This window comes from Zootoca vivipara, chromosome 14 (genome assembly GCF_963506605.1).
Source record: "Zootoca vivipara chromosome 14, rZooViv1.1, whole genome shotgun sequence".
Lineage (NCBI taxonomy): Eukaryota > Metazoa > Chordata > Lepidosauria > Squamata > Lacertidae > Zootoca > Zootoca vivipara.
This window is the reverse complement of record NC_083289.1, coordinates 27,503,457-27,743,517: the sequence shown is the minus strand read 5'-3', so window position 1 is coordinate 27,743,517 and position 240,061 is coordinate 27,503,457. Positions and strand designations below refer to the sequence as shown.

At 46.8% G+C, this 240,061-nt stretch overlaps 5 protein-coding genes across 7 annotated transcripts in view; 4 read left to right on the top strand and 1 right to left on the bottom strand.

The window, feature by feature from the left end:
• Nucleotides 1-29,427, top strand: part of RASGRF1 (Ras protein specific guanine nucleotide releasing factor 1) — a 65,949-nt gene extending 36,522 nt beyond the window's left edge. Inside the window, exons 6-27 of the mRNA XM_035131316.2 lie at nt 1,758-1,837; nt 2,106-2,299; nt 2,553-2,662; nt 4,266-4,384; nt 5,484-5,644; nt 7,804-7,867; nt 9,988-10,124; nt 11,463-11,545; nt 12,597-12,845; nt 13,279-13,652; nt 13,920-14,045; nt 14,436-14,606; nt 15,992-16,098; nt 16,860-16,972; nt 17,717-17,777; nt 20,431-20,534; nt 20,874-20,958; nt 24,151-24,348; nt 25,761-25,840; nt 27,440-27,557; nt 27,800-27,868; nt 29,070-29,427. Of these exons, the coding sequence (XP_034987207.1) occupies nt 1,758-1,837; nt 2,106-2,299; nt 2,553-2,662; nt 4,266-4,384; nt 5,484-5,644; nt 7,804-7,867; nt 9,988-10,124; nt 11,463-11,545; nt 12,597-12,845; nt 13,279-13,652; nt 13,920-14,045; nt 14,436-14,606; nt 15,992-16,098; nt 16,860-16,972; nt 17,717-17,777; nt 20,431-20,534; nt 20,874-20,958; nt 24,151-24,348; nt 25,761-25,840; nt 27,440-27,557; nt 27,800-27,868; nt 29,070-29,162 (2,896 nt within the window). The 3' untranslated portion in view covers nt 29,163-29,427. The remainder of the gene's footprint in view (nt 1-1,757; nt 1,838-2,105; nt 2,300-2,552; nt 2,663-4,265; nt 4,385-5,483; nt 5,645-7,803; nt 7,868-9,987; nt 10,125-11,462; nt 11,546-12,596; nt 12,846-13,278; nt 13,653-13,919; nt 14,046-14,435; nt 14,607-15,991; nt 16,099-16,859; nt 16,973-17,716; nt 17,778-20,430; nt 20,535-20,873; nt 20,959-24,150; nt 24,349-25,760; nt 25,841-27,439; nt 27,558-27,799; nt 27,869-29,069) is intronic.
• Nucleotides 29,428-34,078: 4,651 nt separating this feature from the next.
• On the top strand, nt 34,079-48,508 carry CTSH (cathepsin H). The gene is made up of 12 exons (XM_035132076.2): nt 34,079-34,347; nt 35,437-35,468; nt 36,753-36,858; nt 36,957-37,027; nt 39,436-39,540; nt 40,381-40,467; nt 41,830-41,885; nt 42,535-42,616; nt 42,717-42,785; nt 43,644-43,750; nt 45,340-45,465; nt 47,498-48,508. The coding sequence occupies exons 1-12, from the start codon at nt 34,269-34,271 to the stop codon at nt 47,571-47,573; spliced, it is 996 nt and encodes a 331-aa protein (XP_034987967.1). The 5' UTR covers nt 34,079-34,268; the 3' UTR covers nt 47,574-48,508.
• A 1,587-nt stretch (nt 48,509-50,095) lies between these two features.
• BLM (BLM RecQ like helicase) lies at nt 50,096-67,402 on the top strand. Its single transcript, XM_035131305.2, has 22 exons — nt 50,096-50,137; nt 51,476-51,592; nt 52,311-53,020; nt 53,891-54,056; nt 54,289-54,398; nt 54,779-54,911; nt 55,298-56,019; nt 57,132-57,323; nt 58,419-58,537; nt 59,080-59,193; nt 60,338-60,436; nt 60,541-60,689; nt 61,538-61,644; nt 62,312-62,472; nt 62,798-62,993; nt 63,483-63,673; nt 63,981-64,116; nt 64,640-64,839; nt 65,115-65,310; nt 65,755-65,877; nt 66,302-66,500; nt 67,094-67,402. Exons 2-22 carry the CDS (start codon nt 51,495-51,497, stop codon nt 67,248-67,250), a joined length of 4,278 nt encoding a protein of 1,425 aa, XP_034987196.2. The 5' UTR covers nt 50,096-50,137; nt 51,476-51,494; the 3' UTR covers nt 67,251-67,402.
• Nucleotides 67,403-71,201: 3,799 nt separating this feature from the next.
• On the top strand, nt 71,202-84,830 carry WDR76 (WD repeat domain 76). Its single transcript, XM_035131483.2, has 13 exons — nt 71,202-71,371; nt 74,171-74,530; nt 74,669-74,764; nt 76,171-76,226; nt 77,767-77,893; nt 78,998-79,099; nt 79,203-79,246; nt 79,335-79,488; nt 80,031-80,186; nt 81,182-81,399; nt 82,672-82,824; nt 83,511-83,564; nt 83,913-84,830. The coding sequence occupies exons 1-13, from the start codon at nt 71,303-71,305 to the stop codon at nt 84,166-84,168; spliced, it is 1,845 nt and encodes a 614-aa protein (XP_034987374.1). The 5' UTR covers nt 71,202-71,302; the 3' UTR covers nt 84,169-84,830.
• Nucleotides 84,831-87,039: 2,209 nt separating this feature from the next.
• Nucleotides 87,040-220,863, bottom strand: FRMD5 (FERM domain containing 5). 3 transcript variants are annotated; one of them, XM_035131945.2, is made up of 15 exons: nt 220,623-220,863; nt 113,273-113,377; nt 111,806-111,848; nt 110,054-110,132; nt 103,629-103,726; nt 102,966-103,089; nt 102,064-102,151; nt 98,466-98,554; nt 94,133-94,196; nt 93,402-93,493; nt 91,527-91,601; nt 90,563-90,631; nt 89,830-89,936; nt 87,960-88,312; nt 87,040-87,780 (listed from the first exon to the last, which is right to left on the bottom strand). In XM_035131945.2, exons 1-15 carry the CDS (start codon nt 220,722-220,724, stop codon nt 87,733-87,735), a joined length of 1,536 nt encoding a protein of 511 aa, XP_034987836.1. In that variant the 5' UTR covers nt 220,725-220,863; the 3' UTR covers nt 87,040-87,732. The 3 variants fall into 3 exon arrangements, with proteins under 3 accessions (XP_034987836.1, XP_034987834.1, XP_034987835.1); XM_035131943.2 differs by having other exon boundaries at nt 87,040-88,312; XM_035131944.2 differs by having other exon boundaries at nt 87,040-88,312; nt 94,148-94,196.
• Nucleotides 220,864-240,061: the final 19,198 nt, after the last annotated feature.

Genomic DNA, 240,061 nt, shown 5'->3' with positions numbered 1-240,061 from the left:
CAGGCATGCTGCAGTGTTCCAAAGAACCCCCAGTTTCTACTACGATGGCACTTTAAAACTCCACATTGCAGCTCCAGAACACATCCTTCTCGATCAGTGCGGTACCTTGTGGCTGTACTAAACTATTTATACCTCCCAAACATGCATTCCTAGGACTCTGTTGTTTTCCTGTACTCTGTGGTGACCCCCCAGCGGACTTCGACTGCATAGACACCATGCTTTTAAAGTGCACTTGGAGCACATTCTTTTCCTCAAAGAATTGTGGGTCCTGTAGTTTACCCCGCACTGCATTTTAATTTCCAGCAACCCTTAACAAACTATAGCTCCCAAAATTCTTTGAGAGGGGAAAAATGTGCTTCAAATCATGGGACCTGTAGTTTAAGGGTGCTGAGAATTGCAGCTCTGTAAGGGATGTGGATGGCACTGTGGGTTAAACCACTGAGCCTTGGGCTTGCCGATCAGAAGGTCAGCGGTTCGAATCCCCACGATGGGGTGAGCTCCCGTTGCTCGGTCCCTGCTCCTGCCAACCTAGCAGTTTGAAAGCACGTCAAAGTGCAAGTAGATAAATAGGTACCACTCCAGCGGGAAGGTAAACAGCGTTTCCGTGTGCTGCTCTGGTTCGCCAGAAACGGGTTAGTCATGCTGGCCACATGACCCGGAAGCTGTACGCTGGCTCCCTCGGCCAGTAAAGCTAGATGAGCGCCGCAACCCCAGAGTTGGACTTAATGGTCAGGGGTCCTTTTACCTTTACCTTTTAAGGAGAAACTGCAGTTCCCATGATTATTTGTGGGTGGGTGTGCTTTAAACATACAGTATCATTTGGATGCAAGCCGAGTGTCTGAACATCTGCCATGGGTGGTGTCACCAGAAATGCAACAGAGCAGTTTGTTCTCGCCACCTTCCCACAAAGCAGGATAATTGCTTGGCTGGTATCCATACTTCCACATGTCCTGCAGATTGACAGCAGTCTGCCCATCCTAGTCCCTCTGTGGCTGAAGAATCCCTTCCTCTCTCCCAGGAGTGCAGGGATCAATAGTGGGAATGAATGGACAGCAGAAGTGATGCTTCAGTTTGAAGGAAGTGGGCAATGCTTCACTTTGAGCTGCTGTTGAAATATTTTACTGGCTGCCAGATTCTTCTGCTGACAGTCAGGGGCTGGTGAGAACCAGTATCAGATGAAAGGCGTTATTGGTTACCTCTTCCCACCTGCCCCCCCTTTTTTGTATGAAGACACCTGTGCCCAGACAAAGCACATGGAAACATGTGCACAGGTGTTCTGAGATGCGTGCAGCAAGACCAGGCTTGTCCGAATGGAAGGAGACCAGCAGTGCCCAGTTGAGCAGGTTTACTGAAGAAGATACCAATCTATGTTGCGATTACCATGTATAGTTCTGGTCACCTCACCTTGAAAAGGATATTGTAGAGTTGGAAAAGGTTCAGAAAGGGGCAGCCTAACTGATCAGGGGAGTTTCTATGAAGAAAGGTTGTGGCATTTGGAACTTTTTAGTTTAGAGAAAAGGAGAGTAAGAAGCAACATGATAGAGAAGTTTATAAAATTATGCCTGACGTGAAGAAAGTGGAAAGAGAAAAGTTTTCCTCCCTCTCCCATAACACTAGAAGTCCTGTGTTTGCAGAGAATAAAAGGTTCATTCTTAAGAAATGAGCACTCACTCCCCATACTTTTTGAACCCTGGGAGCACCAGGAGGATGCCTACACAACAGCTCCTCCATCTGATTCATTTTCTTTTCTCTTTCAGTGAGACGATCATGTTTTTACACCAGATCTTTTACCAGGGCCTGAAAGCACGCATCTCCAGCTGGCCAACCTTGGTGCTGGGTGAGTGTCACTCTTTGCTCTTCGTTCTCTTCCTGGTTCAACGGGAGGACAAGTGTCAAGCACAACAAAATGTTGCCGCACAGAGTTGCACCTATTCAGCCACGACCTCTCCTCGGATGCTGCGTTCCATGCCCTCACCCCCTGGTTTTCCGTCCCCCTACAACAACCAGCCAATATCCTGTGTCCACTAGGCTCCAGGGTAGAGTCAACAGGGGCTGACTGCATCTCCTACACCCGCTGCTTCTCACTGTCGCCTCTTTGCTCACAGCTGACCTCTTTGACATCCTGTTGCCGATGCTCAACATCTACCAGGAGTTTGTCCGGAACCACCAGTACAGCCTGCAGATCCTGGCTCACTGCAAGCAGAACAGGGATTTCGACAAGCTGCTGAAGCACTATGAGGCCAAGCCGGACTGCGAGGAGCGGACGCTGGAAACTTTCCTGACATACCCCATGTTCCAGGTGTGGGAGGAAGCAGCAGGTGGCTGTCACAAGGGGGTGCCCAAGACAGCCTCTCTCTCTCTCCTTGCCCAAGTGCAAGGAGAAATTCCAGTATAGATCTAGGGCAGCTCCAAAAAAAATTGCATAAACCAAATAGCTTGGGTGGAAGATGCCCAGAATTTCCTCCTGCTGCTTCCAGGTCTTACCTGTGGACTTTTCTGCATTGCACGGAATTGTTCTTCCACCCTCTCTAACCTGTCTCCTCTTCGCCCAGATCCCCAGGTACATCTTGACGCTGCACGAGCTCCTGGCTCACACGCCCCACGAGCATGTGGAGAGGAACAGCCTGGACTACGCCAAGTCCAAGTTGGAGGAGCTCTCCAGGTGGGAAGATTTGGCAGTTCATGCTGTAGGGCGGAGGGTGTGTTGTGTTGAATTTTGAGCACAAATTTTGCCATGAAGTTCTGGTTCTGTAAGACGAGAATGTACCCGGGTGCTACGTGATTGTGTGTGCACCACTGAATACCCACCGCCATCCATGGAGAGAGCTCCCGGCAGCACGCTTAGCTCAGCGCCTTAATGAATGCTGAACTTCTCACATTTTTGTATAATTATCACATTGGGGAAAATAAGCCTCCATCTGTACTCCAGCAGAGACACCGTGTTCAGGATGTGTGAAGGGCAGGATGACAAGGCAGCATATGCTATTTTAGAAAATGCTGAGAAGGGAAAACACACATCCCCGAGGAGAAGTTTCAAGCTTGCTTGAGAAACTTCAAAGGCGTGTTGGTCTCAGAGAGACTCCCCGTCTTCAGTTAGACCTGGGACTTTTCCACCGGCCAAGTCTTGGCCGCATGGGCCAGAGATGGACCAGCTGGTGGGAAAGGGGCTCTGTTGGGTCAGGCAGAGGAGGGGAGGAATCATAGAACTGCAGAGTTGGAAGGGATCCAAAGGTCTAGTCCAGCCCAGTACAATGGGGGTTAGGGAGGTGTGAGCAGGGCCGATGCTAAGGATTTTTGCGCCCTAGGCGAGATCACCTTCTGGCGCCCCCCCATTAATAATAAATAAATAGAAAAAATAAATAGGAAAATAGGAAAAATAAAAATAGAAAATAGAAAAAATAAAGAAAAAATAAAATAAAATAAAAAACAGCTGAGAGGTGTGGTGAGGTGGCCCCACGCTCACGCTCCCCGTGCGCCTCCGGAGCTTCGTGCGGGGAGCGTGAGCCTGGGACCCCTCCACTGCGCTCGTCAGCTGTTGTTGAGCGGCTTCAGGCCGCTCTCCGGAGGCATGCACACTCCTCGGGATAGCGGCCTGAAGCCGCTCAAGTGCAGTGACAGATGTGGAGGAGGCAAGCAGCCCCAGGCAGCACCGGGCGGCAGCGGGCAGGCTGGCCAGTGCCCCCTCCATTTTGGCGCCCTAGGCAGCTGCCTAGTTCGCCTAAATGGACACGCCGGCCCTGGGTGTGAGCATCTTGCCATTTGTTCCCTCCTGCCCAAGTGATGGGGACCAGCTCTACCATTAGGCAGAGGGAGGTAGCTGCCTCAGGCAGCAGGTTCTGGGAATGTGGAGAATGGCTTAGAGGCCTTAGAATCATAGAACCAGAGAGTCGTAGACTTGGGAGGGACCCAAAGATCCATCTAGTCTAACCGCCTGCAATGCAGGAATACCTTGGTATCCCACATAGGCTGCCTTCCATCTTCTACTAAGCTGCCCTCAGGGGCACTGGAAGGTGTTGTCATGTCACCCATCTTGAAACAAGATTCAACTTTTCTGTCAACCCTTCGCCACAAATGGCTTAAACTGGTGGAATGCTTGCTACACTTGGAACTATGCTGAATGCTAACTCTGTGCCAGGCGCTGTTTTCTCTCTCTCCCCCCCCCCAATCTATGGGTCCATTTTCTGGACTAGGGGTGGGGAAATAAAATCAGCTGCAGCCATCCCAACGCAGTTGGCGTTTTGCTGACCTTTTTCCTCTTCCCGTAGGATAATGCATGACGAAGTGAGCGAGACAGAAAACATTCGGAAGAACTTGGCAATCGAAAGGATGATCATCGAGGGGTGTGAAATCTTGCTGGACACCAGCCAGACATTTGTCAGACAAGGTAGCTTCCCTGCAGAGGAGAGACAGAGGGGCCTTTTTCTATCCTCTCAGCACAGCACCATTTCTAGGCCATTGCTACCCAGTCACCCCTTTGGTTGGGACAGACCATGATGGTGCCCTCCAGATGTCATTGAGCTCCAACTCCCATCATTCCCATGAGCACTGGCTGTGTTAGAAATCATTTGTAGAGATGGAAGGGACCCCAAGGGCCATGTAGCCCAACACCTTGCAATGCAGGAATCATAGGTAAATAATCCATGACAGGTGGCCTTCCAACCCCTGCTGAAAAGCCTCCACTGAAGTAGAGTCCACCAGCTTCTCAGGTGGCCCATTCCATTGCAAAACAGCTCTTACCATCAAAAAAGATATTTGATGATAGCTATCATACCACCTTTTAAGTCTCCTCTTCTCCAGGCTAAACATACCCAGCTTTCTCAACCATTCCTCATAAGACTTGGTTTCCAGACCCTTGGTCATCATATTCACCCTCCTCTGCACACATTCCAGGTTGTCAGTACAGTGGTACCTCTGTTTATGAACTTAATCCATTCTGGAAGTCCGTTCTTAAACCGAAACCGTTCTTAAACCGAGGTGCGCTTTCCCTAATGAGGCCTCCCGCCGCCAGTGCCCTTCCACTGTTCGGATTCCGTTCTTAGACCGAGGTAAAGTTCTCAAACCGGGACACTATTTCTGGTTTTGCGGAGTTTATAAACCAAATTGTTCTTAAACTGGACTGTTCTTAAACTGAGGTACCACCATATCCTTCTTAAATTGTAATGCCCAGAACAGGACACAGTACTTCTGTGGATGCAGCCTAGAATCATATTAGCTTTTTGGGGTTTTTTGTTTGTTTTTTGTTTTGCTAATTAGGTGTTGTCTGGGACTGATGGGATTTCTAGAGCACCAAAGGTTGGCTCCCCCTACTCTTGAGGAGCTCTCCTCTTCTGTTGGGGAGTGAGAGGGGACAATCCAGTCCAGGGCCAAGCTAATGACTCTTGCCTGCTGCCCCAGCTTGTCTCCTGACTGTGGTGCCTGGGAAGGAAGAATGGCATTGCCCAGGCCCTGTGACCTACCGGTAGTGTTTATCCTCCTCCTCCTAGGTTCCCTCATCCAAGTGCCGATGTCTGAGAAGGGGAAGATCACGCGGGGTCGCCTGGGCTCCCTTTCCCTGAAGAAGGAGGGTGAGAGGCAGTGCTTCCTCTTCTCCAAGCATTTGATCATTTGCACGAGAGGCTCCGGTGGGAAGCTGCACTTGACCAAGGTGAGTGGATGGGAGCAGGTGGCACCCGGCCTTGCAGTGGAGGGCAGTGGGTTTCCAGATACCCCACCCTCTGCCCTCGGAAGCCCTCTAAGAAGTAGCTGCAGGAGAGGGACTATGAGCAACATCCTGGGAGGGGTATCTCTAGGACCAAGCTGAAACTGGCAGGCTCCCTTGTTATTTTTGCTGTTGAGTGCTGGGTGTTGTTTGCGTAATCTTGTTCTATTTATAGTATTGCCGTGTTGCTTTTTATATGTTATTATATTTGCCATTGTGTTTGTTTTGCTCTGTTATTATGACATTGTTTTTTTGCGCTGTTTAATGTTGAAATGCCTTCCTGTTTTCTCACATTGAGCATGATTTTTGTGTTTGTGGAATAGCGGCATACAAATAAGATGAGTGGCTGGCAGGTGGGAAAGGGTGTAGTTTACCCATTGCAGAGTGACAGTTCCCAGCACCTTGAACAAAGTACAGATCCCAGGATCCTTTGTGGGGGGATAATGGGCTTTAACTGTATAGTGTTGGCATAGCCCCAGTCAGAAACAGCATGTCAACCGTCCCACCCCAGTACAGCTTTAGAAACATTCAGTGGGTGGAGTAATGGAAACCCAAATCCATACATGGGGCATGAGAGACATTTCTGGTCCAGAGTGGAGAGCTGTGCCTGAGAACAACTTGCAATAAACCAGGCAAGGACTCTGCAAATTGGAAAGGGTGAAATCTGGCTTGGCCAAGACACCTACTAAAGACCTTGTGCAAATTATTCTTGTCCCTGGCAGGTGAAATCAATAGGAAGTTCCAAAGGGTAGGTACTGCCATACTAAAAGAGGTATAAGGGAGTCACTGAAGCACCCCACAATAGCCTAACCTTGGCTACCATAGGTTCAGGTCAGCGGCCACAAGCAAGAGACTTCAGCCAGGAGATAGAAGCAAAACAGCGTCCAGTAGGCCTGATCTTTATTGTTGCAACAAGACTTCAAACTACCACACAGAAGAAGCAAGGAGAAGCCCCGAACAATGGTTACATCAGTACTTTAAAGTTTCCCAAAGTTTCCCATAATACATTTCCAGAAGCATCATCAAGACATCATAGATATGTCAGAGAGATCCAGGCATGCCCCTGTCACTCAAATATAATCTTTCACATGTACTCACAGTACAAAGCATTTACAGTTCTCTGGTCCCTGAGTCAAGTCAAATACACCCCTTTGTCTTGTCTCGGCTTAAACCCATTATGGGGTGGGTAGGCATTGTGCTTGAGATGCTTATCTGTCTGACACTTTTGTGACTGTACATCTCAGAGATTATGGTGACCCATGAGTTATGTGTTCTGAAACACAGGGTTTTGGGGTTTTTATGTGGCTTAGGTGTGACATCTGTGTACGGAAAGTGGCTTAGGTTACTCTCTTATTTGCATGTGGCGTTGTGTCCAAATTTCAGCGCTATTAGTCAAGCGGTTTCATTGAACATTAGAGAGGAATGGACATGCCCAGTTTACATTTATATATATATATATATATATATATAGATTTGGTAATGTGCAGTAGAGGCTCTTTGTCTTTGCCTTGTAGTGTGGAGAGATAGGCTCTTGGGGGGGGAGGTCTCTCACCCCCCCTTCCAATTTCAAGTTCTTACAAATGCAGTATGGGTGTTATGTGGCACTTGTAATAGTGCCAGTTCCACCGATTGAAGGGTGTCTATGGGGCAAGACGACCTTGTAGCTAAACTAGTCCCGGCTCTAGGTAGACCCCAGTGGCGCGGTGCGTCAGGGCGCCAGGCCGGTAGGCAGGGCGCTGCGCGGCAAAGCCACGCGGAAACCATGCCACGCCCTGCAAGGGCGGGGGCGCCGGAGTGATCTCCGCCCCTCAGCACCAGGGCGCGCGACCTGCTCGAGACTGCCCTGAGTCCCAAGTTGCTAAGGGCTTTATATACTAATAGTAACACCTTGAACTTGGTCTGGCATTTGACTTGACACCCTGACTGATGTAGCCAGAAAGTTATAACATCCAAACCTAGAGAGGCAGGTCTCACTAGGCACCACCACCTCCTGCCCCTCCTCTGCCTCCCCAGGTGGGAGGAAAGACCTGGAAGAGAAACAGGGTGGTAAGAACTTCCCGCTCAAGCGGCCTCCTCCTCATGCTTCTTCTCTTTCTTTATTCCAGAATGGCGTGATCTCCCTCATTGACTGCACCCTGGTGGAAGACACAGAGAGCACCGATGAGGACAGTAAGTACTACTCAGACCTTAGGCAAAGTCTACAAACCAGAGTGAGCCTCCTTCATTGCCCCCTGCAAACTTTGGCCCCACCCACACGACACATTTAAAGCAGTGCCGCACCACTTTAGACAGTCATGGCTTCCCCTAAAGAATCCCGGGAACTGTAGCTTGGAAAGGGACCCAGGTGGCGCTGTGGGCTAAACCACTGAGCCTAGGGCTTGCTGATCAGAAGGTCGGCGGTTCGAATCCCTGTGACGGGGTGAGCTCCCGTTGCTTGGTCCCAGCTCCTGCCAACCTAGCAGTTCGAAAGCACATCAAAATGCAAGTAGATAAATAGGAACCGCTATAGCGGGAAGGTAAACGGCATTTCCATGTGCTGCTCTGGTTTGCCAGAAGCAGCTTTGTCATGCTGGCCACATGACCTGGAAGCTATACGCTGGCTCCCTCGGCCAATAATGCGAGATGAGCGCGCAACCCCAGAGTCGGTCACGACTGGACCTAATGGTCAGGGGTCCCTTTACCTTTACCTTTAAGGGTGCTGAAAGTTATTTGTTGTTGTTGTTTAGTCGTTTAGTCGTGTCTAACTCTTCGTGACCCCATGGACCATAGCACGCCAGGCACTCCTGTCTTCCACTGCCTCCCGCAGTTTGGTCAAACTCATGTTAGTAGCTTTGAGAACACTGTCCAACCATCTCACCATCTGTCGTCTCCTTCTCCTTGTGCCCTCAATCTTTCCCAACATCAGGGTCTTTTCCAGGGAGTCTTCTCTTCTCCAGGGAGTCTTCTCTTCAGTTATTAGGAGTTATTAGGATACCCCTATTTCCTGCATAGAGCTATGGCTCCGAGACTTCACTGGGGGGAAAATATTGATTGTTAAATGACTCAGGGAATTGTAGTTCTATGAGGGGAATGGGGTGGGGGTGTCTCCTAACATCTCTTAGCACCTTTATCCAACTTTGGTGCAGATGGGTTCTGAAAATCTTGAATTTTCTATGTGCAATTATATGCAATGCTATTCCCATCTGCTCCACCTGCGCTATACATTCAAAACTGTATTGTACAAATTTAAACAACCTCAGGTTCCCCCAAAGAATCCCGCAAAGGGTTGTTTGTTAAGATGCCAAGAGTTGTTAGGAGACCCCTGTAACCCTCCCAGAGCTGCAATTCCCAGAGTTTGCTGGTTGGAAGAAGGATTGGTTGTCAAATGACTCCTGGTCATCTAGCAGCTCAATATTGCAGACACTGACTGGCAGTGGCTCTCCAGGTTTTCAGACAGAGGATATTTCCCGGCTCTTGCACATGGAAATATCACCAAGGAATGAACCCAGGACTTTACACACACACACACACACACACACACACACACACACACACACACACACGTATAACAAAGAAGACTAACAAAGTATTCCATCAATTCAAGGGGAGAGGCAAAGAAATGAAAGATAGGAAAAAGAATACAGTGTATATTTGAGGGCTAGGCATGCTGTGTGTCAGAGCCTTGCCTAAATGTTATGCAGAAGTCTGTAGAGTTAAAAGGTATGTAGGTTTAATTCATGCAAGGTAAACAATAAGTGCTCTCTTTTATACACTATGCATTGCATCTGGACCTTAAACATATAAATTGGTCAGTGAAACTTCTGTGAACAGGAAGAAAAATTATTAAAAAGGCATTTAAATTAAATTAAAAAATTATAAAAGAAAAAACCTGGGGCTTTTTGCATGCAAAGCAGATGCTCTACTTTCCCCACCCCACAGTTTAATTGAAGCTGGCCTATGAAGTGGTTAAAAATTGTATCTGTGAAGTTATATTTTGAGGAATGACTAAATTCCAGTGTAGGGAGAATCACAGATGGCCCCTCAGCAAAGACTGAGCCTGAAGTTGCCAGAAAAAACTGGGATATGCAAATGCTGCAGAGATGGCGGCTTCTCTCCCACAAACAGCTGAGGAGGGTTTGATCCTGATGCTGCTCACAAATGCAACAGTCACTGTGCCACCCTCTTGGTGTTGCAGCAAGGCAGGGCCCAGTGCAGTTATGGTTTGCACCCCCAACGTTACACTCACCCACCAGCAATCTGTACTTCACCCTCACAAATCGCCTCGCTGTTCTGTTCTCTCGATTCCAAAGCAAAAGGATCCGGGCAAGATATAGACCATCTTGACTTCAAGATTGTGGTGGAGCCAAAAGACAGCCCATCCTACACAGTTATCCTAGTGGCCTCATCCAGGCAGGAAAAGGCAGCCTGGACCAGTGACATCAGCCAGGTAAGGAGGAGTCAAGCCCGGGGGAGGAGGAGCTACCCAAATCAAGGTGCCAGAGGATTGGGAGGGGAGGCACCCCACCCCACAGGCCACTCTATTAAGGAAAGTAAATATCCAAAAGAAGTTGTGGGGTGTAGCCCAGGAGAGGGCTTTCTCTGAGGCAGACCCTAAGCAACGGAATTCCTTACGGAGGTGTATCTGGCACTTTTATTCTTATTTATTTATTTACTGCATTCATGTCCCACCGTTCACCTCAAGGTGTGGGGTGCATGGCTCTATTCCTTATTTAATCCCCACAACAACCTTGTGAGGTAAGTGAAGCGAAGAGATTTGAACTCGGGTCTCCCAAGTCCCGGTCCAACATCCTAACCACTAAACCACACTGGCTTCTGTTTGCCTCTTTGCTCTGGCCTTTTGACACCTGACCTGAGATATGTGTTTTGGGGACCCAAATTCCTGGGGCTGTGATTTGTTTTAATTCTTATAATGTTGAATTTTAGATGTTGTAATCCATCCTAGGACCTGCTAGTGAAAGGCTGTTAATAAATTTAATAACACTATCATCATCATCAAATGAATCATTCAGTGTGACTATAATCTTCAGGCTATCTGGAATAAAGGTCATTCTAAGAATAGTTTGCTATTGGGGGTGGAGTTTTGAATGGAGCCAGCATGGTGTACTGGTTAGAGCAGGCTTCCTCAACCTTGGCCCTCCAGATGTTTTGAGGCTACAATTCCCATCATCCCTGACCACTGGGTCCTGCTAGCTAGGGATCGTGGGAGTTGTAGCCCAAAAACATCTGGAGGGCCGAGGTTGAGGAAGCCTGGGTTAGAGTGCCAGACTAGGACCTGGGAGACCAGGGTTCAAATCCCCACACAGCCATGAAAATCACTGTCAGTCAGTCGCTACCTCTCAACCTAACCTACTTCACAGGGCTGTTGTGGGGATTAAATGAGGAGGAAGAGAACCATGTATACCACCTTGAGTTTCTCAGAGAAAAAGAATAAAAAAATTCCTTCCAGTAGCACCTTAGAGACCAACTAAGTTTGGCATTGGTATGAGCTTTCGTGTGCATGCACACTTCTTCAGATGCACACGAAAGCTCATACCAAAGACAAACTTAGTTGGTCTCTAAGGTGCTACTGGAAGAAATTTTTTTTTGTTTCGACTACGACAGACCAACACGGCTACCTACCTGTACCTACGCAGACATCCAGACACCTCAGAAAGATTCACCAATGCAGAACTCTGTTGCAGAATTGCAGTCCCTTTGCTCTTTTCCACAGTTTTGAATGCAGCTTTCATTCTCCATCCACCTCACGCTTGTGTGTGTGTTTCAGTGCGTGGATAACATCCGCTGCAATGGCCTCATGATGAATGCCTTTGAGGAGAACTCAAAAGTCACCGTCCCCCAGATGATCAAGTAAGTGCCTGAGACGAACGGAGGCACAGGAAGGGAGTTTTCATGGAGTGCTTTTGACGTTGTCGGCTTGCAGTTCTGTTCTCCACCCTATTAGGAGCTGGGGTCCCAGCGATGCAGTCCTGAAAGACTTGCCTCTGTTGTGAGAGGGATGTGTGAGCATCCCAGGGCTCTTGCACAACCTTCCCAGACCCAAATAAGCAAGGCAGAAAGCCTAAAAAGCTCTTTCTGAAGCTGGTTTACCCTGCTCTCCATATATTTATTTATTTTTCAGCTGTGTACCCAAGGTTTCGATCACATAAGTACAGGCATCCCCAAACTCGGCCCTCCAGGTGTTTTGAGACTACAATGCCCATCATCCCTGACCACTGGTCCTGTTAGCTAGGGATGATGGGAATTGTAGTCCCAAAACATCTGGAGGGCCAAGTTTGGGGGTGCCTGCATAAGTAAATTAGGCGTAAGTGGCTGGTCAACTTTATTTTTTAAAAAAACTTCGTTCGAGCTTTCCTCTTTAGATAAGCAATATGTTTTCAAGAAAAGCAATTTGCCAAACCCTAGGATTCTGGCAATCCAAACTATTAAGATTAAAGGTCTTCTAGAATTTGGGAACACAACCCTGGGCTGCTATTAAGAGATGAGAAATAAGTTATTTGTTTTTCAAACCCTGTATTGTTTCCATAGACAAGTTCAAAAGCACCAGGTGGAAAGATGGAGTAACAGTTTATTTAGTTATCAAAGAGATCTCAGCAAGCACCTTATTCCAAAACTCAGCCACCTTTGAGCAGTCCCACCACATGTGTTCATAGGTACTAACTATGGGTCGGGTTGAGATGTATTCTTGCTTCCTTTGTTTAAAGCAGCTGTGAGCAAGATCCTTGTTGTGGAACAGCGGCATACAAATGAAGTGATGAATGCACAACTGAACCAGCTTACCCAGTTTGTCAGAGAATGCCTGCGTGAGCCCCATGAATATTCTGGTTCCCCCATGTTCTGTGGCCAGAAGGAAATGATGCTTTGCCATGCTGCCATTTATCTGCTTCTTTGCGCTTCCCAGGTCTGACACCAGCTTGTACTGTGACGATGTTGACATCCGATTCAGCAAAACAATGAACTCCTGCAAAGTCCTCCAGATCCGCTATGCCAGTGTGGAGCGGCTCCTGGAGAGGCTGACGGACTTGAGGTTCCTCAGCATCGACTTCCTCAACACCTTCCTGCACTCTTACCGGGTCTTCACCACGGCTATGATTGTCTTGGACAAGCTGATCACTATCTACAAGAAGCCCATCAGTGCAATTCCTGCAAGGTGAGTCTCCTCCTCTTCCCCCCCTGTTGGAGAGGAGGATACTTTTTCCTGAGAAATGCAATATGGACTTGGGGAGGTGGGGCAAAAATGCCATGCATGGAGGAGAAGGCTATCAATGACTATTAGCCATGATGGCTATGCTCTGCCTCCACGGTAGGAGGCAGCAACACTTCTGAAGACCAGTTGCTGGAAACCACTGGAGAGGAGAGGGCTCTTGTGCTCGAATCTGGCTTGTGGGTTTCCCACAGGCATCTGCTGGTCCACTGTGGGAACAGGATGCTAGGCTAGATGGGCAACTAGGTAGATTTCCCAGCAATTAGAAGTTCCAGCCTCCATACTGCTTGGAGATGGGACAGACAAAGGAAAGGGAAAGAGAAAGAGATATCAGGTGCAGAGAGCCAATGAGGTCTCTTCTGGGTTTTTTCCCCACCAGGTCTCTGGAGCTCCTGTTTGCCAGCAGCCAGAACACCAAGCTCCTTTATGGGGAGCCTCCCAAGTCTCCGCGAGCCAACCGGAAGTTCTCCTCGCCACCACCCCTCTCCATCACCAAGTCCTCTTCCCCAAGCCGGAGGAGGAAGCTGTCCTTGAACATCCCCATCATCACAGGTGGGAAGGCCCTGGACCTGGCTGCCTTGAGCTGCTCCTCCAATGGCTATGCCAGCATGTATTCCTCCATGTCGCCCTTCAGCAAGACCACTCTGGACATCAACAAGCTCTACGTCTCTGCCAGCAACTACTCCAACAAGATCTCCGATGAGGGGGAGGTGGGCACAGAGAAGCCAGAGGAGACCCTTCTGAACAAGCAAAGTAAGTGATTTCTGAAGGAGGGGGGGTGCTCCTGTGTAGAGCAGGGTCAGGAAGGGGGTAATAAAATTGTAGAACTGTAGGATCATCTATAGTCCAACCCCCTGCAATGCAGGTATCACAGCTAAAGGATCCCTGGCAGATGGCCATCCAACCTTCGTCTCAAAATTTCCAGTCATATGCAGTCCGTTCCTCTGTCGAAGGGCTCTTGCCATCAGAAAGTTCTTTTGTGTGAAATCCTTAAGTGATGCCTCCGCTTGTTCCAACCAGGCCCAGAGATGTCTGTCCGAGAAGAGTCTGACATGGATCCAAACCAGAGTGACGAGGCAGAAACAGAGACCTCGCCAACCAAATCGCCCACGACCCCAAAACTGGTCAAGGGCAAAAACTCCTCAGGTAATTCTAGAAGCCACTGAGAGCCCTCTCCTCCATGAATTTGTCTGGTCTTCATTCAAAGCTATCCAAGTGGGTGGCCTTCACTGTCTCCTGCGGAAGTGAGTTCCACAGTTTACCTATGTGCTGTATGAAGAAGGACTTCCTGTTGTATAATATGGTGATGAACATCAGCTCTCAGCCATGCCTTTCTGAATACCATTGCACAGACCACTTGAGAGAGGCTTTGTGTTGACTCTTGTCGATGAGTGTTTGCCAGTGCAGTTCCTGGGGAAGGATCTGGCCCCCTCTGAGTCTCCTTTAACAGCCAGCAAGTGGGGAAGGAGCCCTTGGGGAGTGTTTCATGCCAGAGGAAAGCTCACTGCGGATTTTCTCTCCCTCTTCCTGATGCAGAATTCCCTTTGTTCTCCTATAACAATGGGGTCGTGATGACATCCTGCAGGGAGCTAGACAACACTCGCAGTGCCCTCTCAGCTGCTTCAGCCTTTGCCATCGCAACCGCAGGCGCCAACGAGGGCACGCCAACCAAAGAGAAGTACAGGAGGATGTCCCTTGCCAGTGCAGGTGAGAGAATGGGGATCCCTCCCTTTCTTTGGAACCCCACTCCACTTTCTCTGCAGAGAAAGTGGCCATGGGGACACTTTGCAAAAGCCTGATTGATTTGCAGGATTTGTATCCTGAAAGGTAGGGCATAAACACTTGTATCATGCTGATGAGGGACTTACTTATTTATTATATTTGTATATCACTATATCATACGTGTGTGTGTGTGAAAGAGAGAGAGTGTGTGTGTGTTTCACAACACCCCAATCTCTGAGCAGAGTGAGGTTCCAGGGGTTCTAGGAGCTTACCCAGAATTTGTGTTTGCTTTGGAATGAGGTATAGCGAAAATCATGGTGTCTTTATGATATATGGTTTATTTACACATATATACAACCTGAGCCTGCGATGGATGAGCTCACAACACCCCAAGACGGTCTTGCTTCTCCTATAGCCACAGCCATGGATTCCCACAGAAATCAAGCGTGGCTCTTTCTCTCTGCCTTTTCAGCCTGCCCACTTCCTCCAGCTTCTAGCTCACATAACTCAGCTCTCAACTCTGGCCTTTTGCCTTTCTAACTGGCAGCCTGTTGAGGGAGTAGGCCCACCCTTTTTCTATCTAGCACAGAACCATTCCCTTTGTTTCCTTAATGGCTCGTTTCCTCACCAGAAAGCTGGACTGGCTATTCCAGGACTTAGACAGCTCTTGACATACAGCCTATTCCCCCCCCCCCCAAGCTATACATATATATGTGGTTTCAGCAATAAAAACATAAAACCATACAATAAAAAACATATAAAAAAGTAAAAACAGACATCAATTAACCATTGTGGGAGGATGTAGTCTTAAACCGGGTGGAACAGAAAAGTTTTCAGCTGGCATTTAAAAGTTGGCACAGAAGGTGCCTGAAGGAGCGTCTCCACCCCCATCGTCCTGCCCGGACACTGAGGCCCAGTGCCAAGGGCCTTCTGCCGGTTCCCTCACTGCGAGAAGCCAAGTTACAGGAAACCAGGCAGAGGGCCTTCTCGGTAGTGGTACCCACCCTGTGGAACACCCTCCCACCAGATGTCAAAGAAAAAAACAACTACCAGACTTTTAGAAGACATCTGAAGGCAGCCCTGTTTAGGGAAGCTTTTAATGTTTAATAGAGTATTGTATTTTAATATTCTGTTGGAAGCCGCCAGGGTGGCTGGGGAAACCCAGCCAGATGGGTAGGGTATAAATAATAAAGTATTAAATCTCACCATCTAGGAGAACTTGCCAGGTCTTAGAAGGCAGGGTCTGGGCAACCCTCCTGACCTCCCAGCTAGGTTGGAGCTTATCCTCCCGGGCATCCCTGCATGACCTCTTCCCATTCCCTGCTCTGAAGCTGACACGGCCTCCTCTGTGCTCCTTGCTCTCCTTCCAGGCTTCCCCCCTGACCAAAGGAATGGCGACAAGGAGTTTGTGATCAGGAGGGCAGCGACCAACCGGGTCCTCAATGTCCTGAGACACTGGGTCTCCAAGCACTCCCAGGTATGCTGCTTCCAGAACAGGTGGGAGGCAGGAAGCTGCACTGGTAATAGTTTGATTAATTCAATGAGATGGATGAACTTGGCCCAGTGATTCCAGCTTCTCGAAGTCTGATAGTCATTCACATCTCCAGTGCCTCCCCCACCCCCGCTACCCCCTTGCCTCTTAGTGTTTCCCCCTAGATAACCCCATCGTCCCCTAGGGGGCAATGCCGCTGCTCTAACTTGTGGAAATGGAGAATTGATATAGATAGAGGGTGGTTTTTTTTTTTTTAAAAAAAACTAAGTCGTACTCAGAGTCGATTCATTGAAATGAGAGAACAGGACTAAGTTAGGCCCATTAATTTCAATAGGTGTACTTTGAGTGTAAAAAGGTAAAGGGACCCCTGACCATTAGGTCCAGTCGTGACCGACTCTGGGGTTGCGCGCTCATCTCGCATTATTGGCCAAGGGAGCCGGCGTATAGCTTCCAGGTCATGTGGCCATCATGACAAAGCCGCTTCTGGCAAACCAGAGCAGCACATGGAAACGCCGTTTACCTTCCCGCTGTAGCGGTTCCTATTTATCTACTTGCATTTTGACGTGCTTTCGAACTGCTAGGTTGGCAGGAGCTGGGACCAAGCAACGAGAGCTCACCCCGTCACAGGGATTCGAACCGCCAACCTTCTGATCAGCAAGCCCTAGGCTCAGTGGTTTAACCACAGCGCCACCTGAGTGTAGCTTAGTTGAATAACACCCAAATATTTATGTTTTCCTTTTTTGCAGGATTTTGAAACAAACGATGAACTGAAGTGCAAAGTGATCAGCTTTCTGGAGGAAGTCATCCATGACCCAGAACTGCTGACACAAGAGAGGAAGGCGGCAGCCAACATCATCAGGCAAGTTCCCCTGCTGTGGTCGGCTGGCGAGAGAGCTGGCCAAGGGCAGGGCAGAATCCCTGGCCACCCGGCTCCTCTCCACTGCCACACTCAGTGTGTTGTGGGTGAGACTGAGGGTGCTCATAGCCCAGGGTACAGTTAAGCGTTGAGACAATGGGCTGGGCTGGGCCCGTGAGCCGCCAGTTGCCACCACTGAAACTAAAGCGGTGAGAAGGCGCAGAGGGTTCTTCTTGGTAGTTCCTCAGAAGTTGATGGAGGAACTACCAAGAGGGCCCTCTCCCTTCTTTTCACTGGTAGCTGCTTAGGTAGATCTAGGCGGTGGCAACTGGTGGTGGCCCATGAGGAGTGGCCCAGGAGAGGACCTTCTCTGTGGTGGCCCCTCAGTTGTGGAATTTCCTTCCCACGGAGGTGCATCCGAAACCTTCATTATACAGCTTTCAGAGAATGCTGAAGATACACCTCTTGACGCTGGCCTTTGCAACTTGAGATGTATATTTCCAGGACCCACCTCATCCCTGTGATTGCAATTTGTTTTAGTTTCTGGATCTTAAATTGCTGTTATCCGCCTGGGGCCTGCTGCTGAAGGGTTGGCAGTACATTATTATTTTTAAAAGAGAGGGAGTGATGCTTTACCTAGGCCTTTCCACCTCGATGCAAAGAGGCTTCTGCGGGGAAGCAATGAAAATCTCCCATGTACTTTGGGCTCTTATATTCCAATGCTGCCATTTTTCTCTTGCACCTCAGGACCTTGACTCAGGAGGACCCTGGAGACAATCAGATCACACTGGAAGAGATCCTGCAAATGGTAACTGTCCTCCCACGATTTCTGTCCTTCCGCACACACAACGATCACAACGAAGAGCTGTGCTTATTTTTTATTTCCCATCTGCCTTTATTTCCCTCCAATCTCTTTGTGTTTTGTGGGAGAGAGATGCTTTCATTGCCCACTAGTGAGAATTTCACAACCCAACATAAACTATGAGAGCCTGCTGGGCTTTTTCTAAGTGTCTTTGGGTGGTTTTCGTGTAACTCCCCGGTCATCATGCAAAGAGGCCATTTTAAGGATACTCACTGCTTGCACCAGTGAGCCAATGCTGGAAGTTTGGGGGCAAAATTCTTCAACAGCCACTTTAGAAGTGAAGCAGAGAACAGGAATGTCCCTCCTGGATGGCAAATGGGCTGCCTGCCCAGGAGTCAAGTGGCTTATTCAGGAACATCCTGCACTTTTCTCAGCAAAAAGGAAAAGAGAGTGAGGGCTTTCTAGTCCAGAGCCCAGCTCAAGACAAAACCACTTTGGGAAATTCCACCAAAGAGAAGAGCAGAACAGAGTAGATGTCGCTTTGCTTTGCAAGAAAGCGGAGGAGCAGGGGGCATTTTCATTTGCGCAGGAAGTTCCTGCTTTACCCTTGGTCCATCTAGGCCAGTGATGGCCAAACCTGGCCCTCCAGCTGTATTGGGACTACAATTCCCATCAACCCTGACCACTGGTCCTGTTAGCTAGGGATGATGGGAGTTGTAGTCCCAAAAACATCTGGAGGGCCGAGTTTGGGGATGCCTGATCAAGGCCAGTGATGGCCAAACTTGGCCCTCCAGTTGTTTTGGGACTACAACTCCCATCATCCCTGACCACTAGTCCTGTTAGCTAGGGATGATGGGAGTTGTAGTCCCAAATCAGTTGGAGGGCCAAGTTTGTCCATCACTGATCTAGGCCATATTATTGACACTGACTGTCAGTAGCCCTCCAGGGTTTCAGGCAGGGAGTCTCTCCTCACCCTTACCTGGAGATGCAGGGTTTGAACCTGTAATTCTGTGAAGGGAAAGCAGATGCTCTACCACTGAGCTAGATCCCTTCCCCTTCTTGTGTGTGCAAAGAGGCAAAACTTGTGCAGAGTGCCAAGCACTTGAGGAGCCCTTTGGGGTGCAGGCTTGAGGCTGCATGGAGTGCAGAGTGGCATTTTTTCCCCTTTCACACCAACAAACTTCTAAGGTAGGGCTGTCATACATCCAGACATCACCAGGATTTCAAAGGAGGAACTGACATCCGGGGGGGGGGGGAGAACCCCCACTTAGAGAGGATCCTCATCATGAAGCAGAACTTGGAGCCCAGGCCTCTGCAGTCCGAGCTCAGCACTACTGTCATGCTGCCTCTTGTTTTTTCAGCGGGAGTTTGTTTATTTTTTGTTTTGTTTAATTTTAATTTTGTTCAATGTTTTACTGTTTTATTATGTTTTTGTATATGCTGAAAGCCACCCAGAGTGGCAGGGGCAACCCAGTTAGATGGGTGGGGTACAAATAATAAAATTATTATTATTATTATTATTGTCGTAAAATTTATACACCACTTAATAGTTAAAAAACCAACTAGCCTCAAAGCAGTTTACAAGAAAGATTTGAAAAAATCAAGAAGAGAAATGAACAGAAATAATTTCAAAAAAATATCAATAGATTAAAAACAGACTAAAACTTGTATCAGCTTTCTTAACATCTGGGCAGGCTTGTCTAAACAATGGTGTTTTTAGCAGCTGCTGAAAAGAGTATGGTGAAGGTGTGTGCATGATGTCAACAGGCAGGGAGCATAGGCGCTAACTATAGTGGGCCCTGGGGCCCAGGCACCCACAGGCTGCGACGTGACTTCCAGTTTCTACCGAAAGTCGTGTCGGAGGCCTGATGTGACCTCCAAGGCGATATCAGAGGCCCTACCAGGCCTCTGGCGCGACTTCCAGTACAAACCAGAAGTTGTGTTGGAGGTCTCGCAAGGCCTTGGGCCTTATCTCCGAGGCTCGCAAGACCTCTGCAAACATGTCGGAGGCCCTGCCAGGCCTCAGAAGCACTGCTGCGGCGCATTCATGTAACGTGATGTCACGACATCACATTATGTTGCAGGTGCCATTAGGCACCCATAACCTGGGGCCGAAGTTGGCGCCCCTGGCAGGGAGTTCCAAGATGTAGATGCTGCCACTCTGTGGCACCTGTAACAGTGCCGGTTCTGTGAATCGAAGCAGTCGAATGGGAATATTCGGGGTAAAGCAATCTTGTAGGTATTGCCCGCCTGGCCTCCAATGTCAATGGGCCTCAGGGTGAGCCCTCTGTGACTCTAGCTCAGGCATCCCCAAACTGCGGCCCTCCAGATGTTTTGGCCTACAACTCCCATGATCCCTAGCTAACAGGATCAGTGGTTGGAGAAGATGGGAATTGTAGTCCAAAACATCTGGAGGGCGGAAGTTTGGGGATGCCTGCTCTAGCTGGTGCTTGCAACACACACACACACACACACACACACACACATGCATAGATGCTCACCCCATTGAAGAAGAGGCCGAGCAAGGCCTGGGAGGAAAGGGGACCTCCCCATAGTAGCTCTCTGGGTCTTTGCTTGCTGCCAGCAGATTCTGCACTTGTTGTCTTTGCTTCCACTGAGGGGCTTAAATAAATGCTGGGGCTGTCTTCTTTCTCTCCAGGCTGCGGGAGTCAAGGCGGAGCCCTTTGAAAACCACTCTGCTTTGGAAATCGCAGAGCAGATGACCTTGCTGGATCACCTAGTCTTCAAAACCATCCCTTATGAGTGAGTCACAAAGAGGCTTCTTTCCCCCCTCCTTTCCATCTCTGGCATGTATGGAGAAGGCAATATTTATCTTTTTATTGCATTTATCTTCTTCACATTTTTCTCCAAAGAGCTCAAGGTGGCATACATGTTTCCCTGCCCCTCCCCATTTAATCCCCACGACATCCCTGTGAGGTAGGTTAGGATCCCGATCCTAGGCTCAGATCCTGCTGGCTGGTTTCCCATGGGGACATCTTGGTAGCCACTGTGAGAACAGGATGCTGGACTAGATTTGGCCATTTGGCCTGATCCAGCAGGCTCTTCTAACATTTTTATATTCTTATCACTTTGCATTTTCAGAGAGTTCTTTGGGCAAGGCTGGATGAAGTTGGAGAAGAACGAGAGGACTCCGTACATCATGAAGAACACCAAGCACTTCAATGATGTGAGTTTGGTCTCTAGGACTCTGAACAGCCATGGAGGAGTCCAGATGCAAGAGGGACTGCTCCCAATTTGGGGAACAGGGAGCGGTGTCGCATAGCATTGCAGTCAGTGGGTGGCCAGGGTGGGGAGTTCCTTATTCCCAGATCTGCCTCTGTGGTATAATGGTTAAGAGCGGTGGACTCATAATCTGGTGAACCGGGTTTGCTTCCCCGCTCCTCCACATGCAGCTGCTGGGTGACCTTGGGCTAGTCACACTTCTCTGAAGTCTCTAAGCCTCACTCACCTCACAGAGTGTTTGTTGTGGGGGAGGAAGGGGAAGGAGTTTGTTAGCCGCTTTGGGACTCCTTATGGGGAGTGAAAGGTGGGATATCAAGTCCAAACTCCTCCTCCTCCTCCTGTGAGAAGAATCTGGACCTGCTCTCCTTTTCAGAAGGAAAGCACTCAGGCAGAAGTTTGACTTTGGCAGGATTTCAGAGGGTTTGCTTGACAGGGAATGGCTGGGAAGCTTTGATGTTTGTTCAGCAAATGGCCAACTGGCCAAACCAGTCTCCAGAACCCCCCCCCTTCCCTCTTCTAAATAGCATTACCACTTGTGGATTACAGCCGAAGTTTTCTCTTGAGGTGCCAAAAATGCACATATGGTTGGAAAAGACTGAGGCAGATGCAGGGGGCAGGGCAGGGATTGTTAAAACTGAGGCCAGGTGAAAATGAAATGCAGAACAGCATAGATGACGATAATGATATTATGATCATTTCAGCCTCCCAGAATTCTCTGAAACTGACCTTCGAACTGAGGCTGCCATGTTTAAACTGTTTGGGAGAACCCCAAAGCTTGCCACATGTTGTGGCACTTTCTTCCTTTGCCCTAATAAAAGGTATTATTATCCTACTGAAGACTGAAGCTCCATCCCCCTTATTGACCTCCCTTTTTATGCTGAATTACAGTTCACCAAGAGGTTCAGGGCATATACAGTCATACCTCAGTTTAAGTACGCCTCAGTTTGAGTACTTTCAGTTTAAGTTCTCCGCGGACCTGTCTGGAACAGATTAATCCACTTTCCATTACTTTCATTTTTTTAAAAAATAATTTTTATTAATTTTTAGAAAAAGAAAACACATACAAAGTATACAACATAAACTCTGTCCCTTCATTTTCCCTCCACCCACAAGCCCACCTCTGCCACCAGTGAGACCCATGGGTATTGGGGAACAAAGGGGTCCATTTTAAGCTGGGTTTGACCTCCCCCCTCCTTCCTCCCCCCTCATCCCCCCCCTGCCACTGAGAGGACAAAGGCGGAGGATCTCTGGGGATTGGCTTATCCCCCAGCTATTTCTTCACTGTACTGGAAAAAAGAAAAACAAGGAAAAAAGGGGAAAAAAAGCAAAAATATAAAAAGGGGGGGGGAGAAAGAAAAAAAAAAGGAAAAAGGAAAAATATTAATGGCTTCCACGACTCTCCTCCTCCTGGATTTCCCAACCTCTTTACATAGTTATGGCGGGTTTTCTAATCCAATTCAGAATCTTATTCTTATAATATTAACACAATCCTCCTCCTTCTTCATGCTGTCCCCCTCTGAGCCCCCCCCCCTGCCACTGGGGTAGCCCAAGGAGTCCAGCAGTCAAAAGGTTCCATTTTTGTGTCTGGGTTTCCCTCCACCCTTCCCTCTCCCCTCAAGGCACCCCCTGCCACTGGGTACCAAGAGTAAGAAGGGGGAGACAGGCAGTTTTCCACCCAAACACCTCCTGATCACCAAAATTATTCAAAAACAAACTCTAAGCATATTTCCTCAGCCATTCTTTTTACTCCCTCCAGAAAGCTCTTAACCTTAAACTATAAACATCTCTCCTTCCCCCCCCCCAATGTCCCTCCTCCCAATTGGATCAGCATATCCTTTAACAGGCCAAGATTCCGACACCGTTGTTCATAAACCAAAAAAAGTACCTTAAACTAAAAATTTTACCCCACACCAATTCTTTCCCACATCCACTTCCAGACCTCTGCTCCTCCCTCTTTCTGCCTTTCCCACTTTCCATTACTTTCAATGGGAAAGTTCGCTTCAGGTTAAGTACAGACTTCCGGAACCAATTGTGTTTGTAAACCAAGGGACCACTGTAAAAGAAAGTCCTCCTTCATGCAATACATAGTTAAACGGTGGAACTCACTCCCACAGGAGGAGCTGATGGCCACCAACCTAGATGGCTTTAAAAGAGGGTGAGGCAAATTCGTCAAGGAGAGGGCTATTGATGCCTACCAGCCATGATAACTATGCTCTGCCTCCACAGTTGGAAACCACTGAAAGGGAGAGTGCTCCTGTGCTTGGGCCTTCCTTGCTGGTTTCCCATAGGCATCTGGTTGGCCTCTGTGAGAACAGAAAGCTGAAGTAGATAAGGCAGGGGTAGGCAACCTAAGGCCCATGGGCCGGATGCAGCCCAATCACCTTCTCAATCCGGCCCGCAAATGGTCCTGGAATCAGCATGTTTTTACATGAGTAGAATGTGTCCTTTTATTTAAAATGCATCTCTGGGCACAGGAATTCGTTCATTTCTCCCCACAAAATATAGTCTGGCCCAGCACATGCTCTGAGGGACGGTGGACCAGCACACGGCTGAAGAAGGTTCCTGACCCCTGAGATAGGGTGTTGGCTTGATCCAGAACCCCGACTCTGGGGTTGCTGCGCTCATCTCGCTTTATTGGCCAAGGGAGCCGGTGTACAGCTTCCAGGTCATGTGGCCAGCATGACTAAGCCGCTCCTGGCAAACCAGAGCAGCGCACAGAAATGCTGTTTACCTTCCCGCTGTAGCGGTACCTATTTATCTACTTGCACTTTGACGTGCTTTCGAACTGCTAGGTTGGCAGGAGCAGGGACTGAACAACAGGAGCTCTCCCCGTTGCAGGGATTCGAACCGCCGACCTTTAGATCGGCAAGCCCCTAGGCTCTGTGGTTTAACCCACAGCGCCACTCGCGTCCAGCAAAAAACATGTGGTGAAACCCAGCGACCTCAGGCTTTAGGAGCCAGCCCTGCAGACAAGTTCTTTGAACACAGAGCCCTGTCAAGTCCATGATGTGCCCCTAAGACAAAAGTATATTTGGCTTCCTGTCCTCATCTTTTTGTGCTTGAGCGTAGGGCTCTGCAAACATTTTAAAAGGCACGCAGGCGGTCCTGAGCTGTGTGGCTCTCCTCCCCCCTGCAGATTAGCAACCTGATCGCCTCCGAGATCCTCCACAACGAGGACATCACCGCCAGGGTGAGCGCAATCGAAAAGTGGGTGGCCGTGGCTGACATCTGCCGCTGCTTGCACAACTACAACGCAGTCCTTGAGATCACCTCGGCCTTCAACCGCAGTGCCATCTTCCGCTTGAAGAAAACGTGGATGAAGGTGTCCAAGCAGGTGGGTACACCAGCGGGGAGCATGAGGCAAGGCTCTGGGGTCACTTTGGACTCATAGAATTGTAGAGTTGGAAGATGGCCCCCCAGGGGCCATCTGAACCAACCCCCCTGCAAGGCAGGAACTTCAGCTAAAGAATCCTTGACGCTCATATATTGAAATGTTGAGAGCTGTCGTAGTAGTAAATAATAATATAAGTAAATAATTGTTGCTTTTTTAATTATTTAAATGCATATGCTCACCATTAGTAAAATTGATGCAATAACAAACACAATTCTCTATCTACCGTATCTATCTATCTATCTATCTATCTATCTATCTATCTATCTATCATCTATCTAAAATCATTCAGGGAAAAGGGTTGTAGCTCAGTGGCTGAGCATCTGCTTTGCATGGAGAAGGTCAAATATTCAGTTCCTGGTGGCATGCCCAGGTAGGGATGGGAGCCCCCCCCCCCAGAACTCTGGAGAGCCATGGAGAGCCAGTGAGTGTAAAGCTAGATGGATTATTGGTCTGACTTGGTAGCTTCTGATAATGCAGATTCCTTCAGAATCATGAGAACTGGGCACCGATCCACCCAGCCCAGCACAATGGCTGGCTTTGTTTGATCTTTGACTTCTGCTGCATGCCAGTCTATGTGCAGAGGCGCATGCTAGCTGTGGAGTGTTGAGATTTTTTTTACTATGTAGCCACACACCCGTCCCGCAGCCACAGCAGAGAGATTTGCTTGGCCTATTCTGTGTAGCTCCTCCTGCTTCCTCCTTTCCTCCAGAAATCCCTGCCAGACCACTTAGGAGGCTCAACTTCCTTCTTTGCTGTGGAACTGAGACCTGGCATTCTCCCCGCAGATACTAATCATATGCTCAGATGGTTCCTCATAACACAAAAGTGCAGCCCAACCAGATGCAGCAGATTTCTGGCTCAGCTTCAGTTTCTGCAGAGGATTCACACAAAGAAAAAGTTAAGCTGGAACCTCTGTGGTCTTAAGGCAATTTCACAAGTGACCCCCCACCCCATTTTTGAACTTCTGTGTTGGCTTCAGCCCAGTTGTCTCTATTAGGCAACTTAGCTGTGATTCCAGCATTGCAGGGGGTTGGACTAGATGACCCTTTGAGCCCCTTCCAACTCTACAATTCTATGATTCTAGGGTTGCAAGCTGGGATTATTTGGTACAACTAATTGAAGGAAGCTTCAACTGATATTTGCCCCGCTTCCTGGTTTTATGATTCCAAACTGCTTTTTGAATTTGCTGGGCCTGCCTCTTCACCATGTTGACCAAAGTGCCCATTTGATTTTCAGTAGCTCAGAAGCAGATCCTTGGTATCATTCCCAAAAAAGGCGCCCCACCCCAGCCTGGATTCTTCTTTCTTCCTTAACCAGAGCCTGCACTTTCTGCCTTGTGTCTTTCTTTTCAGACGAAAGCTTTGATCGACAAGCTGCAGCGCCTGGTGTCTTCGGAAGGCCGTTTCAAGAATCTGAGGGAGGCCCTGAAAAAGTAAGTGGCCGGCACCAGAGCTCGTCCGCCTGTGGGTGGTGCCCATAATGCCTTCGTTGGCAAAATGTGAGACCTTGTGTGGCGTCTGAGGTATGTGCACACACACACAGAATGACAAAGCATGGCACACCTGTGAGCATGTCCAGCAAGTGCTCCTTCGCACTAGGTATTTGGTTGATATTGCCAGGACCTTAGAAAGTTCAGTTCTATTTATTTATTTGTATTTATATTCCACATTTTTTCCTCCAAGGAGCTCCAGGTGGCTCACCTGGTCCTCCCCTTCCTTGTTTAACCCCCTAGACAACCCTGCAAGGTAGGCTAGGCTGAGAGGGAGAGTGGGTGACCCCCAAGGTCACCCAAGTGAGCTTCATGGCCGAGTGGGGGGTTTGAACCCTGATCACCCAGGTCTTAGTCCTCACAACAGCCCTGGAAAGTAGGTCAGGTTGAGAAGCAGGGATTTGACGCTAACCACTGCACAACACTATCTCTCCCTGCTCAAAGCCTCAGCCAAGGCAGAAGAGCCACCTAGAAGCCCTCCTTCCAAGGAAGCTGAAGGTATCAAGGGTTGTGTCTCCAAAGGCCCAGGTCTGGAAATGTGGAGCTGGAGGGAAGAACCTCCCTGGTCAGCTCCCATAGCACACTCCATGAGTGAGGAGTTGCTCTGGCTGGGGTGGAGATGGTGGGTGGCATGCTGCACAGCTGGGCCTCCAGCCCCTGGGACTTTGCACGCCCCTAATGAGCAAGGGGAAGGGAAACCAGCTAATTAACCAGGCTTGAAAGACTGTGAAAGAGAAGAGGCCCTTCAGAGGGCAGGGAAGAATGCTTTGGCCTGTGCACTGAATGCAGAGAATCTCAGAGTTCCAGAGTTCCAAGACATTCCTATTTGCGCAAGGGAGAGGGGTCTGCGAAGCTGGGGACTCATTCATACTTGATGTGAAGGACTACACTGGAAAGTATGGCATGGAAACAGGGAAAGTTTTCTCCCTCTTTCGTAAGACTAGAACTGGTGGGCATCCAATGAAGCTGAATGTTGGACGATTCAAGGCAGATAATAGGAATCCCTTCTTCGCACATTTAATAATTAAAGCTATGGAATTCACTCTCTCAGGCAGCAGTGATGGCCATCAACCTGGATGGCTTAAAAAGAGGATTGGACAAAGTCAGGGAGGAGGAGAGGGTTATTGATGGCCACTGGCTCTGCCTCCACGTCTGGAGGCAGCAATGCTTCTGAATACCAGTTGCTGCAAGCCACAGGAGAGGAGAGGACTCTTGTGTCCGAATCTTGCTTGCCAGTTTCCCACAGGCATCCAGTTGGCTTCTGTGAGAGCAGGATGCTGGACTAGATGAGTCATTGACCTGATCCATCAGACCCTCCTTATGTTCTTAAGTACCAGACTTGATGTGAGGGTGACACAAAAGCTCTCCCTGCAGGGTATAATCTGTATTGATGGTTTATGAACCCATCTGAGCTGACATGGAGTGAGGAAAGTGCCTGTATGAACTGTGGCCAAAGAGGAAACTCAGGAGAAAGAGAGGTGACCATTGGATCCTGACTCAGGGTGCCCATCACATAAGTGGGACTTCTTTTCTCCATTCCAGCTGCGATCCACCCTGCGTCCCATATCTAGGGATGTACCTGACAGACCTGGCCTTCATTGAGGAGGGCACCCCCAACTACACTGAAGACGGCCTCGTGAATTTTTCCAAAATGAGGATGGTAAGTTTCCTGGCACAGTGCCTTTTGGCAGGGAGAAAGGGCAAATCATAAGGAGGTTTCATAAGTCTGATCAGATGTCAAGAATAGCCTGACAAAAGGATAGTCCATGAAGATATGAACCGCCTGATTACCCCACCCACCAGCATCAGGCCCTTTTCTTTCATGAGCTTTGAGTGTTTCCCCAACAACTTTTATTTCCAGCAACACAAACAGAAGCACTGATTTGTTTTCTTTCTGCACAGATCTCCCATATCATCCGAGAGATCAGGCAGTTCCAACAGACGGCCTACAAAATTGAGCATCAGGCAAAGGTAACTTCACCACAGACCCTTTGAGGGGTCAGGCTTGTCCCTTGCACCCACTGCCCAGACGTGATGAGAGCTCATTTGAAAGCAGCCTTCTCCACCCTGGAGTTCTCCAGATGTTTTGGACTACATCTTCCACTAGCATAGACATGGTGGCTGGGGTTGATGGGAGCTGTGGTTCAAAACATCTGGAGGGCACTAGGTTGGAGAAGACTGTTTGGATAAAAACAATGGCTGTAGTTTGAGATCCACCTTGCAGGCTTCCTATACGCATATGACTGGCCCCTGTGAGAACAGGATATATTCCGGAATAATTGTTCCTAGGTAACTGTTGCTGGGACTTGGGATGCGGGTGGAGCTGTGGGTTAAACCACAGAGCCTAGGGCTTGCCGATCAGAAGGTTGGCGGTTCGAATCCCCGTGAGGGGGTGAGCTCCCGTTGCTCGGTCCCAGCTCCTGCCAACCTAGCAGTTCGAAAGCACGTCAAAGTGCAAGTAGATAAATAGGTACCGCTCTGGCATGAAGGTAAACGGCGTTTCCGTGTGATGCTCTGGTTTGCCAATTGCCAGAAGCGGCTTTGTCATGCTGGCCACATGACCTGGAAGCTATACGCCGGCTCCCTCGGCCAATAATGTGAGATGAGCACCGCAACCCCAGAGTCGGTCATGACTGGACCTAATGGTCAGGGGTCCCTTTGCTTAACTGTTGCTGAGGAAGGTACTTACCGGTATAACTTCATGGAGGAGAGGGCTATCGATGGCTACTAGCCAAGATGAACGCTACGTTCTGCCTCCACAGCTGGAGGCAACAATGCTTCTGAATACTTCCTACAAAACTAGCTCCCATGGAGAGAGAGAAACTATAACCAGAGATAGTCTGCTTCTGAATAGCAGTTGCTGGAAACTCCAGGGAAGGAGAGACGCTGTTGCACTCAAATCCTGCTTGCGGGATTCCCACAGGCCACTGTGTGAACAGGATGCTGGATTAGATGGGCCATTGGCCTGATCCAGCAGGTGCTTCTTCTGAGGCCATTAAGAAACCCTCTGGTTAGTTTGTTGCACGCTATCCCAAGACCAACAGATCTGTTCCCAGCCATCTGACAACAAGCTCACAACACTGAGCTCTCCCCCCTTGGGGAAGAGGGAACAGCATTGACCCCTTGCTGCCTCCCTTTCCTTCACCCTCTCTCCATTTTGTTTCTCTTACAGGTTACCCAGTACCTCCTGGACCAGTCCTTTGTGATGGACGAGGAGGGTCTTTACGAAGCCTCGCTCCAGATAGAGCCAAAGCTGCCCACCTGAGTCCAGAGTGGCAGCAGCCCCCTGGGGGGCCCTTCCCTGTACACCATGTACCATATTGTACATAGCAGCTGTTTGTTTCTTTTGGGAACCCTCAGTTGACTTCCTCGTATGTGCTTCTCCAAGACCCCACCACCACCACCCCTCTCCTTGTCCTTAGAATCCGACTAGCCACCGTTTGTCCTGGGGAGTCTGGCATAGACCACTTTGTTGACTGCAGTCCTGGTTCCTATTCAGCTATGTTCTCTTTGTTGTTGATTCTTTGCGTGCGTGCACTGGGGGCGGGGGGAGGGACGGAGGGGGTGGCAGCAGCAGGGAAAGCCACCCATGGGGGCATGTGGGGCATTGCACAAGGGAGCCCCACCTTACCTGAGGAACAGCTGCCTGCTTCCCAGGCCTCTGCAATCTGGGCACGGCCTTCCATTTTGCCGGGAGGGGGGCTACGGAACACACACACTCCGAGTCATTTCGGACGGCAACCACTCAGTCCCCCGATACCAGTCATGTAATAAGGGAAAGCAAATTCTCGAGGACGCATTTCACTGAGCAGTGGCAGGAGCAGAGAGAGCCAAGGGGACTCTGACCTCCTGTTGCCAAGGAGATAAGAGGCTTGAAGGAGAAACTGACCCGCTGGTGGTCAACTGGGCAAAGCAGGCTTCATAGTGGAAAGATGGTGGATCTCTTCAATGAGGCCAAGGTGGAGCAGTAGGGTTTGGGTGACAGAGTAGGAAGGAGACAGACAGACAGACAGACAGACAGACAGACAGACAGACAGACAGACCTCCCCTGGGGAACAGGTGCTCTTGGTGCAAGACGACTCCCTTTTGTGGGGGTGCTGTCTGTCCCCACATAAATGGGTAGGGAAGCAGGACAGGGAGGAGATATCCACCATTTGGGTTTCCTACCTCAGGCACCCAGGTGGCTTGGCCCAGCCACGGGAGGAAGACAGACAGACAGAGACCAACCATATCTTTGAACCTTCCTGCTTCATCGCCCTCCTGAGAGGCTCTGTGTGAATTTCGCTCCTCCGTCCGTAGACTTTAGTGACTCTTCTTAGTAACATAATGTAGAATTAGAGGGGAGGGGAGGGGGGGAGGGGAATGGCCAAGTGTTTTTATTACATATACTGTAATCCTGTCTAACCACTTGCTAGCAGGACTACAGTAATGTACTGCTTATTCTGTGAATATTATCACGTATTTTTTACATTGTACAGGATATAAGCCCAGGTGAATTTTTGAGTGGCAGGCATGCTCCACAGTAACGGAAAAACCAGAAGAAGAAGAAAAAAAACACAAAACCTTTTGCTGTAAGCAATACCCATTGGTATGAGAATTCTCTTTCAAGACCTAAAATATTTCGACTTACAGCTTGTTTGTTTGGGGAAAGGAAAAAAATTTCCATTTTTGTAAAAATATATGTTTCCTGATTACCTCTTGCTAATAAATCTATTCTATCTCAGGGTGAACAGTGGCTTTGCAAAAGTGTATTTTGGACCCATCAGGGTGAGCTGTTTGGGTTGGGCAAGATTAAGCAGGGGAGGTTGCCTAGTTCATTAGAAAGGCCTTGTTAAGACCCTCAAAATATGGCTAAGCAGAAGATCGCCTGAGAGGAAGACCGTCTGCAGGAACTCTATGGGAAGACAGGGAGTGGTAAGTGTTGTAACCCATCAGTCACCAGTTACCAGCCATGCAGCAAAGCTGGGGGCCGTATTTCCTTAAGGCAGAGGCTTTCAACCTTCTTGAGTCCATGGCTCCCTTGACCAACTGCATTCTTTCTGCGGCAGCCCTGTGGGGCTCAGGAGGCCCTTGCCGGCAGAGCTGGCAACCTCTCATCCTTTCTTCAACATCCTCCCTTGTGGAGTGTTCCCTCAGCCTCCTCTCCTCTCCCCTCTCCTTGAAAGTCCTCTGGGCAGCTGCTGCTTTTGCCCCTGGTCTCTGAGCTGCCCCTTCCTGCCCCAAGGAAACATGCCTCCTCATACTGCCCCACAGGGGTCTGGGACTTGTCAGCCCATTTCCCAATAGCAAGGGCTGGCGGACTGGCTGGCTAGGCTCCCTTGCCCGTCTGCTTGCTTACTCCAAGGCCACCTCAGCTCTTGGCAACCAGCACCCCCTGGCCAGCCCCAGAGGCACAATTCGCCTGAACAGATTTAGCCAGGGCTGCTGCAACAAACCGCTGTGCAAGCCTTTGGGAGGCAGAGACATGAGAGGGCATCAGAGGAGGGAGGGAAGGAAAGAAAGAAAGAAAGAAAGAAAGAAAGAAAGAAAGAAAGAAAGAAAGAAAGAAAGAAAGAAAGAGGGACAGAGGCCAGTGTTGCCCGTGGCACCTCTGACCATCCTTCAAGGCACCTCAGGGTGCCACAGCACCCTGGTTGAAAACCACTGCTTTATGCCTCAACCAGGGTGCTGTGTAACCTTATGGGTCTCATCCCAGAAGTGGGCGGGGCCAGAGGCAAAAGTTGGTGGTGCAATTAATGGAAATAATTCCTTCCTTCACTAGCCCACTTTCTGCACACACTTGCACATCTCTCTCTATCTTCCATCCAGATAAGATAAGATAAGATAATCTTTATTGTCATTGCCTCCCTGCGGGAACAACGAAATTACTTGGCTGCTCCATCCACTCAGATAAGGCACTCCACATTAATTTAAAATAACTACAATACATTAATTAAACAATACAATACGACGTGGCTAGTAAAAATAAGATGACTTCAAAGTCCAGACTTTCCATTTAAGGCCGAAATTGCTCTAGGGAAGAAACTGTTCTTGAGACGGCTTGTTCTCGCCTTCATTATTCTGTCTCTCCTTCCTGGTGGCAGGAGCTCGAAGAAGCAGTGACCAGGATGCGATGGATCTCTTGATATGTCTAGTTCTTTCCTGTGGCACCTGGTGATATAGTTTTGTTCTAAGGTGGAGAGTGAGCAGCCAATAAGCAAGAGGCATTGCTTATTTTCTTGCTCATTTTAATTACTCCATTTATATCCTGTCCTTCCTCCTGAAGGAGCCCAGGGCAGCAGACACAGCAATTTGTGTGTGTGTGTGTGTGTGTGTGTGGTTTGAGAGCAAGCATGTTGTAGTGGTTAGAGCATCGGGCTACAACCTGGGAGACCAGAGTTCAAATCCCCACTTGACCATGATACTCACTGGGTGACCTTCGGTCAGTCACTGCCTGTCAGCCTACCACATAGGGTTGTTGTGGGGATTAAATGAGGTAGGGAGGAGCCATCTACATAATCTTGAGCTCCTTGGAGAAAAAGATGTGATATAAAAAGAATTATGTCTCTGTGTGTGTGATTAAAAACTTAAGAACCATTTAAAAACATCCCAAAAAGTTAGAAACTATAGGTTGAATTCAACATTGTGCTTACAAATGTTCTGCCTACATAAGCATGTCAGGTTGCTAGAGGGAACCGTCCCCCTTCTGCCTTGTACTGTTCTGGAGGTTCTCCCAAGCTGTCCCTCAAGGCATTTTTTTTTTGGGGGGGTGTAGAAAAAGGGAAAGCTCTATTGCACAAGCAGGAGCCATTTCACTCAAGTTTGTTAGGTGAATTCCACCCACTATCTCAATGGATGATCTCAGGGTAGCAGGACCAGTGTCCTTCAGCCACCACATTCACCTGGGTAAATATGAATGGGTTTAAATTCCTCTTCAAAGTCAATAATGATGCAGGCAGATGCAATCTTGCCAGGGAAGGCATTCCACAAATGGAGTCACCACAGAAAAGGCCCTGTCCCAGGTCAACGCCAACCAGATGGCACCACCAGCGAGGCCTCACCTGCTGATCATCAAAGGGTCTCAGATGGTTGATATCAGAATTCAAAGACACATGTTCCATCCCACCCAAAACACTTGAGGTTTGAAGGAATGTGGCCTGCAGAGAGTTCCAGGGGCCCGACAGAGGGGCTGGGGGGGGCTACACATGGGATTTCCTGTGCATAAGGGGTCTTTGACTGAGATGAACCCATTTGACCAATGGGAGAGGCAAGGAGGCCTCTGGCAGCCAAAGGGATGAGCTGCTCTAACCTTCTGGTCCTGGCTGGGTTGATGGGAGTTGCAGTTCCAAACACCGTGAGGGCAACAGGTTGGGGCAGACTGGAGGTAAGCCGGGGCAGGAGTAGTAGAAGAAAACAGGGAGGGAGTCCAAGCTTGAAAACAACTGGTCCAATTGGGCTCTCACTCTGCTTCTGCCCCCACCACTGAAATGCAGTGTGGTGTAGTGGTGAGAGTCTTGGACCAGGGTTTAAATCACCACTCACCCATGAAGCTCATGGGGGCAGGCACTGCATTTCCCAGCCTAACCTACCTCATAGGCATTGCTATTTTTATGGAAAAAGAGGTGCCGGAACTCACCATGAACACCTCCCTTGTTCACTTAGAATGGCAATGGCGCCGGAACTGTTCTGGCTAGTTCCCCCTGAAAAAAAAAGGCCTGCTTCCAGGGGTACTGTGAACATGAGAGGCTGCTGGATCAGGCCAGTTGCCTATCTGGTTCAGCATCTGTTTTCCACAGTGGCCAACCAACCAGATGTCTGTGGGAAAGCTGCGAACAGGATCTGAGCACAAGAGAACTCTCCACTTCTGTGGTTTCCACCGACTGATATTCAAAAGAATTGCTGCCTCCAAATCTGAAGGCAGAGCATAGTAGCCATCAATAGCTCTCTCTCCCTCTCTCTCCCCCTTTTTAAAGGCCTCCAAGTTGATGGCCATCACTGCCTCCTGTGGGAGGGAGTTCCCGAGTTTAACTTTGCGCTGCGTATGCGCCACGTGGGGATTAAATGAGATTGGGGAGAAGCAGGTCCGCCACGTTGAGCTCTTTGAAGAAGAATGCTGGATGAAAAAGAACGAAAGAAAGAAAGAGAAGGAAAGAAAGAAACTCCTTCTTGACAGCCTCCTTGGAAGCACCTGCTCTTCGTTGGGAGAGCAGCTGCGTGGCTTCTGAGCGCGGGCCAAGTGCGCCTCTCGCCTTCCCCGGGCACGGGCTGGAAGGGGCCGGCCTTTCCTCCCTCTCTGCCCTCCCCGGAGGCGGCCACTGCTGCTGCTGCTCCTCCTCCCCGCCGGCGTCCCGAGGCTCCCAGTCCGACTCCGGCCGTCTCCATCGCGGGCGAGATGCGGGCGCAGCTGCTGCCGCTGTTGCTACTTGCAGTTTTCTCCGCGCTCGGCTCCTGCCTGCTCAGCCTCCAGGAAGGTACGGCGGAGCGCGAGCAGGGGTTGGGGGCACGACGAGAGAGGCAGCCAGGACCCCTCCCCCGAGAGGAGGAGGAGCCGGAGGAGCCGGTGACGATTTGTGGGGGGTTCCGAAGGGGGTGGGGGCTGGCGCAAGGAGCGCACCTGGCACCTCTATGTGGGGGAGGGAGAGAAAGAAAAGCGGGGGCGTAGGAGCCTTCGCGTCTGGCCCCGTTTGTCCCCACGCCAGATTCCCTTTCGCTTTCCCTTCTTCACCCTCGGAGGGTTTGGCTAGGAGCGCGCGTGTCCTCAGGCGCCCGCAGAAAAATGGAGGCGGCTAGTGAGAGAGCGGCCAAAGTGCGCCTGCCTCCTCCCCACCCAGAGTTTTGTGTTTTTATCTTGTATTTTATGCTGTGAACCGCCCTGAGATATTCGGATCTAATATAAAAGGGATTATTAGTTATTATACTATTATCTCCTCTGCCTCCCTTCACTGGCTGGCATGGCAGGAACTTGGGCGCGGGGTGTGCGGAGGCGCAGCTTGCTTCTGTGCATAATGTGCGCAATAGTGGTTAGAGTGTCGGACTAGGGACCTGTGTGAGCAGGGTTCAAATCTCCACACAGCCATGAAGCTCACTAGGTGACCTTGGGCCTGACCGACCTCATAGGGTTGTTGTGAGGATAAAGTAGTTATGCCTGCTATCTTGAGTTCCTTGCAGGAGAATCCTTGCAGGATATACAGTGTGAGTCTTTTAAAAGAGGCCCCGTGGAACATGTGTACTCTATATCCCTGGGGCCTCTCTTAAAGGACTCACCCTGTAAATGCTAATACCGGTAATAAGGTGTGAAACAGAATCTTGCTAATTAGTAGCTTAGGGTAGCATTTAATGCAAATCCAGCTCACACTGAAAGCAGATAACTTCCGCCAAAGACTTCTGGGAACTGTCATTTGTTAAGGCTGTTGCAGCCTATAGCTCTGTGAAGGGGAAACTACCATTCCCAGGATTCTTTGGGAGACGTTAGGTGGCTTAATTTGTGCATTAAATGTATGGTGCAGATCTGCCCCCCCCCTAAAGTCTCTTGTTTTGTCTTTTTCTTCTTCCCTCAACAGAGGAATTTCTCTTCAAGACATGGATATCTCAGGTAAGGCCCTCCTGCCCATTCATAAGCCACCACTCCCCCAAAGTTAAGTATAACCCTCTATGCTCAAGGCATGTTTCACTTTACCTTGGCTTGGTTCCACTAGAAGGGACTTTCCTGCTGGACTTTCAAGGGAGAGTGGGAGGGAAGAGAGCAAGTGCCGCCTTCTCCTTCCCTCGTTCCTTCCCTCCCTCCTCCTTCCTTCTGTGCTGTCCTGGCTGTGCAGGGGGATTTTTTAGGTCTTTCTCAAGAAGTGCTGGACTCGGAGAGTCGCTTTGAAGTAAATCGGAACTAATGGGCAATATCTCCACAAGAGTCAGCATTTTGCATATCTGAAGAAGTGTGCATGCACACGAAAGCTCATACCAAAATAAAAAAAAACTTAGTTGGTCGTTAAGGTGCTGCTGGAAGAATTTTTTTTATTTTTTATTTTGTCTTCCAGACAGCCACCTCCTTTTGTCACCTTTCAGCAAACGGTAAAAGGCAGCTCATTTCCTTCCCTCCAGGAAGCACCTCGCCCTTCCTATTCTACCCCCCAGGGAGGGTGGCCTGAGCTGTGTGTGTTTTTCCCCCACACAGCCACCTGCCTGCCTGGAAACAAAGGTGCAAAGTTGTGCAGCCCCAGTGAGCCAGTTGCTAGGTTTGAAATGATGACAAACTGGTTTCTGAGCATCTCTCTTTAATAATAATAATAATAATAATAATAATAATAATAATAATAATAAATAGGATATACTGTTGTTCATAAAAAATCAAGAGTCATACATATAGCCATGCAATAAAAACTGAAATTTTAGATTTCTTGAGCATGTGGCCAAGAGGACCGCATGCCAAAGAATTGTTCATTACAGGACCAGCTCAGGCAATCAAGGGCCTTTTAAACTGGGTTGGGGGGGTTATTGGTTTTGTTTGTTATTATGGTTTTTATATTGCGATCTGCCCTGTGATCTTTGGATGAAGGACAGTATAGAAATTTAATAGTAGTAGTAGTAGTAGTAGTGGTGGTGGTACTAAATGGAATAAATGACGCCTGAAGAGCCACATGTTCATCACCTGCATCACAGCAGGCATCTTATGCCTTGGTCTCTTCTAAACCAACAGTTCCCATGTCTCAGTTCCATAACTGAAATGGATACTTCAGATTGAAGTGGGGTGGGTGGGGGACTTCCAAAGAAGGTGCGGTTTGTGGGCAAGGGGGGGGGAGGCACTTCTCTGTTCTAAATTTGCCCGGGGTCGGACTTTCACTTCTGCGTCCTGCAGCTGCTGTGTCCTTCCTCTCTCCCACAGAACAACAAGCGGTACAGCCTGGAGGAGTATCAGCAGCGCTTTCAGATCTTCCTTAGTAACAAGCAGAAGGTTGAGAAGCACAATGCTGGGAATCATACCTTCCAAAGTACGGACCCTGCTCTTGAGATGCCTTTTAAAAGAGGGCAAGATTGACTGCAGACCTGGCTTCACAACTCCCTCTTCTCTCTCTCCTTCTTTCCTCAGTGGGTCTGAACCAGTTTGCAGACATGACATTTGCTGAATTCAGGAAAAAGTATCTCTGGCGCGAGCCCCAGGTAAATGCTTGCGCCTTCCTGCCCTTTCCCTCCCCCCACACCCCGTCATACAAGGACCACCATGCACCATGGGGGCTCACCATGCAATCCTGGGCTTGTGTCCTTGCCATGTTCTCTATTGCACATGTCTCTCGGAAGTCACAGGTGCGGGTCCTTCACACGTAACCCTTAAGCATGCTTGTGCAAGAGAGGAATCCTTACATGGGTTGACGGTGTGCCTTGGCCCCAGAGAATGCATCTAAGAAAGTTCAAAATCCAGGAAGTCAGACCCACACACAAAGCCTGGGATTGAATGCCAGTGCATCTGTTTATTGCAGCAGGTGGCGGGAGGGGTGGGGGGTGGGGATTCAGTTTCACAGCAAGCAATGCACTGCAGCATGCCAACATAAATTTATTGTCATCGTTATCAGTATTATGTTTATTTATTTATATCTTGCCTTTGCCCCAGAATGGGACTCAAGGTGGCATACCCAAATTAAAGCAACACAGATAAAATGCCAAAAGCTAAAAACATATAACAGATAATGGTTAAAAAGCAATTAAACTCCAAAAGAATTAATATATATATATATAAAACAAATATACAAAAATGCAAATAGTATAAACAGCACAGCAATACAGTCGTACCTTGGATCCCGAACGCCTTGCAAGTCTAACGTTTTGGCTCCTGAACGCCGCAAACCCGGAAGTGACTGTTCCAGTTTGTGAACTGTTTTTGGAAGCTGAATGTCCAACAGGGCTTCCTGCAGCCAATCAGAAGCTATGCTTTGGTTTCCAAGTGTGTTGGAAGTCTAACGGACTTCTGGAACAGATTCTGTTCGACTTCTAAGGTAAAGGTAAAGGGACCCCTGACCATAAGGTCCAGTCGTGACCGACTTGAGGGTTGCGGCGCTCATCTCGCATTATTGGCCGAGGGAGTCGGCGTACAGCTTCCAGGTCATGTGGCCAGCATGACAAAGCCGCTTCTGGCGAACCAGAGCAGCACACAGAAACGCCGTTTACCTTCCCACTGTAGTGGTACCTATTTATCTACTTGCACTTTGACGTGTTTTTGAACTGCTAGGTTGGCAGGAGCTGGGACTGAGCAACGGGAGCTCACCCTGTTGCGGGGATTCGAACCGCCGACCTTCTGATCGGCAAGCCCTAGGCTCTGTGGTTTAACCCACAGTGCCACCCATGTCCCTGTATTAAATACAACTGTATTTAAACCCCTTCCCTTTTAAAAGCAGTCCTTTACCAAAGCCTGTGAAAATAAAACAGTCTTCCCCTGATGGCGGAATGGCGACAAGGAGGAAGCCAGTCTAATTACCCTAAGAAAGGAGTTCAAAAGTCTGGGAGCAGTCACTGACGGAGCTCTGTCCCATGTCACCACCAAGCATGCCACTGAGGGTGGCAGGACTAAGGGAAAGGCCCCCTCTAAAGATCTCAGAGCTCAGGCAGGTTCAGAGCCCCTTTTCAGGTGGTGATAGCGATTCACTTATACTATCTCAAGCCTGAAATTAAAGGTGATGCTGAGCTAGCAAGTACCCAGCCCCCAGGGGGCATTTCAGGAGGCTCCTTCACATGCCACATTTGTGTGCCAGGCCAGGGGATCCCATGGACCAGGCAGGTACTCTATGGGGAGTGGCCGAGCACCCAGTTTAAATATGGAGTACTGCATTTTGTGAACACATTATTACCCAAATTGCATTCTGATTCTGAAAATAGAGCTCTAACAGTCTAAAAATAAGACATCCTGGAAACACACAAAGTCTGGAGGAGGAAGACAGAGTGTTTTAAATAGAGGCTTTAAAAATATTTTCCTGTAAGCAACAAAATGCTGGGATTGTGGCTTTTTTTTCTTCCAAAAATAGGGACTTGAGCAATTTTATTTCATTGCCTTATTTTTGCTCTGTAATGCACTGAAAGTGAAAAATATTTTTGTAAACCCTGGAATCGAAAAAAAATATTTTATTTAAACAGGCTAGCCAATTTACTTGTGAATTTTACTCTCCAGTCATTATTGCAATACTCAATAGGATTATTTTATATATAATTAGTGTAGTCCCTTCTATGGAAGATAATAAAAAGAATAATAAGAGAATACTGTAATAAAAACAAGGGAAAATATATGGAGAAGGGTTGCCAAGCGTCATATGGTGAACTCACATTGTTGGTGGTGTCCGATATTATTTTGCTCCTGCAGCTGATGCGAGGCTGCAGTTGGGAGATGGTGGCTTGCAAAGGTGGCAATTGAGCCAGAGACTCCACCGGCCTCCAACCCCCCCCCCCCCCGTTTTTATTTGATGTGCCTCAGTGGATTGTGGTCAGCCAACTTGGCAGCGCTCACCACTTGTGTCTCAAGGGCTTCTGTGTCTGGGGAAGGTCAGCTGCCACAGTTGAGTGAGGGGCTCTTTTGTTGTTTCCAGAACTGCTCAGCCACCATTGGCAACTTCATCAGCCGTGGTGGGGCATGTCCAAAAACCATAGACTGGAGGAAGAAAGGAAATTTTGTGACACCTGTGAAAAATCAGGTAAGGAACTGATCCCAAAGGCCACTCCCCCCGCTCAACTGTTGGTCCCACAGAGCAATTGAAAATATGTTTCCACTGGAGGCCCAAAAGGGTTTTAAATGTAATTCCAGTGGTGGGCTTATGTTTTCTTAAGGATTTTGATGATAGGGATAGTGCTACAGATATAAACTTTGTTTGCACATAACATTAAAACACAGTTTATTAACCCACGGCTCAGTGTTATGCGTGAACTATAGTTTCTCTATTGCAAACAAACCACGACCTGAAGCCATAGTTTGATGTCAACTTAAGCCCTTGGGCTTAACCTTGGGCTTGGTGTTACATGCGCACCTAGCCCCTTTCCTTAACTATGGTTTATTTTGCTCTCCAACCCCAGATGCTCCCCAAACTACAAAGGCACAAGTTACTGGAAAACAAGCTGTGAGGAACAAACCGTGGTTTGTTTGACTATCTGTGGCACAGCTTTTGGTTTGTTGAACAAACCATGGCTTAGAATTAGGTGTGAACCAGGCGATTGTGCTTTCCTTTACCTGTGGGAAGAGAGTTGTTGCTTTTTCTCATGCCTTCCCCTTCCTCCTTGTCATTTTTGAATTTACTGACATGCTCTGTGTGTTGTATATATGCCAATGTGCTGTATTTTGATGTTCTGAATGTTTGCTGTCAGCTGCTGTGGGTGCAACGTATTGTGGAAAAGCGCCATATAAGTAAACTCAGTCAACCAGTCTCCTTCCTCCCTCCCTCCCTCCCTCCCTCCCTTCCTTCCTTCCTTCCTTCCTTCCTTCCTTCCTTCCTTCCTTCCTTCCTTCCTTCCATCCATCTGAATTCTCCCTCCTCCTCAAGGGTCCCTGTGGCAGTTGCTGGACTTTCTCAACCACTGGGTGCTTGGAGTCTGCTATTGCCATCGCAACTGGAAAGTTACTGGACCTGGTAAGACTCCCCGGTTGAACTCTGGCCTTTCTGGTTTCCTCTGTTCCATGTCTGTGTGGCCTGTGTTGACCTCATGAAAGTCTAGGCCGTATCCAGGTTAAGAAAAAGTGGCTTCATTGCCTCTTCAGAACCAAGTGGAGACAAAAGGACTGGGCATCCACTGCAGCCAAAAGGGAATGTCAAAAGCGTAACATGCATTTAAAGTAGCTGAAAGCGGCAAAGGTCATATACGTGCAGGAACACGCAGCCAAAAAGCTGAAGGTCTTGCTCAAGGAGATTTGTCCACAGCCAGAGGCAAGCTCCCGAAAGGGAACAAGCGAAAGGGAACAGGCGTTACAAGTTAGAGGATTAACAAATCTCCCTGAGCAAGAAAAACATCTGGAGGGCCGAGTTTGGCTATGCCTGGATTAACTGAATGCAGGTTTTGGAAGGGACAGGCTTCCGCTTCCTACTTTTGGTGCCAATTTTAGCCAATTCACCTGGAAACCAGGGATTGAAGAAACCCTTCTTAGGCTGTATTTAATGTAATCTTTTTATAAGGTGTGACCGGAAAGTTCGGTGAATGGTCACAGAAATCGGACAGCAAGAAATATTTGAACCTACAACCTTACAGGCCTTCAAAGTACTAGTCCCCCTCTGATACAATGCACCATTGACAACGTTCGTAGAACGGTTGGAAACTTCTGGAGAAGTCCTCTTTTTGTACCACTTTCAGTTCCCTCGTCACAGCAGCTTGGACGTGTGAAATGTTGGGAAATCTGCGCCCTTTCAGTGCCGATTTCAGTTTTGGAAAAAGAAAGAACTCTGGTGGGGCCAGATTGGGAGAATATGGAGGGTGGGACAACTCAGTAATGATTTCACGTGGAATATGCCATTGTTTGGACGGAGAAATGCTGATCCCATATCAATAACTCACGAACTCTGTCGTTGCCGCCGCTCTGCTCGTTGACTGTCTGCCAGACTGAGGGTCATCTTCGGTGGTTTGCCGCCCTTCACAGAAACGCTTAAACCACTCACACGCCATCTTTCGAGTTACAGCTTCATCTCCGTACACAATTGTGAGCATTTCATGGGTTTCCAATGCCGCTTGTATATTTGAATATTTCTCACTGTCTGATTTATGTGACCATTCACCGAACTTTCCAGTCACACATTGCGTATTTATAGTACTGAATTTTTTTATTTTTGCTACTGTGCTGTTTTATTATGTTACTATAACATTGTTTTTGCACTGTTTTGATTTTGAAATGCATTCCTGCTTTCTTTGCTGTAAGCTGTTATGAGCATATTTATTATTTTTGTGTGAAAAGGCAGTACACAAATAAAATTATAAATGAATGCAGGAGTGTATCCCTCCCCCAGGCTGAACAGCAACTGGTTGACTGTGCTCAGGCTTTCAACAACCATGGATGTAGTGGGTAAGTTCAAGGTCTTACTATTAGTATATAAAGCCCTTAACGAGCTAGTACAAGTTTACACGCGTTATCACCTTACCTCATATACACCTGCTCAACTGGTTTGATTGGCGGAACAGATACTGTTATAGGTGCCAAGTACAACTTTGTATTACAGTTTGTAATATTCATTCTTTTAGTGTACCAGGACCTACACTTTGGAACTCCCTCCCTCTTGATATTATTGGACATTTTTTGGTGCCAGCTGAAAACATTTTTGTTTAGATCGGCCTATTTAGACATTTAAAACATTGGTGCGAGTTTTAATCTGTTTTTTTTTTTAGTCTCTTTGTATTTTAACTTTTAACTAAAAGTTGAATTATTGTTAATTTTTCCAAGTCTTATTGTTTCATCTTTTCTGTAAACTGCTTTGGGGATTTTCACAATCTAGCTGCATATAATTGTTATGAAATAAATACATAAGTGGCAGCATCTGGGAAACAGCCCCCCCCAATCTTCTGAGTAATCTCAGCCCTTCCTTAGCATAGTAATACCTTCATATTCCATATTCCACCCCCTGCATCCCCCTTCCCACAACCTTCCTCAATCTCCACAGCAAGAGAATACAACTCAGAATGAGCTGATTTGTGCTGTTGTGTTTCCGCCTCCCCAGGGGACTCCCTAGCCAGGCGTTTGAATACATCCTGTACAACAAAGGGCTGATGGGGGAGGATGACTACCCATACACCGCACAGGTATTGTTGCCAGGATTAGGATTGCAGAATAGAAGAGGGCAGGCACTACTGCCCTCCCCAATGAGCCACCTCTAACGGGCCTCCCTTGTCTCATGCACAGAACGGGACCTGCAAATTCCAAGCTCGGAAGGCCATTGCATTTGTCAAAAAAGTCGTCAACATTACACTGGTGAGTGACTCCTCCTGCCGTGCAATTTACTTTTCCCCAGAGGTGAAAATAAAATGTAACTGAACTTCTACTGGACGTCCAAACTTATCCAGCCCCTTCTTAGAAAGAGGGGTAACAGTAAACAGAAAACACCTGGCTGTGGATGGTGGACTGCTAGTACTTTCCCACTTTGCACATCCATAGCTGCCAAGTTATCCCTTTTTTTAAGGGATTTTCCCTTATGCTGAATAGGCTTCCTCGCGAGAAAAGTGAAAACTTGGAAGCTATGCACATCTTCTCTGGCCCTTAAGAAATGGGTCCCGAGTCTCACCATTGTTTGATTTGTGTCCTGGGGAGTTCCTCCTCAGCCTTAGATGAGCCAGGGCCAAGCATTGCGTATTAAGCTCCGAGACAGAGAAGGGAAGGACTTATTCACACAGCACATAGTTAAACTCTGGAGCTCGCTGCCACAGGAGTCAGTGATGCCCACCAACTTGGATGGCTTTAAAAGAGGATGAGAAAAATACATAGAGGAGAGGGCTATTAATGGCTATGCTGTTGGGGGCATAATTGCTTCTGAATACTATTTGCTGGGAGCCGCTAGAGGAAAGGGTGCTCTTGTGCTCAAATCCTGCTTGTGGGTTCCCCACAGGAATCTGGTTGGCTTATGTCAGGCACCCCCAAACGTCGGCCCTCCAGATGTTTTGGACTACAATTCCCATCATCCCTGACCACTGGTCCTGTTAGCTAGGGATCATGGGAGTTGTAGGCCAAAACATCTGGAGGGCCGCAGTTTGGGGGTGCCTGGCTTAGGTGATAACAGGATGTTGGACTGATCCAGCAGGCTCTTCTTATGCTCCTATGACTTTCTCCTTCCAGAATGATGAGCAAGGCATGGTGGAAGCTGTGGGGAGGTACAATCCATTGAGCTTTGCCTTTGAAGTGACAGACGACTTTATGTTATACACGAAGGGTGTTTACTCCAGGTGAATATCTTGAATGGGACTGGTTTATAGATCATGCCAAGGGTCATTGTCATGGCTCCGTTGCTCATCTTGCATCTTTCAGGGAATGTTAGCATTTGTATGGTTGCACCACTAGAACTCGATGTTTGTCGAGCAAAGAAGGGAGAGCAGGAAAAGATGCTTGACTTTTCATCTGTTCTCTTACCTGGGTTACTTCAGTCTGTTCTGATTTGGTCAGATGACCTCACCTGGAGACTGCTGAAGCCATCAGGGTCAAGGGTGCCTTTCCTCAACCACCCACCCCAGCCTGGGACCCTTATAAGGCAAAGATGTTGCTTCATATCCTTGTCTTCTCTTTTAACATTTTTGTAAGGAACGTTCTTTGCCTTTTTGGCAGGAACATGGATGTGTTTGGTTTTAAATACTGTTGAAATGTTTTGAATCTGTATCACGTCTGCATTTGCATTGTTGTATTAGAGCTGCCTTGGGAAAGGCAGCATATAAATAAAACAGTAATTTAGCATGACACTTTTGGGCATTCCAGTCTGAGAAGTACCTTGGCACCCTGGGATGATGTGTCCAGAGGGGAGCAAGTAGGGGCCTGGAGACCAAATCCTAGGAGGAAAGGTGGCAGGAGAAGTTGGGTATTTTTGCATGATGGGGGTCTAATAATCTGAAGGGATGTTAATATATAGAAGGGCTCTCACATACGTAGGGGTCAAGGAAGGGGAAGCTTTGGCCCTCCGGATATTGTTTGGAAAAAGTGATTGGAGTTGCACTCGGGCCACAAGATCCCCATCCTTGATGTATGTGATGGACCACATTAGTTTTTTCTTGTTCCAGAGGTACAACTGAAGTGAAGAAACCGAGTCAGGGGGTTTATGCAAGTGAGCTGTGCATGTAACAAGCTGAATGGCAAGCTCGGCAGAGGCTCTTTTTATTAGCAGAAAATACAGAACCAGGCAGATACATTTTTGGACTATGACCTTTACACATCCTCTAACCACAGGGTCGTGGGATGACACAAGGTGACGTCAGTACCTGTTTCCATGGCCTCAAGTTCCGCTTAAGCAAAGGTTAATCGAAAGTAGACACAGGCCACCGGCAGGGCAGGGCAGACCACTGAGAAAGCAGAAGGTTAGAGAAAGTGTGCGGTGTTCAGGCATAGCTAAGGTCGGATATAGGGTATGACTCTCTGACAGCTGTGGCTCGTCTGCGGTTGGGAGTGTGCTCCACCGCGGTGAGGTCATCCCATCACCTCCCTTGCAGTGAAGTGTGCTTCAAGCTTGGCCGCCATCCCTACATCAACTCAGAGCAACAGGGTCAAATTGCAAGAACAAGTACTGAGATTGAACACTAGGAAGCCTCAGTCTTGATGGTCTGAGGCTGTCTTCGAAGGTGGTAGGCTCTCTTTCATGGGAGGGTTTTAAGCAGAAACTGCATGGCCCCCTCCTCTCATGGATTCTGCAAGAGTAGGTTTCCTGGACAGTTAGGGGGCTGGACTTTTGAACTCTTGATTCAATCAGCAATCAAGAGCGGATAGTTCCATACAGTATTCAACACACAGTGAATTTTTTTTTTATATATAAAAAAACATTTTCTTTCTGCAGCAAACACTGTGAAAAAACTCCAGACAAAGTCAATCATGCTGTCCTGGCTGTAGGCTATGGAGAGGAGAATGGCCTTCTGTACTGGATTGTCAAAAATTCCTGGGGCCCCTCGTGGGGCATGGACGGGTAAAGTATTCCTCTTTAGTCTCTGAAGCCACCTCCTTTGCTACAGACTCAGATCAGCAGAAGATGCCCTTTTGGTAACTCCTCTGCCTTTCAGAAGCATAGGGTGGTGGTGGCGGCGGCCCAAGAGATTGCCTTCTCTGTGGTGGCTCCTAAGCTGTGGAATGCCCTCCCCAGAGAGGTTTGTCTGGCATCTTCATTATACACCTGGAGAATGCCAAAGACACACTCTTTCCTGTGGCTTTTGGCACCTGTGGTGTATGTTTTTAGGGGTCACCTAATTTTACGCTTCTGGGTTGTTTTAAATGGTTTTTAAGGCTTTAACCTGCCCTGGTACCTTAGGGTGAAGGACAGGTAATAAAATTATTATTAATCACAAACCAACCTTTGCCATCCTGGCACTGTCCAGATGTTTTGGGTTACAATTCCCATCATCCCCAGCTGGCTGATGGGAGTTGTAGTCAAAAATATATAGCTAGACTCAATGGCTTCTTAGCTGATTCTCTGGCACCATCTAGTGGCGTGCTTCAGGGCTGAGGATAATAATATTAAGAATTAGGTCGCCAATTCCATCCATAGAAAGCCCACAAAGGATCCTCCCTGCCAGCTCTTCTTAGACTCGATCAGGCCATAAATATTCAAGATTTACTTGGGCATTATGAAAACCCCGCCCCTTCTCCAAAATCTGATTTATAATGCAAAAGATTCTTTGGAGTTTTTTGTAACATCTTCATCCTGCCTATATGTCTTTCTGGAGCATTATTATTAAAATTTCATTCTCATTAGACGGCTGGGATATGGGGCAAAAGAGGGTTTGGGGCTGGCAACATCAGCTCCGGTAACTTCTAGGCTAGATTATTGCAGTGTGTTGCTTGTTGGGCTGCCTTTGAAGACTGTTTGATGCTAGTACAGAATGCAGTGGCCAGACTACCAATTGAGACTAGGCTGGTTTGAACGTAGAGCAATTCTAGCCTGGGTTCACTGACTGATCATTTGTTTTTGAGCCCAATTCCAAAGTGCTGGTTTTGAACCACAAAGCATTGCAGGGCTTGTGGTCCCAGTACCTTAAGGACCCTATTTCCCTATACGGACCTATCCAGCCAGACCCTCATATTAACATTGGAGGCCGTTCTCTGTGTGCAGTGGCCCATCAATTGCAGAATACCTTTCCCTGAGGCCCCTCTGGCCAGGCAAAGATGGGTTTATTTTCTCAGGTATTTGGACAGCACTAATGGTCTGGCTTTTGGACATCTATTTTTGGTACTCAGCCTTGTGGTAATGGGGTGGTTATTTTGCTGTTTGGTTTTTGTGGAAGAACACTGTTGTATATTTGTTTCATTTTAATGCATAGTGTTCTGCTGTTATGTCTGTAAATTGCCTTGAGACTCCTTTGTGTGAAGTGAGACACTTAATAAATTGAACTAATCTAATCAAGAGAAGCACCATCCTTCAAACTGCTTCTGATGGTCAGAGGGCGGCAGGCCAATTTTCTAGGAAAGCCCCAAGCACTCCAAGACACACCTTGTCAAATAGAGTCTTAGGAGCATAGGCAGCTGCCTTAGACCAAGGGCTTGTCCACAGTTCCACTTGTCCTGTGCCTAGAAAGTACGGGTCTGAACAGTTTTGCTTTTGTTTTGCTGCTTCCCCCTGGAAAACCAGTTCTCTAGTGCTAAATCGGAACAAACAATCCGTAGAAAACCCGACTGATGTTTGCTCCGATTCAGAGGTAAAGATTTGTGTTTTCCCAGGGGAAAGCTGCAGGACAAGCAGAAGTCTGGGTGAGCCCCAAGTCACAACACTAGTCCATCTAGCCCAGTGTTGTCTGCACTGACTGGCAGTGCCTCTTCAAGGTTTTAGACAGGGAGCCTTTTCTAGCTCTACTTGAAGATGCCATTGGGGATTGAACCTGAGACCTTCTGCATGCAAAGCAGAAGCTCTACCTCTGTGCCACAGCCCTACCTACCCTTAAGGGTTTTGTGTGCTTTCCTCTCTGATAAGGCAACTCCTCTGAATGAAAACCTGTTTTCTCTTTTAGATACTTCTATATTGAACGTGGAAAGAACATGTGTGGCCTTGCTGACTGTGCATCCTACCCAGTCCCTCTTGTCTAAAAGCTGGCCTGGATTTTGGTGCCAGGGAACTGGTAGTGATGGGTCGCTACGCTGAAAATTGAAGCTGGAATGAAGTTCATCAGTGCCAAGAAGCAGGGCCATTTTTCTCAAAATAGATTTTCAAGCACAAATCTCCTCTACTTGTGTATCTGATACTGTGAAAAAGTTTTTGACCCAAGTGGATGCACTTTCCTAATTCCCTGTGCATTTTGTTTTTCTCATATACAGTGGTACCTCACAAGACGAATGCCTCGCGCAATGAAAAACTCGCAAGCCGAAAGCGTTTTGCGATCTTTTTGTTGACTCGCAAGACAATTTTTTCTATGGCCGTGCTTCGCAAAACTTTTTTTTTTTTGCTTTACTTTGTTTACATTGGAAAACCCCAAGACGAAATTTCCGCAATACAAAACGACTCGCGGAACGAATTAATTTCGTCTTGCAAGGCATCACTGTAGTTGTCACCTTATCCAAAATCATGCTCCTTTTCTTAAGATTTTCCTTATTCCCTACCATTCCCCTTGCATGACCTCAGGGCAGCTCACACAATCATAAATATCCAGCACTAAAACCAAGAGTAAAATCACAGTTTGCAACAAAATCCAGTAAAAATTAATGTATCACAGCCAGCAATAAGTTAGGTAGGCCAATTGCTCTTATGTTTTGAAGACAGACAAATTTTTAACTACTGTCTGAACACAGACCAACTGAAACAAGGTGGGAGAAATAAGTTCCATAAGTGGGGGGTCATGTGCACCTTTTACACCCTTAGATAACTTCTTGATGGGCTCATTGCTTTGTCTTTGTGTGTCCCAACCCCACTTTTTCTGCTTTCCAGAAACACCTTAGTGATATACTTGAAATCTGTTATCTCCCTTTCAGCAACCTCAGTGAGGCCTCAACCCATATGCTAAGAAATGCTGAGTTCTGACCAATTACTTTACATTGTTGGTTATCAACTGCTTTCCCCCACTGCTGCCCCCCTACCCCGCCACAAGGGTTGAATGTCTTTCTAGTGCCTTTCCAGGCCAAGCACCTTATTGAAAAGGTGAAAACCTTGATGTCAGAGATTATTGACACATACTGGCCCCATTCAAGTACAGTGGTACCTCTACTTACGAATTTAATGCGTTCCGAACGCACATTCGTAAGTCGAAAAAAAATGTAAGTCGAATCCCATAGGAATGCATTGGGAGAAAAAAATTGTAAGTAGAAGCAACCCTATCTAAAAATTCGTAAGTAGAAAAAATCCTATCTAAACCGCATCCAAGATGGCGGACGGAGCTCCATTCGTAAGTAGAAACATTCGTAAGTAGAGGTACCACTGTACAGTATTTTCTTTTGACGTTTAATTGAGTGTTTGCAAGTGTAAATATTTTGTGGCCTTTGAAGGAATGATTTTATCTAGAACTTCCTGCAACCTGTTTGGAGGGGTCTCACAGTTCAACTGGAGGCTGAAGATGGCCTTGCTCTTGCTCTGATTGTTTGCCTGATTCATGTTTTATCTGTACACCTATTCCTGAGCACATTTATGTACATGTACTCCAATTTTGTATAACAAGTGGTAATGTCTTTGCACAGATTGTTTTTAAAATTATCTGAAGTGTTCAGATTGTGCTTGAATTGGGAAGCTCCTGTATGGTGTTAATAGTGTAATGCTGAAGAAATCTTTAAGATGTTGGCTTATTTGAAATAATCAGTTGCCTTTTACACAGTTTATTTACATTAAGTCCATAGCAATAAAATCATGGGCTCCTGTAGGTGATGATGGTCATGGGCTTAGCCAAGTAAACCAATAGAAATACTTAACTAACTTACCAATCACATCTGTTCTCTCCCCCCCACACACACACAAACTCCTGCCTCCCCCAACAAAATCCTGGCTACATCCATGAAGATGGCAGAGCCCCCTTGTTCCTTTAACAGTCGTGATGAAGTGCAATTTCCCGGAAACTTTTCTGTCCTCTTTGCTAAAACTCTGCACCAGGGATCCAAAATACAGTACCACTGTATCTTGTAATCTGCCCTTGGTTTGCGGGGGGCATAGCTGCCAAGTTTTCCCTTTTCTCACGAGGAAGCCTATTCAGCATAAGGGAATTTCCCTTAAAAAAAGGGATAACTTGGCAGCTATGGCGGGGGGAGAGGCGGGATGTTAACAGTTTCTTTGCGTTTAAAAGCCTGGTTATTTTTGTAAGATTATTTTGTAAAACTTTTGCAAGTTTTGACAAATAAAGGCTCATTGGATTAAAAAAAAAAGGCTGGTTGTGAGCTTGCTCGGGGGCGCCGGATCTGCATCTACCAGAATGAATTAGCCGGGGAAATTAGGTTGGGGCGGTGGGGGGAGGGAAGCTCCTTTGGCGGAGCCATTCCCTGTCTCGCAAAGGCCCGGAGGTGTCCTTTTCCCACCGGACCTTCTGCGGGCGCTGGACCTGTAGCTGACGTCACTTCCTTTGCAGCCGGGAAAGAGCTCTTCCTTAGCCAATAGGATACTCGGGAGGCTGAGAAGGCGCTAAATGCAAAGAGGAGGGAGCGAGGCCACTGCGGTGAGTGCCGCTTCCCCGGTGAAGGTAGGTCCTTGGGAGCGGCGAATTCGTGGGGGGAGAGGGGGTGCCCCCCGAACCGATGCATTGCAGGGGGTTGGTTTTGATCATCCATTGAGCTCCTTTCGATTCTGCGAGAGGCCGCCTGCTGCTGGACGACCCACTGCAAGCAGAGCTGGAGGGGGGGCGGGAGCTGCGCTGGCTGGAGAGGCAAGAGCATACGGGGGTGCGGTTGGGGGCAGGTGGCGGCGCTCGGAGCTGCTGTGCTCCAGGCAGTCCCGGATTTACGTATAAGATAAACAAGCTGTCGTTTGGGCTCCACTCTCTTGAGGACTCCCAAAAAATTTAAAGAAAAAAAACCCTGGATGAACATTTCCAAAATACAAGATTAAAACAAAACAAAACAAAATCTACATACAGCAACAGTGTTTTGTGTTGTGTCTGGACCCATTAGGTCCATAAATGTCCATATAGCAGATATTCAACACTAAAAACAGCAACAATTTGTTGTTGACAAAGGACAGCTCAACATATAAAGGGCCCCATTACCTTCAGTAGGTTAGGGCCTCATCAAATCTAAATCTGGCCCTGCCTCCAGGGGCCACTGGCTGCCAGATGTCTCCCTGGAATGTAGGGAACTGCTTCCTGCCCAGTCAGGCCATTGGCCCGTCTAGCTCAGTGCTGCCCATACTGATTGGCAGAGAGAGTCTCTCCAGGGTCTGAGGCAGGGAGGCCTCCCTGGAAATGCCATCAGGGGTTGTGGTGATTGTGGTTGTTATGTTGCGGCTGTTGCTGGGGTTGTTGTTACCTGCATTTATATACTACCTTTTTCTCCAAGGGGCTCGGGGCAGTTTGCACGCAAAGCAGGTATGCTGTTGCTGAGCTATTATGGTCCTTTGTCTGAGCGCATTGGGATCATCTTCAACAGTGAGATATCTCTCTGCCTTTGGCGCTGGGGCAGATGGACTACCTGAAGCTGCCTTACGCTGCTAGACCATCGAAGCTTGGCAGTCAGAAGTCCGCTAAGGTCTGTGGGAGAGTCTTTCTTCCATCTTTCTAGCAGTGGCCTTAAAGCAGGCACTCTGCCGCAGAACTGGAGCCCTTCAGGAAAGCTTGAATGGGAATCTCAGCACCTTTGAACTGGCTAGTGATTACAATTGCTGGGGCATGTGTCTAGCTCAGCTTTGCTGGTTTTGCTTTGGATACCATTGTAAAGACAGAGGCTCAAGCTCCTGCTTATGCCTACAGTGGGGAACATAACTGCCCTTAAAGTCACTTTCAACTTCTTATCGACCAAAGTGTATTTTTGCTTACAATACTTGTGTATTTCAAGGGTGTGGGTTTTGTTTGTTTTCTCTCCCCCAGGCCCCTTTAAAAAAACAGAATGGCAGCTGTTCCTCAGAATAACCTGCAGGAGCAGCTTGCACTTCATTCAGCCAAAGCCCCTCTAAAAAACCTGTCGCTTCTCAAACCCAAGACTATGTAAGTATCTCAAACTGAACATGGTTAAGCAGTAGCAATCAATATTCACCAGATATTGAGCATGTACAGTACTAGATATTAATGATAGTTACCTGGGGAAAGATTTATTTTCCTTTTGCCATAACATGGAAAATACCTTAAGAACTGCATAAAAATAAGGGAAAAAGTAACTATATATATATATATATATATATATATATATATATAATCACAAATAAAATTGAGCAATGTGTACAAAATCCTTTTACAAAATTTAAAAATAGGAGTCCAGGAAAGCTTGGGTAAACGTAAGACACATTTAAAGGTAATTTCTGTCTAATTTCAGATGTTAGTAATGCTTAGAAATAGTTAATGAACAACTTGTTTGGGATTTTAAATAATTGGCTTGAAATGAAAGCCAATTTTTTAAAAAATCTGGGCATGCCCATTTCCTGTTTCCTGGTACATACTGTATATTGATTATCTTTCAAGATACTTTGGTCCACTGTAAACATGGAGACTAATTTGCTCTTTAAAATCTAAACAGAATAAGTGATAAGAAACTGAATACCAAAGTGAGACTGTTAAATATCTCATTAATTTTTTTACAATGTTTGTATATAACATGTATTTGAAAGGAAAATACCATGGCATTCTTTAATGTAGGACTTGATGGTGTTGAATCTGATTATAAGATGAATCACTAAAAGTCTAAATAAACTGTTTGGCTCTTTTGTAGGGGATTTACATTCAAAAAGAAAACCTCTCTTGGTAACTGTACACCAGTAAAATTTTTAGCTGGAACAAAGGATTTGACTTTAAAAGAGAAGGATGCTAACTCTTCTTTGACAAATCCAAGTGTGTCAAAGGATAAGCAGATGAGAATCAGTGAAGTTTTTGAAACAACATTGAAAAAGCAGGAAGGAAAACAGAATTCTCCAAATGTGCAATGCCGAGATGTTCTGGATTGTTTCCAGTCTTCTGTAAAAGAAAGTGATTTGGGCAGCAAACCAGATGACCACAGGCTCCTGAAATCAGACCATAATTCTTCATACAATTCAGTTATTAATATCGATGATGTCTGGGATGACACTGATGACTTTGAAATATCTGGTCCACGAAAGGTATGCTCAAAGCTGCCTGTTCCCTTTTCAGACACCCAGTCTGTAAAAGCTAGGAAGGCTCCAAAAAACCATAGTCCCATCCCCAGTAAGTCATTAAAGGCAGATGGCATGGGAAGAGCTAACCAAGAATGCAATAGAACCTCTGTGTGTGAGAAGAACAAAATACAGATGCTTGACAAGAAACCAGATCTTGTTGGAAGCCAGACTGTCATTTGTCTTGATTCTCCCACACCGAGCCCTTGTGAAAGCTCTGTAAGTAAAAATCTTCAAGAGGAGAAGCCTGTGGAAAGTCCCTTGGGTGATAAAAAGGAAGAGCATTTAAAAGGTAAATGGCTTTCTTTCTAGTCAAGTCTATTAATAATATTATATTATTTATTTTCAATGTTTATATAGCATCCTTTGTCCAAGATCTCGATCTGAGTAACAAAGAATCATTAAGTATCTGAAGAAGTATGCATGCACACGAAAGCTCATACCAGTGACAAACTTAGTTGGTCTCTAAGGTGCTACTGGAAGGATATTTTTTATCTTGTAAAGAATCATTAAACCACCCAATACAGAATAAGCCATAAAACTGCATATAAATAAACTAGTTCATTTTCACACCACAAAAATAGATGTACAGTGGTACCTCATGCTGCGAACGGGATCCGTTCCGGCGGCCCGTTCGCAACATGAAAAGGCCGCAACATGAAGCGCTGCATCTGTGCGCGCCTGACGCAATGTGGCGCTTCTGTGCATGCACAAAGCATGATTTAGCACTTCTGCGCATGCGCGCAGGTTACGGACGTGCCGAACCTGGAAGTAACCCGTTCCAGGACTTCCGGGTTTGGTGCGTCTGTAACCTGAAAAGACGCAACATGAAGCGGACGTATCATGGGGTATGACTGTATTCAGTTAATTATCAAATGCTTTCTAGCACATAGTTGGCTAAATATAAAGGAGCAGGGAGTTTTAAATCTGTGGTCCCATCATAGTGAAGCCCCATCTCCCTATGGGATACAGCACCCAACGTTGGGGGGGGGGGTTGCGGGGGGTAGGTGGCTGGGTTTTTAAGTTGTGTCTGTTAGATTTTTTTTCTGGGTGGATTTTATGTATTACTGCGTTAGTTTTAACGATTTTATTGATTTTTTAATTTGCCCTCAGTGCTTTTAAAACTGGTGCTAGTAAAATATTCTTATTGCTTGTGTTAAAGCACAGAATGACCCTGACTTCATCCTAAATGAAAGCGAGGAACCAGATGAAGTGTGGAATGATCCAGCCATGTATGATGAGTTTGAGGATGACGACTATGTAGACTGCATTCCACCCTCTCCAGAGGAAGAAATGACTTCTTCTGCATCCTCTTTGAAAAGCATTAGGTATGATGGAATGATAAGTCCACAACTTGGTTCTTTACCAGGACCATCTCTGGTAGAAGTAGCCCAGGTAGGATGGTGAAATCATGGATGTGGAGTTTTTTCATCGGTGAATGACCAAAATGCTGGTGGAACAAATAAGCTTAGTAAGAAGTGTTTTCTAGCAGATGCGAAAAACTTTATTCACAGCAGTGTATTTATACAGGATGACTTAACGACTTCTTTTTAATGTTAGGTATGTTTCCAGAGAAGCTGCTGTTGAGAAAACACTGGCCCCTGAAAGCTTGAAAAGCAGCCTTCCAGACTTTGGAGAAACCACCCATGGAAACAGTGATAGGCAGGAAGGTAAAATAACTCCTCCTAAAGTGACTTCACTTGCTTGCTTTCAGAAAGTGCAGACCTCATTGTAGTCTTCAGATACAGACCTGTCTGCAGCCTTGCACCTGACTAAATCACAGGACTGGGTAGTAAGTGCTTCAGCTTCTATTCAGATTTTGCAATGTGACTTAAGGTTTTTTTTTTTTAAAAAAAAAAACACCTAAGAACTGTGTGGTGGGCATGTTTTCCTGTAAAACTTCCTTTGTTTCCCTTTGAATTACAAACATGCTTAAATTCCACTGAAGTCAGAATGAACTTAAGGACTTCCATGAAAAAGCAGGTCATTTTCAAGTTGCTGGTAGATGGTGACTAAAGTGTTGCTTTAACCTTACTGTGTTTCATTTCAGACAAGCATTCACTTTTGGGACGGTCCCTCTACAGTGTGATGGAAGACATCTGCAAGTTGGTGGATTCCGTTCCAGAATGGGAGCTGAAGTCTTTGTCGTGTGGACAAGAGCTCCTTCAGCATAGAGATCGCAGGTCTGTCTTGAGATGCCACTAACCCAGAGGGTGTTCACAGGCTCTGTTTATCTCTTGTGTCTCTGAGATAAATACTCTGGAAAAATCATGCTCTTGCAATTGAGGCAAGTTTATATCAAATTTTCCGGTAAGCAAAGGCATCTTTATCTGACTCTTTGGCCTATAAGCCCACCTATAAAGAGGTTGAAATAAGAGGAGACTGAGAGAAGATATGGTAGCCACCTTCAAATATCTAAATGGCTGTCACATGGAAGATTGAGCAAGCTTGTTTTAGTTGAGATCCTTGCATTGCAGGGGGTTGGACTAGATCACCCTTGGGGTCCCTTTCAACTCTACGATTCTGTGATTCTGTGTATTAATAGCTCATATTTTTTCTTTATTTCCAGAAGAAAACTCTTAAAGAATGGCACTAATGGAAGTAGAAAGGACAGTGGCATATCTTTGGATGAAAATTGCAAACTTTATTCTGGACATGAAAGATCTATGGATGGTGGTGTTTCTTTTCAACTGGGAAAAACCTCTGCCACTGACCCTTGTAGGGAATTGTTCATGTCTAGACAACCTTCCCCAAAGGTTGCACCCCAGCATAACTTTCATTCAACCCCCTCCTTTGTACCAAGCACTCAAGACTCCAGTACTGCTGACCTGTCAATTTTTTCCAAGTCTTTTGCTTTGGGCAGTAGCATCTCGGAAAATGCAGGATTGTCTCTTTCCAAAAGAGGAGTCGACAAAAGAATCTCCTCTCTGAACAGTTCCATCAAAAATCCAAGGACAGAATGGGGAGAAAAGAGTTGGCTGTGTTCAAAGGGGAATCCAGACCAAGAGAAACTCACTCAACTTAAAAGTAATTTGAGAGAGAATTCCTCAGCAACAGAGAATGTGGCCTTTGATGATGATTTTGATATTGATGACTTTGATGAGTTGGACGACATAATAAACACTTCAACTTTACAGCCACCTAGTACTTGCTACCAGCGTGCTGAGGAAGCACAGCCTGCCAAACCATTCCTGGAAAAAAGTTCCCTTACAGCTAAGGGAAATGGTCATTTTTCAAATCCTATTTTTCCCAGAGCAAACTGCCAAGGTGTGCCTGCCAAGAGCTGCTTGGGTAAATTATGCTAATTCTCTGTCACAGAAGCTTGTTGTGCCAGGGAGCTATTGTGTAGAGAGTAATTAACTAATCTGACACATTGCTTGAGTGTCTTTTGTTGCAATGGGAATACTATTCATTGCTTCATCACAGTCATTTGGTAGCAGCTTTGCTTTTCCTTCACAAGGTCACACTTTTGTCACTGCATTTCTGAGTTCTGAAATACTTTGGGAAATGTGACACATACACACACACGATTTTTCTTCTGTACCGATGCCAAATTCTGCTGTAGGGAGTGTCTAGCATTTTCCTTTTCAAACAGCAGGAATTTGCTCTCACATTAACTTGAGCAGTGAAGTTCTCTGGTTTTTGCATTGTGCTGCTGCTGCTTCTGCTGCTTCTGTGGGGGTTAGGGCTGCTGTTGTGAAATGTCAGTTTTGCTACCCAACACTGTTTTGTTTCGAAGATAAATCTTGAAAAGATTCACTGGGGCATGTCCAAAGTGAGAGTTAAGTAGGTGCCAAACTCTGCTGTTGTAAATAGCGGGACCAAAATTGCTTACATGTGTGAATCAATTACATTCACTTACATTCAGTGAGACCAGAAGTATGACTTTGAGTTGAGATTTCACAAGGTCCTATAGTTATATTATTAAGGAATCCAGGATAACTCCCAACTCTTGATTTTGCATTGCCGACACAGTTGAGGATCACACTCTACCTATCCAGCCACACTAGTATACTTATACAGTGGGACCTTGACTTACGAGCTCCTCGACATCCGATGTTTTTGACTTATGAGCGGGAAAAGTGGCCGCACGCTTACGATTTTCTCGACATCCGAACGGAAAACCCATTCGCGGCTAGATGCGATTTCCTCAACTTACGAGTTTTGAGATGCGGTTTCCTTGACTTAACGAATTTTTCTGTTTCCAATGCATTCCTATGGGAAACCGCTTTTCCTATGGGAAACTCGACTTACAAAGTTTTCGACCTACGAGTGTGCATTCCCTACGGATTAAATTCGTAAGTCGAGGTCCCACTGTAATGTAATTATGAAAAATGAGTTAAGTGTAAGGGCAATTAAAACCAAGCAATTGTTATTTATCCTGGTAACCTGTTTTCTTCTAGATCCACAGGTTAATAATACACCTTCCAGAAATCCATTCCTAGAGCACTTCAGAGGCTTAGCATTTCCTCATTCTAACGAAATGATGAAGATATTTCACAAAAGATTTGGTCTGCATCACTTCCGGACAAATCAGCTTGAAGCCATCAATGCTGCTCTCTTGGGCGAAGACTGCTTCATCTTAATGCCCACAGGTGTGTGATGGCAAGGGTGCCTGCCAACCGCATGTGGTCTAGGGAGCTAGTCTGGCAACCTGGGAGGTTTTCAAAAGGCTTGCAATGAGTAAACAGGTGCGGGAGACTCCTGGCAAATGACCTTCTTCCTCCTGAGGTGATGAAGTGTCACAACCTTTTATTGTGTATGTCAGCAAAGTGAAAGGTGCTGTCCTTAAGGACTCACAATGTGTATTTGGACAGCAAAGTTGAAGACTGGCAAACAGGTTGTGAGGAGGATGGTTGTGGGGAGATCTGGATCATAGTGGAGGTGTGGGGTTGCTAAATACAGGGTAAATTTATTTAAATCACTGAATATAATCCATGAGTTGAGTCATTACTTGTACCCAACACATCTGACTGGGTTGCCCCAGCCACTCTGGGCGGCTTCCAACAGAATATAAACAAGTTGCTAATATTTCCTAAGCAAGCATGCATTCCCACTGGCTCTAACGATTAAGCATGCTTCTTTGCGACTGGTTAGAGACTTGTGTGACCTAACAAAGTCATGGAGGAGGGGCTATCGGGGGCTACTACCCACGATGGCTGTGCTCTGCCTCCACAGTTGAAGGCTGCAATGCTTCTGAATACCAGTTGCTGGAAACCACAAGAGAGGAGAGTGCCCTCGTGCTTTGGATCCTGCTTGCGGGTTTCCCAGAAGTGGCAGCTGGTTGACCATTGTGAGAACAGGATACTGGACTTGATGGGACCCCCTTTGGCCTGATCAAGCACAATTCTTCTGATGTTCTTATGTAGACAGTGTAGTAACTCTTAAAGCATGACATATTGAGAATTTTCGATTAAAAAATAAAAACACTGTCTGAAAAAAGTTACCAGAATTAAAATTCCTAATGTGTTGATCATAAAACCTGTACTTAAATTGTGTTTGCAGTGAACCATTCTTAGCAGGAGTTCGAGGAGTGCAGAAAGTAATTTTGAAACCCAGATGGAAAATTTGTTGAAATATTCTAGGGTGGAGGTTTCTGGCTTTTGCTAAATCTCATCTGGACAACCTGCATTTGCTTACTGCCTGGGTGAGCTTTCCAACTAATCCTTGGTTTTTCCCCCTTCCCACAGGAGGTGGGAAGAGCTTATGCTACCAGCTACCAGCTTGCGTTTCAGCGGGAGTCACCATTGTGATCTCCCCCTTGAGGTCACTGATAGTGGATCAAGTTCAGAAGCTAACATCAATGGATGTGAGTTCAAGCCCATGGTTTTCTCATTGGTCCTTTGCATGAGGAGAGTTGTCTGCATCTTCATTAATTGTGACCGATTCTGCTCTTTGCTCTGGGGTATGACTTCATGCAAATTAAAAACTTCTGTTCCTTATTTGCTATATTTGGGCATTGATATTCAGATTAAAGTTGATCCAAAGTTTGGGAGCTTAGCACCATAGCAGGCAAGGAAGTGAGCATGGACACACATTTAGACCTACATCACGGAAGCTAGTACTTTATCTGTGTGTACCGTTTTTGACTTACTGTAGATAATAGTGTAAAATGAGTGTTGAATTCAGCAATCCATTTGCTGTTGCATCTGTTTAGTCTATCACTGTACCTCAGTGGTAGAGCACCTGATTGGCATGCAGAAGATCCCTGGGCTGGGAGAGAACCGTAACTGAAATCCCAGAGAGCCCCTGCCAGTCATTGTAGATAATAGTAAATGGACTAATAGATCTGATTCGTGAAAACAGGGAGCTACTTTATACTGAGTGCAAACAGCTCTTCTTCTGTCGTAGATTCCAGCAACTCATCTGACAGGTGACAAAACTGATGCTGAAGCATCCAGAATCTACATGCAGCTGTCGAAGAAAGACCCCATCATAAAACTCCTCTATGTTACTCCAGAGAAGGTTTGTATAAGGTCTAAGCACCATCAGCATTGGATTTTATCATATACAGGATACAGCCCACCAGGCGAAGGAAGCCAGCAGGTTTGGATGGAGGAGAGCTAGGCTTCCATCCCTGCTCAGACATGAACTCTGCTTACATGACTAGAGCAGGCCTCTGCTTACCAATGGCGTAGAAAAATTGGGGTTTAGTTTTTTTGCTGCCCAACTCCCCAAGGGACTGAGACTCCTAAGTTCATGATCGGTCAGAGATGAATGGGTGGAGGCAAGGATCTAAAGAAAGCAAAGCAGATCCTTATACATACCGGTATATTTGCAACAGAGTTCCCTCCCCTCCCTGCAAAGGAGGTAAAAGAGACCAAGAGCAAATAAAAAACACCACTTTTTAAAGGGCTACATTTTGGCCCCTTTACAAACCAGAAATTACATCACACACAAGCTGGGGCTACAGTGGCTCAGGCAGGTCAAGGTGTGACATTCCTGAGGATTGAGCAAGTTTTGCATAGTTCTAGACACAGTTTATGCAAAATATTAGCATTTGATGAGACAATCAGGATGCCCAGCAGACATCCCTCGGTGCAGAGCATTTCGGAAAACAATGACAATTAACACCAAGGAGGTTCATAGATTTGGGAGAGGAAGTCCTTCAGGAACTTTCTCTGATTGCTATCTGCCTCTGTGTTCTCAGGCAAGAGGGATTATGGAGGACTCAAATTATACAGTTATAAACGATTTTAGACAATGTTCCATAGGAAATTCAGGTTGTCCTTTTTTTAACAGGCTAGCTGAAAGTGTACTGGTTCTCCAAGATACTTCCCTCTGCAGAAGAAACATTTAGAGTCCTTAGGAGAGCCAAAATGGCTTTTTGAGATTGTTCTGTGTGTAAAGTGTAATTTCTCTCAAGGAATTTTTCAAATGTTGAAGGGTGAAGGGTTGGGTTTTCTGTGGACTGGGTGTCTATGTGTGCACCCTAAATTTTACAACACCAAGTCTATCTGAAGTGATGGATGAGGGCAAATGAGATAAGGAGGCTAAAGCACTTTTTATGCTGAAAGTTGATGTAGAAAGGAATTTGCTATGTGCAAATATACAGTGATAGCAATTCTCCACTAAAGTTTCTGGATCCTTGGGTGTGGGTCTCCCTTAGGTCTGCTCAAGTGGCCGGCTGATGTCAACCCTGCAGAATCTCTATGAGCGGAAGCTGTTGGCGCGCTTTGTGATTGACGAGGCACACTGCGTTAGTCAGGTGACCTTCTCTTTTTTGGAAATGTCAGAGGTTGGTGAACCAGCAGAACCCTTGCATTGATCTGTAAGCAAACTAACTTTTTTTTAAAAAAATCTTTTGACTAGTGGGGCCATGACTTCCGCCAAGACTACAAGCGGCTGAATATGCTTCGTAAGAAATTTGCTTCCATTCCTATGATGGCTCTTACTGCCACCGCAAACCCAAGGGTGCAAAAGGACATCCTGAATCAACTGGAGATGCTGAAGCCGCAGGTGTAAGTTTGATCTACACCAGGAATTCTCCAATTTTCTATACTCAGTAGCCCACATGAGATCGCTGAAAACCACCAAGGCCCAAAATATTGGTGCAGGGCAGGCAGCATTAAAATGGTGGCTAGTGGCATTTGCTGTGTCTGCCATAATCAGCTGGCAATTGCTGACATCTTTTTCTAGTGATATCTAATCAGAATTCAGTCCCGTTTTAGTCGGGTAGAGAAGGCCTTTTATTTTTATATTTTGCTTGCCCTGCCCCCAAGCATCCCAGAAGTTGTTTTTTTTATCCCATCTCCTATAATATCTTCCCCCTATTTTCCTTTCAAACTCAGCTTGAATCTTCTCCCCACCCCACAAGCCCCAGCCACTAGTTTTTCATCCTTCTGGCCTATTTCCTTTAGATCAGGCATCCCCAAACTGTGGCCCTCCAGATGTTTTGGCCTACAACTCCCATGATCCCTAGCTAACAAGACCAGTGGTCGGGGAAGATGGGATTTGTAGTCCAAAACATCTGGAGGGCCGAGGTTTGGGGATGCCTGCTTTAGATTGATTTCCTTGCCCTATAACAGATCTGTTTTGTTTGTTTATTTCCTTCAGCGCCACTTCTGGCTCTTTCCCCTAAGAGAAAGAAATGACTTACCTGCCCTCCTAGGCCTTTCAGCCTCCTTTACTCAGCATACAAGGAGCTGCTGGTGTGTCCAGCCCAGATGCTATGGCATGGTGGGGTCCATGCAAGTACATGAGGAGGCACTGGTGGCTTTTCTTAAGATATCATTGAAGATACACATATCCTTTATTAATTTACTGTTTTTCAAAGAAGAAAAAAATTGTTGTGATGGATATTTTCCAGGTTTAGTATGAGCTTTAACAGGCGGAACCTGAAATACGATGTTTTGCCCAAGAAGCCCAAAAGTGTTGCGCTGGACTGCTTGGATTGGATCCGAAAATACCACCCAAGTGAGTTTAGTTCCTTTCCTTCTTTTGGCAGGATTTATTCGTGTGAATCGAGGCTTTTTCAAAGAATGAAAGAAATGTAGAGTTGGAAGGGGCCCCTGAGGGTCTTCTAGTCCAACCCCCTGCAATGCCGGAATCGCAATTAAAGCATCCATGACAGGTGGCCACCCAACCTTTGCTTAAAAAGCTCCAATGAATGAGAGGCCACCACCTTCCGAAGGAGTCCGTTCCACTATCAAACAGCTATCACTTTATTTGAGAGGACTGAGTACTCCAGCTCCCATATTTTTGTCAACGTTATAAGCAAGTGAGTTGCATCAGCAGGAGCTGGCTGAGGAACTTACACATAGAGTCATACCAAGGCTTAAACAAATGCTTGGTTTAATGGAGAAAGTAAAAATGACAACAATTAAACTAGTCTTACACAAAACACCCACACAACCAAACCACCCACCAAGAGCACACTGGGAAATCACCCAGCACAGAGGCAACACACAACACCCCTGATATACCCTGCATCATCAGCTTCACAGCAACACCTGTCGAGCTGCTCCACAGCTGCAGAGCCCCAGTCACTAAATCTTTCCTGACTCTTAAAGGTACAGTGAAACAATAATGACACTTTTACACAATCATTCAACAATTTTGCCTATTTTTTCTTTTTCTTTAGATGACTCTGGGATAATTTATTGCCTCTCCCGATATGAATGTGACTCGGTTGCCAGCACTTTGCAGAGATCTGGCCTTTCTGCACTTGCCTATCATGCTGGTCTCGCGGACAGCATCAGAGACCATGTGCAGCAGAAGTGGATTAACCAGGATGGATGTCAGGTAAAGGAAACGAAACTGTAGAAGGTGCTGATATCACACACAAGTAGAAATATTTAAAAGAAACACAGGGTGTAGCCAGCACAGATCTAAATGGTTGTTAGCTCCTGTAGCAAAACAAATGGCTCCATCTGTCTAGCTGGTCAGTTTTCTGCGGCCTTTCTCAATGGATGTGTGCGTGTGTTCGTCTTTACCCTCCTTGAGGTGAGCCTGAAGTCGATCAGAGTGTCAAGCCAGAAAGCACTGTGTCAGTTCAGTGTATAAAGTGTGTTTGTGATGCACTGCTTGCCCTTGGCAGTATGCAAATCCTGTTTTTGTTCTCTTCCAGATTATATGTGCAACCATTGCTTTCGGCATGGGGATTGATAAACCTGATGTGCGCTTTGTGATCCATGCCTCTCTTCCTAAATCTGTTGAAGGTTACTATCAGGAGTCGGGCAGAGCTGGCCGTGATGGAGAAATTTCTCACTGCCTGCTCTTCTACACCTATAGTGACGTCAACAGGCTGAGAAGACTCATATTTAGTAAGTATTTTTCTGCGACATCTCAAATTTTGTGACCAGAATCATGCAAGAATGGGTGTGTGTGTTAATTTTATAACTGTTGTCATAGAACAGTGTTAGCAGCCCACTTCAGCCATCATGGCTATAAAACATAGAAGCACTGCCTGCAGTAGAATGACTTGGCGTTTGCCTCTCAAGTTTTAGGCTTTAAGTGTTTTCACTCAGGTTGCTTGGAACAAGCAGTGTGCAGCATCTAGCCATAGGAGACTAACAATACTATAAACTTCCTGAATAATTCATTTCCCATAAACTTCTCAATTTTTATATGGAAAAAAAATGCTGCAGTATCTCATTCCTACTAAGAAAGGTAGAAATCCAGTTCATAGACTTAAAGTTTGAACCTTTTGGCTTCTTAATACATGTCTGCAAATTATTGGTCAGAAGGAAAAGCAATCTCTCGCTCTGTGTATGTTCCGTAATAAGTCAAAAGGTGCATTATTTGAATTTCAGTGGAAAAAGACGGGAACAGCCACACACGGCAGACACATTTCAACAATCTCTACAGCATGGTCCATTACTGTGAGAATATTGTGGAGTGTCGGAGAGTACAGCTGCTGGGCTACTTTGGGGAAACAGGCTTCAACTCTAGGTTTTGCAAGGAACACCCTGAAGTCAGTTGTGACAACTGCAGCAAGAAGCAGGTAACTCTTCAAAATGTGTTATCTCTCTAGAGGTTAGAACACATGTATTTCTGGTAGTGGCTGGGCAGGAGTGATTTTTGGGCTGAAGAAACTATGGATTGCAACTTGCAGACAATGACTTCCAGCTGTTTTCTTCAATGTATGACTTGTTTTTTCTTGTATTTCCTTCAGATTAATCTCTCAAATTTAAACTAACACTTCGTTTACCTTGTATATGAAACGGTATCCAAACTGGGGCCAATACTGTACTGTCAACAGCCAGGTGTAGTGCAACAAATCAATCTTTCCTCAAAACTGTTTTTGTTAGGATTATAAACCACGGAACGTGACAGAAGAAGTGAAAAACATTGTTAGGTTTGTCCAGGAGCATTGTGGTGAGAAGCGAGTAAGAAGGAATAACACAGGGAGGTACACCTTGAATATGATGATTGACATTTTCTTGGGTAAGTTGCAGTGTATGCTGTCAACACTTAGTGTTGTGATTTGTTTCTTGATCACTGGTTCCCAAAGTGCGTGGTACCAGCTCCTGGAGGGGGGGTGATTATCTAGGGGAGTGCTAAGAGGCAAGGGGGAGGCAGAGGGGGCACTTCAGGTGTCAATTACTATCAGACTTTGAGAAGCTGGTATCATTGGATTAATTTAATCAATTTTGTTGAATTAATTAAATAGTTTTAATTGGATTTTGAACAAATGTGCAATTAGTGGTTACTGTTTTGACTTCTGTTATCTTCCTTAGTGGGTCATGTATGTTAAATAATAATAAATATTCCTTATATAATTTTCTGGTGAGTGCGGAGTAGCTAGCCAACCTCCCACGTGGTTTTGGTTCATTTTCCCATCTGGCCTTGGTCATGAGAGGGAAGCGGGTTAAATCACTTGTGAGTCCTCACTCTGGGGATTCTTGTGCTGAAGCATCTTTCCTGCTTTTGCCTTTATCAAGAAGACAGACTGTGTTTTTCTGTACAGGTACAAAGAGTGCCAAGATTCAGTCTGGCCTGTTTGGCCAAGGAGCAGCCTACTCACGCCATAATGCTGAGCGACTCTTTAGGAAATTGGTACTGGACAATATTCTAGAGGAAGACCTTTACATCACTGCTAATGACCAAGCAGTTGCATATGTCCAGATTGGTGAGAAAGCTTATGCTGTGCTGAATGGATCTCTGCAGGTGTGTAAGAGCTAAATTCATCTACTTGCCTAAAGTGTTATGCCCTGTCTCCTCCTCAAGTAGGTGTTAGGAGCTTGGAGCTACCCAGGAAAATAGTTAAGAAAATCTTAAGGTCTTGCAGAGAATGGCTGAAAAAGGAGATGCTCCTTTTCCTCTAATGGGTGCCTTCATCCTCTTCCTGTCTTGCTGTCATAGTCTCAAGCTGTATAGAAGGAAACTGCACATCTTAGTTTCAGTTGTACATTAGTGAGATTTTTTTCTGCTGCTTCCTTCAGGTAGAGTTCCATGAAACTGAAAGTGCCAGCAGCATTCGCAAGCAACTAAGGGCGTCAGTGATCAAAATTTCCCAGCGGGAAGAGATGGTTAAGAAATGTCTCTCAGAACTCACAGATGTTTGCAAAAACCTTGGGAAAGTGTTTGATGTCCATTACTTCAATATTTTTAACACTGCCACACTTAAAAGAATAGCAGGTAATGTTGATGCTCACAGTTCAAGTCTGTGTCTGTGAATGAAGTACAGTACCGTTGCATCTTGTACGCACAATTTCAACCTTGTGTGGTTGAAAGCCAGCCAGCTGAAATCCTGCAAATTAATTGTATGCAAGCTCCTTTTTACGCTCTGTGATATTCCTGGTGTCTGCCAGGTGGCATGGCTTGTTTCTGAATGACCCTTGCCTGGGAATTTCAGAACAACACTCTTAATAGCAGAACTGAGAGATTTTGCTGTGCTCTTTTTGTATGAAGATAGTAAGCAAATGGACTGTTTTGCTTGTAAAAGAAGTCACTGCCTTGTGTGGTGATCCATCTTTTCAACAACAAAAAATGTCCAGCATATGTATCCTTGTCCCTGCTTATACCAGACATTCTCAGATGTCAAGCCATTTTAAATATCTGCTTTTCTTTCCTGGTCTCCAGAGACACTGTCTTCAGACCCTGCAGTTCTGCTTCAGATTGATGGTGTTACGGAGGACAAGTTAGAGAAGTATGGAGCAGAAATCATTGAAGTGCTGCAGAAGTATTATGAATGGACACTGCCAGGTATTGTGGGACTTCAGTATTGTTAGAAACATTTTCCGGTTATGCACTTTATTTATTTATAAGTGTAGTCACATCAGTTATTGTTTTTCTCTGCATGATTACCATTGGAACAAGGAACTCATCGGGGAGCCCTTTATATGAAATGACTTTTTAATGCAATCTTGGTCACTTCAGTCATGATGACTCCCCTACCTCCCATGATGGAAGCAACTCAAACCATGCCAGCAGCCATTTATGCAGACTGCTCACATATTCCTTTTTCAGTGACAGTGGTCACTGAAGTGGTTTTCAGACCAGCAATTCTCTTGCTTTCCATCAGAACACTATCTGTGCTAAGGGGAAGCTGGGAAGCTGCAGGGTTATGGTCTCTGTTTGGCAACATCCAAAGCCACAGGATTAAAGACACATGGGTCTGTTTCAACAGCGGAAAACAAGCCTCTTTGGGCTACAGAAGCCGACGCTGAAAGAAATTCCAGTACTGATGAAGCAGAGGAGGAGCTCCATACAACATCTGCCTATTTCCACAACAGACCCAACAAAGGAAGGAAGAGAAAAAAGCCACAGTTCTTCAGAGAATCAAAGAAGAAAATGAGGTCTGGAGGCCAGCAGGCTCGTTCTAAAGGGTATGGCTGTTTGTTTTTTAATCCTTCGGTGGCAAGTAAGCCAGATATAACAATGGGATTCAAGCCCTTCTACAGTGCCAATTAAACACACTTTTACAGTAAAGTAAAATAAGTATTTTATTGTGAAGACCTCACAAGGAGTGAGGAGCACAGTAGCAACATGGAATCACTTAATTTTAAGCCACCTCATAAAATCATGACTGACAAAGCTGTGATGCCAGCCTGGAAGTGCTGTCCCTTTCAGGGTGTCCTTGTGGAACACAACAATTCCCACATTACTTATGTGTAAGGCTGGATGAAATGGACAAAAACAATTTGGAGCATTCCAAGCACCTAGAAGAGAGGGGTGTGCTGGTGCTAAAGGGTTGGTGCTTCAGCAGTGAGGTCAAGTGCCCCAATGCCAAACTGAACTCACATCGGTATTCTGGTCTCCTCCCTATAAATGTACAAATGAAACATTTGGCCAAAATGCAGAGCAGAAATGATGGAGATTGTTTTTTAGGCTCATGAGGCTCTTGAAACAACAGATATGCATGTTTACAAAATTATTGGCGTCAATGACATATTCTATATTTTCCTCTCTAACTTTCTAGGGGTTACAGAACCGGCAAGAAGGCATCATCTAACTCCAAAAGTTCCACATCTTACATTCCTCCTGCCAAACCAGGAATTGGCAAAAGGCCTGCAATCATGGCACCGCCAAAACCACAAAGCAGACAGTACCTTAAACCTTCTTTCTCACTTTTGTAATATCCTTAAAGTCTTTTTAATGTCTATGGATGCTGTTTAACTAATTTTTTTTATTGAGGTGTAACACTCATGCCTAATGTTAATAAATACATTTGCTTAAACCATACTCTTGAGAGCTTCTAGCAAGACGCCTTGTGAGCCATGCTGGGAAAGTGTTTGGTGGTATATAAATCCTCTGTATTGGTCCCCATTTCCCCAAATAGCTTGCCGATTTCAGTATTCTGAACATTTTGTCCATGAGAGATGGAGAACTTCATGCATTTGTGGATCATGCCACATCTATTTCATTTTACTTTGTATGTTTAAAACATTCAAAGCAGCCCACTGATAGGTAATGAAGCATGAGACCATTTTATTCCTAATGGTAAGAAACCTTGCAAAATGTACAGTATGTTAACAGACAAGTTTCTGGTCTGAAGAGCTGTGAATACTAGAGTTTTGAAATTTGTCTTTGTAGAACTTTTTACACAGACGACAAGAATTAAATACTGTACAGTGGTACCTCGGTTTAAGTATTTGGTTCCGGAAGTCTGTACTTAACCTGAAGTGTACTTAACCTGAAGCGAACTTTCCAATTGAAGGTAATGGAAAGTGTATTTTTTCTTTTCTTTTTTGTGTAATTGGTATTTGGACATTGTATTAGGAAATGGATTGATTGGTTTTGTTCTCTTATCTTCTAAAAAATTTAATAAATATATTATTTTTTAAAAGAGAAAGTAATGGAAAGTGGATTAATCCGTTCCAGACAGGTCCGCGGAGTACTCAACCTGAAGCGTACTTAACCCGAAGCATGAGTGTAATTGGTTCTGGAAGTCCATACTTAACCTGAGGCGTACTTAACCTGAAGCAAACTTTTCCATTGAAAGTAATGGAAAGTGGATTAATCCGTTCCAGAGAGGTCCACAGAGTACTTAAACTGAAAGTACTCAAACCAAAGCGTACTTAAACCGAGGTATGACTGTATATGAATACAAACTCTTGAAGGAAAAGCCCCAATGTTATTAACTGATTAATAGGACCAGCAACTTCATGTAGTATTAGCTGAGGCTTGCATGTTTTGGGCAGGTGTACTGAACACATCCCAAGGCCTTCCTGACTCCCAGGTTTAGCCCTCAGGGCCTGTCTAAGAAAGCCTCCTTCAACCTCTCCAAAATATTTCTCAGGATGCTTGCCAGGGTTCCCATCTGCCTTAACCTGCTCCACATGGATTCTGCCACAGTGCAGCGCTCATCAATGCTTAGTTCCCTCTCTAGGTGTTCAAAATTATCCTTTGATTATGCAATCAAAGAGCAAAATGAATCCTCAAAAATGTGGACTCCATTATTCTGTGGCTGCAAGTAGTGCTTGAGATCTGTGTGGAGTTTCTCTCCAGATTTGTAAGCCAAATTTGTAACTGAATTGGTACTCAATTCAGATAACACTAAAATAAAATAACAATAATAACAATAACAATAATATTTATGCACCACCCATCTGGCTGGGTTTCCCCATTAAACATAGCCTCATTAATCACATGACTAGAGGTATTAAACACATTTTTGCTAGGATATCTTAAGTAAGTGTTCTAGAATAGGTAAATGCACTTAAAATACACCAAACCAATGGCTGCCAAACACCTACGGTCTAATATTTATGTGACAATAAACAAATTGGTCATTTTACCTAAGTAAATTTGGACTTCTGGGTCACCATATCAAAAAGGCTGGGAACCACTAGTCCAGGTGGATTCTAATGTACTGCAGATTTCACTGTGCAGCTGTACAAGCTAAGCTGCATCCCTCAGCTTGTCAGCTTTAACCTACCTGGCTAGCGGCTGTTTAACTAGTTATCTTAAAATATCTTTTAAGTTACACTCCTGCAAACATGGCAGGTATTCTGTAAGCTGTCACAATAAGAACCCCCTTCCTGTGTTCTGTCAGGCCTTGCAGAACAAATGCATATGAATGCAAATACTGATGCTGTCTTTTTGTAAGTAATGAGAACACGAGTCTTGTCACAGTATATTAAGATATACATGTTACCTGAAGAGCCAAGCAAACAAAATTAATTTAAACATTAATCTGCAGAAACATCAAAGCATGTTGGTGACAAGTAAGGCTGAAAAGTATCTTTTGAAGAGATGGCAGGCTTGCTGCCATCCCACTCAGCAGAATACTTGGGGGGAAAATGTGTAAAATGTACAGTATAGTTTTAGCAATGAGTTCATAGCTCACTCTAGCCTGGACATCCAAATCTGAAATACAGAAGTATTGCATATTGCCATTCCTCACTGTTTATGTTATTGAATATTACCTGCTTGCAATCCTAGTTGGCAAAGCCACCCCCTGGCTCCCAGAAGGCTATTCTTGCCCTATTTTACCACCATAACCTTTCTTCATGTGCTGCCAAACTCCAGCATCTTGTAACTAGAGCACATGTGCAAAGGAGATGAGGTTCCAAGCCGAAGTTTGTGGGAGCCATTTCTGGCTGCATTCTTCCAGGGCAAGCAGGATGCATGCTGTTATAAGAAAAACTGCTCCATTTCCTCTTATGGGGTATTCTGGAGCCCGTATAGAGTCCTTAAGTGGGTTCCCTATCAGTAGAAGAAAATAACAGGCCAACCACAGTGTATTGAGAAGCAAAGAAGCTAGTAAGCCTGACCTTTATTCAAGGAACTGTTGCAACAGGGTCCCCACTCAACACATGCAGGAGGCAGAAAAACCCTGAACAATAGTGTGCAAGCAGTTATATAGATTTTTGAAATTGTCCACCCTGTAGCCCAATACCACCACCCCTCAAAACAACATACAGTACATACATCACAGAAGGAGGTGGCCTATGGCAAAAATCCTGTCTGCTAGGATACCTGATAGTGGTCACTGATTGCATTACCTAGGCAGTCTATGGCCATTCTTTTGTGATGGTTAATACTTAGTTCCTGAATCTGGGTCACATGCTCACCCTATTCATGCACAGATACGCCCATAAGGCAGGACTTGTAAGTGAAAAGCCAATGGGAAGGCTTTCCCCATTTTCCTCCCTTACTCCAGAGGAATATTTGAGGTCATTGGGAGAGTCAAAATGGCTTCAGGATTGCTCTCCCATACAATTTCGGACACATGGTTCATATATGTAGATATGTGTGCATTTATGAATATTCTATATTTGAGACCTTAAAATTCTTATAACCAAGGAGATAAACCTGGCATTGCTATTCTTTTTCTCTCCACCTCCCCACAATAGCTGACACATGGATACTTTTTAAAAGTGGATGCCTACTTTACCTTTAACAAGACTTCCTGTGCCTTTTCAAATCTGTTTGAGTACAGTCTCTCCATATCTGTTCTTGAGGCAAGGCTGCTTTCACTTGGGGAGACCCAAGTTCACACACACACCCTCAAGCCATGAAGCTCACTGGGTGACTCTGGGTCAGTCACTGTCTCAGCCTCACCTACCTCACAGGGTTGGTGTATGGATAAAATGGGAAGATAATTATGTATACTGCTTTTCCTTGGAGGAAAAGCAAGATAAAAATGCAATAAATGAACAAAACTACAGTATTTAAGGGTCTAGCTCTGTGCCTTTTTATATATATAACCAGGCGGTATATAAATTTTATTAATAATAAAAATGCAAAATGGGCCGAGTTTTTTCCTCCCTGTATAGCAGCAACCAGCCCAAAAGGCTGAAGCATGAATGGCGGCATTTTGACTTATTTTGGGGTGTACACAGTATGTGAGGGAAGAGGGATGTCCCGCATTTTAACGGGGCGCTGCATTTGCTGGTGGCTTTTCAGCGTTTGATTCGTCTTTCGTTGCAACGCGCTTCGAATTTACACCGCGTGAATTGGATTTATTTATTTATTTTTTAAAAAAATAACCAACCACAGCGGGCGCGCAGGGTTTTATGAGTAGCCCTTAAGCCAGAAGGCGGGAAACAACGCAGCTGAGCGGGTCACGAGGAAGGAGGAGGAGGAGCAGAATTGGCGCCTTTTCCCCGCCCCGCCCAGAGCCCAGGAAGCCGCTTCAGCGCGCGAAAAAGGAAGGGAAGCCAGGACCAGTGAGCCGGCCGGCATGGAGATGGAGCGGATAGTGGTTGAGGAGGAGAAGGAAGCGGCGGCGTTGATCCAGCAGGTGGAGCAGGTGGGTTTGTGTGTGCGTGCCTGTCCTACCTTACCTTACAGGGAGGCGGGGAGGGAAGCGAGGTGGCGGGAGGCTCCGCAGGCGCGGCGGGCTTAAAATAGGCACCGGCCGCTTTTAAAATGGAAGCTCCACCTCAGTTGCCCTCATGAAAGCGTTGCTCCTCGCGAGGCTCCTGTGGCGAAGGCAGCTTCCTTGCTATTCGTAGTAGGCGGCTCCCAAGGCTCCCAGTGGACATGCTGGAATTAACATTCTTAAAATTGCCCATGTCTGCTTTCATTTCAGCGGGTAGCCTCCGAGTTGCACCCAGCTTCGCTGAGATTGGACCCACTGGGCCCAAATCAGTTCATTAATTGCAGTAGGTTTACTCTTGAGCAACGGTGCATAGGCTGGGACCCAAGGCCTGTTCCTGTTTCAGCAGGTGCAGGGTCCCTGCCAGGTCCAGCCTCCTAGGGCCGCCTCATCAGCATGAAGGTGAAGCTTTTTAACCACTGCACGCTCCAAAATTAAGCATTGAAGGACACTGGAAAGGCATGGGGCACTTTTTGGGTTCAAGAGAATAGGGAGAAAATTATCTTCCAAACCCTGGAACTTCACAGGAACTAAGTCACTCCAGAAGAAGATATTGGAGCGCTCCAAATAATTTGTTCCTGGTAGCGCAGTTACTGAGCTCTGTGCTGGTTGCTGCTTTTGTTGTTTAGTCATGTCTGACTCTTAGTAACCACATGGAGCAGAGCACGCCAGGCACTCCTGTCTTGCACTGCCTCCCGCAGTTTGGTCAAACTCATGTTCGTAGCTTCGAGAACACTGTCCAACCATCTCGTCCTCTGTCGTCCCCTTCCCCTTGTGCCCTCCATCTTTCCCAACATCGGGGTCTTTTCCAGGGAGTCTTCTCTTCTCATGAGGTGGCCAAAGTATTGGAGCCTCAGCTTCACTATCTGTCCTTCCAGTGAGCACTCGGGGCTTATTTCCTTAAGAATGGATAGGTCTGATTTTTTTGCAGTCCATAGGACTCTCAAGAGTCCCTTCCAGCACCATAATTCAAAAGCATCAATTCTTTGGTGATCAACCTTTATGGTCCAGCTCTCATTTCCATACATCACTACTGGGAAAACCATAGCTTTAACTACACGGACCTTTGTCAGCAAGGTTGCTACAGTGCACCCCTAATCACTATTATTGTGTAAGATTATTGTATAATCTTAGAAAGTTGTATAATCTTGGGAGGGGTGTGGCTGTGACTCACAAGGGAACCCATACAGCACTTCTAAATTTGCTACTATGCTGCACTTAAGTAGCACTAGTATTGGATTATTGTTATTACAGAACAACTTACCTGCTCTTCATTGTAAGAGTCCTGGGTGGGTTACAAGAATCTGAAAATAAGATATTCAAAACAAAGCATGTTGCAATCAAGAGAAAAATCCTAAAATATATGCATATCTCAAGTGTTGGGGGGTGGGTAAAGAGGTCAGTGTTCACCCACAGGTCTGCCCCATTTGGGGCTCACTGGCAGGGACAGTACCAAGTATTGCTGTGACAGCCTTCCTAGTTGATGTGATAATCATAGAATCAGAGTTGGAAGGATCCCTGAGGATCATCTAGTCCAAACCCCCTGCAATGCAGAAATATGCAGCTGTCCCTTATGGGGATCAAACGTGCAACCTTGGTGTTATCAGCACCACACTAACCAACTGTTTGCTTTCGCACCCTCTTGCCAGGGCACCAATGGGGAGTTCTCCTGCAGGTTTTGCATTTGAGCCCAGCCACAAACTTTGGCCTCAGAGGGCTGGCTTGGGATGACAAACCAGTGAGAGGGCCCAGGATGGACACAGGCAGCCATCCTCCCACATGGTTGGGTCCCAGAGTCTCTTTGTAAATTAACAAAATCTATACACTGCTTGAGTATAATAAAATCTCTTTAGTGGTTTACAACGCAACGTTCCACCTTGTTACAAGGGTCCCTATGGGTGTACTGTTTAAAGAAGACCATGCAGATGGACCTGTGATAGAGTGTGTGACCTTCCCCAGCCTGTGGCCCTGCAAATGTTTTGGACTGCAACTTCCATCAGCCCAGCCAGAATGTGCTCTCTGAGTGAGATTGACTGGAGTTGTAGTCCAAAACATCTGGAGGGGCCCGTGTGTGTGTGTGTGTGTGTGTGTGTGTGTGTGTGTGTAGCATTCCTGCTCCCCAGTGTTAGATGTTTGTTCTGTGTGAGCTCTTAATGCAGACATAGGCAAACTCCGGCCCTCCAGATGTTTGTAGTGAAAATACAAAATTAGGGGATTATTAGCTAACTCTTTATACTGCATGTTTTTTCGAAGCAGCACCCCAAGTGTTCGACGGTGATTGTTTTACGTGCGTTTCAGGTCAGCGTTCATTTCCCCACTTGCAGCTGAGCATAAGTACCAAGTCCTAAGGGCTGAGGTTACCCCCAATAAAATATTTGAGAGGGCTGCCTCCCAAAAAAGTTGAGGGAGATTGCCATTGAAATGGGGGGGCAAGTGCTGCATCATATGATCAGTTCTGTTGGGTGGGGCTCCCCTCCCCCCGTATTTTATTCAAGTTGGTACTCCTGCAGCTGAGAACACCGTATCAGAATTTTAGAAGGCAGAATACATTAAAGTTTTTTGTGCTTTGGAATGGGGTGCATCACTAGTGATATGATGATCGGGAGTAGAAAACAATTCTCAAATGACAGACAAACTTAACTCCCAGTATAAGTTAATTGGGAATGTGTTGCAATAATAAATCAATAGATAAGGAATAGATAACTTTTTTTATTCCTTACACATCTTCAGGAGACAACACCCACTGGAAATCCGAGCACATGTCTCCCCAGAAGCCCTGTGAAGAGGAAGATTTTGACTAAACAAATCAGAATTCTTCTCACGCCTGTGTCAGACGCATGTGGAGAACACAACAAGCATTTGCCTCAGAAACGTTTGTTAGAGCAATTTTCCAGCTGTGAGGAGTCTTTTGGTAAAGAACCCGAAGCCAAGAAAATCTGTAGCGATTATTCAAGTCCAGAAACGGGGGCTATATCTCATGGAGTAAGTGAGGTAGTCTTCAACACAGATTTTCACAGATGTGGTTCAGTTGTAGAGGCTGTCAGCAGTGATTTGGAGACCGATGGGGATTCCGAGAGTGACAGAAATGATGTAAGTGCCTCTTAATTTGGTGAGGAAAATAACTGCTTATATACCGTGCTTAGAATTACATGTAAGATATGGCTTAAAACTTCAACTCCTGTGAATATTTTGAAACATAATTGCTTGCTTGCTTGCTTGTTGTTGCAGGAGGAAGTTTCAACACAACTATCGGCTTATGAGAGGAAAAGACTGAAGAACGTAACAGAAAACGCCAAATTTTTTGCTTCCCTGAAGCTGTTTGAGGTTTGTTGGAATGTCTTCTGAATTAGTACAAGAAGTTCTGATACTTGGGGTGCAGCCTTGGAAATACCAACCTGGAAGTAACTTTGGAATAGGATTACACTGTTGAGCCTGGTTTTCATCATGGCTTTAACCATATTTTTAAGTGGTATAATTTACTTGAGAATCAGTGTTTGAAACTCCTGTTGTTCTAGGCGCATTTTGCAAAAGGGAATTCCATTAGTGCAAGCAGTTTCTGAGCTTTGGGCTCAGTACTGCGGCCAAGATTTCAGATTAAAACTGCAGAGTGGAAGGAAAGGAGGACCTTTTTCTGCCTCCCCACTTCCAGCTACTCTCTGAAGACTGGAGAAGAGACCCTCTTATGAATATTGGGGGGTGGGCAGGGGAAGGACTAGATCAGGGGTCAGCAAGGTTTACTGCCCATGGGCCAGATCACTCCCACGGAGATCATCTGTGGGACGGACTGGCGTAGCGCGCTGCCGGAAAGTGTGTCTGCACATGTCCACGGCCCCGAAAATTGCTTCTGTGCATGCCCAGACGCCAGAAATCGCGCCTGCGTAGAAGCAATTTTCGGCATCTGGACATGCACAGATGCAATTTCCGGTATCTGTGTGTGCACAGATGCAATTTCTGGTGCCGCTCAGCGAGTCCCTGCGCTGCGCTGGTTTAGCACAGCACATGGAGGACTCGCCGAGCGGGTAGCTTGGTTCGGGGGCCGGTAAAACGGTCTTTGTGCACTGCACATTGCCGATCCCTGGACTAGATCATGTGAAAAATGAACATATTTTAGCTGCAGTTCATTGATTTTCAGCTTTGTATTCTTGTTATAAAAAAGTGCACCTAGACATTCTGTTGTTGTGCCCATAACCTAGGTTTAAGGTGGCATTTAGCTCCTAGCCTTCATATCTCAGTTTCTAACACTGTTGAGAATCCATCTTCAGCGGTGGTTCCATAGCTAATAGTTAATACAGCAAACATCAGGGCCTTCCCTTGCAATGCCAGATATGCTTTGTTTTATTTAAAACATTTTATACCATGCACCAATTAAAGATTTCCAAATATTTCCAATAAGTCATAAAGGAGAATGGGTGGCATTCAGTTAAGTTTTGCCAAATTTTGCCATTCAAACGGAAGTGAATGGACCTACCTTAGTTATGTTCATTAATTTTAGTGTGTCTACTCTGAGGTAAACTCAGTTGAGTACCACAGTAACAACAGTTGACATCAGTAAAGGGTATCGCTAAAGCCAAACGCAACAGAAATAAATATACCTCAGAGGTTAAAAGCCTAGGGAAATAAAAAGATATATATAAATGTAGTAAATTGAAGCAGGAACAATATTTTTGAAATTTTATTGAGTGGATAAATCTTACATTCTATGCATCTGATCTTACTCTCTCACTCTTAAGTCGGCAGCAAGACTTCGTAATATGACAACCAGAGTGCAGTCTCCGAAAATACAAAGGTAAAACTACATAGCCATTCATTATGGTTAAATATTTTGGCTTTTTTTTCCCTTTCCCTCTTTATGTCGTGACAGTACTACTTAACTAATTAATACTGAAAGCTGAACTCCTGCTGGTTGGCTATTGGGAATTCTTACCTGCTGTATTATATGTGAAAAAGAAAATATCATTTTAAAAGTAGTACAGTGGTACCTCGGTTTAAGAACAGCCCTGTTTAAGACCTATTCAAAACAAAAAATATAAAAATTCCTTCCAGTAGCACCTTAGAGACCAACTAAGTTTGTCATAAGAGATCCAGGTGGCGCTGTGGTTAAACCACTGAGCCTAGAGCTTGCTGATCAGAAGGTCGGCGGTTCGAATCCCTGTGACGGGGTGAGCTCCCGTTGCTTGGTCCCAGCTCCTGCCAACCTAGCAGTTCGAAAGCACGTCAAAATGCAAGTAGATAAATAGGAACCGCTACAGCGGGAAGGTAAACGGCGTTTCCATGTGCTGCTCTGGTTTGCCAGAAGCGGCTTTGTCATGCTGGCCACATGACCTGGAAGCTATACGCCGGCTCCCTCGGCCAGTAATGCGAGATGAGCGCGCAACCCCAGAGTCGGTCACGACTGGACCTAATGGTCAGGGGTCCCTTTACCTTTACCTTTTAAGTTTGTTATAGGTATGACCTTTCGTGTGCATGCACACTTCTTCAGGTACGAAGTGTGTACGAAGTGGTATCTGAAGAAGTGTGCATGCACACGAAAGCTCATACCTATGACAAACTTAGTTGGTCTCTAAGGTGCTACTGGAAGGAATTTTTTAATTTTTTTGTTTCGACTACGTCAGACCAACACGGCTACCTACCTGTAATAAGAACTATTCGGTTTACGAACTCCGCAAAACTGGAAGTGTCCCAGTTTGCAAACTTTACCTCAGTCTAAGAACGGAATCGGAATGGTGGAAGGGCACTGGCGGTGGGAGGCCTCATTAGGGAAAGCGCGCCTCGGTTTAAGAATGGTTTTGGTTTAAGAATGGACTTCCGGAACAGATTAAGTTCATAAACTGAGGTATCACTGTGTTTGGGTTAATAATGTCATGACTGTGACAGTAGGAGAATATGCAGTTGCTCCGTCACCTCCTCCTTTGCCTTGTTTTAGCATGTGGGACTCCAGTTTTACTCTTGGCAAGTGAGAGGGGGAGAAGTGGAGTACTGTATCAACCTAATGTTTGCTCTTTTGGAGCGTTGACAGCTTTGTTGCATTTTTGCGGTTTCATTTCTAAAGTACTCTGGGAGTTTCATTGTAAACTGAATGATAAGCTATGGGTTATATTAAATGTACAGAGGGACAAGCAAGGTCTCCAGGTTGTAATTTTGCAACCATTGTGGTGTCTGACGGAGGCAGATAAAAAAATACGATGGAGGGAGATGGAAAGCAATAACAGAAAATGCAGAATAATCTAAAGGAAGAAATAAGGCATTGGCTAAATCTGTAGCGGCATGAATGAGGATCCCTTGAAACCCTGCAAGGACTTAGTGGAGAAATTATGTTGTCTCCATAGAATTAAACATTCCAAGGCAAAAACTGAAACAACTTGTCGAAGATCGATGCGCTTGCAAAAAGTGGATCCACTGAGCATTCTCCTGCCAGAAGCACAAGCACAGCCAGAACCTTCAGTTGACGAATATGTAAGTTGACAGATACAAAGGGAAAGGGCTTTATCTTCAAATGCTCTCATTGAAATATCCATACTTGACTTTGCAAGAGTATTTCGTTGATTCATTTTATTTGTATGCTGCTTTTCCACAAAAAAATCATGCTCAAAGCAGCTTACAACAAAGAAATAGGGCTGCATTTCAAACAAACACTACAAAAAAATTCAGAATAACATAACAAAACAATAACATAGCAATGATTTCATAATATAGCAACAATTTTATGATGGCATAGCAAAGCAATAGCAAATAGAATAGATATAATAAGATCCCTTAAACAGCATGCAGTTTCCAGTGTAGCAAAAATGGCAGGGAAGCTTCACAATTTCACCTAACTTCTAGAATAACCCCTCGCATGATTTTGCTCTCGGTCCTCCTGCAGCCACTCACAAGGCATTTTACTCTGAAACAGGTAGGTAGCCGTGTTGGTCTGGGTCGAAGTAAAATAAAAAAATTCCTTCAGTAGCACCTTAAAGACCAACTAAGTTTTTATTTTGGTATGAGCTTTCGTGTGCATGCACACTTCTTCAGATATCTGAAGAAGTGTGCATGCACACAAAAGCTCATACCAAAATAAAAACTTAGTTGGTCTTTAAGGTGCTACTGAAGGAATTTTTTTATTTTACTCTGAAACGTGAGGGGTTGCTGAGAGAGCTTTTCTGCTGTCTAGCACTAGTTTGGTCTCAGCATCCTTGGACTTCCTTGGTTCCTCACGAATCAAGTTTATAGTTGCTTCAAACAAGTCTTAAGAACTTGGCTTTGCGAAAATAATTTGGTTTGGTGAATAAAGTGAAAAGATTGATTGGGATGTGGGAGAATAAATTTTTATTCATTATTTAACAAAATTTGTATACTGCTTAACTAAATAAACACCCATGTGGTTTACAAAAAAGCATAAAATATTAACGTTATTAATAAAAGTCAAAGTTTAAAAAAATGAAAATACAATTTTAAAAATAGAAAATGCAATTATTATTTTTAATTAAGTGGCTCTCTTTGTTATTTTCTGTGGGGTGCACTGATGAGCAAGTTGTAAAGCAAGCTAGTGATGTTTTGTGCCATTTCCTCTCTTGAAAGCCTCGTTTGCCACCTGGACCGCTTCAGATGATACCCACAGATCAAGAGGAAGGAAATGATGTAACTGAAGGTTTTCTGAATATGTGGGCAAAAATAAGTCAGGTATCATTGTTTTGACACGTAGCAAGCCTAAATACTTTTTTAAAAAAAATAAAATTCAATATCTGCATGGTAAATTCCTTCTGTTTTCCAACCAATTTTACAGGTAAAGCCTAAGGTGATTGAGACGCCTACATGTAACTTGGAAAGGTAATTTAAAAACCAGTTATAACTCCCGCCCCCCCGCCCCATTTGATTGGTTTTTGTGGATGTTAACATGCTTATGATTTTGTCCCAGTTACCAAGCACATCTGCGTAAAATGGTCCTCCGAGAAGGTTCTGTAGCAAAAGTGGTCCAAAACCGGATTCACTCTGTGGCTATCCATCCATCTGAAAGCAGAACTTTAGTAGCAGCTGGAGACAAGTGGGGACAGATCGGTCTCTGGGATTTGGTAAATAGCTTGCACTCTTTTGTCTTTGCTATCTATTACTGTTTATATCATAGAATCATAGAATCGGAAGGGACCCCCGAGGGTCATCTAGTTCAACCCCCTGCAATGCAGGAACCTCAGCCAATGCATCTGGGACAGATGACCATCCAACCTCTGCTTAAAAAGTTCCAATGAACTAGAGGTCACCACATTAAAGCGTAATAATAGCCAGACTGCTGGGTCAGGCCAAAGGGTGCCCATCTACTCCGGCATCCTGTTCTCAAAGTGGCTAATCAGATGCCCCAATGGCAAGCTTACATGCAGGACTTGAATGTAACAGCAGCGCTCTCCCCGCTTGGGATTCCCAGCACCTGGTATTCAGCAACAGTCTGCCTCCAGCACTGGAGGTAATAGATAGCCATGGTAACTAATAGCCATTGATAGTTTTGTCCCCTGCAAACTTTTCTGGCTCTGTCTTCTAAACTGAGAAGGATCTGAAGGGAACCACACTGTAGGGAAATTATGAGAAATGTAGTAATGCTGTGTCTGTTTATACTTCTTAGGACAGCGGATTGGAAGATGGAGTACACACCTTTGTTCCCCATAGCCAGGCAGTTAGCTGTATGTATTTTTCTCCGTCTAATCCTGCTCATCTTCTGTCTGTGAGCCATGACGGCACGTTACGATGTGGAGATGTAACCAGAGCGGTCTTTGATGAGGTGAATGTTGGTTGCAACATTGCAGCTATTGCAAGGTCTCAATAAAGATTTATTATTTATTCATTCATTTGGTTTCTAACTCACCCTTCACCATCAGGTCCCTGGTTGAGATACAATCATTAGTGGAAAATACAGTCATAAAAACAGATAAAGTCATTAAAATTATAAAACAAGTAAAACCATTCCAAATGGAACAGAATAGTATACTGCTGCAGTGACTTCTGCTAAATAGTAAAACTTCCATTTTAACTGAAAGAATGGAAGGAAATGTCATAAATTATGTGTTCAAACATTAGCAGAAACGCAACAAAATTGAGAATTCAATATTCCTTTGTTTAGAATGAGATTCCTTTGGATCTATAATGCAAAATCAGATTTGGTATTCGTCCATCCTTCTATCTTGCTCAAGCAGCTCCTCCAAGATGGATAGAAGATGGAAAAGAGCAGCTCTCTTGCGCTCTCTCTCTCTCTCTCTCTCTCTCTCTCTCCTGTTCACTTCTGTCTCATTAAGACAGCAGCATAGCATAGTATTACAGCACGTCCTTTACAAGCATAAAGCCTGAGCTTCAATCCTTGGCACATCCAGAAGAAAAGGGGTGGCCATGGTGGGAGGTGGTGGTAATCAAATAGCAGGTGATAGGAATGACCTCGGCCTGAGACCCCCGAGAGCTACTGCCAGTCAGAATAGACAGAACTGGGTTAAGTGGTCATACAGTTCTACATAGTACAAGGCAGTGTCCTCCTGTTTTTATCTGTTGCTACAGGCAGAATTCAGTTTTTTAGGTGGGGATGGAAAAGTCCGGATTTTTAACTCTGTACAATTTGAAATCTTGTCTGTCTGCAAGTGTGCTTGTAGTAATTGGCAAAGAGGATTGAGGAAACCATGGTGTGGCAGCTAGAGAAGCATCCTACAGCTATTGTGATATATCAGCATAAAATTGGTAATTTAAAATAAGTTTAGACTTCACACAAAAGTAAACCTCTCTCATTCTCAGGTGTACAGAAATGAAGAGGACGACCTTTCCTCATTTGATTTCTTGGCAGCAGATGCCTCTACTCTGATAGTGGGAATGTGGGATGGAAAGGTAGCTGTAGTAGATCAAAGAACGCCAGGAGCTTCTGCTGAGCTTTCTGCAGAACTTAATTCGAAGAAGACAAGGACCATCCATACCAACCCACTCAGTAGACATTATTTCATAGCTGCTGGAGCAGGGTAGGTACAAGCTGTGATATGTGATTGCTTGTTGCAGTGCATTAGGAATTTGGAGCCCAGAAATCAGAGATGTGATGCTAGTAAGTGAATAGAGGCCTCCTATTGAGTCACAATAGATTCATCCCAAGACCTCTGGACAGTCTCTAAATTTAGTGGAGGGGGGACTCTGAAGAGATTATAGTGTTGTTATACAAAACTCCTGGTCACAGCATCACAATCTCTCGAGGAGCTCCTTGTGACCTCACAGAACCCTAGGGTCCCATGGAACCCTGGTTGAGAAAAGCTGTAGCAGACAGTTGAGAGTAGTAGCTTTCCCCCCTCCTTACTTCAAAACTTAAAAAAAGTTTTGGCAATTCCTTTTGCTTTCCCTGTGTTTTCATTTCCCGTGGGCAGCTAATTGCAATGAGAGAAAGGAAGAGGAGAAAAGCGACTGTTGCCAAAGAAGGGCAATGCACCCACCCACGCTGCTCACTTGGGGACCAGTGAATCCACCAGCCAGGACTGGTGCTCGTCCCACTTCTACACCCCGAAGCAAAGAGGGAGCAGCACCTTGGACTGCTGTGGATCTTGATCTAGCAGACTCCTGGTCTTAAGAACACAGCATAGGCAGAAACAGTGCTCCCCTTTGAGCCGGAAAGTGGGCATCAATTCAGAGATGTGGTGCTTATGGGTTCTGTGGAACCTTAGGCACGAGGTCTCCTCTGAGCTCTAGCATGGCATCTGGTAACTCATCCACAATGGGAGGAGGAAGTGAGTGTATATGCTGAGCAACTCCCCTTAGCCACCCGATCTCTCTCATAGGAGGAAACTTGTTTCACTCAGAATTTGTAACAGTGTATTAGACACTTTTATATATTTATGATATCAAGAACATAAAATCAAACAGATCTGCAATTTACAGGCCAAAAGGGAAACAGGGGCACACACAGGGAGATCCCATGCTTTTTTCCTTCCCCAAATAAGAATTGTCTCAATTGTAAGCAATCATCCTTTAATTCTTTTATTCCCCCTCCCCCCATATTGATACAGTGGTTTCTCATTTTCTTAAGTGCAGTTTGCCCCAGTATTTTGTTTGACACCAGGGTTATATGCTTTCAATGTCCTTTTTTCCTTGATGTGTAAGGAGCTCTCACCATAAGAGACAGGGAGTCTAATAGATTATCTATGCCTGGATAGTCCATTGGGAGGAGATGTCCCATTCAGGACATCCTCCTAGCCGCTGAAGAAGAGACACTCAGGGTGAAAGTCTTAATGTTTCCATTTATGCCACAGGGATGTTGATATTTATGATGTTCGGCACTTGAAGGCGAGTGGCAGCAGGCCTGTGGTGTCTCTTGCCGGGCACACCAAGAGTGTTGGTTCTGCTTATTTTTCACCTGTGACTGGCAACAGGGTGCTGACTACTTGTGCTGATGATACATTGAGGTATGTGAGAGTGGGAAGGGAGCTGGCTTTTGTATTACCAATTTCCTCCTGTGAAAGTCCTTTCCCACAAAAAAACGAATTTGCTGCCATGAGACTTGGCTGTGGTCCGTGGCCTATATGGCATCAGTAGTGGATTTGAGCACGTTAATAGGACTGTTGAGAAACAGGGATGCTGTAGATCCTGCCGTGTTCAGAGGCAGTATATTGCCAAGGGTGGGGGAGGTTTGGAACTCATGCCTCTAGCTGGCCATTGTTGGAAACAAATGTAGGAGACTGTGAGAGATGTGTATGGCTGAGTTACGGCAATTAAATATTTTGCATTGAGGTGTGTGGGCTCTTGCTTATGACCTTTTAAAAAAATCTACCTCAAAATACTTGCTTGTATTTAGAAATACATAGCAGATTTTCACTCGAGCAGTAGGGAGACCCCATGCAATATAATTGTTTACATAGTCTAAACCAAGAGGGTGGGGAGCTAAATGTGGCCCTCAGGACTGTCCTCAGGCAACACGCCTTCCTTGAGTGTTTTTGCCTGACTGGACTGTGTCCTTGAACTCTTTGATAACGTTTCCTGTTGATCCTCATGCTGGATTTGAATAAGTAATAAACCACACTTTTAGGTTTCTTTTTTTTCTAAATCTAATGTTTAGGGTTTTTTTTAAGCCCCCACTTTTTGTCTCTTGCAGGATCTTCGAAACCACATGTATATCATCTTCAGCCCCTGTTCTCACAACTATCAGGTGAGTTAGAACAGGAGGATTTACTCTGGTGCTAAGATTCAAGTTTGGTGGAGGGGGTTATGAGATCACAGACTCCACAGTGAGCAAAACACTATTTGACTGTAGCAGAGTGGTTTTCCATTAGAGGGCATGCACATCAGATTTAAGAACCCTGGTTTTCTAGATCAGCGTTCCCCACCTAGTGCCCTCCAGATGTTTTGGATTACAACTCCCCATCAGCCTTAACATCATACAGAGTTGGGCTGGGTGGAGCTGCTGGCAGGTTGCTGTCCAGAGCCAACTGGAAGGCACCGATGTAGAGGAATCTTAACTATTTCTCTCTCTCTCCCCTTCCCCTTTCTTGAATAGGCATAATAACTACACAGGGCGGTGGCTCACAAGGTTCAGAGCTATTTGGGACCCAAAGAGGGAAGACTGCTTTGTGGTGGGGAGTATGTCTCGACCAAGGCAAATCGAAGCCTTTCATGCGACGGGAGATTTGGTGCATTCCTTCCTCAGTGAAGACTACCTTGGCTCTGTTTGTTCCATCAATGCCTGGCACCCTACCAGATACATTCTTGCAGGTGGTAACTCTAGTGGTCGCCTCCATGTTTTCAAAGAGTGAAAAAAAGTTGGAAGATAATTTTGAACCTTTAGGTAACAAAGAGTATGAATTGCATTTTGGTTGTGTTAGGACTTTGTCCCCGGAGAAAGACATTTATCCAGAATAAATATATTCAGTTTCAAAACTTTCTAAGTGATATAGATTACCAATAACAGAAATAAATAAGGCTAGCCTTGTTATTCAAATACAGTGACATTGCAGGTTTCTGCAAGGTTGTTTATGTGAAACTGTTAAATGGTTTCAATATATTAAGTTCATTCATAGTGGCTTAAAAATCTACAGAGCAGGCTGTGTACTAGATAATGTTTAATTCAGAGGTCAATTGCTAACAATTATTCTGAGATCAAGAGGGTGTTTTGGTGTGTATTGAGAAGGCACAGGCTTTCTCTTAACATCCACTATCTTGAACATAAGCAGCATGTTAATAATGCTTATGCATCGTCGCAAGATGGAAAATGCAATTATGTCGGTTGTGTAGTAACACCAGATGGCACCTTACACCAGGGAAGCATTCATAGTAAATGAATCAGTGTTAGACCTGCTCATCATGTTCAACTTCTTTAAAGTACGAACAATAAATGCTTTGGAATTTGTGTAGCATCATGTGGTGGTTGTACCAAAATCATATGGATGATCTGGCAGTAAAAGTATATATATCCAATTTAAGTTGGTTAAGCATTCAAGTTGTGAAAACGTTAAGGACAGAGAGGTTGAAAGAAATTTTCCACAGCAGCAGGTAGCATTTCAGGCGTTGTCTGAGCAGACATGTCACATGAGCAGAAGCATCAATTTACTCAAAAGAGAACGTTTTCATCATAATTAAATATTTATTTAAATTTAAAAATACTTCTATATGGCACCAATGATTTATGCTAACTACATGTTGAATATGTAGAAAAAGGTACATTATTTTGAAGGGAAAAATGTAACACAGCATTTGGCACATGAAAGGTTAACGTCTATATCGTTATGAAAACTAAAATTCACATTTTCAGGTAACTTACTTTCTACTGCTTTTAAATATGCAGTACACTAGTCCTTATTAAGAGTTTGTTTCCTCTGATACAGCAACCTATGGACACCACCACACTTTATACAAATGAGACCAGGAACAACTTAGTAGTAAGTGAAACATGAAACGTAACATGGGGCAAAACAGGAAAAATTACTTTTTTCAGTTGCCAGCTGGAAAGTTTTCAGGATAAAACATTTGGCAAAAACAAGACACAATCCATTAGGAAGAGGTTCTTCAGTGCAAGCCCCAGAAAAAGGAAAGTGCACAGGAGACCTTAACTCTAGGATTATGGCTAGAATTTGCCACCATCAGTATTCATAAGTTGTCCACTTTGAAAATGAAAAATGTCCATTGTGCAAAATAGTTACAGATAACGGGACAGGTGTGTGGCGTGATCAACAATACCGACAATTAAAACATGAAATAAATACTGCATTGTTATCTGGGATGGAGAATGTTAAAATTAAGACTTTTCACTCACTGCATAGAAGCATCGTTTACTACAGACTGAGGTAGGAACACTACACTAGAAGTTAATTTTGTTGCTGTGTTGCATAAAACAGTGTGTATCCTTGTAAAATCTATCCCTTGTATCTTCTTGGCAGGCATTCAAAAGTTTATGTACCTGTATAAGCAAAAGTGAAAAAGCCAAAATCTCTCTTGGCTCTTGTGATTTCCAAGCTGGCAGTTGCAGTTAATGGTCAGTAATCAAACAGATCCTTGTAGCACTTCAACAATGTGTTCAGATAACAGGGAATCCTTTTCTAGTGTACTGTACACCCACACCCACACCCCAGTCTGAGTCCAGTAACCTTTGCCAATATCTAGTGTATTGCTAATAGTGTCATTGTGCTCTTTTTCCCCAAATGATGAATGACCAGCTGCGGGCAGAGTGTATCTGAACTTGGAAAGGAAATCAGTGCTTGAGATTCCCACGCCTATCCACGCACCCTCCCATTGGGCAAGTCCTGGCAGTGCTTCAGTTCTGCATGAACTTGAAGGGCTTGTGTGCCTGCTGAAAATTGTAGTAGCCAAGTCAGAGACAAGATAAATGAAACCAGCCTCTTGAAATATTTCTGATTTAGATTCCCAAGTGACTTGAAATCTCTCCCTGAGATGAAATAAAACACTTGCCAGTCTGATTTCATTCTCTTGCTCTGCTCAATCTTGGTGAGTACTCTCACCATGTTTAAAATTTATTGCTCCTTTTACAAATGAGCTGCTATTTGTCAGGCTTTTAGATTAGACTATCCACATCACAAGACAAAAAGTAGAAAAAAAAATTCTGAATTGCCTTCAGGATGGAAACGTGTGGGCCAGATTGTTCTGTGTGTTTTCATTGCAGTGCTACCTCCCCCACGTCCTTAAGTTCTCTATCGTTTTAATGGCACAAGGTAACCCATTTTCCTTTCAGTAGTTATGAATGGGTTAGCTTGGTGCTCAAATACCATCCTAAAAACAGCCATAATATTTTGTTTACCACCAATCACTTTGAATACCACACTATATTCACCTAATTCATAAAGTAAAAAAGACTTGGTTTTGCTCATTAACAAAATAGCATTTTGTTCTTAAAATATATAGGTTGAAACAAGTTTGTTCTTTTGTAGTACAAAAACAAGTACAGCTTTCTGAGGCAAAATGTCTTTCAAAGAAATTGGATATGATCACTACTACTTAATACAGCAAGACTCGGTCAAGTATAATCAAATACATATATTTATTTTCCCCATATACTAACTCTTGCTTTATATGGGGACTTTACTGCTCTAAGAAAAACTGTATTTCTGGGATCCTAAAGGTCAGAAGTTGAAATTCACAAAGGACAGGTTTCTCCTAGTCACACTTTTCAGCGCTAGGGGGAAGAATTAGATCTACACCTCATTGCTGCCTCCTTGTCTCGTCCCTTACCTATTGCTTATAAAGAATTGAGTGTGTTTGGGTGACCATATGGTGTCAGAACCGTAATCCCCCCTGGCCCCACCTTCAAAATTCCAGATTAAGCCAGAAGTTTGATTGGTAAAATAGCAAGATTATGTTGTAGTGCTGTACACAGTGGCAGTTTTAATAAAATAAAATACTAAAGTTACAACTCAGTAGCACCATTACAAAAGCTCCTGCAAAAAATGACGCTGCCTTCTTGAACTGGTGTCCTAGCTGGAGACTGGCACTTAATGCAATAATCGATAGTAATAAAATAAACTCTCTTTACTTGAAATTTTTGAAATGGCCACCTCTAGGAAAGCTAAAATTAAACTTGGAAGAGTGCAGAATAATTTAAAAGTTGAAAGCAAACCAGTTGAAGACACTTCCAGGTAGAGGACGTGTAAAGAAATGGGCATTGTTTGAATCTGGCGCATGTGAGAAAGTCTTATCCCTTTCTTCTGCTTGGAAACAACTCTCCTAGGCCGCTGTTTACTTTTATTCATGAAAGGACTTATTTTATGTGCCGATGGTGCCACGATGTGTCCCATTTTTCTGGGAATGGGTAGCAGGGATCTTCTGCAATCCACCTGGCTAGTTACTAGGAGGAGTCCTGCCTTCAGGTGTCAATGAGTAGGCTGAGCACGGAGCGGATTTTGCAGGCAAACCATCGCCTGAGGGGACAAAAGTATTGATAATGGAATTGTTCAAACTCAGGGGTCTGGCGAATATCACGGAAAAAGGCAATGTCAAGGTCAGACTCGGTAAGGATGATCAGGAGGAGGAGCAAAACAAAGAGGAGCCCACCAGTCACAAGGAGCAATCGGAGGACACTGAAAACAAACTTATTCACCTGTTCTGCTTGGGCTCCGCCACCGCTGCCCACACCCTGGCACAAGGCTCGGAGCTCCCTCCCCAGCTCCTCAGCCTCGGCCACCGTGGGCGTGTTGGCCTCAGACTCCTTTTCTTCCTCTATGCTGCAAGGGGCTCCGTTGATCTGCCTGGAGAGCAGCATCAGCTCAAGGCTCTGCTCAGCTACCGGCGTGGGAAGGACGCTGTCCGAGGGACTGTAGATCTCATCCGAAATGATGGTCACACGCTCGGTGCTCTCAGCCCGGTAGGCCCGTGAATGCGACAGGAAGGCATCGCTGTGGGAGGCTGACCGTACCGGGGTGGAGTGGGCACTGTCCCGCAAACACTCGAGCCCTGGAGAGAGGGAGGGAGAGAGAGAGAGGAAGAAAGGGGCTGGCTATGGAGAAAGATGAGGGGAGTCGCCAACGCATTAGACAGTCTCGGCACGGAGACACGGAAGTTGGGCTTTCAATATTTACCTTGATAAAATACTGTTTATCCCAAGATCAAGATGTTGCTGTAAATTGAGCATGGAAGTGAGAGCTATAATCTGGCCAGGTTCAGAAGAATCCTGGAGGAAGTTAACCTTCCCCAACCTAATTCAAAACATTCCTTAGATTCCTCTTCAGAGATTCTGAATGCCAAAAATTCAAGCACAATGCAGGCTTGTGCCTTTTAGTGGTTTGGTGGAAATCAGTTGCATATTCCCAAAATCTGAAGCTCCAAAAATTCCCCATCTGTATGGTAAGCAAATTTAGGGCACATTTGTGAACACCTGGAGTCTTCCCTGTCGCCACACTGAGCAGGCTGACAACATCTCTGAAGACTTTCACTTCAAAGGCTTGTTCTGTCCTGGCCCAGAGAGCAGACCTAGATCTCATGGCCTTAAATTACAGGTAGATTTTGGTTGGAAACGTTTTGATGAAAGGAGCGAGTCAACAATGGAACCAATTAGTTGCGTGTTTTAGGAGGAGGGCTGTTATTTGCTGGGCAGCCATGTCTGTAAGGCTAGGTAGTCTACAAAGCCTCTCTGCAGCACCTCTATGATAGAACTGGTCACATAAGAAAAGCAGGCCAAAGGGGGGTGGGCATCTGGTCCAGAATCCTGTTCTCATAGTATCCAACCAGATGCCTGTTAAGAGACACCTGAAAATAGGACCTGTGTGCAACAGCAGCACTTATCTCATTTGTGATTCCCAGCAACTAGTTTTCAGTGAATTTGCAGCAGCTCAGACTGCCCTTTTAAGTTCAAGGTTTTTAAATTCTTCTACTCTTTAGTTAGGCCTATTATGTTAGTGGCACAGTACAGTGAGAAATTTTATTTAAAAGGCTCAATCTTGCAAAGGATTTTGTCTTCTCCCATTAAGATGTAGGGGGCAAAGCATTTGTAGCCAGCACACAGCATTCTAAAACCATACACCAGCAGAATAACAATGCTTGGAGTTGTCCAACCCTTCCTACGAAAATTAGCATAAGTGCATATGAAACGGGTCTCCTGTCCTTGCGTTCCATAAATCACTTGAGACAGCTCCCTCCCAATTTGGCCACAAGAGGGTGATACAGCACATATGAAAAGGACTCCATGGAAAGGCAAACCTGGCATTTGTGAATGTTTCCTTCATTAAGACTGAAACCAAACCACAGATTTAAAATACACTCCCCACCCCCAGTAACTATAGTAGTTCCATAAAATATACTCAGATTCCATTCCGAGAAAGGATTAACAACGGATGAGGAGCTTGTAGCACACACACCATCCTAACACCCCGAAGGAGGCGAATGTGCAAATGTGGGCTTTGTTCAGAAGAGAGATTCAATCTGGAGAGTGTGCCGCAAAGCTATACGAAGGCACCATTGTGTCCAGACCTCACCTTCCATGATAGAGATGTGCACAGCTCTCCTTCGGGTCCTGGGGACGCTGCTGAGCCGTGGTCCGTGAGTGATGGAAGGACAGCTACGGCTAGGAACCAGCCCTGCCCTACAGAAAGGAAGCACACAAAATGGTGTTCGGAATGCAGCCGGTGTCAGAGGCGAGCCTCCTTAAGATTATGAGCCAAACCCAGGAAATGGCCCCTTCCAGAAAATGCAGGGGTAGAGCTGGAAAACGCATCTGAGGTGGATTTTGCAACTAGCAAAGGAAGAGAGTCTGCTTATACTGACTCAGACCACTGGTTCATTTAGGCCAGGACTATCAACACCAGGGGTCAGCAACCTAAGACCCATGGGCCGGAAGCAGCCCGCGGAGGTCGTTTGACCGGCCCATGAGCCGCCCCCAAACGGAGTTGCCTGCTCGCGTGCTGTGGGCGCGCACATGATCTGGCCCACGGAGGGATCTCCGCAGGACTGATCTGGCCCAGGCAAGATAAATATTGCCGACCCTTGATCTACATTGACTGGTGGCAATGGCTCACCAGCCCAACCTGGAGATTGAACATGGGACTTTCTGGATGCTTTGCTACTGAGCTATGGATCTTCCCCAATGGGGAAGAGACATGGGGAAGCTGTGCCCCCATTTGTTATTGAACTTCCACCAGCTGCAGCCAGCGTGGCTTCTCCCAGGGGAGCCCACAGCTTGTTTTCCAAGCTGCCTTTGCTGAGCCTTACCTGTGTATTTCTGGAGGCTCCCTCTTGATCTTGGCACTAGACTCCATCACTTCTTTCGCAACTCGGCCACTGAAAGTGGTTGGAGAACAGAAGCCGTGACAATAGCAGAAACCACCCTCCCTCCCTCCAGAGATTCTGCTAGCAACTCTTGCCTGCTCTAGACACAGGAATCAGACTTGCTTGAAGCTCAAATTTTACTTTGAAATGTTACGTTGTTTTCCTTCCCTTGTTGCATGGCCTTGGCTGCAGAACTTACCTTGCCGCCTATTAATTGGCTTTTGCTTCTTGGCTGTGCATAGAAGCAGAATTTGGCCCAGCTACAGCAGTCCTTTTATTTCAGATTTTTACTTACTGTATTTATATTCCACCTTTCCTCAAGGAAAGGCTAGGAACCATGATCCCTAGCTAGCAAAACCAGTGGTCAGGGATGATGGGAATTGTAGTCTCAAAACATCTGGAGGGCCGAGGTTGAGGAAGCCTGCTCTATAACCACTACACCTCACATTTAAATTCTGGCATACAACAAAACAGCTCACTCAGAAAACAAAGGGGAAGGCACCTCTTGAATCCTTGCATTATATTGGGAGGAACCCAAATCAGATGAGCAGCCTAGACTTAGGGAGGGATCCAACCTCACCCCCTTCGAGTTGTTTAGTCAGCACCAGCATTTTAACTTGCCTGATGAAATGATACCCACCACAACCCCATGTGCTGTTCTGGGGTTTCTCCCAACCTCCCCCCACAGCAAGTTGTGGGGCAGGGAGAGGAGAGAGGAAGAGAAGCCCTGCTGAGCTAGAAGGAGCTCCTGTTGCACTGGCAGGGCCAGTTACTTAGATCATGCCCAATAATTTTATTTCAAATTCAACACAGCTGAACTTATAATGGACTCGTTTCTCAAGCCACACAGAGGAAGCATCCAAGAACATACCGTACCCAGTAACTGCTACTTACGGTCATTATTTACCTGTATCGGAACCGACTCCCTTTGAAAAATAGGTTACTGCTGGACACAGTGCGGACTTGGCTTGACTTCTCCAACCTGAAACAAAAAAGCAGGCATTGGCAGAAGGCCTGTAACTTGGGTTTTGGCAGCATTCTGCTAGCAGACTTTGTTGGAAATGATGTCAAAGCTCCTGCTCTGAGAGCAGGTAGAGAGATACTTTCTGGTTTTCAAGAAGCCCCTGTGCTCCCCTCGGTTTGGTACCCCTGCCAGTGACCAAGTTGAACATTTTAATTCAGCATCTCGACTTCCTCCCGAAGCTGCTCTTGATCCCCCCCCCTTTTTTGCATTCCAAGTCAAAATGAATGGTCTGACATTAGAAAATAAAAAGATCCTGCCGGATCAGGCCAACAACCCCATCTAGTCCAGCATCCTGCAGCCCACAGTGGCCATCCAGAACCAAATGCCCCAATGGGAAACTCCCAAAGAGGACCTAACAGCAACTTCCCGCTCCTGGGGATCCCAGCAACTGGCATTCAGGAGCATTGCCGCTTCCAAGTGTGGAGGCAGAGCACAGCCATCATGGCTGGTAGCTACTGCACTTGTTGCCCACCCTGCAATGCCTCTGTGTGAATTTCAGACTCACAGCCCAGAGAGTGAGGTAACTTAGCTGCAGAAGAGAAAGAGGTGCAAACTGATAGCTAGGAATCATGGGAGTTGTAGGCCAAAACATCTGGAGGGCCGAAGTTTGGGGATGCCTGATATAGAGTGATAAAGCAGATGCAAGTGTCTCACTCTGAGATTCACAATGGAACATTATCAGCTAGACAAAACATTCCACCCAATCTTCCTCACCTATAAGTAACTGGGAGTGCACAGGAGGCTCGGGGTTGACACCTCACTGCTACCTCACTGCTGGAGCCGATCAGCAATCCCAACACTGGTTGGGCTACTTCACTAGGAGGAGGAATGGGCTTGCTTTTTGGATAAGGCTACGGGTTCTGGCTGCTTCCACACTGCCACTATTTTGCAGGTACACAAGTAAATTTTGGTCATGTAATTAAAGTAGATTTTGTGCTGTCTAGCCTAGCCTAGAATCTTTAGGAGGGGTGCTTTGGGTGAGGCACTGGTTCTGTATAGAGGGGATCAAGGATAGAACAGAGCGGTCTTAATTGCATCCATCATCTGGTTTCTGGGGATGCATAAGCAGAAGACAATGTACTGTACCAGTGCTGCTATTCATCTGGAAAAGAAGCAAAAAGATTTGTGAAGCAAAACGGCAGCTGTGCTTCATGTTAATATAATGAGAAATGAGACGGCCTGATTGCAGCTTACCCAAACAGAACAAAGCAGCACACATTTTCTTGCAGCCCACCGACTACAAGGAAGCACACTAGAGAAAGCAACCTTCTATTTTATAAGCAAAACACCAATTTAGAGGGGGAGAACAAAGTATTCTGTTTGGAGGCTACCAGAGATGGAACGCCTCTTCACAAATAGTCCGTGTTTCTGGCCCATTGTTCCTTAGCTACTTCTCAAGCTGGCTGTTCAGTTGCTGGTCAGAAACTTTCTGGGGCCAAGATATTCTTGTAACGCCCAGTCAGCCTCCACCTTGTCCTAGATCCAAACTGCAGCTAAAAGTGGGGTGGCCCAGGCAGAAGTGAAAAGGAAGCTGGCAGGAAAGCAGCCCTGATCCCTTCCTGCAAGTAGCTTTGTTGTTGTTTTTTTGCAGAAAGGAGGGTGGGGGCAATCCAGATTCAGAGCAGCCCCCACACGCATACACACAGTTTGCCCAGGCATGTTTCCACATCCACACCCGACACCATCAGCGGCTGCTGGGAATGATCACACCTGCCCCACGGACAAAATTCATCCTGGGGGAATTTATTTCATGCTTACTTATAAAAGGCTTGATTTTCAATCCCACATTTCCAGAGGTGCTTGCAGGCTTCAGGAGTTGGAGCAAAATATGTCAGAACAATTTTCTTTTCCTATAGAAAGCCCAGGGGGGAAAAACCCGTGAGGTTAATTCACAAGCTTGGTTCACAGACAGCATGCTCAGTGAGCTAGCTTTAAATGCAAATGGCCCGAATGCTATTTGAACGGAAGAAGGATGGGAAAGCAATTTCCCTGAAGGAGTTTTGGGTTTGCTTTCCATAAATAAATATAGGTGGCTCTATAAGCAGCATCACACTCTGCAAAACCTGGAAGCTGCTCAGGATAAGATGGCAATAGCATACACTACAAGTGGTGGTGCGATTTTTACCTGGGTCGCATAAACAGTGGATGAGATTGCAATACTATTTGTGAGGAGTCTTGCACAAAAGGCTCCGGCTGTTTTGTTTCCACTGTCAGAAATGATGGCAGGATTCGACTTTCCTCCTGGCAACACCAACAATGCTACCTTTGCAAATGCACCTGACCCTTAAGGATACCTAATAGAAGTTATTATAAGGCCAGTAAGTATTAGATTGAGCATCCTTAAACTTAGCCATGCCGCTCAATATATGTGGTGCTTCAGGATAGAGTGTGGCCAGAAACAGAGTCAGGAATCCTAAACATTGCATCTCTCTTGGAACAGAGGCAAAAGCTATACCTACACAGTTACGGCGGCAGAAGAAGGTACTCACCTCTTTCTGACTTACATATAAATAGAACGTCTTGCCTTCGAATTTCAGTTTTGTCACTTCGTTCCTACAAGCACAAAAAAGGCACTTGTGTAAACCAGGGGATGCAGCCTACCTCCCATCGCACAGCATTATGAATGCAGAGCCTACACACAGCGTGGAATAGATTCCGGCAAGATGCAGAAATTGAAAACCAAATTGTTTGCATGAAACGCAAAGTCAATAAACAAAATGTTTTAGAGGGCAGCAGTTGCAGGAGTTTCAAGTCCAACATTTGCAGTTCATCCAAAGTGTAACACGGTTAGAGAAGAGGACTCCTGGCTCAAAAACAGTGGCTGAGGTGAGAGGAATCTCAGCGCAAAAAGGTGAGTCTTAAGTGGGGGGTGTCCAGGAGCCACCTTGCAAACTTTTGTTTTATAAAACGGGTGCATATCTGGATGAGAATACCAAATGTAAGATAACCACACTTAGCTGATGAGGCCAAAATCTGAGATACAGCAAAAGGATGAGCAACAATGCGACCAGGTCTGGAGCAGGGTCTGGAGGGGCTTTTAGGTGACTGTGCCAATAAACATGGACAATGCAGTTCAATGCAGACAGATGTACAAAATAATACATTTTGGGGCAACAAACCAAATATTGAGAGTACAGATTACATGGAACAGTCATGCAGCGTACTGACCAGGAAAGGGGTTTAGGGGTTATTGTAGAAAAATCCTTGAAGCCATCAGCCCAGTGTGTGGCTGCAGTAAAAAAGGCAAACAGGATACTGGGGTACATCAACAACGGGATACAATACAAAGCAAGAGAAGAAGAAGAAGAAGTGACACTAGCTACATTGTATGGACCAGATCACAGCTCTACTTCTTGTGCCCTGAGCAACGGGGTAAGGGGGTGGGGTGGGGAAAGAGGCTCTCGTGCCCCTTGTGAGGATGGGAGGAGTCCCCAACAGGAATGGCGGGGTGTGTGTGGGGAATGTCATTCTTTTCTGCACCTGGAAAATTAGGAGAGATTATCCAGTATGGAAAACCTACAGGGGCTTTTTTTGCAGGGGACAGATTCTCTGATTAGCTATGGGCGTTCTGTACAAAACACCATGGATCATGCTTTCTTACAAGGTAGGTGGATGAAATACTATCTCATCGGAGGAGAAGGAGGGCAGGAACAACAATCTTGCATCACTGCATGGCCATATATTTTTTTGCATGGCAACAGTAGGATTGGAGGCCCAGGTGAAAACCAGTTCATAAAGACATCAGAGCTAATAGGTGAACAATCTGTCTTGGGAATTCCAGATGAAGCATTTTGCATATTTAAAAAACTACAGAAATAATCACAAAGGAAAGATCTCAAGGAAATGAACAGTATTGTGCATTATTGAGTTGCTCCCAGGAATGCTCCTCCTCCTATGTATTGCACTGCCCAGCTGTCTACCTTTGGGGCAAGGACAGTTTTCAGGGTGTCTTGTCCTTTGTAAGGAGATAGATTTGACCCTGGTGAGTAAACGATTACTTTGGAAATACAGTGGTACCTCTACTTACGAATTTAATGCGTTCCGAACACACATTTGTAAGTCGAAAAAATTTGTAAGTCGAATCCCATAGGAATGCATTGGGAGAAAAAATTCGTAAGTCGAAGCAACCCTATCTAAAAATTCATAAGTAGAAAAAATCCTAACTAAACCGCATCCAAGATGGCGGACGGAGCTCCATTTGTAAGTAGAAAAATTCGTAAGTAGAGTTATTCTTAAGTAGAGGTACCACTGTAAAGGTAAAGGGGCCCCTGACCATCAGGTCCAGTCATGTCCGACTCTGGGGTTGCGGCGCTCATCTCGCTCTATAGGCCGAGGGAGCCGGCGTTTGTCCGCAGACAGCTTCCGGGTCATGTGGCATGACAAAGTTGCTTCTGGCGAACCAGAGCAGCACACAGAAACGCCGTTTACCTTCCCGCCGGAGCAGTCCCTATTTATCTACTTGCACTTTGATGTGCTTTCGAACTGCTAGGTGGGCAGGAGCTGGGACCAAGCAACGGGAGCTCACCCCGTTGCAGGGATTCGAACCGCCGACCTTCTGATCAGCAAGCCCTAGACTCTGTGGATTAACCCACAGTGCCACCTGGGTCCCTTTGGAAATAGCCACTGGCAATTTCAGAGATAACTAAACACCTGGGCAACTCGGGGCCTCAGAACCCATCGACCAGGTCCCCAATTACCAGGAACTCTCTTAGGGAAACATAATATGCTTTCAATAACCAAGGAACACAAATCCTTGGGTTGTGTCCACTGACTGCCAAAGCACATTCCCTCCAGCAGCTAAAATGCAATGCCCACAATCTTTAACCAAGGGGATAAATTCTGGGAAGGATAACTGGTGGAGGGTGGGGGATCCTAAGGCAAAAAGAACAAGTAGGCTTGGGTTTTGCAGAATGACAAGATTTTGGCTTTTCCAAAAATGAAGTGTTGCTGCAGCTCTGAGAGCAATAATTTGGTGCTAATAGGACACAGATTGGGCAGATGTCCCAAGTGCTGCACACTAATGGCTTGCCTAAAGCTTTTCCTGGAACAAAATGCCTAGCAGCCATTCTCACTGGCCATAATAAAGTCTGGAGCTACAGTGTGTAGCTCAAGGCCAAAACCAGCTTCCAGGGTTGCAGACAGCCCTCCACAACCTCATTGCACAAGGACGCCAGGACTCTTTCAGGTATAGCAGATTGCCAGTTGCCTAGGTGTGAAACTGCACATAGCTGGTTATTTACCTGTCACTGAAATACTTAACGTGGTCATCTGTGCACTCACAGCCTAACCTCGTTCCCTACTACAGGTCCTCTGACTTTAGAGTGGGTGCCTTGCAAGGAAATGGGTGGGAAGGTGCTAATCCTGCCCCTCTTGATATACGTGCACATATCAAAAAGTCCTGGCGCTCCAACTCCCTGAAAAGAGCTTTGGGATGTTCCTAGAGAATGACACAGGGCAAGTGAGGAGCCCAGAGAGCGGTGTGACTGCACAGGTGACCACTCAACACTAGACTGAGAGAAGTTTCAGAAATTCAAAGCCGCACTTCTGAAAATGCCCCAGATTTTTCAGAGCAAAATGCTTGTACACTATGTGTAAAATTAATAGTACCCTTTACATCTCCGCTGTCACAATAAAAAGGCTGACTTGTCACATTGTCTCATATCCGGCTGACTGTCCATTTAATTTTAACCACATGATCCCCAAGAAGGACACCTGCCAAACTGCAAGGGGACCCAACAGCTACCCTTGGGGAACAGGTGGATCCATGGCAAGTGTCTTCCAATATAATCAGGACTTGAGGGAGTCCATCAGAAACACTGCTGTCCAGTAGAAGCAGGTGGGACCAAAACCTGCTACCGTATTGGCCCGAATATAAGCCCCCAAATGCCGACCATGAAAAGTTAAAGTGAAGCTTAAAATTGGCTGAAACATACATACAGTAAAACGGAACATTTGCCATTTATGGGTGTAAGTGTCTGCAGAATTTAAAGGGAGCAGCTTATATTTGGGTATTCTCTCTCTCTCTCTGCCCCCCCCCCCTTGAATTTTAAAGGTGCGGCTTATTTGCAGGTGTGGCTTATATTCAAGCCAATACGGTATACCTGAAATTATTTCCTTAAATTTAAGGTATCACCCCCCACCGCCACTCCCATCTAAGTCAGCTTCCTACCCTCTGCATCTATTGCATTGTTTAGCAGGAAACAGCTGCATGCTGGGTTGCTAAGTATTTGTGCCCAGTGGAAACTGGTCCGTCCATGTAGAGCAAAAGCAGTAGCATGCCTCTCCTCCCACACATGTTCTGGGGACTGTAGTTCCAGCCCCGATTCACCATTTTTAAAGTTCTCAGTTGCAGTCTCCACTAAGTGAAATGCAAATGGTACTTGTCTGGGACAAGAATTAGACAAACTGTGTGTTTGTGTATGAGTGTGAGTTCCAGCTCAGAAAGTCCTACCCACATCATGTGTGAATAGAAGCTGTAGAATTTAGTCGTGGGTTCCAGGAGAATGAATGGATGCTAAATCTGACTAGAATAGGAAGCAAGGAAGACTCAAAACCTGAAGCTCCCACCCCCACATTAGAAGCCATGCCCTGTCAAAACACATCAGTTGGGCTGTGAAGAGTTTCCAGACTCTGGACAAAAGGGGCAGGGCAGAGCAAAAGTGGGATGCCAAGCCAACTAGAAGGTCAGATCCTGTCTTAGTCAGCGGGTCTCTGTCCTGCACCAAAGGGGGTAAATGAGGGGCAATAGGGTGATATCAGAGAAAGCTTCCATTGCCACCCAAAAAGGAATGGTAGAACTGGAGGTTCCAGAGCAGAACTCACCATTTGATGAAGTGGACTCGCTTGTTTCCTTGCAGGACAACAAACCCAAACGGGGTGAAGGCCAAAAAAGCAGCATTCCCAGACACATCCTGCAAGAGAGCAATAACTTCTCGTCACACAGCGCAGAGCCAGTAAGGCTTGCAGGACAACCTCCACTCGCATCTACTGGCACAAGAAGCTGTTGTGTAGGAAAGAGCTGACAAGAGGCCTGTGGTGTGAAAATCTCATTTTTCAGCAGCAGGGAAATGAATCGGACAAAAGCAGATTCCACGACTCTCCTCTTGAACATGCGGAGGAGTGGCAAGTTCATCACCTGCCCTTTCAGAAGATTTTACACCCTCAGTGCCTTGGATCGTGTTCCTGGTTTCAAAAATGACTTTGCCCATCATCTCTTCACATAATTTACTGTATATATAGGTCATATTCTTTGTTCCCTCCAGCCCAGCCAGCCAAGGATACTGCCCCAAAGTCTAATAACCTCTTGACCACCCTGGAGACAAGTTAATTGCTCTGTTTTTAATAGTTAGAACCTCGCTGGAGGTTTTCATACAGAGGTTGGATGGCCATCTGTCAGGAATTCTTTATCTGCGTTTCCTGCATTGAAGCATGGGGTTGGATCAGTTGACCCTCGGGGTTCCTTTCAACTCTGCAATTTTATTATTCTGTCTCTTGCAAGCCCCTTTTTGTTCTGATGTCTCTCTAGCCATGAGGTACACCTCTTAAGGCAGGCTGGATATTTCACACAGGGCCAGCCCAAGAGATTTTGCCACCTGAGGCAAGGACAAAATGGCGCTTTCCTCAACCCCAAGCAGGAAAGCCAACCACTCAGGTAGTTGACCTTTACTTCGATGTTGGCAACAGGGCATGAGAGTGCCACGTGGCACACATCCCTGCAGCGTTTGCCACCCAAGGCAGCTGCCTCCCTTTCCCTCATAGTAGGACTGGCTCTGGATGGAGACATTATTGGGAGCAACCTCAGCCGTTGTCAGAGAAGAACTGGGGCCTCCCTGAGGCTTTCCCTCCAGCTCACCCACTTGCTTGAAGGATGGAGATTGTTACAGGACAAACCCCCTGGCTTGGAGGTGGGCACTTCTCTGTGGCCTCTCATTAGCAGGCATGGCCGGGTAGTATGGGAGACACCCAATTCCTCAGGCTGAGAGGAAGGTGCCCACAAGGGTTCTGCAGGCTCTTTCCTGCCAGCTCCAGATTCATTCATACTCCTGACAACCAGCCTCCTTGGTCCCAGTATCAGGATGAGGAGCCTGGTCCAGCTCTTCAGATGTTGGCACAGTAAGCCTCAGACTTGGCCCATCCACTCGCCTCTGGCTCCAGGGCCAGGACCCCACAGGGGTTGTGAGATCAAAAGACTGGCTAGGAAGAAAGCTTTGAAAAATAAACTGTGATGCGAGAATTCGTATTGTCAGGCTTGTTAGTTGGCTAAAGTGTATTCTGACCCTAGCAGTTGTTTTGGAATGCACCCAATTATTTCATAAGACACCTGATTATCTTCCTGCAATGGGAGAAACTGAGGCTCTTATACGTTACCTTTTCAAATGCTGAAATTATGTATGAATTAGAACTAAATTTCTAGCACCATTTGCTATCAAGGTGAGGAAGATGGGCCAGACCTTCAAAACATTAGCTTTTTTTCTTAGCAAACGGGTTTCTAGAAGTACCTCTTTAAACCAGCAGCTTCTGCAGCTTTTACTGAATTTCACGCCACAAAAATCTTCCTATGATCATGGTAGTGACTGTTTGTCCTATCTCTTGCCTATTGCAACACTCTGCAAAGAGATGGTTCCATTAATAATCATTTAATGTACTGCATTTTCTCATCTTTCTAGTGACCTGTGGCCAATACAGAAATGAAAATGAATGGAAAATTTAGATTCCTTGAAGTTGACTCATCTGTCTTTTGCAAGGGAATTCCTCCACGGACACGTAAATAGTGTGTGTGTGTGTGTGTGTGTGTGTGTGTGTGTGTGTGTGTGTGTTTTGCAGTGTGTGTGTGTTGGGGGGAATTCTGCTAGAATCAGACCAGTGCAGCTTCCAGCATGCCAGGGAGCAAGTTGGTTTGATGGCGATCCTCGGGGCTTGCTGCATTGGAGCACACAGTCTACCAAGCACAGACCCCACCTCCAGGGCTGACAAGGGGAGTGTGTATTGTTGGGGGGGAGAAACTGGTACAAATTACTGGGGCCCAGCAGTCTGGAAGGGGGCCCAACTATCTTGAATATGTTTTATGCAATTCTTAACAAAATACATATTTCGTGTTCAATGCATGCACAATTCTAAATAGCGCCTTTGCAAACTTCTGTTGTGACCTGAGCATTTCTGACTCTCTACAAACATTTGGACTTTGACCGTAGCCTCATCTTATTAAACGCAGTCACATTCGTATGTTTTCATGTGCAAGTACAACAAAGTTGTTGTGTGGTGCTCATTGTGTTGCGTTGCATGTACAAGTTTAACGTTCAAAGTGTCTGGTTAGTTCAGCAACGATGGTCTGGGTAATTCTGTTATTGATAATAGTCATTAAGATCTTAATATTTTCAACAGACACAACTATTACCATATTATTAACATAAAAATGAGGTCACACTTTTATTTCACACTCTATGTAAATATTTTTAGCCTGTCTGCCCTTGCTGGGGGGAACCCCACAACCTGCTCTTGGCACCCTTGCCCTCCTCCCCCATTGTGGCAGAACCTGTGGCACCCACTTTGCGTTCATCACATTCCCCCCCCCCTCCCACCTGAACCACAGTCACCTTCCACAGAGAGGCCTGCCAGGGCCCCCTGGGGATAAATTAGTGCTTTGCCCTGCTCAGCCTAATTAAATGAACTGGTAGTTTCTTCCGCAGATGAAGATCGCTCCCTAGGAGGGCAGCAGTAAGAACAGGAAAGGGAGGCATGACACTGGTTAGGGGAAAGTGAAGAGCCATGCAAATTATGACTGTCTTCGTGTCATTGTTAATATTCTGTCCTCAGGCTGATTGCAACCTGTTTTGCTGAATTGTGGGATATTGTAACACTAGACTTCATTGCTGGCTGCCCTGAATGCCTGATCTAAGACCAAAAGCAACATCCACCGAGCATAGAAGTTTTACAAAACCATCTCATCGCAAGTCGAAACTAGAGGGAAAGGGCATCTGCTTTGCATGTGGGACATCCCAGGTCCAGTTCCCAACAGCATCTCCAGGTAAGGTGGAAGAGATTGAAAGATCCCTGCCTGAAACCCTGGAGAGCTGCTGTCAATTGCTATAGATGGTACCGGGTGGGATGGAGGAAGGGTCTGATTCTGCTTAAGGCAGCTTCCTATGGCCTCCAAACTGTCCATGGGCTGGTCTCCATTAGTACCGGGCCTAGGAAGGAAGATGGACTTTCAAAGGAAGATGGATACAGCCACCAAGTTGTGGTTTGTTTTACTCTCTGGTTGCATGGCCAACTGGTATGTGTTTGAAGCAGCTACTTCCTCCGTTACTGACCTGCAAGGCCAGTTTACTTCTAGAAAACAGCTCCGTGCAGAAGTGACTGAAATCCCACAAGAGATCTCCCTAAGGCACCGCCGAGTCTTGGGGAGGTTGCTGCTTTGTACCTTACACGGATGTGGGTCAACTCCATACGTCTCCAGGGTCTGAGCTTTCCTTAAAAAGTTTAACTCTGAAGTAGCTGGTGTCTGACCACTGGAAGAGAGGGGGGGAGGAGAGGGAAATGGGGGCAATCAGCTTGAATCAAAACATGCCCAGTTTACATTCATAGGTAAAGAGACAAAGGCGATGAAGTCGTGTACAAATCGTTGAAATGAAATGGGGGGGGGGAGGAAAAGTTCACATCTTAGCCATATGGTGCCTGTTGAATTTCTGCCTGTCACACAGCTGTTAAAGAACAAGGTGCAACCCTGAGGAAGTCCCAGGGTACCCATCTGGGTCGCTGACCTCTGTCGTCTGCCTGTGGCCTTTCACTTTAGCCAGTGTGGGCCCTGTGCATTGGAAGAATCCTAGAATTGTAGAGTTGGAAAGGACCCAAAGGGTCAACTGAGGAATCCCACCCAAGAGAGTGAGCCCTGCTAGGCCAACTGTGCATCTAAGACCCTCTGGGGCTCAGCACACGGCTGCTGCAAATATGCTTATGCAAACTGGCCTAATTTTCTTTTATAAAACTTTACTTAGGTCTTCCTGTTCTAGTTATTAACAGCTGGATTTATTATGCTGGGATTGTTTGATGGCTTTTACTTCACCGGCACATGGCAACTAATAAACATAATTAATTAATAAATAAATTCCATGCATTTCAGGTATCATCCTGAAACAGGGACAGCTCAGAAGGAGTTGCCTAGGTGGATGGCCACTACCCCATGCACTGACCCCCCCAGGCACACCCCATCTCAGGGCAGATTTGTGTCTGCATGAATTTTCATTGCAGACCTAAGAATGGATTGCGTACCCACCGCCTGCCCCCAAGTAAGGATCCAGACAAAGCACAGAGCTGGAAGGTCACCTGAGCTCAATCTTGTGGATCTCTGCAATCTTCCTTTCCAGCTTTTCTGAATGCTTGGGAAAGAACTGGAACTTGGAGCTGTAGCCCTCAGGGTGCTTTCCGGGGTCATAGTCGCCAATCTCCGCTGAAGGACGAGAGAGAGAGAGAGAGAGAGAGAGAGAGAGAGAGAGGAATCAGCCACAGGCCCAGGCAAGGGCTGCTCTGTTCCCTTTCAGTATATGGAGCAAGTCAAGTCAGAGAGCACTAAATGCCACAGCCTTCCCCAAGCTGGTGCTCTCAAGAAGAGCCTGGCTGGATCAGGCCATTGACCCATCTAATCCAGCATCCTGTTCTCACAGCGGCCAGCCACATGCCTGTGGGAAACTCACAAACAGGATTCGACCACAAGAGCACTCTCCCCTCCTGCGGCTTCCAGAAATTGGTATTCAGAAGCATTGCTGCTTCCAGCTGTGGAGGCAGAACATAACATCCATCATGGCTAGTAGCCATCAATGTGGGACGTATAGGATTCCACCAATCCCTGCTCCGGATGGCAGAACAGCCCAGAAGCAGGAGCCCAAGACAGCAGCCATATGGCATTCCTGTGCACGGTGCCCTTGTAAATGAAATTATGCCATCAGTACTTATCATGGAAAGCAAATGTACCTTGCCAAGAGGCATTACCTTGAAGGATGTAGGCAGCTAACAGAGCGGCGTCTGATGTCTTGCACAGGAGGCGGCCGTGATAGAGATCTCTTTTGATCTGCAAGAAGACGAGATACCTGACAAGAGAACCACAGCAAACAGGGAGTCAGTGACGCCTCTCATTAGACCCAACCTAGAGTAGCTTCCGTTACACAGTTCTTACAAGGAGCGGTGCTTCATAGCAGCAGAAATAAAGAACAGAAGAAAGGTCCAGCCTCCTGTTCTCGCAGTGGCCAGCCAGATGCCCCCAAAGGGAAGACTGCAAGGAGGACTTGGGTGCAACAGCCCTCTCCCCTCCTGCAGTTTCCAGCAGCTGATAATCGGAAGCATCACTGTCTCCAACCATGGAGGCAGAGCCATACCCCCTCTCCAAGAATTCATCTGATCTTTTAAAGCTATCCAAGGTTGGTGGCAATGGGAGAAATTTGGGTAGTTAGATCACCTGCCTTTATGCATCTGTGCCTTTTATTAACTCTGTATTGCCCATTGTGCCTCAGCAATTTGCATGTAGATCACACCAATCTAAGCATTAAAGCAGGGGAGTCCAACCTCCCAGACCAAATGGGCTGCAAGAGCACTTTGACAGAGAACCCAGCAGCCACACACTGAATTAAAAGTTAAAAATAATAAGACATATACAATTAATGTATTTAATTAAACATATATATTTAAATAGAACAATAGATTTAATTAGATACAAAAACTAATAAGATTTAAAACACTTATTTATTAAACAGATTTAATACGCAGATACATGCATTTTTGTTAACAATGCAGACATCAGTGGGATGCCCGAAATAGAGAATTCTTCACATCTTGATCAACGTCCACAGGCAAATCTTGAGTGAATTGTCTTGCTGTTTAGAGTTTTGGACTTTATGAAGTTCATGTTTGAAAATGCTTGTTCACAGACATACCCCATGCTTCTCGGCACCAAAATTCCTTTCTCTCCCCCACCAATCGGTGCACCCCAAATCTCAGACCTCTCTGTATTGCAAGAAAGCAAGCAAAGTATTCCATACTGAAACACACAGAGACACACCCACCCCATGCTTCTTCTCTGTACTGCCCACATCCCGGGAAGCTCCAGTGCTCCAGAACCCTGTCAGCCTGGTGATGCAGCCATGCAATGATGGGCTTGAGAGCACAGCCTGGTGGCTGCGCAGAGCTCCTCCAACAGCAGAGGAGGAGGAACAGCAGCTGCAGCAGCCTGCCTTCAACGGCAGCACACACACACACTGCTGTCTCCTCCAGCCTGGCTGTGTTGCCCTGGATGAGGTAGAGGGTGGGGAGCTGGAGAGCCACCAAGACTGGCCTCGGGGGTTACGTGCTGGACCACCCTGCCTTTGGAAAGAATCTTTCTTTGGGTTCCTGTTCTTCAACAACTGGGAGGCAGGACAGGTCTATGCACAGTTGGATGCACACTGTTCTATTCCTGCACTTTTGCAATGGAATATTGAGCAACACAAGTCAAGGCAGGAGCAAAGGGGGCCCCTAGGGTGTTCCAATCCAGTTCCCCAAAGAGCTGTTCCTCCTCTGAGCACCTGATTGCTGTCCAACCTTTTCAGAAGCACTGATCACTTTAATTTCATTTGCTTATTAAAATGAGACGTTTTACCTTGCCCTGGTCCTTGCTTTGCCCTAGTGAAATCAGTGCTCAGTTGTGCCATTTTCCCTTTTGATTTGAAGCGTTCCAGAAAATAAATAGTTTTAAAAGCAGAAATAATCATCTTTCTTTAATAAAACTGAATTAAGAAACTCTTGTATTTACTTTCACTGGAGATATCGTTAAGAAATGGCATATTTTTCAGCTGAAATGAACTGACTCACCAACAGCCAGGCAGTTAACCATTTTGATTCCTACTTTCTCATTTGTTACATTCTCTGACTTTCCAACCCAGAAGATTTGAGAGATGACATGAATTAGCTTACAGACATGCCAGCTAAAATTAGGTTTGCCCCCATTTAAAATCTCCTGGCTATGAAAAGCAGAAATTGCTGGGTTGCAGGGACACAGAAAGTAATCTAATTCCTCACCTGCACGAGGGAGATATGCCAAGAGAGGGGGCCAGGCAGCCAAAAAATATGTAAAGCCAGATTATCCGGGAGCCAGGGCAGCAACTGGCTCCAGCCCCCACCTGCAGCAACTCAGCCTCTTACTCCGCAAATTCTCGGATTGCAAGAATTTGTTTTGATGACCTGAAGTGGTTGGGTTTCCATTGCCTCCCCAAATATATTTCTGGATGGGATTTCAATTTGCCTTATTATCTTTGACGACTGTCAAGGCACTGACCTCTGAGCAGTCCTGATTAGCATATCAAACATGGACATAATGCCAGCCATGCCTCCCACTGGCCATTCCACATTCAAATCCAGGCCTAATGGATGCACATTAGGGTGATGACTTTTTCTTTTTTTCTCAAAAATTATTTGCTGTAGCACAAATGGATGAACTTTTGCCTATTAATGACTAAAATGAGGTAAATTCCTTTGAAATATTCAAAAAGGTTACGCACACACCGTTTATTATTTTTTTGTATTACGTTTTACCATTTCATAAAATTGTATTAACAATTCTATATATATTTCGTATCAAATTTGGACACAACACCACATTCCACAATGGGGAGTGTTCTTAGCAACATAGGGTATACCAGGGGTCCCCAAACTAAGGCCCGGGGGCCAGATGCGGCCCTATCGCCTTCTCAATCCGGCCCACGGACGGTCCAGGAATCATGTTTTTACATGAGTAGAATGTGTCCTTTTATTTAAAATGCATCTCTGGGTTATTTGTGGGGCATAGGAATTCATTCATATATTTTTTTTCAAAATATAGTCTGGCCCCCCACAAGGTCTGAGGGACAGTGGACCGGCCCCCTGCTGAAAAAGTTTGCTGACCCCTGGGGTATACAAATGTGACACCTGCGCAAGGTAAAAGCCTCTTTTTGGGACCTCAAAACTCAGCCAGCAGACCCTGCCGGACATGCTGGGGAAAGAACCTACAGGAGAGGTAGCAAAACATCGTCCTCTAGCGGCGTCTATACTGTTACTGCAGCTAAAAAAAGCTTCCTTGTGTGTTTGATGACCCTATATAATGTTGTATATATGTGACTCTAAAGCTTGGGTTCAATTTTATATCCGCTTACAGTGACTTCAAAAATGGTCAAAAAACTGATAAATAAAAATTTTAAAATCATTTTGTGTGTGAGGTTTTTTTAATCAAATCTCTTTGAAAGTAAGATTTTATCTAATCTTTAATGAAAGCTCATCAAATTATGATACAGGGAAATGAGGTTGTAAAAAAGTCATCACCCTAATGCACATTGCAGCAGTTGCTGAAAGAAGCATTTACCATAAAATCTGCAAATCAAACAGGGCAGGAAGTCTGGGATCCATCCTGGCAGATTCTAAGGAGAAGGGAGTTGTGCACTTTTTCCAAATAAGCACCCAAACCGAGCTGCTACCTCCCAGATTGTACCCTATTATTCTGCACTCGGTTAGGCTTGAAGAACCATCAACTGCAACAGATGAGCAGCCATGGTGGACTAAAATGGGTGGGAAGAATGAAAAAACAAAACTCTGCACTACTTTGTACGGGTTGCTTGACTTTTTTTTGCTGACTCTAGGTAACAGTTGTGTGGCATCTTGGATGATGCTACTATTGAAGGGAACATCATAGCATCGGTAAAATACTGACAGCCAGAGTGGTATGGTAGTTAGCATGTCAGACTAAAATTTGAGAGACCAGGGTTCAAATCCCCACTTGGCCATGAAGCTCACTGGGTGGCCTTGGGCCAGTCCCTCTCAGCCTAACCTACTTCACAGGCCTGCTGTGAAGATTAAATGGGGAAGGAAAGAACCATGTGTACCACACTGAGCTCCCCCAGATGCGTTTTGGTAACCCACAGCCTGCATCCCACTTGGGCTCACCTAGGTAACTAATATTCTCCTGGTCCAGTTCCTGATCATGATGAAAATGGTACAGAGCATCATTTTCTTTCTTTCCTTCCTTCCTCCCTCCCTTGCCCCTGGCCTCATCTCTTATTTACCTGCTCCCTCTCAGCTGTTTGGGTAAAGCAGGACATTATCCCATAGTGCCCAGCAAACTACAAAATAACAGAGATTAGAAATGAACTATGGAATTTAGAAATTATGTTTCGCCAGCAGATGGGCTGTGGGGGCTAGGAAACCAAATCTTCAGTTGGGAAAGGAAATAAACTCTTTTAATTGGGGCATTGTACAACAATAAACACAATGATTTTCTTCAGTTATAACCTTGAGTCTGTGGAGTTAAGTCGTTATGCTTTACTCCCTGTGCCCCTGTGTCACTAGTAGTGAGCAAATTTCAACCCTGATTAGATCCCCAAATTAACCGACCCAAGCCAGAGGTCCATAGCTCAGATCTTCCTGGCAGCTGTTTAGGGGAGGAAAAAGCTAAGCTCATCAACTTTGCTGTTCAAGACTCCCCAGGCCGCATCATCCTTCCATCTAATGCATTTACAGACCACCTGAAATGGCCGAAATCCATGTTTTCTACACTTGCACTGGCTGCAAGCTGCCCCAACCAAGCCCCACTTCAGAACAAAATAGACTTTTGCCTGCCGCTCTGATTCTTGGCCCGGGGGGAAAGGAAGCAAAGCTGATGCTCCACCTCTGATCATGATGGTGAGCATCTGCAAAAACCCACCTTCTCAATGCACACAGGTAAAAGACCTTCTTTCCAGAAACTTCCATGAACTTTACATGTATATGACTTACAGAACCTTGCACTTGCTCAGTGAGCAGTTATGTGCAGTCATCATTGAAAATGGAGTAGCAATTCAATAGCAGTTCTCTGGTGAGGCTCCAAACACCCCCTCTACACCCTTTTGGGCTTCAGTCCTGCAGAAAGGCTGATTAGAACGAGGATTGAGCAGGCTCATATCCCACTAGACAACCCCAGGGGACTCTCAGGGAGCTTCCAGTCAGGTGTTTACCGAGAGATGGGGGCTCCTCATTCATGTAAGGTCTGTTGTTGTTTTTTGCAGCATCTATATGCATAAAAACCCAAGTCCATAATTCCCTCTGCCACCACTTTAATCTGGATTTACCCTTTAAAAATATATATCAAAAACTGATGTGACAATACTAGAAGAAAAAAAAGAGAAACAGAGAAAAACTGAAAAGGACAGGATCTGCCTATCCCTGTTGGAGGACCATGAATTTGGGAGCAAGGACAGCTGGCCAAAGCCTCACCCTGAGGCACTCAGTACTGGACATTTTGCACTGCCAAAATACATCACTCCCTGTTCCAAAGTATGGCATTCTAATTCTGGACTAAGACCTTAGAGAGTTTAAATCTTGCAAGAGGCTTTTTTTGGAGGAAGAGTCAGGGGAGGCCAGGTGAAGCCAGCCCAGCCCAGTAGAACAGTGTGAAATCGGGGAGGGAAGAGCGAGATAGAGAACAGGTGGCCATTATTGATTCATGAGCATCTTGCTTCCCTCCTTCAAGCAAAACCATGACTATTTTTCTTAACGTTTTTCTGTCATCTTTTAAGAAGGACATCTGGGCTCCCAGAAACAGTTATAGAACATCCTATCTTGCAAATTAATATTAAGTGGCATTCAGGTTTTTTTTTTTAAAAAAGAGAGCAAGTGTTGGTGAAGATTGATCAAAAACATTATGCCCTACATTTTTGGAAAATTCAGAATAGTCTTCTAGATTTTAAAAATAAGAGGAGCAGAGAAGAAAACCTGGCTTCCAATTTAGGAAACAGAGTGCAGCTTTACAATCCCAGACATGACTTTGTTTCCTGCTATACAAATGAGCAAGAGCTCATCGCCACAGACAATTTCTCAGTTTGAGAAGAAGCCAAATCGCTCTCCTCTTACAATCAGAGAAGCTGACTTGGCACAATGGGAGTCTGCAAAGAAATCACAGTGTCCTGACTGTCAAATAACAGTCTGCATTTTTTTGCGTTCAGGAAAACGGATTAAGTGGATCATCTGCTTCCAAGGCTCCGCAAAGCTCTTTTTCTACAAAATGGCAACATCAGGAAAATCTGGGACTCTGCTTTTGGTGAACCAAACAGCAGTAAATAAAGGTGCCTTGGATGGGAGAGTTGGTTGCTCAGCAGCACAGCACCTGCTTTGTATGCAGAAGGAGCCCCTTCAGGTAGGGCTGGGAAGGTCATCTGCCTAAAACCCCAGAGGCTTCTAGGGTCAACAGTACTAAGTTAGATGGACCCAAGTTCTGACTAGGTATAAGGCAGATTCTAATGTTTCCACAATGTCTCAATAAGCAGACACTTTCTATGTCTTTTGAGTGGGGACCCCTTTGCAACATGGCCAAGGATCCTCCACAGCCCCACATCACAATCAGACCCAATGATGTCGGAGGCATTCCACACACACCCTTGCCTTACCTGGTGATTTCCTCTTTCAGGGCCGCAGGGTCGGTAGGGTAGAACTTCACCCGGAAGCACATGGTGAACGGAGGCTGTGCTGCAGGAGAGAACAGCATCATGATTAGCATATCAGCTGGAGAATCAACAACAGTCTCTCTCCCCACCACCACCACCACCACCCATGGCCTGTTAGAAGCCTGTCTGGCCCCTAACTCCGTCTTCCCACACTCAAATTCCAGTGAGCAAATACACTCTTCCTCCTGGTGCAAACTCATCTTTGTAATGACCACTCTAGCAAGTCATTGCAACAACTCTGTACTAAGAAAAAGCGCCTATTTCCTCCTCCCCATCAACCCGCTTTCCTTTTGTGCCATAACTTTTCAACTGCAAGCCAGAGGGCTTAGGGTTTCTTCTCGCTGATATCTGCAAGCCGCTCTGGGAGCTGAAGAGCAGAAAGGAAAAACCTAGGCTGGGAATTGGACACCCAAAAAGATGTCTAATAAGGAAACTGAATGGCTGAAACTAGAGGGAAGCTTATGATGAGGAAATCTTGCCCTTGGACACAGACACAAGTGCACATACAACTCATGGCCACATGTGCAGAAGAAAGAATGAGCCTTCTGTGCAACAAAGTGGTGTTATTAGGAAGAGACAGATTTGTTTGGAGTTTGTGGTTTAAAAAAAACACCAGTACAGGAAAAAGGTCAAGTCGAATAATACATGGTGTGAGAAGTGGGATCAACTAGTTCCTTAGAAGCAAGTGTGGTAGCTCCTAAAGTCCAAAGGTGCATAGAAAATACCAGGAAAGTTTGATTTCCCATGAGGACATCCATGCACAAGGAGAGTCTTAAACCTGGATCAGGCCAATGGCCCATCTAGTCCAGCATCCTGTTCTCACAGTGGCCAAACAGATGCCCATCATGGGAAATCCACAAGCAGGATCCGAGCACAAGGTTTCCCTCCTTTGGTTTTCAGCAACAGGTATTCAGAAGCTTTACTGCCTCCAACTTTGGAGGCACAGCACAGGCATTGCGGCTAGTAGCCACCCAAAGCCCTCTCCTCCAAGAATTGGTCTAATCCAGGCATCCCCAAACTTTGGCCCTCCAGATGTTTTGGACTACAATTCCCATCATCCCTGACCAATGGTGCTGTTAGCTAGGGATCATGGGAGTTGTAGGCCAAAACGTCTGGAGGGCCGCAGTTTGGGGATGCCTAGTCTAATCCTCTTTTAGAGCCATCCAACTAGGTGGCCATCACTGCCTCCTGAGGGAGGGAGTTGCACACATTAACTGTGTGCGGCATAAAGACACACTTCCTTTTATGTGCTTCATGAAGAAGTTATTTCTTTAATCCGCCCCGAATCTTCCTACATTCAGCTTCATTGGATGTCCATGAGTTCTAATCTTATGAGAGGGAGAAAAATATTTCTCTATCTGTTTTATCCATACCATGCCTAACTATAAACTTCTACCATGTTACCTATCATTTGCCTTTTCTCTGCACTAAAATTTTCCAAATGCTGCAAGCTTTCTTTGTAGGGGAGTCACTCCATAAAGCCCTGTCCAGACTAGTGCAGAAGCTTTTTTCCTCGTATCTTATTTTAGTAATTGAACAAAATGTAAATACAACTTGATTGTAATAAAACCTCAAAAACACTTTGCAACAAAAAGACATGCCACCCCAACCCCCTTGGCAGAATCGAAAGCTGCTCCCTCCATCACACCAGGGGCCGCTTCATTGTCTCAGCTCTCTTAAGGAGGCAATACTTACATCGCATTTGCTTCACAACAGACTTTGTGAATTCCAACCAGTGCTGAAATGAAGAAGAAACCAGTTTTCAAAAGGAGGCGAAGCAAAGCACTAGTTACAAAACCTGTGGGAAGGGTCTCATGCAGACAACCAAACTGGATTACAGAGGGTCCTAACCTAGATGGACAAGGGCGAGTTTCAGGGGCAGTCTTACTGGGATGTTGCTGTGTTATTTTAAGGAGGCAGCCTGCAACTTTGATTGGAGGAACGGCCACGGGGAAAAGATGCACAGCTTTGCATGGCTACCTCACTGGATCTCTTGGAAGCTCAGCAGCCTTTGGCTCCCCAGCTACCACCTACAGTAGCAGCAACCATTCCATTAGGCTGCAACAGAAGAAAGGAAGCAGGACCACTCCACTGGCTTTGCTGAGAGACCAGCTGTGTCTGGCTCTTCCTCTCCCTCAACTGTCACTATCAGCAGTTCTTTCATCAGGCTTCCATAGAGGGAGAGAAGGGAAGCAGGGCCACTGTATCAGTTCTGCTTAGAGACCAGCTCATTTTGGCTCCTTCCCCCCCTCCCTGAGCTGTGCCCATCCCAACAGGAACCACTATGAGACTTTTAAAAATCAGTGATTAAGTTTATTGGTTTTTCTCTTCCCTCCTCATCCCATTTTCCTTTCATATCACATCTTTTAGATTGAAAGCCTGAAGGCAGGGTCTGTCTCATTTCTTACTGATCTGCTATTGGGAGCTTTTTTCAATGCAATGTAAAACGCTTTAAATAAATAAGCACACAAACCTTTTCCGCATGGGCCATTTTTTTCCTGTTCGAAATGAGATCCCTTCAACTGTTTTTCCATCCATGAAAGCAAAGATGCAATTATCTTTTTTCCCCACTGCTGCAAAAGCAGCTATGGGGATTTTAAGTAGGAAAATGTCCAGTGGGGAGGGGTGGGGGGTACAGTATGCATTCTCTCTGATCAAATGTGCAGCAATCCCAGGGCTGCTTTTCATTTAAAAAATAGCAAGTTGGGTGACTTGGATGAAAGGTGAGATATAAATGTAATTAATAATATAAACCCTGACAACTAAGTCAAGCAATGGGAAAGGTTCCCTGCAGAGGGGAAAGCAGAGGACCAAACTGGAAAAACCAAAGCCAGCCTCAACGAACCCCCCCCCCCCAACCCCCATGGTCAGGAAGCAGGAGTTGGGGCTATATCCACATTTTGCATTCTCTCTCTGGAGTGAAGGGCTGGCTCACAGTTGAATGGCAGGCAACCAAGAAGCCCCATGCTGCAGAGCAAAGAGGTCAGATTTTGCACCCTGAATAAATTTTGCAAAGCCAGCCAATTTGCATAGAGTGCTTTTGCTTCTGCATAATTTATTTGTTCCGCTTTCGCTGCAGCACCAGGCCTTGCTAACTCCTACTCCAGGTTTTGAAGCTTGACCAAAAGCTGGGCCTGCTGGGGCCTTTTCCGCAGGACTCACCCGTTGCTTGTCGGGGTCCACGTAGCGGATCCCAAAGTAGTCCTTCTCCAGCAAGTTCAGGTGATGGCAAAGGAGGTCGAAGAGGTACTGCCCTTTTGCATCTCTCTGCAAAACAAAGGGAGGACTCTGATCAGAGAGGGAACAATAGCCACCACTGTGACTGTTACCGAATGGCCTGAACACGTACTGCTCATGAACCAGGAAGGGCTCAGTGACAGAGCATCTGCCTTGCATACAGATGGTCCCAGGTTGAGGTTCCGGTTTCCGCCTGCAGGAATGGCGGACCTGTTTTCCATCTCTCTGACCTTCGTAAGGAATTTGGCGGTTGCTAGGGGAGTAAATGGCAACCCCCTACCCTCTCCGGGGGTTACGGAGAGGGGCCGCTGGCCCGCGATGCCCCCAGACCCACTCCGACTGTTTTTGGAGTGGGGGGAGCTTGGGCTGAGCACTTACGAGGGCCAGGACTCCCGGACGCTAATCTGCATGGCGGGGATTTCCATGGTTAAAGAAGATAATTAGGCTTAAATCTATGGACATACTTCAGAAGGAGGGGAAGAAGCGCTGTTTACTGCTGAGAAATTTATGCTGCTGAGGGAGAGGAGTCAAAGATTGTACAGCATCTGGAAGAAGGATTGATGGGGACGGAGCGATAAGGGAAGTGAGTTTTTATTTTTTTTCTTCATATTGTTGCCTCGTACCTTCCCGGACGCGATGTCCTGGCTTGTTTGGAGTGAAAGAGAAGCAAAAGACTGTGTGAGTTGAACTTTATAACTGTTGTTACTGAGCATATTTTTTAAAGATGTGGAGTTGCCGATGAGAAAAGCCCCCCCCTAGTCGGACGGAAGGAGTTCTGGACGCGTTCGGAGGATTTATGAGCTGTGACGCACTTTAAATTGGAGCAGCGACCTGAAGCTAAGTTCAGCTATAGGGCAAGGAGATCCATTAATTTACCAAGAGTTTATGGTTTGATGTTTGGGTCTCCTGCCTGGAAAAGCTGTAAATTCTATAATGATCGTAAATCTTCATGGCTATGAGAGAAATCGAAAGTGATTTGAGCTTTTTAAGATGGCGCTGCTTCGTGCAGCTTCGACGCAACAGGGAGCTCCATTAAGAAGATTTATGGGGAGGCTGGACTGATTAACTCACACAGGAGAAAGAACATCTGTGAAACTTTGTTTGATATTTATCTCAGCAGCTGGGAAACAATCGGATGAAAGTGGAAAACATCTATGTGACTGTAAGGGGAAGATCTGGATTATTATGAACTTGGAGGACGATTTGAACTTTAGAAAAAAGACGGCAGTGGACAGTTGCGAGGAATTCCCAATTTCTTGAAGCATGGGAACCCAAATAAAAAATTCTTTAGATGATTTGGCATAACATTCGGTTTGATTGATATATATATGTGTATAATTTGAAATATTGAATGTGATATAATTGGTTTTAATTGGAAAATTAATAAAAATATTTTTTTTAAAAAAAAAAACAGATGGTCCCAGGTTTAATCCTCAGCATCTCCAGGTAGAACAGGGAAAAAATCCTGCCTGAAACCCTGGAGAGCCACTGCCAGTCAGTGTAGACGACGCAGAGCTAGGTGGACCAAAGGTCTGACTCAGCATAAGGCAGCTTCCTATGACATATGGAATCACTGATATATCTGGACAAGGGGACAGGATAGCTTGAGTCCCACCCCAGGGCACCTGGGCTTATGAAAGGGACCATGGACCTCCAGCAGCTTTTGCTAAAGCCAGGTTGGAACCCTCTGAGGCACCTTCCCTGGGCTTAACCAGCCATTTCAGACCATTATTTGGCTAGGGACATCTCTCCTGGTAAATCCCACCTTGTGCTGAAGCAACCTCTTGCACATGGGCAGAACGATGTTCTTAACAGATCTGGAGTTGGCGACAGACAACTAATTACACAAATCTATAGAATCAAGGGAGATCAGTGCTTAAACTACAAATGTCAGGTTTACTGTTTTCCAGCAGGCAAAGAAAGGGATAAATGCACTGTTGATGGTGGAGCATTTGACAGCAATGCCAATATATCCAACCTCCAGGCTCTGCAGAATCCTTATCCTTCAAGAAGACCTGCTGGGTGGATAAATGACCTCTTCCATCTCCTTAATTCTACAATACCCACTTTCTCCTCTCCTCCTTTACCCCTCTACTGTCCGCTGTCATGTTTGGCATCTCTCCTCCACCTGCCTCTTGCCCACCGGAGGCAGAGCTCTCCTTCTGGCAGAGACCACATCACTCCTCGTCTCCTCTCCAATGCCAAACACCCAACTAGCACTTAATCCCTGTTAAGAAGGCCAGCAATTGAACAGATTTAGTTGGCACTGTCTACACTTTTTAGACAACAGGGAGCTATTGTGGTGCTCTCCAGATATTGATGGACTACAGCCCCCATAATTTCTGACCAATGGCCCATCTAGTCCAGCATCCTGTTCTCACTGCGGCCGAACAGAGTTCCTGCAGTTTCCACCAACTACTGGTAATATTCAGAAGCGGTTCTGCCTCCAACTGTTAAGAGTAGAACATAACTAGAAGCTATCAATAGTGCTCTCCTCCATGAATGTGTGTCTTTTAAAGCCACCCTAGTTGGTGGTGATCACTGCCTCCTGTGGGAGGGAGTTCCATAGTTTAACTATGAGCAGCATTAAAGAGGATTTTCTTCCAACATTCAGCTTCACTGGATGTCCTAAGTCGTGTTGGGAGAGAGCGATAAACGTGTTTCTCAACCCACTCCCTCCATGCCATGCATCATTTTATAAACTTCTATCATGTTGACTCTTCCTTGTCTTTTCGCTAAACTAGAATCTCCCAAAGGCTGCAACCTTTCTTCATAGGAGATTCGCTCCACCCCCTTGATCATTTTGGCTGCCCTTATCTGAACCTTTCCCAACTCTACAATATCATTAACCTCCCATCAACTCTGTCTAGATGAGAGACATCCCATTTTTATGAGCAACCACGGAAGGTAGGAGGGCAACCCATTGCCAACCCTCTCCCAGGCCCTTGCAGGGCCCCCACAGTGTGGGTGCATCTCCCTGCTGTTGTTGGGGAATCTGGTAGCAGCTCCTTCCTGTTCCTCCCAGCTCCCTTCAGGGCGCCCTCGACAATGTCCCTGCAAGACGGAGAGTGCAGCAGACCGAGATAAAGATTGAGTTTAATTTCAAGCTCTGTTAGGAATATTCACTGTTGCCCGAAGGAAGGAAGGAGAAATGAAAGGAGGAAGATCAGCTGGGGAAGAGGAAGCCTTGTCAAGAGGCCACCGATACTAAGTGTGGCACTTCACAGTTCACACACGTTCAGAGCTGCCTGTTTAGCGCTCTCTCTCTCTCTGCGCGCGCGCACACACACACACACACAGCAATACCCCCCTCCCTTTTGAACTCACGAGTTCAGGTTCCTGGTATTTAGAATTATCTTACGGTAAAGGAAGCCCAAATTTACAACCAACCTTTTAGCACAGGGAAAGGAAGAAAAACCTTTTCCAACATGAGGGCCACATTCCCTTCCAGGCAATCTTCTGGGGACCACATACCAGAGGCAAAAACCTGGGACCACATACCAGAGGCAAAAAACAGACAGAGAAATGCACAAAAATGTTGCCTTTGGCCCGTCATAAGAACATAAGAAGAGCTCCGATGGATCAGGCCAATGGCCCTTCTAGTCTGCCTCAGTTTCTAACTTATGGAGAATTGCAGCCCTGAGCCTACCTTGTTGGCTCCCTCCATCCTGTGCCCACCTGCCATCCAGGAAATCCTGTATTTTCCAAGCAATTTATGGTGTTCTATTAAATCAGTCCAGTGATTCACAGCCAAGTTAAAATGCCATCCTATGCACACCCAGGGGAGTTGGGTGCATTCGACAACCAACATTTCTCTGCAGCAGCTAACTCCAAACAAAATCCTCTCTGGAAACCTGTTTGGGATACTTCTGAGCGCTTTGTGCCATGAAAGCGCCAAATGCCCTTTCAAAGAGGCCAGGAGAAGACAGAAAATACAGCTTGCGTCTGCAGCCAGTGGACTGATTAATTGTGCTAATTGATTGATTAATGCACTTGGCCTGACTTCCTTTTGGTTCAGCGTCTAGCAAGATCCTCAAGCCGGAATCCTCCCCATGATTCCTCTACACACATGCAGCAAAGTGCTGTCTTAATGCAAGCCAGGATCTCCAGAAATCATGCCCCTCCACCTGTCTTCTCTTAGTGCTTATAAAAGCAAAAGGGCCCTGGTTGGCTGCTGTGACCCAAGACAGAATGTGGGGCTCATCTCGCGGGACACGTGGCTGCTGACCTGATAAGAGACCTAATCCTGCTTCTTTCACACAGCACATGCTGGGATGGGGAAGTGTTGGCTGGCTTGGTGGCATCAGTGCCTCCCCTCCTTCTTGCACATGGACTGAGCAACTGGGCTTCAAGTGATCAAACAGCCTCCAGCCATGGTGAGTTGTGCCATGTGACTTGGAGCCCCCCCCCCCCGGTGGCTTGGGCCACTAGCTGCTTTTCCGGGGTCTCTGCCGCTAAATGTCACTGCATCTGGAATCAACAACAAGCCCTGCCTGGATTCCGGCTGCCGTGCAATGACAAGCTTGATTCCGCTACGTTCCCATTTTGCTCACTGAGAGAGGTGACCTTTTGCAAACAACTCTCCAAGCTTCACAAAGGCCACCACGACTGCAAGAAGAAGCATGGTGGTATGGAGCCTGGCTGAGGGCTAGCTAGACCTCTGGGCCAGGCTAGCTTCCTCTAGCCGATGCTCAGGGCCAAAATGTGCTCAACAAAACACAGACATGCACACAGCACCTGCACTCTTGGAGCTGTCAAAGCTGCAGCCCCCTAAAAACCAGCAAAATGTGTCCTTAGCAAAATCAAAGGTAAGCTGCAGCTGCCTCAGGAGGACAGGAGAGGAGGCTGCTCCTTGGCTGCAAGAATTTGATCATCAGGGACTTGGCCTCTGCCCTGCTTCCCACCCGCAGGCATCACACAGCCCCAGGCAAATGCTCTCCTTCACTGCTCCAGCCTTTGCCTTCAAAGACAAGATTGTTATCCAGCACTCAGCAGCATTGACAGGAGTCAAACGCAGCAAAGCAGGGGGTGGGGATATCAGTAGCCCTCTAGATAGCCTCAACACCCCCCAGGCCTCAGCCAGCAGGGCACACCAGAAGGTGCCAGGTTCCCTGTCCCTTGATGCATGGACCTGCCTCTCCACTGTTGCTCTGATCATTTGCTGCAGAGAAAGAGAAGCAATTATGAGAAAGAAAAGGAGACATTTTAAAGTTCAAGCATCTCGTTCCTTTAAGCCACTAATAATATCCAGCTGAACCAATATCCTAGAATCAAAGGGCTAGCCTTGTATTTGAAAACCCATCAAGACTTGAAACAAGGGTACCTAAAAGATGGCTGGTTTCCCAATCTACTCAGGTGCCCCCCTTTCAAAGGGGGCTTATCTGCGGTGGCCTCATTTGTGGGACCCTTTCCCCAAGGAAGGGGCTTAGGGTCCCTTCCAACTCAACTATTCTTTGCAAGCTGACCTGGAAGTGTCTTTGAAGAGGAAGGCAGAGTTCTGCTGGAAAAAGGGGCCACAAGGGCTCGCCTCTTTCCACAGAACCACATTTTTGAGATTTTCCAGTCACTTAGCCGGCACCTCGTCAAGGTTTACTTTATTTAGAGGTTATTTTGAGATATTCATGTCTTTTCTATATTGTAGTTTCTTTTGGGAAATTTAAACCTACTGTATTATGTTTCTTTGAGTAATCATTAGTTGAGTTTTAGTATTATTCACCTTATCAATACCTCGTTTCAGGTATTTAACACGGCATAGTTTTGTTTTTGCGCTGTCTCACTCCTTGCAGCATCGCTGGAACCAGTGTGCTGTTGTCAAAGCAGCCTCTCCCCCCGTCCTGCCCCCGTCTCTCACACACGGACATCTCTGTTTATGTACATCAATCCCTTCATTGAAAACTGTCTGATGGTTTGGTTCAAGAGGCTTTGTTAGAACAAGACACCCATTTTCTTTTTTGACACATGATGTGGAACCTTGGGGTTGTTGGATCAATCAAAGATTAAGCTGTGAATCTCCACCTTGCCTCTACTTACCCCCCTTCACGGATGAGCAGCCCCTAATGGGCACCACACACTTTTACAATGGCACCTTACGCCACGTGCGATGTGGCTGTGCGTTATCACGGAGGCAATGCAGCAGGCATCCTGCCAGAGATCATAAAGACAGCCTTCCGAAGCACATGCTGAAACTTAGCAAGGGCTGCTTAATGCTGCTACACAAATGTTGGGTGCGGCTGCATGTGGAATATGGTGCACAGTTCTGGTCGCCCCAGGATATTGCAGAGATGGGAAAGGCTTTAAGAGTAATTAAAACGATCAAGGGGATGGAATGACTCCCCTATGAAGAAAAGTTGCAGCTTTTAGGATTTTTTTTTAGTTTAGAGAAAAGGCATGTAAGAGGTGACATTTATAGAAGTTTGATGATGATGATGATGATCAGTGCCTTTTTTCCCTTGGGGGTACTCAAGGGTACACAGTACTGGCACTTTTTTTTCCTAGAAGAAAAGCACCGATAATAATGTTATTTGTACCCCACCCAACCTAAAAAGGTAAAGGACCCCTGACAGTTAAGTCCAGTTGCAGACGACTCTGAGGTTGCAGCGCTCATCTCGCTTTACTGGCCGAGGGAACCGGCGTTTGTCTGCAGACAGTTTTTCTGGGTCGTGGCCAGCATGACTAAGCCGCTTCTGGCGAACCAGAGCAGCGCACGGAAACGCCCATTACCTTCCCGCCGAAGCGGTACCTATTTATCTACTTGCACTTTGACGTGCTTTCGAACTGCTAGGTTGGCAGGAGCTGGGACCGAGCAATGGGAGCTCACCCCGTCGCGGGGATTCAAACCACCAACCTTCTGATCGGCAAGCCCTAGGCTCAGTGGTTTAGACCATATGGCTCTAAAAGAGAATTGAACAAATACATGGAGGAGAGGGCAATCAATGCCTTTATTTATTTATTTATTTATTTATTTAATAAATAAATAAAATGGCATCACCGCCCGATTGTAAAATCAAACAAACCTCACAATAGCATAAAAAAATAAAACTACTTAAAACATTCAAAAAGAATTAAAACACGCATCCACATTCTACATATCTGGATAGGCATGTTTATAAAGAAATATGTTTTTAGCAGGTGGCAACAAGAGTATAGCAGAAGCATTTGCCTGATGTCAATAGGCAGGGAGTTCCGAAGTGTTAAGTACTTCCCTATGAAAATATTGATTTATTACAAATGCAGAATGGGTACCATGTGGCACCTGTAACAGAGCCAGTTCCACATGAATGGCAGAGATGTATAAGATTATGAACAGTGTGGAGGAAATAGATGGTATTATGAGGGGTCACCTACTGTAGCAATGGAGCAGACATGCTCAGGAGGTGATGGCGTTTTCTTCACTGGGAATATTTAAGCAGAGATTTGACAGCATCTGTCAAGGATGCTGTAGTAGTTCCATCCTGAGCAAGGAGGGTGGACAGGATCCTCCAGGATCCCTTGGGACATTGTTTTTTATCTTGCCATGACAAATGGTAGCGTTTCCCATTATTTCCGCATGCAGACAGCAAGATCCCCGGAAGTGGAGGAAAATCAAACGTTTGCACCTTCTTGAAAATTTGATCTAAACTTATAATGAAGAACTTTATGCTTCGTTCAATAGAGAACTCTCTCTCTCTCTCTCTCTCTCTCTCTCTCTCTCTCTCTCTCTCTCTCTCTCTCTCTCTCTCTCTCTCTCTCTCTCTCTCTCTCTGCTTGGGCAGCCATGCAAAGCCTGAAAGCTGGATTCTTCTGATATTGTTGCAGCAACTTTAAATAGTATTTTACTGTAGTGACAGCAAATGCTGCTAATAACCCAGGAAGGCACCAGAGGCAGCAGGATTTCCACTTGAAACAGACACTAGCAGGCAGCAGCCCGTACTCTCTTCTCCAACCTGCTTCAATGTTTCTTAAAAGGATTTGCAGGGGGAAGATGCTCGGAGTTCATCCTGATGCCTGCAAGATGTTTTCCATTTCAATTTCAACAGAGAAAACATCACAGAAAACAAGTCAAACCGCATCCTGCTGAATTGCAGAGAAATGAGGTTCCAGTGTCAAAAAGCAAACATTGATATGCATAAAATTGTTTCCTCTTTGATCTCCCTAACTTGAATTAAACAGGTTTTAAATTAATCATTAAGAATGTGTCCTCAAAGGAATTCTCTGCATTCTTATGAAAGATCCAGATTAGGAGGTTTCTGGGATTGCTATTTTTCATTTTACAGAAATGAGATTTTCATCTGTCTTAGTTGTTTGGTTGCTCTCTTAACTTGAGTGCTAAGTTCTTTGCAGTTTGGAAACGGGGCTTGGAAAAAAGGAAGGCGTTTGCTTTCCCATTGCTATGTCAGTTCAAAAGCGGCTCAATAAGCACCACCAGTCTTTCAGAAATCCCTGACGCAACGTTTCCACATAAATTGTCAGCGGGGACCAAGCAGGCAAACTCATTCCAGAGCACTGATGCTGCTTCTGGGCACCAACTGGGGGTAAGGGGTGGTCTCCATCCATTTGCACCCTTTGCTGTTGCACCTGAGCACCAGGGGCTGGCTCAGCAGCAGAGCGAACCAAGAGGGTTATTGAAATTGGGTATTTCTCTGCATTGCATCCATTTCCAAAACCTTTCATTTGCAAATGCTCCATGGCAGTGCAAAATGCAGGTGTTTTCAGTCATTTGCAACTTCCCCCTTTGCAAACAGACTGTTACTATTTGCGTTTCAAATCACCTTCCTCTACATATTCCTGAGATTATTTTTTTATCATTTTGCGTTGGCACAATAAAAGCAAACCACTCTGCCTGCTTCTGATCTCCCATCCTTGGGGAATAATGCAGGAGCAACTCTTGACTGAACACTGGATAATAGACACGTCTCACTAGGAACACCAGCCTGTGTGTGCAAATGCGCACAGATTGCCTGCATGGATCAGAGAGGAGCTTGACCCTGTGGGTTTCATTTTATTGACAACCAGCTCCAAGGGAGCAGCTGCTCTAAGATAATCATCTGGAAAGAGCAGCTCACTTCAGAGACTGCTGTTTCCAAAAAGCCCATCCTTGCGACAATGGGGATATTTCTTGCAACTGGGAGGCTGGCAAGGCCTCGGGCGGGAATGGGGAACCTGCTTCAACTCCAAAGCCACATTCCCTCATGGATAGACGTCCGGAGGTGTGCGAGTGTGGCGCATGGGCAGGTAGAGCAATGAATGATGTGACTGTTCCCTTTATACAATTGGCTTTGCAAAGCTCAGAGGTACCTACATGTACTCAGACAACCCTTTCTCTGTCTACCCAAGCAAACACCACCACCACCACAAAAAAAAAACCCACAAACATTTATACCCCGCCCTGCTGTGTGGGTTTCCCCAGTCACTCTGGGTGGCTTACAATACAGATAAACACACAGTAAAACGTCAAACATTTCATTGAATCATAGAGTTGGAAGAGACCACAAGGGCCACCCAGTCCAACCCCCTGCCAAGCAGGAAACACCATCAAAGCATTCTTGACAGATGGCTGTCAATTTAAAACTTCCTGATACAGGGTGGCCTTCTAAAAGTTCTGTAGTTCTTTATCTCCTTGACATCTGATGGGAGGCTGTTCCACAGTGAGGGCAGCACTGCCAAAAAGGCTTATCGCAGTTAGGGAACCACCAGAAGGCCCTTGGAGGTGAACCTCAATGCTTTTCAGCTTCTTATTTCTTGTCATTTGAATCCCTTGGTTCGGATCCTACCCTCTGGAGCGGGGGAGTTATCTTTTGCTTCCCTTTTTAGGATATGCTGGGTACAATCTTCACTGCACAGGTTTTCAGGCAAGGAAGAAGGCATTAATATTCCTAACTGCAACTCAATTGTTCTTTAGATATAAAAGAGAAATTAATGAGATTCTGGCTGGTGTCACAGTGGTATTTATGTAATTACTTTTGATAATGCCGCCAGCTTCAGGCAGTTGGGGATGAGATCTCCTAACCAGCCCTCTGCAAGCAAATGACACCATCCAGCCCAGGCAATTGGGAGGCTCTGTTAGTCACCAAGCCATTCTGCAAAGGTGGTAGTTGGTTAAACCACCGGCAAGATCCCCGCCCACACAAATACCATTCTTCCCCCTTCAATTTTGCGAAATTGGTTTGTTCCATCACAGCAGCAGCGACCTGGCTCATTCATTGCTGTGTGTTAAATGACTGAAGAGGACATGACGAGGCGCAGGTGAGGGCAAAGCGAGCCCAGCTGACGGCACCACCTTCCAGGCTGAAAGAATCAGCCTTGCCAGTCCTTGGAGCCACAAGCAACGTGACTGGGACTGGGTAGACAGCTCAGTTAGTAGAGCATGAGACTTAAATCTCAGGGCTGTGGGTTCGAGCCTCACATTGGGCAAAAGTTTCCTGCATTGCAGGAGGATGGACTCGATGACCCATGTGGTCCCTTTCAACTCTACAATTCTATGATACCGTACCAAATCTGTTTTTTGGAGGCAGCAATTTTGGATACCAGTTGCTGGAAACCACAGGAAAGGAGAGGGTTCTCGTGCTTGAAACCTTGCTTGTGGGATTCCCACAGACATCTGGTTGACCACTGAGAGAGCAGGATGCTGGACAAGATGAGCCATTGGCCTGATCCAGCAGCTGCTTCTTATGTTGATGCTGTTTTTGAGGGTTACAGAGCAAAGGCTGCGGAGTTATTCATGGGTGGTTTGCAGGAGCCTCTCCCATTCTGGTACCCTCCATATGCATTGCCCTCAGGTCCTGCACGTGGGCTTCTTATCTTAAGGAGGTTTGCTATGATAGCAGAACCTCCATGCCCAGAGACAGTCTACCTCTTAATACCATAAGATGGGAAACTGCTGTTGGAGAGCTGCTGTTGCTTGTGGGCTTCCCATTGCAGTATTTGGTTTGCCACTGTGAGAACAGGAAGCAGAACTATGTAGATGGGCTGCTTTCGGCCTCATCCAGCAGCTTCAGGGCGCTTCTTACATCATCACTACTCTTGCTATGCTTACAGATCTGCTCAGAAAGTCAAGGGAGGGAAGGGTGCAAAGTTTCTTGAATCTTTAATCTCAACTTTTAAGTGGTGATCTTGACATATTTGAGGCAAATACATTTTGAGGCTAATTCCTTTTTCCTCTCTAATCCTCCTTCCTGTTAACTGACATTTTAATCTCTCCCTTCAAGGCTCATTATGGGAGGTCTTTTTTCTCCATATGTTTATATAAGCCCGCAGGAAGAGAACTTACTTAAGAGAAATGAGCTTCAAGTGCTTCTTGGTTTCTTAAGCCCCAAATTAGAGTCTTTATCTCTTTAAATTTTAAATCGTGGACTGGATTTCAAAAGCCTTTCATCTGCCTTCACCCTCTCACCAGGTGCTCTCAGTGTGGGACAGATTCCCATTTCCAACTTTTCTCTTGCTCATTTGGGCAAATGTCAATATGCTGAAAACCCTTCACTTTGTTCTTGGACTCTTCTTCATCACCCCCCCTCAAAAAATAATAATTCTGGGAGTTGTAGTTTGGTAAAGGTGCTTAACATTGTTAGGAGACCTCTGTTCCCCTTCCAGAGCTACAATTCTCAGAGTTCCCTAGGAAGAGAGATTGATTGTTAAACTGCTCGTCTCCTAGCAACTCCCTGCACCCTTAACAAGCTACAGCTCCCATAATTCTTTGGGGGAAGCCATGACTGTTTAAAGTGATGTCATAGTGATATTAGGACAGGTAAAATTGTTTTTGTATGTGACATTGGCTTTCAGGATGTTCTTTGCCCAGAGGTGGAAAGAGGACACTGTCCCAACAAAGGAAGAAAAGCAAGTAAAGTTAATGGACTATGCAGAAATGGCAAAATTTACGGGAAGATTAAGAAATCAAGATAAAAGAACTTTCAACAAAGAATGGGGGAGACATGTGGATTATTAAAAAAATGTATTGTAAACATTTCAATACATTAGCAGGATTAATTTAAAATCTAGCGTTTAAAATGTGACTTTGGAAGAAATTACAAAGAGTAATAAACAAAAGGTGCTAAGGAAGAGAGACCCTTTTGCAAATGTTTGTATAGGGAACCAAGGAAGGGGAGGAGGGAAGTCTAAACAACTATGTATGCAATTGTATTTGATGGTTATTGCTGTCAATTTGAAAAACCAAAAAAATAAAATTGATTTAAAAAGTAATTAAAAATAAAGTGGTGCTTTAAATGTAGGGTGTGAATATGGTGTTAGTCTAAGGCAGGCATCCCCAAACTTGGCCGTCCAGCTATTTTGGGACTACAACTCTCATCATCCCTAGCTAACAGGACCAGTGGTCAGGGATGATGGGAATTGTAGTCCCAAAACAGCTGGAGGGCCGCAGTTTGGGGATGCCTGGTCTAAGGCAACCCCCAGTGTTCCAGTTAATAAGAACTAAGAAGATCCCTGCTGGATCCGGCCCATGGTCCATCTAGTCCAGCCTCTTGTCCTCGCAGTGGCTGACCAGATACCCCAATGGGAAACGCTCAAGCAGGATTCGACCACGAGACCCCTCTTTCTTCCTTGGTTTCCAGCAACTGGTATTCAGAAGTATTGCTTCCTCCACCTGGGGTGGCAGAGCACAGCCATCATGGCTAATGGCCATCAGTAGCCCTCTCCTCCTCCATGAATCTATCCAATCCTCTTTTAAGGCCATCCAAGTTGGTGGCCACCTGTGGGAGCGAGTTCTAGAGTTTAACATTTCACACTGAATGAAGAGGCAGTCCAGGTCTCCTTCCTTCTCTGCCCCCAAAGCCATCAGAGTTGGAGGGAAAAAACCCTCACCAGCTTGTACTATGGCACTTCCTCCAAAACAAAGGAGAAACCCAGGAGCGTTGACCTCATTTGCCCCCAAGCCCAGGGTGCGTCAATCCCTCTGCCGCCATGGCCATCTGTTTCCTGCTCCTCCGTGGCTCCCAATTAAGGACACGCCGGAGACACGTTTGTGCCGCCAGAACAAGCCACTTTGCACCATTCAAATATTCATAATGAACGGGGCGCAGAGGAATTATTCAGAATGCATTTTTTTTAAAAAACAAAATTGCACTCGGCAGACGCCACAGGAGCCTCCAGGCAGCCTCCTGCGGAACAAGCGAGGCAACGGAGGATGTGTCGGGAAAGCAGAGTTCCTGCCATGAAGGACTTTAATAAGGAATCCGCCAGTGCTGTGGAAAGAGATGCTCCTTCCACCCCCTGGTATTTGTGTCCCATTACCCACACTTGGGTTATTTGTCTGGATAAGGCAGCCCTGCTGTGCTGGGGATTGGCATCACCGCAGGCCACTGCAAGGTCTGGCATCTGAAGGGTTATGAGAAGTGGAAGGAGCGGAAGCAGCTCAGAGAAAATCCAAATTCCCATTTAGATCCTTCGCTCTCTTGGTTGCAAGAAGGAAGCACAGGTTGCTGCGATCCCATTATTACAGAAAATTGAGTTATTAATACATGCAGTCGAACCTAATAGCCAAGGAGTGGAAATCTGCCTCCCCAGCGACATCTCCAAACCAGAGGCTGCCTCGTTTTTAAAAACAATTATCTAGAAAAGGGATGTCGCTTTCTTTCCTCACCATGTTAATTAAACGGTGCGGCAAGACTGACCTCCCTCCACTTACAAGGAGTCAGATCTAAAGGCCTTCAGGTGTCCTGCTCGCTTTCTGCAAAAAAAAAAAAAAAAAAAATCATCATTCGGGGATTTCATGCCAAACCTTCTCCATCAAAACAGGACACGGGGGCTAAATCAGGGGGGCTGTCACATATGAACATGCAGCTTCAGGTCTTGAGTGAAGGAAGTGCAATCCCAACACACAAGCAGGGAAAATGAACATTTCTAAAAAATCTGACTGCTAGCAGAGAAACAACTGAATTGAACTTCAGGTGCCCCGGTGAGATTCTGTCTCGTTCTTGGTTAATTTCACAGAGTCCCTCCGAGGTTGAGACTGTCACATTTGAAGCATTGCGCGAGGAGCTCTATCAGACATATAAATATAACACCTGCCCATCATAACTACCTAAGGAAAGGCTGCTGGGATCAGGCCAATGGCCCATCTATTCCAGTATCCTGTTCTCACAGTGGCCAACCAAATGCCCCAATAGGAAACCCACAAGCAGGATTTGACCACAAGCACTCTCCCCTCCTGCGGCTTCCTGTCACTGGCATTTCAAAGCATTGCTGCCTCCAACTGTGGAGGCAGAGCATAGCCATTGTGGTTAGTGGCAATTGATAGCCCTCCACTCCATGAAGTTGATGCTAGTTCAACTATAGCCTAGGAAATTTATGAACATGGTGGTTTAGAACTGATGTATTCAATCACCATTACTCTTTTCCTATTGCAGACATCTATGGCTGGGGCAAGATCCAAACTAGGCACTTCTTGCTTTGAAGTCCACAAATGCCTCTCCTTTGAAGTCTCTCATTTTTTGCCTGGAGTAGAGAAGAAGAGTACAGGGTGACTCTCTGCTTAGCATCTGCATAGCCTGTGTCTTGGCATAAATCCACTTGCAACCACTGCAAACACTAAAGGGAATACCTATGAGCTGGTGTCCTTGGCGTTGTCACGACAATAAATTTTCTAGAGTTGTCTGTATGATTCAACAGAGCGATTGTCTGATGAACACAAGACCCACGGAATACTCAGGTAATACAAAACCCATTCCACGGCTCATTCACCTCACCAGTTATTGTGGCAGCTATTATTTATCTATTATTATTTTGATTTCTTCATCAGAGAAATGTTGGAGGGTATGGAATCACAGCTACGACATTTCCCACAACAAAGTCTTCTCAGAACAGCTCACAATCATGGAATCCTAATGTTTAATCAAAATCCCTTTTCATGCAATTCGCCCCTGCTGTTCTGTGTCCTGCCTTCTGGAGCAACAGAAATGAGGTCCATCACCTTAGTGAGAGTCCTCCTAAATGTGATGACTATTTTGCCTCCTCATCTCAAAATGCCCAACTTCTCCTGCCACCTTTCCTCCTAGCATTTGACCCTTCAGGCTCCACACCATCTTGGATGCTCTCCCCTTTGGAAACATCCCAGGGCACCAATATCCTTAAAGAGGAATGCCTAGAAGTGGACCCAGCGCATCGGGTGAAGTCTGACCAAAGCAGAACACAATGAGACCATGACTTCTTACCTTCTGGATAGTATACTTCTTGTTGAATCACACTAGCTCTTTGTTGCAGCTGTACCACACAGCTGTCTCACATTCAATTTGTTGTCTACTAAAACCCCAGATCTTTTCCCATTTTTAAAAATCACGGAAGGTGCCACCTACCAGATGTATTTGTGCATCTGATCTTGCCTCGCAAAAAGGAGGATTTACATTTATATTGGTTGAAATCCATTTGGTTGGCTTTGGCACAGTTCCCCCATCCTGTTGTTTGTTAAGGGTGCTGGTAATTGCAACTCTGTGAGCTCCCTCTCAGGTTTCTTTGGGAAAAGCCATGTGCTCTAAATGTGTGTGATAGCACATGGTCGCTGCCTAAAGTCAAGCTAATTTGGTCTCAATAGGAATGAGACAGAAAATCTGAGTTCCAGCTGAAAGGATGCGTGCTGAGGGTAAGCTAAGCATGCCTCTCTCTCGGGTCTGGGCAAAAAATAGTAAATCAGCTCGCTTAAGTTAAAAAGTTAACCATAAAACTGTAGATTTTGGAAGGGACCCTAAGGGTCTTCTAGTCCAACCTCCTGCAGTGCAGGAATCGCAGCTTAAAGATTCCCTTGAGATGTCCAATTGACCTCTATTTAAAAGCCTCCAAGGAAGGCAAGTACTCCAGCTTCTAAAATAGTCTGTTCTACTGTCAAGCAGCTCTTACCGTCAGATAGGCCTTCCTAATCAAAATAACACAGTCTTTGCTTCCATGGCTCCCAAACAAGCCTCATCCTTCACATTTCACAAGCATGGCCAAAACTTTGTACCTTTGCGTACACAGCCTTGCACTTTTCCAATGCCAGCATGGAGCAGGAGCAGAGAAGTGCCTTGGGCTGGATGTTTGCTGTCCTCCCTGGACTGCACAGCCTCATAAAATAATGACTCTCCTAATAAGGTGCATTTGCTGCGGCGATAAGTGGAGCCAGGCGTCTTGCTTGCAACTCCTGACTGGTGAGGACAATAAGCTCTGATCAGCATAGTCCTATTTTTTTCCTGCATAATCTTCCAAAGCTGCTTATGGGAAGATTTCTGCTTTTTTGCTCCACTTCCAGACACAGCCTCCTCCCCCTCTCCCCTCCCTGCCTCAATTAACATGTTTCAAATTTTAAAATCTTGGCTCTTGGAGTTGGAGAGGCATCAACAGCGCAGCTCCCCACCACCCTGATGTAGGAAGGAGGGGTGTGTGTGTCTCTTTCCCAACAGCAACAGGAGCAACCCTCAAAATGCATTATTTTAGCAGTTGCCATTTTACCATGGCCCATGATGGGTGAATCCGAAGCCGTCACATCTCATTGCAGGGGGCTGGACTAGTTGACCCTCGGGATCCCTTCCAACTCTACAGAGTTCTATGATTCAATGGTGATAAAAGGATTTTTATAGCACTGGGAAACAGCTCCTTTGAGCTGAAGAAGAATCAAGGTGGGCTGGATTCTGACCCCCCCCACACACCTCCAGTGGGCCAGGTTTGAAAGGTGGATGGGGCTGTACACCTGTCAATCACCTGACATCACAATGACCACAAGTGGCCCATTTTTGCCTGGGCAGATTGAGATCAAGCATGGTGCTTTGCAGGCATCTCCAATCAGCTGGTGGTCAGTGCTTGTAAAGCCCCTTTCAACCCAGCCGCCTCTCTATAAGCCCCACACCTGCCCCATGCACAGCACCAAATAGAGGGCAGGTGGGTGTATCTTGCCAAAGGGAAACGAAGTGATGTGGCCACCATCCTTACAGAGATGCAACTTTTCTCTTTTTAAAAGCTGGCACCAGAGGGCTTTAGAAACTTGTCCACAGCTGGAGAGCTAACAGGTGGTTTTTAAAAAAATCCTAATACTTCAAAAAGGCCAGCCTTTCTCTTTTGCTGGCCTCGACACCCTCTGTTTCTGCTTGCAGGGTGTGCTGCTTCTTAGGGTTCCAGAAGCTGTGATTAGATGTGATCCCTGCATGGCAGGGGGGTTGGACTAGATGACTCCCTTATATCCTTTCTAACCCTAGAATTCTTTTATTCTTTATTGTGGACCGTTCCTCACTGCACCAGCCACAAATTGAGCTGCTGTCGTGCAGGGCAGGGGGTAGTACTGGGAGGCCCTCCTCCGTCCTCCTTAGCTGTTTACCAAGGATCATTTCTGCATGGAAGAATTTCAACCTCATACTTTTCGTTTGTGCAAATACATCTCCCCCAAGTACCACAATGCACACGCCTGCCTTGTCTTGTGGAAAGGGCACATGGATGTATATGGTGTAACAGCCTGGTGCCTTCCAGATGTTTGGGACTACAAATCCCACCAGTCCCAACCAGCAGAGCTGAAGGTTGCTGAGGCTGATGGGAGTTGTAGTCCAAAGCATCTGGAGGGAACCAGCCTGAGGAAGACCCAGCCTGAGGAAGACCCAGCCCACAACTGAACAGACCTGGCTGAAACAAAGCCGAGAGGGGCCAGGTTTTGAGGACACACCTCAGGGAAAGAGTTCCATAGCTGTGGAAATATGACAATCCTGGATTTGAGGAATCTTGAGGGAGAAGGTAATTATTAGGGCAGTCTTCCTCCAGCTGGCACCTTCCACATGTTTTGGACTACAGATCCCATCAGCCTAGGCTGCCTGGGGCTGATGGGAGCTGTAGTTCAAAACATCTGGAGGGCGCCAGGTTGAGAGAGGCTTGTGTGCTTCATGGGCAGAACAAATCCTGCCCCAGGCAGCTTCTTACCAAATGAATAAAACAGCACAACAAAACACCCCCAGTGGACAAAGGCTGGAAGCCCAGAAAAAGGCATTAAGGCATTTGGCAAAACGTGGGGAAATGAGGCAAAGAATAAACACAAAGCATCTTGCAGCACCTTAAAAGAGGAGCAAAGGGAGCTTTCTGGAAACGGGGAGCCCTTGTCGGCAGAAAGGGCTGCCTGAGACATAGCCAAGGGTGGCTGTAAGGAGGAAGGGGGGGATGGGGCCTGGTCCTCTACCCACCAAGGAGCTGCCTGCCTGCAAATCTCCCTCTTAGGAGAAAGTCCTCAGGAGCCCTCACAGGATCATGAGCTCCTGTGTCGTGAGCAAACCAAATACATGTGTCCTCAAAGACTCTCTGCTTTGCACTGCATCTTTGAAAAGGAAGGAACCGTTAAGCGCCCCCATGTGCAAAAGGAAGGTTCCATCAAAATGAAGGGGGATGGGGAATAGATGAGAAGAAGAAAACCTCCAGCCAGAATGATGTGAAATAAGTCATTGTACGCCAAGCAAACAAGGGGGGGAATGAAGGAATCACATAGTACATATGCTTCTTTTTTTTCTTTTTTCTTTAAAGGTTTCTTCAGCAGAGGTCAGGCATCCTCAGAATCCCACTGGCAGCCTTTCTCTGCTGCAGCTGCTCCCCCTGAAACCAGGACCATGGCATCTCCACGCCCCCCCCCCCTTCAGAGGCTCACAGAAAGTGTCACAGCTCAGAAAATGCTGCATTTTAAAAGGCAACCAGGAAAGCATGCTGGCCAGGAAAGGAGGCAGGATCCGGCCCAGGACCTTCCCAGCCCCTCAAATCAAAGTCATACTCAGAGAAGACCCATTGAAGCGAATGCATCTGAGTCAGTTGTGGATCTACTCTGAAAGGGATTAACACTGGACACAATCCCTTGGTTTCAACACTGCTTTAGGCTGGGCTGCAACTCTTACTCAGGAGTAAGCCCTACTGTAGGACTTGCTTCTGAGTTTGTTTACGATTGTTAATATTGTTTTGTGGATTATGAATGATGTTATGCTTTGTGAACTTTATAAACAGACTTTTCTTGTGGTTGTGCTGTGGTTTTTAATGTTCTAATAGTGTTTATTTATGACTTGCTAATTATTTCATATAATTTATGATGCAATTGTGATGTTCTACTTTTATTTATTGTATGTAAGCTGCTTTGTGACTCATGTGAGTGAAAAGCAGCTTAGAAATAGAATGAATGAATGAATGAATGAAACACACTCCTGGCCCTCAGAAGTCTCTCCAGGCCACACCCTTCATGCAGGATACATGGCTGAGTGTAGAAACCAACCTAGGCAAAATTTACATTTGTTGCTCCACCTCCATTTTGCCTCTGTCCCCATCAGCCACTGGCACGTGACCCCCAGAAGGTTGCCCAGATGGAAATGCGGCCCCTGGAATGAAAAAGGATCCCATTCTTGTGCTATCACATTGTTTAAAACCATTTTTATGCTGTGCTATTCTTGTGGGCTGCTCTGGGCTCCCTTTGGGGAAGGAGGAGAGCCAGCTACAACCGTGAAACCAGACAGAGCTCTCCCCTGTGGCTCCTCCCCTCAGAGTGACGCTTGCGGATAGTGGCCTTGCTTCCGCCAGCGTTCTCTGTCCGTGTGTGCTTTTAGGGTCCTTTGATATCATTTTAATCATTCTGATTGCTGCTTTAATGTTTTATTGCTGCTTTGATGTTTTAATTATGGAAGCCGTCTATAAAAACCCTTTAAATGCAGAATAAAAATGACTGTATTCATTTATTTTATGGAAAATAGCTGTTGGTAGACCTTTTCTGCATGGATCTGGCACTTAAATCGGGGCAGGAGCTGGTGCCGAGTCAGACTGTCAGCGGTGAATCTGTTCCTTTGCAGGATTCCCTCCCCCCATTTTAAATACTGATTATATTTTTATGGGTTTCTTTTTACTTGCAAACCCATCCTGCGATAATGGAAGTGGTGAAGTACAACCAACCAATCAATCAAGGAAGCCATTGGCAAGTGTGATGTCCTGAGGCAGCAAGTTCCACAAGTTACCGTAACTCTGAAATGCCAGAAAGTTCTTCTCTTCGTCTGTTCTCAACCTTCTTAGCCCATAAACTTCTCAGTGACCCAGAGTCCTTCTATTAGGAGACGGAGAAGAGTTTGAGATGGCTGGAGATGGAGGCTCAGCGCCCCTGAAACAAGGCCAGGGCACCCTTTTTGCCAGAGACATATGCAGGCAAAGAAAAAACAGTGTGGGATGGAGTGGTAAGTGTTGAATTACTAGGACCTGGGAGAACCAGAGTTTAAATCCCCACTTGGCCATGAGGCTCACCGGGTGACCTTCTGCCACTCACTGCCTCTCAGCTTAACCTACCTCGCAGGGTTGTTGTGGGGATTAAATTAAATGGGGCAGAACCATGTATACCACCTGGAGCTCCTTGGAGAAGAGGTGGGATATTAACGCAAAACATAAAATAAAAAATGACCAGCACAGCTAGCTGGCAGTGAGAGAATTTTGCAGAGGCAGGATTTTAATCCAGAGTAGGGAACGCAATCAGAGGGGATGAAACCCACTCATTTCTCCGAGCCACTGCTTCCCTGCTGCTGCTGGCTTCCTCTCTTCCAGAATCTGTATGCATTGGATTATGCAAGGTGGAGCTGTGGGGCAGCCAGTCTCCAGGGCCTGGCTAATTCAATTGCACACGCAAGGCATGTGCAATCACCCCGGGGCTCAAAGGAACCAAAGCTTGTGGCTTGGTGGCGCATGGTGTCGCTCCTGACAATGAGCCCCTTACAGCCTCCCTGCGCCTGAAATCATACAACCCGACAGCTATATTCGTGACACACGCCTCCTGTTTCCAGTTTCCCATTTATCAGCTGAGCACCTGTAATCAGAGACCATCCACCTGCCATTAAATAAATTAGTCTTCTCAGGCACAGATACACAGAAATGCTCCCCCAGCCATGAGCATTTATGACAGGCCTTTCAAGGTGCACTCCCTGAAATTTCCTGTCGCATTAAGGGACCTAGTCTTCCTGCCTGTCTCTCCCACTCGCCATTCTGGCCTTAATAGTCCTCATTCCCAGGTTTCATCTTGTTGTACTCCCCCATTGCCTTGCTAAAGGGTCTCTGTAACTGCTCCAAGTGAAAGCCACTGTCCCCTTTGATGTGACCTAGAGAACAACTGCTGCTCCAAGGATGCAGAGAGATCAATGCTGTGCCTGATTTGCTCTGCATTCCAGGTAGAGTAAGAGGCATCCAGGTCTGAACTCCAACACAAGAACATAAGAAGAGCCTGCTGGATCAAGCCAGTGGCCCATCTAGGACAGCATTTTGTGCTCACAGTGGCCAACCAGATGTCCTTATGGGAAATTTGCAAGCAGGATTTCAGTACAAGAGCAACCCTCCCCTTCTGCAGTTTTCAGAAACTGGTTTTCAGAAGCATCACTGCCTCCAGCTGCAGAGGCAGAGCATAGCTATCATGGATGGCCGCCATCAATAGCCCTCTCCTCCATGAATTTATTTAATCCTCTTTTAAAGCCACCCAGGCTGGTGGCCATCACTGCCTCCTGTGGAAGGGAGTTCCATAGTTTAACAATGCACTGCATGGAGATGGGCTCTCTTTTATCCACATCTCAGGTTCCTCTTTCCCAGCCAGCCCTCTTTCCAAGCCCAGCCATGACCCTCCGTGCTGATGATCCCTTTGAAAAGGATGTGTGTGTGTTTGGCAGATAATTGAAATGCACTTTCGCCTAATTAGAAAGGTATGTGGCGCTCTCTGCTGGTCAAGGTGGGGAGGAGCAACCAAAGGAATTGCCAAAATTAAAATGGAAATTGCATTTGCTTCTGGAAGGAAGGGCTCAGCCCCATCGGTCTACCCCCTCCAGCATGATATGCTTCCATAGAATCTGAAATGTAAGGTGTGAAGAGGGACGCGGGTGGTGCTGTGGGTTAAACCACAGAGCCTAGGGCTTGCCAATCAGAAGGTCGGCGGTTCGAATCCCCACGACGGGGTGAGCTCCCATTGCTCGGTCCCCGCTCCTGCCCACCGAGCAGTTCGAAAGCACGTCAAAGTGCAAGTAGATAAATAGGTACCGCTACAGCAAGAAGGTAAACGGCATTTCCATGTGCTGCTCTGGTTCGCCAGAAGCGGCTTTGTCATGCTGGCCACATGACCTGGAAGCTGTATGCCGGCTCCCTCGGCCAATAACGCGAGATGAGTGCTGCAACCCCAGAGTCAGTCACGACTGAACCTAATAGTCAGGGGTCCCTTTACCTTTAATGTGTGAAGAATGGAGGTGGGGGTGCTCAGGAAAGTCTCCCATACTCCCTCCCTTACCCAGCTGCAGCACAACAGCCCTGCAGTGCTCCTAGTTAAGTCTTTCACTCTTGTACCTGCTGCCACCACCCCCTTTTTGTCACCCACAGCCCCAGAACCAAAGGGGGGAAACTGGGGATGCATCAAAGCGCTTAATTTGAAAAGGCTCCGAGACTGTACACCCTGTACACAAATTACTGGGAAACGCAGGACCAGCTCCCAACTGCCTTATCCTGGTACAATTTCAAAGCATCTTGTTTCATTCCCTGGCAAACCCCCACTAAACTACCCAAAATTCAAGAACTCCGAGGCCAAAGCACTCTGCATTTCCCAGACAGTTCCTTTATAAGCCACTCAGGGTGGAAGGGCGGCCCACACTCTCCCAGATGTGAGAAGAATCTGCTGGTCCCTTGCAACTCTGACCCTTCATTTTCAGGAGCATGGAGTCCAAGCATCTAGGCATGCAAATTCTGAGGCTGGAAGGTGCACACATTTCAGTGGTAAAACTGTGGAACTTAATTTGAACTAAATAGTGGGGTAGTAGAACTAAAAACAATGCCAATATATTTAACACCTGGCAGGCAAATCTAAAAAGCCTGGGAAACAAATTTTCACAGCCCTCTTGCAGCTATGGTGGCTCATATACCAGAAGTAATGTATTTAGCGTTAACTCTGAAAGTGTATACTCGATTCTTTCTGACCAAACTAAGCCTCCTTAGAGCAAAATATACATCAGAGAAAGCGAGAGAGCACAAATCAAACTTGGAAGTTGGGAGTTTTTCAGCTGAAAAGTTTTTTTCCCCAGGAGACGTGTGTGTGTGTGTGTGTGTGTGTGTGTGTGTGTGTGTGTGTGTGTGCTATTTTTGTCTTGCTTAGTCTGAAAATCTCCGCCAGCTGCTAGACAATAGACACACACACATGTGGCCAACTCTTGACCTTCGTGAGGAGAACTGTCAGATTAGAATGAACTTCTGAGAAAATCTGATCGAGGGGATGGTTATTTGGACTGACAGTCACAAGAACCAGAAGCAGCTTGGTATTTCCATGGCTCTTGTGCAAAACACAAACCCTGTTTCTGGGGGAAATTAGCAAAACAAGGGCAAAAATTTCACCACCACAAAGAGATCAATCTTGTCTTCTATGTACGGTACTTTACAAAAGACACTACCCTTTGGAGCCACTCATTCATCACACCTGAGTGATGTGCTATTTTAGCACCTATGCTAATCCCCACAATGGTGAAACACTCTCCCTAGTCTATAAACCCCCATTTCCCATTCATTTCAATAAAGGCCTCACTAAGGAATTTTGTCAACCCCTCTTTCTGTGGAAATCCTGAGAGTTTCATGAAGTGAAAAAATTCCTGTTGTTTCCCCCCCCCCCAATCTTTCAGAGAATACCCCAACGTGAGTATTTAACTTTCCTTTCCCTCCAAATCTCTTGCTTCAGGTTTTGGAAACCGTGTCAGCCTTCAGCAACCAAAACGCCCTCCATTTCCAAATAATTCCCATCAGCCACTGTGTTAATTTGTCTCATCTCCTTTTAAAGTAAGTTTCTATCATCAGCCTGTCCTGCAGCAGGCAGTTCCGCCAATTAATTAAGTATATGCTGTGAAAAGAAGTCCTCCTCTCTGCCTGTCCAGAATTCCTCAGCACCACTGGCATCCACAAGGATGAGACAGAGAGAAAAATGTATCTCTCCCCACTTTCTCCACACAAGGCATAATTGTATACAGTGGTACCTCGTGTTACGTACTTAATCCGTTCCGGAGGTCCGGTCGTAACAGGAAACCGCTCATAACATGAGGCGCACTTTCGCTAATGGCGCCTCCCACTGCTGCTGCGCCCCCGGAGCGCAACTTCCGCTCGCATCCCAGGGCAAAGGTCGCAACAAGGGGCATCTACTTCCAGGTTAGCAGAGCGCATTACCCGCAGCATTTGTAAGGGGGACGGTACGTAACATGAGGTACCACTGTAAATGTATGTCATGTCCCCACTGAAGTAACCTTTTTTGTAAACTGAGAACAGGTAAACAGGTTCCTTTCCTTGTCAGATTACACACACCATTTAGGGGGCACTTTCCCACATTCCTTTCCAGTTCTACAATATAAAATTTAACAACAACAACATCCCACCCATCTGTACCCCAGTCACTATGGGTGGCTTCCAACACATATAAAAACATAAGAAGACATCAAACATTAAAAACTTCTCAGTACAGGGTTGCCTTCAGATGACTTCTAAAAGTTGTATAGTTGTTTATCCCCTTGACATCTGACGGGAGGGCGTTCCACAGGGTGGGTGCCACTACCAAGAAGGCCTCCTGAAGGCCCTCGGAGCTGGGATGGGAAGATCAGAACAGCACACCGTATTCGTATTCCAAGCGAAGCTACCCCATAGATTTGCATGAAGGCATTTTCAGTCCTTTCCTTAAATTATTCCTAGCATAGAATCTGCCTGTCCATAAGACAAGAGCAGCAGGGAAGCAGGTCTCCTAGGGTGATTTGCCTAAGATGTCGCTGTCTTCCTAGAGCCAAGTGCAAAGGGTCTCATGCCTGTTTCTGTAGGAATCTGCCTTATACCAAGTCAGAATGCCAGTCCATTTAGCTCATTATTGTCCGCACTGACTGGCAGCACCACAGCAGGGTTTGGGGCAAGGGACATTCCTAGCTCTACCTGGAGACGCTGTTGGGATTTGAACCTGGGACATTCTGCATGCAAAGCGGGGGCTCTACCACTGAGCTACAATGGTTCTACCATTAGAATGGGTAAGGTTTTTTTGGTACGGGTGGCAAAGAGGGTGACTGGCAAGGGCTCAGCCTCATTTCCCTAGACAGACCCTTTTAAACATGAAAGCAGGAACTATTATCCCAGATGGAGGATTCTGACGTCAAGTCTCTGCAGCCTCACTCCATGAACATAGCAAGTGGAGAGTTCTGGGGGTGGAAGGAAATGACTCCATCTCACTTAACGTAGCCCACAGGGGTAAACTCAGCAACCCATGTCCTATTCCAGAGGCATATAATGAAGTGCCCAATCCATGCTAACCCCATTGCAGCCATGGCCTCTTGGCCGTCAGTGTCTCTCTCTGGAATAATCTAATTGCTTACATTTGGTACTAGACTCTACTCAAGGGACGTGCCTGGCATCATCAATCTGAGGACATAGGCAGCTGAGTGCAATAAGAGATTTTTGCTTTGCTACATACTAGGCTCCAAAAGGCACCCATTTGGGGGGTGGGGCAAGAGGGGGCCACCAGCCTTGATCTCACACAAAATGCAGTTTGGTGATCTTCAAATGCATCCCAGTTGACTCTTTGTTAGTTGGGAGAAGCCAACAGATTTAAGCAAAAGCAAATGCCCCAAAGCAGCAAAATAATCACCTTCTGCAATATTTGCAAAAATGCTTCGGCGGTTGGCAAAAGCAGCGAAGGCAGAGCATGCAGCTTAAACCGCTGAGCCTAGCCCAGGCCTCCAACTCCAATTACATTTGTGGCTTTGCTTTTAATAGCAGCAAATACAGCTCACCAACAGCCTTTTCCGCAGGACTCAAAATGTGCCCAGACGGGGCCAACCCAAACTGCCTGCAGGATGGAAATAATTAGCAGAGCTGCACGCTCTGTGGTTTTCTCAATCGCCTCAACCATAAAATGGGAGCAATTAGAACCCAGGCCCATTGGGGATTGTCGGAAAGGGAGGAGGAAGACGCTTCTCCGGGCTGCAAAGCAGGAATGGAAATAGAAGCAACCTTTGTTATCTGTCGATAGCAAAGTCCATTTTCTGACTCTCCTCCAGCCTCCACTATAACCACCCTCCCCAAGCAAGGGCTAAAATGCATTGCAAATTCCATTACATTAAGTGAGGAGAGGTCAGCCCCTTCAATTACTGCAAGGTTTTTAGCTGGGTGATAAAGTGTTCCAGGGAGAGATGACAGCGATGCCTTTGGAGGCTCCCCCACCAAGAAGAGCAATCATTTTTGTGACACACACACAGTCAGTCCAGCACAGCAGAGGCTGCCCAGCTCACAGACACAGTCCAGCTCAGCCATCCCAACACGTCTCCACCAGAAGGATGCTAATGGGGCACAATCTCTGCTCTGTGCTCCGAGGCTCCTGCGCTGCTCAAAGGCAGCTTTGTGCCTCCTTGCTTGTGCTTCTGATTGATATTTGGAGCCTGCCCTTGCAAATCCTACCCTGCTGCTGCAGGAGAGGAACCGTGAGCAATCTCATTTTTATTTGTAAGTCGCTTTTCCACAAAAAATATCGTGCTCATAGCGGCTTACAGCAAAGGAAGCAGGAAAGTATTTCAAAAGCAATGCTGCAAAACAATTTCATAACAACCCAGTAGCAAATGGAACATACCAAACATAAGTTACAGTGCCTTGTTATCTAACAGCAACCATATTCAACAGCAAGGCCCACCCTTTAACTTTTTTACCTATTATTTTAAAAAACAACCCAGCAGTGATGTTGCTCACTGTCTTCTTTCATCATGGGAGGGGTGTCTCTAGGACCAACGTAAAACTATAAAGCCCCCTTATTATTTTAGGTCTTGGATGCTGCTTATGTAATCTTATATTTATGGTACTGAAATGTTGCTTTCTGTATATTTGCTATTGTGTTTTGCTATGTTGATGGGAAATTGTTTTTCTACTGTTTGGCATTCCTGTTTTCTTTGTCGTAAGCTGCTTGGAGCACGCGGTGTGTGTGTGTGTGTGTGTGTGTGTGTGTAGAAAAGCAGCATACAAATGAGTGCATTTTAAGCAAGGCAGGGAAAGGGCAGTTTGCAACCTGACCCAAAAAATTCTGATGCAAAAAATCAGAATGGGGGCCTGATTTTAAGGCTGCCCACAGGGCAGCCCATTCTTCTCCCAATAGCCAAATGATGCTCCTTCATGCCCACTCTTGGTGTGGCCACTGCTGTTCCTGGAGTAAAAGCCACCTTCTCGAGGAAAACATCCTTTCAGGGCACTGCCCCTCAACCTGGTGCCCTGCAGAAGTTTTGGACTACAGCTCCCATCAGTCCCAGCCAGCACAGCAGGGGTCAGCAACCTGCGGCCCATGGGCCACAAGCGGCCCACGGAGGTCGTTTAAACGGCCCACGAGCTGCCCCTGAACTGAGCCAGCCGTTTGGTGAGTCCCTGCGCGCTGCGCTAAACCGGCACAGCGCAGAGTGGGGACTCGCTTCTGCGGCGCTAGAAATCGCATCTGTGCATGCGCAGACTGCGAAAATCTCGTCTGTGCAGACGAGATCCGGCCCACAGAGCCATTGCTGCAGGAGTGAACCAGCCCAGGCGAGGTAAACCTTGCCGAACCCTGGACTAGGGCATCTCACAGCTTTTCTGCTCCTGTGCCAAGGTGAAGTTCAGGCTCTGTCTCTGAGTGCCACCAGCCTGGTCTCCATGTTACCATTCCCCCATTCTTCTGATCAGACACTCTGAGGACAAACCTGTGCACACACTTTTGTTGACTCTGCAGCCAGGGTGCTCCCACTGCTGGCTTGGGAAGGAGTGTGCACACATCTGTCAAACCCATATTGTTGTGATTTTGGCATGGAGTGGGGGGTAGGTCTGAATGTTGCCCTGAGTCTCTTCCCATTCCTGGGTTCCTGTAACCGTGGCGCTAGAGGGTATGAGAGCAAGTTTGGCAGAATTACCTTTGCCTAGTAATAGTTTTGGCCAGCTAGTCATGGACGCGGGTGGTGCTGTGGGTTAAACCACAGTGCCTAGGGCTTGCCAATCAGAAGGGCGGTTCGAATCCCCGCGATGGAGCTAGCTCCCATTGTTTGGTCCCAGCTCCTGCCAACCTAGCAGTTCGAAAGCACGTCAAAGTGCAAGTAGATAAATAGGTAGCACTCTGGTGTGAAGGTAAACAGCATTTCCGTGCACTGCTCTGGTTCGCCAGAAGCGGCTTAGTCATGCTGGCCACATGACCCAGAAGCTGTACGCCGGCTCCCTCAGCCAGTAAAGCGAGATGAGTGCCGCAACCCCATAGTCGTCCATGACTGGACTTAACGGTCAGGGGTCCCTTTACCTTTACCTAGTCATGGAAGAGAATCATAGGATTGTCAAGACTGAAGAAATCACGAGTGTCATCTGGTCCAATCCCCTGCAATGCACCATGTTAAGCACCATGTTAAGCAGGCATCCCCAAACTTCGGCACTCCAGATGTTTTGGACTACAATTCCCATCTTCCCTGACCACTGGTCCTGTTAGCTAGGGATCATGGGAGTTGTAGACCAAAACATCTGGAGGGCCGCAGTTTGGGGATGCCTGATGTTAACCAAAGAAGTTGGTCCAGCTTTGGTCCAAATAACTGTGCACATAGCCCTAGTTTCAAGTTGGCTTAGCTCAAGGGGAAGCATGAAGGACAGCCAGCCAGGTGTGAGACCCATCCCAAGAGGACTATTCCAAAGCGATTGGAAGCCTCCCTTTTAGGGGTAATTGGATCAGATGCACCAAAGAATCGAATGGACTTATTTTTGCATGTGACCACTGCAGCGAGAACATTATATGCCCAAACATGGCAAAATGATGCAATGCCTATGAAAGAGGAGTAGCAGGTGAAATTGATGGAATACGTCGAATTAGCAAGTTTAACCAGTAAAATTAGTTTAACCAGTAAAATTAGAGAACCAGATGAGATAATTTTTGAGGAGGATTAGAAACTGTTCGTAGATGTTTTTTTTTAAAAAAAAAACTATCCTATTGTATGTTAAAATGCTAGGCGGTTTGGAGTTAAGTGCAGCAGTAAAAGCTATTTTGAGAATAAGATGGATGAGAATAATATGCAGCAGCAATTGATAATTTGAGGAAACCATGGAAGAGTAGAAGGGAAGTTGATCATTAAGGGAATATATTGGAACTGTTTGACTAATTGTATTGTATTTTTGGAAAATATATAAAGAAAGCCTAAAAAAAAAAAGCGTGAAACTCATCCCAGAGCTCATTTCCGTTTTCTGTCAAAAAAGCCTTGCTTGCAAGATTCAAGACCTCAAGCCTGTTTCTTGCATAGGAACCTTGTTTTCCTACAGGGCTGCTCTTGCTTGTTGCAGCTCCTAACATGTTCAGGTATGAGTCAGAGCTCTCCGTGTGTTGCAGAAGGAAGATGCATAGAGCAGAGTTCTGGGGATTTTGCTGCTTCAGGGTCGTATACCAAATGTTTGGGTGCCTGTGGTCTGCACACTTAACTCCCTCTAACCCCTATGGCTTCCCCAGGTAATGCTTAAATCTTCCATGCATAGATAGCCATAGCTGGGAAGAGCTGCAGCACCGGGAGAGAGCGCCTGCAGGGCATGTAGAAGGCCCCAGAATCATCCCTCAATGGCAATCTCCAGGTAAGGCTGGGAGAGAACCTTGCCTGAAACCTTGGAGAGCTGCTGCCCGTCAGTGTGAGCAATGATGAGTTAGAGCAGGCATCCCCAAACTGCGGCTCTCCAGATGTTTTGGCCTACAACTCCCATGATCCCTAGCTAAGAGGACCAGTGGTCAGGGATGATGGGAATTGTAGTCCAGAACATCTGGAGGGCCGAAGTTTGGGGATGCCTGAGTTAGATGGACCAATGCTTTGACTCAGTAGAAGGCAGCTTCCTATATCCCTGTGTCCTATGTTCAATCTCTGGGCCACTTCTGGTTTGAACAACACTTTGCCTAACAAAGATCCAGCAGCTTAGTAAAGAAGAGGGGGGGCTCTGGAGGTCCAAACCTTCTCAAAGAGGGTGCCATGCTGGCATAGACAGGCTGGGTGGAGAGTCTAATTAGCTTCACACTCCTCCCTCGAGCCTCTCCAGCTGAGATCAAGGAGCTCACGTGTTCAGAGGGTTCTGCAGAGAAGCCTGACTCTTGCTCTTTGCAAACACTCAAATTAGAACTGACAGGAAAACAGAGGCAAGATCAGGAGCTGCCCAGGGATACTTACAGAGTTGCACTGCTCCCTTGAGAGCGCAAGGGGGGCACCTGGTGGCCATGGGGCGGCGGCGGCGGGGGGGATCTGACCCGACAAACAGTAATCAGAACATCACAAGGGTCATAATTGTGTCCGGCTTGCAAGGAGGCTATTTCTGTACAAGGGCACCCCACCTTTTCAAAGGCAAATCAAGGCTGTTTTCCAGCCTTACTTCCACCCGAGGGTTAAAGTTTCCTAAATTGGCAAAAATGCATGCAGATACAGTACAGTATGGTTGCTGCATGGTCGGGATTAGGGATGTTTCCAAAATTCTCTTCATGGAAATTCTGGTATTTCAGAATTACCTGATCCAGTTTCCAAAGAGGAACAGATGTGTTTGCCATAGTTTCCCATTTTTATTTCCAAATTTGTGCAAAGCACTTTGTACACATTCATTGGGCTTGAGAACCGCACTGCAAAATTCAGAGAAGTGTGAATTTCAAAGGGCGGCTGTGTTTGTCTGTTTAGGGATGCTTTCAGAAAGTTTTTGAGTTAGGTAGGCTTGCCTTTCAATGCGAACTAAATTGAATCCATACCACTTCCATGCCGCAATCAATAGCACATTCGCAATACAGTCAGAAGCTACCAAAAAAAAGCCCAAATCCACTTCCCCTGGGCTTGTGCTGGAAGCATAAAGCCATTTTAAAAAATTCATTTTGTGGGACTGCAGAGAAATTAAAAGGCACAGGGTGGATGCAGTTGAAAATGGGAGAGATGTAACAGGATGGGAATTACCAACAGAACCGACTGTTTTGCTTTGAGGGAAACCCTGTGACGTGAATCAGATTAAGAACTTCAAAATGACAGGTAAGATGTTGACTGTAGCCCAGTATCGGAAGGAAAGCAAATATATGGCAGAGGATTTTCATATATAAAACAAGCTGACTGCAACAGACTTTTTGGGGGCAGGGGGCAATCTAAATCAATCCAGGGCATTTAGGAATGCTGGCGCAGCTTCATAAAGCCCTGGTAACAGAAATACCAATTATGAAAATGTTAAGCGGGATGAATTAAAATGTAATTTAAGGACTTGAGAAAAACCAGACAATACCTTGTTTGGGTTTTTTGAATCGCTGATCACCAGGGACCGCTGAGTTGTTTTAAAGCAAGGTTCATGACTGCATAACTTTTTGGATTTGAACTTATGATGATCTACAATTTAATGCATAGTTATATATCATGTAAGAATGATTATTTGATTACTCAAATCAGCTCTTAAGACTATTATAATTATATTATGTCCTGGTTAATTTTATACACTGCCCTTGGCCCAAAAGGCACCCAAAGCAGTGAAAAATACAGTAAATGCATAGAAACCATTTCAAACAGCAAAGCCACCAAAATACCCACCAATTACACTGGATACACATTCATGAGCTGCCTCTGTGTTCCCACCAATATCAACCTAACAGTGCAATCCTACTTTGGAAAAATACTGTGCACAGCAGAATCAGTATTAAGGAAACAAGTCTAAGGCTGCAGTCCCTTAACCTGACTTTCCTGGGAGTAAGCCCCATTGAATTCAATAGGACTTACTTCTGTCTGCTTACTCCCAGGAAAGTCAGGTTAAGGGACTGCAGCCTTAGACTTGTTTCCTTAATACTGATTCTGCTGTGCACAGTATTTTTCCGCTCCATAGGACGCACCTGACCATAGGACGCACATAGTTTTTTAGAGTAGGAAAACAAGAAAAGAAATATTTTTCTTTCTTGAATTGTCCTAGGCATGCAGCCAACTCCTAGAGGCCTAGGTGCCTTTGCCCCCCCCCCCAAATTAAATATTTGAGGAAGCTTCTTTTGCAAACGGGGAAAGCTCTATTTTTTTAGGATCAGCTCACAGTTGTGCATCTTTTTTTGCAAAGGGGGAAAGCTCCATTTTTTAGGATCAGCTCAAAGTTGCTGAGCTTCCTTGCAAAGGGAAAAAAATCCTGTTTTTATGGGGTTCAACTCACAGTTCTGCAAGTTCTCTAGGAAAGGCACCCATTTCTACAGTTTCCAGACAGATAATCTAATCAGCCAGTCACATGTCTCCCTCTGCAGACAACAATTGTGGCCTAAGCAAGGTGCAGGGAGGGGCTGGGAAGGGAGCTAACTCTCTATCTCCCTCCCCGATCTCTTGCAATCAGCTGCTGAGCGGGTTCCTTTCAACAGGCTCATTCCCTCTTGTTAGCCTTTAGCTCTTTCTTTTTTTAAAAAAAGAAGCAGCATAATCTGCCTTTAGCCCCTGGGCAATTCGGCTCCAGGGACCACGCATTCACTCCATAAGACACACAGACATTTCTGCTTACTTTTTAGGAGGAAAAAAGTGTGTCTTATGGAACGAAAAATATGGTACTGTACTTCCTGTGCCCAGTTCCTTTCTTTTAATAAGACAATCCACCATACAGCTGTACTGTCTGGGGCTGATGCGCATTGTAGTCCAAAACATCTGGAGGACACCCAGTTGGAGAAGGCTGGTCTATGCTCTCCCTTGCTTTTTTCCAGCGCCCTTAAAGGCAGACAATTTAAAGCAGACTAGAGCCCAGGTAGGAAATGCTACAATTTGCAAGATTCAAATGAGATGGGGGGCATTCATAAACTTTGGGAAATGCTACCCTCCACACACCCCTAAATACATTTTTACAGTGTGACATCTCTAGCCAAACTTCTTATTTCAATAGACAAAAAGCAGAGTGCGCCATCTGTGTCCATGTTACTTTATGAAGCAAGGAATAGGTTCCTTTATGCATCCAATGAAGCTGAATGTTGGACATATAAAAGCAAGTAATGTCTTTATGGAGAGGAGGGCTATCAATGACTACTAGCCATGACGGCTCTGCTCTGCCTCCACAGCTGGAGACAGCAATGCTTCTGAATACTGGTTGCTGGAAACCACAGGAGGAAAGAGGGGTCTTGTGTTCAGCTCCCGCTTGCTGGCTTATTCCCATTGGGGCACCTGGCTGGTCCCTGTGAGAACAGGATGCTGGACAAGATGGGCCACTGGCCTGATCCATCAGGCTCTTCTTATGCTTTCTGCTCCAAGGACACAGGAACACCAGAAGAGGGCTTCTACCAAGTCAGACCACTGGCGGTCCCATCTAGCTTAGTACTATCTCCAGGGTTTCAGGCCAAGGGTCTCTCCCAGCCATTCATGGAGATGTCATCAGGGACTGAACCTGTGAGCTTCTGTATGCAAGGCAGATGCTCTTCCCCTGAGCTACGTGGGTCCTTCCTCCGAAAGGACCTTGCACTCTAAATGTAAATATTGAGCAATGGGGGAGGAGGGAGAGGGGGCACCATGTTGGTGTTCTCAGACATACAGATATGAGCAAAAGGGACAGCAAAGGAGAAGAGCTGGAATTCATTTTGAAAAGGCCCTTTTGGAAATTAGGTCTGCACGGATTCCTTCATCAGTTTTAAAGTTAGGCACAAAAAGGGTTAGGCCTCGGGGAGAGTGTCCCATCCAATAACAGCTCCAGAGAGCCCCAGAATTGCCGCAACCATTTTCCTCTCCTTTCTCAGAGAGATGCCAGATTGGGCAACTCAAAGGGAGCTATATTTATCCCCTCTGCTATGATCCAGGCACTAGGAAGATCCTGCTCTCGTCCATGCTCTGAAGGTAGGTGTCGGACCCAATTTTGTTTGCCTGAAAAGAGTGACATAATTTGCCGCAATAGGATCAAAAATGTCACCCCAATCTCAGCTGAAGAGCGGCAACTCTGCCGTCTTCCACAGAGCCTGTTTTCCCTGAGCCTCCTGGCCGCATCAGGCCGGCCGGCTGCTTATCCGCCCTGGCACTACGTTCAAGGAGCCACAGATTTGCCATTTCCTAAAGGCGCCACTCGATGCCATCATCCAGCCCTGGGCCTTCTGAAATACAGCCCCCTCCTCCATCCAACCCAAGATGTGCGTAATGCTGTACCTCACAGGTTGCTGGCCCATATCAGGGGTGTCTCGTGGCTCCCACCAATTTTCCTGGGACAGGAGAAGAGTCAGCAGAGCCACTGGACAGGAAGTGAAGGTGGCACACCTGTGAGTATGCCTTGAGATGGCAGGGCCCATTTTGAGAAACTAATACAGGCACCCCCAAACTGCGGCCCTCCAGATGTTTTGGCCTACAACTCCCATGATCCCTAGTTAGCAGGACCAATGGTCAAAGTAGATGGAAATTGTAATCCAAAACATCTGGAGGGCCGAAGTTTGGGGATGCCTGAACTAATAGCAAATCTAAGCAACTCGGCCACAAGAGCCTTGGGAAATCCAGGAGGGCACTAAGGGGGACCATATGTTGGGAAGAAGACATAGAAATCTCAATGGCTTCCACTCACAAAGGAGCAAGAGGCAAGTGAGGTGTCAGCTCAGCCCAGCCTGCAGAAGCTATGTTCTTTGCCACAATCAAATTGCACCCTCATTTGGAGCCAATCTGAGCACATCTTCGTGCTGGGTGAAATTGCATACTCTAACGTTAGGCAGGAAGCCTGAAGCCCATGGCAGGTCTTGAACTGGCAGCCTCATGGACTGGCGCAATGGTCATTCTGTGAGTCAATGGAGGCTAGTTCATGAGGGACAACGACTCACTGCCACACCATAAAAACCTAAATCTCCTCTGCTCATGGTCAGTGACTACTGAAGCGAACTGGGCCCCTTTAAATGAAGAGGCTTCTCCCACCAAAGGCAGAGCCAGCTATTGAGACAATGCTGCTGCTACAAAATAAGGCTTAGTCCAAGATAGCAAGGGGGCAGAACTAGAAATGTGAATCATGTATGGGGATCCTGGTGACTTAACATGCCCCACCCCACCCCGCATGCATTGAAAGAATTGTATGAGGAGAGTTTTGGAGGCATGTGAACAAGTGCCACCATAATGCTTCACTGCACGATCTGCTTTTAAAACAATGCTTTGCTTCGATATCCCAATGATCTTGGTGAGGGGTGGGGTAGGTTGTATTTTATTTTGCATTTTAAATTCTATTTTCAATCTTATTCTCTACTTCTGTTTACTTTTTTGGTGAAAGCATCTCCTTTTTTTAGAAACACAGACTACACATTTGTAAATAAATAATAAAGCACAACTAGGCTGCATGTTCAACTTACAATTGCAGAAATAAAGTGGGCCTGGAAAATGTACCCACCCCCCCAGTGTCAAAAGCCAGGGTCGAGAGGTGCATAGTCAGCATTCTCTATAAGCTGTACAATGAAGATGCCAGAAAGTCTCTGTGGGGTAGGGCATTCCACAGCTTAGGGGGCCACCACAGAGAAGGTCCTTTCCTGGGCTACTGCCACCCACTGCCTCAGAGTGGAGGGACTACCAAGAAGACCCCTTCTGCCAATTTTCTAAATAAAAATAAAAATAAAGCTGTTTAAAAAGGTGTTTGAACAAATGCTAGAATTCTGAGCAGACTTGTGGCTTGGCTTTGTAGTCTGTTCTTGGGAACAGTGGTGGGATTTCAGCTCAGCTGAGAACACCGCCTCCACTGACCCTTTGGGCCGAAAGGGCTCACCTGGACTTCAAATGGCCCTAGCCATCAAGGAGAAGCAGTTCAGACCATCATTTCCCATCCAAAGCAATTCCTTGGCAGGAAGCATATTGCAGCAACAATGCGTTACGCTAAGTGCCTTTGTGCTACATGAATGGGACAGCTGTGGCTCTTCCTCAGTGGGCCCGTTTCACGGATAACAACAGCACAGACCGTGTCGAGGAAGGAACCAGGAAGAGAGGCTGCTTAATGACGCAGGTGCTGTTTTGTCAGCTCTACCTGGCTGCAACATCCCACCTTCTGTTGAAGAAAGGGGGGGGGCTGCTGCCCAACTGGTGGTTTTCTACAGGTTTTTCTACAGCCTGTAAAAACCCACATGCTAATGTTTACAAACACACCTAGGAGTCCCTCTTCTTCCCAGGAGGTTCTCTGTGGTTCAAGGTACAGTATGATGGCATCTTATGGAATGGATTCTGTCCAAGGGTTTTGCATGTACTGTACATGAAAATGGTGCATAGCCTACCCAAAGCCAGGGGTCAGCAACCTTTTTCAGCCATTGGCCGGTCCACCATCCCTCAGACCATGTGGTGGGCCGGACTATATAGTATATATATATTTGGAGGGGGGGGTGAACGAATTCCTATGCCCCACAAATAACCCAGAGATGCATTTTAAATAAAAGGACACATTCTACTCATGTAAAAACACGCTGATTCCCGGACCACGAGTGGGCCGGATTAAGAAGGCAATTGGGCCGCATCCGGCCCACGGGACTTAGGTTGCCTACCCCTGCCCAAAGCCTTAGAGCCACCCCACAGTTAGCAGGTGAAGAGGGCAGAGAGAATCCCCAGCACTCAGAGAACACATGCTCTGTGCAGGCCTTGTCTGCTTCTCTCCCGCCCCACCCCCAAGCCCAGCAAGATGGAGAGCTTAAAAGCTTCTCGTGGCAGGTCTGCTTGGGCTACCTCGTGGGGAAGGAGCTTGGTCCAACTAGTTCAGTGTAGTCTACCCTAACTGGCAACAGCTCCCCAGGATTTCATGCCTTTCTCCCAACCCTACCTGGAGATGCCAGGGATTTAACCTTCTGCTTGCAAGGCAGATGTTGTACCCTTGAGCCATGGCCCTTCCTTCCCCAATTATGAGCTATGGTTCATCTCACCAGTGCTGGCCTTGTACCTCCCTTGTGAAAATGATTTTTGGGAAACAAATCATTTCACCGTTCGTACAAAATGTGTGACATTTTAATGTATTTTAAATTTTTGTTGGAAGCCGCCCAGAGTGGCTGGGGAAACCCAGCCAGATGGGCGGGGTACAAATAAATTATTACAGTGGTACCTCAACTTACGAACAACTCGGCAACCGAATTTTTCGACTTACGAATGCGGGTAATGGCTCAACATCCGGGAAAAAAACACGGTGGTTTTAGATAGGGATTTTTCGACTTTTTAGATAGGGTTGCTTCGACTTACGAATTTTTCTATTTTCAATGCATTCCTATGGGAAATCGTGTTTCCAATGGCGTTTTTCGACTTACAAATTTTTCGACTTACGAAGGTGCCTTCGGAACGAATTAAATTCGTAAGTTGAGGCACCACTGTATTATTATTATTATTATTATTATTATTATTATTATTATTATTACAAAGAGCTGGTGAACCTAAGTCAATTTCTGGAAGGAAAAAACCGCAACAGGCTCCTGTCCCACATGGCAGTCAGTTAACACAGCAGTATCTGTTCCAGGCTAAGATTGCTAATTTAACATCTCTCCACCCAGCAGAGTTCAACTTCTGGGTCTCTGGAAAGGTAGCAGCATTTGCTTGGAAGAGAAACCCAATGGAATGTCTGCCTCTTACTCCCAGGAAACTCAGCTGTGGCCTGCCCTGGATTTGTGTGTGTGTGTGTGTGTGTGTGTGTGTGTGTGTGAGAGAGAGAGAGAGAGAGAGAGAGAGAGAGAGAGAGAGAGAGAGAGAGAGAGAGAGAAATTCTTAGGAAGATGATTTAAAGTGCTAATTACCCTACAAACACCACTCCAAAGAATAATTAGAGCAAATTGAACTGGTGGGAAGAAGGCACAGGAGACTGGGAGAGGGAAATGTGGCTTGTGGTATTTCACACGCCATTGCTCAGCCAGAGTGGAGAGCAGAGCAGCTCAGAGAGGGAAGGAAACCACCCACCTGAAAGAGAAAAGGGCACCTCTGGGTCTCAAGTCAGTCACTTGCCAAGAGCACCTCTTTTTGCCAAGTTCTGCAACCCAGGCTCCTCGGTGTCAATCAGCCTTCCCCAGCCAAGTGCTGAGTTTAAGGTGCTGGATGAGGGCAGTGGACCACCTAATCTTCACAGCCCAGTTCTCACACTGGCCAAACAGATGCCTCTTCTGGGAAATCCACAAGTAGGATTTGAGCCCAAGTGCTCTCTCCTCTCCTGCAACTGGCATTCAGAAGCATTGCTGCCTCCAGCAAGGCAGAGGCATAGTCATCGTTCCCCATAGTTGCTGATAACTTTATCATCCTCCAGGAATTTCTCCAATCCTCTTTTAAAGCCATCCAGGTTGGTGGCCACCACTTCCTCCTGTGGGAGGGAGTTCCATAGTTTAACTATGCGCTGCATGAAGGACTTTCTTTTATCTGTCCTGAACCTTCCTACAAGACATTGCGGCCAGTAGCCATTCCATGAATTTGTCTGTTCAGGGAAGGTGACAAACCTGGACAGCCACACTTGGGCATTTGGATCCTTCCTAATAATGGAGTGAACTAAAAAAAATCAACAGCAGAGAAAATGGCTTGTGTGGAAACAGCTGAAGGGAACATCACAAGTCTTGGAGAGGCCACATATGCCAAGCAAACACCCACTCCCTCCAGGGCCCCCAGACCACTGCTTCTCTTAATTTATTTTACTTATTCCATTCCTATCCCTCTTTTTTCCAAGAAGTTAAAGGTCTCTTATCCTCAGAACAACCTTGTGAGGTAGGCTATACTGAGACACAGTGGCTAACCTAAGATCATAGAATCATAGAATCTATATATTATATATATATATATATATGAATGTAAAAATCATGAAATTGTCGGCCGCTATCTTCTCCGTAACTGCTTGACTGATCGTCCTGAAATTTTGACACAACCATCCAGGCCACTCCCCGAAGGGTTGCTGGGGACAAAAAAACCTCAAATCACACACCTGGGCAGGTGTAGACCTGGTTTTCCACCAAGTCAAACAGCGCCCTCAAGTGGAATTCCTCCCACAGTACACCCCCTCCCTTCCTGTGAAATCTAAGCCACACCCACAAATCAAATGACATCATCAACCAAGCAACTGAAACCACCAAGTCGGCCATTATCAGACCCCTAGGCCCTGCCAGGCTGCTAGGCCTCCACTAGGCCCGGGGGAGGGTAGATAACCCACAGCAACGCACTTGGGGGCACAGCAAGGGGTTTTTACTTTACAATTTAGCACCACTACCCCCCCCAAAAAATCCCCCACCAAATAACCACAAGACAAAAATAAATACCATCCTTCAAAACGTCATGAGATACGCCAGTCATGGAGTGGGGGACGGGACAAACAGAATAGATCATGGATCGGGACACATGGGGGCAGTCACAGGGATTAGCCACAACAACGAGCCACACCCACAAACCCCGCCTCCGTTACGAGATCCTGTAAAACAGGAGGCCTTGGCTCCATTTTACAGACTAGGCCTCAGCTCTACAGCCCTTTAAATACTATCCCGAATGGAGCCCTGGGTGGGAAGTGGGGGGAGAAGCCCAAATAGGTCATGGGCTGATGTAGGGTGGGGGGAGCAACTGTCCAACAGCCACCAAAACAGCCATCCCACCCCAAGCCCAAAGCCTCTCCCGGCGGCAGCATTAGGCAGTCGTTCATCATTTCTCCTAACACACACTTAGGGGCACAGCGAGGGGTTTTCGTTTTATAATTTAGTGGGCGTTGTGTCACATGCGAGGCTCCGGCAGCCATTTTAAGTAAGGGCAGTCGTGCCCCTTTTAACCTAGGCTTTACCCGGTTTCTCCGAAAATAAGACACTGTCTTATATTTATTTTTCCTTTAAAAACCCCATATTGGCTTATTTTCAGGGGATGTCTTATTTTTTATTATGCGTCCAGCCTTGCCTCTTCCTTGGGGCTCTCCAGAACTGCGCCTATCACTATGTCTTATTTTCGGGGTATGGCTTATATTGCACAAATGCTTAGAAATCCTGCTATGGCTTATTTTATGGGTATGTCTCATTTTAGGAGAAACAACTGATTGTAAGCCTCTGTGTCTTTTTTAAAAAAACAACAACAACCATGCACTTTCTGTCCCCAGTTTAAGTCCTCAGATATTTGCAGTGGCCACCCCCACCCCATTTACAATCCCCTACCTTCCCCTTGCCACTTCCTGGGTTTTTTATGGAACTGAACAACTCGGGTGCTTCAGAACGCGACTTCTGTTGCCAGGCCCTTGCAAGGGTGGGGGCCAATGTAGGAAGATACCGGGGGTAGGGGCCAACACTCCCCAGGGACAAGAGAGGGCTCAGACAGAAGTGCATGCTGGGAAATAAAACCCAGAACCTAACAGTTCCTTCTCCAAGGGTGGGGGCCAAGGTATGTTGATACAACACTCCCCAGGGACAACAGAGGAAAGGGTATCCTACCGAAACTCAGGGATGAGCCGGGGTGGAGGGAGGAGGGACAGGATACGTCATGGATCGGGACAGGGTGGGGTGGGGATCACAGGAAAGAACCACAGCAACGCGTGGCCGGGTCAGCTAGTAGAATCATAGAGTTGGAAGAGACCACAAGGGCCATCCAGTCCAATCCCCTGCCAACCCCCACATACAAAGCTTCATGACCCAAGTGGGGATTTGAACCCTGGTCTCCCAGGTCCTAGTCTAACACCCTAACCACTGCACCACACGGGCTTCTTGACAGCCAAGGAAAAGTCTGAGTCTCAAATCATCATAATCATCAATAATATTTATACACTGCTTAATATGCAAAATCCCCGAGTGGTTTACATAAAACAAAATAAGGTTGTTTAAAAAAGGAAAAGGGAAATGAATATACAATGTTTAAAACCAGAAGCACAAAGAAACACATCAATAAAAATAGGAGCCATCAATAAAACATTTAGTTAAATATCAATAAATAATGAAACAGAACAATGTGATGAATCTTATGAGTCCAGGAATGCCTGCTTAAGTGAGACTTTAGGAGGTGTTTAAAGCCAACCACAGTTTCTGCCTCATGAACAGCCCACAGAAGAAGGGTGTTTGACCACTGACCATGTTGACTGGGGCAGATGAGAGTCCAACAACACCTGGAGTGCCACACTTTCTCTATTCCTGGTTTAAAAGATACACCGAATATCAGGATGGGAGGGGGCTCTCAGACAAGGGATCCTCCATAGAACCTCTTAACCCGTAAAAAATGGGCATGCAATTCTTTCCCACTGTCCTGTTTCTCCATACAAAGTGAGAATTGTGCCTGAAGCCAAACATTTTATGGGTGATCATTGCAGGGCAGCTGGAACATTATCTGGAGTAGTCCAACACTTTTGTTTCATTGCATTAAATGCTAATATGTAAAATGTAAAAAAGGCTTAGTGCTTCTCTGTTATTCCAAAGAACATCCATGATACTTCCTGTTTTCAGAGATGGGAGGAAAGGATCCACTCCTATGCTTGTTATTTGTGGACAGTAACCAACTAAAGCACGGGTGTCAAACACAAGGCCCGGGGGCCAAATCCGGCCCGCCAGACCTCGTCATGTGGCCCGCCGAGCGCCCCAGCCAGTGGGACCCAGCAGCAGGACCTTGCTGCTGAAGCGCCGCGCTGACAAAGCGCCAACAAACAGCTGGGGCCGGGGGGGGGTAGAAAGGTGGCCGGAGCAGCGCTGTGTGGAGCGCCCTGAGCCACAGCAGGAGAAGGAGGAGGCAGCTTGCCGGGTCAGCGCCCGGCAGCGCCGCACGGAGAGTCCCTAGCCTCTGCGACGCAGCAGTGCTTTGTAGCACTTTGAATCCTCCTCCTCCTGCCACAGCTCGGCGCCTGGAAACAGCTGCTGCTGCTGAAGCACAGACAATGCACCCAGCAGCGCCGCGTGGAGGAGGAGGATTCAAAGTGCTACAGAGCACTGCTGCGTCCCAGAGGCTCGGGACTCTCCACACGGCGCTGCCGGGCACCGACCCGGCAAGCCGCCACCTCCTCCTCCTCTTGCCTCACCTCCTCCACCTCCTGCCGCGGCTCAACCTCACGAACATGCAACTCTGAGGCTTTACGCACTTCTCCTAAAACGGACACCCGCTGCCTCACGCTGCACGGGAAATGCTTTTTGCCCCTGGGTCCCTTCGCGCTCTTTTCTGGCGCTGAATCAAGGCGGCGACCCCCCCTCCCTTTCTTCCTTCCTCTCTCTCGTTCTTATTCTTTCTTTCCCTCTCCTTCCTTCCTTTTTTATCTCTGTCTTCTCTCCCTCTTTCTTTTTCTTTCCTTCTTTATTCCTTCTTTCCTACTCTTCTTTCTCTCACCTCTTTCCTTCCTCTCTCCCTCCTGCTCCCTCTTTTCTTTCTTTCTTCCTTACTTCCTCCCTTCCTTCCGTCCTTCCCATCTTTCTTCCTCTCCCTCATTCTTATTCTTTCTTTCCCTCTACTTCCTTCCTTCTTTCTCCCTTTCCGTCTTCTCTCCCTCTTTCTTTTTCTTTCCTTCTTTATTCCCTTCCTTATTTCCTACTCTTCTTTCTCTCCCCTCTTTCCTTCCTTCCTCTCTCCCTCTCCCTCCCACTCCCTCTTTTCTTTCTTCCTTCCTTCCTCCCCTCCCCTCCCCTCCCTCTCCCTCTCCTCAGAAACATAGGATGCTGCTTTATACTTCTGGCCCTTAAACCCTGGAACCAGGAGAGCAGCTTCAGTGAGTCAACCTCAGCCAGTCCCTTTGGTGAAGGGTGGTGGCTCACTGGCAGAACATCTGTCCTGCATGCAGAAGGACCCCAGCATCTCCAGGTACTAGTAGCTCTGCAAAGGTCCTGCATGAAACCCTAGCGAGCCTCCATCACCCAGTGCAGTTACCAAAAATCATTTTTCAATAAATTGTACAATAATTGTACATTTGAATATCTACTTGCCATTATTCTGACTATGTTTCTGCTTTCAGAGCTAGTTATTACTTACATTATTACAAAAAACAGTAATAATTGAATGCAGTGACAATAATTTATGACAATAAAGAGGGGACACATAGTCCTACAGATACAACCGGCCCTTTGAGGGTGACCAAACTGCTGATGCGGCCCCCGATGAATTTGAGTTTGACACCCCTGTTACTAAAGCCAGAAAAGGGTGGGGGTCTTGCCAAATGACATCCAAGGTGGTGAGGAAGTTGTGGAGTGTGAAAGAGGACCAACAATCTTGTATCTGCACAGGCAAGAGGTAAGGAAAGCAACCATCAGGCTGAGACGCACAGGTGAAGCATGGTAGCTAATCAGAGCATGTGTAGAAGAATAAGCCTTGCTGAAGCACAACCAGCACGGCTTTGGCAAATGGAAGCCCTGTCTCACTAACCTATTAGGGTATTCAAGAAAGAAGAGGAAGCCTTTGCCATCACCCCCCACACTATTTTAAAAACACACACCAGTTAACGTTTGCCAAGAGGCTTTCCTATGTTGCTGCAACTATATGTTTAGTGTTCAATTAGCATATTGTAAGCCACTTTAGGCACAATTAGCATCAAAGTGGCATACAAAGAAACAATGAATTCACATTTTGTTGCCTCTCCAGTTTCTACATGGTTCCACGTTTCAAGTTTTTTTGTTGTTGCTGTTGACCATTCAAGCTGGAAAACTGGGTTTATCCCACCCAATCTACTTGCCTTTCTCGCAGGAGACCTGATGCAGCAAATTATGTTGCCAGCTAGAAATTCATTAGTATACATTGTCAGCAACAGCAGAACCCACTTCATGCATATGGATGGGATTTCTCTAAGGGGAAAAGTATTTTCAGCTGCATTGACTTTTAAAATCCCTGCCCCGCCTCCAAAGTACTGATTTTGCGGCAAACCGGTCATGTTCACAGAATGGAAGATGGCAGGATCCCCAAGGATGTGCTCTATAGGGAGCTGGCTTCAGGCACCAGGCCCATTGGCAGACCAACTCTGCAATACAAAAGTGTCTGCAGACAAGACATGAAGGCTGGCAACATCAACCACGCTATGTGAGGATCCCTTGCAGATGACCACAGTGCTTGGAGACAATCATGTTGTGCATTACTATTAATTATTATTATTTCTTTCTACCCCGCCCATCTGGCTGGGTTTCCCCAGCCAATCTGGGCAGCTCCCAACAGAACATTAAGGTAAAGGTAAAGGGACCCCTGACCATTAGGTCCAGTCGTGACCAACTATGGGGTTGCGACCCTCATCTTGCGTTATTGGCCGAGGGAGCCGGCGTACAGCTTCCAGGTCATGTGGCCAGCATGACGAAGCTGCTTCTGGCGAACCAGAGCAGCACATGGAAACACCGTTTACCTTCCCGCTTGGAGCGGTACCTATTTATCTACTTGCACTTTGATGTGCTATCAAACTGCTAGGTTGGCAGGAGCTGGGACCGAGTAACGGGAGCTCACCCCGTTGCGGGGATTTGAACCGCCGACCTTCTGATCGGCAAGCCCTAGGCTCTGTGGTTTAACCCACATGGCCACCCTCATCCCACAGAACATTAAAAACAGAATAAAACTTCAAACACTAAAAACTTCCCTAAACAGGGCTGCCTTCAGATGTCTTCTAAAAGTCAGATAGTTGTTGATTTCCTTGACATCTGATGGGAGGGTGTTCCACAGGGTGGGCACCACTACCGAGAAGGCCCTCTGCCTGGTTCCCTGTAACCTTACTTCTCACAGTGAGGGAACTGCCAGAAGGCCCTTGGAGCCGGACCTCAGTGTCTGGGCTGAACGATGGGGGTGGAGACGCTCCTTCAGGTACACAGGACCAAGGCCATTTAGGGCTTTAAAGGTCAGCACCAACACTTTGAATTCTGCTTGGAAACGTACTGGGAGCCAATGTAGATATTTCAGGACCGATATTATATGGTCTCAGTGGCTGCTCCCAGTCATCCATAGCAGTAATCAGAGGAGGAATGACTGCTGTGGAGGAGACAAAGAGAAGAAGCCCTCTGGTACATTTGCAGCAGCACAACCTGATGCCTTCGTCTGCCCCAGCTGCAACAAAACATGTCTTTCCCTATGGCCACAGCAGGCACTGCAACTCTTCAACAGTTTGAGACTTCACCCCCCCCCCAAAAAAAGGTGCACTCCTCCATTGCCTCCTAAGACAGACGGATACCAACTGGTCACTTGGTCAGTCACAGAGTCTGATCTGAGCTGGAAGCTACAAGAGGAGAGAGTGCTCTTATGCTTGGATCCTGCTCGTGGGTTTCCCATTGAGGCATCTGGTTGGCCACTGTGACACCAGGATGCTGGACTAGATGGGTCCTTGGCCTGATCCACCAGCCTCTTCTTAGGTCCCCATCACTGCAGCCATCCTGGCTCTCACCTGAAACTTTGCAGCAATGGATCTGCACCTCAAAAAGCTGAGCTCATCAGGTCAATTCCAAATCCAACCACATCCCTGGAAACAGAAGCGCTACATAACCTCCAGGGAGAGCAGCCGAGTCAAAGAAACCCCAGGTCACCCTTTTTGCTTTTCACTCACTTAAAAAAAAACTTCTTGTTATTTCTAATCTCATTTTGGCTCCCCCCCCCCGATATTCTCTCAGTGGATTTTTTTCATTTCAGGGATTTATTATGCTCCCTTTTTTGATGAAATCCTCCCTGAAGCAGCTTATGTTTTAAAATACAGGCTTCATATAACTTTTTAAAAACACATAATCAGCAATGAGCAACATGAAAACCAACAACAATAACTTAGCCAGATACTCTTCATTCTGTCCCAATCCAAAGTTTTTAAGGAAAGCTAAGCTTTTAAAGTCTTCTTAACACTCACTTCCCATAATTACAAGGCCATCCCTGAGAAGGCTCCCATTGCATTGTCCTGAACCCCCGTCCTACCTTGTAGCATGTCAAGTCCCCGGGTCCAGAATCAATCCACATGTCCAAACAGAGCACAGTCCCACTGTGATCCATTAACATAAACAGCTGAGCAGACAAAGCCCCTCACCTCTGCTTCCCATTTCTACTTTGCCTGCTGATTGCAGCATCTGGGCTTGATGAGGCAGGTGACCATCACCTGTTCCAAGCCATCTCCAGCTGAGGAATCACATACACCTCCTCCCAGAGCTAGCAAGCCCCACCTGGTCAGCTAGGGAGCTGGGCTGGGGACCCTTGCCTGCCTCAGCCTCCCGGAGCACCCTGCCCTCTGCTCCCTATGCCTAAGAGCCCACAGTGTTTGGGGAGCCAGGGGCTCCTCTGGTGATGGGTCCTGCTGCTCTGGTTCATGTGCACTGACCCCCTATCCCCTTGTCAGCCTCTGTCACCTTGTGAGTACTTCCTACCCCAACCTCTCCTTCCCTATCCCCAGGCATGCTGGTGCCTCCCAGTCCCAGCTACACCCCCGACCAGGATCCTCTTCCTCCTCCCCGTTGGCCTCCCAGTTTGTGACATGCATGTGCTCCCCAGTCAAATGGAATCAAATGAACTCCGAAATGATCAAAGGGATGGAGTAACTTCCCTATCATTTGTTTGTTTGTAGAAAATGTGAGTAAGAAGCAACATGACAGAAGTGTATAAAAGCATGTGTGATGTGGGAAAATGGGAGGAGAAAAGCTTTTCTTCCTCTCTAAAAAACCCAAAAACTCATGGGCATCCAACAAAGCTGAACATCAGAAGATTCAGGACAGGCAAAAGAAGACCCTTGTTGACACAGAGCATAGTTAAACTATGCAACTCATTTCCAAAAGGAGGCTTTTAAAAAAGGATTTGACAAATCAGGGCTACTGGTGGCTACTAGCCACACTAGCTATGATCTGTCACCGTAGTTGGAGGCAGCAATACTTCTGAATACCAGTTGTTGGAAACCATAAGAAGGCAGAATTGCTGTTGCACTCAAGTCCTGCTTGCAGGCTTCCTAGGAGCGTCTGGTTGGTCACTGTGAGAACAGGATGCTGGGCCAGGTGGGCCATTGCCTCATATGTTCCCCACTAAAGCAGGCTTTCTTCTGAGCTAGATCTTAATGGAGGAGCAGGACTGCATGAGTGCAGGTGAGGCTTTGAGTAACCTGGTTCCAGATTGTTTGGGGTCTTAAAGGTAACAGCAATCAGCAATTTGAGTTGGGCTAGGAAATGGTAAGCAGGGATACAAAATTGGTGTAGCATGTTCTGACCACCACCTGGATCACCTTCTATAACAGTGAAAGATTCCAGACCCCCTTCAAAGAAAGCCCTACGCGAGCTCATGGGCAACTGAGACGAGAACCAACTTGTCTTGATAGTCTGGTGCATCAGCTGTGGCCCTACGGAGATCAAGGACCCTCCCAGGCAGTGATGAGTACAGCAACATCCCCAAATGGCAAACATGACCCATTAAGGAGGGTGCAGCCCTGACAAAGACAAGTTGACCACAACCATCCAGGATTACCATTCCTCCACCTTGCCTTGCTTAAACGTCAACTTGCTTCTCATCATCCAACCCAAAATGGCCCCCAAGCACAGGCTTAGAAGTCCCACAGGCTCCCTGGGATGCACAGGTGGAAAAGAAAAGGCAGAATGGAGTGTCATATGCATAGAACATATGAGCCTCCTGCATCAGGCCAATGGCCCCATCTAGTCTAGCATCCTGTTCTCATACTGGCCAACCAGCTGCCCTAATGGGAAGCCCAGAAACAGGACCCTGAGCACTCCAGGCCCCTTCCAAGCCTACAGTTCTATGACTATGTCCCATTTCCATTATCAAAAAGAAGCATCGTTGTTCAATGCATATACAAACAGATTTTGAACAGGTATTCTGCTGTCTGCCTTTCCTTTTTGTTTTTAATGGAGGCAAATGGTTTTGTTTTGCTTTCTGCTTGGATTCCAAAATGACAGGCACATGAAAGGCAGGAAGATCACAGAGCGGGAACGCTGAGCTTCGTGTCGCCACGCTGTTCGACGAGGAACGCCAAGTGTCCTTCATGGATTTTTAATGAGGATTTTCCAAAACACAGTAAAGATCTGTTCTCGTAAGCGCATCTGGGCTGACATCACTGATGCTGTTAATTGTCCAACCCCAGCGAGTGCAGGGGAAAGGAAAGCACAGGATTTGGGTTTCTTAGCCCTCTGATCGTGCTGCCTTCTGTGTGATAGACACATTGGTGGAGGAGGCGTCTCAGAGCACACCTGGTGATGCAGGCTGTCTTCAGAAGGCGAGAAGTGGCAGGCAGGGAGATGAGAGAAGTCGGGCAGTGAGTCAGATTGCGCTCAGGAAAGGAGTATTGGGGCTTCAAAATCACATGTAACCTGTATCTCCTAGAAAGCCAGAGAAGTGAGCTTGGGACACATTAGACTGGGACTGCTAGTTTTCAGCCACCTTACGGAAGTTTTCCTCATTTCCCCTATTGGTGCTTTCTCATTCCAAGAGTCCCAAAGGGCCACTGTGATCTCACAGGGTCAAACTCACCTTGAGCTTTCAATGAAGGCCAGTCAGTGGTGAGGTGGTCTGGGGTCACAGGAGGGAGATGGGTTGGGGACCTGTCGCTATTTCTGCAGTGCGGTCCCTGTCTCCAGTGCATAGCTGCCAAGTTATCCCTTTTTTAAAGGGAAATTCCCTTATGCTGAATAGGCTTCCTCGTGAGAAAAGGGAAAACTTGGCAGCTATGCTCCAGTGCCCAAGAGCTTCTCAATTAGCATGAAAATGGGGGCTTTTTAGCCACAGCGTGCTCCAAAACCAAGCCACTGAGGAACACTGAAAAGAAAAGGTGTTTCAGTTCAAGAAAATGGGTTGCAAGTTCTGTTAGGTGTAATGCAATTTCACAGAAAACACAACTTGGGTCACCCTGATATAAGATACTGGAGCACTGCAAGTCATTTGTTCCTGTTTGTGCACGGAAAATTGCAGATCTAGCGGAAGGGAAACACACACAAGGTCTGACTTATGAAGGTGATGCTTCCCTAATTGTTATTATTATACAATAATTGTATAATCTTAGAAGGCTGTATATCATAGAATTGTAGAGCTGGAAGGGACCCAAAGGGTCATCTTGTCCAACCTCCTGCAATGCAGGAATCACAGATAAAGGATGATGGACAGATGGCCATCCAACCTCTCTTTAAAAACCTCCAATGAAGGAGAGTCCACCACCTTTGAAGGTGGCCCATTCCACTGTCCAATGGCTCTTTCCTCAGGAAGTTCTTCCTGACATTTAGTAGGAATCTTCTTTCTTGTCATTTGAATTGATTGGTTCAAGTCCTCCCCTCTGGAGCAGAAGAAACAAAGCTTGTTCCATCTTCAGGTATTTGAAAATGGCTATCTTGTCACCCCTCAGTCTTCTCTTCTCCAGGCTAAACTTATTTAACCAACTCCTCATAAGGCTTGCTTTGCAGACCCTTGATCATCTTGGTTGCCCTCCTGTGCACATCTCCCACTTTGTCACTATCCTTTGCCAAGAACTGGACACAGGTCTCCAGGTTGGGTCTGACCAAGGCAGAACAGAGTAGGAATATGACTTCCCTGAGCCGGACACTAGACTTCTGCTGAAGGGGCATGGCTGTGATTACAAGGAAGGGACTCTGCACTTCTGAATTTGCCCCTGTCCTACTGCCTCGGTATAATCCCTGGGCTCATCCAGAATCGGGTCACTAACCAGCTGGAGTGAGGAGTTCCTCAGGTTTGGTGTATGGGCTTCTCACAGCCCCCCTAGATAACCGGTTTATAGAGAATTCATCCTGATTTCCTTTGCTCAAAGCAGCTTCCAGTCTTTCTCAAGCATTCATTCTGATCTGTTTGTGGTTAAACCACAGAGCCTAGGGCTTGCTGATCAGAAGGTCAGCGGTTCGAATCCCCGCGACGGGGTGAGTTCCCGTTGCTCGGTCCCAGCTCCTGCCAACCTAGCAGTTTGAAAGCACGTCAGAGGGAAGATAAACGGCATTTCTGTGTGCTGCTCTGGTTTGCCAGAAGTGGCTTTGTCATGCTGGCCACATGACCTGGAAGCTGGACACCGGCTTCCTCGGCCAATAACACAAGATGAGCACGGCAACCCCAGAGTCGGTCACGACTGGACCTAATGGTCAGGGGTCCCTTTACCTTTACTATAGCATTGAACATTCGTCCTCCTTTACTCGTGGGGTGTTTACTGTCTTCCTGAGTCAATTGTTCATTCCAAAAATTTCTGTGCATTTCCCCATCACATTCCAAATCCTAAAAAGTGAGTGGTTTTTGTTTGTTTGTTTTTTAAAAAGTAAGTGGTCCATTTTGTCCACTGGAACTCACGGACATACAACAAAGCCGAATGTTGGAAGATCCACGGCAGATTAAGAAAGTCCTTCTTCACACTGCACATAGATAAACTATGGAACTCTCTCCCACAGGAGACAGTGATGGCCACCAACCCAGTTGGGGCTTTAAAAGAGGATTAGACTGATTCATGGAGGGAGAGGGATATCAATGGCTATTAGCCATGGTGGCTATGCTCTGCCTCCACACAAGGCAGGAGCAATGCTTGCTGGAAGTCAAAGAAGCAGAGTGCGCTGCTGTGCTTGCATCCTGCTTATGGGCTTCCCACTGGGGTGTCGCGAGAACAGGATGCTGGACTAGATGGATCATCGGCCTGATCCAGCAGTCTCTTCTCATGCTCTTATGCCAGCCTGGAGGCTACTCCTTCTGCTGATTCTGCAGTTAAAGAATCTCACCCCCCAAGGCATTTGATTCCCTGGAATTTATGGGCACCCCCCCTTACTGCATAATTATTGCCCATTTTATGTTGCAAGGTGACAAGTGCAGCATAATGGGAAGCCTCTGTGGCTGAATCCAAAGAATGCCTGGCAGCCCAAAGCTGCCAGCAAAAGATTTGAAAGGCCAGCATCCCTCCTACAGAGGCAGTATTTAATCCTCCGACAGCAATTTCTTCAAATATTATTTCTGTATTGCAGAACAAGCAGTGCCTTTCTTTTTTATCTTTTGGGTGGAAATGGGGGGTGGGGGGAGAGAAGGGAAGAACTACTGAAAAATCTCCACCTGATCAGAAAGGATCAGTTCAAAGGATGTCACCATTACAAACTGGCTTCTACGGTAATGCCTGCTCAAGCCCAGGCTGCCCAGCAATGCCCATATGTTTCAGCATGGATCTGGCCCAGTTATGGAGAAAGAGGGGTGGTCAGGACTCCCAGCTCTGTCTCCAGCATTAACTCCACTGCATATTCCAATGGGAAACCCAGCCAGAGTTTGCATAACAAGGACAAAAAAAGGATGGGTGGGGGGAAGGCTCAAAGAAAATATTTTCCCATGCCAATTTGGAAGCAAGTTATTCTTCAGCAAGCCATTCCAACCACTTTTCTGACGTTGTCTAAAAAGAAGCCAACGCAACCACCCCCTGCTGATTTTGTATTCTTAAACATGCAGCTAAAACTCATAAAACTTTGGAAGCGGCAGAGGAATCCCGAAAAGAAACCCAAAATATAAGGAAAGGAGGATCTAATTATACCTGAAAACAAAATCCAGTACACTTGGAGAAACCATTCCTCCTGATTTGAAGGTAAGAAGCCTCTGTGTTATTTATTATACAGAGCCCTCCAAGCCTAGCCTGATTTGCACTATCAAGAGCAGACCAAAGACCTCTTTCCCAGTCGGATGTCCTGGACCGGCAGCTATGCTCATTTCGCCATCCCTGACCCTGACATTCGGGCACACGCTGCCACTGGCAATACAGATCTTCACTTTTCCCATTAGAAAAAAAGAAAAAACCCCAAATCCTAACCAAATATATTGCCCCTAAAGGCATCCCCAGCTCACCCGTCCTTTCACCCACAAGTTTGCTAATGAAAATGAAAAATCACCATCAGCAGAAAAAACAGAGGCACTTTTCTTATGAATGAAAAATAAAATAAAGCCACCAACTTCCCATTACTCTGCAATTTGCCCAGAAAGAAAGAGAAGCATCAGCTGGCATCTCAGCATGAGATCAAATGAGGAAGTATCGCTGAACCTCTGGCTTGAGGCTCTCTCTTCTCATCTTCTTCCTAAACCTTCAGCAAAAGCACAAGAGACTTGAGAAGGCAGTGGAAGAAGACGATGCTCCTATCTTTTGGGGGAAAGGGGGCACAGCTCTGGGGAATGCCCACAACACCATGGCAGCAGAGAAGGACCAGGCAGGGATGAATGTTGGGCAGATAAAAGAAAGTGCTCAATAATAAATTTATTCCTCTTCATGCTTCTTCATGCACTGCATAGCTAAACTATGGAATTCGCTCCCAGAGGAGGCAGTGATGGCCACCAACTTGGACGGCTTTAAAAGGGATTAGAAAAACTCACAGCAGAGACAGCTATTGATGCTCTGCCTCCACAGTCCAAGGCAACAATACTTCTAAATATCAGTTGCTAGAAACTGGGGGGGGGGCAGGGCAGGGAGTGCTCTTGTGCTCAAATCCTGCTTGTGTTGTTCAGTCACAGTGAGAATATGATGCTGGACTGCATAGGCCATTTGCCTGATCCAGTTCGCTATTCTTACACTCTTATGATGCAGCCTCACTCAGAGTTATCCACTAAATAAGCCAAGCAGAGGACTCGTTTTTGTTTTGTTTTTACAGGGTCCCTATGGTCCTCAAAGAACAGCCCCATTTTTACTCTTAACCCATATACACCCACTCAACTGCTTCAATCAGTGGAACTGCTACTGTTACAGGTGCCACATAACCCATTCCACATTTGTATGGAATTGGTCTTTTAGTGTGGAGGCAACTACATTTTGGAACTCCCTGGCTATTGATATCAGGCATGTGCCTTTGTCGTAGTCTTTTTGATGCCTCTAAAAGGGACGCAGGTGGCGCTGTGGGTTAACCTACTGAACCTACCGTAGGGCTTGCCAATCAGAAGGTCGGCGGTTCGAATCCCCACGACGGGGTGAGTTCCCGTTGCTCGGTCCCTGCTCCTGCCCACCTAGCAGTTTGAAAGCACGTCAAAGTGCAAGTAGATAAATAGGTACCGCTCTGGTGGGAAGGTAAACGGCATTTCCGTGCACTGCTCTGGTTCGCCAGAAGCGGCCACATGACCTGGAAGCTGTATGCTGGCTCCCTCGGCCAGTAAAGCGAGATGAGCGCCACAACCCCAGAGTCGTCCGCGACAGGACCTAATGGTCAGGGGTCCCTTTACCTTAAAAGCACGCATTAGACAAGTTTTCCCAGATATTGAGAGTTTTAATATGTTTTTAGTCTATTGTTATTTTAACTTTTTGAAAAGTTTAAATTAATGTTAATTTTCCTTATTGGTGATTTTATTGTTTTATTCCCCCCCCCCACTTTGAGGGTTTTGTTTTTTACAATCAAGCGGTGCATAAATTTTATGAAATGAATGAATGAATAAATAAATAAATACTTCATATTCTGCCCCCACCCCAGTGAACCTGGAACAGCAATAACATGCTTGTCTCCTTGCTTGACAGAGCTGTGGGGACTCTTCTGGAAGAATGGGTGGGCAAGGCTGAAACCGAGGTTGTGGCCGACCAGCTACTCACAGAGACTCCTGCTTGTGTTTGGACTCAGCAGCCAAAGGTAATCTGAACATAATCAAGGGATGGGTGAAGGTCGTTGTGCTGTCTGGGCTACGCAAAACAAAAGTCAGCACACAGACGCTGCCAGCCAGAGGCCACAACAGGATGTCCTCCCCACCTCAGATGACCCACATATAACATCACTTCGCAATGTGCTGTGACCATCCTGGGGGCATAGAATCCAGCTTTTGGCCTGACAAAAACTGATGATTTTTTTGTAGTTCCATGTCACATTTTGGAGCATAATCTGAAGCATCCAAGCATGAGCTCCTTTGTGCCCAAAGTGTCCTGAAAGCCACTTCCAACAGTGAAGGAAAATGAGATCTCACCATCACAAAAGGGCTGCCATCTCCCTCACTCCCAGGAGATCTTTCAGCAGCCTCATGGCAGGCAGAAATTCAGCTAATGCAGCTTCCCTTTGCACCTCACTGGGTGCAGTGTTGTTTTGCTTTCACAACTCCCTCTCCAGCCATCCCTCTTCCAACCTCCAACCTCCCCACCACCTGCATATTATTTTCGCAACAGAAATCCCTGCAGAGCCTTCCCAAGCCCAAGCCCTGGGAGACAGAGAGGCCTTGCCTGTTCCTGTGTTCAGGTTCAATGCGCGGGCCTTTTCCTCCAACACTAACATCCTTTGTCACAGAAGGTGACCTTGCAAGACTTTCTCACAGGTGCTGGAAAAATACAAGGGGAGGGAAGGTAGTGCGAGTTGGGTGCCTCTGCCATATTTTTGCGCAGGAGAACGGGACTTCCAAAGCTGATTCACTGTCCACAATGACATAAGGACCCGGGAGAGCTCAGGTGGTAGGGCATGAGACTTTTAACCTCTGGGTCGCAGGTTCGAGCCCCACATTGGGCAAAAAGAAGCCTGCATTGCAGGGGGTTGTACTAGATAAACCTTGGAATCCTTTCTACAATTCTGTGATTCTCTGATTAGAAGAGTCTGCCGGATCAGGCCCACCCAGCCCGGCATCCTGTTCCCACAGCGGCCCATAGGAAACCTGCAAGTAGAATCCTAGCACAATAGCCCTCTCCCTTCCTGCGGCTTCCAGCAACTGGTACTGTATTCAGAAGCATTGCTGCCTCCAATTGTGGAGGCAGAGCATAGCTCAGGGGCCAGCAAACTTTTTCAGCAGGGGGCCGGTCCACTGTCCCTCAGACCTTGTGGGGGGGGCCAGACTATATTTTTGGGGGGTGGGGGTGGGAGAACAAATTCCTATGCTCCACAAATAACCCAGAGATGCATTTTAAATCAAAGCACACATTCTACTCATGTAAAAACACGGTGATTCCCAGACCGTCCGCAGGCCAGATTTCTGGCCCCTGGGCCTTAGTTTGCCTACCCATGGCATAGCTACCATGACTAGTAGCCATTGATAGCCCTCTCCTCCATGGATGTGTCTAAATCTCTTTTAAAGCCGCCTAGATTGGTGGCCATTCCCTGCCTCCTGCAGGAGTGAGTTCCATAGTTTATGCTCAGGCACTTGCCCAGGTTCTTCGTGGCCCAGGTGCTAGAGCCCAGCTCTGACCCAAGGCCTGTCTTAATCAACCCAGGTGCCAAAGAGGACACAGATGCCTGCAGCGCCATCAGAGCATGGGCTGCCTTGTGCTGTTTTTAGTCTGCGAGGGCCTAACACCGAGCACAGGCACGCGATGCCTCTACTTGCCACCCAGCATGATCCCTGGCTGCCTTTGAACTTGACTTCAACCATCATGAAGCTCACGGGCCCCACCTCACACCCCCTTGGAGGTGCAGAGAGGCGAAGATCATTACTAAGCCTTCATGACAATATGGAAATTCACTGCCATCAGCGACGGAGAGGGTTGCCAGCCGTGCCAGAGTACGGTAGGTTCCTGCCTGTGCCCGGCTGCCGCAGAAGGACTTTGGGAGACAGCTCGGAGTATTTTTATGCTGCTGTGACAAAACATGCTCAAACATGTCACTTTGCTTCACGTCACGCAAAGGTCCATGAATAAACTCTGGGCCCCATCCAAGGTTAGGCTGCCATCTGTATCCTCAGAAGAGCAGCCAGCCTGTGGGCATCATCAGTGAACCAAATCCCTGGGCCCATCTCTCTCCCGCCACCCCCACCCCCCGCTTCCTTGCCCACATCCCCTGGTTGTCACTTTTCTGAGCTTAACAGAAGGCTGAACCCATCAGGACAGAGCTGTCTTCCTTCCTCTATAAACTTAAACTAACTCCCAGCCCGAAATGGTTCCCCCCAAAAAATGAAAGCTAAAATGGGGGGGAAGTCCTGCTTTCCTTTTTGCAAAAAAGAACAGTGGCTTCTTCTATATAAGATATGAAATGTGTGATTTATCTATTTCAGCAGTAATTATACTCTGTCTGCTGCCAAGAGAGAGTCCAGGGTTCAAATCCCTACTCGGCCCTGAAGCTCGCTGAGTGATCTTGGGCCAGTCATCCACTCTCAGCCTAACCCACCTCGCAGGGTTGTTGTGGGGATTAAACGAGAAGGTGGAGAAATTTGTATGAGATCTTTGAAATGCAATAAATGAGCCAAATAAAATGGTAGAAAAACACTGTTAAGGATAACAGTGGTGATGTAAATATAGAGAGCCAAGGCTTTTACATTCTCATCGTTATGATTTAAAAGGGGGCCAAAAAGTTTATTAAATAAAGGTGTCTAGAAGGAGTGAAACTGTCACAATGCTGATGAACACACTATGCGTGTGCCCCCCCCCAAATAGCTATAAGACAGAAAGAGGGGCCAGCTCTTGTGTGATTTGTAGGGCCTCTCTCTCTCTCTCTCTCTCTCTCTCTCTCTCTCTCTCTCTCTCTGTGTGTGTGTGTGTGTGTGTGTGTGGCAGACCATGCAGGGTTTGTGTGTGAGCATACAGCTCTTATTTTCTATTTTTAACTGCCTGATGTTCTCAGCTGTCAAAACCTGCTCATCTCCATGAAACAGACAGGAGAGCCAGATGTTGCCCTTTGAAAGATGTAAAATAAAAATAAAAAATTACTGAAGTTGAAGCATTGAGGGATCTCCATCGTGGGATTTGCCCTCACTGACCCTTTTCCACCCCCTTCTCCTGCCTGATGCTTCCATGTTTGCTAAAGCAGAATCAGAAGTTCACCTGGCCTAGCTCCACTGCTTCTTGCCAATGGCTTTGCACAGCGAGGCTTTGTGATCTGCACCTTGACATGCCATCGCCTGTGAAACAGATGCCCAGAGCTTGGCTGAGATGCGACTTCTGTCCATCGAATTATCACCTGCTCTAAGTTCCAAGCCCAAGTAGACCTCCTCCGTCTATTTCCCTTTTAAATCCATCTGAAAGTATGAATGTCCCCTGAACTCCCCTAAATCCCACAGAAAAGACACTAGTACCACCGCAGAATCACAGAAGGGACCCAAAGTGTCATCTAGCCCAACCCCTGCAAATGCAGGAATCATGGCTTCCCCCCAAGAATCCTGGAAACTGTGGTTTGTTAAGGGCACTGGGAACTGTAGCTCTGCGACAACAACTCTCTTCACCCTTAACTAACTACAATTCCCAGTATTCTTCAAGGGAAGCCATGACTGTTAAAATTGGGGTAAGAGTGCTTTAAACGTATTGTGTGGGTGTGACCCCCTAGCATGTATAAGTGGTGTCAGTGCCTGTTTCAGGACAATGCGGAAGGTTTTCTGCTGTCACAGATCCGGAACGGAAAGGGTCTCCAGGCACTCTGGCACCTTGAGAAGGTCTTAAGCACAACAGACCCAACCCTCTGAGCTTCCAACCATCTAGAATTTGTTCGGTTGCGGTTGAGACTAGATGACCCACTGGGTCCCTCCCATTTTGACAGTCCTATGATTCTATGTCAGGTCACCTGAACTACATTTTAAAGCAGCAGCAGCAGCAGCAGCAGCAGCAGCAGCAGCATGGCAGGAAAGAAAAAAGGCTTCTGTTCCCTGTTTCACCTGAGTTTCCCCAGATTTTAAGATTTTCAAGAGGAGCCCTTGTCCCCGTCCCACCAACACCCGAAGCATATTTGCTGGTAATTTGAGAGAGGGCCTTCTTTGTGGCTGCTCCCAGGCTCTGGAATTCCTTGCCAAGGGAAGCCTAACAAGACTTCCTTCATCAGGCAAAAACCAAACAGGCCTTTGGTCCATATGTTAAACACTTTAGAAGAGTCCTGCTGGATCAAACCAAAGGGGCCCATCACAGCAGTCACCCAGATGTCCCAATAGGAAACTCACAAGCAGGACCTGAACGCAACAGAGCAACGCTCTCCCTGCCTGGTATTCAGAGGCAGCCTGCCCCTAACACTGAAGGGAGGACATAGCCGGATCCTCCATCAATTTTTCTAATGCCCATTGAAAGTCATCCAGGTTGAAGGCACCTTTTATCATATGTGGTGGATATGCAAGAAAGTAAAAGCATTTCGGGAAATGATATATAATGAATTGAAAAAAGTGTTTAAAATAACTTTTATTCAAAAAAAAGCTCGAAGCTTTTCTTTTAGGAATTATAGGTGCAGAAATTCCAAGGGAGCAGAAAAGATTATGTATGCGACCATAGCTGCACAGATGTTATTGGCCCAGAGATGGAAAGAAGACCAAGTCCCTACCTGAGAAGAATGTCAGATTAAGTTGATGGATTCTGTCGAAATGACAAAAATGACCGGAGGAATCAGGGAGGCCAATTTTTTTAATAAGGAAGGAGAAAATTTACCTTAAAAACCATTGTAAACAGCTAAAACCGTTAGTAGGATTGGAGTAACCCTTGTAGTTTAATGGTGAATTTTGGACATAATGGAAATGTAAAAGATTTGGATTCTAAAAGATGCAGGAGGAAATGATTAACAATAGGGCCCACAAAGGGGAGGAGGGAAGTCCAGGAGATTCTTTGGAATCTTGTCTTTATGTTGTATGTTGGATATGTGATTGTAAAACTTTAATCTGAAAACCAAATAAATAAATTTATGAAAGTCATCCAGGTTGGTAGCTATCTCTACATATTGTGGCAGCAAATCACAGTTTAAAAAGGCAATGCATAAAGAAATTCTTCCTTCTTCCTTCTGTGTGTCCTGAATTTCCTAACATTCGGCTTTGCTGGATGACCCCACTGAGTTCTAGTATTATGAAATATGTCTGTCTTTACCGTCGAAGATTTAAGGTGGATGCCCAAGTCTGCCCTGGCATTTTCAGGCAGCAAGTCCAAAGAACTGAGGCAGGTGGCAGTGATAAGCGATGCTCCAAGTCTTACCAATTAAAATTAACAAGTCACCAGGTCCAGGTGGCATCCGCCCAAGAATTCTTAAAGAGCTCATATGTGAAATTGCTGATCTTCTAACAAAAATATGTAATTTGTCCCTAAGATTGGCTTCTGTACCTGAAAACTAGAAAGTGCTCAATGCTATACCATTTTTTAAAAGAAAGGGATCCAAGGCTGATCCAAGAAATTGCATACCAATTAGCTTAATGTCTGTACTGGGAATATGGAAAGCATTACAAAAATTAAGAGAAGAACAAGCCTTGCTGAAGCAAAAGCAGCATGGTTTCCAAAAGGGTAAGTCTCGTATAACTAACTGTGTAGATTTCTTTTGGTGTGTCAATAAGCCAGTGGATAGGGGTGATCCTATGCAGACTGTGTACTTGGACTAACAAAGTCCCTCAGCTACGATTCCTGAGCCAACTTAACGCTCGTGGGGTAAGACGAAGGGCTTTCTTATGTAGTGGTAATGGGTTAAAGAACAGGAAGCAGGGAGTAAGAATGAATGGGCAGTTTTCACAATGCTATGGGAAATGGAGTCCCCCAATGACTGGCTCTGGGACCAGTGCTTTTTAAACTTGTCCAGAAATGCTATTAGGCAAAACTGAAATGCACACTATAATGGAGATGAATTTTCATGCTGACTTTTTCAATCAATCAATCAATCAATCACAAACCTCTGCAGAATTGTGGGGCACTGATCTTAAGTTTGGGGAAATGAGTAATCAATACGCTGACACTGACAGATTTGTCCATCACCCAAAGATTTCTTGAGCTGAGCATGTCTTGACAGAAGAGAGCAGCCAACCCACAATTCAGGCCTTACTACCCAAGCCCTGTCCTCCATGCTCAGCCACCTCCATGAGGGTGGCAAGAGGTCCAAGAAGGCCTCAGGTGGAAGCTTGGAAATGCAAGAATGGACTCCAGGCTTGGCTGCCTCTTGATGAAGGAACAACAGCAGGATTTGCATTTGCTCAGAAAATATGGCAGAGCCCACAGCCTAAAAGTCTCCGGCTTTGGTTCTTTTCCCTCACAGTTTCAATTAGGATGATATATTTGACTATCGATTTGCTACGAATGGCTCGCCCTGTGTTTTAGTCTTATTTAAATTTCCACCTTGAGCAACTCAATGAATTAAAAACGAGAGAGAGAGAGAGAGAGAGAGAGAGAGAGAGAGAGAGAGAGAGAGAGAGAGAGAGAGAAGCCCTTGTTTTTTGCAACAAGGTGCAGACTTCTGCTGTGCAAAGCATTTATCAGCCCCATCAAAAGCTGAAGCTGCACCAAGGAGGGGGAGGGGGAGGAGCTTCCTCACCAGCTGCGTCAAAAGAAATGCAGCAAAAACTTTAAATCAATTACTTGGATTAGAGAAAGATGCAGTAGAGATAACGGCCCCCTGAAAACAAAGGGAATTCCTCCACTGAGTGTGTGTGTGTGTTTGGGAGGGGGTGTTAATGGGTGCTGCACAAATGGTAACATGCAGTCTGGATTAAAAATAAATAAATTCAACAGCCCTCCCCATACAGATCTTCTCTGTGTGTGTGTGTCCCTCCCTCCCCCGAATCTCCCCAACTTCATCTCAGATACTGCAGTTTCCTGGGAGAAGGAGACTAAACGACTCCCCCCCCCCTTTGGCTTCCAGCTTCTGAAGCTCCACCACAAACAAAAAGCAGCATTTTGTCAGGTAGGGAACAAGGTAACCTCAACCCTCACAAGGATCCAGATCTTGGCAGCACTTTTATGTCACACTGCGTGCTTTGAAAAACACATTGGATTTTCCCAAGGAGCGAAAAATAAAACAAATCAAATCTGTATTAACAGACAGCTCAAGATTTCTGCTGACGAACCCGCGAGGGACACTTCGCACTCGGGCTTTTCAAAGGCACCATTTTGGACAAGCCAAAACTGCTACTCTTTCGCACACAAGGACGGCGATGTGTTAAGGAGAGGCACCAGTAGTAATTGCTGCAAATATTTCAAGCGTAAACAGCCCTTTATTCTTGCCAGAACCTGTATCTCTTTCTCACTCATTCTCCGCAAGTGACATACCAAAAAACCTGGGTGATGTTGCACAGGACAGAGGAGCCTGCCTAGATCAGTGCTCATCAACCTTAGCTGACAGAGATGAAGGCAGTTGTAGCGCTTGGAGACCCAGGGTGGAAGAACTCTGGGCTGGATGACATTCAGGTCCACTACAATAGTTCTGTTATTATCACAGCAAGCTCGCTCGCTGGTCCATTTAGCTCAGTGTTGTCTAAACTGACCAATAGCAGCTCTCCAGGGTTCCACAGCAGGGGACATTCCTGCTGGATACTGAACCTGGGACATTTTGCATGCATGGCGATGCTCCACCACCAAGCAATGGCCCTTTTACTGGTGTGGATCTGGCTCAGCTGGGCACTGACATGCTGATGCAACCAAGACTCAACACCACATCCTTCTGCTGTCCAGTCTGCTTGGGCACACATCAGACCTTGTCTACGTCAAGGTGTCCTGCTCCACTGGCCATGCATCCCCTCCTTTGGCAAAGAAAAAAGAAAAAAAAGGCGGGGGGGGCCCTCCCTGGTGACCTGCTCACCTGCCGCATGCCTCGTTTCCCTGCCAGCTCAGAAAAGCCTCTGATTCCCCCATCATTTCTCTCTTCCAATTTATGCATCTCGCTGCCTGAGCTGAGTTAGGCCCATTCATCAGTTCTGCAGCTGGTCTCTGCTTCATCACAAAGGGTGGATCATAGCAAGAGGAGAAGCAGCAGCAGCAGCAGCACCAGACCCTGCGACAGCCACATGGAATCCTGAAACACACACACAGCTACCTAAACTAAGCCACTCCCCAAAATAAGCAACCCCCAAGTAGATGACTGCTCTTGACAGCTCCTGTTACAGTAAGCATGTTACCCTTGAGAGCAGGCTTCCCCAACAAGTGGCTTCCAGCTGTTTTGGACCACATCTTCCATCAGCCCCAGCTAAAGTTGCCGCCTTTGTTCTGGCAAAATACAGGACAAGGCGGTGCAGTTGGGGGATGATATTTTTTCCCAATCTGGTGCTGAAGTGACTTCAAAGTAATCCATTACAATCTATTGCAGCCCAACAGGATGGCTCATCTGAAATTTGTCACACATGCTCACAGGCACACACAGACACAACATTTTATAAATTTCTGTTGTCTGGCTACCCAGAGCTTAAATACATGACATTTCACACACACTTTCAAACACATGTATTTGGAGAGGATCCCAGACTTGGCAGAGAGAAGGGGGGGGGAGAAGCAGACAGGCAGGCAGGCAGGCAGGCAGACAGACAGACAGAGAAGACCTGAAACACAGGACTAAACTGTTTCAATACAGGACATTGAAATATGGGACAATCCTGTATTATAAAAAAAGGTAAAAGGTGATGGACCCATGGATGGTTAAGTCCAGTCAAAGGTGACTAGGGTGTGGCGCTCATCTTACTTTCAGGCCAAGGGAGCCAGCGTTTGTCCACAGACAGCATTCCGGATCATGTGGCCAGCATGACTAAACCGCTTCTGGCGCAACAGAACACCGTGACAGAAACCAGAGCGCACGCAAACGCCGTTTACCTTCACCCCGCAGCAATTTATCTACTTGCACTGGCGTGCTTTCAAACTGCTAGGTTGGCAGAATCCGGGACCGAGCAACAGGAGCTCATCCTGTCATGCGGATTCGAACTACCGATCAGCTGATCAGCCAAGCCCAAGAGGCTCAGTGGTTTAGACCAGAGCACCACCCGCTCCCAGGACAGGTGGTAACCCTAGCCCCAGCTAGCAACATCTGAAGGGTATCAAGATGGGGAAAGCTGCTTTGGAGAGCCACAAGGTCTCTTCTCTCTAGCCCAAGCCACCATTTTGTAAGGTGACCTGTGACTTAAACACTTTGGAAATTGAGACAGACTTCCAAAGAGGTACATAAAAGACTGTTTTTTTCCTTATGTTTGTCAAACACCAGCCTGACTGCTGCACAGAAAATCATTCTGAAGCTCAAGGCAGTCTAGAGAGAATCTCACTGGATTTGACATCCATAAGGGAGAAAAGCTTGCTGTTAAAGGGCGAGATTTGACACTCAGAACCAAATACCACAGGGCTATAGTTTAATCACAGAGGCTGAGAGCACATACAGTTCTGGGCACAATGTGATCAAGGGTCTGCAAAGCAAGCCCCATGAGGAATGGTTGAGGGAGTTGGGGGTGTTTAGCCTAGAGTCAAGAAGACTGAGAGGTGATATGACAGCCACTTTCAAATATCTGAAGGGCTGTCACATGGATGATGGAGCAAGCTTGTTTTCTGCTGCTCCAGAGGGCAGGACCTGAAGCAATGGATTCTAATCTTAAGAAAGGTGATTCCGACAACATTAGGAAGAACTTTCTGAAGGAAAGAGCTGTTTGACAGTGGAAAGGACTCCCTCAGAAGGTGCTGGCCTCTCCTTCATTGGAGGCACACTGGAAAAAACCCAACAACCGGAAACCTGAACCTTTTCACAGTGGAGAAGGAGGAGGATGGCCTGACACTTGGTTTTGCTGTGACCCCTCTTGCCCATATATGATGACCTGCCACCACTCACCCGACTTCACGACAGCACACTGCTCCTGCCACAGGGTGAGCAATCGTGTTGGCAAGGCAGAGACACACACAGAGAGGCTTAGCTGTGGAAATCAAATATGGCCACAGGGAAATATTCCCGTCTGCTGCGACTACACTCAGCAGCTGGAGTTTACACAGAGTCTTATTCAATAAAGATGACAGCAACCATTTCTGTGCCTTGGTCTGAAAAAAGAAGCAGAGAGGGAGGGGAGAAAAATGTGTCTCGCCTGCCTTTCTTCACCAGGTGCTTCTGTTCAGGGGGAGGATGAGTTCCAAAAGGAAGTGAGCAACTAGCCCAACCCATCTTCCAAATGGGAGGTGAACAATCACTCCTTCCTTGGAACATGTTAACTGACTAGACCAGAAGCTGTCGAGTCAGTTTCACAGCTTTACTGTCTTTTATGGGACTAGGGAAAGCAGATGCAATTAGGAATAATTAACAGGCTTCTCCTTCGCTCCAACAATGATGCTATCCTGTTAAGTCTTGGGGCTAGGTTACTCGGAGGGTCATCTCATGAGAACATAAGAAGAGCGTGCTGGATCAGGTCAGTGGTCCATCTAGTCATAAAATCTAGAGAGAGTTGTAGAGTTGGAAGGGAGCCCAAGAGTTATCTAGTCCAACCCCCTGCAATGCAGGGATTGCAGCTAAAGAATCTCTTACAGATAGCCATCTAACCTCTGTTTAAAAACCTCCACTGAATATGAGTCCACCGCCTGCTAAGGGATTCTGTTCCACTGTCAAACAGCTCTTACCACTGGACAGTTCTTCCTAATGTGGAGCTGGTTTCTCCTTTCTTATACTGTAATTTGAATCCATCGGTTCAGATACCACCCTCTGGAGCAGCAGAAAACAAGCCGGCATTTGTCCGCAGACAGTTTTTCCGGGTCATGTGGCCAGCATGACTAAGCCGCTTCTGGCGAAGCAGAGCAACGCACGGAAACGCCATTTACCTTCCCTCCGGAGCAGTACCTATTTATCTACTTGCACTTTGACATGCTTTCGAACTGCTAGCAAGTCAAAGTGCAAACAGTTCGAAAGCATCTATATCCTGCCTTTTCCCAGCCCAGAACTCAAAGTGGGTTACACAGACAAAGAAAACATAGAAAAGATGATCACTAAATGTAATTAAACCCCAATGGAATTAAAATAAAAAAATAAAAGATCCATTAAAAACACCGATAATAACAATAAAAATGACCCTTTCCTCAAAAACAGTCAGTTCCCAAGGGCCTGTCAGAATAGAAATGCCATCAAATGCCAGCAGCATCAAATGAAGGGCAGCAAGGAGGGAGCCAGTCGGGCTTCTCTAGGGAGGGAGTTCAAGAATCTGAGCGCAACCCCATTCTACAGCAAACAACAGAGTGCATACGAGTGTCCATCTCCTTGGCACTCAGGTGTCCGCTTTGAGCCCTGGACCTTGAAGTGAGCTTATGCCAAGTTAAGGCAGAGGAGAAACAGTTTAGGGTCTGCCTCAGTCTTGGGCTTACCAAGGAGAATGAAAACCAAGCCAAATGAGCATTTGCATATTGCAACCCCTTGGAGAAAAGTGGCTCAGCACAATCAGACTCCCTCCTGAAGACAACAGAGAAGTTCTGGCAGAGAAGAGACAAAGGCCCTAATCCATGGAATCTATAACTCATTTCATAAGCCGACCTTGAGGACTCACTAAGGTCGTTCCCTGGACTCCTAGCCATTGGCCCAAAGAGAGAGTTGCTCTTTGCCTGCCCTCTTGCAGTTGTTTTGTCATTCTGGTTTGTTCTGTTTACTACTCATGCCAACTCCCCACAGAGCAGAAAAGTAGCGACTTAACAGCCCCAGCCTCAACCAAAATCACCACCATTGGCTTCCAGGTCTTAGAGAGATTGCTGGCTGATTTTGAAGAGCACCAGTGCCATTTCAAGGCTTTCTAACAGCCTGGGCTAAACAGGAGGCTGCACTTTGGCTCCCAAGATTTTAAGCTGAAATGTGTTCAGCAAGGACATCTGAACAAGGCATAATGGTAATTACGTAGGGTTTTTTATTTTTTTAAAAAAATGTTGAAAGGAAGAGACATATTACCCAAGGGAGAGGGGGAAAGAAATGGTTTTAAAGTGTCACGCAAACTATTATCTACAGAGGAATGGGAGCAGCCCAACCTTTTACTGGCCTTTTCTGATCATGAAAGTCACTCGGTGCTGCCTGCTAATAATTCATTTTTCACTATGGCAACCTACGAATTCTCCAAAACAGCCTGTCACAAATACTTGAAATTTCTGAAAAGAAATAATCACTAACTGCAGAGGCAGTTTAGTCAACGCACGGGGCCTTGACAGGAGGTTTTTTTAAAAGCCAAACACATTTTGTCTTTACTGTGATAGCTGTGATCCAAGATACCCCCAGATGCCAGACTGGAAGGCAGCCCTAGCAAACAGTTACTACGTTTTTGTTTTTAAGTGTACTAGGCATGCACCATCTCAAACGGGTCTTCACGGCACATTGCTTGCAGAGTATGCTGGGCTAGGGCCACAGGCAAGACTGAGCCCTGAGCCAGGCTCAAATGTCCTATCAGCCATGAACTCACAAGGTGGCCTTTGGCACCTCTCCTGCAAGCCATTCCACGCTGGCAAGGGTTATTCTTGTTATAGACTACTGAGATAATGGAATTGCAGGACTTTGAACAATCCAAAACACAGTGGCTGCTGTGCTTAGAATTATTATTTCACAGGTGCCAAAATTAGAGCCCCAGAAGCTCTGTGTTGTGGCACTAAAGCAGAAATCCTTGAAGGAATCTCCAGACACTGGCTGAACCTTGGAGAAGATGGATCCACTTTTTGGTTCATCCCATGTAAAACCAGAGGCACCAGAGCCCACATCTCTACCCATGAACTCCAAGGAGACAACTTGGCCACCTGACTCCAATGATGGGTCCATAGACTCCTTAGAGGACCAGGGGAGCCCTGAGGATCTACCCCAACTTCTTGGAACTCCAAGTACTCATATAAGTCAACAGCTGTGGAGGAAGGTACTGGCTCCTTAATGGGAAAATGAAATATTGGGGGGAGTCAATGAATACATAGCTCAGGCTAGAAATACCTGCCAGTTGTTCCCAGACCCTGCTGAAACAATCTGTATGCTCTGCCTCAGCTTCAGGGCCTCTAGCCATGGTCCTGAAACCTACAGCTACTTCCCTCTCCAAGGTGCTGATCTCACCTTTCTGTCCGCATGGAGTCCTGGGACACCTGGGCTCCCCCTTGCTTGCGCCATCACCTCTCTGTGGTGCTGGGCATCCCCATGGATAAGGTAGGGATGCCATATGTCTGGAATTTCCCGGACATATCTGGGATTTGGCCGTCAAAACTTCAGATTTTGCCAAAAAAAAGCTCAACAACTTTTTGAAATATGGCAACCCTAGGATAGTCGTTTACAGTCGTCAACAGCTATCAGTCAGTCAATCACCCATTTCCACCACCCTTCTGAGTGATACCCCTTCCCACCCTTTCTCTACATATAAGCGTCTGGGGACTTCTGTTTCAGTGTATCTGAAGAAGTGTGCATGCACATGAAAGCTCATACCAAAATAAAACTTAGTTGGTCTTTAAGGTGCTGCTGGAAGGAATTTTTTAATTTTTTAATTTTGTTTTAACCCTAGGATAAGGAAGCCCTAAGTTAGGCATCCCCAAACTGCGGCCCTCCAGATGTTTTGGCCTACAATTCCCATGATCCCTAGTTAACAGGACCAGTGGTTGGGGAAGATGGGAATTGTAGTCCAAAACATCTGGAGGGCTGAAGTTTGGGAAGCCTGCCCTAAGTTATATCAGGAGAAAGGGCCCCTTCGTGACCATACTAGAACATCTGCCTGGTTGGCAAAGACTGTCCTATAACTTTATGGCAACAGTATTAGGACTTAAGGAGAGACAACAGTCAATCACTGGAAGGAAATCACTGGACCACCCACTACCACCGAGAGGTTTCTAAACCTTTGCAAATATGCAAGAAAAAAGCAACAGAGCTGCCTCTACTGACTTTTTTCCTGCCTGGCAGGGGTGGGGTGGCTATTTTCAAAGTCAGGCTCCTGGCTCCACTGGAGCCAATTTGGTAGTGGAAAGCTCTGACCTCTGTCCTGGGCTCTACCTCTTCTCGAAGAAGAAATGGCCCAATTCAGAGAGCGTTTGTTCCAGCGTCAGCACTAAGAGCCAGAGACTCCTAGATTAGTGTCCGGGCTAGGAAAAATGGCAAAAATAATTGGATGCTTGAACTGCAAGTGCATTCCGGCATACCAATCTGCCCTGAAAATTTGGCTGGGCACTCAGCATAATGGAAGGATCAGACCTTTGTTCCAACGTCTCTTGCAGGAGGCGACGCTCAGGAGCAGTCTCTGGCCTGTGTGTGTGTGTGTGTGTGTGACTAAAACGGTTGCCAAAGCCTTTCAAGAGCCAAAAGCCATTTGCAAACGGAGCACAGGGATCCCCTCTCCATTTCAGCATGAAACCAGCTTTTAGTTATTTCACTGCACATTTTTACGGGCAGGAAGATGATCAGTCGGGTTTGCATATATCCATCAAATCGACACGAACCTCTGGTGATCAGCCTTATTCATCCAACCTCATGATTTAACTGATGCTGGTGCTTCCACGCACTTGGGCTGTGCAAGAGGATGCCACATCAGCCTTGGCTGTGTTGCTGGGGAGCATGATGCACATCCACCAATGGCAGAGTCCCCAAGGACAAAGCAGCTAAAGTCTCTGAAAGCCACCAGCTGGCCTGTGCGTGAGGAGGGGGAAAGGAGGAAGTAGCAAAGCCGCAATTGTTGTTGTTGTTTTAAAAAAAACCACCCCAGTCTAACTGGCATGAAAGCTTCAGTGGGATGACTTGGTGGAATTCCAGTATCCGAGGCTGGAGAGGAGGGGAAAATTTCTTTGCGTGGCTGCTAGGAAGGGGTGTGCGCATAAATCTGGCATAAGCAGTCGTGTGCGCATCAGAGTGAAAAGGCCTTTTGTGCCGCACACTGGAGTGTTTTGTCCATCAGCCAGTGGTCTTTGCAGAAGAAGCGCTGCTCCAGAGAACCGGCCAAGGCTGATGTCAACCGAGGTCATCCGTCACTCACAGGAAAGCTGCTCATGACTGAGCAGCAGACATCATTGGGTGATGGGGTGTGCATTAGTCACACTCTGTCATGTTTCATTTCAGAACAAGGCTTTCACTACCCTCTTTCTGGCACACTTAAGGGGGTGCAGCTCCTCACACAGGGCACAGCCACCCCCAGGAACAGCAGTAACAAAAACAGGCATACATTTATTGCAATGAGTAAGTGGAGATGGTGGAGGTGAGAAAGGTTTTGGCAGCACAGCCGGATAGGGAAAGTCCTGAAGGCCATCTTGTATCATCACAGAAAACATCAGCACCCATAGAGAGTTGCAATTGGCTAAAACATCTAAGCAATGGAAGTTACTTATCTGCACGCTGCTATTGGCTTCTAGGGCACTCAGAGTAGTTTTGCAACATTTATTTCTTACATTTATATCTCTCCTTTCCTCCAGGGAACTACCTACTTCTCCTCCTACCAATTTTTATCTTCACAACAACCCTGTGAGGTAGGTTAGGTTGAGAGCAGTGTTGGAAACTCAGATATATAAGCTAGGCACCAAATGGCTCCTTAACCCAGGGTTACAGTTGCCAAAACAGAACGATGAGTTCCCATTTGTGGACCATATGGCTCAGAAGTAGCATTTTTCAATACGACTTTTTGGTTACTGAAATTCATTTGGATTGTGCAAATAAAAAACAGCTGATAGAATTCTGCAGGATGTGTTATTAGTGTGTGAAAACGGGCAAGAGCCAAGGCTCACCAGGCATGCACCTCCAGATGGGGGAGACATCAGGTGCCATTCTGGCCAGGTGCAAAATGCGCCTGTTACCTGGCAATTTTGAATGCTGGTTGAGAGTGGCTGATGCTATGCTCTGCCTCCCCAGTGGGAGGCAATAATGCTTCAGAATACCAGTTGCTGTAAACCACAGGAGGGCTCTTGGGCTCAAATGCTGCTTGCTGATTTCCCAAAGGCATCTAGCTGACCACTGTGAGAACAGGATGCGGGCTAGATGGGCCACTGACCTGATCCAGCAGGCTCTTCTTAAGTTCTTATCTTCCTACTCCCCATTTGGAATTTGTTGACACTTTGAAAGCCCAAAGCAGAGCAAAGCATATGGCCAAACATTTCCCAGATCACTGCAATCATGAACAACTCATTTAGCCAGATCAGGGCCAGGATCTCCCAGGAGTCCAATGCTGGTGTTTTTAACATGATAGGACTAGCGTTGGGAATGTCTTTTGACTCTTCCTTGGCCCATTCACTTTGCCCCAGAAAATGGAAAGAAGTGTGGCTTCCTTCCAGACTTGCTCGTTTTCTGACCCATTAATTGGGAATTGCACTTATTTCCATGCCTTGTTTCTTGCAGCTTGGCTGGTGGGGGTGGGGGTGGGGGGGAGACACATGGGCTGCCATGCTACGCCACTTGTCCTGGTGATGTCCATTAGCTGTAATGAAAGGCTACATCTCCATTACTTCCTATTAGAACTAAGTGGGTGTTTAACTTGGTTACTTTGCAATGGGAGGCAGCAACTTCCCCTTTGGGGTCAACAGCCACAAAAAAGCTGAGTTTATATCCAACACCAGTGGTTTCCAGATGTTTTGTGCCACCCCCCCTGGTTCTATAAACATATCCCTATTGCCTCCTACCCTATGAAAAACATGGTTCAGAATAGCAGTTTGCACAACCCACTGAATAAGATAGCAACACAATAAAATTCAAAACAGTAACCATGAACTGCACATTTATTCAAAATCCAATCAAAACTAAGTAGTTCAATTAACTAAACAAAATTGATCCAGTGATACCAGTTCTCAAATACTTCCAGTTCCCCCTTCCATCTCCTTGCCTCTTAGTGTAATGTCATTCCCCCCCCCGGGGGGGGGGCAATACCACCCTCTCTGGCAACCTCTGCTCCAATAAACTCAGGAAGGTATCGTATTTACCCGGATCTAATGTGCCATCAAATCAAATGCGCACCTCAATTTTCAAAGCCTTGAAAACAAAAAAGTATTTGCTGGCAAATGTAAATGAGCCATCAAATCTAATGTGCACCCTAATTTTTGTGACGTAATTTGGCCAAAGATGGTGCGCATTACATCTGAGTAAATACGATATGTGTGAGCCTTCTCCCCACCTCCACTTTATCCTCAGAGCAACCCTGTGAGGTAGGTTAGGCTGAGAGATCAAAGTCACCCAGTGAGATTTGTGTCAATCTGAACCTGGCCTCTCCATTCCTAATCCAATATTTGGACCACTAGAACACACTAGCTCTCAGCACCATCCGGTGCGATCAAACCGGGAGGTGGCTCTTCCCCCCCCCCCCCATGGGTGGAAGGGGGACTTATGCAAGATTCCAGTGCCCTACGACTGGCACCCACAAAAGTTATACACTCCCAGGACTGGACTTTTGTGATCTTTCTTTTTGTGAGACCCCCTGGAAAACCTAAGTGTGTGATTGCACATGTGAAGGCACACTATCTCTGTGAACAAGGGCGCATGACTCGGAGGGAGGGGAGGATACACCTGGACCAGGTGTTGCCCACAGCACTCCCTCAAAATTCCACATGCGCTCGCAAGGTCTTTAAAGGCTGGTGACCCCTGAGCTAACATCTCACTCTCCAGAGTCTTTCACACCACGCTGCTGCTTTGTCGAAACTGCACTTCCCCAAAGTGTTCCCAAGAGGACAGGGATATTATTTTTAGTTCCCACTCTATTTTTGTTTCGGAATCAATGTTGACCTAGCATCCAGCGCGAATGGTGAGAAGTAACTGCTGAACCCCCCCCAACCCCGCTTCTAGCAACAGGCTGAGTTGCTCCAGGTACCACCAACCAGACCCCACCCCCACCCCCTTCTATCACAGAGGGCTTAGAAATGGCTGCTTTGAGAAAGGTGGGGTGTTGGTTCTTCAAAGGATAATGTTGATTCCATGCTTCCCCCCCCCCCCCAATCAGCATCTAGAGAGCAGCTACCTTTTCAGTACAAGATTTTCAACTTTAGTAGGCAAAAGGGCCCTAGGTTAGGGACCTTGGCACACTTAGGGATAGCAAAAGTGGTGGTTAAGAAGAGAAGCTTGATGGATCAGTCCATTCACTCATTTAGTCCAGCATCGTCGTCTCACCAGATGCCCATTATGGGAAAACTGCAAGCAGGGTGTGAGCACCAGAGCCCTCTCCCCTCCTGTGGCTTCCAGCAGCTAGTATTCAGAAGCATTGCTGCCTCTACAGAGCCATAATGGCTACTAGCCAACAACAGCCTTATCCCGCATGAATTTGTCCAATCCCCTTTTTAAAGCCAACTAGGTTGGTGGTCATCACTGCCTCCTGAGGGAGGGAGTTCCATAGTTTAACACTATGTGGAGTGTGAAGAAATACATTGTTGGGCAATGTCTCCCATTGTCCCCGACCACTGGCCATACTGGCTACTGGGGGTTGATGGGAGGACCCGTGGCTACTCTTGCTCTGGAATGATCCCTGCTCTCCCAGTCTGTTTTGAAGGAGGAAAAAATCAGCCCCCTCCTCCTGCCCCCTATGACATCCTTGGAGCATAGCTGTCAAGTTTTCCCTTTTCTCGCGAGGAAGCCTATTCAGCATAAGGGAATTTCCCTTTTTAAAAAGGGAGAACTTGACAGCTACGCCTTGGAGGCTGCCAGACCTCCAGACCTTGTGGACAAAATGAGCAGATTGTGAGATAGCTGCCGCTTTCATTCCCAGAAGGCTGGCCACAGAGTGAGGCTGTTCTTGGATCTTGGGTGATGGATAAGTGCCTCCCAGCCAGGAGTGCTGCGGACAGAAGCTGGCCACCCACCCAGAAAAGGTGACCGAGAAAGTGTGGAGGTAGAAATCATCTGGAGACTGTGTTAATCCTGTTGTGTTTACTGCATGAGTTGCTGACCTAGGCATACCAGGAAGGAAGACCAGAGCAGTGACTCAAGCAGATGCCCAACAGGCAGCTCCCTCTGCCAACGCTGGCACCTCTGCTGAGCCTCTAAAATTGACAGGAGCGAGGGATCCAACTGCTCAGCTGTACAGGTGGCAGGGCCCAGCACGCAGCCTCTGTTGTGGATGGACATGCCCTGAAGCCCCCAGTCCACACAGAATCACCAATATTTGAAAAATCATAGGAACCTGGGCAGCTGCCTTATATTGAGCCAGACTATTAGTCCATCAAGCTGAGCATGACCTATACTGGTCAGCAGCAGCGATCCAAGGTTTCAGGCAGGGAGTCTCTCCTAGCCCAACCTAGGGATTTTTATTCATTCTTTGAACAAAGTTTCTGTATCATTTGATTGTACCGTGTTTCTCATATTATAAGACATGTCTTATATTTATTTTTTCCTCAAAAAAAACACACTATGGCTTATTTTCAAGGGATGTCTTATTTTTTTCCTCCTCCTCCTGCCGCGGCCGGCATTGCTGCTGCGCCTATCACTATGTCTTATTTTCGGGGTATGGCTTATATTCCTTGAATGCTTAAAAATCCTGCTATGGCTTATTTTATGGGTATGTCTTAAAATATGAGAAACAGGGTAGCAGCAACTCTAAGTGCGTGTGCTTTTTAATTGAAATTATCAGACATTATTTTAAAACATTTGAAAGGGGATTAAATTTAGCCGACAGGTAAAAAGAGATTAAAACACATGCCGACATCATGCATGTTTGGATAGGTTTCCTGAGCAAAAGAAATGTTTTTAGAGGGTGCCAAAAAGGGCACAGTGAAGGCGCCTGCCTGATGTCAAAAGGCAGGGAGTTCCAAAGAGTGGGTGTTGCCCTGCTAGAATATCAATTTTTTTACAAGGGCAGAATGAGTATTATACAGCATCTGCAGCAGTGCCAGTTCCCCAGAATGAAGCAGTCGAGTGGGAATATATGGGTAAGGCAATCCCACAAGTCAACTGGTCCCAAGCTGTTAAGGGCTTTGTATGCCAAGAGTAGCACCTTGAATCTGACCTGGTAATGAATCGACAACCAGTGCAGATCACTGAGCAAAGCTCATAGAAAAATAAAACTGCATATTTGGAAGGGAAGCCAAAAGTCATCTAGCCCAACCCCCTGCAATAACAGGGATCACAGCTAAGGAATCCTTGACAGATGCCACTCAACCTCTGTTTTAAAACCTGCCATGAAGAACAGTCCGCCACCTCCCGGGGGAGTCCGTTCCACTGTCAAACAGCTCTTCCTGTGAGAAAGTTCTTCCTAACGTTTAGCTGCAAACTCCTTTATTGACATTTGAATCCATTGGTTTGGGACTTGCTCTCTGGAGCAGCAGAAAACAAGCATGCTCCGTCTTCCATATGACAGCCCTTCAGATACTTGAAGATGGCTGTCATAGAGAATTACGGAATTGGAGAATTGGAAAAGACCCCAAGGGTCCTCTAGTCTAGTCCAACCCCCTGAAATATAGGAATCACAGCTAAAGAATTCCCGACATCCAACTTCTGTTCCTGGTCTTCTTTTTTTCCAGGCTAAAGAGGCCCAACTCTCTCAATTGTTCCTCATATGGTTTGAACGTGTGACGTTCTACATGAAAGGCAGTTGCTCCACCCCTTTCCCAAGTGTCAAAAAGACCAGGAGAAGTGGCTGCAGGTCACCAGAGGTGGGTGGTCCCTTCTCCCACCACAGCCGAAGGAATGCCATGCTCCTCTGGAAGAGGGGTGCACATCCACCGCTGCCTCCAGCTCTGCATGCAATATTGAAGAGCCTTGTTAAATATTTTAGTGGAAGGGTGGCCAAGTGCCTGCGCCCCTCCTGGCGCGCTTGGGCTACATGCTCCATGCCAGCTGCTTCGCAGGCTCAAAATTCTCCTGCCAGCAGACAAGGGAGGCAACTCCAGGCCCCAGAGTCTGTTTCTGGATGAGGAACAGCCAGGATGAGTCTGGCCAGGGAGCCTTCAAGTTCAGGCCACCCAAGCCAAATGCATTCTCTGTTCAGAAAGCAGGTCCTCCCCAGCGCACATCACCTCTCTATGTGCAGAATGAGTGCCATGAATTTGTCCAATTTTAAAGTCCATGCAAGCTAGTGGCCATCACTGCCTCCTGTGGGAGCGAGTTCCAGTTCAACTATGTTTAACAAAGCAACCACAGATTCTGTGCTCGATGCAAATGAAGGAATATGAATATTTCCATTTGGGAATTCAGGTTTTAGAAGGATTTGGAAATTGGGGGAGAACAGAGGCAGCCAAGGGAAAAGAAAGAAAAGCAGAAGTTGCCAGATGGGCAACAGGCAGTATTTCAAGGGGAGGTAACAGGTTGGCTTCATCACAGATGGAACAGTCTCTGAGTCTTGCTGTGTCCAGAGAGAGAAAGAGAGAGAAGATGAGACGAAGGAGGCAAAACTTAAATGTAGTCTAGACAAGAATGGCTCATCCACCAAAGTTCCATCTCTCCTCTGCTGGACTATCTGCCCTGCCCAGGCCCATTCTGGTTTCAGACACTGCCTAAAACTTGGTCATCTTTTAGAACTGAGGACTAGAAACTTTCAAAAACAAAATTCTAAGGATCCCAGATTCAGCTCTTCCATGGAACAGAGCTGTTCACAGGTTTAGGGAAGCGAGGAACATCCACTGTGTTTCTCCATCACCTTTTAAACAGCTGAAGACTGTTCTATTTTAATTGGCCTTTGGGAAGCGACTGCTTTTTAAGGAAAGGGCTTTATAACAGTGCTGTGTTTATCTGCATTTTAATAGATTTTTAAATATTGTTCTCATTCTATTACCGTTTATTTTTAACGGTGATCTTCTATACATTTTCAGCTGCTTGTATTTTATCTGCCTTGTTTTAATTTGTGTCCAGGGAAAAGGTGGGATATAAATAATAAAATTTAATAATAATAATAATAATAATAATAATAATAATAATAATAATAATAAACAGCAAGAGCAACCAGTAACTCTGGTGCGTCTGTAGTACAAGAATATCACAAAGGCTTTGGGGCTGAAAAGATCTAAAGATGAACCAAGAAGTGTTCTGTACATAACGGTACAGAACATTTCTATTTCGCCAATGACAGGAAATCTGAAATGGAGATTCCAGCTCCTGCCAGCTCCTGCCGCAGCTTCAAACTCTTTTCCCCGCATATCAGCAGCCGTGGGGACACCTGGGGGAGAGCGGAGTGGTGGCTGTTTTGCTGCACAGGCACTGGAGATGGCCAATAAATCTCTCTCCGGAAAAGGATGCTGCAGCATCAAGTCTGGCAAGGATCCTCCTGGAGGCCCGGCCCAATAACTGGGCCAATTCCTGCAAGGAGCACCCAACCAAGGCTGCCCAGGAAGAAGGAAGGGAGAAAGCAGAGCAACACTGGGCTTGGATGATGCTGACAGTGACATGCACGGGGACGGGTTGGCGGGGGGAGGAATGCAGTCTGGCTCCCATATTAAATGCAAACCTAACTCAAATTCACGCTGCCCGAATCAACGCCTGAACCAATATGCAGCCACCTTTCCAAACCATCCCTTCTCCACATTTTTTTTTTTGCAATGCAGTTCTCTAACCAACAACTGTGTGCAAAAGGGGGGGGGCATCTATTAGGGGGAAATGTCCATAAGAATGCACAATATTCGTGGAAACAAACAAAAATGCATTTTGCTAAGGGAAATGGCTTGCAAAAAATGTGCGCATGGGCAAAACTGCATTGAAAAAAGTGAATATTCATTCTTATGACACTTGAAACCAAAGAGTCTGTTGGCTAGGGGTAGAAGGAAGGGATTTAGTTTTGTTTGAATTAGTCAGCTTATTTTTTTATAGCGGTTCTGTGTATGTTCACTTGCTGATTGATGGAAGTGTAATGCAATTGTACAGAGGAACAGACAGCTTCCTCTGCTTATATATTTACTTATTCTTGAAAACCTAATCACATTTAAAGGTGAATATTGAAAGAAAAAGGCAATAAAATTTGCTGTTGTTTAAAATGCAAGCTGATGCAGAAATGTGGCAAACAGAGGAACAGAAAAATGAAGAAATGAGAGAAACTGAAATTGACAGATCCATCCATCTCTAGTTGACAGGCAACCAAATATGACACTGCAGGTATTTAAAAGCATCTCTGAGAGATATTTGTGTACAGGAACCTGAGGCCACTGGGGCCAAGTAAGACAATAAACCCAGCAAAGTGCAGAATGCAGAGCTGAAGCCAGAACAAATCAATCTCTGAGAAAGAAGAAGGAGAAGCAGAAGCAGAAGCAGAGTGGTCTGGCAGCTGGAGCTGAAAAAAGAGGCGGGGGGAGAGCTCTCTGGGTGTGTGTGGAATTGACACAATTAATCAAGGCTCCTTCTATCAGCAGGAGGAGAAGCTTGAGGGGTGTTCTACAAGAAATCAGGGGGCTTTTACAGCATCCCAAAACCTCTTGGAGACCCCAAGTAGAAGACCAAAGAAAAGGGGGTCAGTGTGGCTCATACCACCTCAACCTGATCCAAGGGGAAAGGTGGGCTTGGGCCAGGCATGTCTGCAGGGTGCTGTAAGGGGGAAGAAGCTGCATGTGTTAGTTACATCTCAACTGGACTACTGCAAAACAGTCCCTGTGGGGCTGCCCTTGAACACCACCCAAAATGCCCATTGGTGCAGAGCTTTGCCATGGAAATATTTAGTGCTGCTGCCTTTACTGTATCGGGTGGAATCCAAGGAGCTGGTTCTCACCTTTACAGTGCAAAGCTGGGGACCAGATGACTGGAGGGGTCAGGCATCTCCTCTGGTGGACACGGCTGGGGTTCACTGCTAGAGTGTCTGCTGTGCATGCAGATGCCCCACGTTCAATCCCCATGAATGGCATCTTCAGGTAGGGCTGGGAAGGTCCCCTGCCTGAGACCCTAGAGGAGGCATGCTAGTAAGTGTTGACAAGGCTGAGCTAGGTGGACCAAAGGGCCTGATTCAGGATAGGGCTGTTTCTTCTGTTAGTTTAACTATGCACTGCCCTTGTCTACATCTCTGATGCTAACCCAGGCATCCCCAAACTCCGGCCTTCCAGATGTTTTGGACTACAATTCTCATCATCCCTGACCACTAGTCCTGTTAGCTAGGGATCATGGGAGTTGTAGGCCAAAACATCTGGAGGGCTGCAGTTTGGGGGTGCCTGTGCTAACCCTTCATAGCAACTGAGACACAGGCTTGGAGAAAGGGTTCTGTCCTCTTGGCAAGCAGAAGATCAGTCAAGCCCTACCTGAGAATGTGGCAGCCCCACCAAGGGAGGAAGGCCAGCCGCAGCTCTCAAGTCACAGCCCTTTGGGCAGCAATAAACACAGGACCAAAACCCGACTGAGAATGTAATGAGATTGGTTGCATCTTGGAGGTCCCTCTCCAAACCCTGTGACTCCGGTTGCAAAAAGAGACTGCTAAAGTGAGTGGGAAAGTTTAGCCTGGCAGATTCCTTTGGGGAGGAGGATGGGTCTTTGGGTAACCAAAGGGGTGATGTGTTGCCACAGAAACTAAATACAGAGGTACCTCTACTTACGAATTTAATGCGTTCCGAACACACATTTGTAAGTCAAAAAAAATTGTAAGTCGAATCCCATAGGAATGCATTGGGAGAAAAAATTCGTAAGTCGAAGCAACCCTATCTAAAAATTTGTAAGTAGAAAAAATCCTATCTAAACTGCATCCAAGATGGCGGACGGAGCTCCATTTGTAAGTAGAAAAATTCGTAAGTAATTTGTAAGTAGAGGTACCACTGTAGCTGGAGATCCTTCTGGAAGGGACTTGTCTTTCTTCCACTTCCCCCCTTTCTGGAGGTGATAGCACCAGGATGCCTGTGCGTAGGAGAGGACAACGGATGGGCAGTCTTGAAACCATGCCTGAGAGAGAAGCAAAGCCTCACTTTCTCTCTGTAAGAATCCTGAGCCTTAGGAAACCTAATGGGGCAGCAGGATCCACTGGAGTTTTAATGCTGTGAGCCCTTCCATCTTATGCTCACCCTGCATGTACATGCAAATAAAATGTTTTATGGCAGGAGTGTTATCAGTCTCCAGTGACCTTCATTCAAGGCATGTGCTGAGAACCCCGAAACCCCTCACTACTTGGAGATACAGGGCAGCTAACAATAGTTGGGTCTACAGCAGCTGCAGCCAGATGTTAAGCCCCTCCCCTTCTAATCCAGTATGCATTAAGCAGTTATAAGTGATGCCATCTGCATGCCAGGCCGGAATAAGAGATGGGTTTTATGTTGCTAATTTGCAGTTTAGCTTTGTTTTCAATTACAGAAAATCTGCACCGTGCAGAGAATTTGTCTTTTCTTCTCCTCCCAAACTAAAATGCATCCTTTGTTGCATCCTAGAGGGACCAAAATCCCCTTTTAACCTTGCTGCATGCGTCTTCTCAGACAAAACATTTAAGACTTGTTTCAAATCCTCTGCCCGCCCAGTCCCTGGCAATCTGAAAAGATGTAAAAGGGGTCTCTTTAAAAGGAGAGTTTCCCAGTAGACCATTCCAAAATCTCCAAACGCACACAGGCGCACGTACCAAGGCGGAGAGGGCCCTTTTTGGTGTGCATGACGCACTGTATGCTGATTACATACCAAACATTCCTGACCTTTACAAAAAAAAACAACAACCAAAAAACCCAACCTCAAGGACGTTTCCTCAGTTGTGTCAAAGTCATTTGCCTGATTAGATAATTGAGTCATCTTTCATGGTGCTGTTTCTGGTCGTTCTCAAATTTCTAAGCTACACCTTCCCATTCCAGCTCCCCCACCCACCTCAAGACACATTAAAGGTACCTTGCAAGGAGATTCCTGCAGAAATGATGCCAAATTCAAAAGCATTAAAGCCATCATTTGGCTAAGGGCTTGGTTACATTGGCTCCCAGAACTGTTGAGGGGAGGAAAGAGAAGAACTAGAGTTCCCTTGGGGACGGGCCATAGTTCAATGGCAGAACAGCAATTCACTTCACTCTACAGATAGGGCTGGAAGAGACCCCTGTATGAAACCCTGGAGAGCAACCTCTAGCTTGTGTAGACTATGTTGAGCCTGATGGGCTCCTCGTAAGGCAGCTTGCTATGTTCCTAAGGAAAGCCAGAACAGGAACGTAAGAAACGCCTGCTGGATCAGACCAATGGCCCACCTAGTCCAGCATCCTGTTCTCACAGGGGCCAACCAGATGCCCGGAGGCAATCCACAAGCAACACTTGAGCCCAAGAGCCCCCTCCCCACCTGTGGTTTCCAGCAACTGGCATTCAGAAGCATTGCTGCCACAGCTGTGGAGTCTGCGCATAGCCATTGTGGCTATGTAGCCATCAGCAGCCCTCTCCTCCATGAATTTGCCCAATCCTCTCTTAAAGGCATCCCAGTCAGTGGTCATCATGTGGAAGAGAGTTCCATAGCTTAACGATGTGTTGTGTGACAAAGGAGTTCCTTTAACTCTCCTGAATCTTCCAACATTCAGCCTCATTGGTTGTCCATAACTTCTAGTGTTATGAGACAGGAAGAAAGAATCCACTTTCTCCAGGACATGCATCATTTTATAAACCTCTTATCATGTCATTAAAAACACACCTCATTATGTCCGGCTGTAAATTTACAAGCTACAGCGGTGTTCGCATAAGGCAGCAGACTCCAAAACATAACAGAATTTTGCTTCTGTGAATTCTGGACTCCCCTGCTGGCTTGCTGTGAGAGGCAGAATTGTGCCTTTTCCTACCAGTACCTTTGCTGATAAGGGAAAGTAATTTCCATCAGCCGCTATCTCCAAGATACCTTTCACTCAAGCAAAGTTCCTTAGAGTTTAAAAGCGGAAATCAAGTCTCCGGTTTGCATTTCAGAACCCGCATGAAGGTGTTTCTAACTAAAGCAGTCCGGAGATGGAAGAGGATGTCATGAGAACTTAGGTCACTGTGGAAGATTTGAGGGTGATTGGTTTTATTCAGCAACAGGTAGCAGGAGCCATGTATGGCTGTGCCCAGGGCTAGCCTACTCAGAGTAGACCCGCTCAAATTAATTAGCATGGCTACCTTAGGTCTTTCAATGGGTCTGCTCTGAGTATAACTTCATTGGATCCAACTCTTAGATTCTAACTTGCACCCCCATAATCAATAGCAAGCATAACGTTGCAGTGTTCATCTTTTAATAGGGTGCCCCCCATTTATGCATTTTTCACCTGTGGCCTCCCTGGATTATCCGGGGGGCAGGGGGTCATATGGCCCCCAGTTGGGAAACACAGAACTAGATGACCCTTGGGATCCCTTCCAACTCTAGGATACTAGGATTGTTCAAAGTAACTCTGGCTTATTCCACCTTCCTCCTTGATGGGAAGAACTGCTGCAATGTTCCTTCCCTGCAGTCCTTCAGTCTGAAGGACACTGAAAATCTCAAGCTGGGCATTCACTTTTTATAGGACATCTACTTGATACTGTCATTCTGCTGATCCACAGGGATCAGCAGAATGACCCACACCTTTGCAGACAGATTATGGCCCACGCAAGGGAAGTTAAGTAGCCCAAGCAGTCAGGAAGGAGAGGAGAGGCAGGATCAGCACCTTTGAGAGGGACCCCGGTGTGGGTTTCAGGACCATGGCTAGCGACCCTGCAGCTAAGGCTGAGCTTGCAAGTTGTTTTAGCACTGCCCTAAGGTGAAACTGGAAGATCTTTACAGACAGGGATAGGTATTCATTGATTAAATGTCCTACTCCCCGGATGCCGAACATGGCTGGTTAAAGAGCTGGTGCCTTCCTCTGAAGCTGCTGGCTTCTTCTTGAGGCATTCATGGTGTAAGAAGATCTCCGTGTTCTCCTGAGGAGTCTGGGGACCAGTCATCAGTCTCATAGCGGAGTTCTCTCCTTATGGTTCAGAGAGGACATGCAGGCTCTGGTGACCATGGCTCCACATGCGATGGAGCACGGAGGGGAATTCGTCTTCTCCTCAGGGCTGCTGCCATGAGAGGGCTCTCCCTCCAGAAATTCCTGGTCTGAGGCTATGACAGTTCGTGGATTTATGTTCACCCTGCATTTCCCCCATGGCTCTTCCACCTTTCCCATCTGCCCTGAGAAATTCAAATTAATTTTTTTTAAAAAAAGTGGAAGAGGAGTGCAATCTCCCATCTTCATTTAGAGCTTTATTTAGAGCTGCAATTTTGACCCCTGAAATGACATAAGGGAGACAGCCATCCTTTTTTTTACTTCTATTCCTGAGCAATTGTTTGCCATTTTTACTCCCACCTTTGCAATCTGGTGTGTGTGCGTGTTTTAATTACTCGGCTTGATTGTTTTAATTGTCCTTTGCTTTCTCATGAACATTATGACCAGGCTAAATTTAAGGAAATTCCACTCCCCCCCAATGGAAGGGAGAGTGGGTGACCTTTTGAGTTCGGGAGAGCGCAAAAGAGTATGCCATTATTTCTTTTATTTCACAAAATGCATCTGTTGCTTGACTGCAAACAGAATCTCTAAGTGATTTGCAAAATGTGTTATAAAATCCACATACTTGCAGAAGGTTTCTCCCTGCTAAAAACCTGAAGTTAATGTCACCTCATCCATAGTGTTTCTCTGATAATCGCATGAAGATGAGATAGTCTGGAGACAAAACCTGGAGGTTTGCCGGATCTGTTACACCAGGGCTAAGCAACAGTCACGTTTAAATAGCTAAGAGTCCAGAAGAGTCATGCTTGTGTGTGAGAGTGTGAATGAACATCTAGGGGTGTGTGGAGTGTGAATGTGAATGTGAAACAGAAAGAAGAGAGGTTCCTCTCCACCCGAAGCCTGCTTCCCTATGCTTCCACTCTTCTACCACTCCATACTTTTCAAAATATCCCAAATTCTAGAAACACCCCTCTCGCACACACCCACACCCAAAAAACCTCAGTCTAAAGGATCAGGGCAAAGGACACAACAGCACACCCGTTTGCACTCCTTAATTGAACACCATTTGAACTCTGCTAGCTGGTGCAGACTTCAACTTCCCCAGGGAAGAGAGAGGCTTGTAGATGCGGTTTCTCCTGAAATCTGCCTGCAATGAATCAATAGGAATGATTTCAGGACAAACCTAATGCCAGAATTAGTAGGATCCTCTTGCCCAAGAATCTCGGGTTGCAGCGCCAAAACCGCACCAAGCTGGGTCAAATAAATCTGAGGTTCTTCACATTCCCAAGGAGCCGAGCGACGCGCAAAAACACCTTCGTCCTTGCCCTCGTGATGGCTGCCTTGTCGGGGAGAGAGTGACCAGCCAGTCTCTGGAAAGCATGGAGGACCCAGCCAACCTCCAGCTCCCTGGCAAGGTTCATGGAACCAGTAATGATAAGTGGGAAGCTGCCAGGGTGCAGCCAGCCAACCGGCTGAGATTGCTAGGAAAAGGAGGCCTCGTTGCACCAGCAGATAAAGCTTGGCAAGCCCTCTGGTACTGCTCCTCAGAAGGCTGCTGGGAGGCCAGCATAGGAAGCTGCCTTATACAGAGTCAGACCACTGGTCCTTCTAGCAGCAGCTCTCCAGGATTACAGAAAGAGAGTCTCTCCCTGCCCTACCTGGAGATGCTGGGAACTGAACCTAGGGTTTTCTGCATGCAAAACAGATGCTCAACCACTGCCCTGATAGGCTCACAGAAAGACCAGAGAATGCTTACGGCACTTTGTAATGCCTGGTTTACTGACAGATATACACAGGGAGCAAAAGGGGGACTTGGGGCCAGGTGACCCAACGTAGGACCAGGAACCCAGGAACCCAAGAGCCAGCCCTGCAGTCTTGACAATCAGCCATTTTTTCTCAGACTAAACCATTTGCAGGACACCAAACTCACCGTAAGGAGCACTGTGTCTTCGTAATTGTCTATAGTAGGTGTGTGTATTTGTAACCTGGAGGGCTGCAGGTGCCCCTTCTCTTGCAAGGGTTTGTCATCAGGTGCATCCAGGTGAGGACTTCCAAGATGGGTGGCTGTGCAATTAAGACCTAGACTGGAGTCCCAGGATCCATCCCCTGGAAGCAGCATCGCAAAAGGTGCCAGGGCTTTCGTAAACACCCCCATCTTTGGGATCACACAAAGGCAAACAGAGGAAGAAGGTCAAGCCAACACTACTGGCCTTATACAGTGGTACCTCGCAAGACGAATGCCTCGCACAATGAAAAACTCGCAAGACGAAAGCGTTTTGCAATCTTTTTGTTGACTAGCAAGACAAATTTTTCTGTGGCCGTGCTTCGCAAGACGATTTTTTTTTCTTTGATTTGTTTACATTGGAAAATGCAAGAAGAAATTTTCGCAATACAAAACGACTTGCAGAACAAATTAATTTCGTCCTGTGAGGCATCACTGTATTTATACCCCGTCTTTTTCCTCCAGGGTGCTGTACATGGTTCTCCCCCTCCTCATTTAAATCCTCACAACAGTCCTGCGAGGTAGGTTAGGCTGAGGGCCAGTGACTGGCCCAAGATCACCCAGGAAGCTTCATAGCCAAGTTGGGGGTTTGAATCCTGGTCTTCCAGGTCCAAGTCTGGCACTCTAACCCCTATATCACACCTCTCTTGGCATATTCCTAACGTGTCTTGCAAGCAGCTAGCATGCCTGGGAGTCTCTTCCGCATGACTCCTTCCTTCTGCTAAAGGAACAGATGCAAACTAAATGGTCATTTTTAAGTCAATGGCACCAATAGCCACAACCCATCCAAAGAGAAGCTTCGGCATCCTTGCTTGGCTGGCTCCCTACACGTCTGCAGGCTGATGCAAGAATTGCTCGCAATTTTCGTAGCAGGAGAAGTGGCTCACTTGCCTACCACAAACACTCACACAAAATGCAAAGAGGCAAACCACTCCACTCCTCCCCCCTCACTTTAAAGCAAGGCAATTTTCAAGGAAACTCGTATGAAGCTTGTTAGCCTCGTGGTGAGCCCATCAGCTCCCCATCACAGAATTTCCCAGGGATTCGGTGGCGAGACCTCCTGGCCTTCAACCTACACCTGCGGGCACCTCTCCGTATCTTGTGGAAGGCAAGAGACCTGTCATAAGAGTGCAGGGGCAAGTCATGCGAAGGGCAAGGCCTTCTCCAGGAGCCTCCCCCTGTTCTCTGTCCTTCCATCTCTCCCCAAGGAGGGCTGCCATACAGCTGACGTTCCATTTTCAGCAGAGAAACAAAAGCAACCTTCAAGCCACCCTGAAGCAGCTAACTCTCCCCTCCCACCCCAAAAACCCTCCTTCTTCAGCTTCTGAGAGGAAAATTGCTTTCTGATCCAAGAGTCCCTCAAGGCTCAGCGCTCCGAGCCTCAAAGGCCCCTCCGAGGAGAACATGCCCAGTCTAATATTTCACTCTCAGCTCCAAGCACCAGGGAGCTACCTGGGCATCCCTCCTGGAATAGCAGCACCAGCCTCAGGGCAACGGGGAAGCTCAGAGATATGCACAGGTGTGCTTAGGCACGTTGGCATGCAAAAGCAGGCAAGGAAGCGCTCAAGCCCAACCCAGGCTGTTCCCTGCAGGAAGGAATGCAGGTTTGGATTTCACCTGGAATACCTGGCACTCCCCACACGCACATCTCCACGCTAGAACTTGGGGGCATCCAAGGAAGCTGAACATTGGAAGATTCGGGGGGGGGGAAATTAAAAGATACGACTTTTAAAAGCAGCACAAATTGTGGAAACCCTCTCCCTTTGGATTTTGGATGGCTTTAAAAGGGGATTGGACATATTCATGGAGGGCTATTGACGGCTATGCTTTGCCTCTCCTGTCAGAGGCAGTAATGCTTCTCAATACCAGTTGCTGTTAACTGCAGGAGGGGAGAAGTCTCTTGTTCTTCAATACTGCTTGCTGTTTTTGCATAGGCATCTGGTTGGCCACTGTGAGAACAGGATGCTGGCCTTACATGGGGCATTGGCCTGATCCAACAGACCTATTTTTCCTATTCTTGTGTACTGCTTCTGCCACTGTTTTGAATCCAAGACTTGCCCTCCTTTCTCATATCCTTCACTAGAGCCACCACACACAAACACACCCCGACCCTCTCCTGCCCCCTTTATCCCCCCCTGGCTCTGACTTCCTCCACTCTGTTTGTGTAACTCTTGAGACCTGCACTTCACACTCGGGAAAAGTACCAGACAAACCCAATTTAGTATTTGCAGAGACTTGAAAAATTGGGAGGCTCGCCCAGAGCCCTGACAATTATCTCTTGCTTTGAACAAAGCTAAACTGCCAAGTGTTTGGGGGGAGGGGAGTGGGGGGGGGATCCGTGCATCTTTGCCTCATGCTTGGCTTACTACTCCCCACTCCACCCCACCCCCCAGGCTGGAAGTGACCGTAAGCATCCAGTTTATCCCCTTCTCCCCATGAAAGGGAGCAAGTGATGCCTTTGACTCCAGAGGGCATCGCCTGGGCAATGCGGCATTCATCCCCCCCCCCCCCGTCCCCGTTCCCATAGCAATGGTGGGCCCTGCAAAGGTCAGCTCCTTGTTTCTTAAAAGACCCGCAAAACAAAGGCAAAAGGGAAACCCTTAAAGATTCCCTCATGGGGTCAACGTGCTGACACCCCATTCAACACATGGATTTGCACATCCCGTAGTCTTGCCTGAAAGGTCAACTGGAAATCTTTTATTACACACACAACAAAAACACACACAGCAGAAACCATTTCTCCTGGTTTAAATCCAAGTCAGGCATCCCATTTTTTGTGTGAGACCCACAAGTCACAGAATCTTAGAGTTGGAAGGGACACAAGGAACCATCTAGTGACTAGTCCAACGCCCTGCAATGAGGGGATCACAGCTGAAGTCACTGGTTCAGGCCCACAACACAGCTCCCCACACAACGCAGCTCCCCACACCTTCCCCTGTGTTACAGAGTCAGATTTTAGCTGGGATGTGAAAATCAGATCTGGCACAAAGGTTCTTCTGGAAATGTGTAACTGCTCTTCACTAAAACGATCCTTTCCTTTTCTCCGGCCGGAAGGGTGAGTTAGAAATGCTGACGCCCTCGGGTGAGGAGAGGAAAGCAGGGTGGGAGAAGGAATCCCTTACCTCCTCCTGTTCATAGTAACACTGGATCCATTTCCCCTTGGAGTCATAACCTCTTAAGCTCCCTCTTCCACAGCAGGGAGGGGTGGCTGCTGGATCTACTCAGCAAGCAGACTTCAGGCTTGCAGGGCCTGATGTTTCGGTAAATCTGACGACACCAAGATCCACCCCATAGAGCCAAAGAGCAATTACCTGGTAAGGACTACATACTCTTAGGATTAGAGAACACAAGTGCCTCTCAGCACATGCCAGCCCTCAGAGAGAGACCACAGGATGGTACTCAATGCTAGTCCAGCCCACAGTAGACCCACTGAAGCTAATCGCAGGTTGGACTGGATGACCCTTTAGGTCCCTTCCAACTCTACAGTTCTATTACTCTAATACACATGGCTTAAGTTAATCAATTTTAATGGGTCTACTCTGAGTAGGAGTTCTGCTGCACTAAGATCCACTCTTGGTTTTTGCCGTAAGCTTTGCTCAACTCAGCAGCCTAATTTAGAAGGCGGCTTTTCTTGTTGAACAACTTGAGAGTGCTCTTGTGCTCGAATCCTGCTAGAGGGTTTCCCATTGGGGCACCTGGTTGCCTAGTGTGAGAACAGGATGCTGGACTACATGGCCCATGGGCCTGATCCAGCATACTCTCCTCGTGTTCTCATGAAATTCTGCTCTTATAATAACCAGAGGGAAACCAAATATTCCAAATGAATTAATTCAAATCAGTTTACAAGTCCCACAAACAAAACGCAGCCAATGAGACCAGCCTTCAGCACCTGGCGCCTTCAAAATGTTTTGGACTACAACTCCCATCAGCTCCAGTCAGGATGGCCATATGGTGCTGGGGCTGATGGGAAGCGAACTTCAACACATCTGAAGGGTGCAAGGTTGGCAAAGGATGGGAGAGGCAGTCCTTTTCTGTAAAATGAAAAAGATGTTCCACACCACAGTTCTCTCTGCTGCTTCACTCTCGCTTTCTGAACCAATTTGAAGCCAAAGCCTACGCAATTGCAGAGGCTCAACACGTTTAAAGTTTAAACATATTGTTACGCACTTGGAGCGTTTGGGCAAGTTCCAAATCTAAATTGGTTCAGGAACTTCAAACAAACACCACAAAACCCAAACTAAACTATTAAAACAGGAAAGGTAGGGTAACCAAAACATAGCAATCATAATCCGAGTCCCGATGCAAAATGTAAGCAAACTTTGTCCCTATTCCAATTATTACACTGCGAGGAATTTTCTTGGCTAATTCCACCGATCAGCCTGTTACATGATATGAAAGGCTGCTCTTCAGATTCTGCAACCAAAGTTCTTTTGTTTGTCGAAAGAAACAAACCTGTGGCTTTAACAAGTCCTCGTTTTCACTCCTGCATGACAGCTACAGAACTCCGTCCTCAGAGGACGCTTTACCCAAAAGCAACGTTGCAAATCACTGCCAAACAGAACATCTCCGGAAATGGCAGGCAGGAAAAAATAATATAGATGAAGTCCCTGTTTGTAGGGATGTATCTGGAATGTACTTCAAGGCAGCCTTTCATTAGCACTTTATTTATAGGTGCTACAAAGCACACAATTAAACTCTGGCTAACTGAGATGTGGAAGGAAGTGTCTACAATACCATCAGAATCCACACACAGCTCCCAGAACAGTTGCTGAGAAAAGCCACAACCCTACACTGCCTCTAGTGCAGCTTCTGCCAACCTAAAGAAATTTGATCTTAATGAAATCTATTAACACTCACTCAGGGCAGGAATGAACAAGGGGGTTGTCGTAACATGAGATCATAAGAAGAGCCCGGTGGATCAGGCCAATGGCCCATCTGGTCCAGCCAGGGACGTAGGAAGATAGGGGCAGTGGGGACGGGGCGCTCACGAGCAGCGCGATCCCAGGGGCGCCATCGTGGCTGCCTGCCCGGCCCCCAAAACGCACGCCCCGCCCCAAAACACACATCCCGCCCCTGCGCGTGGCGCGCCCCGTCCCTGGGGGCAGCATGCCTGCGCTCCGCCCCCGGTGGCGGAGCATGAAGCTCCACCGCTGGGTCCAGCATCCTGTTCTCACAGGGGCCAACCAGATGCCTCAATGGGAAACCAACAAGCAGGATTCAAGCACAAGAGCCTTCTCCCTGCCTGCAGTTTTCATCAACTGGTATTCAGAAGCACTGCTGCCTCCGACTGTGGAGGCAGAGCATAGCCATCCAAGTTATCCAATACAGTGGAACCTCGGTTTATGAACACCTCGGTTTACGAATTTTTGGTTTACGAATGCCGCGGACCCATCTGGAACGGATTAATTCACTTTCCATTACTTTCAATGGGAAAGTTCGCTTCAGTTTATGAATACTTCAGTTTATGAACGGACTTCCGGAACCAATTACACCCATGCTTTGGGTTAAGAACGGTTCAGGTTGAGTACTCCGCGGACCCGTCTGGAATGGATTAATCCACTTTCCATTACTTTCAATGGGAAAGTTCGCTTCAGTTTATGAACGCTTCAGTTTAAGTACTCCGCAGACTGTCTGGAACAGATTAATCCATTTTCCATTACTTTCAATGGGAAAATTTGCTTCAGTTTATGAACGCTTCAGTTTATGAACAGACTTCCGGAACCAATTGTGTTCATAAACCGGGGTACCACTGTATTTCACTGTTTGGAAAAGTCAAGAGTCCATGGAAAAAGCTAATGAACCTTTAGAACTAAGTTGCTGCCATGGGCATTATGTGTACAGTATATGTATTTTAATGAGCTGGATAGAGTGAAAGATTATGAGTCATGGGGTGTGGAGAGCATGTGCATGACCTTAACAGTGCTTAGTTCATTTTTTGGGTTGCTATTTTGTTAATGTTGTTAATATCATTTTATAGATTATAAATGCTGTATTGATTTGTTAATCATATAATATGACATTTGCTTTAATCGTGATGTTTAGCTTACAGTGGTACTTTGGTTCTCAAACTTAATCCGTTCCAGAAGTCCATTCCAAAACCAAAGCGTTCCAAAACCAAGGCATGCTTTCCCATAGAAAGTAATGCAAAATGGATTAATCCATCCCAGACTTTTAAAAACAACCCCTAGAAAAAGCTACGTAACATGAATTTTACTATCTAACGAGACCATTGATCCGCAAAATGAAAGCAATAAACAATGTACTGCAGTTACACAATCAATCCATCAGTAGCTGGACTGGGTTCCACGCAGTCACAAAAAACAAAACAAAAAGAGCCGCGAAAACAAAAACGCAAAATAAATAGCAAAAACAGACAGTCCTCAGCGTAATACTCAAAACGGAAGCGTGGCACTCAAATCGGAAATGTGGCATTCAAATTGGAAGTGTAACACCCAAAAGAGAGCACGTTCGGGTTCCAAAAAATGTTCACAAACCAGAACACTTACTTCTGGGTTTTTGTAAGGTGCTTTGGGATTCATGTGAATGACAAGAGGCACGGAAACATGGTAAGTCAAATAAATCCCATACTGAGTTGCTTTCACCTACCCCCCCCCCCCGACCTCACATCTCACCCCCAGGAGCTTCTCTGCTTTGCCACCGCTCCTGGCCAACTCACAAGAGAAAAAGGATCCTGAGATTCATACTGTAATGCTATTCTAGATCCCTGGGCTTTTGGCCACAAAGGCATCATCCACAAAAGCCAGCCGTGGCCGCTGATGGCGAAGGAGGCTTTGGAAAATGTGCTACTATCTCTGTTGAATCAGTACGCACACAGAGAGGGAGCAATCTTATAAAAAGATCAGAGTGTCAGAAAATTGCGGCTGGTGAAGAATGAATCTGCAACAGAATTGTCACAAGGAGAAAGACTGCAAGATGCTGGTTGTCTCGAAAGTGTGCTTGATGCATGGATGCTGGGCACTCGCTTCATTATGTGCTTGTAACAGCACACATACCTCATGCTCATCTTGGACAAGCAGATGCAGGAAGCAGGTCCAAACAGCCCACCAGCTACAGGTACCACTTGGCATGCTCTGCCAACCCAACAAAGTACCATATTTCTCTGTGTATAACACGCCCCCATGTACAAGACGCCCCCTCTTTTTGGGGACTCCAAATAGAGAATCATAGAATCATAGAGTTGGAAGAGACCACAAGGGCCATCCAGGCCAACCCCCTGCCAAGCAGGAAATGGGGGGGGGAGATCCCCCCGTGTATAAAATGACCCCCACTTTTTAGCATTAATTTTAATTTTTTTTTTAAAAAAAAAAAACCCTAGTCTTATACACGGAAGTCCCAAAAGCCAGATCTACACTGTCAGTGTGCGATATGGATTCCTTGCAGCACATCAAGTCAATAGAAGGATTTGTCACTTCCGAAGCATCCTGTTGAAAATCATTAACTTAAAATAAAAATAAAAATATTGCTATCTATCCTGTACCCAGGATACTGTATAAATATTGAACCAGTGTGTAAAATGTTTGGTCTCCAAGTACACAAGAATCAATAGGAAGCTATCCATGCCCACTCTTTCATTCACACTCAAGAGTGGTCCTTTCCCAAGCCCTATATTTCAGCTTTGAAACTGATTTTTTGCTTTGTTTTTGTTTTACATAATTTGTCTCTAGCTTACAGGCTGGTGACTGACAGGTGAGTCATGTCTTTCCCTGAAGGAGAGCATCACGGCCCTGGAACAGAAATTGTCCGATGCAGAGTCCTCCTACAACAGGAACCCGGAGGAGGAGCTGGATCAGCTCCCTAGCCCTTTCCCTGTAAATCCAATGGCAGCACAGGCCAAATCACATTCCTCAAACTCCGACTCCAGACTCCAATGACTGGACCACAGACTCCTGAGAATATAAAAAGTGCCCTGCAGGAAAAGTCAGCGGCCCATTGGTGGTCAAAGCCAACCCCCAGGGACCTGGGTCTTCCACCTTGACTCCTGAGTCGAGACTACAGAGCTCTGCCCATTGCTCCAAGATGATGCAGAGTCTGTTTGGTGTAGCAGTTATAGAGTCTTGGACTAGGACCTGGGAGACAAGAGCTCAAATCCCCACTTGGCCATGAAGCTCACTGGGTGACCTTGGGCCAGTCGCTGCTGCTCAGCATAGCCTTCCTCACAGGGTTGTTGTGAGGATTACATGTGGAAGAGGAGAACCATGTACAGGCAACTCCTCATTTGCGTTCCGGGCACGCCTAAGCCCACCTTGCCCCCATTCCGCCCTCTTTGGGGTCCAAAATGACCCATGCGTCAGCGGTTGCATGTCGATCAAACACGCGCAAAATGGTTGCCATTTGTGCACCACCTTGAGTTCCTTAGAGGAAAACATGGAATATAAATGCAATAAATAATAAAATCAATACAACTTGGATTTTGTGCCTATCTGCAGGACTGCTAACCATTGCCTACAACAGGCATAGGCAACCTTGGCTCTCCAGATGTTTTGGAACTATAACTCCCATGATCCCTGACCACTGGCCCTGTTAGCTAGGGATCATGGGAGTTGTAGTTCCAAAACATCTGGAGAGCCAAGGTTGCCTATGCCTGGCCTAGAACAAGCACTTTGGTCCTTATCCAAGGTCCTGGCCTTGTCTTGCCAGGCCATCCATTGCAGAACCTCAGGCCTGTCGGCCCCCACCTTGGCGTACGTGGCCTGAGCACCCAATATGCTTTTCGGGAGTGTTAGCCCAAAAAACTGCAACTCCAGCTGTTGAGAACTGGCCTCTGAGACAGACTGGGGCAGCTGCCTCCACCCAGATGTTTTGGATCACGACTGCCATCAGCCCCAGCCAGCACAGCCAGACTCTCATCAGCCCCAGCATAATACAGCTGTGCTGACTGGGGCTGCCATCCAAAACATCTGGAGGGCACCAAGTTGGGGAAGGTTGGGTGAGCTCAAGTTGCTCTGCCTTCTCTCCCTCTGCTCAGAGAATCTTTCCAACCAGATGCACAGAATTAAAGTGGGTGCCAGACTTGCAATGAGACCATCAGTTAATACCAAGGACTGGCTGTTGAGTAAAGGAGGAAGCAGAATCCATCGCTCCAGGAATGAAAATGACTTTTTACATAAGATGGAATTCCAAAGAGGGAACTCGAGCCAGCTAAGACCAGTGGCCAAAAGGCAGAGACAGAGAAGAACCTGAATAGAAGGACTCTCTCCCCCCCCCCTTCCCAGTTGAGAAAAGGAACAAACTCTGAACAAGGAACAAGCTTTCTAGTCTGGGTGCCAGAGGAAAGCCTCTCTGGCAAAGACAAATAAGGAGCTGGTTTTGCAGGCACTCTGCTGCCTTGTCTAGGCTTGATGGTGTGTTTCTTCCAGAGCCAAGGCCTAGGGACTGAAGCATGCAAAAGATATCCGTGGACAACCATCAGTCATGCAGAGAGGGAGAACTAGAATATAAGAGAAGCCTGCTATATCAGGTCAAAGATGGTGCATCGAGACCTGCGTCCGATTCTCTCAGTGGCCAACTAGCTGCCCCAGCAGGAATCCTATCCCACAAGCAGAATTTGAATTGGGAGCCTCCCATCCTGTGGTTTCCAGCAACTGGTATTCAGAAGCATAGGCATTGTGCCTAGCAGCCATTGACAACCCTCTCCTCCAGGAATTTGTCCAATCCTCTTTTAAAGCCATCCAAGTTGGTAGTCATCACTGTGGGAGGGAGTTCCACACAGTGTAAGAAACTCAAATATATCCTCTAATTACGAAATGGCACCTTAAACCTAGGTTGCAGTCACCATAATGGACCGCAAAAAAAAAAGTGTCCCAGGCCACCTGCTATAGGGGACCCATTCCTCCAGCTGGGTTTTGAGAGCCTGCCTGTGTATGTGTGTGTCCCACTTTCCCAGCCTCTGCCTTCAGTGACCAGCTGGCAAAAAAACCCCTTAAGATGTGGGTGGCATGCCTTGAGACACCGGCCTCCTCCCTGGCTTAATCTGAAGTGGCATTCATCAAAGCATCTTGGTAATCTGTGTGATAGTTTCACTTGGGACAGCAGCTAGGCTGGAATAATGTTTGCATGTCACTCTGTAAACTTTGTAATTTGACTGACAAGCCACTATATCTCTTTGAGGGAAAGATGGATGCACATTACTCTGTGCTCAAGAAAGAGGCAACCCAGAAACTATGCAGGGTTAAGAGACGCCCAGATGTGAAGTCTCCTCTGGGGCAGAAGCGCCCCGATGAAACCCCTTTAGGAAAGGAAGTGGAGAGAACAGAGAGAGGCCACTGCCCCAAACTCTGTTCTTGATCTTCCCAATGCTTCTGGTGGTGTTGGACCCAACTGTGTAATTGCAGGAATTAGAAGAAAGTAATTTCTGCAGAGACTTCTGGAGTTCTTTATGAACAGCAGGCTAGAAGTTTTATTCAACTATTACTCAAAGAGGAATTGTTGAAATTAATGGACCTAGGTTAGTCAAGGTCATCATTTGAAATGCATCTACTCTAAAAGTTGCTTGAATACAACCCAAAATGTTCAGTCCCAAGGACTGCCCCATGGAAGATGCAGCCAACTTGGTTTCTGCTGCTCCAGAGGGGAAGAACCCAAACGAATAGATTCAGATGATAAGAAAGGAGATTTGACTCAACATCAATAACTTTCTGATAGTAAAAGCTGTTCCACAGTGGAATGGACTTCCTCAGAAGGTGGTAGACTCTCCTTCACTAGAGGTTTTTAAACAGAGGTTGGGTGGTCATGTCAGGGATTCTTGAGCTGTGATCCCTGCACTGCAGGAGGTTGGACTAGATGACTCCCGGGGTCCCTTCCAACTCTACAATTCTATGATTCCATGACTATAAAACAGCCTTTACCGGCATCTTAGGGGCCTCTCAGGCTGAACAGAAGCAAATATAAATGTCACTTGGAATCAGAAGGTGCCAACTCAACTGAGCAGCACACAAACAGCCATAAGATTCTCTGCTCCAATAAAGAGAGAGTCCAAGTTTCACTGAGCGGGGAAACAAAAGGAGACTGTGAGCATTCAAGCCTCAGGCAGAGCTGGCACAAGGGCCCTCCTTGCATCGATACAAAGCCACAAGTGGAAGAAGTGTTAACCACAGAGCAAGTGGAAAGAGCAGCCTGGTGGGTGGGTGTGGAATTGCAAGGGGGTTGTTGTTCCACTGAGCAAAATGCTGGCCACACCAGCAAGACCTTTGGCACCAGTGCAGCACCAGTATGCAAGTACATCCAAAGGCAAGAGCCAGCACCCAACAAAACTTGCACCCGAGCTTGCTTCTTTCCTTCTCCCTCCTGATTCATTTTTCTTCTTGTGTCATGTCTTTTTAAATTGTAAGACTGAGGGCAAAGATGGTCTTCATTTTGGAACAATCTGTATCCTGCCCCCAGAGTCTTTTTTTTTTAAGCCAAAGAATGGGACAAAACATATTTAAATAAATAAGTCAGCTTGTAACCTGGTAAAGGGGAAAGAGAAAAGTCATTTCTAACCAGCCTCTTCAAGATCATTCTCATCCGGATAAAACTAGCATTTGAGGCCGTGGAATATTGCAGCACAACTCTGAATGACCAAGAGGCCCCTCCAATTGAGTGGTTTTCTTGCAGGTGTATTCTGCAACATATAATTATTGACAGAAGGATAGTGCATTAGTGGAAGATTTACTCTGGACAGTTCATGTGTCATTCCATTTGACTGCCTCCCCTATTGAGCCATTTGCTCTGCCTCCGCCTACCTGCCAGATTCATCAGCCACCCAACCAAGCACACTAATGGCAACTTCCATTTTGAGAAGGTTTCCACTGGGACAAAACGCTAGGGATCCAAACCACCCCAGCTCCAAGCAAAAAGAAACAAACCCCAAACCATCTCATTATTTTTGTGAACTGTTTTAAAGTGCTTTTGATGGCGATCCAAATGAGTCATTTTTGTCCCTTCTGTTTGGAATCCAATATCTTCCAAACAACTTGTGACACTTAAAATTATTCCATTAACAAACAAGTGTTCTGTTTTTAAACAAAGCCAAGTTTCTGCTTCTCATGCTTGCGTGGGCTTGTTTATGACTACTGTATATATATAAAAAACCAAAATAAAATCTCAGTCGAGGTTTACAAAGATTCTGTCCAAGCTGCTGTTAACATGATGATTAATTTCTACCTATTTACCCCTTACTTCCTTCAAAAGTCCCTCTGCTGGAGGCAAAGATTCCAACTACAGTGGTACCGCGGTTTACAAACACAATTGGTTCCAGAAGTCTGTACTTAACCTGAAGCGAACTTTCCCATTGAAAGTAATGGAAAGTGGATTAATCCGTTCCAGACGGGTCCGCAGAGTACTTAAACTGAAAATACTCAAACCGAGGCATACTTAAACCGAGGTATGACTGTAGTGCCTTACAAGGTTGTTGCAAAAATAAAATGTGTCGGGGGGGGGGCATTTATACAACTTTGAGTTACGGGAGAAGTAGGATATAAATGCAATTGAGCAGTGGTTCCCAAAGCGGCAGTGGGATTACCTTGGGGAGGGGGGTGCTAAGAGGTCAGGTGGAGGGAGGGGGTGCTGGAGGTGTAAAAGACTCCTAGACCAGGGGTCAGCAAACTTTTTTCACTGTCCCTCAGACCTTGTGGGGGGCTGGACTATATTTTGAAAAAAAAAAATGTACAAATTCCTATGCCCCACAAATAACCCAGAGATGCATTTTAAATAAAAGGACACATTCTACTCATGTAAAAACACCAGGCAGGCCCCACAAATAGCCTAGAGATGCATTTCAAATAAAAGGACACATTCTACTCATGTAAAAACATGCTGATTCCCGGACCGTCCGCGGGCCGGATTGAGAAGGCGATTGGGCCACATCCGGCCCCCGGGCCTTAGTTTGGGGACCCTGTCCTAGACTTTCAAAACATTGTATATTGCATCAAGCTCATCAATTTTATCGAATTAAACTAAACAGCTTTCATTGGACTTTGAATAAAGGTGCAATTAATTGTTTTGAGTTTTACTGTGTTATTATCGTCTTTGCTGGGGCGTACAGACCGCTATTCTGAATCATGCTTTTTATAGGGCATGGTAGAGGGCACTGGGGATGAGCTTATGGAGCCAGGGGTGGAGACAGGCAGGGTCTCCAAAAAAAAAAGTCTGGGATCCGCTACAATAGATAAAATTAATAATGTAATAGTTATATTTGCGGCACAAAGGATGAATAGATTCTTCCACTGTTTGTACCTGGCATACTCCAGTTCCACCAGGTTTGACTCTGGAAGAGACTGATGGGCAACGCTGCCTGCCCTTGGCTCGGCGGGCAACACGCTCCTCTCAGCCCAGCAGCTCGACCATGGCGGACCTGAAACCCTGCTCAGAGGCTGTGAGTCTCTCCTGGTGCAGCGGGAAGAGCAGCAGCGGACTCCCATTTATAACAAGTGACAGCTCCCTCACCGCAGTCCCTCAGACTTGCAAGCCTAGCCATTCCACGAGCCTTCTTCCTGCGATAATTTAATTTCCTATTCTGAGGGGACAGCGGCGGAAACAAAGACGACAGACTCGCCTCTTAATGAGGTCACACCATGCATATCCTTGCTGCATCCTCCTGGATCTGGGTTTCCTCCGGGACTGGCCTATATAAGGCTAAAATAGAATCACGAGGCTGTAATGAACCCAATGGCCACCTAGACCAACTTCCTGCAGAGAAGGCGGAATTTGCAAAAACAAACAAACAACCCCAAAAAGGAACAAAGACATTGGGCACCAAATTCAGGCTCACCTGGTTCCTGTGAATAAGCCCAATTCTCTGCGGCTCCATGGCTGGAAACCCAAATCTGTACATGAGGACTAGCAGCTTGAGGGATCTAACACTTCATAGCAGGACGGGAAACCTGTAGCCCTCCCAATATTGCTGGATGCCACACCACGGGCCATGCTGGCTGGGGTTGATGGGAGTTGGAGGGTATCAGCTGCCTCTCACTTGTGAATGCTCATGTTAGCGCATAGGTAGAGCATTTGCTTTGCATGCAGAAGGTCCCTGGTTCAATCCCTAGCACCTCCTCTTCAGTGTTCAAAATTCCCCAGGTGCATTTAGCTACTAGCATGGGTCCAGTTGCGACTACGTGGATATTTCTGAGCACCTGGTTGCTGACGGATATTTTCATTGAGGCAGCTGACTTGTGAACAGCAAAAGACAAGCGTCTTGTGCTTCTGCGCTGCAGCACGAATCATGGACCCCGTTGCTGGGCATCTTAAGCCCTCCATCATAACATCAAGGAAAGTAAGTGCAGGGCTGAGCACAGATACATTTGACTGTGCTGCAGCCTTTCCACAGCCCACCCAAATAGAACCAAGAAACCAACAGTTTAAAAACCTCTGCCTTGGTCCATAATTGATTTGAAGAAAGGATGTTCCTCACCAAATTGTGAAGGGGTTTACAACCTTATAAATTCTTGTGGTATTCCTGGTTATAATCCTACGTTGGTATGTATTTATAATATTGAATAGATCATTTTGTTATATGAATGTATAAGAAGAGATTTTCATTCGCATCTTTTTACATCACTTAGGCCAAAAAGCAGAGACATCACCTTGCCTACAAAGGTCCGTATAGTTAAAGCTATGGTTTCCCCAGTAGTGATGTATGGAAGTGAGAGCTGGACCATAAAGAAGGCTGATCGCCGAAGAATTGATGCTTTTGAATTATGGTGCTGGAGGAGACTCTTGAGAGTCCCTTGGACTGCAAGAAGATTAAATCTATCCATTCTTAAGGAAATCAGCCCTGAGTGCTCACTGGAAGGACAGATCGTGAAGCTGAGGCTCCAATACTTTGGCCACCTCATGAGAAGAGAAGAATCCTTGGAAAAGACCCTGATGTTGGGAAAGATTGAGGGCACTAGGACACTAGGACGACAGAGGACGAGATGGTTGGACAGTGTTCTCGTAGCTACAAACATGAGTTTGACCAAACTGCGGGAGGCAGTGCAAGACAGGAGTGCCTGGCGTGCTCTGGTCCATGGGGTCACGAAGAGTCGGACACGACTAAATGACTAAACAACAACAAGGCCTCAAGCGGCTGAAGAAGCCAAAAGGTGAAACAGGTTGTTTTTATTCCGGAAAACCTTGTTCTGCTTGCATCTACTTATGGACTTCGCACTTCATAGGATCCACATATATTGGGTCCTGTTGGAACATTTGTTGTAATACTTTATTTGGACTTACATGACAGAGCGGTTGAGTGCCACTGCTATTTACTACATTGTTTACCCCTATGTGGAGATAAATTAGACACTGTATGTAATTTTCTCATCAGGTTGCGTTTTTTGTGGTTTATGCTTGAACTGTACGTGACCTAGGTTCTTTTGGTGATGGGTCATTTGGAGACTAGCTTATATATCTGATTTTCTAACACCGCTCCTCTTAAGGCTGGGAAATGCACCCACCCATCTAAAACCCTGTAGAGCTGCAGCCAGTCTGTGCAGACAACACAAGGCTTAGATCAGGGGTGTCAAACTCAAATTCATCGGGGGCCGCATCAGCAGTTTGGTCACCCTCAAAGGGCTGGTTGTATCTGTAGGACTATGTGTCCACTCTTTATTATCATAAATTATTGTCACTGCATTCAATTATTACTGTTTTTTGTAATAATGTAAGTAATAACTAGCTCTGAAAGCAGAAACATAGTCAGAATAATGGCAAGTAGATATTCAAATGTACAATTATTGTACAATTTATTGAAAAATGATTTTTGGTAACTGCACTGGGTGGTGGAGGCTCGCTAGGGTTTCATGCAGGACCTTTGCAGAGCTACTAGTACCTGGAGATGCTGGGGTCCTTCTGCATGCAGGACAGATGTTCTGCCAGTGAGCCACCACCCTTCACCAAAGGGACTGGCTGAGGTTGACTCACTGGAGCTGCTCTCCTGGTTCCAGGGTTTAAGGGCCAGAAGTATAAAGCAGCATCCTATGTTTCTGAGGAGAGGGAGAGGGAGGGAGGGGAGGGAGGGAGGAAGGAAGGAAGGAAGGGAGGGAGGAAGGAAGGAAGGAAGGAAGGAAAGAGGGAGTGGGAGGGAGAGAGGAAGGAAGGAAGGAAAGAGGGGAGAGAAAGAAGAGTAGGAAATAAGGAAGGGAATAAAGAAGGAAAGAAAAAGAAAGAGGGAGAGAAGACGGAAAGGGAGAAAGAAGGAATTAGAGGGAAAGAAAGAATAAGAATGAGGGAGAGGAAGAAAGATAGGAAGGAAGGAAGGAAGGAAGGAAGGAAGGAAGGAAGGAAGGAAGGAGCAGGAGGGAGAGAGAAAGAAGAGTAGGAAAGAAGGAATAAAGAAGGAAAAAAAAGAAAGAGGGAGAGAAGACAGAGATAAAGAAGGAAGGAAGGAGAGGGAAAGAAAGAATAAGAACAAGAGAGAGGAAGAAAGAAAGGGAAGGGGGGGGTCGCCGCCTTGATTCAGCGCCAGAAAAGAGCACGAAAGGACCCAGGGGCAAAATGCATTTCCCGTGCAGCATGAGGCAGCGGGTGTCCGTTTTAGGAGAAGTGCGTAAAGCCTCAGAGTTGCACGTTCGTGAGGCTGAGCCGCTGCTGAGCTCACGTTCATGAGGCTGAGCCGCGGCAGGAGGAGGAGGAGGTGAGGCAAGAGGAGGCGGCGGCGGCGGCTTGCCAGGTCGGTGCCCAGCAGCGCCGTGCGGAGAGTCCCGAGCCTCTGGGACGCAGCAGTGCTCTGTAGCACTTTGAATCCTCCTCCTCCTCCACGCGGCGCTGCTGGGTGCTTTGTCTGTGCTTCAGCAGCAGCAGCAGCAGCCGTTTCCAGGCGCCAAGCCGTGGCAGCAGGAGGAGGATTCAAAGTGCTACAGAGCACTGCTGCGTCGCAGAGGCTCGGGACTCTCCGTGCAGCGCTGCCGGGCGCTGACCCGGCAAGCTGCCTCCTCCTCCTGCTGTGGCTCGGGGCGCTCCACGCAGCGCTGCTCCGGCTGCCTTTCTACCCCCCCCGGCCCCAGCTGTTCGTTGGCGCTGCGCTTCAGCAAGGTCCCGCTGCTGGGTCCCGCTGGCTGGGGCGCTCAGCGGGCCACATGACGAGGTCTGGCGGGCCGGATTTGGCCCCCGGGCCTTGTGTTTGACACCCGTGGCTTAGATGGACTCGGCAAAAGGCAGCTACCAGCAAACCAGACTCTGGTACTGAGGGATCTGAGATGTGGATCAAACTCGTCAACAAAACACCCCATCATTGCCACTAAAAAAGGTGGCCTTTCACAGGAAAGAGTTACATTTGCATAGCCTGAAATAGGCCCATTCTTCTCATCCCTTATGAAAGACCCCAAGCGAGCTCACTGCTGCCTTCAGTAAGCAGAAGGCCAGTTCCAAAATCACAGAAAGTCTGGCATCGGGAACGAAACAGCAGATGGCATCTCAAAATGCCCTGTGATGGAACACACATTCCCAACTAATCGAGAACATCGCCTGTGTTCAAAGCTTCCACTCTAAGCACCATAGTCAATAGCACCGGAAGGCCGAATTTCTGGCACGTGAAAGATCATATTTGATGTATGTATGTGCATAAGCAGCAGGTAACAAATAGGGCAATGAACTAAGTGAGGAGCATGTCCATGTTCCTAGGGTTAGCAAACAGGATAGAGGGGTACATTCAGAGGTATTAATTCTCAAGGCAAAGATAGAATTAGCCATAGGTGAACTTACCCTGACTGAATTCAGAACGGAGCTCAGAAAGCTACATTACCGTCTAAACATGGCTGTGCACACACTCAGCATCCGGTGCACTCCCGTTGCTGGTTTGGGAAGAGGTGTGCACATGGTGTCAGCCACAATCCATATTAATCCTGTCGTTTCTGATTAAATACTGCATTTTGACACATTTCCCCTCCGAATTGAGAAAAGGAACGACCTAGGTTCTTTTTCTGAGTCCGGTTCCAAATGTGGGAACCCCTTATTCTCCTAATGATGTATTTATTTAATGCATCCCCCCCCCCACTACTCTGTTGAAAAGGACTCTCAGAACAGCCTGCAAAGCTAAATAGTAAAACAACCATTGCTTCCAGACTTAACAATTTAGAAAAGGCACAAAAGGAAAGGGAGCTGGGAGGGAAGAGGAAAAAGAAACTAACTCAGGCACTGGTTCTTAGTTACATATTTGGTTTGCTTTCAATAATCAAAACACCTTCTTAGGAGTGACTGTAATGCTGAATTTTCAGGGTGGGACCTCAGACTTCCTTGGCCTAGCAGAAATCTGCTTGCAACTTGTCAGTACTTCCCTGAACAGTAAGGCTCAGGGTGGTCTAAATGACAGACACATACACACAGAGACCAGATGGAGATGCTCACAATTCAAGACAGGCCTTACTGAGCCATCAATAAGAGGCTGGACAGGCTTTCCTAAACAAAAACCTTTTAAGCAGGCACCAAAAAAAGAGTATAACAAAGACATTTGCCTGAGATCAACAGGCAGGGAGTTCCAAAGCTGCAGTGCAAGTGGGAGTTACTGACCCAATTGGGTGGGGTCTTCGCCTTCAGGGGCCTCACTGGAATCTGCTGGTGCCTCGTCATTCCCCCTCGTGCCAGTAAACACTCAGGAGGGGCCCAGATGACACCCCCCCCCAAGAGGAGATGATCCTCTTGGAAAGCAGAAAGCTCAGCTATTGCCACAATCTGGACTTATACCCCTGTGAAGCCTAGACCCCCCTCCACCTCAACAATCTCTCTCTGGCATCCTGAAAAAAAATGTGTTCCCTGGAGCTTGTTACTACTCGAGAGATGCTCTAGGTGGAGGAAGGGGGGGGGAGTGTTGAGCCTTCCTCACAGAGAAACCTTATCATATCACCAACTTGACTCAAGGGAGAGGGAGTTGCGGAACAGAGAAAGTTGTCCTTTTAAGACGGAGAAGACGGGGGAGGGGGGCAATAAGGCTCCCCTCCCATCAAAGGAGAGTCTTTGGAGCATAGAAATGGCTGTCATCAGCATCACCAGCAAGAAGCGTAATAGAAAAGGGGCCCAGAACCTGTTAAAGTTGACCGTAATCCCCCACTGAATTCTCCTATAAACTGAGCACTTCAGAGTGAACAGCCTCCTCCGGGCGATACGATGGCGTGTTATGCAAACTCATGGATTCCCCTGCTCATTTTAGAATGCCAGAAAACCAAGGGAAACTACACAGAAGGCTGTCTTACACTGAGTCAGACCCTTGGGTCCATCTAGCTCTGGCAGCAGGGTTTCATACTGGGGAACCCTCCCAGTCTTACCAGAAGATGCTACCGGAGATTGAACCTGGTACCTTCAGCATGCAAAGCAGATGCTCTGGCATGGAGCCACAGGCCTTCCTCAGTCTAAAACGTGGACAGGGCTCAGAAGGCAACTCGCTCGACTGGTAGCCGGAGGGTGATAAGGATGGCATGAGAGGGTCGAGTGAGCATGCTTGCCCCCGCAGACCCCCACCCATGTGCTTTTACTTAACTCACCGTCATCATAACACCTGAAGAGGGCTTATCATAGAACTGCAGACTTGTAGAGTCACCTATTCCAACCCCTTGCAATGCAGGAACCAGAGCAAGAGAATCCCAGACAGATGGTCATCCAACCTCTGCTTTGCAGGCATAGGCAAACTCCGGCCCTCCAGATGTTTGGGACTACAATTCCCACCATCCCTGACCACTGGTCCTGTTAGCTAGGGATGATGGGAATTGTAGTCTCAAACATCTGGAGGGCCGGAGTTTGCCTATGCCTGTTCTAACGTTTCTCTTTTCTTGCAATCCATTTGTTCGGGTCCTATCCACACCCTACCAAACTGCTGAGAGCTGCATGGTGTGCACAGCACCTACAGCTCTATGCGCAGGGCGACCTAGTGAGCTGTCCCCTTTGCTGTCGACTTTTAAAAGCAACCCCTCCAAACGTTATCAGTGAAAATGCTTGGGACTTAAATGAGGAAACAGTGATTTTTAGTTACAGTGCTTGTATGAGATCGACAGTCAATTCGGCACTGGTGGTGGCGGAGGCAGACTGGGGCCTGCAAGGTCTGCTCCCAGGTGGTAGCCCCTCCAGAGGGAGCCCCAGCACATCCGTGGTTATTAGCCGTGAGAGCGGCAGCATCACAGCGAGGCAGGTTGGTGGGAGGCCGATGGAGAGACAGCTGCTGCCCATCCACTTCCAATGCCACAGCTCTCTCCTGGGGGGTCTCGGGGTCCTGCCTCTGGAAGGTGGAAGAACAGAGATGTCTGTGGTTCAGGCTGCATTCAAGGGCAGCCAGGATGAGTGAAGGGTATTTTTCATTTTTCTTGCATTAGGAGAGCAGGTCATTAATGTAGGGAACATGAGAGAAAATCACTTTTGGAAAGGGGGAAAATGAATCAAGGATAATTCATTAATGGGGTTATTTTGGGAAGGTCCAGGATGAAAATTAACTCTTTAGGATTAAATCCAATCTAAAATTAAATCCAATTGAGAAGGGAAATTAATCTGAAAAGAGAGGACACAGAATTATGCAGTTTTGAAACAACCCCAATGGTCATCTAGTCCAACCCCCTGCAATGCAGGAATATATGCTTAAATAAGCATATTCTTAAATGAAAGTAGAGCAGCAGTAGCAGCATGGTTGAGGGTTTGGGCTCTTGCATCACACAGGAAGCTGCCTTATACCAAGCCAGACCCATTGGTCCATCCAACTCAGTGTTGGCTACACTGACCGGCAGCAGCTCTCCAGGATATCAGGGAGGGAGGGGACAGTCCCATCAGTTTGACACTGATTTCAGAAAGAACACGTCAAATGTCCATTTTCCACAACAGAGTGCAAGCTAAAACTGCATTTTGGATAACGTCCTGTGAACACGGGTTAAAAGCCCAGCACCAGAAACGCAATGAGTGTCCAGTCAATGAGAGTGTGAACACAGCCACAGTAAACAGGGGAGGAATCCCAGGAGCAATAGAATTATTTTACCCATCCCTCAGCTGCAAAGTCGGACTCTACAATTCTCATCTCTCTCCCCTCAACTTTGGATAGAGTAGAGTTGAAGTGAGGTATGGTGGGAGTGGTACCTGGAAGCTGTAAGGCTTGGAGCCCCCACCTTTTAAGAATCACCAGCCATCACACGGATTTATTGCCTGAAATCACCCCACCCTAAAGGTTCCTTAAGATGCAACAAGACTCTTCGCTGGCTTTGCTACAACACAGACCAGCACAGCCACCCCTCTAAAAATAATCTAATGTGGTGCCTGGATTTATTTTCCATCACAGGTCAGGCACAAACCAAAACTGTTCCACTGCCAGTTTTTCAGGAGCCCCCCCAGAAGTGCTGATGTATTCATATCCACTCTTATCTGGAAGGCTACTGGGTCTTTCTGACAAGCGGGACCCCTTCTTCAAAGGCAAATGCTCCCCAGCACAAAAAGGGACACACACTTCAGATGGGCTCTGCCGTCTTTTGAATCCACCACCCCGATCCAAACACAGCACAGCCATGAGTATGGACAGATCATTTATGCAAATCATTTCAACTAAATCGCCAACAGTGAGGGGTCAAATATATCTTCTGTCTTGGAAACCTATTATTCTTCGCCTGACTTAATTAAAACAGTATGAGGGACAAGAAAATGCATACACCTGCATTCATATTTTTAAAAAGTCAAAATGGAGCATATAGGTTTTGTTTTATTTTTTAATGCTCTTGAAACAAAATCCCTGAACCCAAGTAAGTGGATTCGGCATTTTCCAAAGGAATGACCTTCAGAACTCACTCTCGGTTTGCAAGACTGCACACCAAGCAGGCAGCAATTCCTCTCGATTGTGAAACATTACCCATCACCATTGTGCATACAGATGTCCATTTCTCACAGCCTGCAAATGCTTTTGCTCAGACCGAGCATTTGAAAAACAGGGTTCACAATCTTTCACTCTCTCCCCCTGACCCACGCAAACAGACAGGCGCAGATGTGACTGCAGCCACCCAGGTGGACGAAGGAACACCAGCTAATCATTTCTATCCTCATTGCAGCGGAACCACCAGAACCAAGCAACTGGATCACGCACTGGATGCAGCAGCACAAGAGGTAGAAATCTTTTCATCCACTGCAAAAGGTGGCTTCAATTTACTTTCCCCACCAGAAGCCAAAACTAAAACATTATACGCCGTGTGGCCCCCACCTTGCAGCCTTGTCCATCCACTTCATTTACCTGATAGACATTCTATCCCAGATTAAGCATACACAAAAGTCAATTGGGGTTAAACAGAAGGAGTCAGTTTGTCATCTGAAGAGTGTGGCAGAAAAGAGATCCACAGAACAAAGAATATTCCCTCGGCAAATGACCGAAACCAGCATCTGTTAATGCCCACCCCCCTCTGGTTACAAGCAATAATATTGTGTCCCAAAACTCTTCCTTGTAGCAAATAAGCCAACAATTTATTGTAGATCTCTACATGCAATATCGAGACACAGATACACACCATCCTAGGGGGCTTTGCAATACTTGGCACTACCAATGCACAGAGAAAGCCAGAGGAAAATTAGGCTGCAGTGCACTCCTACCTACAAATTAGCCCCTGTGAACATAGCAGGTCTTACTTCCAAGGCAACGTGGATTGCATTATTAGAGGCAGCTGGAGTGATGCATGAATTACACATTCAGCCCCAAACCTTCTCAGTCTTCCCTCCTGCTCACACATTGCAGCAGTAGCAGCAGCTGCTGCTACTACGAGCTTGGCAAGACCCACATTCGTTCAGAAGAGTCCAAGGATGAAGCTGCCTTCAGTCCACCTGGGCTCTAACTTGAAATGGCACATCAGCTTTTGGAAACACATAGGGGACGCGCACACACACCCCTCTGCTGAGCAATGTGTGGGTCACCGAGGGTGCTGTGATTAAGCCACATCCAGGCCTTTGTGCTCACAACAGACAATGTGGAAAGAGAAATGCCACCTAAGAAAAATTAATGCACATCCTTAGGGGCAAAACAGACACGCGCTGACAATGCAACATGTCAAAAAAGGCGGGAGAGGAAGGAACAGAGCAGAGTGTGTAAAGAGAGACTTTCTCCGGCATGGGTGTCGTTCCTCCAGTGACCTTGAAGAGAATGTGCCCGATTACCTTTTCAGATCACCTAAGCAGGTGCTTCAATATCTCCCCCTCTCTCCACATCTCCTACCCAGGACAATGTTACTCCATTACTGCTCAAGCACAACATGAGAACTGGACCATTTGCTTCATGTGAAAACTGAAAAAGTGTCTAGTCCTCAAGGATGGGGGGGGGGAATCATGGGGAAAGGTCTGGCTAGATCAACAAAAGCCTACAAAGTAAAGTAGGTATCAGTGGGAATTATAGCCTAACCCCCTGGATTCTAGACTAAACAGTGGGTCCAGGGGAGTTCGAAAAAGGGTACCCACGAGATTTAATGCCTCCATGTAATGGAGCGGAACTACTGAGCCCACCCTGGGCTAGGGGGGGCCCTCAGCCTCTCGGCTGCTGCCCATAAGTCTTAATGATCTGGCCCTCCTCCCCTCTGCCCAAGATGATGGCAATGCAAACAGAAAGAGTTCAGCGAGCATCCCCATTAAAGAAAAATAAGATGCACCCCATTAAAGGCGAAAGAATTGTGGGCACGTCGTTATCTCTCCTAAGAAGATCTGCCACTCTCGGGAGCTACCGTAGTCAGCCTGGGGTGTTTTCAGGCTCTTTGCTGCACCCAATTAAGGAGGCCGCCCTGCTGAAAGCCAGGAGGGGGCCCCAAAGGGAGAGAGGGTGCTCCATGCCCAGCTCTCTGGAGACAAAAGAGGGCGCCCCCCTCTTGCTCAGATTTTCGCCGGTCCCAGGCTAAGCAGAAGTCCCCAAGAGGACTGTGCTCTCCAGGCACCCATGGGCGCCCCTCTGCTCTCGGGCGCTCTGCCCTTCCTCCACCAACCCTTGCATCTCCTTTCCCATCCTTGGGGACGGAAACACCGACGGGTGAGGGGGACATCACCTCCCCCCACCCCACCCCCGTTTAGCCAAAAAGGCACGGAGCTTTGCACCCGAGGCGGAATTCTCTCCCCGCCCCCCTTTTGGTGCAACGCCAGCCCGGAGGGCGCCCCGAGAGAGAGAAAGCGAGGCAGGGAGCGTGCGGCTCCCCCGCCTGGATGACGGCGGCGGCAGGAGAGCTACAGGTCTCGCCTCCGCTTTGTTCTGCGCCGCCGTCGCCGCCGGCTGCAAAGTTAGCGCTGCCAGCGGGGAAGTTGCGCCGCTCTGCCCTCCGGCGAGCTGGGCAAGTAGGGGAGAAGAACGGACGGGGATCCCCGCTGCCTCCCCGACGGCTGGAGCAGGAGGCGAGCAGGCTCGTCGGGGCGCGGGTGCCAGGAAAGGCGACGATGGCGATTCTATCCTCCCCCCACCCCCCACTGCACACTCGGTCGGTCAGTCGGTCTCCCGGCGCTGGGACGCACCTGGATGGTGCAGGAGTACTCGCTGTCGTCCAGGAGGCGGACGGTGCAGCTGTAGTCGCGCTCCAGGCTCCTGCTGCTGCCGCTCATCAACCGGCTGAGCATCTTTGCCTGCCGGTAGCCCGGCCACTAGGAGGAGGAGCTGCTGCGGGGAGGCGGCGCGGCTCCGGCGGGCCGGCGAGCGGGCCTCTCACATGGTGGGCGCCTGCCTTTGGCCGCCGCCGCCGCTGCTTCTGCCTCCGCCTCCTCCTCGCCGCCGCCTCCTCCTCGCGTTCCGTCCGCACAAAGCCCGGCCGGGAGGAGGCGGGCGCGAGGCTGGAGCGGTGCAGCGGCGGCGTCGGGCGCAGGGAGGGAGAGGGGGAAGGTTGTGCCAGGGCGGCCGTCTACCGCGGCAAGGGCCAATCCGAGCGCCGCAACGCGTGTGACGGGCTTCTGCGCCGACCAATAGGGCACCGCCTGGGAGGGTCGCTCTTGGACGACTCCTCCTCGCGCTCACCGCCGGCGCTGCGTTTGCAGTTGCTGCTGCTGCGGGTGACCAGGGCGCGCAGCACCCCGCAGTTATTATTGCAGCAGCAGCAGCGACGACGGCGGTGTCTACAAGCGCTCCGGTGCAGCAGCAGGACCCCACCCCCGAGAAGACTGCAGACCGGGAAAGTCCCGGGCTTTTTTTTCTGCCCCAGCTGAGGGGCCCGGCCGGTAGCCTGTCTGCGAGGGAGAGCGCTTCTCCAGGGCACTGCCGAGAGGCCTCTTGCTGCCTTTGGCCTCGACCCTCTACGGGTCCCGGTACAAAGGAGGGGGCGGGGTAGAAAAGGCAGGCATGTGTTCAGAGGAACGGGTGGGGGTGTGGGGGAGGCAACCTTCAAGGGAGAACAACCCAAAAGGGGGGGGGAGGGAGGGAGAGGACTTCCTCCCCTGCAGGAAAGCTCCAGGGAAAGACGGGCATCTCGAGGATTCAGTGCCAGTTAAAGATGGGACAGCTATAGCAAAGCCTCCCTACGTTTTTGCCATAAGGCCACAAACCTTCAAAAGCGGGTGAGTGAAAGTTAACCAGACAGGCCTGCTGTGATTCGGAGAAGCGACGGCTCCAGACCGAGCCCCAAACGCCTGTGTGTAAATTTCATCAAATTCCGTCAAGGGGGGGGGAGTAATAGCCGTTGTTTTTAGTTTTAATTCCCATAAGAGTGAACAGGGAGGAACAGATATTTGGTTTTCCTGAACTGGTACTGGACATCAGAGCTGAACTGGACAGCCTCCAAGTTGTTCCAAGCCTAGTCAGACTTATTTCCTAAACCATCCAATTGGGGACTGAATTATCTTCCGGCTGGTGCACTCTCCCTATTTGAATTCAGTCCTGAGTATCTGATCTGTTGTTTTGTAAATTCGTTTTAGACCTGTGGGATCACTTATACATTGAATAGAGGAATTTGGAGCTGTCAGCCTAATCTTCCTCTTCACCTACTTCTTAAGTGCTCAAAGTGATCTCTTATACAGTATATACCGTGTTTCCCCTTTTTTAAGACGTAGTCATTATATAAGCCATAGCAGGATTTCTAAGCAATTGCGCGATACAAGCCATACCCCGAAAATAAGACATACTGATAGACCCTTCACCCAGTAGCAATAACCCCCCTCCCGCCAGCCAACCCCCCCTTAAAAATATCTCCATTTTGCTGTCGCTCCACAGACACGTATTTCCTTTAAAAGCTTGTAAAAATGCACTGAAGAGCCGTAGCTGCTGGCTGCCGAAGCCTCGTGACCTCCGTGAGCGCGTCTGTCTCTCTCTCTCCCCCCGCCCCCTGCGTCTCTCTCTCTCTCTCTCTCTCTCTCTCTCACACACACACACACACAGAGAGAGAGAGAGAGAGCACCCACCTCTCGCTTCCCCCCACCTTTCCCTTCCATTCTATGCGCCCACCCCTGAGTTGCCTGTTGATTTCCTCTTGACGGGAGAGGGGCGATTGAATGCAAAGGCTGTTTTCCCTTTAAGGGAGAGATCTCCGTGTGCGCGTCTGTGTCCTCTGTCTCTCTGTCTCTCTGTCTCTCTCTCTCTCACACACACAGAACCCACCTCTCGCTTCCCTCCACCTTTCCCTTCCATTCTATGCGTCCACCCATGAGTTGCCTGTTGATTTCCTCTTGACGGGAGAGGAGCGATTGAATGCAAAGGCTGTTTTCCCTTTAAGGGAGAGATCTCCGTGTGCGCGTCTGTGTCTCTCTGTCTCTCTGTCTCTCTGTCTCTCTCTCTCACACACACACAGAACCCACCTCTCGCTTCCCTCCACCTTTCCCTTCCATTCTATGCGTCCACCCATGAGTTGCCTGTTGATTTCCTCTTGACGGCAGTCTCCTGTGTCTGATTGTTGTCTCCTTGCAGCCTTCCTTTCTACCTTATGCTTGCTTGTCTGTGGAGCTGCCCCTTTAAGGATTTGTAAGTAGTCTGGATCGCAGTCCTTGCCTTGGGGACTTTTTTAAAAAAATTAAGGACTTTTTCCTTCTTGCTGTTTGTGAGCACAAAAGTTAAACTGCCGGTCCTAGCTTCCTTTACCCACAAAATTTTACCTTGCTAGCTCAATTGCTTCTTAATTGCTACCATTTACCAAGTCAGCAATCTTAATTGCTGTTTAGCTGGCTTCTTTGTTCTCAGCAGGTAGCTTCTTTGCTATCAGTGATAGCACTACAAAGTTCTGGTTACAGGTAGGTAGCCGTGTTGGTCTGGGTCGAAGTAAAATAAAAAAATTCCTTCAGTAGCACCTTAAAGACTCATACCAAAATAAAACTTAGTTGGTCTTTAAGGTGCTACTGAAGGATTTTTTTTATTTTAGCACTACAAAGTGTTACATTGTTGGAACTTAAGTCTTGGGCAGCTGGCTAGTAGAGATCCTTATTTGCTTTACTATAGGCTACTGCTAGGACTGTATCACACAGATAGATTCCATTATACTGGTTTAGATTTAAGAAGCTCCAGTGTAGCAGATTGCTATTAAGTGAGTCCCCACATCAGAGGAGAGAGAGAGCAGCCCTTTGCGAACATCCCAGGGCTGGGGAGAGAGGGCTGGGCCAGGGACGCACACCTCCCTTCCCTCAGACTCATAATAAAAATACGAGTAAGACATCCCACCAAAAATAAGCCACCCTGTGGTTTTTTGAGAAAAAAAAAGTAATAAGACGGTGTCTTAAAAAAGGGGAAACACGGTATATATAGAGAGAGAGAGAGAGTCATGTTAGAACATGGCATTAGGCCCTGAATTTTAATGCAATTAAAATCAATATGAATATTTAATGCAGACATGCTATAGTTCACCTAAATAAAGTTTGTGGATCACAGTTTTGGGACCCCTTGGCTTACATACATATAATCAGAAAGTTCTGCCTATAATAATTTCACACTTTAAATAATACAGAAACTATCACCCAGTTATCACTTCAGGTCACATTGAGTTAAAGTGTACAGCTGGATCTTATCTAGAAATTTCAAATTCCACCATCTTTTGATACATCTATCATCAGCTCATCCTCCTCTGACAGCAGTGTACTTTTAAGTTTGTAAAAAAAAACTATATTCCAGATTTTCATGTATTGTTACATCATATCTGATTGCTATCACCAACTTTGCTGAAATTAATAATGTGAAAGCGAGTTCTTAAATCTGTCTTCCAAACAATACCTTTTAGGCTACTAAGGAGCATTTACTTTGGGTCTGAAGCTATATTAGATCTAATTATATCACTGATAAGATTCAAGATTTCCTGCCAAAAGGGCTTTTCTCTTGATTCTAGTGCTCGTGATCATTGGCTAGCCATGTACATGCACACACAGGAACATCAGTTTTGTTCCTGGGACAAGCACAAGCCCACACATCTGAAGAATAGGATTCTTGGAGAATTTCAGCAGAAACGAACAGAAATTAACAATGTCTATTTTTTCATCTCATGTCTGGAACGGAAATCAATCCAGTCAATACCATCAGTACTGTATTCACTGTTGTTTTCAGTTCACAAATGGTACCAACTACACCCATTTGCACTGCATTCCACTTACATTTAAATGATGTGGAATGACATAATTGTAATTAATTACACAGAATTTTGCCACAGCCGGCAGCGCGTTTTCATTGGAAGCTAAACTGCAGTGGAATGGAAACAGCACTTCATGCGAAAGACATGGGGCAGAATGGAAACTGATGCCTTATTACGCAAGAGCACTCATCTTTTATTTGTGTCAAGTATACTCTGTTTTCTATAGTGGTGTGTGTTTGTAGAGCTGGATCTCCTAGAAGCCCTGCGAAACATTTTTGTTCTGTATGAGGCAAGAGAGTCCCTCAGTGGTCGAGTAAGCAAATTCAGTCGTAGCTTGAGGCTAGTCATAGCACCAAGGCTGGCCCTCTCTTCCATCCACTGTGTGGCAACATCACAGCATTTGACAAGCACTGGATTTAATTTGCATTTCAGCTAAACTACTCCTGGCATTCCTTGCTTTGAACTCTGCTCGAATCTTCCAGTGTCTGATTTCGAAGACCCAGTTGGAATGGATGCCTTCCCAGCAGCTCACGCACAGCATGGCTCCATGCACACTAAATGCACATTCATGCTTTTACCTGTTGCATTGCTTTATCAGATCAACAAGGCGGGCAATTTGATAGTGTGGGGGGTAGTGGGCTACCATGACTTTTTATGATATAGTGATTTACTTTGGATCAACTGATAGGTTTAAAAGGCAAAATATCAATCAGTTAAACAGATTTCATTGATGCCTAGGTGACATCCTTATCAGAACACTAAGCACATAGCTGCCAAGTCTCCCACTGAAAAATGCGGGATCAGCAGCGGCGCGGCACCGGAAATCGGGCGACGCCAGGACCCAAAATGGAGCCTCCCTGGCAGGTAGGAAATCCGGGGGATTTACAGGATTTTTTTCCAATCCGGGCTGCCAGCGGGAAACGGTTTAAAACGGGAGTCTTGGCAGTTATGCTAAGCAACTGAATTTTGTCACCAAACTTGAAATCTGTCAGAAAGAGCTGGGGAAATGCTCCAAGATGCTGTCTCAAACTTCCTTGACTACTGTTCAAATTCTGTGAAGAAAAAGCTGCCTTTTACCAATCTGGCTTTTTAAAAATGCCACGGTTATTACAACATTTATATACAACGTTTCCTCCAAGGAGCTCAAAGTGGCAGACATAGTTCTCTACATCTTAACTTCACAACAACCCTATGTTGTTGGGTTAGGCTGAGAGTGAGTGACTGGCCCAGGGTCACTCAGTGAGGGATTTGAACTCTGCTCTCCCAGGTGCTAGTCTGACACTCTAACCACTACATCACACTGACCCCTTACAGTAAAAAGTCAACATTTCAGTTCTGTTAGCAGCACTTTGTTTTCTCTCCCCCCACCCACCCAGCAACCAATTAGCAACAAGAAAGACACCCGTGAATCTCAGAATAAGATGGCATGTTTTGAGTGTGACTTGAAAAGAGTAATAATAATAAATAATAATAATTTATTATTTATACCCCGCCCATCTGGCCGGGTTCCCCCAGCCACTCTGGGCGGCTTCCAACAAAACAGAAATTCTAAAATACAGAAATCCATCAAACATTAAAAGCTTCCCTAAACAGGGCTGCCTTGAGATGCCTTCTAAAGGTCTGGTAGTTGTTGTTCTCTTTGACCTCTAGTGGGAGGGCATTCCACAGGGTGGGTGCCACTACCGAGAAGGCCCTCTGCCTGGTTCCCTGTAACTTGGCTTCTCGTAGTGAGGGAACTGCCAGAAGGCCCTCGGAGCTGGACCTCAGTGTCCGGGCAGAACGATGGGGGTGGAGACGCTCCTTCAGGTATACCTGAATGGTTGGTTCTTTGGGTTAACCAAGTAAATAAATGCTGCAGTCTTCCTTTTGGTATTCCTAACTCTCATTCCCACTTTCTTGGTAAGCAAAACACTTAATGGAACTGTGTATTTGCTGCTACACGTAAAACGTTTCACACTTCCTCACACACAACCTGGGAAGATTCAGCGCTGTTTATATTGATGTCATCTAAAAAATCAATACCTTGATGCCTTGAGTGTTTTTACTCAGTATATGGCAATTTTCCAATAAAAACATGGTTATAAATAACTTGATGCAGACCGTTTGAGGGGGCTGAAGTATTACCAGAACTTGATATGGTCAAGAAAGAAGTGCCTTTTTCTAAGACTGCATCCATCATTCACTGCAAAGGAACTTGGGCTTTATGTACTCCCAAGGTCAAGCAAGCCCATCCTCATTTTCTTCATTATCTGCATTCCTGGATATGTGCATTTGGAGCCTGGAGGACCAAAGCGCAAACATGAAAACACTAAGATTTAAGATGGCAGTTCTATAGGATGCGGCTAAGTCGTTTTGGAGAGGACCTGATGATGCAGCTGCTTCAAACAGTGCCTACTATATCCAGTGGTCCCATTTTGTCACAAGCACAACCTTCTGTCTGAACAAAAGGTGCCATTTGTTGGCATTTCATGCAAGCCTGAACCAGATGTTTCAACTTGGCATTAATGTTGCCACCCATCATAGAATTGTAGAGTTGGAAAGGACCCTGAGGATAATCCAGTCCAGCCTGCTCCAGTGCAGGAATATGCAGCTGTCCCATACAGGGATCGAACCTGCAACCTAGGCGTTATCAGTAATCATGAGCTTCCTTCTTTGTTTTCATTAAGAGAAGTGCAATCCCTTAGGAACAGTGGAATAAAAATGAAAACGTATTAGAAGGAAGTTTGTAATAGACAAGAATCCTATATAATAATGTCCATGTTGTCCCTGCGTCCAGATGTCCCGTGTGTCCCTGGGGTACTGCGCATGTCCCCCAGAGACACAGGGATTGGACGGAGGGACAACCAGGGACACAGGGATTGGACCCGTGCTCTCGGGACACAGGGAACAGCCAACTGCCGCTCCGCCAACCGCCGCTCCGAAGCCCAGTCTCATGCTGGAGGTGCGCGGTGAGGCGGCGGGGGAGAGAAGCGCTCCCCCCCCCGGCAGCCTTGCCGCACACCTCCGGCATGGGACGGCGCTTCCTCGGGGAACCCGAGGAAGCCGAAGCGGCAGCGGGCGCGGAGGGAGGCCCGCTTTGGCTTGGCAGCGGCGGGAAGAAGGGGAGGAATTCCTCCCCTTTTTCCCGCCGCCGCCAAGCCAGTCCCGGAGCCGAATTGCGGCGCGGCGGGGTTTTTCGCCGTTTGCCTCCTCCTCGAGGGAAGGCAAACGGCGAAAAGCCCCCGCTGCGGACTGGCTTGGCGGTGGCGGGAAGACCCGCCACCGCCAAGCCAGTCCCGGAGCCGAATTGCGGCGCGGCGGGGTTTTTCGCCGTTTGCCTCCCCCAGGGGAAGGCAAACGGCGAAAAGCCCCCGCTGCGGACTGGCTTGGCGGTGGCGGGAAGACCCGCCACCGCCAAGCCAGTCCCGGAGCCGAATTGCGGCGCGGCGAGGTTTTTCGCCGTTTGCCTCCCCCAGGGGAAGGCAAACGGCGAAAAGCCCCCGCTGCGGACTGGCTTGGCGGTGGCGGGAAGACCCGCCACCGCCAAGCCAGTCCCGGAGCCGAATTGCGGCGCGGCGGGGTTTTTCGCCGTTTGCCTCCCCCAGGGGAAGGCAAACGGCGAAAAGCCCCCGCTGCGAACTGGCTTGGTGGTGGCGGGAAGACCCGCCACCGCCAAGCCAGTCCCGGCAGGCCGCTTCCTCTAGCGCCCGTTTTTAAACGGGCTAAAATCCACTAGTTTGATATATAATGCGTGCTGCGAGGGCGGGGGTGCCGGAGCGATCTCCGCACCTCAGCGCCAGGGCGCCCGACCTGCTCGAGACTGCCTGCAGACTCTCATTCTTTCTTTCCATCTTCCAAGGATTATATGCTGCTCCATAGACCCATGAGGACCAATTATACCATTGAATGCACAGTTTTTAATACCGTCCCCATGATCTACTAGTTACAAGCATTTATTTCCTCTTCCTTCAAATCTGGAAAATAAACAGCTATTGATCTCTTGTCTATTAATAAGGTTATATTTTGAGCTACTAGGATTTAAAGGAATATGTGCCTTTTCTTTTGCTTTGGTAAATTTTACCTAACAACAACATTCCATTTTGGCAGGGGCATTAACTCAGTAGATTTAGAATCATGGCTAATATACAGCAGCCAAAAATAGATAGATAGATAGATAGATAGATAGATAGATAGATAGATAGATAGATAGATAGACAGACAGACAGACAGATGATATACAGTTATTTAAGATGATGTCTTACAAAAGCAAAACTCAGGAAGTGACCAGAAAACTAACTTGTTTTATTTTCACTGTCTTGAACATGAGTGAGCCACTGCAAAAGAGAAGAGCAATGCAAATGCCCTGAGTGTCAGGCAAGATTCAGACAGAAATGAAAGGACAGGAGTGGACTGCTGAATCTTGCTGACTGGCAGTACAGTATAAGAATAAACCTTTCAAACAGACCTGAATCTGCATTGTTCCCAGATGTCAAACTGCCTCAGCTAATATGGTCATGGCTTGGGACAGTTAGATCAGGTTAACCAGGCAGCCAGGAAAGCAAATGCAATCCCAGAGCAAGGATATAGTTCAGTGTCTATACAAATCAAATAAAAGATTAAGTTAATAGAACAGCCAAACCAATTAATAATGATAATGATAATGATAATAATAATAATAATAATAATAATAATAATAATAATCTACAGTATGTCTCAGTTTGGAAGTTTTTTCTTATTGGGCATGTGGACTGAACCACAAACTGAAACTAATAAGGGATGAAGGCAATGACCTCTGGTGGGATATAAATTCAATAAAAAAGAAAAAGATATGTGTCACAGTGGTCGGATGGGACTACTTCAGAGTAACGACTCTCCACCGCTCTGCATTTTATCTTTTTATTGGTGCTGCGTATTTACAGTGCTAAAGGTAGAGCTATTTACAGAGACACATCTTTTCAGCTTTCATCAGAACCTCCGAATGGCTTTTGGCGCGTCTTGCGCCAGCATAACAACTTGGGGAGCCCCATCCTCTTCCCCCGACGCTTTCTGTGAAGTTCCGGAGTTGGGGGGATGGGTCTGCCCCCCCTCTTTCCTCCTTCCTGTCCCACCTGGGACGCTGGCTCTTCTACCCTGCCAGAGCCTTGGACCCCACTTCCTGTTTCCCCACTGGAGCTGGAGCTTTCCCTGCTCTCAGTCGTGCTCTGGGCTGGGCTGGAACTCAGGAGGGGAGGGGCTTCGCGATACCCCTTGCCCCTCACATCCATCCCCCTCCCAGGCCCCCCTTCCTCCCTCCCGGGCGGCTGCACGGGTGTCGGTGGTGACTGAAAGCCTATAAACTCCGTGCTGTCCGAGCCGGTTGGTGTGAACACCTCCCCCCAGTTCCCTTGGCCCCCTCCTTCCTCCTGGGAAGAGGGAAAGCCCAAAAAGTCCGTGGCCTCCGAGCTGGTGGGGGTGAAAATCTGCTGCCAGTCCACCTCTTCTCCTGACTGAGTGGACCTCGGAGATACCCACATCTCCTCCTCCGTGTCCTCAAACTCTGCTTCCCATCTCCATGGTGAACTGCTTTCCCCCTCCTGTGCTTCCTCCTCCTCCCCCTCCCTTTCCATGTGCCAGGGCTTGGGCCTGTGTGGGAAGAGGGCGTGGAATTCTTCCACTAAGAATTCCTCCTGTATCTGGGTGGCTGGGACCCATTCATTTTGGGATGGCGGGGCGTCCTCCCATGCCATTAGGTACTCCAGGCCCCCCACCCCCCTTCGTGAATCAAGGATGGCCGTTGCTTCATTGAGTGGCTCCCTGCCTCCTCTCTCCCCCCCTCCCTCGGGGGTCTGTGCGCTGTCTCGGAACCTGCTACTTTCCCTGTACGGAGACAGCAGCGATCTATGAAACACTGGGTGCACCCTCATGTCCTCTGGCAGTGCCAGCCTGTATGCCACCGGGTTTACCTGCTGCGTGACCTTGAAGGGGCCCAACCTTCTGGGTGCCAGCTTCTTGCACCTCCCTCTGGTGGGAAGGCCCTCCGAGGACAGCCAAACCTTGTCCCCCACCCTGATGACCTCCCCCGGTCGCCTGTGGCGATCTGCCCCCTTCTTGTACGCTTCCTTGGCCCTCTCCAAGTGTTCTCTGAGCTGCTGGTGCACCGTCTCCAGCTCCTCTGCCCAATCCTCTGCCTGCGGGCCCTCCTCCTCCTCCTCCCCCTCCCTCTCCGGGAAAGATCTGAGGTCGTGCCCGTAGTTGGCCTTAAAGGGCGACACCCCTGTGGAGACGTGCACCGCATTGTTGTAGGCAAATTCTGTCAGTGGCAGGCGATCCACCCAGTCCGTTTGCCTCTGGCTGACGTAACATCTCAGGTACTGCTGCAGAATGGCGTTGACCCTCTCCGCCTGTCCATTGGTCTGCGGGTGCCGAGCCGTCGACAAGCTGACCTCCACCTGCAGGAGGTTCATGAGCCGCCTCCAGAACCTGGAAACAAATTGGCGGCCTCTATCCGAAATAACTCTTAAAGGTAATCCATGCAGTCTGAATACGTGGTCAACAAACAGTTTGGCGGTCTCTTCTGCAGAGACCGCCCTGGCACACGGTATAAAATTGCACATTTTGGACATAAGGTCCACCACCACCAACACTGCGGTCTTGCCCCTGGACGACGGCAGGTCTGTGATGAAGTCCATTGACACTACTTCCCACGGCCTGTGCGGGGTGGCTAATGGCTCCAGCAACCCTGCTGGTGCTGCTCTGACTACCTTTGCCCGCTGGCAGGTGTCACAGCCCCGTACATAGTCTCGAACATCCTCCCGCACCCCTGGCCACCAGAAGTGTCTCATGACTAGGTGAGTGGTTTTGTCCCTTCCAAAATGACCCGCCGTCGGGTTGTCGTGCATCTGCTTGAGGACCTTACCTCGGAGCTGGTTGGTGGGCAGGTACAGGGCTCCCCTGTAAAAAAGCAACCCCCTCCTTTCCTCAAAGTCTCTTGCCTGTTCCCTCCCCCCTCGCAGCTCTCTGAAGATGCGGGTGGCAAACTCATCGGCTGCCGTCAGTGCTGTGAGTTCTGCCTCGCTCACCACTGCTGCTCCGCAGGACCATGCTGATGGGGGGAAAATGTGTCGGGGTGCTGGTGGCAACTCCTCCTCCATGTACTCTGGCTTGCGGGATAGGGCATCCGCCCTGACGTTCTGCTCCCCCGGTATGGAGTGGATGGAGAAGTTGAAGTGCGAGAAGAACTCTGCCCACCGTATCTGCCGCTGGTTGAGCACCCTGGCCGTTCTCCAGAACTCCAGGTTCTTGTGGTCCGTGCACACCTGAATGGGGTGCTTGGCGCCCACCAAGAAATGTCTCCAGTGTTTAAACGCAGCGTGGATCGCGAGGAGTTCCTTATCAAACACCGTGTAGTTGCGTTCTGGCTGTGTCAGCTTTCTGGAGAAAAAGGCACAGGGTCTCCACTCTCTGTTGGCATCCAGTTGCAACAGGATCGCTCCCAAAGCTCTGTCTGAAGCATCGGTCTCAACGCGTAGGGGCGCATCCTGCACCACGTGGAACAGGTTCTGGTCGGAAGCGAACACCCTCTTGAGGCTTTCGAACGCTGCTTGCGCTTCCTGTGTCCACCTGAACTTCTGCTTGCCTCTCAGGCAGTCCGTGATGGGAGCCGTAACACGAGAGAAGTTCTTGATGAACTTCCTGTAGAAGTTGGCGAAGCCTAGTAGGCGTTGGGCATCCTTGCGCGTCCTGGGGCTGTGCCAGTCCAGGATGGCCTGCACCTTGTCCTTGTCCATCGCTAGCCCCTTGTCTGACAGTTTGTAGCCCAGGAAGTCCACCTCTTTGGTGTGAAACTTACACTTCTCCAGCTTCACATACAGGTGGTGCTCCTTCAGGCGCTGCAACACCTCTCTGACATCCTTCACATGCTGCTCTGGGTCATTGGAGTAAATAAGGATGTCATCCAAGAAGACCAGGCATTTCTTGAAGAGGAGGGACCCCAGGACGTGGTGCATGAAGGCCTGGAAGCATGCTGAGCCCCCTTGCAAACCGAAGGGCATCACCAGATATTCAAAAGAGCCGAGAGGCGTGAACATCATGGTCTTCCACTCATCGCCTTCCCAGATCCTGATCAAGTTGTACGCCCCCCTCAGGTCGAGCTTGGTGAAGATCTTGCCCCTGCATGCCGCTGTCAGCAGATCGTCCACTCTGGGCATCGGGAAAGCCACTGGTTCTGTCATGTTGTTCAGGCGCCTGAAATCCACCACCAGACGGCGCTGTTGCGTGTCTTTCTTGTCCACCCAGAAGACCGGGCTGCCCCCTGCTGCCTTGCTTTCTCTGATGAACCCCCGCTTGAGGTTCTTGTCTATGAACGCACGCAGATCCTCCAGTTCCTGATCTGACATGGAGTACAGCTTGGCTGGGGGTAGCGTGGCCCCTGGCACCAGGTTGATCTGACAGTCAAAGGACCTGTGGGGGGGTAGGTGGTCGGATTCCGCTTCACTGAAGACCTCCTGCAGGTCCCAGTACTGCTTGGGTATCGCCTCACCCCCCTTGACGTGCATGGTGGCCACCGTGGCTATTGGAGGCCCCTCCCCTGGTTGGTGCTGCATGCAATGTTCCAGACAAAAGTCCGATCCAAACGTGATGCATCTCTGGTGCCAACTGATGGAGGGGTCATGGCGCGCCAGCCAGCTCATGCCCAAGACGATGGGGGGGTCTGAGATGGTGGTGACGTTGAATGCCAGTGTCTCTGAGTGTCGCCCCACCGTCATTCTCATGGGGGGGGGTCTGGTGGGTGATGGCCCCTCCCAGCAACTCCCTGCCGTCAATGGTGGAGACGTGCAGGGGAAAATCCAGCTGCAGAAGTTGGATCTGGTGCGCTTCTGCAAAGTTTCTCGAAAAGAAGTTGGCCGACGCCCCCGAATCGATTAACGCGAGGACCGTCAGGGGATACCCATTAGGGAGCGTTAGCGTCACTTCTAGAACCACCCCTGCTCTGGGGGGGGGTGGGCTGGTGCTGCTCCTCGCTGTGCGGGCGGGTGGGTTGGGGCTGTTGTGTGCTGACTGCGCCTGGCTGCTGCCCCTTGTCTCCTGCAGCCAGGCTGTCTCGTTTCCCTGCTGTGGTGCTGCGTCAGTGGGGGAGGGCACAACCGTTCCCGCCTTTCCTTGCCATTCCCTGCGAAGTGGGCAGTCTCTGACGAGATGCTGAGGGGAGTTGCAGAGAAAGCAATTCCCGCCTCTTCCCTCCTTGCGTCTTGGCGCCGCTGGGGTTTGAAAAGCCCCCGCGCGCGCGTGCTATCAATTTGCATGGGTTCCTGGTCTTGGCTGGCCCCTGGCATGGCGTGAGATGGTTGTTGGGGGAGTGGCTTCTCCTGCGACCGTGGGAACCAAGCCCGCTTTGCGCGCGTTGCTTGCTTGTCGTTCCACCGGGATTCCTGTCTCACCCCCACCGCCAGAGCCGCTTTGCTCAGCTGATCCATATTACTGGGCTTTGGACCTCTCGAGAGCTCATCTTTCACATCCTCATTCAACCCCAGGTAGAACGCCGCTTCCATCGGAGGCGAGTGCAGTTCCCACCCCAGTCTGTGCACCAGCATGGTGAATCTTGACCAATATTCGCGAACTGTCATTGTTCTTTGTCTTAAATTATGCAGTTCCTCTTTGGTCTGGTCCATATGGCTATCGGACGCATACATAGTTTTTAAAGCCTCTAAAAATAGTTTGACATTCTTCATGCAAGGATTTTTTGTCGCGATTAACGGTCTGAGCCACTCCCTGGCTGCCCCGGTAAGGTGTTCCACAATAAACGCTACCCTGTGCCCATCATCAGGGAACTCATCATGGTGCAGCTCAAGAGCATACACGATCTCAGTCTCAAAGCCATGATATTCCCTCGGGTCTCCATTGAACTTGCTTACTAGGGTCCCTGCTCTCCTTCCTGGCAGCACTTGGAGTTGGGCTCCCCCTCCTCCCTTGTTTCTCTCTGCATCCAACTTGTTTTGGAGGTCCACGGCTACCGCCCTTAACTGCTGCTCTTTCTCCTGAAGTGCTCTCACCTGTTCAGCAAGGTTGTGCCTGTCCTCTTTAATTTTCTCCGTTTCTTGCTTCGCCGCCTTTAATTCCCCCTGTGCCTGCAACGCCAGTTCCTGCAGGTCCTGCTGGGCTTTCTCCGCGATCTGCCGCCATGTCTCCGCTTCTGGCGCGCTCATCCCGGCAACTCCAAAGTAGCCCAAAAAAGATTCGGAGGTTGCTGTCACAGTGGTCGGATGGGACTACTTCAGAGTAACGACTCTCCACCGCTCTGCATTTTATCTTTTTATTGGTGCTGCGTATTTACAGTGCTAAAGGTAGAGCTATTTACAGAGACACATCTTTTCAGCTTTCATCAGAACCTCCGAATGGCTTTTGGCGCGTCTTGCGCCAGCATAACAACTTGGGGAGCCCCATCCTCTTCCCCCGACGCTTTCTGCGAAGTTCCGGAGTTGGGGGGATGGGTCTGCCCCCCCTCTTTCCTCCTTCCTGTCCCACCTGGGACGCTGGCTCTTCTACCCTGCCAGAGCCTTGGACCCCACTTCCTGTTTCCCCACTGGAGCTGGAGCTTTCCCTGCTCTCAGTCGTGCTCTGGGCTGGGCTGGAACTCAGGAGGGGAGGGGCTTCGCGGTACCCCTTGCCCCTCACAATATGTGTGAAGGGGGGGAATCCTGAGAGGTTGGTTGTGTTATAAGAATTTTAAGGTCTTTGATATATAATAAATGTTCATAAATGTACAAGGCAAACACGTACATAAATATATAAACCAATGACTGAAAACAGTACAGCAAGACAGTCCTGAAAACATTTTGACTCCCAAACTGACCAAATGCTTCTCTGCAAGAAGGGAGGGGGTAAGAGAACCTTCCCATTGTCTCAGGAATGGGTCCCTCGACTTACGAAGTACTGTACTTGACTTACGAAATTTCGAGTTACGAATGGAAAAAAAAGGCTGCACGCTTACGGTTTTTTTTACATCCGAAAGGAAAACGGTTGCGGTTTAGATGGGGTTTTCTCGACTTACGAATTTTTCCGTTTCCAATGCATTCCTATGGGAAACCACTTTTTTCGACTTACAAACTTTTCGACCTACGAGTGTGCATTCGGAACGGATTAAATTCGTACGTCGAGGGACCACTGTAATTACCATCTCAAAGAAATGGCCAGACTACCGGGAAAGGCAATTAGATAAGGCATTATCAGATAACCTGGCAGACAGGAAAAACAACACCAATGACAAACTTAGTTGGTCTCTAAGGTGTTACTGGAAGGGATTTTTTTAGTTGGTCTCTAAGGTGTTACTGGAAGGGATTTTTTTAGTTGGTCTCTAAGGTGTTACTGGAAGGGATTTTTTTATTTTGATTCAAATTTCTGTTGTGATGTAGGTATGATGTATCTGGGGGGTGGTCTTGGGCTACACCCCTTCTGTGGTGTATGTATGATGTATATATGATGTATGGAGGGGTGTCCCTGCTCCAGGGCAGGGAATTTCAAAATGTCTATACAGTGGTACCTCTAAAAGGTAAAGGTAAAGGGACCCCTGACCATTAGGTCCAGTCGTGACCGACTCTGGGGTTGCACGCTCATCTCGCATTATTGGCCGAGGGAGCCGGCGTATAGCTTCCAGGTCATGTGGCCAGCATGACAAAGCCGCTTCTGGCAAACCAGAGCAGCACATGGAAACACCGTTTACCTTCCCGCTGTAGCGGTTCCTATTTATCTACTTGCATTTTGACGTGCTTTCGAACTGCTAGGTTGGCAGGAGCTGGGACCAAGCAACGGGAGCTCACCCTGTCACAGGGATTCGAACCGCCGACCTTCTGATCAGCAAGCCCTAGGCTCAGTAGTTTAACCACAGCGCCACCTGGGTCCCTTACCAGTGGTACCTCTACTTACGAATAACTCTACTTACGAATATTTCTACTTACGAATGGAGCTCCGTCCGCCATCTTGGATGCGGTTTAGATAGGGTTTTTTCTACTTACAAATTTTGAGATAGGGTTGCTTCGACTTACGAATTTTTTCTCCCAATGCATTCCTATGGGATTCGACTTACAAATTTTTTCTACTTACGAATGTGCGTTTGGAACGCATTAAATTCGTAAGTAGAGGTACCACTGTATAAGGGTAGGCACACCTTTGTTCTGGGTCCTCCTCCTTTCTCCTGCGTGTGAGGGGAGCACCCTGTTGCAACAGTTCCATAAAGATCAGGCTTACTAGCTTCTTTGCTTCTCAGTATTCTCTGGTTGGCCTCTGTTATTATCTCCTACCGATGGACTCTATAAGGGCTCTTGTGTACCCCATAAGTGAATAAGGGCAGATTTTGTTTACATTTAATATTTTAATTAAATCTACTCCTTCCTTACATTTTATGGCCCTCCACCACCACAGGGAGCCTTGTCAAGGCCCTCTGCTGCCACGGGGAAGCGCAGCGCACCCTCCACCACTGCAGGGACGTAAGGCAGGACCTTCTGCCACTACAGGGAGGCTCGGCAAGGCCCTCTGCTGCTGCAGGGAAGCGTGGTGCACCCTCTCTTGCTGCAGGGAGGTATGGTTTGCCCCCCACTGGCCCAGCAAGACCCTCCGCCACCACAGATATATTATATTTAGCTGGCGACATATTGTGATGTTGAAAACCAGGTATCGCCCAGCCCTAGTACAGGCCATGGGGGGGGGGGGTAACAGAACCTCTTCCTCCAAAGCCCTCTGTACTTGCCAGAAGATATGGGGGAAAGGGATTTTGTGGCAACCACAAAGAGAGATTAGCTGGTGAGAACTTGTGGTAGAATAGACCCTTCTGCCAATTGTTGAAGACTCTTTTTATTGCAATAGGCTTTTGCAGCCTGAATGTTTTTTTTAAGGAAAGGGCATTTAAATAGCACTGTGCTGTTTTACTGTTTGTAATAGATATGTTTGTATATTGTTTAATTCTATAATAGTTTAATTACTTTTTAATTATTATCTTTTATATGGTTTTAGCCTTCAGTATTTTATCTATATTGTTTTAATTTGTGTAAGCCTTCTTGAGTCCTGATCTGGGGAAAAGGTGGGATATAAATAAATTAATAGTACAGTAATAGACTACTGATACCCTGTTTCCCCTATTTTAAGATGTAGTCATAAAATAAACCATAGTAGGATTTTTAAGCATTCAAGGAATATAAGCCATACCCCGAAAATAAGACATAGTGATAGGCGCAGCAGCAATGCCGGCCATGGCAGGAGGAAAAAAATAAGACATCCCCTGAAAATAAGCCATAGTGTGGTTTGTTTTGGTTTTTTTTTTTGAGGAAAAATAAATATAAGACGGTGTCTTATTTTCGGATAAACACGGGTAATAGAGGGGGAGGCACAAAATCCAGAAGGATGAATAGCTTGGAGAAGAAAATGGGGTACATTGGTTTAGTACTTGTCAAAATCAGAAGGCATCAAATCAAAGCTACACACAAACATCTTCTACATAATTTAGGACACACTGCCACAATTTTTGACAAAAGTCAAATGGAAATGACTAAGCAGACTTTAGGACCAATATTTTAATTGCTTTAAACAACATTGGGGTGGAGACTCGGTCATGCATACTTTTCTTTTGTCCAAGAGGCAGGACTAAAAGGTGGAAATTGCAGGGAAGCTGATTTTGGGAAAACATGAGGAGACAGTCCCTAATGATACAAGCTGTGTACCTCAGGAAGTGTGGGCTCTCCTTTGCTGAAGGTATTTAAGCAGAGCCAGGAACTTCTGGCTAAGTTAAGGAGATGCAACAGCACTGTACAGACCTTTATGTTTATCATGTCCAGGAAGTGCTGCCAACTGGAAACTGAAGTCATTTGGGCATCAGCTTCCTCACTCCCTTTCCTTGCCCAGCAGATGGTGCCCAAGCCACATGGAGACAAACAGAGCAAGCCTTCAACAATGCTGTTTTCGAAATGTGAAAACAACTCTCCAGGATTTCAGGCAGGAGACATTTCCAGTCCTACCCTGAGACCAAATCTGGAGCATTGCATGGAAAGTATAGATGCTAGTGCTGATCTATAGCCATCTCTGGGAAAGAGGAAATGTAGTCACAATGCCACCTATGATTAATCAGGTTTCAACAGCCAAAGAAATCCCATGTTTCATGTGCCACCAGCTCCAGCACAAATGACTGTGAATGCACACCTGTACACCGACATCTCTAGGCAAAAATGGTTTTAGATTTTTATGTAAGGTCTTTATATACAGTACATCTTTTCTGGCAAACCTGAAAAGGTTTACAAACAAGCATCAGTACCTCCCTTTAAATACATATCGGCAAAAAGAAAAGAATTCACTTGGTACCTAACACCACGGAAACTGGTGCTGATATGTCCAGGAACCTCACCAAAATGCTGGAGAGGCTGCACCTCCATAGGCACATACCTCCACATCTGGTGGGAATGCCCCAAACCAACTCTTCTGGACAGCAATCATACAATAAATAAGCAAAATAACTAAGCAGGTACTAGAAGTCACCCCAGAACTGGCCCTACTGAACATCTTCGAAGATAACAAAGCCAACACACACTATAAAGAGCTCATAATCCACTTACTCTCAGCAGCCAGAAACATCATAGCCAGACACTGGAGGGACATAAACATGGAACACTGGTATCAAGTAGTATGGGAAACAGCCTTACTAGAAAAGCTAACCAATAAACTGAAACTGACACAGATTATCACATACACAGCCAACAAGACAACAACATGAAGCCACCGACATCACACAATGCAATATGGTTAACTTAACTCCCTCACATACACACAAACAAATCCAACTGCAGCCAACCAAAGACAATCAACCACACCCTAGGCCGCCCCAAACTCTCTCACCACAAAGGAAACGTAACACTGGAATAGAAAGAGAACGTACCCAAGTGAGAGCTGACACATAAACTCCATGCATACACTAAATAAAAAATAAACTTTACCGCCCCATCCTCTCTCCTGCCCCCCTCTTTTCTTCCCAACCCTATGCTGCATATAACAAACACCAATGTCTCAGGGCAAATGTAACTGATCTGTAGAAAACACAACCTGAAGAAAGAGACAATGCACGTGCTTTTGTAAACGAGGAAAATCTTTAATAAAAATTGATTTTTGTTATTTTAAAAAAGCACCAGCAAAGAGAAAAGGCAAGCGACTGAGGATTTTATTTTTATTCTGGTCTTTTCATGCCCTAATTTTAAACTAGGACAACTCTCCTCCCTGTAGCCCTGTACGTAACTGGCCGGGAGGCACCTGGCGCATCTGGATAGGGACGGCAGCTCCATTTCTGAACCAGGGACAGCAGTGCCTCCGACTCCCGCCACCTCTCTGCCCCATTATCAGCAGCTAGGTTCCTCTGTAGCCGGACAAAGCCCGTCCAGGGCTCGTCCACACAGCCCTTCATTCCCCCGCCCCGCACTCCTCAACTGACTCTTCCCTGCT

Bases quoted from the DNA above. Each gene is read 5' to 3' on its own strand.
- FRMD5 (XM_035131943.2), bottom strand. From the start codon at position 220,724: ATGCTCAGCCGGTTGATGAGCGGCAGCAGCAGGAGCCTGGAGCGCGAC. The intron at 103,090-103,628 runs GTAATGCCTCTT...CTCGTCCTTCAG, and splicing joins AGCTGCCTACATCCTTCAAG to CGGAGATTGGCGACTATGAC. The intron at 98,555-102,063 runs GTACAAAGCAGC...GCTCTCTTGCAG, and splicing joins TTGACCCACATCCGTGTAAG to GATGTGTCTGGGAATGCTGC.
- BLM (XM_035131305.2), top strand. From the start codon at position 51,495: ATGGCAGCTGTTCCTCAGAATAACCTGCAGGAGCAGCTTGCACTTCAT. The intron at 54,399-54,778 runs GTAAAATAACTC...GTTTCATTTCAG, and splicing joins AAACAGTGATAGGCAGGAAG to ACAAGCATTCACTTTTGGGA. The intron at 56,020-57,131 runs GTAAATTATGCT...GTTTTCTTCTAG, and splicing joins GCCTGCCAAGAGCTGCTTGG to ATCCACAGGTTAATAATACA.
- CTSH (XM_035132076.2), top strand. From the start codon at position 34,269: ATGCGGGCGCAGCTGCTGCCGCTGTTGCTACTTGCAGTTTTCTCCGCG. The intron at 35,469-36,752 runs GTAAGGCCCTCC...TCTCTCCCACAG, and splicing joins TCAAGACATGGATATCTCAG to AACAACAAGCGGTACAGCCT. The intron at 45,466-47,497 runs GTAAAGTATTCC...TTTCTCTTTTAG, and splicing joins CCCTCGTGGGGCATGGACGG to ATACTTCTATATTGAACGTG.
- WDR76 (XM_035131483.2), top strand. From the start codon at position 71,303: ATGGAGATGGAGCGGATAGTGGTTGAGGAGGAGAAGGAAGCGGCGGCG. The intron at 79,100-79,202 runs GTATCATTGTTT...CCAATTTTACAG, and splicing joins TGTGGGCAAAAATAAGTCAG to GTAAAGCCTAAGGTGATTGA. The intron at 79,247-79,334 runs GTAATTTAAAAA...ATTTTGTCCCAG, and splicing joins CCTACATGTAACTTGGAAAG to TTACCAAGCACATCTGCGTA.